The sequence below is a fragment of the Pangasianodon hypophthalmus genome, chromosome 22, assembly GCF_027358585.1.
Source record: "Pangasianodon hypophthalmus isolate fPanHyp1 chromosome 22, fPanHyp1.pri, whole genome shotgun sequence".
NCBI lineage: Eukaryota > Metazoa > Chordata > Actinopteri > Siluriformes > Pangasiidae > Pangasianodon > Pangasianodon hypophthalmus.
Genome location: NC_069731.1, coordinates 7,295,886 through 7,555,758, shown reverse-complemented (window position 1 = coordinate 7,555,758; position 259,873 = coordinate 7,295,886). Strand labels below are relative to the sequence as shown.

Genomic DNA, 259,873 nt, shown 5'->3' with positions numbered 1-259,873 from the left:
CTACAGGGGCCTCTAACCCAGCGGTTGGCTTCACTTTCCCTTATCACACACACCCAGACACTAAGTGGTCTATGTTTCACAGGTATATACACAGATCTTTGAGCCATATTCATTAAATTCAAGGAAGTTCATCAGCAGTGTGTAAGTGTGATAGAATGGCCTGGCAGCACTAATGTGGTGAGGGCACAGGGTCATCAGAAACAGGAAGTGAGGAAAGCAGGAGTGACATCGTGAAACTAATTTGATTACAGGCCAGACAGATGACATATGGACAGGAGGATCTTGAAGGTAGGATACTTCTTTTTTTTTTCGGTGTAACACCAAATGTGGTGAAACAGTATAATAAACATGCATCTCAATATTATAATTTCTGTTATAATTTTAAATATAGACTTTCAGTTAACATCACACATTAGACACCATCTATCCATCCATTTTTCATACCACTTATCCTACACAGGGTCGTGGGGGACACTGTGGCCAGGGTGCCAACCCATCACAGGGCACAATCACACACACACTCACACACCACAGACAATTTTGGAAATGCCAGTCAGCCTACAACGCATGTCTTTGGACTGGGGGAGGAAACAAGAGTAACCGAAGGAATCCCCCGAAGCACGGGGAGAACATACAAACTCCACACACACACAGGGCAGATGCGGGATTTGAACCCCCACCCTGGAGGTGCGAGGAAACAGTGCTAACCACTAAGCTTCCGTGCCACCCCTCAACCACCAGCCAGCTATTTAAAAAACAAAAACAGCAAAAAATAAGCATAGAGGGGGAATATTGAAGAAAGAACCTGTTGTACTGTTAAAAAAAGGCAAGTGGCACAAATGAAAGGGTATTTAATAATGTTACATTTAGCTAGCTAGCAACCTATAGGCTAGGAGAAAAATAAGTTAACCCGCTGTTAAGCATAAGTTAACATAAGTAGATTGCAACACTTTACACAAATAACCTAAATTACACAAGTTAACTGGTGTGGTAAATGAATTCATAGTACAGTTAACTATTTAATTGAATTTAGCTAGCTAATTCAATAAGCTAGCTTGCTGATTGACAAAATAGTCAATGGTCGAGAAATTATATGCTCCATTGTAGGGTGTTTGAAGTGTATTTACATTATAGTTTTCCGTTCTAACAAAACTCAAGAAATACACTCACCTACAGATTTATTAGGATAGTCTGTACATTTGCTCATTCATACAATTATGTTCACATCAAACAACAGAATTGGGGAAAAAATGTGATTTCAGTGACTTGCTGGGCTGGTTTGAAAATTTCAGAAATGGCTGATCTCCTTGGATTTTCAGGCATAAAGAGTTTACACAGAATGGTGAGAAAATTGAAAAACAGAATGGTGAGAAAATTGAATGCTTTGTTGAGGAGAGAGGTCAGAGGAGAATGGCAAGATTGCTTTGAGCTAGAGTAACTCAAATAACCACTCTTTACAACCATGGTGAGCTGAAAGGCATCTCAGAGTGCACAATATGTTGAACCTTGATGCAGATGGGCTACAACAGCAGAAGATCACATCATATTCCATTTCTGGCAGTCAAAAAGAGGAATCAGAGGCTACAGTGGGCATAGTCTCACCGAAACTGGACAAGTAAAGATTGGAAAAAGACCAGGCGATCGTGTACAGGTGTTCCTAACAAAGTGACCAGTGAGTGTACATTTTTGATTGTCTATTGCAGTTACTGAGATGTAATTTTGAGAAGTCCCTCATCCACCAAACTTCCGTTGTGACTTTCTTTGAGGGGGTTTATATCTTATTGGGGGGGTAGTCATTTCCAAAGTCACCTGTAATTCACTCCACGGAGAAACTGTTAAATTATTATTATTATTATTATTATTATTATTATTATTATTAATTATTATTATTATTATTATTTACATAACCTTGTTAAAAGAAATCCTCTTTGCCGTCAGTGGAGAAATACTATTTTCTGAAAGCATAGTGTCATGGTTTCCTCTTCTTTTCATGGTTGCCATGGTGACCAACACTACATGCTGGTGTTTGTTTTCGTTTCTGTTCCGGTCCTGTCTCCGCCACGTCCTGTCATTGGTCTGTTGCCTGATGGTGTTCACCTGTTCTGTGTTTTGTTCTGATTATTTAGTCTGTTTATACAATGTTGTGTCAATGTCTCATTGTACAATTAGTCTGGGCCTTGTTTCCTTGTTTCCTGTTCTATGTTTGTTTGTATGTCAGATTTTGACTCTGGTCCCTGTTTCTTGATACTGTTTTATGGACTGCCCTGTACTAAGACTGTATGCTTGTGTTCTGACCAGACTCTGATCTTGGATTTGTCCCAATAAAAGCAGTACTGAGTTTACACACACTCTACATTACAGATAGTGTAGGGAAGTCATTAAATACTGATGACCAATTCAGGGGCATTAGCTACTATTCCCTTGTACTGTTCAGTATATTGTCATCCCCCAATATACACAACATGCAATACCTGGTCAGATCATGTGGCTTTATACTTGCTCATTGGGCTGACACTTTATGCAAAGCAACCTACAATTGTGACATTGAGGTTTAAGGGTGTTGTTCAAGAACCCAGCAAGTGACAGCTTGCTAGTACTGGTGTTTGAACTCCCAACCTTCCACTCAGTCGGCCAAAGCCTAAACCATTGTGCTAGCATAACCATGGTCTAGTGCATATTCATATTAATTAACACTGTTAATTATACTCATCCATGTCTTGCATGGACATCACTATTTGTCATCTCACCACGTCAACAGGGCGGTGTGACGCCACAGCCGCTAATGATGCAGGCAATCCGACGCATATGCTTTCATCAGCACTCATCCTATCATCCCTCACTTCCGCTCCGCTTTCCACGCTGCCACACTTTCCAGAAGCAAATCCCTTCCTACCAGGTGTCCACCGTTAGTATGACTGCATTAGAAAAGACTCTTAAGTCAGCCTTGTGCGTGATTGTGCACATGTGTGTGACGTACAAAGGGATAGAGGATCTTAGGATCTTAGGGTAGTCCTGGCTAAACTAGTTAAACATTTCCGGCTTCCCTCCATCCCCCACCCTGTTGTCGCTTGGCTTTCCCCTGACTAAGTTGAGTGGGCCGCAATACAAATAGCCAGAAGACTGTTTGTGGGAGGGCTCTGTGCGTCTGTGGAGACTGCTAAGAAGCTTACCGGGGTAGCCTGACCTAATGAGATTTCGTGGACAACATATCTGTCTATATATGTGTGTGTGTGTGTGTGTGTGTGTGTGTGTAAATCTGCATGTCACCTGTTGGCCTTTTGTGCTAAGGTGATGTCTGAATGTGTGTTTTGTGTCTTGGTTTGTTTGCATTCATCCTTGAAGGAATTCCCTCAGCTGAACCAGAGCTAATCCTAATCCCAGTGCTACGCCAGCAGAGGAAGTGTACTGTATCGCCACTCACACGTCACTGCTGTATTGGGATGACTACTTTTTTCCTCCTGCTGGCCAAGCAGTGTGATTCCATCAGCTTCTCAGCACATACACTCCTGAAACACACTTTAACAAGCCCTCATTATGTTTATAAGGACATTTTTATACACCCATAGAGCACCAGTTTTGAAATCTACTCCTAAGACCACCAAGACACTTTGAACAATGACAAAAGTGGCATTTGACCTAATTTGAGTTGAAAATTTTTACATAAAAGTGGGTTACACAACATTTCAGCATTCCAGGCCTTTTCCTCTCTGTACAGTTGTGGTCTGTTTGCTACGTCAACTCAATCTATTTCTCCCAGAACATTGGTCACGCTAGGGGTAGAATGAATCGTTGTGACTATCTGAGCTTCTCTGGGCATAAACAAACACACACACGCACATACACAAATTCACACAAGACATTCTCAGAAACTTTGCATAAGTGCATACTGGCTTTTGGTCACACTGTTGTCATCAGAGCCAAATTACCAATCATACACCAATGAGCATGATAGCATCTCAGCAGCAATCTCTCTTTCTTGCTCAGTTTCACACATATACATCATACTCTTCCCTTTTTGCTGTCTCTATCCCTCCATTTTCTTTTCAATTCTTCTTGTGTCATCCATTCACATTCGTTCACTGTTTACTTTAAAAAGTTGCTTGAGACTCTTTTCTGTGTTCTACTTTTGAAGACTTTGTTGGACTTTTTTGTTATACTCGGTGTGTGTGTGTGTGTCTGTGTGTGTGAGCGTGCACTGTCCCTTGTGCACTCAGCTAGATCAGAGTGCCTGCATCCAGGGAACAGCAAATACAAAATCTATATTGCATATTGACATTACCGCCGTGATGATAGCATGATCTGGAGAAGAAACGCAAACAGGCCCCAGATGGAACAGAATTCTTCCTCTATATTTCTCTCACAAAAACATTTTTAATATTTTGTTAAAATATTATTTTTATTATTTTTCCCTAAATGTGATTAACTGTTTTTGTTATCTAGCATCAAGGCTTTGTTTTTTTTTTCAGCACTAATAATGTCTCAAAGCTCTTATAAAGTACTTACCACAGCACTGTTGAATCCTTGATTCTGATTGGTTAGAAGGTGTGAAGGTGTTGAATTTTCCATAACAGCAGCTTGATATTTGCTGTGTAGTGCCAGCTGTAATTCAATTAATCAGGTTTGTATTAATGTGCTCATGTTGACACATTATCATATCTATCGTGACAGTTGATTCACATGGAATTGTATGATGGACGAACCGCATAATTTAACTATAATAATAAACAGATTTGTAAAGGTCATCAGGTTTTCCACCACAGGAAAGTCTTCAGGTCAGAGAACTGATTTCACGGTAAAACAGGAAGTCACTTGTTTCATGGACTTTCCATAACATTAAATGTAACAATAATTGGATAAAAGATATTGCGTGTCATTCCTGAATTAATAAAAACTGAAAACTGTGGTAAGAGGAATAAAACACTTTTGGGCATGCTGGTACTATCTATCTATCTATCTATATCTATATATCTATATATATCTATATATATATATATATATATATATACATATATATATATATATATATATGCATACATGTATATATAATATCTATATATACATACATACATACAGGGGCTACCCGACTCAAACTTCTTGGTCCTTGTGCTCTTGGCTATTGTCAAGAACAGGCAACACAGAGCATTGGTGCCCTCATAAAAATAGAATGTGGACTTTGCAGCATTATAAGAAACAAAATAACATCATATTAGCGTGCAGCACACACATAAGTCCCAGGGCTACCTGACTCAATGTGCATGGCACGTCACTTCCGCTAACATTTGGCGAGCATTTCTTATCTGTTCAGGCTGGCATTTAGTAAAGGTCATATGAGAACACAGGCTGCACACGGCAAGCTCAAATCATTGCTCCACTCCCTGGTTTTGTGTCTGTTTTACTTGGTGAACAATTCCTGTACAAACTTTTTTGGCAGCGTGGATAATGTAAACACGTGTGTTTGAGTCTCAATGGTACAAAGAGTGCTCGCTAAAATAGTTCTCTCCAACTTTCTAATTGACACTATAGATAGATAGATAGATAGATAGATAGATGTTTCCTTCAAGACATGTGTAACACACCTGGAGGAAATTGCTATCTGCCCTTTTCCATGCCCAGAGAATATGGCCAATTTTGCTCTCTTGACTCCTAGGCATGATTTACTTTGGCATCATTAGGATGATCTTCTGACAATATGGTAAATGCATTTCTGCTGCTGAGCTGTTGCATGAATTGTTGCCGAATGTCTTGCCAATGAGATAATATTTAATCCGTAATAATTAATCCGCCTAGCCACACCACACCTCAGCTGATGTGTGTAGTGCAGCAGGTGGTGTCAGAATGACTATCACATGCTATAGTTACAAATATTTTCAGTAGGAAGTCAATAGAAAGTAGGGTTTGTTTTCTTTTTCTTTTTCTTTTTCTTTCAACTACAAATAAATAACTAATAGCATGGACATGAAATCTACTTGTCCCAGGTGCCCAGGCAACTGATTTGTCCACCCGTGCTGCCTGTGAACATGTCTATGAAAAGGATTGACCCGATAGAGATGTTTTCTAGTTTTATAATGTTTGAATAAAAATAAATCTGATTCCACTGAACAAGTGGTAAAGTGTGTAGTAGGATGTAGTCCTCCCTTTAACACATAAATTATGTGTTTCCGAGGCATCTGGCTGAGCTTTTATCCATTTGGCTGTCTATGTGTGTAGCATGTGTGTTTGCGTGTGTGTTTGCGTGTGTGTGTGTGTGTGTGTGTGTGTGTGTGTGTGTGTGTGTGATTGAGGGGTCTCACTAGCTCCATTCAGAGAGTGGGTCTTTGTGAATATGACTCATAATTCTGATGACAAGAGTCTTTCCAGTGGAAAAAAATGACACAATGAAAAACAAAAAGAACAGAGCACCCCTCTTTTCTTTCAAATTCTCATACACACACACACAAAGTACAAAGCACAAATTCACACATACGCACATGGACTTAAACACTGGTCTGTGCACATCCTCCCACTACTTTTTCAATACGAAAATCATTGCTGAGTTGATTGGAACATATAACATCACTCGTAGTCTATTATGTGGAATATACCGTGTTTATTATACGTTCTTTTGTACACTCCGGACAGAAATATTTCTATTTTCTGACTAGCTAATAGTGTTACTCATTCATGGCTTTGACCATTTTAAGTGAGTACTTCTTGTCCCAGAGTGAGCATCCACAAACATACACCACAACCGACATTTTACCAAATGAAAATATCCTGAACGTAGTCAAATTTATTTAGTATTTCCTATTTTAAGATGACAATAAACCAAATATAAGATTATTAAATCTATTTTGAGACATTTTTACTCATTTTATTCTATTGGCAGATAATTTTGCTTCTTTCTAGAAATAAATGCTTAAAACGAACAAAATTATCTGACAATAGAACAAGACTATTTCGAACTTGAAATTTCAGCTTTAAGTAGGTTAGAGCTAGAAATAGGTTTCATGATCTTATATTTGGCTTATGGTAGATAAATTTGACTATATTCCAGATATTTTCACTTGTCATTTTTTTGCAGTGTAAGCTGCAATTTTAATTCCTACCATAACTCACATTATCCTCTGTGTGGAATCTGAAATTTCGGTTTATCGGGTTCTACTTACTGTATGCCTATTAGCTTTGTTTTTCGTTAAGCTGTCATGTGACCAGCAGGACACCAGAAAGAAAGGGGCAGTAATTAAAGACGAATGTGTAAGTGTAAAATATGTCAGGCTGTATTCAAATTGGCATACCAGGTATACTACTCATACTAAACCCTGCCCAAAAATGTACATGGTACACAGCATATGCACAATACAAATGACTAAAGTGAATGAAAGTTCTCTGCCATGAGAAATTCTTCAGAACAGATAACTTTGCACTTACCATTTTTTCAGTAACATGACAAGCTGCATTTTTGCATTTTATTAACTTGAAGAGGGAAAAAAGAGGCTGGTGAAGGAATGACTGTTTAAAGCTGCTGTAATGTAAGTGATAAAAGGAGCTAATGTGTTTTGAGGACATTCCACAACATTAAATGGAAAAAAATGCAAGACATTGTTGTTTAATAAATAAAAATGATTAGCATTGGCAAAATTGCAGTGGTATAAGAGGAATAAAACACTTCAGGAAACACTTTCATAGAAAAATAATTGACTACAGGTTAATATCACACCATCCCATTTCTCATGCTTTTCTTATAACAGCACATTCTGTCATGTTTAATTCATTCTTTATTTGAGCCATTTCATATTTTTTTCATCAAACCCTCTTTAATTCTGAACCAGATTTCTTGACATGTAACAGAAAATGAACTGTTTATTCTATTTGTGCCATTACTATGTTCCAAATGAATGCTAAAGCAGTTTTGTTGGCCTTAAAGCCTTTTTCTGTCACCTCATTTCATAGTTGTAGCCACTTTAACCACTAACCTTGAGCACATTTTTGAGTCACGTAACTGTGTAACTGTAATTCTGAAAGAACTGCATCCACAAGTGAATTCAACTGACATGTAGTCACATGACTGTGTAGTATACCAACTAATAATCCTCACACACGGCATACTATACTGAACCTACCACTGGAAATAGTGTATATACAGTATATACTTAGGCAATATACAGTATACAAGTACGCCATTTCAAACAAAGTCTAAGTGACATGCTTAAATAAATAATACTTATTTATTACAGACAATCTGCGATAACCCTCAAATCCCACACTGTCAACCCATTTTCCAGCTTAATTGCTATTACTATTATTTCTAATAATCAGTAGTAGTATGACAGTAATATCGGATATTGTCTGAGGATTATGCCTATATGTACTGTAGATAACCATATCAATAAAAAGCGATCCAATAGAAACAACAATGTAGTGTATTGGATTTAAAGTGTTTTAAATCTGGAGGTTTGCTATTTTTTAATTTAGCAGGTTAAGGAAAATAATCAGTGAGAGAAATTGATTTTGCAATTCATTTTCTTTTAGGTCTTCTGCATTTATTCCAAATCCAAAGTTAGCAATGACCCCTGACCTTTGCATTTGCATATGTCTATTTCCTGTCTGGATGAATGTTGCAAGACAAGAAAAAAAAAAAAAAAGGACAGAAAGTCAGTGTGTAGGTGTGTCTGAGAAACCCCACCTACACCCCACCTCCCAGTGTGTGTGTGTGTGTGTGTGTGTGTGTGTGTGTGTGTGGGTGGGTGTGTGTGTGTGTGTGTGTGCGCGTGTGTGTGTGGTGTGTGTGTTTCTCCGTGTTTCAAAATGTCTTCATACAGATTTGAAGGTATTGTCCATAGTATTGGTAAAGTGTGTGCGTGTGTGTGTGTGTGTGTGTGTTCATGGCTGCCTGTACCCTTATTTGGATATATTACAGAAATGGTTCACCATCTGACCACATTCATGTGATCAGTGCTGACATACCTGGGCAAAAGGGAAGTGGAGTTAGGTCATGAGTCTCTAGTGACACAGACACACACCTACATATTTTCGGTCTCTGGACTGAAAAGAACTGAAATAGCTACCACTCATATACACAGACACACACTCACACACACAGGGACACACATGGACACACATAGACACACATACATATACACAATCTGAAGGGTTGGATTGGAAGCCAGTCCAACTTGGTAATTATATGAATGGAAATTCTTCACCTATTTCAAAAAACCTGCTCTGTAATTATCTGTAAATATGTCTGATGTTAGCATGAGCTTAAATGGAGAATGCGAGGTGAATAGAGAACGCTTCAGTTCCTCAAACTGGAATAAACTTAGCACAGAATAATGACCATAAGGAAACACATCCTCTCTCTTTCTCTCTCTCTCTCTGACGTTCTCTGCCTCTCTTTCCTTTTTTTTTCCACCATGCCATGCATCACAAACGCTTCTGTCATACTCTTATTGTCTGTCTATGAGTTTGTGAAAAAAAAAATGATGGAAAGATGTTTGTTGCAATGGTGCAGTTTGTGGGTGGATAGGATGGCAGCTGGTGACTCCACTGTACTTTTCATACAATGTGTGAGTGTGTGCGTATGAGTGTGTGTGTGTGTGTGTGTGTGTGTGTGTGTGTGTGTGGATGAGGGGGTGGGTTACGCAGAATGGAAAGTGAACTGTGTCCACGTGACGTTCGCGGTGTTTCCAACTTTCACAAACCGAGGAACTGGAACCAACGATGACGAGATCTAACGACATCCTCAACTCTATGTCTCTTTCTCTCTCTCTCTCTCTCTCTCTCTCTCTCTCTCTCTCTCTCTCTCTATCTGGGTCACATGACAGGATGATGACAGGCTTTGTCTGGGCGGAGACTGTGTTGCTTTTTATGAATGAAACTCGTTGCTTACTCTGATTGAGATATTTCTGGGTGCATGCATGTGTGTGTTCAACCACAGCAGTTTCCTTCTCTTTTTTCCTGTGCTGATTCACCCTTCTCAATATAAAGCTCACCATGTGTTGTTTTTAACACGTTCCTTACCACAGCAGAGGTAACAGAGGCCAGAGAGAGAGAAAAAAGTGTACACAGAGACATAAAGGCACATACAAACACACACACACACTGTCTGAAGCTTCATTTACAGAGTTTGTCTGTATGTTCGCTCAGCGTGTCTATCTGTGTGTTGATAAAGCAGCATCCTGTTTCCAGTGGGGGCTTGTGTAACAGCTAACACAGTCCCCCATGACGACTGTGTCTGATTGTGTAAGGGGATGTCTTTGTACCTCTAGGAGAAAATGAGAAAACTACAGAGAGATCTCCATCTACCTGGTATTGAACTCTGGCTTTGAATGCAAGATAAACTTAAGCTCGCCCTCCTCATGAGCATTGAGCCTGGCCGTGTGTATGTGTGTGTGTGTACATGTTTTGATCTTGATGGGGACCAAATTTGCCCACAATGAGAGGAATAACTGACAGTTTTGACAGTTTTCCAGGATGAAATGCTTTTTTACAAAAACTGCAGCCTATACGCAAAATTCTAAATGAGCCAAAAGGATGTGTGTGTGTGTGTGCTTGTGCGTGTGTGTGTGTGAGAATTGAGAAATGAAGTGGGAAAGGCTGAGCACCCACTGTCTGCATCTGTCAGTATCAGTTTGTCTTTTTATTTTGATGTGTGTAGGATCTACTCACTCATGTATGCACTTATGTGTGTGTGTCTGCATCTGTATCTGTGTGTGTAGTTATAATGTGATGCCTTTTCAAGTGGACTGGGCTGACAGTCTTCAACAATTAATTTGAACGATTTCTCTCAAATAAAATAAAAAAGAATTAAGCCCAAATTTAGTAAAACATTAACATACTGAATACACATAAAAAAAGAGGTTACTTTAAGGGTATTTTGGATAGTTAATGTTTTTAGCTTACTAAAGGTAAGCTAAAGATTTAGAACTCTCTCTGAATGGGATACCTTCTGTTGTAGGGACGAATGAAAGAAACCCTTAGGGTCCCGGATTTGAGTGCACATACATACAGTAAGCGTTCATTTCATTCTGATCTTAAACCAGAGAATGCACCCATAACATAAGGAATGAGCAAAACACACTCAAATGATAGTCGATATTTACTTTATATCAATCATTAAATATTTTTAAGGAGGTAGGAAATAGGGAAACAAACAACGCCTTTACCATGTTCACTATACACCTGCCAGCCATTTTATTAAGAACAGTGTACTAATACTGGGTAGGACCCAACTTTGCTCTGAGAACAGCCTCAATCCTCCATGGTATGGATTCTAATATTCTAACATTCCTTTGAGATTCTGGTCCATGTGATTGCATCACGTAATTGCTGCAGATTTGTCAGCTGCACACTGATGCTGTGAATCTCCTGTAATACCAAATCCCAAAGGTGCTCTGTTGGATTAAGGTCTGGTGACTGGAGAGACCACTGAGATGTACTGAACTTTTGGACTTTTTGAATTTTGGACATAAAGGGATGCACATAGTCAGCAACAATACTCAGATAGGGTTTGACTTTCAAACAATGTGTCCAATGTGTGCAACATTCCCCACATCATTACACTACCACTACCAGTTGAGTCCATAGATTCATGCTGTCAGCATTAAATTCTGTCTCTACCATCTGCGTGTTGCAGCAGAAATTGAGATTCATCAGACCAGCTGAAGGTTTTCCAGTCTTCAATTGTCCATTTTTTTTAACCTATACCCACTGTAGCGTCAGATTCCTGTTTTTGGCCGACAGGAATGGAACATGATGATGTCTTCTGCTGTTGTAGTTCATCAGGATTCAACATATCATGCATTTTGAGATGCTTTTCTGCTCACGACAGTTGTAAAGAGTGGTTATTTAAGTAAACACAGCCTGAAAATCCCAGTAGATCTGCTGGGAAATACACCTTGGATGGGATTCCAGTCAATCACAAGACACCATGCACACACACACACATTCACACACTCATTCATAGCTAGGGGCAATTTAGAGTCACCAGTCTACTTAAAGTTGTTTTTGGAAGATGAGAGGAAACCAGAAAACCCAGAGGAATCCCACACAGACGCAGGGGAGTACAGTACATGCAAATCTCTGAGCAAAAATACTGGCATAAGTTGTGCAGAGATATTACAGTTAACAAAAACTAAAAATTCTAAACCATAAAATCATTTAATATAACATGATATGCTAAAATTGAATGCATCACTAAAACTAAGCTATAAATAGTGCCTCTGAAACTGACCAAAATAGAATAAAACAGTGACTTGTGGAAAATGGCAGCTGGCAGGAAGATGTGGGAATGTGTTTCATTTAAATATCTTACGCCTGCAGTCTAATAAACCGTTTCAGTCCATTCCTACACAATGTGTATGTCTTTCATACATTACTCTTCAGAGATAATAAAAAAAAAAAAAAAAAAAAAAACAGCCCAACTTCCAAACTGTCTCCAAAACTAGAATAACTAAAACTAAAAAAAAAAAAAAATTACACTGCAGTATATTTAACACTGCCGATCTTTCTGCATACTCAGAGGGTTTTCTGAATTCAATGATAAATTAGTTCATTGTTTAGAAAAAGTTTAATGTTAGGACAGACTAACGTTATAAAATATAGTTAAGTATAGTATAAAAATTGCTTCTGGTTGCTCATCAAGCCTTTGAGCTATACACATTACTTCAGTCTCTGGTATATTTATTTGGGACCTGTCCATAAAAACCAGCAAGATCTTTCCATAGCATGTAGGAGGAAAAGAAATTGAAATTTGAGTCAGAAAATTTGCAAATCGAAATATGCAGCTAAAATATCCTGATGAAATTAATTAGCAGCAATTAGCAGCAACCAAAAACCTAAAATTTCCATCTTTACTGACTTCTTCTCTCTGAATATAGCCTTTTTTAAGCTTGTTTTTAATATAATCACTTCTCTCATATCAGGCTTTCAAATACAGCGATTTCTCAATAAGACTCGTGTGATTAGGATCTGCTTATGAAGTTATCTAACATCTAATAACATTCTCAGCTTGAGGAAGATTATATATGTAGAAACAGAAGCACATCTAATTATACAAGCAAGCTGGAAAGGTGGCAAAACGGATATGGCTATTAATAAGCCTCTTATAAATAAAGAGGGACGCAGCAGTTGTAAACAAGGCCCTGCTATTGCATAAATCACAGATCTGTAATTAGGCTGTTTCTCTAACACCCCTTGTGTATTAACAACACACACACAGACAGCAGCGTTTTGGGCAGCCGTGCGTAGGAGCCTGTTGCGTGTTTGATGCGGAACACGGCTGTTGAGGGCCTGAGTTGTCATGGAGATGATGGTTTGATTCACCATAGCGACTAATGTCGGATAAGAGAATGGGAGAATTTGGAGATAAAGAGAAAAGCTGAAAAGCTGAAGGGTATATTCAACTATAATACCTGTGTTACACTGTGGCAAAATTTGCCAGCATTTACCTGTTGAAAAAGTACTGAGGTTCTGTCGGGAACACTACAATTCAAGTCTAGTTTGTTTTCTTCTCAGATGATTTTCAAAAGGCTGGAACACTAGGAATCAGTTTTAACAAGACGTCTTGAAAACACCTTGAGAGTCGTTGTTGTTAGTGTTCATATGGCTTAGCATCCATGGTTAAGGCACTGTGTGTGTATGACCCATAATACACTGCGAACAAAAAAGTTGGTATAAGTTGGTCAGGGGTTCGAATCCCTCCCCTGTATGCTACAGGGGTTTCCTCCAGGTACTCCAGTTTCCTCCCCAGGTCCAAAGACATGCCTTGTAGGCTGATTGGCATTTCCGAATTGTCCGTAGTGTGTGAATGTGTGTGGGATCGGGCCCAGTGATGGGCTGGCACCCCATCCAGGGTGTCTCCCACCTTGTGCCCCGAGTTTCCTGGGATAGGCTCCAGACTCCCCTGGTAGGATAAGCGGTATGGAAAATGGATGGAGGGATTTCACAATAACCATTAATTACCCAATTACCTAATAGTATATTTACACCATGCCTTTATTAACATTGTAGATACAACAATACAAAATTATAATAAAACTATAAGGTTTAAACCAAAAAACCCACAAGGGTGCTAGATGGAACCTTGTTTTTATAAAAGTGCAGAGTAACTCGTTCATCTTCGGTAACTGCTGGTCAGGGTCATGGTGGATCTGGAGTCTGAGCGTGAGACGGGAATACACCCTGAATGGAACGCCAGTCCATTGCAGGGCACCATGCATATACACATTCATACCTTGGGGCAATTTAGCATAGCCAATCCACCTATTGACATGTTTTTGGGATGTGGGAGGAAACCAGAGATCCCGGCGAAAACCCACATGGACATATAGAGAACATGAGAAACTCCGCACAGACTGTTAGACTATACTGTAAAGTGAATCATTCTCAGGCTTCACTGGTTCATCAAAATGCTGTAGAAAAATGGTTCTTTGCATAGTTCATCATTCTTAACTTCCTAAAGTGGTCCTACTTAGAACCCTTTGTGAAAGGGAGACCATTTGTAGTTGGGTTCTACATAAATCCTTTAAGGTTTCCCCATAGAGGGACAAACCAAAGAGTCTCTGGATGGAATTTTTTTTTTTCTAACAACGTACTATACTGTTTGTATGTACCTAGTATGTTTGTTCTACATTGGTGACATAATTATCCTTAAGGTTATAGCATACACTCTTTCCTTCCACCTGCTGCCAGAAACACAGGCCGAGATGGTCAAATTGGTAAATCTTTGCCAGTTGCTAAGTTTTTATTTTGCCAGCTTCCTTATTATTTGAATTAACTGATCAAAAAATGTTTGAGATTGTTGGACTGATTTACTTGTGTGTTATTTTCTTAAATTTAACTGAGCTATGATGTAGCACTGCTAACAGTAACTGTTCCCATTCTATCAGAACAACCTGGTCTACCAGTTTGACCAGCTCAGCTTGTGTTTTGGCAGTTGATAGCTTGGCCTGAACAAGCTAGATTGTTCATTTAGAAAAGATGGTAAATCTAGAACCAATATGGTTTCTTTGCCCCTGAGAAAACCTTAAAGGTTCTATCGGGAAGGTTTCCCTATCAGAACCCTATTAAGAGGCTTTCACTTAACTAAACTATCCAAAGAATCCTTGAACAACCCATTTAAAAAAAATAGTTTAATGTTAGTTGGCTCACAGCTCCAGAGTCCTGGGTTTGATACTGAGTTTGATACTGGGTTTGATACTGAGATTACTGTGATTGGTACCACTTTGAAACCATGAAGATGGCTTTGGACTGCAATTGCTATGCTAGCTTTAATTGCCACAAACAGTTTTGCACTCAAGTCTCCTTCACTGAACAGTTAGATGACTTCAACAAAATAGACTTCATGTGAAACCTATGATGAATTTCCTGGTTACACAATTGCACTTTTGACCATATAGCACACATATAGAATGGAATTATTTGTAATGGCACTATCCAGTGTCACCCAGATGAGGATGGGTTCCCTTCTGAGTCTGGTTCCTCTCAAGGTTTTTTCCTTATGTCATCTCAGGGAGTTTTTCCTTGCCACCATCGCCTCTGGCTTGCTCATTAGGGATAAATTTCTAAATGTATAAAATTAAAATTTATATTCTGAATTTATATTTTTCTGTAAAGCTACTTTGTCCACTGTTAAAAGCACTATGCAGATAAAATTGAATTGAATTGAATTACTGTCAGTAGTTTTGTGTTCTCCGAATGTTTGCATGGGTTTCCACAGGGTTCAGTTTCCTCCCATTGGCCCCTAGGTGTGAATGTGTGTGTGTGTGTGTGTGTGTGTGTGAATGGTGCCCTACGATGAACTGGTGTCCCACCTGGGGTGAATTCTTCCGCCTTGTGCCCAGTGTTGCCAGGATTGACTCCAGACCCTAACCAGAATAAAGTGTTTACCGAATATGAATGAATGAATATAATGTTAACGCTTCACTCCTTCACATTTCATGATATTTTGGTATACTGGTATATCGTCACACCTCTAGCATTTCATGAGTTTAAAAATCCTTTGAATTTCGACATTACCAACACCAAAAACATCTTTAAAACCTGTATACTAATATCTGTAACTATCATCAACAATACATGTTACTCAACTGGAAAGACAGAACCAAAATATCCATAGAGCATTAGTTGAACCTTGTAACATAGTGTTTCTCAGTGCTGGTCCTGGAAGCCCACAGCCTTACAGACTTATGTCTAACACACACACACACACACACATACACACACACAGAGTTCAACCCATTTTTTCCCTCTTAACTAGCTAATGACTTCAATCAGATATAGAGAAAACACCAAAATGTGCTTTCTTCATGTTTGACGTCATTGTATCAGCCACTGTTATTTTGGTTCCTTTTTCTATTGATTTGCCTATGTAGTTATACCTGTATTGTGTTGGGTTTTTTTGTAGTACGTAAAAAGGAGGAGATGAAATAATAATGATGATGACACTAGCACGTAAAGTGTCCAGCTGGTAACAGTGAACTTTGACCTGTATGTGTGTGCTTATGAGTGAGCGAGAGCGAGGCCATATGTGTGTGTTTCTAGTAGCCTGGCGTAAGTTCTAGAGAGAAGGATCCTCTAATACATTCCACACATTTCCCACTGATGAAGCAGAAATTAAATAGAGAAGCCTGTCTCTCTCCCCCTCTCTCTTTTCCTCATGCTCACTCTCTTGCGCTCTCCAACCAAGATAAACAAAACCCCCGTTCATTTACTCTACTCGTAACAAACAGCAGATTCCTAATATATAACTGGTGAGTGCAGAAATATTTGGAGCCTGGCTAACCCATTACTGTCCGGTTTGGTTAGCTGTGTAGTGTGGAAGAGAGGCATGGCTGATGTCATCATTAGGTGATATAACTGAAAAATTCCACCCAGAACTTTTGAATGAAATACCATTGTGGTGGTCAAGAAACTCACCAGTGATGTCATGGCCTATGATCTAATAGCTGTGGTTTTTTTATCAGTCAATTTGGACAAATAGATCAGATAGCCCAGTGTTGTGTAGCCCAAAGACTCGGCTACCTGATGGAGAAAAAGGCGGCCAGATATAGCGTCAGTGTTGGAGTGAGCAATGGTGTTTGAACTGATTTGAATGGCACTGTGTGTCGTAGTGGACTGGAAGATAAGAAAGAGTGTACATTGAGTGGAGCAACCGATTTGAATATTCCACTCTAGCTGCAGGGCCTGGTTACTGGAAGTTCCAGAGTCTGTAAACATAGCCAAAAATGTAATAGATAGACTAACAGCTAGTGCCAGGTTTATTTTAAAATACCCGCTACACCATACGACTCACCCTCCTAACACAGGGGTTCTCAAATTCAGTAATCCTGGTGTACCCTTGAACATGACCGTTTCATTTCATTTTATTCTTTTTTCAAGCACATAAGTTTAGTGATGGAAAAAAATGTCTACATCTACAAAAAAAAGGAAAAAAGGGAAAAAAAAGAACATAAATGTTAGCTAGTTACAAAGCAGTTTCGACAAACCTACAGCGTTCTGGTCTTTCTTGTTCTTCAGTTCTCTCTCCTCCAGACTGTCTTTGAGTGTATCTCCCCCTCTTTTTCCTTTTCCTTTTTTGCCCTCCCTTGAGCTCATTGAAGATATTGATCTTTGTGTGTGTGTTTGTGTGTGTGTGTGTGTGTGTGAATGGAAAGGCACAAGCAGGTTTCCAGACGGAGTCTTATGTTGGGTCATGGAAGTTTCTATATGGAGGAACCAAAGCCAGCTTCACAGACACCATATAGTTATCCTCGGATATTATACTTTCACGTACACCTGTTCATTCATGCAATTAGCCACTTAAGTGGCAGAAGTGTAATACATAATATCATGCAGATATAGCGCAAGAGCTTCAGATAATGTTCACATCAAACATCAGAATGGGGAAAAATGTCAACTCTGTGACTTTGACTGTGACAAGGTTGTGGGCACAGGCTGACTGAAACTGGGCATTTGAACACTGGAAAAACATTGCCTGATCTTTTTCTTCAGTTGTCCAGTTTGGGTATAGCCTCAGATTCTTGTTCTTGGCTGACTGGAGTGGATCCCAATGTGGTTTTCTGCTGTTGTGGCACACAACAATAGTTGGAAAACTATCAGGACAGGGTGAGCAATATGGCAAACATTTTATATCAGGATATGTCAGGATTTTGCTGAGATTTTTACTAACAAAGCAACCACAAAACAGTGGAGTCATATTTTGGAAAAGCCATATGCTTAGGCATTATTTATCCAATGTCTGAAAAAATATGAAAGTATCTAGCAGGAAAAATAAGATGAAGTGGCATTCAATCAGTTACAATGAAGAGAATAGAAGAATTGATATCTGATAGCCATGGTAAAAGTGTAATGTGAAGCCTTCCATTATAAATGTAAGTATTGATCAACAATTTCTTTGTGTGTTAACCAAATGGCCAGTGTCCAAAAATAATACAACAAATTGAGTCACGCAGGTTTTTTTTTTCAACCTCCAAAACAATGCATGTCTGAGGTAGAGAGCATGTAAAGTGTGTGTATGATGAGAGGCTGTTTAACAGTGCACTTGCCGGCTGCATTCAGTTGGTTAAATGGGCAGGGTCATTAGAGATCCGTCCACTTTTCAAATACAATGGAAATCAGATAAGCAATGAGAGGGATAGAGGCAGAATAAGGGATAAAAATGGAGAGAGAGGAAAGCCGTGTTGTTTCTGTGTGCTAAGCAAAGGTGCTCAGGCACGATACAGCAGCTCTCGAACTGCGCTCCAGAAAACGCTGGAGCCACGGCACTCACAAAAGCTCTGCTGTGATCTGCTTCCTGTTTGCGTATGTGTATATATGTGTGTATGCCAACTCTTGTGCAATACAGCAAAAAGGTGTAGAAGTGCATGGAAAATACAGCATGCTTTAAAACACTGTCAAGCCTTTATACACACATACTGGGGAGAACATGGACTCAGGCTGTTCCGCAAAATGTGAAATCCATCCTGCTGAAAATATAATTACAGAAATGGCTTCAATGTTGCCTTGAAATGTGATTTGAACTGTCATAATTTTGTGTAGGCATCAGAAAATGCCTAGGAGAGATGAAGAAAGGAGCGAAGGAGAGAGATAGAGAGTGGGCCTTTGAATCAAGAGTCTGTGTGGCAGCGCTGGCCCTCGATATCGGCCTCACCAGAGGACTGATGAGATAGCAGACGGTCTCTCAGCCAACCAGACCTGAGGCCGGGGGGAAACTTCCAATCAGAGTCTGAGGGTAAAGAGAGATGAGCTTGACCCAGAGATTGACCCCAAATCTCTCTGTGGCATGCCAATGTGTGTATATCCACAACCGTGTCTGCATTAGGCACCCTAATTCACGGTGAGATGGAAAAGCACATTTGTGCACCTATTACCTTACACGCACCCATATTTCCTGCCTCTTATGTCATGAAGAGCGTTAAGCCGGTCTTGGCAATTATTCATCATACAGCTTTAGCTCCATTTTAGCTGTTACAAATGGAGCGGCGGAGGGCCAGAGGCTGGGAAAGTCCCTCTCGCTCTCCTGAGAGTGTGGCGATCGCTTTGATACACACTGTAATCGGCTCGCTCCGTTACACACCGGCACGCAGCTACTTCTCCGGTGATACCACCGCAGCCAGCAGACCCCCTCCACAACCCGAATATACGAAACACGAGAGAGTTGAGTGCGAGGTCTTTTCTCTTTTCTCCCCCCCCCTACTTTTTTTTTACTTCTCTCTGCTACCATGAGTATGTGTTTTGTGTTTTAGGGGGAACTTAAAACCTCACGTTCTCTTTAAAGCGTTGAGACAAGCTCTCTGAGAGATAAGCCAGGTAAAGCCACTCTGCTGGGAGTGGGTGATTTGAGCAAAAGGCTCATTTCCCAGAACTACAGCGGTCACAAAACAGAAGGTTTGTACATGTATGTGTGGGGTGTTTAAGAGAGAGACAGCAAGCGAGTGAGAGAAAGACAATATTTCCTTCATCGTACAATAAAAACTGATCTGATGTCACTTAGTCTTTCAACAGGACCAAACCAAATAGGGCTAACAGGCCATTACATTCATCCCTGATCTTGGGTTTCTTTATTGTCTTGTACAGTATTAGAGAATTAATCATTTATTGAGATGAACATACTGTTTAATCAAATGGTTTACCTATAAGTTATAATCCAAGCAGAAATGCATCCAAAACTAATGAATCCATGAAACAAATTTCATGTCAATCATTTACTTTCAAAATTTATTGGTAAATATTTCTAAAAACCTAAGTCGTTGTCCAATGTATTTGTATTCACACATACGCTACAGATGTGGTATAAAAAAAAATAAAAAAAATTTTAAAAACATGAAAGTATTGGGCACTAGGTGCTTGGACCCCTAAAAACAGTATTCTAGACTACGTGCTTGGACTTGTAAAGATATACTGCAGATCATACCTAAGAAAATAAAAATATAACACACATATAATGGAATAAAACTGGAATAAAAAATATTAAAACATTTGTGAAATTCAAATGTGCCTCAGAGCTACTCAGTTTATTTTCTGTCCACCTGTTTAAATTCCAGTAAACTCTGTTGAATGATGATAGAAATACCCTAGATATACACTATATGGTCAAATGTTTGTGGGCACCTGACCATCACACCATATATGGACCTTCCCCAAGCTGTTGCCACAAATCTGGAAGCACACAATTGTATAGAATGTCTTTGTATACCATAGTCCCTTTGTATACTTACAATTTCCCTTAACTGGAACTAAGAGGCACAAACCTGTTCCAGCATGACAGTGCTCCTGTGCACAAAGTGAGCTCCATGAAGGCATGAAGGCTGGAGTGGAAGAACACCAACTGCACCCCAGGCCTTCTTGCAATACCTAACATCACCAATACTCTTGTGGCTGAATGAGCAAATCTCCACAGCCACATTCTAAAAATCTAATGGAAAGCCTTCCCAGAAGAGTGGAGGTTATTATACCAGCAAAAAGTGGACTAAATCTGGAAAGGGATGTGCATATGGGTGTGATTGTCAAGTGTCCACATACCTTTGGCCATATAGTGTAAGTTGATAAGTGTAAAGTTATGGCCAAAAATAGCATTGGCAGTGAAGACTATGAAAAGGAAGGACAGCAGTTAGGAGTAAGCTAATCACAGTATTAGATTTTCTTTTAACTAGGTAGGTCAGCTTAATCATAGCTAGCTAAAATGGAAATGAACATACTATATGTAATACAGTACTGTTCACAGGTAATTTAATTAATATTAATAAACAATTTCTAGCTAGCTGACTAATTAGACAAGATTAACAACAGCCTAACCAAACAAATAGCCTCCCCGCCAAAAAAATTGTATTGCTGCTAGTTAAAATCATTCAAAACAAAGAAATATCAGACAGAAACTTGTAACTAACCTGTATCATCAAGAAGTGTTGGGGAACAAAATGTCAAGCAGCCCAAAACAAGCATCCAAACTCGTAAGGTCATCCTCACCCAGCATTATTTCATGTTTGAGTTTTGAGGGGTTTGAGGTGTTTCTAAAAATCTCCTGTCATAATTAAATTCATTTAAATGAGACAGTTTTGTTAAATATATGTAATGTATAAAATTACAGAAATAGTCTTAGAGAGTATTTCTGTGCATGTCTGGTTTTTATTTATATATTTTTTTACTTTAAATGAGCAACATTTAAAATAAGACACTCATTACAGAACATTGCTAATTGCTGTTATTTTAAAGGTTATTTCTTAATTGAATTTGAACTCATTTCGCTTTTGAATTTAATTAATTAATTGAATTTGAACATTTCTTTGAAAAACAGTGAAAACCAATTTGACTTTACAAATTCACAATTTTAAAATTGGCTGTAAAGTTTGAAGAATAACGTTCCTGCAATGTTCTAAAAACATGAGTAATAACGATTGTCTTTACGTTGTTATTAGAATGTTGTTTATCCAACATTCCCAGTTAGACATTAGAAATGTTTGAGTTAATGTTCCTACAAATGTGTTGCATCAGCATTATAGGAAAGATTACATAATGTTCTCAGAACAGCAAGAAAACCTAACAGATTGACCATACAAAAGTCCCTCCATCCCAGACGTTTAGAAAACGTTCTAACGTAAAATAGTTTGCAGGTTGATCTCTTAGTATGTAGGGAAGATTATTTTTAACTTTAATAAGATTATTTATCAGAGAAAAATCCTTCTCTGTCCAAACATTTAGATAAGAGATACACCACACTGCTCTCTCTTCCACACTTCTGAATCATATCCTGAAAGAACACAGACACACACTCACCCACATTCGTACACGCACACACGTTCATATAAAGTGAGAATCAGCACAACACTCATGGTCAAATCTAAAAATCCATGAAAAACACACAGAGATATTAATAGTACACAAATGCAAGAAGCCATAAAGACAGGATGACTTGCGATCAGTGGAATTAAATGTGTATTTATCACACATTGCTTTGATTTCCTATCAGCTTTTCATTTTTCATGATGGTTGTATAAATGATTACATGATCAAAACCATTTACTTCCTGCTTGCACTTTAGAAAGAACACGTCTGGGTGAGAATTCTATTAAAGGAAGTAAATAAAACGTGTTATAACCCGGATATACCTACCATAATTGTAATATTTATTGATATGTTATAAACATTGTCCTCCCACATTATATCATGCTCGTGGGCGACATAAACATATCAACAATCACAAGTGTGAGCACACTGGCTCATTGTCAGTACATAATCCCAACTACCAGTTGTGGTCTTTCGAATAGTTGGACATCTCAAGGGTGAGCTATTTCAGACAGAAAAACGACTCAAAGGAGGGTGAGGTCAGAAGGTGTTGCTTAATTCTCTATAACTACATACTACAGCCTAATGTAATTCAAATCACAGGTTTATATTAATGCACTCATTCTCAATACATTATCTTTTTTTATAGTAACAACTCATTCACTGGGACTTGGATAAATGGATCCTCCACATAAGCTAAGACTAATAAAAAACACACTTTAAAAATGTTGTTATTTACCAATAGCAGTGTAATTGTTGGTATGGTGAGGTTTTCTGTAATTAGGCCTTCATTTTTTGGACACGAGTCTCCAGTGATTGTGAATGATTGTGTATAGCAGCTATAACGTAAGTGATTTTACATTTACATTTATGGCATTTGGCAGACGCCCTTATCCAGAGCGACTTACAATTATCGCATTTATACAACTGAGCAGTTGAGGGTTAAGGGCCTTGCTCAGGGAGTCCAACGTCTTAACCACTGAGCTACCACTTCAGTGATAACAGGAAATAACTTGTCTCATGGATGTTCTACAACATTAAACATAACTGTAAATGGATAAAAATTTATGATGTGTCATTCTTGAATAAAAAAAATTCAAATCTTTAACAAATTGCTGTGGTATAAGATGAATAAAACATTTCAGGATATGATGTTATTGGAAAATAATCAACTTTGGGGTAGTAATAGTAACTCCGCTTTACATTGGGCAACATCGCACCACCCTGTCATTGATTCTTTTCCTATAACAGCATACCTTTTTGTGTTTTATTCCTTACTTACGTGCCCTATGATACCTTTACTTCATCTTTAAGTGAGGTTATAAGAAACTGATCTTATACATTAACATTATTATAACATGTTATGTTATTGGTTCACAAATTTTTTACTGACACTGACACTGAGACCTCACTAAACTTCACACTAACACGTTAACCATTAATCGAAGCCACAGGAAAGAATGACAACATCGAACGGTACATGAGAAAGCAGGAACTGTAGATTAAATCTCTCATAAGCACAGAGATACACACATACACACACTTAATATAAGACTTAATATACAAACTATCTCTCAATCTTTATTTCAAAAAAAAAAAAATTAGGCCATATCCCATTTGTGTCTTTCACCCCTCTGCGGAAACACGCAACTTATGAATCATCCTATGAGAACCATTCTGAGAAGGAAAATTGTCAGGCATTATTGGTTGAATACAAAAGACCACGCATTTTATACAAATGAAAAGAAAATGCATTCCAGATATATTCACAAATAACCATGGGGGCTAAACAGAGTAAGAAACGCGCCTACATGAAACCCACAAGTCAAAAAGGCGTAAAAGTACTACGCTTCCTTCAGAAAATTTCAGAAAAGCAATTCAGGAATAAATTTAACCACGGTGATATAAATATTCTGAGGATCTGTATGGAAATTGCAGAAAGAAGATGAAAGAAGGCAAAAATGTTATAGTGTCACCAGGAGTTTCTTATGTTTTACTGTAGTTTAAGCACAAAACAAATACTAAATACCTATTTTTTTGTCATTTGTATTACAGTTTTTGTATTACATTATCTCATAGATTCTATTCAGATGCTAGATTAAACATTTATTAAAGGCATTGGATTATAAACCAATTAAGCCTATAGATAAAAGACCATTAAACAGCGCCATTATCGAATAGACCGTAGGCACAAGGCTGCATTCTGAGTGCAGCATGTAATATAGTGTCGATATTCAGTTTAACAGCATGATTGCGAGTGCGATATTGCTTTTATACAACAGTTTATAAATCAGAAATTAATAAAGAGTAACTGACAGACTTTCAGACACAAAATGGAAGAAACCAAACTCACTGATATCCCGTCGGCTCGCTGGCTAGCAACTCACAATGATTTGTACATTCATGTGAAAGGTACATCTGGTGAAACCAGCCTTCTTTCCTTCTTTTTCATTTTCATCTGACAAGATTTCATATTTTACGTCAAAAGTTATCTTTCTGAATAATGTATTGTTTGCCATATCCACTGATATCCCTAACTCTACTGTAGTAACATGTATGATTATGATATTATGATTGGAATTTTACAAGGCAAACACAGACGAGTGGAGTGATACAAACAATGAATCCTCCCAGTGCGGTTATACTAAATATAAGCATTCTTGGAATGCTGCTCATCCAATCAAATTAGCGGACCAGAAATAAATGTAATAAAAAAAAAAATTGATATTGCAATCCTTTTTGACCCTTTCTGAGATATTGCAATATTGCTTTATAACTTTTTTTGATTTGATGTTTTGTACTGAATCTTTAAAATGTTAACCTGTTAGGTTCAAATGTTATGTTCAAATTTTTTGTTCGATGTTCAAAATGTATTTTTGTAGACATACAGTAAAAGTCCAGTTTCACCTCACACTTTTTAAAATTGCAACACTGGCAGTTTTGTACTAAATCTGCATATCATGATCATAGGAATGTCTTCAAGTCTTTATATATATATATATATATATATATATATATATATATATATATATATATTGTTTTGTCAAATTCAATATGTTTGGCAACTAATTAATCAAGATCCAGACCTTTTGAAATAAACATAATGTTTATTCACTCACATATACCAATTCCTTATTTAGATTTTTTTATTCAGAGAATGTTTTTTTAGAGCTTGCTGAAGTATGGGTTACTGAAGGAGAAAAAATGAACGAATGAGGTTAATGTAACCTGAAAAACCAGAAGTCTCCAGAGGCCTTCATTATACTTAAGCTATTCTGAGAGAGTTTGTAAGAGTAGCCTTGTGGTGCTGGATGTGAGTGTGCGTGAGTGATATACTCTGGGGAATCCCTTTTTCAAGAGCAGGGTTATCAACTGAGTCATCTGTAAACTGAGGGGGTGAAGGTATTTACTCCTTTTCTGAGTAGAAGAATGTATTTCATCTCGTGTGTATCTTGTGTATGTATCTTTTTTATATCTCTGTATTTATATGTATTAAAATGTGCTAAAATGTTCCTGGGATAGGCTCGGGAGCCAATGTGACCCTGACTCGGATGAAGAAAAGAAGCTAATGAAGATGAACGAATGAATGTGTGTCAGTGTGTTGCATTTCTTCTGAATATAATCCTCTCAATGACCAGGGTTCCTGTTTTTATATAATACAATTTTAAAAACACTAATAATAATAATAATAATAATAATAATAATAATATCAACTGTGAAGTAAAATAAATAAGTAAATAAATAAACAAAAGGTAGTCAAATAGAATAGTAAAATAGACAAATAATATTAATGAAATAAATAACAGTAGTGCCAGAAAGAAGAATCTAAGATATAACTACAGTATATAACATTATTATTATTATTATTATTATTATTATTATTATTATTATATAATCTATTATATCTAAATATATAATATAAATATCTATATCATTGTATATTTATATTTAAATATAAAAATAAATAAATCTATTAATTGCTATTTATTTAATTATTATAAAATACATAATAAATATTATGTAAAATTTATTTTTAAAAAGGGCAATAATAATATAAAATAAATACTGTATATAAATACATAGAAAGTAACATGCCATGAAAAGTAAGTCAAAAGATAAAAGCAAAAAATATGTTGATTGCTGCTTTTTTTTAATCAGTGATAAATGGAGGTAAATGTTTCATGGTAATTTTTGGTGCATAAAAAACAAAAGGCTGCTTCGCCACTCAGGTTTCATATTTGGAATATGGACAATATGATTAACACTAGATGATCTTAAGACACGATTTGGAAAATAGTTTATCAGGCATTCTGAAGTATGAAGGTGCTGTACTATTAAGAGATTTATAAACTAGTAATAAATTTTTTAGTATTATAAGCAAACAAGCAGCCAAATGAAGTCATGCTGAAACTGGTCTAATATGTCCTAATACATATTAATATGCTGCCTCCTGCATTTTTTGCACAAGCTGTAGTTTGTTTGCTTTAACTGTAGGAAGTCCTGTGAGTAATGCATTACAATAGTCTAAGCAAGAAACCTCAGCAGTGGAACGTGTTTCGACGTGCCTTTCATTTTCTAGTCAAGACCCTTCCAGCAATGTTGCATCATCAACTTGGCATTATGCAAAATGTCATAACTGCTTAACCATAGAACACACAAAAGCAGCTTGATCACTTTCGGGAAATGGGCATGGCTAATACACTGGCATGAAGTCTGGTGAGGGATTACAGCCAGTGATGGGAACTCCACCATGCAGTTCTGCACGCATCACCAAGTGTGTCTGTACATGTGTAATGCCCATCTGAAAGGTCACGTAACATTTTGCCTTATCATTTAGAAATGATGAGCAATAGCCCATCCCTTTCGTGAGAGCGTGTGTATGTGTATACATATGAGCGTGAACCCAAGCTGTAAATGTCAGGATTCTGATTCACTCAATCGGGTTAACTGTATTTTTCTCCCACACGATACCTACCTCTACTTTTTTTCTTCTCACTCTGTCCACTCAACAGCATGGCACATGCATCACCATCCATTAGTCCAATTATTACCAAATGACAAAAAAGGGATTACTCAAACACTCGTGAACAGACCTTTCAATTTTAAGATTAATGACTCAGAAATATATTGCAAAATCTGAGTGAGAAAAAGAAGATGTTCTTAGAATTAAGTGTTCTTAATTTCCTGTAGAAAGAAAATTGCACATATGGGCCTTTCTTGAAGAAAACAGGTAATTGTAAACGTTCACATTTTCAATGATCTTCAAAGAATTTTCATGTTTTCAGTAAATGTTCACATTTTCAAATATACAGTAAATAGGAAAAATAAATAATACAGGGAAATGTGCACAAGTCTTCGCCCTATGTAAAGAAATGCTATGAAGCAAAGATTCCTTCCAAAAAATGAAATTGAAATGTTTCTACTTAAAAACATCTACTACAAAGAGTTGTAGAAACCTAAACTAAACAAAGTCAGTATTTGCTGTGACAATCTTTTGTCTTTAAAATGCATCAGTACAGAGTGTCCCAAAAGTCTCCATACATATGGGAAATTACCACTTTTTAGCAAAATGTCTTCCAAAATTTTTCATACTTAGTTTATATTATTTTTTTCAGATAGTCTTTGAGACTTTTTGACAAAATAAGAACGTATTGAAATCATTCTCATGGCTGGATTGGGAAGTCGTTGCAAGGTTGCGATGGAATTTAACAGGAAACATGGCAAGCACATCACACACAACGCTGTTGCCCAACTTATTAACAAATTCAAAAAAACAGGAAGTGTTATAGACCAATCGAGAAGTGGAAGTCCACGAACATCCACTGACGAAGGTCCAACCAACGTGGTGCTGGTAAACATAGTCCCCTATATATGGAGACTTTAGGGACACCCTGTAGTTTCAGGTATACTTCATACGATTTTCTGAGAACAGTGTCTGGTTTTTCTAAGCATCTTTTCTGAACATCTGACCCAGATCTTCTGGAGACTTTGATTGTCACACTTGCTTCCGTTTTTTTTCCGTCAAGTAATCCCTGACAGCTGGTAATTCATTTTTTGTCTGAAAAGTGGTCTATTACTTAATATTTTTCTTTCTGTACTGACATAGAAAAGTTTTCTGTAACATTTAATTTTTGTTGGAAAATGTGATTCATGTTTGGAAATCAATTTTTCTACTGACCCAATAATGGAGAAAATAAACTTCTAAGACAAAATTTGTATTAACAAATTAGTGTGACTAAGACTTTTGCATAGTGCTGTAGTTCTAATTTTTATTTAGTAACAAAAAGAGCCTAACTGATTGGTCACTCGAATTGAATGGGTTTAAAATTATGCTAAAACACTACTGTGTTTCTTCATTTCCTAATTGAAAGCTCAATAACTTAAAATAATCTTTCGAATCTACATTTCAACAATGTAACCCAAGAAAAATGTAAGGAAATAAAGCTCTGATGACTTTTATTAAAAAATTTTATTAAATGTGCTTTTCCATATTCACCTAATGTCCCTAATGTTTGCATTGTGAGACTATAACCCTGAAATTATTCTGAGCTGCAATCATAAGGAGATCTGTAATTTTTTTACACTACAAAAATAGGCAAAAAATATAAAAGTAATAAAAAGTAAAAGTCAGGCAAATAATAAAAGCTAGTGAAAAGCTAAAGAAGAAATATGTTTTTATTAGAGATAGATGGAGCTTGACGAATGTTGAATGGTTTAAAATTACTTCAATCATTCTAATTATAAACCTGAAATTATGAATTATGGATTATAAACCTGACATTAATCTGAGCTGCAATCATAAAGAGGTCTCTCTTTTTTCTACACCGGCTACAAAATCTTGGAGAATCCTTGTCCTGCTTTTGGGTGGGAAGGATGGCATACTCTTGCTCTATTGTCAGTCACAGTGATGCTAGCCAGTCGCGGGCATCTGTGAGCTCGTGTATGTGGAAGAGGGCAGATAGCATTTTCTTCTGAGTGTGTTACACTGCCCTGTGATGCAGCAGGAGCAGCAGTTCGAAAAGACTGGCTTCCTGTATCTCGGAGGAAGCATATGTTAATCTTTACTCTCACTGGTTGGTAGATGTCATATGATAAAGGAGAACTGGTTGGTCAGTGAGAATTGACAGAGAAAAAAATTCAAAGAAAAAAGAGATCACTTGTCCTGGAAGACTGATAAAAATACAATTATTGATGCCTTCATATTTACGTAATGCTGCTTTTTACATGTATTACTTCAGCCTTAATAGATCTGCAAATGTATGTACATTGTTCACTCACTTTAATTAGTAGACACTCATTAAATATTGTGTGAAAAACATCCCCTTTTTTCCTCGCAGGAGTTCACTGGTTTACAGGACGCTCTGCTAATCCATTCATTTCCTCTGTGAACTTTTCTTGAAACCAAGCTGGGGCCAAAGTACTGGGGGTCACAATTCAGTTTGTTGAATTGCAAGACGCTTTGTCTCATTTTTCCTCCTTATTATTCCACATTATCTGATAGGGGGCTATCATTTGATATCATCATCCATTCCTACTGTGCAGCAATGGAAAGGAAGCCTTTGTGTGTTACATAACGTAGTCAAACACCATCCAATATGTAACATTATCCAATTTTCATTTCATTTTCATTTGCATACAACGTGTGCCGATGTGAGTCATGAGTGGCAGCGAAAGCCATAAATGTCTTGCATACTTTAGCTGTGAACACCTGCTGAGCAATCAGTAATACTACACTGGAAGTCTTAAAACACTTACTGAAATAAAGCCAGCCGCCTACGAGGTTCACAGACAGATGCTTTCTTCCACCTCTGCATGTACCTTTATCTTCAAAGAAAGGGACTACACTGTAAATATGGGTGTGAAAAAAATATGACTGGGGCTTTTCTTTCTTTTGAAGGAGACACTGAGTTTAAAGGAGGACACAAACAAGTATTTCTGCTTCCAGATACATCTGTCAGTTAGACTATAATTGACAGATTGCTGACATGCCATTTCATGTACTTCAATTCTCAGTAATAATCTGGAAATCCAGACGTGATTGAAAAGTTTTAAAAGTGTACTTTGGCCAAACCATTTGCCGCTGTGTAACACTAAAAAAAAAAGTTATTTTGAGATCCATATTTGGCAAGCTATCATTTATTGTTACTGCGTTTGATCTCAAATTTCCATGAAAATATTTGGGCTAAACTGATCAGGCAAGTCTTGGTTTAAAAATATTAAAATATCAATCATAAAATCAACAATTTGTATACTAGGGTGGAAATATTATATGAATTATTCCTATTGTAGTTGCCCTATTAGAAAAAGTGACAGGTCCAAGACATCAGAAGGTTTAGCAAATATTCTGGATAAAAACATACACCATGTGATTTTTTTTTTTTTTAAATGCAGCAATACATTAATAATGATTCTGAATGCAATATAGGCTGGATTGAACCAAACAAACTGGTCAAGCTGGGAATAAAAAATAATGTAAAACATTATGTGACACCCAAATTAAGCATGTGTAGTAATTTCAATGACACACATACTGTACATACAAAGAGTGGGAAGATATGATGGCTTGCATTCTCTCATACAAATACCACATACTCAATTTCCACATTCATTACTGGTACCTTTTCCAAAGCAGTGGCTGCTTGTGGTTTTGCACAACATACAAGAACACACTACAGGGACATTTCATTGACCTTCTGAATCAACACTATGATACAATTAGCACATCTCAACAAGCAACCTTCGGCTTTAGAGAATATCGTTGCACTTGAACTCTGCATTAAATGCAACAATTAAACATATTAAAATTAAATTAGCGAGCATTATTAAAAGCGGTAAAGTGTTGCAGCCTCACAGCTCAGGCTACTGTCTGCAGAGTTTCACATGTTCTCCCCATCTCTATGTGGGTTTCCTCCGGTTTTTCCTGTCCCCTCCTACATCCCCAAAACCTGCCGTTAAGTGGATTGGCTATGCTAAATTGCCCCTAGGTGTGCATGGTGCCTGATGATGGACTGGCATTCCATTTGGTGTGTATTCCTGTGTAACACCCACTCTTCCTGCAACTCTGGTGATTAATGAAGATGTATATTAAAGATGAGTAAGAAAATGCTGTCACTGCTCTTTGGTTAGTAGATTGTATTTTTCCTTATGGTTAGATAGTGTTGATGTTGCAACATCACATGCAGCACAGGTATCGAGTAAGCATTAGTAAATCACTCCTGAAGAGTGAGCATAGTGAGCACCACTGATGAGTCAGCATAGTAAATGTCATTCTGCCATTCAGACACTCATCTACAACTCTCAGATATACAGGACTGCCACTGCCAGGAAACGTAGGAGTTGAAGTTCATTTTATTTGACATAACCACTAAGGCGTGATTCCAATCATTCTGTTACAAATGTGGCAGACTGACATTATTGTTTGGTGAAAAAAAACAGGTTTGTGGACACCATTAGCAAATCTAAATCTCATGTGCTAAGCAAAGTCTCTTTGTTGTCATTTAAAATTTAGCTGAAATGACAGAATACTTGATTTAGCAAAGATTTTAGTTGAGTTTGTACTTTCCTCTGACTGCCAGCCAATAAACAGCACTATATAATCTTTGATGGCAGGAGGACTAGCAGGAGGTTTGGGCCCTACAGTTCCTGCCCTCTACATCCAACGTCAACTAGGATAAATTCTACTTCAGCAAGGGTTCCTAAGAGATCTATCTAACTGTGGAATATGCCTAGAATCAAGTATGTTGATCAACAACAAACACTATTTAAAAAAAACAGCTTCCTTTAATAGTTAAACCATTCCCAGTTTCCTAAAGCGGTTCCCCTTTCTGAAAGGAAAACCCTTTGCATAGGGCCTCCGGGGTTCTCCCATTGATACCATAAAGATTGAATTTTTTTTATACAAGTCAGTAGATTTTGTCCCAAGAATTATGCACGGTGGCCCCGATGTCAGTGACAATATGCTTTTTGACATAGCCTTGTCTTGCAAGTCCAGATCATTTCCTTCACCTGGGAGCAGTTTTATTGGGGTCATTTCATGACTGGGCGTCGGATGTGTTTGAGAAAGTGAAATAGGCCCCAAAACCAAACACCCTTCAACCCTGTCAAGTTTATTTCAAGCATACATGTCATTTTCAGTCATTCAGATCATTCTGAAACACCTCATTGTTGTGACTGAAGTGAAGTAGTCACCTTGACGTGGCCCCAGACACAACACTCTAATATTGAGCTGCTATTGAAGACCACGAGGTGTCAAGATGTCTAATCTAGTAGTGCTTTCACATATGCAGTGTTTAGAATGGAACCTTTCAAATCCCTTGAATCCTGAGTTGAGCCAACTGGAGGAAGTGAAGCGCACCTCCAAAGCACAGGGAGAACATGCAAGCCCCGGAGGCAGGAATCAACCCCCTGACCCCAAAGGTGCGAGTCAAACGTACTAAGCCACCGTGCCACAGTGGTTAATTTTTTTGATTTTTGGTATTTTATATGATCATTTATTCAGTGGGTGACATGGTGGCACAGCAGGTAGAGTTGCCACCTGACATTTCCAGGGTCACCGGTTCAATCTTGAGCTCGGGTTACTGTTTGTGAGAGGTTTTGCATGCTCTCCCCCCTGGGAATCCTCTGAGTTCTCTGGTTTCCTTCTACAATAAACTGCCCCTAGGTGTGAATGTGCATGTGCACGATGTCCTGCAATGGACTGGCTTCCCATCCAGGGTTCAACATGAAACCAAACCAAATGAACCCAAAGTATCAATTTTGCAAACAGGGTAATAGTAATCAGTGTGAACGTGCATTCAAACCCCACAGGACAGGAAGATCTTCACTTTACTGCTTATTTCATATTCTTGTAAATGAAATATGCTTTTTGTAACAGTGTCTCACGTCACACCTTTGATCCAAATGACCTCAGCCTGCCTGATGCGTGAAGAAGATGGTGAGTTTAGAAAGACAGAGGTCATGGAAAGGGGAATCCCCCGGCTCGTGCTCAGCGACCCAGCTTACAACAGCTAATGAAAGTGAGCTTGCCTCTGCGCATGCGGAAGCGCGCGCGCTGAAGTTTTCCCCTCAGCCTCACAGCACACTCCACAACTGCTAACCCTCGACCAGAAGACTTAAATCTATCGTTTGTACATTTTATACAGGCTTTAGATAGTATAGTAAAGATAGTGTAAGTGTCTTGCTGCCAATTTCGAGGGACCTGAAGAGGTTTTAAGCGTCGAATGGTTACCGGAGTTTCACTTTTCCTGTCAACGGCGCGTGCAGACTTTAACCTGAGGCACGACATTCGTTTCCTTTTGAACAGTTTCATCAAAAAAAATTAATCCTCTTTATATTTATTGCTATAACCATAAATATAGTTTTAGTCACAGAAACAGCGACTACTCGAAACTGGGTGTCACTGGGTGTAACTGTGCTTCGCGTTCATTTCATTTTTCGTGAATAATGGCGGTGTTTTACAGCCACACCACCAGTTTGTCACTTTAGAAAGCTTATTTCTAAAGTCAGGAAGTAAAACAATCGCTTTACAAAGAACTAACGAACACAAATTAATCTCTAAAAACCATAAAGCGTGTTACCAAACTGCGCTCATGGAGCTGAAGAAGTAACCCATGAGCTAGCTACAATCTCCCGTTACAATACGGCGGTGTCATGAGGTTGTTCCCTGGCAAGAAGAAACGGGGACACGCTTCCGCTAAAAATACCTGTCTACGACTATATTTGGATTGGCTGGAACACAATCAAATTTCTAAAATAAACGGACCCGCCCCGGTACAATGAATGAAGGATCAGCTATCTCACACCGCCGGGCCGCCCGCTGCTATATTTAGCAACAGCGCTTGCGTCAATCACGCGCCTCAGTGCGTCAGCCCTCTCCCCGCCTCCAGGAGATGGTCATTGGCCAGAATTAGAACGCGGCCAAGAAATTACGCGTCCTGTGATTGGCTAGCGCTGGTTCAGTGTGAGCCTGTTAACGCTGGCCAGATTTTAATGTTTCACTTAGTGAGAACGCCGCTGCGCTTTTTCACAACTCGAACCCATCAATTGCTGACTGATTAAACGTCTTAAAACTGAAGTATTTGTACAAAAACACAAGCCAATTACAAAACAAATGGACACAAATAAATAAAGATAAAGATTTTACAGTCTTAAATTGAAAAGCATTGCTTGACCATTGTAAATTATAATAGCCTACTGGAAATATTATCAGCATTCGCTGTGCCATTTTGTCATTAGACTTGCATTTGATTTGTTTGATTATGATTAATATGGTCATAACTGAGCCTTTGTGATTGAAATCAAAGTGAAGGTATTTTTTTAAATTATATTATTAATTAAATTTGGATAGACTGGTCTGCATACAGTAACCTTTTCCATGTACGCTATCTCACTGGATACCAAGGATGCTTTTCTCCGGTGATGTACTGAATCATAAACTATTATAAAATGAATTTCAAATATATAACTCCAAAATTATTTACAAGCTTCCCAATATTCTCTGTAACAGCAGCCATTGTAACGCTTAATAAGCAAGACGCCATCTCGTTTAGAAGAAACGAGAATGGGTTAGTGGTTAACACTGTAGCCTCACACCTCCAGGGTTGGGGGTTGGAGTCCCGCCCCCTGGAAGAACATGCAAACTCCACCCATCCTGTATGTGTGCGTGGAGTTTGCATGTTCTTCCAGTGCTCTGGGGGTTTCCTCCGGGTACTCCGGTTTCCTCCCCCAGTCCGAAGACATGCACTGTAGGCTGATCGGCATTTCCAAAGTGAGCGTGTGTGTGATTGTGCCCTGCGATGGCTTGATACCAAATCCAGGGTGTCCTCCACCTTGTGCCTCCATGTTCCCCTTGCAACCCTGTGTATGATAAGTGGTAAAAAAAAATGGATGGATGGAGAATGGGTTGTATTTGAAAGATTATCATTGAAACTTTAAGTCAGTCATCCATGTAGTTTAGCAAATCCCTTTGCTGCTCATGACACCCAGACACACATGCAGTAGGTATTAGGATTTTAAAACACACCCTCCCGCGCTGTTTCAATCAAAGTTGTTCGTAGAGTCAGAAAACCAACGTACTTCTCCCACCCCTCTCTCTGTCTCTCTCACTCGCGCTCTCTCTCTCTGGCATGGAGCATATGTGTATACTGTACCGTACCAGCGAGCTGACCGTGGGTGCGCTACAGTGCAGGCTCGACGTCACCTCTCCCATGGCGTCACATTGACGTAGCGCATACCAGGCTGCCTATGTAGAAGGCAGACGCGCATAAATGTGCTATTAGACTTTCTCTCTCGCTCAGCGCGACACATAAACAAAGGCACATTGCAACTTCATCCCAGCGCGTCTCTTCTCTCTCTCTTTTCCGTAGCCACTTCATGCCGAGCCGGTTACACTGGAGCTGAGCGGAGCTGAGCGGAGCACGGAGTACTTTTTATCCCTCTCTTATTTTAAAAGAGAAATTAAAAAAGACATATATTACCTACATATCTTTTTTTTTTTTTTTTGATGAAACCTGATCACCTTTTGCGACCATAAGATTTACTTCATTCATCTGAATTTGAACATTTTTTGCAAATTTCTGTTGGATATGCACAGGGAATTATTAGGGGTCTAAAAACATATGTAAAGACGGAACCGTCACAGCAAACAAGTAAGTGAACATATTTTCTTTTCTTTTTTTTTTTTTTTTGGAAATTTCTCATAACACAACACTTTGTTAGGTTGTTAGGTTGTGAAATGTATACTTTTAATCTCTAACTTCAGATCATTCTTCTTCTTTTTTGCCTTTTCTTGACACTGTTAAGAAGTTGGGATAAAAAAAAAAGTTTGCGGTAATGTGCGGTAACCTGTTGAGCGCACTTAGGAAAAAAAAGAAAAGAAAAAGAAAGAAAAGAGGCATGTCTCAGGCGGTATGTCTCCTCTCCTGACGGATGGATGGCTCTGAATCCCCGATTTAATTTGCGAAAGGTCGTCATATTATCGCTGGTTGTCATGGAAATGGGATGCCGCTTGTTTTTTTTTTTTTCACCCCGGTGTAGCCTACCCCGCGGAACGCTCGCGCTCTCACACCGGGAACAAGAGGCGTGCACTCCGGCTCCAGCCTCAAAGCCACTTTTACACTCATGCTAGGGCTTGCTTGCTCGCTTGCTTGCTTTCTGATCGTGCTTACACTTCTCACTCTCTTTTTTGTTGATGTTTTGCCTTGTTTCATTTCCTTTCCTTTATTTTATTATTTTTTTTAAATTTATTTATTTATTTTCATTATCATATTTCCTCTCTCCGGTCCAATGCTGGAGAAGGCTCGCGCGCGAGCCCTCGGCGCGCGCACAGACTATCCCATAGACAAGAAAAGTGGCTAAATGTTTAGTCTGTTTCTCTCTTTTTTTATTTTAACCAGAGGCATACTCGTTGCATACATTGCTCTATTCACTTGACTGACTTTTGCCACTCCATGGTGTGTCGCGTGGCTGATTTTTTTGTACAGTGTCATATTGCACACATGATACTATAATGAAAGTGCGTGGTCAGAATAGAATAATAGAAAACGATGGAAAATGTCGTGCAAACTTTCATGCATATTTCATCAATCTCTATCTTTCATTAACAGAAAACTATTGCATTTGACAACCGATAATCACGCCCCCTCTTTATGAACACACACACACTCGCGCGCGCGCGCGCACGCACGCACACACACACACACACACACACACAGAAAAAATGAAGGAACTTTAAGTGCAGTTAGGGTTATGTTTTAGAAACTGTTTGCATTCCTGTTTCTAAAACCCTTTGCAGCAATAAGGTTTCTGTAGGGTCCAGATTTGTTAAGGGATATTCCAGGATCTTCTTTTTTTTTTTTTTTTTTGTTTTTTTAGGATTTTTTTTTTTAGGATTCCTACATGCTAAATGACATCCAGTGATCAAGTATAAAGTTTCAGCAATGCAAACTCTAGGCTAATCTCTACCCGGTTAATGAAGGCCAGAGTTGCTTGGAGAGATGTGCAAAGTGTCTTGTCTTTCTTTTTTTGTGCCTCTAGCTTGTCTCTTCTTTCACTGTCGACTCCCGTTCCCTCAGCTAATTTACTGTACTTGTGTTATTTTTTTTTTCATTCCTTTGTCAGTTCTCTGTCCTTTTACTCGTCTGTTTGCTGGAAGCCTCTCTCCAGCGCGCTTATTGAGCGAGGAGGCGAGCGCGTGCTTAAGGGCTCTCATGCGGTTCTCTAGGTTACCGGGGGCGCGAGCAGACCAGGGGCTTTACACACACACACACACACACACACACACACACGATTGCAACCTGCTAGTATCTTACCTAAGCATCCTATGCGCGTGAGCTCTGAAAACAAGAGAGCCACACATGCAAGAATTACACTACTTAAAAAAAGGTACTACTGGCGTGCTCAATTTTCAGTAAATAGCCACCACTCTCAGAAAAAAGGTACCTTTTCTTCTCTCTGGGGTGGTTCCATCAAGTGCACACCTTTTGTACCTTTAGTCTGTATCTTGTACCTAAAAGTGCAAGCTTCATTCTTTAAAAAAATCCAATTAAATCATATTTAAAGGTACAAAAGAAAAAAATCCAGGGAAAAGATGCAAGATGCAAAGGTACAACAGATAATGGTAGCACCTCAACAACAGGGAAAGGTAGAGTTTACTAGGCTACTCTTATTCTCAGTGTTTGTTTTTATTCTTCCTTCAATTAGACTAGCATTAAAAGCTCTTCAGCTGGTATTGTTAGGCAATCTTAAAAGGTTTTATGTAGAACTGTATACAGTGTTTCCCTTACAGTGATTCTTACAATTAAAAGTCATTTCTGAGTCCAAGCCTCCCTTAAGTGTCCAAAGAACCACTTTTCATGGATTCAGTGTAGTCTAGATGTAAGACTTTTAAGCTTTATGATGGACCTTGTACCTTGTATCTTGTTTACCAAAGTACTCAGACACTATACTAGCTCTGAGAATATGATCATAACTAAAATTTACAGTAGAAAGTTGCAATGTGATTCATCAAAACCAAGATGTGCAATTCTTTTTTTATATATTATTTTCTTGGTGTAGAAACAGAACAAGATCAGGGATAAAGTATTGCCGAAAATATACTGTTGTAACTATTCCATCAGAAATAAAAGGTCTGATGAAGATGTTGGTAAGAGGAGACAGGTTCGTGTTTGTGCATTGTGTGCGTCAGGGAGGGGGCGCTAAGTCTCTTTCACATTGCAGATCTGCACGCGCCGATTTCACTCCTCTGAGCTGCGCACAGTAAACACAGCACTATGTCCAGGTGGATAACTTGTATGTTCACGACTTACAAGTAGTCGTTTGGTCGCATAGAACAACAACAATTTAAAAAAAAAAAATCCGTGCACAGAAGCAAGTTAGACTGTAGATATCAGACTAATCAGCTGTGGCGCGAGCTCACCTGAGCACAACATGCAAAGAATTAGTTACTGGGTTGATGTTTTCCAAAAAAAAATTAGTGCGAGGTCATTATTTTTATTATTATTATTGCTGTTGATGTTGTTGTTTTTTTTTGTTTTTGTTTGCATGTTTTTTGTTTTGTTTTGTTTTGTTTGCATTGTTTTTTTCCTACTTTTAAAATTTATCAACGGGCACTGATATTTGAGTTTAGCCTTGCTTTGCATCATTGTTTACAGGTTTACAGTGCTTGGACACAGAGTTTGTTTTTAGTCCTAATGCACTTAAAAAAGTTAATGAAAGATTTTGTTATGATTGTCTCATTTTCATGAACGATATCTCTGAAGTACTTGAACTTGAGGGCTAAAAGAACCCTAAATCTTAAAGTTTTCCAGTTCTTGTATATATATATATATATATATATATATATATATATATATATATATATATATATATATATATATACACACCACACACATATATATGAGAGATATGTATAGATGTATTTGTAGATGTATGTATGTATATATATATATATATATATATATATATATATATGTATATATATATATATATATATATATATATATATATATATATATATATATAATATGACTTGCATTCAGATCAAATCTCAGCAATACTGATTGTGAAACGCAGGCACGCGCATATTCAGAATTTTTTTGGTTTTGTTTTTTTGCATATTCACATTCTCAATATATTGCTATAATCCTTTTCCGTTCCTCTTTTCACAAGTTCGCATTTACTCATAATGTAAGAACAGTTTAACCAGGCCAGCGTGCTGCACTCGTGCACAACGTTTGTGGCTTTTGCGCAGTCATAGCACGTTTTTAAATCGGAGTGTAGTAGTGGCTGCATAATCTCCAACCTTACATGCACTCTGTCTGACTCCTGACTTGGGTGGCAGGAGGGATCATGGCTGTATTTGTGCATTTAGCCTACATCTGGGATCAAAAGATAAAAAAACGACAGTGTATGCACGAGTGTGCACGTGTGTATGCTGACTATGGGGACTGATGCGCTGAGCTTGCTCTCCTCTTTCTTTCAGCAGACCCCGGTTCGGAAGAGCGACTGCAGCCGAGCTCTGAGTCCCGGCTCCCGGATACGTGCATCGTCGCGCGAGCTGCTACAGCGCCGAACCCCCGCCGCGCGCCACCTCCGCCCTCCAAACCCAGCACGATTCAGCGAGCAAAAGGTCAACCAGGTAGCGCGAGCCTAATTTCCTTTCAGCTATTTTTCATGTGTACTTTTCCGCTCCACGTTGTTTTTTCCCCCCCCCCAAGATAGATAGATAGATAGATAGATAAGCACTTTATTTAGGAGAAATAATCTTGTTGCACCAGCCACATAGTGCACAAATAAAGAGTAGGACTCCATGCAAAAGTAGCAACTAAATTAATATATAATTATATAACTAAGATATATTGCACAGTTTGCAAAGATTGCGTTCTAACTGTAATATATGATTTATTGCACACTAAAAATGTCCACCTTTAAAATGTCCTCCTTATGAACAGGATTTGATGTTTCGTTTGGAACTAGTGACTAGTGACTGACTTTTCAGGTTACAGGTTTACGTTAGTGGGGATTCGGGTGTCTGCTTACTCCAATTTCTTTGGCTGGTTCATAGCAGAATAAATCCAAACACCGTTTTAGTGCAATTTCGTTGCTGATTCTTGAACTTGGTGAGTTTAAGTTCTTGTGGATGCTTTGACCTGGACCTTGTTGGTGCGCGTAAAAATACTCCAGAATGCTTTGATGGTGTGCGTAAAAGCGCAGGAGCAGCACTCCGACTAGGTGCATCTTTCATTGTTCAGAAAAATGATTCTTTTGAAAACAAAAATGAAACCTAAATCCACAGAGATCTACGCCGGATGCTACATATATCTAACCACAGGTGTGGCAGTGCTGAAAGGGTGCAAATGTACGGAATGAGGGTGATTTGCTCAATTGTACAACAACAGCAACAACATTGCTATATTAAATGCAATATTAAAAATCTTCTTTGTTGTTTGATAGTACTGTGCTATTTTTTTTATTATATTAGTGTGTGTGTGTGTGTGTGTATAATTGTGTGTGTGTGTTGATGTTTTGCCGTTAGATCGATGGCCTTGTGACAATGAGCAGGAGGTCACAGTCTTTGGAACAGCTCCGTTTTGTCCATCTAAAATGCTCTCCTCGAGGTTAGACACCCTCTTGTCTTTAAGCCACTCTCAGTAAGCCTGTGTGTAACACTGTCTGGGGCTTGAACTCACTCACACACTCACACACACCGGCCTGGTTGTGTGCGCTTGGACTGAAGATGCGTTCTCGTTCTGACTCAGTGTTTGTGTGGATTTCAGTGTACTATGCTGTGATGGAGTTTACATTTTAACCATTAAGAGAGAGAATAAAGAGGCTGACAGTAGAGGCTGGTTTCAGAGTTGGCACAAAGTGCTTCAATTAAACATCAAATAAACTTTTATTCTCCATTTTTACGCATGCCCTGAACAAAGAGCTCATGTGTAATAAATTCAGTTTAATATAATAAATTACATTTAATACATGCAATTTAAAAAAAAACATTATTTTGTTATTATTGTTTTTGGACCTCAGCTGGGTAGATTTGTGCCTTAATGAAAATCTGATGCAGAGGAAGTAGTAAAATAATTGTTTGGTCTAATTTTGAAATGAGAATGGATGATTTGGACACACACACACACACACACACACACACACACACACACAGAGAGAGAGAGAGAGTATTTATTTTCTGTGATGTCGGTTGGTGAGAGTGCAGGAAGAAAGACTGAGTCATTCTCGTGAAGAGACTCCTCCACGTCACACTTTGACCCCTTGGTTGTTCCTCGCGCTGTCTCCATGTCGACAAAGGAGTCGCGCGCGCGCACGTTTCACATCTGGATGAAACACTGCTCTTTAAACAGACCTGCATACACGAAGCTATTAGTATTATTATTATTATTATTATTATTTCTACTCATATTTCTAATTCAGCTCGAACCACATCGACTTTTTATTTTTATTTTTAAAAAGTTTTGTTTTGTTTAATTTGGACCTTTATCCCAACTGATTTCTTTCTTTCTTTTTCTTTCTTTCTTTCTTTCTTTCTTTCTTTCTTTCTTTCTTTTAGGAAATTCAAATCTTCTTCTTATTCTTATTCTTATTCTTATTATTATTATTATTATCAATATTTCTACTCATATTTGTGATTCAGCTATCTGGAATTCAGATTTATGTATTTATTTATTCATTCATTCATTTTTCAAATTATTTTAACTTCGTGAAGTCGAATTCTTTCTTTCTTTCTTATTATCTTCGCGGTCCATCTGAAATCTGATGTCTTTAAATCCGACACACACAAACACACACAAACACACACACACACACACATACACTTCCAGGCACACTGGCATGTATTAAAACAAGTTTAGCTGATAACCTTGGCCATATGTGAAAATACTTTTAACACCCAGATGTACTATAAATTAAAATAAAACCCATCACTTACACGCGCCACTGGGGTAAGTCCAAGTCGCGCGAGACTTGCACGCCAATGCTGATTGCGTAGGCTAATGAGCGCGCTCCCGACAGCTGACGTGAGCGCGCGCAGGTGTCAACCGATTTGACTAAACGCGCGTGACGCGTGGGGAAGGGTGTGCAACGTCAGCACGGTGTCCTGTCTGCATGCCCTACAACACCTGAAGGCAAACAAGTAAATATTCAACACACACACACACGCACACACACACGCGCGCGCGCAGACTACGTACGCAGGTGACAGGATTGATGCAGTTTTGACAGAGCGCCGCAGGGCAGGATTGCGTCTCATCCTACTCAAACCACATTCTTCCATACTACTCCAAACTGCATACTACCAGAGGGTGTGTACTATTCAAGCTATTTTAATTGATACTGTAATACATTTGTAGGTATGAAGTCAAATCCTGTGTGTGTATATGTGTGTGTGTGTGTGTGTGTGTGTGTGTGTGTTAAAGTGGGTTTGAATAAGCACAATAAATGAAATTCAAACTATACTATTCTATACTATTCTATACTATACTATACTATACTATAAAGAGCAATCTAAAATATAATTGTGAAGAGTGTATGACTGAGTATGCAGGAGCAGTAACAGGGGCTTGTGCTAGTGTGTGGTGTGCTTGTGCATGTGTAAATGTACATGGTGTTGGTTCACCCAAGGATACAGTTCATATGTAATTAGATAGTGACACTCTTTATTGTTTTAGTTCTGTTTTTTTCACTGTTTATACACAGCCTTCCTCATTTCAGGGGAGGTATAATATGAGTTTAGTTGTTTGTGCAACAAGTATGGCCCATAAACACAACCCAGATACTGACAGTCCTGCTTGGTAATGTTCTGCCAGACCTATAATTCAGCTATTTTCAGTCTCTTTTATTATTATCTGGCATGAAATGCAATTCGGTGGTCAGGTTAGGTCAGTTAGTCAGGGCTGGTGAGTGACTTGACCAGGACGTAACGTTCCATTTTTGTCATCTCATGAGCTAAGATGCTTCTGTTCACTTTAGAAGTCATCTGTCAGCAACTGTGTGTTCAGCCTCATGATGATCCAGTTTACTAGCATTTACACTTATGTTTGCTTCTTTTTGAAAGAGAGTGATATAATACCACTCCTGCAAACAACTCTAGATTTTCTTGTAGCGATTATGTCTGACAGGTGAGCCAGTTTTCTCCTGAAATAAGTGATTGGCATAAAACAAATTAAAAAGTAGAAATAGAATTGGAAAAAGCTATTAAAGCTGGTATTCTGTATGCTAACCTTATATTCACTTGTTTCATTTTAAATCCATTGTGCTGGAATAGAAATACAAAACAAATAAAAATGTGTCACTGACTAATTACTGACTGCACTAATGTGTTTACCTGTCACACTAACTCAGGGTCCTGAGGCAATGTCTTTTTGTACTAATTCTTCACTAACCGAAAGAAGCCATGATGATAATGCTGAATGTCTTATTCTTATTCACATTTTTACATAAGACATAATTAAGTAGAATTATGTCATAACATTAAGAACCATCCCTCTGGCTTTGTCTTTCTCTCTCTATAGACATGCCCTGTGTTCAGGCCCAGTATGGCCCCGCCCCCCCAGGGTCCAGCTACTCTGCCCAGTCCTTCGTCTATCCCGGCGAATACCACAGTAGCGAGCTGATGGCACCGGACTACGCTAAATGTGATCTGGGTGGAGGTGAGATCTCAGCGGCAGCAGCCACCACGTCACTGCCCAGTTTTAACGTGTTCGTCGAGGGCGGCTTCGAGCCCAAACCCTCGTGCTTGTACCAGATGTCTGCGCCACAACGGTCCACCATTAAGAAGGAAGAGGAGAGTTATGCATCAGTCGATGAAGCCATGGCCACTGGGTCCATGTATTTTAAGCAGTCTCCACCTTCGACTCCACCCACACCACTCCACCCAGGTCCTGCTAGCACCTCTTTCCTGTGGGAGGACCCTCATGGTCTACCTCTGGTGCCCCAGACATGCTCACGCTTCGCCCATTTCTATGATCAGACGGCACAGTCCGTGCCCACTTCCAGCAGTTACGAGGCGCCCATGGGCTTGCAGATCCGGCCCGAGCGCTCTCCTTCGTCTTCTTCCTCGCACCCGCCGCCCGGCCTGGAGCCGCACTCACATGCGCACTCGCACGTGTACCCACTGAGCGTGGGCAAACCAGGAGGCCTGGGCTTCCGTTCGCTGGGCATGGGTCCGTGCCCACAGTCACTCCTGGCAGAGAGCTTGCCGTCGCCACCTGGACGTGCCACCTCTGGGGAGGGCACGTGCGCCGTGTGTGGAGACAACGCCGCCTGCCAGCACTATGGTGTTCGCACCTGCGAAGGCTGCAAGGGATTCTTTAAAGTAAGGAGTGAGAACCACACATAGCACCTCACACATACACACACAAGCCATGTGCAAGTCATGTAGGGGCTGGATTGAATTAAAACACACTGGGCTGGGCTGTAGTTCGAATATATGAGGATGGTTCAGGACACACACATACAGTGCTCTGTCCTATCAGAAAGTTTAAATCTTGAACTTTTAAGGATTCCTTGGCTTCTGAGAGAACCCTTAAAAGTTGTATCACATAAACATTTTAGAGATACCAGGAGCAACCCTTTAGGAAGCGACAAACTCTTAACTGTCTAACAAACTCTCTTCTGAGAGTGTCTTGACGCCAGCTAATCATACTCTCCACTTAGAAAAATCTTAAAATCAGTCATTTGTCTTGTTTTGAACAATAGCTCATGCATTTCCTTATGCATACTTACGCCATGTGAAGCTAGTAGCAGAAAAATTCAAGACTACATAAGGAAATCTTTTTTTTTTTTTTAAAACAACATTCGTCTACTAAGCCTATATTTGTGATTTGGCCATATTATTTCCAATATGACACTCATGCAAGCTGAAAAAAATGTGAATTTGGATTTTAAGGGGTCAGGACATGCTACCTTAGGTGACACTGCCTTGCCATGGATACAGAAGTGCAGGCTTGATTGGCTCAAAAACACTATACATCCAGGAAGTAACTATAGTGTACTTCAGTTATAATCGTGGATGCAGTAAAAATGAAGTATGGTAGACAAAGTTTCCAGAGAGACAGGATGTTTCGGACAAAAATTCTTCATCAACTGAGCAAACAAAGTGCTTCTGAGGCTGTAGGAGGAATATCTCCTGGTTTCACCTCCTACAGCATCAGAAGCACTTTGCTTACGCAGCTGATGAAGGACGTTTGTCCGAAACGTCTTGTTTCTTTGGAAACTTTGTGTTCACACACAAAAAAAATAGATTTCCTTAAATTATTCAATCAATCTCACTATCTCTCTCCTATATATATATAGATAGATGCATATAGATATACATATGATTGTGTGTATAATAGTTTTGTTAATAACTAACTATATCCACATACCCTTACCCTTGATTCAACAAACATTAAATTAGTAATTAAATAAATTTGTAGATAATATGTGGAAATATATATCAGTGGAGAAACATAATTTACTGTTCAAGGTTTTTTTGTTAAGATATTTAGATAATAACTAGTTAAATCAAATAATCATAAGTAAATCAGTAATTAGTATTGTATTGTGTTTTTGTACAACTCTTTGCTGTTGGTTGTTATGCATTGTCGAATGCAGTGCATGTGTGTGGCAGTGTGTTTGCACTACGGCGTTGGCTGGTGTTAATTGTGTATTCATTAACGCCCATTCATGTTGCTCTTGGGGTGAATGGAGCTCTCGGCTGAAAAGTGGCACATACACCCGACGCCCCTCTCTCCTCGAGTGTGAGGCTCAGGGTTAACACACTATTGTACACACTCGGCAGGCTCCTTTACCCAAGGTTGTAGCCTATTGTATTAAGAGAAGGATGTGTTGATGAGAGGAGGGTGTGTGTGTGTGTGTGTGTGTGTGTGTGTGAATATGTATGTTCTTGAGGTAGCAACAGAAATGTTATACACTAAACAATAGTTAAAAAGATAAGCCTTTTCAGGAATTACACAAGATGAGTTGAGTTGAGGTGCTAAAAAAACCGTCCAGTGCTTTGGTTTGAAATGTGAAAAGTGTGTGTGCTGTGTTTGTATGTGTGTGTGCCTGAGTGCTCTCACAAATCGTCTGACCGGCGGTTGCCACGGCGCCTGTGAGGGTCGTCTCCCCCGGCGACCAGCAAGAGGTGTGACAGCGGCGCGCACTTAAAATACAGCAGCCTGGAGCTGTGTCCAATACCTCACACACACACACACACATACACAGAAGACACGTCAGTGGTAGGCAAAGGCACAAAATGCATAAAAGTTAATCTATATTTCCCATGTAGGAAGAGACTATGCAGGCAGGAAATAATGATCAACACTTTCTAAAAAAATATATATAATCATATTTCTCCTGCTTTTATAAAGAAGAGTTCCAGCAGGGTGTCTAGTGGAGAATAAAACATAAAGACAGCATAAAGAGAGAGAGAGAGAGAGAGAGAGAGTGAGTGTGAGTGTGAATTGAAGGATGACTGGAGAGAATGGTGGGCTGGAGATAATTGAATATAGCCTGTGGTCTGGTGCTGAAATAATCTATCCTCGTTCAATTAGTTTCACAATTTATTTTTATTTACTAATTAATAAAAGCAGGGGTTCATCTGCCTCAGGCCTTCATGGCCAACACACACACACACACACACAAGTCAAACAATTAGCACATGCAGAAAGCAACTATTCAATTATATTCCTTAATGCTTTAGCACATAATGCAAACATTAGTGAGGGAATTTTAATGCTTTCCATTATTTCCTATTTATTAAAAAAAGAAAAAAAAAACAGTGACATGTTTTCAGCTGTGAAAACTTACATATATACACACATTTTGAGTATTCCATGCTTAATTTAAATAAATGCAAAACATTGGGCCTAATGGATTGCCATACATATTTGCCATCAAATTATTCCAGCATTAATTGTTGATTCATTGTTGGTTTCTGGCCATCTTTTGGCCATTAATATGCACTGCTTATTCTACTAAATGCTCTTATTTCCATATGAATACATGCCATTTTGTATTAAGTAATGGCGCTGAATATTAGGAAAACTCGGCTCTCTGTTTCACTCAGTCAACTTTTTCACAGTCGCTTCTTTTTTTAAGTTAACTGATTGAGTCATACTGTGCCATGCGTGAGAGTATTATTCAGAATATATGTAAATAATGGAGAGGCAGCAGAGATGAGTTCATTCAGAAAAAAAATACACCTCCATAAGCCACAGCACTGGAAGAACTTGACTCGGTTGTGCACAAATGGCCTGCAACTCTGCATAACTCAATTACACGTGTGCATGAGTGTGTGAGCGTTATTTTGTGTGTAATGAACAGCGTTCAAGGTGAGAGGGCAAAATTAAAGACACATGGAAACATAGGCTGGATACACGAGACATAAAGACATGATAGCGAGCGGAAAAACAGTCACATATTGTAGCACTGGTCGGCAACATATGCGCACACACACACACACACACACACACACACACACACATACACACACACTTAACCAATTAATGATGACCCAGTTCCACCTCTTGCTCTCGAACAAACACACACTTCTAATTACTTGCTCAGAGCGGAGTGAGAGAGTAAAGGAGGGAGAAATAATGTCTGATTAGGGGAGGAGGAAGAGAGGAGAGTGCGATGGAGGGTCCCTAAGGAGTTAGGATGTGCGACGAGGCCATTAGCACATGTTACATGTCATGAATCCACATCCACTTGTCCATACCAGCCCCCCGGACCCTGCTGCGCACTGGACCACAGCGGACGAATGCAGATTTGGGATTTCTGTGTTGTTGTTTTTTTAAATACACAGCACAATTTTACAGACTGCATTTTTATACATGAATATATAAGATGATGATAAGACAGCATGAACCGTATTCAGCTGATATCGCAGTCCACAATGCAGTGCAACATTGCTTTTTTTAACCATGAATAATTTTAGTTCTTATAGAAAGTTTACATTTCTTATGATGATGTAGCGACATGCAGCAATGCAACATATGATTAAGCTAATGTTGTGTTATTGGAGTAAAAAGTGTGAAACCATCCCCAGCTCCTTGGATGGAGCTTGTGACGATTGTGTGCTAGTACGTCCTAGAAATGCTGTAATGAAAATCTGGATCATTCTGACTTGCTCTGACAGACGCTGATTTTCACACTGTAGCTGCTAGTTAGAGTTAACTGAATAATTCAGGCTAACTGGAAAATTAAAAGTGCTTGGATGTACAGTAATTCTGCAAACCAGCCAGATTAAGTAGTGGGCCCCCATGAGAGATATCCATTCTAAATGTGTGTGTGTGTGTGTGTGTGTGTGTGTGGGTGTGTGTGTTTGCGCTCCAGGCGAGGCTTCAGACAAGATGACACCAACCAATAGTCCTGTCTCACTACTGTTCTGCGTTATGTCCTATTAATTTAAGGAAAATGGGAGAGATGGCACGGTGCACAAATCCGTTCAGCTCTGTGTGTACTTGTGTGTGTGTGTGTGTGTGTGTGTGTGCAAAGAGAAAGAGAGAGGGCTTTTCACCTGTTGAAGAATCTCTGGTTTCACAGTACATAGCATGCAACCATAGGACGCTATTCAGTAGAGTAGTGTGAGGTTTCTATGGTGTTTCAGAGGAGGGGTCGAGGAAAGCTAGCGCTCGAGTGACGTCAGGAGCCAGGGGCACCCAGAAATTTTTTTTTTAAAAAACAGTCTGTAGTGGGGCTGCCAGGTCGCCCAAATTGCACAATATCATGAAAAATCTGATGCACTGTTTACTCGGATGCTTTTAGGTGGTGACGCTTGGTGGACCACAAGTGCAGAAAGGGTAACCTACAAAAACCTGAAAGCCACAACAATCGGTGTAGCAATAAAATAAAGCATAGAGGTGTGCTTTTAAAAACAGTAAAGCCCAGCTCACTACTTGCAGCACTGTTATGAATAATTTGCAATCACAAAGCTGGCTAACAATTTTTCACAGTTTAACAAATTGCAGTGTATGCATACTAGTCTGTTCCTATAGCAGACTAGTGACTAGTCATCCGTTCTCTTGGTATTTTTATCTCATTTAATGAAGCAAATGTGTGGACTAAATGGTTCCTCTGAGGAACCATCTGGTCCCAACCTGCTCCCTCTACATCCAGTCTCGATCCACCACTGCGCAGTTTGGGATGCAGCCTCGCTCCATGTCTAAACTGGTCAAAAGAAAAAAACCTAAGTGCATTATGAGAAGTCTGTGCTATCTAATAGGTTAGGACACTCTCAGGAGAAAACTGAATAAAGGTAATTATCTGTACCTTTTCTTTTTACTGGGGTGGAGGAGTGGACCTTTAAAGCTTTTATGCACCTCAGGTACACTATATCCACATTTCCAGGTGAGAGTTGCAAAGACAAGGACAAGGAAAGATAAAGTTTAAGCATCTCAACTTTTTTTTTTTTTAAATATGAGCATGTGCATCATTTGGTCCCCAACCTGTTGCACCTCATTATGAGATTCCTTGAGAGCTTTTACATGGATATTTTCCACTGGTCTTAGAGACAGAATTCCCAGAATAATGCACACACTAGATGGGAGAAGAAAGACGCGCACGCGCAAAGAAAAAAAGGAGGAAAATCCGTAAATAGGTTAAAAGGAAAGTCTGATTAAAGAGAGCTAATGAAAACCTTAACTCCCTGACAGACATCTTGCGGTTTCGTTAAATTAGCGCTGTTTTCTTTTTTTTTCTTCTTTTTTTTCCATTCGGTCTGTTAACCTTGCTCTGGTAGCCTGGCTAAATCTGTAGTGAAACTGCTTTTTTATTTTTTTTATTTTTTTATTTTTTTATGCCGGTATTACGACGCGATTAAATGAGCCACAGATGTCGCTCGTGAAATTTCTGTTTTTATGTTTGTTTTGTGCGCGCTCCTGACGGCGGCGGAACTCGCCGGTCGCACGCATCTCTCTGCAAGCGCGCGCGTCCCGTTTTGCGGTCGAACCGTTTGGGCTGTCGCGCGCACCCCTCTCTCTCTCTCTCTCTCTCTCTCTCTCTCTCTCTCTTTGCAGTTGCACATCTCTCTCTCTCTCTCTCTCTCTCATTTTGCGTGTGCACATCTCTCTCGCTTGCTCTCTCTCTCTTTTTTTGCGCTCTCTCTCTCTCTCTCTCGCCCTCTCTTTCACTCTTTCTGCGCGTGCACATCTCTCTCTCTCTCGCCCTCTCTTTCACTCTTTCTGCGCGTGCACATCTCTCTCTCGCTCTCGCTGCACGCGCGCATCTCTCACTCTCTGTCTTTTTTTTTTTTTTTTTTTTTTTTTTTTTTGCCCGTGCACATCTCTCTCTCTCTCTCTCTCTCTCTCTTTCTCTCTCGGCGCGCGCAGACAGCTCTAATATCATTTTAATAAGGTCGGTAATAATCTCGGCGGAGGAGAAAACCAGCCCAGCGGGGCCCCCTCTCCCTCTCTCTCTCGTTCTCTCTTACTCACACACACACACACACACACACACAGCCCACTACCTAGCGCAGCCGCGAGCTGACCCGCGAGCTCCCAGAGGAGTGTTTGTGCGCGAGAGAGCGGCCCGATCGCACCTCATTGTCAGCGGCTCGCGCTAATCACGCCGTCTCTCCCGCGGGCTCGGCATGGCGGCAAATTAATTTGATCAAATTATCCCGCTGGAGCTCGAGCTTTTTTATTACGCTGTAATTAAAATCTGACCCGGAAGCCAAACCTCCTATTTAATCCTTGACAGAGGGAGGGGAAGGGTGTGGGGGGTGAAATTAAATAATGTGTTTATTGCTGCTGATTGTCTTCTGTCTCTTTTGTGTGTGTGTGTGTGTGTGTGTGTGTGTGTGTGTGTGTGTGCTCACAGAGAACAGTACAGAAGAATGCAAAGTATGTTTGTTTGGCCAGTAAAAACTGCCCAGTGGACAAAAGGAGAAGAAACCGCTGTCAGTACTGCCGCTTCCAGAAATGTCTCAGTGTGGGCATGGTGAAGGAAGGTAAGAGCTCTCAAATGCATGCACACACACACACACACAGAGAGAGAGAGAGAGAGAGAGAGAGAGAGTATCTATGTTTACATGCAATCTAATAAACCCTTAACATACCCTTAATATACCTACTATTGCAGTGAATAATACAAACACACATTTGTATTACTATCATTGTGAGGACCCTCCAGTGACATCATTATTAATGCAGCTAATTAGTGCTATACCTACACTTTAATCTAATCCTAACTAATCCTAATTTAACTTTAATTTTTAAAATAAAAGTTGCAGTTTTTTTGAGCAGTTTTCTTCGTAGGGACCAATCAACAGTCAGATATACCTATCTTTGACATTTGGACATTTGGTTCATGATAAAAACACGCCACTACCCCCCAGCACACACACACACACACACACACACACACACACACACACACACACACATACACACATGCAAAGTTAAATTGAAATTAAGATGGTGGGAGGGACAAGTGTAATGCATTCGTGAATAGTATGATTCAGTTTTGGAGTTGATGCTCGATGCTGATATGAAGGAAATTTGATCAAAACAAGTTTGTCTGTACGTCTGTGTCCTAATGGCTTAATTTAATCCCTCAAACTCCGAGTATCAATCAGCAGGTCTGCATCAGTACATAGCTTTTCTATTAGTCTAATTGTAGTTACTGAATAACTGATTCATGAATTCATAAATTAGTTACTGAATCAAACGCATAAGTTCATATAACCAAATAATACTTAAAGCTTTTAAGGCATTAACTGAGTACAGTTGGGTTTATCTTAAGTTGCTTTAATGAATTAAATGATTTTACGTACATTTAATTCAAAGTGGTATACACACAGTAGCAACACAGACCTTTTTTATGAAAATCAGGATGAAAGCAGTCATGCCTAGAACATGCAGTGGTTAAAAAAATTCAAATGATCATGGAACGTTAGAAAGACTGGTTTGTGGGTGTTAGTTTAGTTAACGCATAGCTGTCTAGGCACAGTCTGATAAAGAATAGTTAAATGGAGTTCACAAAGATTGTATTAGGAAGAATTTACATCTCCATCAAGTTTATCAGCTTCCTTCGCCATTCACATAAACTAAAGGCGCTACGGCTCGACAATTTAATCCCTGCACACGTAAATCCTGATGATAGTTGGCCACTCAACTTGTTGACTATTTATCACGGCAATTATGGCCATGAGCCCAGTGCATATGACCCCTCCTGGACCTGTGGTTAGAGACAGGAGGAGACTGGAAGATAATCTGCACATAAATCACTTAAAACACCACATACACACACCTACAGGCTACAGACGTCGAGGATATGCACCCTAATAAAGCGTTAGTGCTCAGCTCGTCCGGCCGGCACATGAATGAATTAAAAGCTAATGGGAATGTTTATCAGTTACAGGATTTCCATCACACACTTCGCCTTGGCAATCAGGTTTGATCCGCTGCTGTAATGACACTTTGCACGGTGCAGGCATGTATAGGACACGTGTAGATTGTGTTTATAATGGGGCTTATGGGAACGTATATCCGCTTCTGCTGTTCCAGCATTAGTGACAGTATTAGTCTGAAGAAAGCACACATACTGCATGATTGGTGTAATTGAGTGTTTGATATTATGATGAGCACACAGATACACAGTCCATTTACCTCTTCAGAAACACGACATGTCTCTCAAGTGCCATCTACTGGTCAGTTTTTACATGGAGATTTACATGGGGTGTCCAGATTTATCCGCAGAGATCCACCAAGTTTTCAGAAGCACCTCAGGCAAATCAGTAGTCATTGAGGATCGAGAGCAAAGCTAAACAAGAGAAATCATGGTAATCATGGTGGTAGTAATGAAAATCCATAGCAACACTCATCTTCTGCCAATAAGATCAGACACCGTATCGTATACCCATATAAATTAGACATTTATTTTTAAATACTGTTTATATCACATTTGAGCAAAACTACATGTAAGACGTATTCGCCGTAAAAAGATATAGCTGTGGAGCTGCTGAAAGAGACAGCGTTAAGGCTCAAAGGTTGATAAAACTATGTAGATAAAGTAGATACAAAAATTTCTATTTAGCTACCGTGTGTTAAAGGGCATCTTTTGTGTAGTAAGTGTGGTACATTAAAGGTGCAATCAGTGCCTTTTAAGTCAAAACACTTCATTTTTTTAAATTTCTTCTCACATTATTACAGATATTAATAAAATATCTGCTCAGGCTCTCCAAGCCAATATTTGTTTGGAGTTTGTTTCAAAACAGCTAGCTTCAACGAATTTCTTCCAAATCCATATTTCAATTTCTTTCAACCTTTTACTGATTTTCAGTCATCATATACCACTATACTGTATATACTGTAAATATTCTGAACACATTATATCGTAGCAGTAATGCCCACACCTACCCTGGGATAGATGAATGTGTTTAGTCCTACATTGATTTACATCTCAGGTAAAGTTTTTTGGTGGGTAATGATCATGTGAGTATGCGGAAGCATGAGTGTGACGTGTGTACATGATGTCTGTGCATTTCCCAGTGGTGCGCACAGATAACCTGAAGGGGCGGAGAGGTCGTTTGCCATCGAAGCCGAAGAGTCCGCTGCAGCCTGAGCCGTCTCCACCTTCACCCCCTCTCAGCCTGCTCAACGCTCTCGTCCGCGCCTATTCCCAGTCCATCCCCCGGGAGCTCGACTACAGCCAGGTAGCTACATGTGTGCTTGTGTGTATGGACCCTTGCTGTCCTTCTTCACATTGAAATCATATTTAAATGATATTTAACAAGGTCTTAACATCTTTAGAAAGCTAGAACCCTGAACCTTTTTTCTATATTCTAGAGTTGTTTACCTCTCCCTGTGTCTGTCTCTTAGTTTTATATCTCTCACAATTTCTGATGCCTTCTGCATTTCGTTCTGTTTCTCTGTCATTCTGTTTCTTTCTCATTCTTTTCTATCTTTCACTACTTTCACTATTCCTTCTCTGTTGCTCTCTGTTTCCCTCATTCTCTGTCTGGCCCTATCTTTCTGTGTCTCGCCCCCACACCTCTAATTCAGTTTAGTTTCTGTGGCATGACAAATAATGATACTTATATACTGTCAAAGCTTAGGTTATAAAGTTGGGAAGTATTATAGAATACTGAAATATGAACTTGAAATATAAAGAGCAGAAATGAGACAGAATGCTAAAATAGTCTTACTGCATTTAACGCATCTTCTTTGTCACTCGTTCTAGTTCAGTGCAGTAGAGACAGGAACTTTAGCCGAGGCTCAGCAGATTCAGCTCTTCTATCGCGTCCTCACCAGCTCCATGGAGGTGACGCGTCGCTGGGCCGAGCGGCTCCCTGGCTTCACTGAGCTCCACCATGATGACCAGAGTCTCCTCATAGACTCAGCCTTCCTTGAGCTCTTCGTACTCCGCCTGGCCAACAGGTAAGGGTCGCACACACATTTTTATTACTACGTGGTATTCAAACTAATTACAGCGATCACCTTATTATATTATAAATGTATATTAGTCATGGCCTGGGGAGATTCAAAGTGTGTGACGGGATTAGTTAGGCCTGCTGGATCCTTCTGACTTTACTACATTCTTGTTTTAATAAATATGGCTTTCATGGTTCAAATTAGGGCTTATACAATGACGAACACATTTGAAATTGCTATATCACTGTATACAGGGTGTCCCAAAAGTCTCCATACGTAGGGGACTATGTATGGCAGCACCACTTTTGTTGTGTCTTCATCAGTGGAAAAAACTGGATGTCTAGTTTTTAATTGTAATTTTAATAAGTTTGGCAACAGTGTCATGTGTGATGATGCCAAATATATATATATATATATATATATATATATATATATATATCTCTCTATATCTCTCTCTCTCTATATATATATATATATATATATATATATATATATATATATATATATAGAAAGATAGATAGATAGATATCTTTGCAATATATATGTATCTTCACAATATACTGAAAACTGCGATATTGGATTGTACTGGGAATTTTTTCCAACTAGATGAATGAGTTTACATTTGAAACCAACTCGAATCTCCATGCTCTTGGTCTTTCGTTGGTCTGGAGGTTGCTATGGTCACTTGGCTAACCACCTTCGGCATGTACTTTGTTTAAATTTATGGGATAGCAACCCTCCTTAACTCTCAGACATATACGTAGCAACCCTCCCATGACACACTCACATATACGTCACGTTGCTGTCATGCGTTCCAGTCTTTCTTGTAACTTTTTTGTTTACTGATGTAAGTTTTTCAACACTAGGCTTGATAAAAACTAAGTGCGATTTTTAATTTGTTTGCTAGCTGTGACTCAGTGGCGTTCTGATTTCTTTAACAGGAAATGGAATTTTTTTTTTGCTCCGCATTTAGCTAGCAATGCAGCCAAACCTCATCTTTCTCTCTCGCTCTCTCTCTCTCTCTCTCTCTCTGTGTGTTTCATTCTCTATGTCTCTCACTCTGTTTGTGTGTGAGTGAGCAGGTGCAGGGAGGGAGGCCAGTGGGTGGTGCCGTCACAGCCTCAGTAGGGGGCTTCTGACTCACCCGGACCTACGTCACACATGTGCTCGCATAACCAAGCTCACGCAGCATGTACGAACTGTACACGGGAGCAAACGTGCACCTTTACAGTCATGTCAAAACTCTTACACACATTGTGTTTTTAACACACAGTCATCCTCATTCACAGTGTATCACACACCCTTGTAACTGTTGCACATGACGTAAATGTAAAGAATGCGGTTTCAAGAACCTGCTGTTCCCTTTCTTTAGAGCTGTGCAGTGTCTGTGTTCGTCACTGCAGTAATAGATATATGTAGAGTAGGGATGTAATCGAATATGAATGCATTATTCCGATTGAACAGATAATGTGTTTGACACAGATACAAATACAGGTATGAAAAGGAGGTGTGCTATTGTTTGTTTGTTTTTTGTTCACATGGTGTTTGGTTGAGCCTAGAGGTGCACATCGGACCTGGGATCCGGTGTGACACAACTAAAAAGTCACGAGTGAGAGATTTTCACTTTGATTTCACTTTCACATGAAGCTTGCAGGACAAAGACTGTGTTCATTAATGTGTCGTGCTGTGCGGTGCACACTGTGTTCATTCCCTCATCCTTAGTAGCTGCCTGGTCAGGGTCATGGTGATTTACATTAGACTACTAGTTTGTTTATATTGTGGGAAATTTTATTTTTTAATTTTATTTTTTCATATTAAAATGAAAAAAAAAGAAAGAATTTTTTAAAATTAGGCCACACCCACTCCAACATTCTTTAACCTATCCTCTAGCTACTACGCATGTAGCATATAGACACTTACTAGGCAATAATTTCTATTTTTTCATTGTAATGAGTAAAAAAACGGAAAACCAGATTACACCAAACAAGTTTATAATAGCAGCCTGTTGCTGAATTCATGCAATAAAGTTTTAAAATACAGAACTATATAACACACATTCAAAACTACAATCTTTGTACTCTACAAATAAAAAGGTAAAAAAGTAATTCTGGTTGCTTACTGTTAGCTTTCACTAGTGATGGCTGAATGTAGTCACGATATTGAATGAACGATTCTGCATTACTATTATGAAGCCATTAGGGTTGAGGCTTAATAGCACACAGTCTCATTGTAGGTGGTGCTGTTGTGGTGCTGCTGCTGTTGGTTCCACAAAAGTAAAAAAAAAAATAATAATAATCCATTTAAGCCATTTGAAAACAGCAAATAAGACAATTAGGCCATTTAGACCATTTATACATTTATACCAGCCGGTCCTGGCTTTCAGTAAGGTTTTATTTGCATGCAGGGGCAGTCAGGCGGAAACTGTAGCACTTTGACTTTGACTTTTTTTCTCTAGCAATCATCATCTTTTGGAACAAAACATAAATCTGGAGTAGGGAAAGAGAGAAAGAAGCACGTTCTATTCTAATACTGTGATTGCTAGCAATTTCGCTTTATTTGCAGCTCTGTTGGTAACCATGTGCTTCTGTGTTTTTTTTCTGAAAACTCCACCCACATCACTATACCTATAAAGTACTACAAATTCTTCCCCCTAAAAAAGTAGTTCCATTTCTGAAATTATGAATTATATAAGGAATAAAATGCATCTCGGGGCTTACTGCCCCATCATGGATTATTTTCCTATAACACCATCTGTCATAGTGGAATATTCCTCTTACATTACAGAGGACATTTAATTTCCTCATGCTTTTTTAACCATTTATAGTTGCATTTATTGTTGTGGGACGTCCGTTCCTGTTATCAATCCCGTTATAGCAGCTATAAACAGCCTCTCTTTTTTTCCTCTCTCTTGAAATGAATAAAACAAAAAAAAAATGCAGCTTGCCATGTTATTTACTGTCCTGAAGACTTTCTCATGGTGTAAAACTTACTGTTACAGAGCACTGAAACTGGAGTCTCCTTCCATAAATGTTAAATAAACATCTCCTTACAGAAATCTTTACTATATCAATTATTAATGATACATTTTCTTTGTAATGCAAGTCTTATATTTTGTAGCGTGTCCAGCATAGAAATCCCCGTGAATGAGTTGTTACTATCGATATGATAACATAATAGAACATATTAATATTTGACTCATTTGAATTATAGCTTACACTATTGTCAGAGCTGCTGTTATAGAAAATTAATTAACACCTACCTTCTGGCCACTCAGATTTGAGAATATAAAAAGGTGCTGTGGTATAAACAGGATCAGAACGTAATTTACAAAAAATTTGATTCAATGCTATTAATAAGGGAGTTTTGTGTAATCAGATTTTTGTTTTTTCTCAGGATAAAAAAGGAATAGTTGTTTGCGGCAATTGTCTATATACTATAAAGGCAGCTATAGATAGATTAGGTTGAAAAATGCTAGAGTTTTCTTTTAACATGTCTTCTTTTTTAACTTGCACCCCTTCTCCTGTCCTCGTCTTCTCTCCTGCTGTGTCTAAGTGCATTTGCATTCCATAATTGTGTGCTAATGAAGAACAGTTAACAGTTCACAAGCAGAAGCCAGCACTCCACAGGAAAACGAGAGGAGGTTTTTCCTTCCTAAATTGCAGGGTTGCTAGTGAAGAGGTAGTGAAGTAGAGCGGTGAGAGGGGGGACAGGAGAGGAGAGGAATACGAGCGAGATCGTATGGGTCATTCAGTTTAAATCTGGTTCGTCATTTTAGATGAAACCACACTGAGCAAAAAACATAACAAACTCACTCCATGAGTCCTGTCCCACATCCGAAAGAGTGAGGGAGAGAGATGAGGGGGTTGGAGGAGGGGAAAGAAATCTCAGGAATGTTTTAAAAGCTTTAATTGCGAGAGCTCGAACGTAATTAAGTCCCGTTCCGATCTTTGATGTACTCTTCCCTATGCTGGCTTTCATTTGTGCCCATGGTAACTGTTCTCCTGCGTTCAAGACTTAAACCCGCTCCAGTCAGGGCAGCTCAGAAGAGATGAGACAGAGCGGGTGTGGACGCTTGTGCGTGTAGGTGCTCATATGTAATCAGTCAGGCAGACGCAGAATAACGGAAAACGATATCGTTTTTTTCCTTTGAGAGAAAACGGTGGTGATTAATTAAAAGATGAAAGTGGCGTCGACTGAAGTTCAGCCATCAAACATCACCTTGAAGGTGGAATAAATAACAACAGTTTCTGATCAGTCCCTAACCTCTCTCTCTCTCTCTCTTTCTCTCTCTCTCTCTCTCTCTCTCTCTCTCTCTCTCTCTGCGCCTCATCAATGCCAACAGAGTATCAGAAAAAGTTTTTTGTAATCGGCATGCAGCTTAGTGAATCATTGCAGGACAAGAGAAACGGAAGCAACCAAAGCAAACAAAAAACACTCATGAGGACACACACACACATACACACACATACACACACAGCGTTTAAATAGATTCACAGTGGCATGAAAATTGTAGCTTGTAGTAGTTTGTTTGCCTACATCCCAAACCACATACTACCACTCTAAACACTCAAAATAGTGCACCACTATAGGTAGCGATATATTAGTATGTGGCACATTATTGCATCTAAGGGCTGTTTTACACAGAAGTATATTTTACAGTAAGATAATAAAACACAGCTTGTCATGTTACGGAGAAACTGGAAAGCGTAAGACTCTCCAATGGTAGAAAACTTGCTTACTCTTGCAAAGCACTGACACTGGAGACGCTTCCATAGATGTTTAATAAATTTCACGCAACAGAAAGCTTCATAATATTAATGATTACAAACAATGATAAAAACAGACATTGTAAAAGAACAGCTTATACGTAGGTTGTGTATAGAGATTTAAGATGTGTGTGCAAGGGTGAGGCTTGAGCATAAACTGTTTTTGGGAGGTAAAGGTCTTTAAGGGTTTCCACGTGGGACCTTCCACAGCGGTGCAGAAGCAGGATGAATATTATCCACTACTTTTAAATATGGCTACAAATCGGAAAACTGAATAGTGGGCATTTCTGGCCATTGCACATCTTTTCTATTTTTCTTGATTGTCAATCCACCTCTTGGTGTGGACTTCATTTCAGTTCATTTCAGACAGGCACAGAATGTACGTAAGCTGTAATCAGGGTATTCTTTTAATATCTAATGAAAGGTCAGATTTTATTGGCTCTAGTTTCTCAGTATTTTGTTTTTTTCAGGGCCTTTAACTCTCTGTTTACTTTCCCCATCCCTTTCCAGTTTCTCTGTAACACACAAATAGTTATCATTTTTGGGTATGCTTCTTCTTTTGCTTCCTTTCTTTTTCTTTTTTTCCCCCTCTGCCTGTTTTTTGTCCCTCAGCCTCTCTCTGTCTCTCCATTTCTGTACAGAAAAGTTTGTTCTCTGGACAGGGTGAAATGTCTGCGAGGCTGAATACATAACACTTCATTATTGCGCTAACTCCTATTCCTTTTCTCTCTCTCTCTCTCTCTCTCTCTCTCTGTGTCTCTCTCTCTCTCCTGCAGGTCGTTGTTGGCAGAGGAGAAGTTTGTTTTCTGCACAGGCCTGGTGCTCCACAGGCTGCAGTGTCTGCGAGGTTTCGGAGAATGGCTCGACTCAATCAGAGATTTTAGCTCTCATCTTCAGAGTCTCAGCCTGGACTTACCCGCGTTCTCGTGCCTGTCGGCCCTGGTGCTGCTCACAGGTAACACACACCACAAGGCTAACACACACCACAAGCATAACACGCACTGAGAGGATAAGCAACCTCGGGGACATTCTCATTTTCCTTTTTCTCCTTCGTCTCGACATCCCTCGCTCTCTCACTCTCACATTCACACCTCTTTGTGTGGCCAGTGCTGATTATCTCAGGTGTGGGACAGGTGATGGCCGAGACTGGGTTTACCTACACGGGAGGACTAATCCCCTTTTAATCACAGCAAAAGAGAGCGAGCGGGAGAGAGATAGAGATAGAGAATGAAAAAGGGTTTTGTGTATTTTCTATAAGGACAGCTGGGGATTATTGATTATTGGGTGGCAAAGTTCACATAAACAGGTGTTTGTGTGTGTGTGTGTGTGTGTGTGTGTTGTGAGAACCAGCAGGTGTTTCAGGTATTATGCACATGCATGACTGAGACAGACGCTACACATTAAGGCGACCCAGGGCTTCATTTGAAGGAGAATGCTATCCTCTGGTTTAAAAAAATGATAAACATCATCCACTTTTTCTATCCTGAGTTGAAAGGATGTGTTTTATCGGTGGTCTAATTCCATGCATGTCATTTGCAAACAGTCATTTTATATGTATTAGGTATGATCACGTACTGAGAAGGAAGTTATGTAGAAATGCACACTTTATATTGTTGTAAGTAATAACGGGTTAACCGTCTTGGGTGATTGATTTAATATTTCATTTCGTCACAATAATTAGGTTGTTATATTGTAAGCTGGATAACTGGCTATTTATCTGGGTCATATGTTGGTTCATATGATTCTGTTTGATTGATTGATTGATTGATTGATTTACATTTTATTTTTATATTATTTAGTTTTTTAGCATAGCTTGACTATTGGTGTCCACCAGAGTAAGATGCAATGATTAAACATCATTTTTGATTGTACATTTTCACACTGAAACACATAAGGAAGGACATAATTACAGTATAATAATTTTTTTAAAAATTAAATTTTTATAAAAATTTTGCTACAGTATAAATGATAGGAGAAATAATAGCTGATTATCTGTTTTAATAAAATTATGGAAAAGTGAGGAACTCAAGGGTCAGACCTATCTTTCCATGTGTCCGTTCCCAGAACCATCAGCCTTTAGCAGAATGTGTGTGCGTATGTGTGTGTGTGTGTGTGTGTGTGTGTGTGTGTGTGTGGGTATGTGTTGGCCTCCATGGAGCAGCACTTAGCTCTGTAGTGGGAGGAATCGAGCACTACTCAGTGGAGCCCTGCTCTCCTCTATTCCCCCTATCTCTCTCTCTCTCCCTCCACTCCCCTACTCAAACTATCGACCCTCTAAAAGTGTCTGCAGTGAAAGAGTGCCATCGATCAGCCCCTAGAGAGCGAGAGAAAGAATGAGTGAAAGTAGAATGAGGAACAATGCAGCTGCTGAACACCCACAGCACGAGAATAAATAAAAGCAACACACACAAACACACACACACACAAGTATCTATGTTTACATGCAGTCTAATAAACCCTTAACAAACTACCTGATAGCTCAATTAGAATAAAAAACTTTCCGATAATCTAAATCCAAATACAGTAAATGGATTAAAGGCAATTCAAATGAAATTTCAATCCTAGTAAGAATTTAATATGTTAAATTAAAAAAATAATAACCGTGTAAATGTTTGAATCCGATTACTGCTACAGTCAGAATATTTGCATATACTGTGAACAATTTTTTTGGCTCCTGACACACAGTAGGAGCAAAACATTCACCTGTTGAGGAACTTACATATATATATATATATTTATATATGTAAGTTCCTCAACAATATATATATATAAAATTTTCAATTTTACATTTTTATGGATAAGGTCTGAGAAGGACGTCGAACTAATATTTCGAAGTAAGCAAGGTGATTAAACACACAGCTAATATGAAATACTCATTTCAGCAACCTAAAGTGACATAACTCCTTGTGTTACTTGTTGCTATGGCAACACTGGCACTAAATTGCCACTCCTGGCATGCACATTTCATTCAATCTATGTGTAACATGCATGTGTATAGGGATTTTTGTAACAAAGTGTTTAGGGTGAATATAAACAGTTTATAATCTGCAATTCATTTGGATTGATGAAACATCCAGCGTGGAGTGAGAGGTGTGTGAAGTAGGCAGGCTTGAGGCTTGTTATTGACACACCAGCATTAAAGTGATAAAGCAGAAGCTTCACACTAACTCAGTGAGACAGCAGCTAGAAGCGAGCGTGACATTTGTTCTTTTGTAACCCAGACCACACACACTACAAACTTTCTCCAAAAGGACATGCTCAAGTTTTCCCTTTTACACCTTTCCTTTTTTTAATCCCACAAATTAGTAGAAGAAGTGCAGTTATGTGTATGAGGTGTGTATATGGTGTGTGATTTAGGGGCAGGGGGGAGGCAGATGGTATGTCATGCATCAGTCTCACATTAGGAAGCTGCTGGTGGTGTCGCGTTTGGTAACTGCATTAGTAATACAAATTTGGCGGTTGAGCAGCACATTTCTTATCTTACTTATTGTTTTACTAATTGGCCTGATTTTGTCCTGTGTTTATGGTAATCCTTTAGAGAAATAATCATGTGTGCCTTTATTTCCTACATGTGTGTATGTACATAGTAAAAACATGTCCTTATCTTGCATAAAGTTCAACACCTTTTTGAGGCAGAAAATATAATCTTATTGACCCAGTGTGTGTATTTTGATTTTATAACAACAATTACAATTGTAAAAATGAATTTCAAATACAATATAAACATTACCTTCAACTCAATTAACCATGTTTATCAAAAGAAACATAAAAGATGCCTTGTGATGGTGATGGCAGGTGTGTGGGATGTGTACAAGTGCAAGTATAAATAATAGCAGTAGGGAATGTTGACAAGCTATCATTCACTAAAGAATGTGCTACTTTTAGTCAGAAAATTTGGCCTACTTTGACAGGAAGAGGTAATTTGACTGACATGGCCGACATCCAACCACAGACCTTGTCCCACAGCCTGTCAATAAACATGCAGGATTATCTCATTTACTTACTGTTTAAGTGCCTCAAACAAAATAATCAACAAATTATCAACAAGAAGTCAGGATTGTATGGATTTTGTTTAATCCAGTGACTATAACTTACTCCAAAAAATTATTTGTCACACAGTTTTTGTGTGTATATACACACAGAAGTTCAAAGAGCCAGGTAACTCAGATTGTAACCTTTAAGATTCTGAAGACTGAGGCCAGAAAAGTGTACAAAAGTTGTTTAAGGTTAGAGTAAACATAGCAGTCGGTAAAAATCACAGTCACATTTTTGTTTTAGATGGACAAGTCAGTGACATAATATGAAATAAAGTTATAAAAAAAAAAAACATTGAGTTATAACACCAAACCTTGTTATCCAGTGTTACATTTAACTTTTTATTCAGCAGATACTTTTATCCAAAGTGACTTACAACTGAGAGAGAATGTAAACACTTGAGGGTTTAAGTATGTTGTCGAACAGTGTTCCTCTGGCAGGTCAATTTCATGACTCACAACCTGTCCCTAAATATAATACATGGTTTTATTATTTTTAAATTGACTTCTATTTATGGGGAAAGTGAAACAAGCCTACTTTTTAATGTTGGATAAATTGATTTGTTGGATAAATTGTATGGTTCAGCTTTTAGAAGAAATTTAAGTAACTCAAACATATAGATAGATAGATAGATAGATAGATCAGTTGCCTTCAGTAGAAAATGAACTTTGACCACACACACTCATTCTTTACCTGTCTGTTTCTCCTCAGAACAATGTCCTGGCCTCAAGGAGCCCAAGAAGGTGGAGGAGCTGCAGTCCAAGCTCATCTCCTGCCTTCGAGATCACCTGAGCTCCGGTGGGGCCACAAGTGTGGCTGCCGCAGGCAAAGCCCCGCCCCCAGTGGCTGCCGTACTGGACCTGAAGATGGAGCTTCGGTCACAGCGCACTCAAGGCCTACAGAGGATCTTCTACTTAAAGCTGGAGGACCTGGTCCCACCTCCTCCACTCTTCGACAGATTCCTGGACACACTGCCCTACTAATACAGACACGCCCTAAAGCTCGCCTGGGCACGCCCACAGGTTGGGGACACACCACAGAGGACAGAGCCTGAAGAGAGACTCACTGAACTCGATTTTCTCTCAAGAGGCTCCAGATGTACACTCTTTCCACCTCAGCTCTGTGTCTGATAATGTGTGTGTGTGTTTGTGTGTGTGTATGTGTGTGTGTGTGTGTGTGTGTGTGTGTGTGTGTGTGGGGAAGAGAGGGAGCAGAGCTGTGCTTTTGGACTGTGGTTCAGTGTGTGTGTAATAAATTGAGAGATAGAAGGTTGGAAGGGTTCTATTCAGTCAAAAGACAGTCAGTATGCTCTACATACACTTACACACAGTTACACATGAGACACAAAGGACATAAAAAATGAGTGTGTGTGAGAGTGTATATGCGTCTCTGTGGAAAGCTTGAGGCAAAACGAATCAACAGACGTCCAGACAAAGTGCATTAAATTCTAACCACCGAATCACACTCCCAAAACTGTATACAAGTGCAATTTACTAAGTGCTATTTAAAAAAAAAACAAAACAAAAAAACAAGGATTAGACAGAAGAGTAGGAAAGAGTAGAAAGCACAGGAGAGTGTGTGTGTTCCATTTCTATTTCAACTCTAAATTATTTTAATACTACGACTCACCCTGTGAAGTAATGATATCAAACCAAGCAGATGTCTCACACATCAGTCTGCTCACTAACTCTTGCAACTCTTGAGCAAGTTCTACAGACTTGAAATTACTGTAGAGTTCTATTATTTTTTTCTGGTTTTTGCAAACCAGGGAATTTTAGGGTTAGAAGTGTAGAGCTAAAAAAGAGTGCAAGGGAGCATTTGGGCTACAAGCACTTAAAAAAGAAAGAAAGGAGAGAGGGATGGGGCACGGAAGGAGGGAATGATAGAGTGGGAAAGAGGGTGGGAGGGACGAAACATTCCGTGCTCACGCTCATTTTTATAAGTTTCTATTGTTAACACCATCTATTAATACAGAGGACTTTGTTGCAAAAAAAGTTGTCTTTTATTTGTACAAAAAAAAAAACAGATTATATGCATGGTTTTCTCTTTTCTCGCCTTTCTTGCCTGTATTTATTTTGTTTGCGAAAGACGGCCAGCTCCTCAAAGGGCTCGGACACATTCACAGACTGGGCTTTTCCGCTAACATCGCCCAAAGGCAACCATTTGCGACAAATGGAGAATTATATAAATATATAAATATATATATATACACAATACAAAACTAATATTTTGAAGTGTTTTTATCCAATAGATTTTTCAAATCTTGTGGTACGAGTTGTGCATTTTTTTGTTTGTTTTTGTTTGTTTTGTTTTTTTTTCAAAGAAAAAACAAGATTACAAAAAATGTCTCTTTTTGATTTGTTTGGATTACTTTTTTTTTCTCTTTGGTTCACTGGAGGCTCTGTTCAGCACTTTGAAATCATAAAGAAAAAAATGATTATTTTGTCTGAAAGTGTGTGAAGTTTTGTTGGTGCAAGAGCACTTTCAAAAGAACACTGACCAGGGGTGGAAGAATCTGAATAATTTACAGTGTGACAACATATAACGCTTAAACCTTCACATATTTTCAAATAGGACAAGATTAAATGCCACATAACATCACAGAAGTGCAAATATTCATATATTTAGTTAAGGAAACTTCTAAAGTAAACTAATTGAGGCCAGTGGAAAAGGAAATACTCTTTTTAATAATCAGTTAGACAGAAGAATAATCACTGTGTAAATGTTTGAATCCAATTATTTTAACATGAGAATCTTTGTATATATTCTTCAGATATAGGATATACAGTATGTGGCTCTATATATTCATGCATTCATTCATTTTCATCTCCCTATTTGTCTCTCTCTCTCTCTCTCTCTCTCTCTCTCTCTCTCTCTCTCTCTCTCTATATATATATATATATATATATATATATATATATATATATACACATACATACATACAGTATATATACATAATATATATGGCATTAATTATAAATTCCATTCAGTGTAATATTATTTGTATAGGACGTAAAACAATAAATATCGTCATAAAGCATCTTTACATAAATGTGGGTGCAGATCTAGATCCCTAATGAGCAAGCCCAAGTAAAAGTGGGCTTTTTTTTAGGAAAAAAAAAAGGTTTAGGTTGTGGGAATTTTTAAAACCCAAAAACACAACCTGCATTCTCATATTTTTAAAGGCTAATCTTATCCCAATTTCAAAACAAAAAAAATAACATTGGCAAAAATGGAAATTTACTAAACACACCAGAGAAAAAAAAGAATTTTATTTAATGTGATACATTCAGGTCCATAAGTATTTGGACAGTGACACAATCTTTGTAATTTTGCCTCTGTACAGCACCACAATGGATTTGATGTCCATTTGAAATGAAGCAATCAAGATAAGATTGAAGTATAGACTTTCAGCTTTAATTCAAGGTGTTTAACAAAAATATTGCATTAACTGGGAATTACAGCCAAATTCCTCGATTCCCTCCATTTTCACAGGCTCAAAAGTAATTGGACAATTGACTGATAAGCAGTTTCATGGCCAGGTGTGACCTGTTTCCTTGTTATTTCATGACAAATTAAGGAGATAAAAGATCTGGAGTTGATTCCAAGTATTGAATTTGCATTTGGTATCTGTTCATGGGAACTCTCAATATAAGGAGGCCATGATTAGGCTGAAAAAACAAAACAGACCTATCAGAGAGATAGCAGAAACTTTAGAAGTGGCCTAATGAACAATTTGGTACATTATTAAAAAGAAAGAATGTACTGGTAAGTTCAGCAACACCAAAAGGCCTGGAAGACCACGGAAGACAGCTGAAGTGGATGATCATGGAATTCTTTCCTTGGTGAAGAAAAACCCCTTCACGACATCTAGCCAAGTCAAAAACACTCTGGAGGAAGTAGACGTATCAGTGTCAAAGTCTACAATCAAAAGACGCCTTCATGAATGTAAATACGGTTTACCTCAAGATGCAAATCACTGGTAACACTCAAGATCAGAAGGGCCAGATTAGGCTTTGCTAAAAAAAAAAAAAAAAAAAAACTCTAAAAAAAAAAAAGCCTGACCAGTTCTGATACATGAATAACTTATACCAGAATGATGGGAAGAGAAGAGTATGGAGAAGGAAAGGAAGGACTCATGATCCAAAGCATACCGCATCATCTTTCAAATGTGGAGGCAGTATTATTGCATGGGCATTTGTGGCTGCTAATGGAACTGGGTCACTGGTGTTTATTGATGATGTGACTGCTGATAGAAGTAGCAGGATTCAGACAAATTCTGCAAAACTGATAGGACAGCACTTCACAGTACAGATGGATAATGACCCAAAATGTACCATGAAAGCAACCCAAGAGCTTGGAAATGGAATGTTCTTAAATGGTCAAATCACTCACCTGACCTCAACCCTATTGAGCATGCTTTCCACTTACTGAAGACAAAACTGAAGGCAGAAAGACCCAAAAACAAGCAGCAACTGAAGGCAGCTGCAGTACAGGCCTGGCAAAGCATCTCAAGGGAGGAAACTCAACATTTGGTGATGTCCATGGGTTCCAGACTTCAGGCAGTCATTGACTTCAAAGCATTTGCATCTAAGTATTAAAAATAATCCTAATAGTTATGATTATGTCAGTTGTCCAATTACTTTTGAAAATGGAGGGACTATGTAAAAAATGGCTGTAATTCCTAAATGATTATTGCAATATTTTTTGTTAAACAACTTGAATTAAAGCTGAAAGTCTACACTTCAATCACATCATGATTGCTTCATTTCAAATCCATTCTGGTGGTGTACAGAGGCAAAATTCCAAAATTGTGTCACTGTCCAAATACTTATGGACCTGGCTGTAATTCAAATACATGAAATTCATATTCAAGTAATTTGGGTAGCCTCTAAACTCCATAGAATCAGCCTACAATCAATGATATACCTATTTGCAATATCATCACAATGTACAGCACATTTATTCAAGTATATCATTATAGCCATAACACAAGGTAGCAAAGGAACCTGTTTAAGATCATTAAACCTGCCTTCTTAGCTACATACCCTAACCCTTATCACCTAACCTTTGTGTGTAAGTGTGTGTATTGCTGCTGCTTGTTGTCCCCCCGAGACCCCATTACACTGATAGGGTGAGAGAACGTTAAGTATGGAGGAGGGACAATGATTTTAGGGGGATTCCATGAATGAGAGTGGGCAGATCAAGCTTCCAGGCCTCGTTAAACCCCATCGATCCGCATGGTGACATTTTAGAGGCGAAGTACACACACACACATGAACACATTTCAAGCACAAGCATGCACATTGACATGGCTGCTCATTCTCAAGTGCACCACCCATGCACACACAGATGTACACACGCAGTAGGTAAATGCATGCTTGCACACACCCACTCAGTAAAATGTCATGGTCTTTTGTTTTTTTGTTTTTTTGTTGTTGTTGTTTTTCTTTCATTTTGAAGTATAAATGGCTCTGTAATTTTAATTACAAGGATGCAAGTGGACTGTGTTAAAATTTAATTCAAGTCAACTTTATTGTCATTATACATATACACCAGCTTTTTTGGGTTAGGTATAAATCAGCATTAAAAATATAACACATGTAAAGAGTGCAAATGGACAGCCAGAGCAGAAGTATATCTTCATACAAATAATAATAAGTACAAAAGATTATATAGCTACTATAGACCAGGAATAGGCACTACACTGCCAAAATATGTCATCTTATCAAGTGAAAATATCTTGAATATAGTCAAATCTATCTAGTATTTCCTTTCATAAGATTGCAGTAAACTTATTTTTACACATTGTTTACTAATTTCAAGCTTGAAATAGTCTTGTTCTATTGGCAGGTTATTTTTGCAAAATTTAAGCATTTATCTCTAAAAAGAAGCAAAATTATCTGCCAATAGAATAAGAAAATTTAAAGGTTAGTATTAAATTAGTAAAAATGTCTTAAAATAGGTTTAATAATCTTATACCCCTGGTTTATTATGATTTTATAATAGGAAATACTAGATATATGTGACATGATGATGACATGGTGGCTCAGTGGTTAGTACTGCTGCCTCGCACCTCCGGGGTTCGGGGTTTGAATGTTCTCTCTGTGTTTTGGGGGCTTCCTCCAGGTACTCTGGTTTCCTCCCCAAGTCCAAAGACATGCGTTGTAGACTGATTGGCATTTCCAAATCGTCCATAGTGTGTGAGTGTGTGTGATTGTGCCATGCAATGGGCTGACCCCAATCCAGGGTGTTCCCCGCTTCGTGCCCCGAGTTCCCTGGGATAGGCTCCAGGCTCTCCCGTGACCTTGAGTAGGATAAGCGGTATAGAAAATGGATGGATTTTAGAGCAGCTCCTTGCACCATATTTGGTTAGAAATTCTCTGCGACCATCAAATACTTACCAAAACCTTCTGTGTGAAAAATTCACAACACTGCAACAGTGCTAACAAAAACGCTAGCATTTTCAGGTGGAAAACAGACATGTAGCAATATGATGAGTGACTCATCTCTATACAGCTACTATACAGTTAGAAAACACATACATGGATATGTAATGAGTCTTCATAATGAGATATCACCTGACTGTTCTTTTTCAAGCTAGCAAGTCAGATGCTAGTTAGCAGGCAAAACGGCTATGATCGTGTAACAAGCTCTATAGGAAACTCTTGTCAAAACTTTAGAAATATAACAGCAGTAAAGTAAAGTAATACTTTAATAAAAGAAATAAACAAACAAACAAAAAACAGTATAATTAATTGACACTTCATAAATTAATGCAGACCACCAGTATGATTTTTGAAAGATACCTAGCATTAGCATTAGTTTACATCCACCAGTATGATTTATTAACTGTCACTTCTCATGTCTTCCAAATGAAAGGTTTTTCTGGATTTCAAAATACAGTCACTTTAATAGGAACACACGTACCCCTCTTAATCGTGTAAGTATCCAAACAGCCAATCATGTGGCAGCAGCACAATGCATACAATCATGCAGATGCAGGTCAAGAGCTTTAGTTAATGTTCACATCTGCATCAGAATGAGGAAAATGTGTGATCTCAGTGACTTTGACATGGCATGGTGGCATGGTTTTTGTTCCCAGACAAACTGGTTTGAGTATTTCAGCAACTGCTGATCTGAGATTTTCATGCTCAACAATCTCTAGAGTTGTTGTGCGAAATGTGCGAAAACCAAAAAAACATCTAGTGAGCAGCAGTTCTGCAGGCGGAAATGCCTTGTCGATGAAAGAGGCCAGGGTTTTTAGACTGATCGTAGTCTTCGTTCGTGACCTAGTGAGCCAGCAAGAGGATGTATTTGTGCTATAAAGCACCTCTGAAAGTCGCTCTGGTTAAGGGGGTCTGCTAAATGCTGTAAATATAGGTCAGAGGAGAATGCTCAAACTGATTCGAGCCAACAGAAAGGCTACGGTAAATCAAATAAGCACTCTTTACAACTGTGATGAGCAGAAAAGCATCTCAGAGCAGGAGACCACATCGGGTTCCACTCCTGTTAGACAAGAACAGGAATCTGAGTCTACAGGAGGCACAGGCTCACCAAAACTGGACATTTTTACCACATGATTGGCTAATTGCATGAATGAGCAGGGGTGCCAGGGTTCCTATTATAGTGAGTGTAACATTTATGGTATTTTATAATATGTATCAAAATAGATTTTAATGTTTTTTTCTGCCCATCCATGGACATTACAATAAATAGATGGCCTAGGTAGTCAGGTACAACATTTCAACGTTCTGGTTAACCTCTTAAACCCACAGCCTATTATTCGATTATTCATCTTGAATTATATAAATACTAGGAATTCCTAATTATAGTAATTATAGTAAAACTAATACAAAATATATGTAATTATGAGAGTGAGGAAGTCATCGTGTACCATGAAAGTACGCACTTGCCAGTAGCTCCTGTTAGTTTAAAAAATTAAAGTACAACGTCGATTTAATAGTGATCAAAATCCCGCTATCTGGTGTAACCTAGAAGAGGACGGGTTCTATTTTGAGTCTGGCTCCTCGCAAAGTTTCTTCCTCATGTTGTTTTTCTCCAATACTGGCTTGCTCATTAAGGATCTAGCTCTACATACAGATTCCTCAGAAAGTGGCTTTTTGGCAATGCCTATTGTTTTGTATTGAATCAAACTGTTGAAATTATTGAAAAGTTGCAATATTCTGTTGATTCCTGGTGGTCGTGCAATAATTTGTAATGGTTATTAATGAGATTTTGTGTTTTACATATGGGTTCATATCATGGGTGTCCTACAGGCCTCTGGTGGTCAATCATGGTGGTATTAGGCTGTGGTTTAATGATGATTCAATGGACCTAATGGAATTCCGTAATATTGACATCTGTCATGATGTTGTACTTAGAGCTAAGTGTAAGGAAATGAGAAAACACAGATTTATAGCAATCATGGTTATCTACTCAGAACTGGAAAATATTAGATTACTATATAAAATAAAAACAGAAATGTTTAATAGAATATCATTGTCATTAGGAAGTTCAGAAAGTAGTAGAGTAATACAAAAACTATTGATGCAAAAGTAAATGCAAAGGGAAAAAAGTTAAACATGGTGTTTTTCCTTGGACATATGAACTATAAAGGGCTCAGTGGTTATGGAGTGGACAGAATTACAGGGTTTTAAATAAAATTCAATTAAACTGGAACCAAGTGCAACAGCAACAGCAATAGTTTTAACCCTTTCTCGCAGTACACTGGAAATCGACTTATCAGACATTTTTAATCAGTATCAAATGAATTATGTTATCACTGCAAGTCTGTTATAAGATTAGTTGGGTTTCTGTGTGTAGAGTATCGTGACTCTGTGCTTAGCTGCTGGTGAGCAGGGTGATGGGAAATGGGAGGGGTGTGAGCCCTCTGCTGGGCAAACAATTCACATCTCTTTACAATAACATTGATGCAGAGATAAAACAGACAGCATAACTAAAGCTTTTTTGATAGATTTTAGCTCTTATATTGCCCATTGTGTGAGTATTAAATAATAAGAAAGCACACCACCATACCAAAGGTATAGTCCTCTCAGAAATATCTGGAAATAACTGGACATGATGTTGAAGTAAAGGATCAAAAATAAGGGAAATCAAAGCAGAGCGTTTATTTTGGTTCCTAACCATTCCTGGGCTGTAATTTCTTTGTAAGTAACATGCAACGATATACTATAATCTCCCAATATATTATGATTTGAAGCCTTGAGGAGTCGTATAGACAGAGGCAGGTGGAGGGCAGCTTGGTGAAGCTGTCAGTCAGGGAGCAGGCAGATCGATCCAGAATGACAGGTAGCAGATCCCCCTGGAGTCTTCATTACAGCCTTCTATTAGAGCAGGAGAGGAGGGGCTAATGCACATACACCAGTTTGTGTGTGTGTGTGTGTGTGTGTGTGTGTGTGTGTGTATGTGTGTGCGTGCACACTGAGCGGCTCATGTAATATTGATCAGCTGTTAGTGAGTTTGTTGAGGGGGATCAGCAGGGACGGACTCACGCTGTGACGAGTGGCAGCAGAGCTTTAACACAAGAATGAGCCTCAACCCCCTCTCCAAATGCTCCAAATATGTATATACACACACACACACACAAATCATTGTCACCAAACCATTATGAAATGGTCATATAATATATACACTTACCATCCACTTTAATAGGAACACCTGTACACCTGCACAATCATGCAGTTATCTAATCATTCAATCATGTGGCAGCAGTGCAATGTGAAAAATCATGCAGAAACAGGTCAGGTGCTTCAGTTAATGCCACATCCTGGCATTAACCTAATGCATAACTCCTGCCACATGATTAAATGGTTGGATAACTGCATAAATGAACAGGTGTACAGGTGTTCCTTTAAAAGTGGACAGTAAGTGTACATCAACTATACAAATTCTTCCCACAAAAACTTGCAAAATAAATAAATCAGTTAGACAAAGGCAAATAAAAAACACAATCTATTTGTTTACATGTAGGATTAAGACTGGCACCTAGTGTGACAAGAAAACACAAATGTCTGGCAAAAAATGCACAACACATTGATGTATTGAACATTTAACCATGTTATCCATGGTGTAAAAAGATCAGGTTTTACGCATTGCTTAATAATTTAGGAATTTTGTCTTGCAAATTGGGTCTTGTCAGAGAGACCTGCGGCATTCAGGAGAAAAAAATACCAATAGCAAATCCACTTTCCAATCCAATTTTTTATACCTCATTGCTTTACATTTTAACAGTGGCAGCACAAGGGCCCAGCAAATAGTGTTCCTACTTCCTAAAATCATGCAGGTAGCTGGATTGGTGACTCTAAAATTTGATTGGTGCCCCCGAGACTGGTGTTTCCTTCAGGGTGTATTCCTGCCTCGAACCCAGTGTTCCTGGGATAGACTCCAGATCCACCGTGAGCTTGAGCAGGATAAAGCAGTTACTGAGGATGAATGATTTTGGTTGTTGTCCAAATACAGTTTTGTCTGTATTATAAACACTGTATTGTACATTGTATGTTGCATATTGTATTTTTGTTTATTATTACCTTTCAACCTTTCAATCATTATTCAGTCCCTATAGTCTGGTCATTCAGCAATATATTTGTGTGCATCACCAAAAAGTCATAAACCATATGGATGTGTCAAATAGTAGAAACAATAGTAGAAACAGCAATAACCAAAAGATTATATTTATTCATCATTTTAGCTAAGTTCACAGCAAAACATTCCACTTAATTAAGTCATCTTACCAACCACACAGCTTTTTTTAAAGCAGAACCGATAATAATATTACAACAGTACCTTTTAATAGTACCTCTGAACTGACTCATAAACGTGTTGTTGTAATGTCTACATATTGTGTGGTGTTGCTGCTATGTGAGGTTACTTCTCAGATTTTATCTCATCCTCAAAGAGTTTCAGTTGAGGAGGTGAGGATGTCGATGAAAATAATAGGAAGGTAAGGGTGATCCCTTATTAAAAGTTTATAATGCCACTCCTTGCTCTATCGCATGCCGGGACTCCCCCATTGGGGCAGAAAAGAGAGCATGTGGGCAGGTTGGTGGTAGAAACGGGGGTGGACAAGTGAGAGACAGAACCACACCATGGCCTTTTTCTTCTGACTTTTGTGGCACTAGTCAAGATTGACATCTTCAGACTGTCTCCTTGAGAGTTCTTTTTCGTTTCTGCCGCAGGCACTTTCAGTTTTTCCATCCTCCCACTACTTCTTTTGCTCTATCTCTGTTTCTCGCTCTTTCTCTGTTTTGTTGTTCTCTGGACGGGATGTTTTGTTCTCTACGTGTTTATATGGCCTACATTAAAGCTTGTGGACCCGATTTAACAGTTTATGATTATCTGATTATCTGAGTCTGGAGCTGAACCTAAATTATTATTAGATGACTAAATAATAAATTAGATTAAAGGTCACAGTCAGGTCTAGATTTGGAAGCTGAGTACACCACAAACTAGACTGATGAATCATATAGCTACAAATAGTGCCAATAGTGATAGCCATATGTGTGCTTCTGTGGCTTGACATACTACAAATGCAACAGTATTTCTTATAAACTGAAATCTCATAAAGATTTTTGATCACTCTGTTTGTAAACTTGGAGTTATCTACGGCGTAGGTTTATGAAACCTAGTTGTGTGGGTGATGCTTTTGTTGTCTCTTTGAAAGCGGCAGTTGTGTGTGACCCTCTTCTTTCATGTGTGTTTTTGCGTGCGTGTGTGCGTGCGTGTGTGTGTGTGTGTGTGTGTGTGTGTGCACGCAAGTAACTAAACCCATAGTGCCAGAGCTTTTCAAGAAGCCCTAGGGAGCACCAGAAATAAAATGTGCATGAGAGCGAGAGTGAGGGCGATAGAAAGCACACAGCGGGCTTTGGTTGAAGCTCAGTTCACACATGTGGTTAATCTGCTGGTGTTCTCTTAAGCCGGAAACACTGATCACTAAGGCCCAGAGGGAGGAGCAGGTGTGTGTGTGTGTGTATGTGTGTGTGTGTGTGTGTGTGTGTGTGTGTCCATGTGTGTATGTTTTTATATCTTCGTGGGAACCAAATGTCCTCACAAGAATCGGAATATCTGATCATTTCAGATATATCTCACAAAACGAAAAATGTAGCTTTTATTAGGAAAAACTAAGATCCAAAATGTATACTTTTGGCTACTGAGGTTAAGGTTAGGGTTCAGTTCAAGGAGTAGGCATAGCATTAATTAAATTCATGAATAATTATGTCAGTGAAAGGTCCTCACATGGATAGTAAGTATGTTCTTGTACATGTCCTTATAAGTTATACTATTATTACTAGGGATCGAGGACGAGTTCTTGTTTTTTGGTACTCATGGTCGGGGGTTCAAACCCCAGCACCATCAAGCTGCCACTGTTGGGCCCTTGAACAAGGCCCTTCACGCTATCTGTTCCTGGGGCACAGTATCATGGCTGATCCTGCACTCTGACTCCAGCTTCCTAACAAGCTGAGATATGCGAAAAAACAATTTCACTGTGCTGTAATGTATATGTGACAAATAAAGCCATCTTCTACTGATAGCAAAATGAGTAACCTACTACCTAGTATTAAGCAAGCAGGGATGTCACTGAACATTTCATTAGTTGGTTGCTACTGTGAGCTGCAAGCAATGAACTCATCATCCTGAGTTTTATGTTTAAGATTTTATTGTGTTTAAACAGTATCTTTAATAGACAGTACGAGAGCGGCCAACCTGAGCATGGTCATTAAATATGAAAACAAGGTGCTGTGAATTGCAGCTTGACTCGCAAGGAAGCTTGCAAGGAAGCTTGCAGGAAGCTTGCACGCAAAGAAGCTTGCAGGAAGCTTGCATATCGCAGTGCTCAGTGCTCGCAGAATTGAAGTGACAGTTTCGCGCATTCACTTCAATACTCCACACTCGTGAATACCTTTGTGCTTACATCACATCATTACATCATTACATCACATAGTATCAGTATCGGATGTTGGTATTCGGTAATCGATACAAGTAATCGATTACGGTATCAGACCGATACCTAATACCAGTATCAATATTGATGCATCCCTAATTATTACACACATTTTTGATATTCATGTACATTATTAAACCATTTTTAAATGAATAGATAATAATTAATATATTTTACATTAATAAATGACCCCCACTAATTTGTACTTTGTCACGTTCTGACATCATGATATTAGTAAATATTATTCAAATTTAAATATTTATATTTAAATCCTAATTAAATTAATGTGTGTCCCCGAAAAAGTCCTCACTTTCTTTGGTTCCACTTTGCGACTTGTTTCTATGACGGACAGATTTCAGTGATGCACAAGGAAGTATGTACAAACAGAAAGTTTTTGACGAGGAACAAAAACAAAATCACCTTTAAAGGTTTTTTTTTTTTTTTTGCACCGAAACGGTTTTTTAGGTGAGAAAAAGTATTTTAGCTGGGGAGCTGTCAAGGAGCAAATGAATGTTTTTCGTCATTAGTTTCAGTCTCTTCGATATGAAGCTCTGAGCTTTGTAACTAGCTAGCCTGAGTTAATGTGTGAATACTAAACGGCTCCCTACTCCCTATATAAGCGCGCTATGTGTAGAATATAAAATAATGAATTGTACGCCCTATGTAGTGCACAATGTGAGGTTTTTTTTAGGTGTTTAGGATTCAGCCTTTGTGAAAGAAACCGTCTCTGGTCAACTCTTTGAAAACAACTGGGCCATAGTCAGATGTGGTAAAGGTGTTCTTTACACTCTTTGAGATGTTTAATAGCATTATATGTATTTTTATTACTAAAAGGTTACTAAATTACTAAAAAGTTTTTAGTAATTTAGTGAAAAGTAAAAGTTACTTTAAACCACACACAAAAAACTGCTAGGTCAGGAAAATGTATTTGGAGGAGAAACTGCAAATAGACTCAAGCACAGATTATCTAATTAAAATACAAATTATACAAAAGACAGAAGTATAAGTTTACAGTTTTTGGAAACATGGCAATGCACTTTATAGGCATCATGAATGCACCTGCCTATAAAGAGTGTGTAGTAGTTTGCTCCACATCATTCTTATTCTCATGCTCAGCCCTGATAGTTTCATTGTCAAGCTGTTTATACCTGTCTCCCTTCCTTCATTACTCCCTTGCATGGCATCAATCCTCAAGAGTCACACTATACGTATAGGATGAGTGTATGGTCGAACCCGTGACCTTTCAGAGAGGTTGAAGCATGGCAGATGAGGAGGGTAAGCTGACGCTGCGGCGCCTGGAAGGACCCATCCAGAAGTTCATCAAAGTGGTGATTCCCACTGATCTGGAGCGCCTTCATAAGCACCAGCATAACATAGAGAAGGTAAACACACACACTTAGACACATAAGGCCTGGGCACATGGACATTGCTCTTTGCCTCACTCCTTGGTCTCTCCTTGGTCTCTCCTTGGTCTCTCCTTGGTCTCTCCTTGGTCAAAGTGGAAAGGAGAGCATGGGCATTGTATTAGACATATGCATATATGTGGACAATGAAGAAGAGTGTGACGTGATCCAAAATGGAGATGACAGGACGAAGTTGTACTAAAATCTTGCACTTTCTGTATTCACACCAGCACGCAACAAAGCAACCGTTTGTATCACAAGCCATGTGACTCCAGCAACAAGCAACATTTGAAACTTCTCAATATTTGAATTTTCTCTATATTCAAATTTTTTTAAATAGTTATGAAGCAAAATCCAAACTAAAGGCTTATCAGACCAACCCCATGTTTTGTGTTTATCTGATGTTTCCAAATTCTCAACTTTAACAACTTATTATGAGTTATTATAAGGCACTACCTATGTTTAGTTACAATTCAATGGTATTTGGTGTCCAAATATGGAATAAAAACATATAACATGGCTTCATTTTTTTCCCCTTTGGTCTTATCACAATATCAGAATACTATTTCACTGAACTTAAAGAAAATGTCCACCTCAAAACACAGTATATATTGAAATATTTGTGATGTGCTTATTTGATTGAGGTATTCCCTTGAGAAGTTAGCATTTGTGTCCTATGTTAATGTCACAGTCAGCACAAGCTTCTTTTATCTCTGGCCATTTTCCAGTTACGTTCGGTGTCATATTAATTATGAGAAATCCAGTATAAAAGTAGTGGAGATAGCACACGTTGAACTCAAATTTAGAATGCAGTGCAGCTATACGAAACAGTAGCACCCAGTTATGGTAGAGATGTTGGGAGAGTCGGCTTGGCTAGTTACTGATCTATCCTGATGGTCATGATAGTGGTATTAGCATGAAATTTGAAGCATTTGAGCTGATCTGTTTGAGCAGAGTGTACAGATGAGGAGGAGAGAGCGCTGGAAAGCCTAAAGGACTAAAGCTCTGCTGCAGTGCTCTCTTTAGGTAGAGATAAAGCAAGTGCTAATTCCCACTGGTGCCACTGTCAGCAGGTACTCGAATGGTATTGTGGGTAATGTAGGAAACCATTAACCCGAAGTGAAAATAGACCAACATGTTGAGGAAGGAAGTTTAAACCAAAAAAGTCAACTCAGAATTTTATTGCAAAATAAATCTTGGATGCCATTGTTGATCACATATTAATTATAATGATTAGTATCCAAATCTTCAGGGTGGATTTTTCCTTGAAAACATAAACAAATTAAATTACAATGTAACTGTTACTATATACCTGAAAAAGACAAAGTGTGAGTTCTGTGTGTGCCTTGTTGCTAGTAGAACACAGGATCCTTAACCCCCAGCTCCTCAGCTCCATGCTTGGATTGTATCCTGCTTCATTTGGATGAAAGTGTCTGCAAAATAAATAGACGTAAATGGAAAATCCTGTAGGTAATGCCGTGACATACAACATATTGATGATTACTGATCCAGATTTTCCTGTGGATTTATTCTGCAGTTCCACAGAAACAGCCAATGGGACAAGCTGCACCAGGAGCACATCAATGCTAGTCGCACTGTGCAGGTATGATAAACACACCACATATGCTGTTCCACACTGTACAGAACTCACTCTCAGTCCAGAACCACACACAAACATATCATACTCATTTCATGGCTACAATACAATTTGACATACAGCACATTATGATAGGAATGTGCCCATTTTTTTCAATCATGTGCATGTGTGCGTGTATGCCAAGAGTGTATAACCTAGTATTTGATGTTGCTGTTGTTCCCTGGAACCTTACTGAGGCATTCCCATCAGGTGAGCTGCAATTCCAAATTACAGAGAATCCTGGTGGTTATCCAGTGTTTATAGAACCACAGTTACACACATAGCTAGTGTTCTTTTTCACCCCTCCTATCTGCCAGAGGTGATGAGAATTGCATGGTATGCCATTGACGCCACTGGGTGGGGTGTTAAGCTTGCAGAATCTGAAGAAGGTGCATGATGATGCCCAGGTAGCGTCAGCACAGACCTTTAGACCAGCCCTTGTGTAAACCAATGAGATGAAGTCCACCACCTAGTGGGCCAATCTCTTTTTAGACAGGGGAGCACCAGAGGAGGAATATATGGGCATAACTAGGAATACATACCCCTTCATGGAATGCTGTTGTGATCAGTAGATCTATTGACAAAAGTAAGAGTCTTCTGGCCATCCACATGTGCAAGGAAAGGGTATTGCCCAGGAATACAGTTCTCCCACTCTCTCTGCTGAATTGATTGCTAGCAAAAAGGCAGAATCTTTAGAGGGACCCATTTCAGTCCGCCTTCCTGTGTGGGCTAATAAGAGGTCTTAAGGGACTCCAGTACAAAGGTGAGATCCCCAGCCAGGCTGGTGGGGGAGCGTGGTGGAAGAAGATTATGAATCCTCAGCAAGACACCATTCAGTGCTGTGATGTGTTGCAGTGGCCGCCACACACACCTTCAGCACAGATGATGACTTTGCATTGTCTAACAGAATCTATAGGAAGGCTAGTACTGCAGGAACTGGATAGTGCACTGGATCCAGACGACAAAGGGCACATCATTCATGAATTCTCCTCACCTGAGAGCAAACGAGGCCTGTAAAGTAGAGACTCTTGCCTTCAGCAGTGTCTCTGGGACTGCTGGGTGGCAGTCCTCAACCTGCTCTTCACTCAGAGGGTGACCTGGCTGAGGGTACCAAATTTTTTCGTCCAACAATTGCTGCCAAAGCATTCTGTCCACTAGTAAGAGAAGCAGCAGAAATCAAGGCTTCGGGGCCACACACTCTGTGGTCTGATCTCTGAATTCTGTGCAATGTGGGCAATAAACAGTTGGTGAAAAATGCATACAGTAGACAGTGAGGCCAGTTGTGGGCCCGTGCATCCTGACCTAGTGGACTGTCCAGTTGTGCGAAGGAGAACCACAGTTGACAGTGACCGTATTTGGCATTGGTGAAGAGGTCAACCTGTGCACTGCCAAACTTACTATTCCACTTATTCCACTTGCTATTCCAAACTTACTATTACTAGATCTGGGGCACCACTTTTGCATGCAGACGCCATATAACTGCCCTCAGTTCCAGCTGGCTGATGTGTTCTACACTCACACTTGGCCTCCACATACCTCCTGTGCCTCTGTGGCACCACACTACCCCCCAGCCAGTGAGGGAGGCATCCGTGGTGACTATCTCTCGCCAATTGGGCACCGTTCTCAGGCAGACCACTTTCATGAGAACAGCCTTGTGTCTCCAGAGAGTTTGAGCTTATGCCCCTCTTGCTGAGACAAGGCCACATCTCTGTCTGTGGTATTTGGTGTTAAATTGCAAGCTGATCCTTAATTTCAATAGGCCCAAGGGAACTAATGTTGGATTAGTGATCGTGGTAACATCTACCACACTGGGGTGACAGGGTGGCTAGCATTCTCAATGAATCTAGCTTCTTGCCCAAGAATTGTAGAATGGTCATACTTGAAGTGACCCAATATAAGTAATTTCAGGTCATTTAACAAATATATTCTTTCAGTGAAGTACAGTAGAATGCGAGTAGACATGATATCATTGCCATAACGCTTCATTACATGTTGCTGGAATCATATGCCCCTAATGTGGCACCGCCAGTCCCAGTGCCTCGAGAACAAGGAGAACATTGTTCAACAATTAACACTGTCATGGATTTGTGACTCCTGGGCCCTGTATTATGTAGTCTATAAATGCATCATTTTCTTGTCTGAGCTATATTACTCCCCAGTGTTCATTGTTGTATTCAAAGCTGACATGCATAATTCTACTTGGAATTTGGCTCGTTCAACATTACGATATTATCGTCCCTACATGATATTACCTTGCCATATCTAATGACATTTATTGCAGATAAATTATATTACCAGATCTGGCAACCATTACGCATTTTGTGCAGGAGTACCGCAAAGCATCATAGTACACTAGTGTTAGAGAATAAAGGACTAAATGTTAGGTGCATTGCATTTTGGTTAGTGTAGTTTGGGGTGGAGGTTGAGGCTGTGAGTGTGTGAGAGTTGCAGAGAGAGACAGTGTTTCATTTTTGTTAGTCCACTAGCCTGCATATGTTTCTTTTGGTTTTATCTGTGGAAATAAAATCAACTGGAATAAATGCCACCCATTGAGCGGCACTCTCTTCTGACTCATCATTGTGAAGGGAAAAGGCCCGAAAACATGGAAATTACCCCAGTCTGGTGGCAAGATTAGTGCACTTCAGCCCTGGAGCTGTCAGAGAACGGGGGCTCCCCGACCGCGGCCTGGAGGCGGAAATCAGGAAGGGTAACACTAGTACGAGTTACAGCTCAAAAATCCGCCAAAAAGAGCAGTTTTTTAAAAAAAAAAATAAAACAGGAGATGAGTGAACCAGTATGTGACTCTGGAATGATTTGTGCCCCCTTCCACCGATCTCAACCCGTGTTCTGTTAAGGTAAATGGAGAATGTTTTGAGTATATTCAGTGAAATAAAACCAATCAGTGTATCAGACTTTAACAATAAACAAGTACATATTTAACATCAGTTTTGTTTTTTGTTTTTTTTTTAATCACAAATGCCATAGAAAATTATCAAAAATGGTCAAAACTGTTCTTTTGGTTTTTGTCCAGAAGAGTTTTCTCTTTCAAAAAAACGAATGAAAATTTTTGACCTCAAAAGATTAAATATGCCTACAAAGAAGCATCAAGTCTAGCACTTTACATATCATGTAAATTTTGATGATAATTAGATGGTGATTAAATACACTGTTTTTTTTTTTTCTTTCTCTCCTGCGCAACACTGAGCAGCATGAAAATGTTGGCCATGTGAACATGAGGACTGCTTTGTTAAAGCATTTTACTGAAATGTGCTGTTACGTTTTTTTTTATGGGTTACTGCGAATTACTGCACAGTGACTTAAAAATCTACCATCCAGCTGAGTTTTGTAATTTCCGCAGTTCCCGGCTGCATAGCTGGAATTATTATTACACCTGTCTTATGCTTCTTAAACCAGAAATACTCCTTTTCCCATCCTTTTTCGGCCACCAGTTCAGGATGATTAAATTGTTTATCGTGATATTTTAAAATGGAAAATCAGGGAAAAATCAATATCACACAAGAGTACTTGGAATAGTTTCGTCACTCTGATCGAGAGTTCTACATGGAACTCTTAAGAGTTCTTCAAGAGGGAGAAACAAAGGACCTTTAAGGGTTTTAGATTTGACCTTTTTTCTTTTTTCAAAGGACAGCGTAACACACTCAGAGGGAAGGGCATTCCACCCCCTTCCGCATTCAGAAGCTCACAGACACCCGTGATTGCCTAGAGTCTCTGTGATTGATAGGGGAGAGAAAGAATGCCTTCTTTCCCACCCAGAGAGCACAGCCAGTTTTACTCTCTTGGCCTCCCGGCCTGTTTCAAACTTGTGACTCTAGACAATAGGGCGAACACATTTCTGTTGGAACCCGTCTGTTATTTTATCTTGTACCACAGCGCTGCAGAATTCTCTAATCTGATTGGTCAGAAGGTGTTTCATTTTTGTAAAAAGGTGTGTAATTGTTGATAGTGTTAAGTGAGGAGATGTTTATTAAGCATTTCTGGAAGGAGTCTCCAGTGTCCTTGCTTTGTAACAAAGCAACCCATTAAAGTCTTGAAGGGCTTTGCAGATTCTCAGTAACATGACAAGCTTCAGTTTTTGTCTTATGACCTAAAATAAGATTGGCTGCTGAGGAAATGTCTGTTCATAGCTGATGTAACTTAAATGATAACAGGAACTAACTTGTTTCACAGATGTTCCATAACAACAACAAACCTAAACTTAAAATGGTAGTATAAGAGGAATAAAACAATGTGGGTTGTGCTGTTATAGGAAAATAATCATCTGGCCGCATTACAGCACCCGGTTGTTGATTATTTTATTATAACAGCTTGCCCCATGATGTTTTATTCCCTCCTTGTTTTTTTAATTTTTTAAAATTTTTTATTATTATAACCTATTCTAAATGCTCTTTAAAAAGACACTGTAAGTGCTAGCCTACATAGATAAACTTTATCATTGCTAATTTTGCAGTCTGCAGGATTGCTGCTCTAAAAGAAAGACTGTTATCTGTTCTCGGCCACTGTGTGTTGACAGGTAATGCGTGTAACTCCCTGGTGTGTTCCTTGGTGTGTGTGATGTTACTCTCATACCTTTTCTCTTAGAAATGGGCTAGACAGTCATGTAACTTGGTGTTAGAGTCTCTTAGAGTCTGTTCCAGGTGCTCAGGGAACAGGCGTGTAATGTGTGTGTGCGTGTGTATGAGTGCAAGTCTGGGTGTGTGTTTGGTATTAGTTGTGACCTTGGCACCTGGGCTGTTTCCTCTGGAGACCCCAGAGAGCTTTCCTCTGTCAACCACTGTAGGTGTATGTGGCGTAGATGGCTGACGACACACAGTATAGTGAATATAGTCAAGATACTGTTTAAGTGCCTCTCTGGAGTGATAGAGAGAGCGAGAGAGCAAGATGTAGATGCAATTCTCATCACGTGCACACAAGAGAAAAATGAAAAGCAAAGTGAGTGCATGTGTGAGTATTAGATGTTTACTTTTTGACCCCTACTTGAGATTCTTTCCCAGATGTCATTTTCTTAATGTATATGTGTAGTACAGTATGTCTTTGTAATTGTACAGCGCTGTATGTGTCAGTGTTTGCACACATATGGCTTTAATGAGAGCACTAGAGTGGAACTGGTTGATTGGACTGCTGTTGACCCTTGACTTCTTGGCCTGAGGCTGTTGGATTGATCTGTGATCCCCTTGATGTCATTGTGTTGCGTGTGTATGTGTTAAAAGGATACTCCAGCATTTTTCAGTATAATTTCCATCGAACACATCTATAGTGTATACCGCTCAGCCATCAATAACATTAAAACCACTTGCCTAATATTGTGTAGGACCCCCTGCCACCAAAACAGCTCTGGCCCGTCGAGGCATGGACTCCACATGACCTCTGAAGGTGTGCTGTGGTATCTGGCACCAAGACGTTAGCAGCAGATCCTTTAAGTCCTGTAAGTTGCGAGGTGTGGCCTCCATGGATCAAACTTCTTTGTCCAGCACATCCCACAGATGCTCAATTGGATTGAGATCTCAGTGGCCTTCGCTCCCCCCGTGCATCAATGAGCCTTGGCACCTTTGATCATGTCGCCGGTTCATCGATTGTCCTTCCTTGGACCACTTTTGGTAGGTACTAACCACTGCATACCGGGAACACACCACAAGACCTGCCGTTTTGAAGATGCTCTGACCCAGTAATCTTGACATCACATTTGGCTCTTGTCAAAGTTGCTTAGATCCTTACGCTTGCCCATTTTTCCTGCTTTCAAAACACCTCAAAAATATCCCACCCCTTGACAGGTGCCATTGTAACGAGATAATCAATGTAATTCACTTCACCTGTCGGTGGTTTTAATGTTATGGCTGACTATGTATATGTGTCTACCAAGGACAATGACGTTCAACACATTTCTTTTCACTGAGAAAAGAACAGAAAACCAATTTACTCGAAACCCCGCTACAATAGAAGTCTAAGGGCAGTTGATAGGGCAGTCAGTAGATGTTTATGGATAATATATTTTCCTACATCTTCCTAAAATCATGGTATTTGTATGTTTAAATCTGTATAATTTATCATTCCAGAGATGGAACTAATTTTTCATATGGATAAATTTGGTTATTAAAGTCTGTGTAGCTCAAAGTAAACACAGAAGTGTGTCAGTTTCTGCCTGATCGTACATGGATATCATGTAAACGTACCTTAGAAGCTTTAAAGTTAACCAGTGAGGTGTTTGACATCTTGAAATCATATTTCAACCATACATAGTTACTAAAAGAAAATACCCTTTGAGAGAATTTATGCAAAAAAAAAAAAAAAAAAAATCAATTTCACATGAAGCTATCAAAACATTTGAATAAATAAAGGCTAACTAGATTTTTAATTTAAGCTTTGTTTAAATAAGTGCATATAGAAATATAAAACAATATTAGATTGTTGATATTGTTCAAGGTATTACAATCTATTTGTGAAAAAAAAATTCAAAACATGTATTAGTGTACTAACAAGCTATTAAATAGGGTTGAATGTAGTTTGGGATGATGTTCAAGTGTTTGTGATTTATCTTGTGAATATCTGCTGCTGGTTTCAGGTTTATGCAGATTGAGATTAAATGAATTGAGATTATGAACTAGCTGAATGATGTTTGCTACAATGCTAGCTATAACAGGGCAGAAAATGGGCTAGTGGTTAAATATAAAATCCATAGATAAAATACAAACAGAACCTTTGCTTGATATAACCATAACTGAAATGCTAACGCACTGAAAAACACACCAAAGACACTAGTTAGACAGTTAGAACAAAACACAGAACACGGGTCTGTTGAAATTACACACACCAAGAGCAAACAGATGTTGATAGACTTGGTCTTGCCCAATGTAACCATGTTTGAAATGTAAAAATACAAATGAACACATCACACACACTTACGGAGATTTGACGCCGTTATCATGAGTTCTCTACACTCGAAAAAAAATGTGCTAGGTTAAATGTAACCCAGTTTGAGTCATTTCTCTAACCCTGTGCTGGGCCACTGGGTTAATTTGACCAAAAATGACCCCAAAATTGGTTCATTGACCCAGATACAGGGCTTTGAATACATTTTAATGATTTAAAAAAAATATTTTTAGAAAATCCTTGGACACTTGCTTTACTTTGAATTCTGGAAGCAGTTTTTGCAAAGATTACAGTTAGTTTGCTACAAGGCATGTGTTAAATAATCCAGTGCAGTTTATAAAACCAAACATTTTCTTTAAATTATATTTAATAAATAAAACTGATCTTGTAGATCACACAAAACAGGTAGACTATGCATGTTAAAACTCTCTTCTCTTCTCTCTCTGCAGCAGTTGCGCTCTAACCTGCACGAGATGGAGAAGTTGTGCCAACGTGTCCGCAGCTCCGAAGCACCTGCACTGGAGAAACTCGTCCAGCCAATCAGAGAGCGAGCCTCAGTCGCCACTCAAGACTTCCTGCGGCTTCATTCGGACTCTGTCAATCATCCAGGGCCACACCCACAACAGACCGACAGCACAGACACTCGCGCAGCCTCCGATTTGGCATTTAGTAAGTGTGTGACGTGTGTTATGGGTTTATAGATGTCATCAGTGTTTTTTGATGTTACTATGGAATGTGTGCTATTTTTCAGGTGAAGAAGATGTGGGCGGGGCCCAGTCACCTGTCACTCAATTCCAAGTTCATTTACCTGCCATTCCAGCTGAACAGAATGCTGCGGAATCCTGGGACTCGTTAGAAGAGGTTCAGTATACGCACATACAGACTGTGGAAAATGCAACATCTATGGCTGAGTGTAATAAGGTTTTGTGTGTGTGTGTGTGTGTGTGTTTCCTCAGGATCTGTTGGAGCTCAATGGGTTAGTGACTGAGTTCTGCTCCCTCGTGCATGTGAGTATCAGCTCCTCTAAACTGCGTGTCAGTATTTTTAAAGTGTGTCTTTTATTGAGTGTGTTATCTGTGTGAGTGTGTGTGTGTGTGTGTATGTGTGTGTGTGTGAGAAGGGTTTGATAAAGTGTAGTGACAGAAACGTTAAGGGATACCAGGAGCTGTCAGACAGACAGCCTCTTGTCTTCTGAGAGCCAACAAGAAGGTATTGATCCCATCAAAGTGGGCACGTGTGCGTGTGTGTGTGATTGAGCAGAGACACAGACGTCAGTGACAGTCCATCAGCCATGCGCTAACCAGCAAGGATTAATGAGAATCTGGACGATCTACTCGCCATTATCACACACATGTTCACACACACACAGACACACACACACACCCCCCTTACATGCTCTGTTTGAGTTGAAACTCTATAGTGGCCGGCCATCAGGAAAATAAAGCTGCTGTGTTTTGTGTGTAAAGTCAAAATAATTATTGTAAAAAGGAACCGTTTAAATTTGCGTTCACTGGGTCTCATTTATCAGCCAACTAGTAAAGTTGTGTGTAAATGTTTTGTAGGCCAAACTGAATTAAGGTTGCCCTTAATATTTCTGTTAACTCTCTAATTTTCTTCATACTTGCATGGGTACGTGGATAAACACCGATCAGCCATAAATTACCAAGCGCAATTACATTTAGAGACGCCCACAAAACTCCATAAAAGGTAAAGCTCCCAGAGAGCTAAAACCAACAAAATGACAGCTAAACAGTGAACGAGCTTTTAGAGGGTGCCATTTCTTTTGTTCTAAATGAACAGCTAGTCTTATTTGTCTGAATTTATGAATTCATGTCAGTTCATTAACAAGAAGTCCATGTGTGTAGCTGAAATAAATAACTTTGTCAGTGTAATCTGTATATAAAATTGGTGTAACTCATTGCCGGTTATATGATTTGAAGCCAATCAGTTGAGGTTCATATCTCAGGAGCTCTCGTAAGATACAAAACATTTTCCCGAAATAACTGGATTTTCATGAATATAAAAGATAAACTTTTAGTCCCTCATCAGGAAAATGAAATGTTAGAACAACATGGTGGTAAGAATAGCACATTTCTTGTGTAAATGCTCTTGACAACGATACAAATAAATATGTTCGTATGACGGAGCTTCACAAAATGAGGCTCATTTTTCATGAAAGCTGTAAAACACGTATATATGTGTGCACACACACAATAACTCAGACACACAGAGCCAAAAGTGCACCCTGGAGGGGTGTGTGTGTGTGTGTGTGTGTGTGTGTGTATACACGTCAGTGCTCTCCTGAGTGTCTCTCCAGGTTGAGAGCAGACGGTGCTGATTAGTGCATGGTCCTAAGAGACAGGGAGAGGAAGAAAGGAAGATTTCATAGAGATCTGTATAATTAGTTTAAGAAGGTCTGTGTGTATGTTTGCACTAAGCACTTAAAATGTTCATTCAAATCATAATTGCTTAAAATGGTTAATATTTGACTGCATTTGTGACACAGAGTGTCACAAATTAGATAATCAAACATTGTGAGTTCATATCACATATTTTTTTATTAATAAAACTTTAATCTTTAAGAATGGTTGAATACCAGATAGCTTCCTATTCACTATATATGCTCACTACATAGTGTGTGATGTAATAATTATAGCCACTACATAGTGCACAATAGACCCAATAAAAGCACACAAGAACTACAATAAGTGTGAGGTGGAAGTGACATATACGTCATATCAATTTTAATATTTTTTAATATTTAAAAAATTTTTTTTTATAATACCTGAACATAAAGTCATTTAGTTTAATGCCAATTTCTCCAAGAGTTACAAAAGTGTCATCTCAACTATTCGGATTTAGATTTTTTTCGATTTGAAATTGTGAACCGTATGAAAATTCAGGTTTATCCTGGGCAGCGATGTGCATATTTGCATTTCATGGAGTGTACACATGGGTGTGCGAATTTCTGATGTGTTTATAGGTTTCCTTTACGTTTCCAGGTGTGTGTGTGTGTGTCTGTGTGTGTGTGTGGGAGAGAGTGTGTGTCTGACTGCAAACATAAGCTTTGCGTCGGTAAATATCTGTCCCTCAGTGCCACAACCTCATGAGTAAACGGCTTTGTCCTGACTGACAGCAACTCTCAGTACAACACACGCAAAAACACATACTTGCGTGGAAATTACCGTAAAAGACTTGCATGCAAATTATGAGGGGCAGAGATTAGGAGAAATACTGTAGTGTGTATATTTAAGTATATACACAGACACATTTGGGTGGGAGCTAATATAATTTGACCTATTCTGGAAATGACCTGAAAACACATCTCCAAAAGTTGCATCTACCAAACACATAATATCAATTATTTCTATAACACACACACACACACACACACACACACACACACACACACACACAGCACAAATAAAGGCATAAAATAAAGGATTGCAGGATGGAGAATTAATGCAGATTTAACACTGCACACACTGTGTGTGTGTGGTTTCTGTGTGCAGCGATTACTCTGAGCTCACGCTGATTGAGACAGAGAGACAGCTGCCACTCTTTGAATATTTCATAAGGTTTCTGACCGACTCCCAGCCCCCTGGCCCCTCCGATTCCCCCCTCCTGCCCCAGCACACACACACACATACACACACACACGCACACACTGCTGGTGGTGTGTCTGTGGGGTGTGGGTGTGAGAGCGGGGCCAAGCTGTGTGTGATGGGGCAGGAGGGGGAGATCGGAGAGTGATATCTGTGGCTTTGTTAACTGTGTTATGGGTCAGACCTGGGTTTAGTGCAGACTGAGGTTAAACAGATGTGTCAGTGGAAAAAGCCCCTGTGGATAATTCTTATTTGTATAAAATACTGATTTATATTAGTCTTAAGTAGTGCTGGGTGATAGGACAATATGGTTCTGATATTGGTATAAATTACGCCGTGATAATGTTTTCCGTTTGTCAGTAACACTGACAGTTACTCATATTGGTGCTACATGATCGTATGTGAAAATATATTTTTTGTGCATATTGTTTCCATGAATGTGTAATTCTCAAACCATTAAACAATGATCTATATGGAATGAGTAATAAATTGCTTAATAACATGGCCCAACGTGCAGTTCCTGTTACTGTTATCTGTCATACAAGTTTGAATTAGTTGTTACTATAGAAACAATAACATATTAGAATCAGTGCATTAATATAAACGTATGATTTGCCTTGCAGTCAGAACTAAGTTAAAGAAAATGAAACACCATCTGACGGTGATGTGGTACAATGTTCATTAAAGTTACACGTTTTATTCTCCTAAGATGAGAATCAGCTTTCCAGGAGGAGTTAAAGATTTTTAAAAATGATTATTTTTGCATTTGGGGGTTTCATTTATACTATATGCAATGCATATTGTTTATCTTGAAGTTAAGAGATATAATATTTTTAGCGTATCACCCATCTATAGGCTTCAGCTGGTGGTCTGGACAATGTTTGTGTATGTTTGTGTATGTTTGTGTTAGATAAGTGCTTGTATGTATGGGATTGACAGTGTGTGAGAAATAAGCATGAGATTTGCTTGTGTGTACATGTTTGCGTCTCCAAAGTTCTTAACTTTCTCCTCTACCGTCTCGTCTCAGGCTCAGCAGGAGAAGATCGACAGCATCGAGGCCAACGTTAGTGCGGCGGCGGCTAACGTGGAGGAGGGGACACGCAGCCTGGGGAAGGTGAGGAGAGAGAGGCAGCTCCCGCTGGGGGATCGATCTCACTCCAGCCCCCTGCTTCAGCCGAGGCCTAGCAACTCCGTCGGGCCATCGATCCACGCCGGCGTGCAAGGAAGTGGCAATTAAGAGCATAAGGAGGGCGGAAGAGGGCGGGAGGAGCGGAGAACGGGGGGAAAGAGAGGCAGAGAGGGTTCGCGGGGTCGGTAAAAGGCGTGCAGCCGAGGGAATCAATGTGTGTTGTGTCGGCCTCTCGCAGAGAGTCGATGAGTGTGTGACTGTGCGAGTGAACAGAGGTCTAAAGGGTGGAAAAGAGTGTCTAAAGACTGCCTTTGAGCTCCAGCTGAGGGTTCAATACACACGCACACACACACACACACGCGCTGGAGTTGCAACAACAGTGAGCAGAGGAAGGGTTAGAACTGAGGTATATAAGAGTGTGTGTGTGTGTGTGTTGTATTGATCCAGTTAGAACTGAAATATGTCTGGGTCTACAGAGCTGATGTGGTTCCATTAAGTACTGTGTTTCGGTTGTGTGTTGAAAGTGGCTTCACTTCTGAATCAGCTGAAAGGAACAGGAGGAGGTACACACACACACACACACCCTATATATCTCACTTATTAAAGTGCTGCCTCAGGACTTTCAGAGCTCTTTACCACTGATGCAATGTGCCTATCGTTCTTCTGCCCTCTGACACTATCTTTACAAAAGAACCCTTACAGTGTTGAGCTAGCAAAGTGATTCCGGGTATGTACATAATGTTGTGCTACTGCACTGTTAGCCTCTTGGTGTAATGGCAGTTAATACTCGAATACTCTCTAACACTTTATTTAATACTCAGTTTTATAGAGTGATATTTGCCAACTCGGAGCCAACTAGCCTTTCAAGCATTGAGTAGCTACAAATAATAAAAATCATTTGTGTGCTTGGTATAGATGCTAAAGAATTTAACATTGGAGAATCAAATATGTTCTTAAAGCAGAAGGTACAGCTTGTTAAATCTTCTCCATCTGTTACTTTTGTGTCATGTATTAGGAAACCCTCATATCTGATGTATCTGATTGCATAATGGGTTGACTGTTAAAGGTTCAACGAATATTCCCTGAAGCAGCACAGTTGTTGTTGTCAGTGGAAAAGTGGTGTCAGAGTTACATCATGGTTCATCATGTCATTCATACATAGTTCTGCTTTTTCACTCTCTTCCTCTCTCTCTCTCTCTCTCTCTCTCTACTGGTGGTGTTGGTAATTAAGCTCTTCTGAAGTTGGTGAGATGAAAAAGATGAGAGGAGGATAAAGGTGCCATTTGATGGGTGCCTCTGCCTTAAAGTTAAACATGGTTGAAATTAGCTAAGTGTTTGTGTGTGTGTGTGTGCGCGCGTGTGCGTGCGCGCAACAGTCTATGTCCTCCTTCTAATTAGAGTGTTTTGGCTGATTGGTTTCTCCTTTCACCTGATATCACTTAATGTAGCAGCTCAGGTTTTATCTGCAATCATCCATTTCAACCTTCCTGTATTGAATGAGATATATAGTGCACACACACGCACGCAAACCATTAAGCCTTCAGATACAGTTTTTGACACTCTCATTGGTGCCCAGCCCTAAAAAAACGTGCACACACAGAGCTACACACACCTGTTTGCCTTCAATTAGCCTTTATTCTGTGATGAAATTAATAAGCCATTGGTTTAGGTACAGTGGGGGGTCGGAAAATCTGGAAAGACAGACAGACAGACTGACCTTATTGATGCCATGAGGGAAATTCTTGTGTTACAGCAGCATGGTCAGTAGCAAGATACAACACGTACACACACAAAATATAAAATACAATAAGTTAAATTAAATGTAGTAGTGCAGATATGGAACACAGTTGTAGATTTAGCCAGATTTACATCATTATTTACATAAGTACACTTGTGAAAACTGGTAGTGAATAATGAATATGAAGAACCTTTAGAATGTAGACTATAATGACAGCTTTCTAAATGATAGCTTTCTTGTAGTAGTGTAATGTGAAAGTGTTATCATCTGTCACACACAGGTGAGCTGTTGCACAATGTTATTGCGAATGGTAAGAATGAACTCCTGTAACGTTCTCTGTGACAACGAATTTAAATGAGTCTTTTGGAGAATGAGCTCTGCTGACTCTGTAGTGTGTTGTAGAGTGGGTGAGACGGATTGTCCATGATGGAGAGCAGTTTGTTCAGTGACCTCCTGTTCCTCACTGACTCAAACGTTTCCAGTTTGTGTCCAATGATAGATCCAGCCTTGCGAATAAGCTTGTTAATCCTGCTGATATCCCTGGCACTGATGCTGCCCCCCCAGCAGACCACAGCACAGTAAATGGCACTCGCCACCACAGACTGGTAGAAGATCTCCAGCATCTTGTTGCATACATTGAAAGATCTGAGCTTCCACAGAAAATAGAGTCTGCTCATTCCCTTCTTGTACACAGCATCAGTGTTGGTCCTCCAGTCCAGTCTGTCATTTAAGTATACACCCAAATACTTGTAGTTATTAACAATTCCAACTTCCTCGCCCATGATGGTTATGGGCTTAATCAAAGTTTTAGTCCTCCTAAAGTCCACCACCATCTCCTTGGTCTTTGTCACATTTAGGAGTAGGTCATTCTTAGTGCACCAGTCCACAAAGTTATCCAGTAGTCCCCTGTACTCTCGACTGTACTCCATCCCTAATACACCCCACCACTGCGGAGTCATCAGAAAACCTCTGCAGGTGGCATGATTCAGAGTTGTACTGAAAGTCTGAGGTGTACAAAGTGAGCAAAAATGGAGACAGGACAGTCCACTGAGGTGGTCCTCTGTTACTGACCACTGTGTCAGACAGAGAGGCCCCCAATCATACAAACTGGGGCCTATCTGACAGGTAGTCAGCAATCCAGGAGATGGTGGATGTGCTGACACCCACTCTGAGCAGCTTCTCACTCAGCATGAATGGTTGGATGGTGTTGAAGGCACTCGAAAAATAAAAAAACATGATCCTCACAGTACCACCACTTCCATCCAGGTAAGAGTGAGTACGCTGCACCAGATAGATGACCGCATCATCCACACCCACATGAGGCTGGTAAGCAAACTGGAGTGGGTCCAGTGCAGGTTTCACCTGTGGCACCAGATGGGCTAAAACTAGTCTCTCCAACACTTTCATGGCATGTGATGTCAGGGCAACTGGTCTGAAGTCATTGAGGCCAGATGGGGTGGCTTTCTTAGGTATCGGTACTAGACAAGATGTTTTCCATAGCACCGGTACTCTTTCCTGCATCAGACTTAGATTGTAGATGTGCTTCAGGATACCAGACAGCTGAGTAGCACAGGACTTAAGAACCATGGGACTAATACCATCAGGGCCTGCCTTGATCAAGTCTCTCCAGCTGTCTTCTCACCTGGTTGGTCGTCACAGTCAAGTGAGAGGATGTGGTCGGTCCAGTTGAGGAAGGCAGTAGGGGGTTGTGGTCAGGGATACTCAGCAGGGTGGGGTTTTGCTGTGTATTTGGTGTCTGCAAGGGTGTCAGGACTGTTCCTGTGTGGGATGGCCCAGCTGGGGGTCCTTTGCCGAACCTGTTAAAAAACACATTCAGTTCGTTGGCACTGTCCAAGCTGCCCCCCTGCTGGCGGTCTTGCTCTGTTTTGTTCAGTCTGAAAAATGAATACAATATTTCTCCAAATGTATTTTATAAACGAAGATTTCGTAGCTCAGATTACTCAGTGCACAGTTTCACACATTCTGTCCATGTTTCTATGGGTTTCCTCCCACAAACAAGTCACTGGTTTGATGACTCTTAAATTGCCCCTAGGTATGATGTACCTGTGTGTGTATGCTGTGTGTATGGTATGGTGTATGGTGTGTGCATTGTTGCCCTGTGAAGGACTGGCATCCAATCTAGGGTGTATTCCTACCTCATACACAGTGTTCCTGGGATAGATTCTGGATCCACCGTCACCCCGACCAAGATAAAGCTCAAGAGAAATAAAAAAAAAATAAGATTTTGTCGTTCTTCACTAACACAAGACATAACGTTCAGTCAATATCAGGCGTGAGAGAGTAAAATAAATGCTGTCTTAGGACTATCCAAGTGTTACATGTTTATTTAATGTAAATGAAATGTATGGGGTCATACAATAAAGAAATTAAAACAATATTTATATTTAAATTTTATACAAGGATTTCTCAATTGAAACGTAACGCATTCTTGATTAATTATTAAAGTTTTTGTATTAACAATAAAAAAAAAAAAATAGTTGGTAGTAGACTCTGACTATTGTGTATACTACTATAAACCTGAAACTAATGGCGCCCCTGTCTTTGTGTGTGTAGGCAGCACGTTCAAGCCTGGCAGTGTTGCCCGTAGCAGGTGCAGTGGTTGGCACCGTCTTGGCCGGTCCACTTGGATTGCTGGCGGGATTTAAAGTGGCCGGTGTGGCAGCCGCAGTGGGAGGAGGCTTGCTCGGCTTCGCTGGAGGAAACCTCATCCAACGCAAGAAGAAAGAGAGAGTGGAGTTGCAGCTTCAACGACTCGACACTAACCAGGAACACGAGCATGTGCAATAACACACCTGCTCCTGCTGAGGAGAGTGGAATCCTGTACTGACACACATTTTAATCTGCACAACGCTGGTATTTATACTACACTCATCTCTCAAATCTACTGCCTTAAAGAGACTGTTTTTGCACCAAAACAACAATTTCCAAAGTGTGTGTAGTAGTATATAATATAATAACCTGTGTTATTGACGTGACTGTTGGTCAGAATGTTGTTTGTTTACTGTGTGTGCGCCATATGGGGACACTTTAAGCTGTGGTAAAAAAAAAAAAAAGATTTATACCAGGGGTCTTTTATTGATCGAGCTGTGCCAGATTGCCGACGTCAGAGATCACCAGGGTGTCACTGGTGTTGGGGTTATGAATGATGAGCTTGAGTGCAACACGAATTGTACACTGTGAAGTGTGTGGCTATGGAATCATTCGCTAAAATCACACAAATATGAGACAACAATAATAGTCAAATAATCAAAATTAGGCATGTCACAATTATTACATAACAGTTTTGAAATAATTAGTATTGAGACTAAATCATTAGATATATATATATATAATTTATTACTGTTTTGCTGTTGAACTTGTAATTTAGCCACTTTTACTAAAAACTTGTAGATGAAGAGAATTTTACATTACTTTACATAGTTTCTGCTGTAATTGTGTTTTGGATACCTTAGTAATAAGTTTTGTAGCTATATTTCTTTATTTTTTTTACAGTCCAAAAAACAACAAACGCAAACAGAAATTCAATATGAATTTATATATGAATAGCTGTTTCTAAATAATGTGAGCTATAAATATGCATTATTACACTACGGTTATGGATATATATGGCATAAAGTCCCCAGAGATGACAGTTACATTGTTAATCATCAGTTTTATATTAGTGAAAGGCCTAATCACAGTAATTATTTAAATGGAGTTAACTATTTAAATGGAGTCAGACTACAAATCCTGTCTTTACACAGGGTTTGTACAGATGCTTGAACTCTGAACTTGTGTTTTTAAGGTGTGAAATGTACTTATGCAGGTTTTGCAAGAAAGACATCAACAACATGGAGACATTTGCAATTTGTGCCAAATAGCAAGCAACTGCATTATAATACCTTTAGCATTGCAGTAAAATTGTGTAAATAATGCAGGTAAGTAACTAGCTAGCGTTGTTTCAAGTGTTCAGAATTAGGACCTAACATTATACAGTTTAGTACAGTTTAAAAAATCAAAGCTACTGTCATTTCTTTAAACCCAGTCATTCCTGCAGAAACCTATTTAAGCTTAAAAGTCTAATGACCCATGTAGAAAGTTCTGGAAAATTAAATTAAATTAAATTAAACCGTGTTCATGCTGAGATTCTGATTTTTGAATTCTTGCCGTATAAGTAGTTTGATATAAGTAGATGTTTACATAAATTCGAAGTACTGAGTACTAATTGGTGTTTATAAGTCGATTTACATATTCACATCTTTGAAATTGTGACACTTCTGACAGAAATTCCCATCGCACATTAGTGGTAGTAACAGTATATAAAAGGTTGGTGAAGACGTTTATTTAACATTTATGGAATGTGGCTCCAGTGTCAGCGCTTTGTAACAGCCAGTAGGTTTTCCACCACAGGCAAGTCTTCAGGACTTCTCTGTGACATGGCAAGCTGTGTTTTTTGTCTTATTAACTTCCAGAGAGAGAAAAAAAGAGAGGCTGGTGAGGGAATGGCATGTTATAGCTGCTATAATGTAAGTGATAACTAAATTGTCTCATGGACAAAAAAAAAAAAAAAATTTAACAATAAATGGTTATAAGTACAACTTGTCATACATTAATAAATCGAAATTTGAAATTATTGGCAAATTGCTGTGGTATAAGAAGAATAAAGCACTTCTGCTCATGCTGTTATTGATAATCAATTCAGGTTGGTAACTAACTCCACTTACATCAGCATGCACACCCCCACCCCCTCGTTGATTAATTTTTTTATAGCAGCATGCTTTGGTATTTTATTCCGCACTTAACGTAACTCCTGATTAAGTTTGGATTATTAATGAGATGTTGACTCTGATTCCACCTCTGGAGCTTTTTTTTTTTTCTTCAATGCCCAATCATCCCAACTCTTTTCGAACTTTTTCAACAGTACAGTTCTGTAAAACATTCATATCATATTACTGACGAGCACATCGCTGAACTCTGGAACTAAAAGCCTGACGTGTAGCTGCTTTAGGGCTTTGATGACGAAGACCAACAAGAAGCCAAATCTAATACAGAAATCAATTCACAGTGGGGTCTCCTCAAGCACAAACAAAATTTCAATGTTATTTGATCAAAGTCCTGTAGGAAGCAGGGGAAAGCTGAACAATGACCTTTTTGGCTTTTTATTGATTCTCATATTTAGCTGAGAACAAAATGGAATTGTTTACAGCTCAGTGCTGGCTGGAGTGAGTTTGTATCTTTAATGTGAAGAGTGGCTGGATGCTGTATGTGTGCTAGGCTCATAATAATAAAACATTATTAAATAATGATTGATAATATAAAATAAGTTTATACCTAGCAAGAAGTATGCATGGACACAAGTCTTTATGTCAACATGAGATCCTTTTTATTTAAATTACTTTTTGATAGTTTTTGATGTTAAACATCGAATGACCCGAACTTGGGGTTATGTTTTTTGGGATATATGGGGAAGCCCCGTGTAGACACAGACCTGATTTGAGCTACATGTTATCCCCCTACGCCTTCCGTGTAAGACACACAGGACTTCCCCTGAGTGTGTGTGTAGATGGGCAACTGTGTCAGATGCAGTGTGTGTAGATGGATGTGCGAGTATGTTTGACTGCCTGGAGAGGGGGGAAAGTCCCAGTGAAAACATTGACCTGACTGTCTGCGGCCAAGCCACCCCACACTTTCCACGATCACGCAGAATGGAAAAGCAGACCATCCGTGCGCCTGGTGCATGTATATGATATCATCATATCAACTGCTGTGACGGCATGGGTTTCTGCCGTGGGTGGGATGATGTCACAAAACATCAGCGCCCACCTCTCGCCACTTCCACTTTCCTCAAAGTGGGCTTCGAGTGTGAGTTTTACCAAAATAAGTCTTCAGAACGTTCCTCAATGTACACACAAGTGCTGCTGAAGTGTGAGTCACTGTTTCCATGTCAACTTCCTGCCACAGTTAAGTACACTCCTTGATCTTCAAGATTAATTAGGGTTCAAAAGGAAATCTTGCAAACATACCATCCTGTGCTGTTATCTGCAGTCAACATGAATTTGTAAATAATATTTATTAAAAAAAATGAACAAATCCTTGATTGCACTTGATATAAAATACACAAAGACACTCTAGAATCCTGTAAAATGTTTTCCCTTTAATTTTTAATTTACTTTTTTTTGTTTCCATTCCCCAGTCTGAGATTCTCTGTTCTGAGATGATGTACAAACACCCCCTCTTACAGCCCCACCCCTTATTAAGCCCCACCCCTTACCACTCCTCCTCATGGAATGGGCTGATATGAGTCCGGATTTTAACAAGCAAGGACTTTTGACGAGTCTGAAACTCCCACATTATGTAAGAATACAGACTAATAATGTACCAATGTGCTCTCTCTCACATTCACTCACACACACACACTGTCTCTCACTCTTACACACTCACACTCTCATACTACTATAGACTGAAACAAGGGACACCACAGGGTTGACCACAGAGTCATTTCCCATGATTCCCCAGGCCTTGAGTGTGTAGATCCTGCCAGGGGAGGACCATCAATGTTTATCTGCTTATTTTTCTTCTTACAGAAAAGAGACAAAAATCTAGGGGTTGAAAGAAAAAAAAAAGAGAAAAGACAAAAAAAAAAAACAACAAAAAAAAAAAACGCTTATTTAATTTAGACGACTCACCTACAGAGGACATACATATTTACAAGCTCCAAAAAAAAAAAAAAAAAGTAAAATCAATCTCTCTCTCTCTCTCTCTCTCTCTCTCTCACATTCGCTTTCATTTCTTCTTCTCCCCACACCACCAAAAAACTTCAGATATTCTTCTTCTTCTTCGTCTTCTTTTTTTTAGCCAAAATAAAAGTTATGAAAATAGAGGTGATGCAGGTGGCTGCCTGCCGGGTGTTCTGCGCTAGGTGATGATGTGAGACGAGGTCACAGTTCATCCCGATCCCTGAGGATGGTGTAACGGTTCTCGCTGGGTGCTAGCTTCTGGAATGAGCTCTCTGGAGGATTGCTGGCCACCTCTTTGTTCTCCTCCTGCTGAAACACACACACACACACACACACACACACTTCAGTTGCTTAAAGGTGACATTTACAATGTAGACAACATGGTTTTCTTTGATTCACACTCTGATTGCTTTATCACTGCAGTGGAGCATTTCTCAGCACTTCCAGCTTCCTATTTTTGTTTTTTAAATCCTCTTTTACACTGCATGATTTCTTTTAAGATGATTACTTATCACTCTGTACAAGATGATCCCACTAAAATCTTTGCTGAATTCTATAACAGGCTGTGTCAGATTATACGGTGAAGATCCTCTAATGCTAGACCTGCGATTAATGATGTTCTGCTTATGTCATCAATAAGTGCAGTCTGGAAAATGGCTCGTGAAGAAAACGGGGTCGTGTAAACAAACATTTTTCGAAGTGAGCTTGAGGTAATACTATTTCTGTCTCGTTTACGTTTCTCCATTGCCACGACCGTATTCGTAGCAGTGTCGTGAGTTTTGCGTCATCCTATTCCGTCCTCCCATTGGTTGCTTTTAGACATGTGTCTTAGCAGCAGTCACACACTAATCAAAATCATTTCTGACACTTTCTCGTCACTTTTGCGTTCCGGAGAGTTCTTTTACGGTGTGTGATTTTTGTCTGCGACAGCAACAAGTAGCTTGTGGCATAGTTACAGCATCAAGGTGCGTCACATCACCATGAACATACATACCAAATGAAAACTTGCATTGCTTAAAGGTGAATTAGGTATGATTTGTGAAATATAGGTCTGTGGGTAGAGTTGAATAAGATTTGTATGATTTTTCTTCACTCATTTCCACCCATGTACACAAAGCTCCAGCCCCAAAACTTATGGCGTGTTGAACTAGAGTTAGCTTGCTAACTAGAACTACCATTAGCAAGGACTGTCATGACATTACTTTCAAGCACACACTGACATTCAACTGCTTGAAAGCCAAGTTACAACTCTATAAACATGCTAAATTCTCCTCATAATGATTTAAGAGGATGTGAAGGGATGTTGGGGGTGTGTCTATAAAATGACTGACAAGAGGCCAATCCAAATTCCAACAAATATTCCGGACCGGAAAGCATGTTTCCAAAGTGTTTTTTTTTTTCAGCTACATAATACACATGTTCTGAAACGATGGCTTTAATTATATTTTAAAATCATTTCTACATATTTTTCCACATTGGTTATACTAGTAAGAAATGAAAAATATTTACTTTATTGCACCTTTAAGGCAATAAAGAGTAGAGATTATTTTTTATTTGGTTGTTGATTACATTTGTCTGCTAGGCAACAACAAATAAATGATAGCCTAGACATGAAATCCGCTTGTCCTGGGTGCCCAGGGTACTGATTTGTCCATCCCTGAATCACTTATAAATGAATTACTGTAAATGTAAAACTGGACTTGAATGTACACGTCTCACAGAGTTGGCGCTTTAAGGACTCTGACTCTCTGTTCTCCATGCAGACGTCAGCACTAGTTAATAGTGTTAATTATATCAAACCTGCATTAATTCCCTTAGGCTTGATCTATTTTTCCAGAACTGAGCTTCATTCTGATGTCTGGACTTGTCACATACCCGACTTTGATCATCGAAATTAACCGGCTAAAATGTCATCTAAAGCACTGGCTGTATTAAAGATAGTGACTGATCCTTTTGATGACAGTTCAAACGAAGCAGCTATCTAATGCAGTCACAAAACTAACATATACATTTCTGCTTGACGAGTCGCCATGTCTATTAATAAATATGATGAAATGCAGTAGCGTCGGCCTCCATTACATGATCCATCAAAAACAAACGCAATTTTCTTATCATTTAATACGTTCTTTAAAGTGTCAGACTGTCCTGGTGACACACAGTTTATTTTAATTAAAATAAATAAATAAATAAATTTGCATGGCTTATTGGGAGACAGCATCCTGACACTAGCTTTCTTCTCTGCCATTCCAATCAGAGTGATCATGCAACAGGGCCATTAGTGCTCTCCTCTAAGCGTGTTCAGCTGTCTAAAGCAGGTTTTACACTGTGCGATTACAGCCATCTTTTAGAGAAAAAGATTATTACTTATCCAACTTTATAAGACTAGAACAGACTCTGTGATAATATGCTCTCATCAGATTACATGATGAAGATTTTCTAATGATAGATAGAAGAAATTGTTCAACGTGGGCTTGAGATAATAAGGATATTTATTTCTCTCCATGGGGGCACGGTGGCTTAGTGGTTAACACTGTTGCCTCACACCTCCGTGATTGTGGGTTTGAATCCTTCCTCCACCCTGTGTGCGTGGAGTTTGCATGTTCTCCCTGTGCTTCGCGGGTTTCCTCCAGGTTTTCCAGTTCCCTCCCCCAGTCCAGAGACATGCGTTGTAGGCTGATTGGCCTTTCCAGATTTTCCATAGTGTGTAAGTCTGTGTGAGATTATTCCCAGCGATGGGATACACGGTACAGAAAATGGATGGATGGATTTCTCTCCATTAGCATTAGTTGTCTGTATGTTTAGTCATTGCTGCTAACATATTTGTAGCCGTCTTCCTGTAGGAGGCTTTTATGTGAGCGTCGTAGGAGTGGGCACTCTAAGGTTTTAATCTAAAATTTCTGACACTGCGCCCTCAGGACCAAAGAATTGTCTTACGATGTACAAGTTATATCTGCACTGGAAAAATCAGTTGTTGGTGACACAAATTAAGCGAGAGTTTAACTGGAGGTGTCTGATGTCCCAATACATGGTGTTTTCACCATAAATAGATGGCAGTGACCATGAAGAGCGATCATTTTTCATCTTGTTCTGACATTAACAGACAAAAATGTACTTGAACTTTTTTTTTTCCTAAGCAAGGACACACCTGATTTCTGGTCAAATATCTGGTTTTATACATGGTACCTATCCATGGCAACCATTCAGGATAGGAAGCAGCATGAAGAAACTGTCAGAGTGCAGAGCTAGCCTTTTCCCTCTCAGATTGGCAAGTTTCACAGACAATCAGGTGGGAATGAAATATATATTTCATTCAAATAGTAACACAAATGCTCAGTGTTAAATGTTGTCGCCTGACACCAAACACCTGGTACTGGCTCAGTTAAACCTGTGCATCATTATTTCTAGTGTTTTCAGTAAAGAATAACCTGTAATAGTAAAGAGTATTTAGATGGTGTTTGAGATCTTTAGTTTTACTGACAGTTGCATTGGTTTCTCTGGTTGTGCCATGCTAGTGTGATATCGACACACTCTAGCTACAGAGTGTATATAAATTCACACATTGCATCATAAACCAGATGATTTCCCTCTAGGGAAAAATTCTTGTGTGCTTGTGTGTAAAATGCATCTGTGCAGAGCATCACTGTCTCCTAGTGTTAGCATGAGCCTAAAACAATGTGTTGCTTTTTTATGTATGGGTTTACAGGGCTTGATTTACTGAAACAGAATCTAACATTTAAGCTTGTTGCAGCAGAGTGAATATCAAGTGGCTTAGGAGCTGTGGGGACGAACGAATGTGGAAATGAAACAGTCAGGTGAAAAACAGAAACGTATCACCATCCCACAGTCCTACTGGTAGTCGCCAAAACGCTTCATCTCTCATTTGCGTCAATTTACACAATTTTGGCCCCGCGTACTTCACCACTGTCAGTGGAAATCACCATTGAAAATGAATGACTTCTAGCTGCTTGATCACATCACTGTTGGTGTGAGTGAAGAGTTTGTGTTGATAAAACAACACAAACCAGACTTTTGGAGCCTGGCTGAGTTTTCTGACCTGTCCTGGAGTGCTGTCTGTGGGGTCAGGCCCATGGTGGAACTCTCGATGCAGCTTTCCTGAGTGGAGGTCCAACACAAACTGCCTCAGTTTTCCTGGAACCCTGAAAACACACAGACACAGAAAAAAAAAAAAAAGGTTTTTGTCTGAAAGCTAGCGAACAGATGAATATAAACTTGAGGAGCGGCCCTTGCTGATTTGATAAGCGATTGACTAAGAGCTCAGGAAATCCGGGCCATCTCCAAAACCACGCGCCTGTAACGAGATAACGACATTGTCTTGCTACAGACGCCACGGTAACTCAAGCTCCTGGCCAATCAGCAACATCAAAGTCTGCAGATAGGTGAGCTGATAACGCTGAGATTGAATAATGGTACACAACGATTGGTTAATGAAATACAGTGTGTGCTGAATTATGATGCTTTCTGGAAATGCACTGAATCTAGAGTCCAAACCCGATAACACTAAAACTGAAAACAAATAAGTTATGTATCCATCTGTTTATACTGTATGTATAAACACACAAACACCAAGCCATGAGGTCAAAGAAACTGCCTGCAAAGCTCAGAGACAGGACTGTGTCGAGGCACAGATCTGGGGAAGGCTACAAACATCTTTCTGTTGCATTGAAGGTTCCCAAGAGCACAGTGGCCTCCATAATTCTTAAATGGAAGACGTTTGGAACAAACAGAACTCTTCCTAGAGCAAACCAAGCCACTGGGGAAAAAGGGCCTTGGTAAGAGAGGTGACCAAGAACCCGATGGTGACTCTGATTGAGCTCCAGAGATCATGTGTGGAGATGGGAGAAACTTCAACATCACTGCAACACTACACCGATCTGGGCCTTATGGCAGAGTGGCCAGACGGAACCATCTCCTCAGTGCAAGACACATGAAAGGCCTCTTGGAATTTGCAAAAAATTTTTCAAATTTCATGTTTTCATGCTTTCGTTTGTCTTGCACCGAGGAGAGGCTTCCGTCTGGCCAGAGTGTCCTGGTTGTTCCAAACTCCCTCCATTTAAGAATTATGGAGGCCACTGTGCTCTTGGGAACCTTCAGTGAATTAAGAATTATGGAAATATTTTTGTAGCCTTCCCCAGATCTGTGCTCAACACAATCCTGTCTCTGAGATCTGCAGGCAGTTCCTTTGACCTCATGGCTTGACTTTGGCTCTGATATTCATTATCAGCTGGTAGACCTCATATAGACACGTGTGTGCCTTTCCAAATCATGTCCAATCAATTGAATTTGCCACAGGTGGACTCCAATCAAAGTGCAGAAACATCTCAAAGATGATCCAGAGAAATGGGTTGCACCTGAGCTAAATTTCAAGCGTCATAGCAAAGGGTCTGAATACTTATGTCAGTGAGATATTTCAGTTTTTTCTTTTTAATAAATTTGCAAAGTTATCACAAATCTGGTTTTCACTTTGGCCTTATGGGGTATGAATATAGATTGATGTGAAAAAAAAAATTAAAGCATTTTAGCATAAGGCTGCAACATAACAAAATGTGAAAAAATGAAAGGGGTCTGAATACTTTCTGAATGCAGTGTACATACATACATACATACACACAAAAATACACTGCCTATAAAAGACACTGTTCACTCAAATGCTGCTTAAATTAATTAAAGGAACTAGCTAAAAGTTAAGGCCTAGAGCACTAGTGTGTGTGTGATGGTTTAAGGGTGAAGGCATAATTAGTATTTAATTGGTAGGTATCTGGAGCTGGAGATAACCTGCAAGGAGGTGGGGCTGAAATTATTCTCTACATTCATTCAAGTACTAACACACACACACACACACACACCTAATTAATAAGACTCTGTGAGGAAGAGAGTGAGACAGGTACTTACGAGAGGTCGCTGAATTCTGGGAAGACATACATGTGGCGAAAACTGTCTATAGCAATGACGGGGCAGTCGGCAGGAGTCTTCTGGATGTGTAGCAGAGGGTGCCGAAACTTATCGCAATCAGCATGCAAGAAATTTATAGAGCCTGAGACGCAAACACACAGACAAAGAGAGAGATTAGGGCAAACGAGATACTTCAAGCATAGTCAATATTTATGACTCAACATCACAGCTATCTATTCCAATACAAATATAATATATATTTAACTCCAGAATTATTGGCACCGTTGAAAGGATGTTCTGTAAATAAATTTAATATTCAAATAACCATCAGAGTTAATGAACAGAGTTTTGGTTAACCTCTTAAAGAACTGGGTATTCGAATATCTGTGAACACCCCTAGTGTTTGCCGTTCTCTTTCAGAACCCATGACCTCAGCTGTATGTGTACCCTTCTTTTCATGCCTGTCTTGTGTACACACCCTTCTCTGTGATAAGCTGGCGTGCCACCTCCTGCTGGAACTTTTCTAGACTTTCTGTATCCTCCTTCTGATGGAAGAGGATCAGGAATGGAATGCCTTCTTCTGTCAGCTCCTACACACACAGAGAAGTAACTATACATTCAGTTAAATTCAGTTAATTCAATTCAGTTAATTCTGAGCATGAATGTATGTCTTTCTATCTAGTTGCTAGCTTAGATTTATCACATTTCATCACAGACACATAACAAAGACCTTTTCATAGCCTAATAAGTGAATCACTGTACCCTTACATCTGTTCACTTGCTCATTCCAATCAGCCAATCATGTGGCAGCAGAATAACGCATAAAATCCGTGCATCTAAAGGCCAAGTGATTAAGTTCATACCAAACATCAGAATAGGAAAAAAATGTGAAAAGTCTCTGTGCAGGATGTGCTTGTTTGAGTATTTCAGAAACTGTGAGATGAAAGAGGTCAGAGAATGACTGGACTGGTTTGAGCTGGCTAGAAGGCTACGTTAACTGAAAAAACCATGGTGAGCAGAAAAGCATCTCAGAACACACCAAACATTGGGTTCCACTCTTGTCAGCCAAGAACAGGAATCTAAGGTTACAGCGGGCACAGACTCACCGAAACTGGACCGTTGAGGATTGGAACAAGACCAGGCGATGATGGGCCTGAAACTCGAGTTGTACCTGCATGATTTTCTGCATTGAGCTGCTGCCACATTGGCTGACTGGATAATTGTATGAATGAGCAGGGGTACAGGAGTTCCTTATAAAGTGGTTGGTGAGTGTATTTATGTATGTGTGTTTATATATTTTACCTCTCCATTCTCGAAAGTGATCTCTCGGACCAGTGGCACACACTTGTCCTGCACCCATGCGTACGTCAGGTCAAAGTTTGTGAGTGAGCCGAGATACACCATGTCAGGAACAGTCTCTCCTATTGGCTTATAGATAATATTATCACCACTGAACCTCTCGGGCTTAGACACCTCACTGAACGAGAAAGAAGAAAGAAGGGGGGGAAAAGAAATTAATAAGTGTAATGCCTCAGTAGGACTCAAAAGCCAAGAAGTCATATCTACCCTGTGTTATGTTGAGTCAAATGCCTATGAGAGCAACTACAGAATGTTAACAACTGTTAGGCTCGGTTCTAACAAGACATTTTCGGTTTGTTCATTATGATTCAGTCATAATGTCATAATTCCCCTTTTTTTCCACCTTCAACAGCAATAAAAAAGTCATATCTGTGAGACAACCCATCACATGCTTTAGCACTAAAATGAACAACCTACAGGCACAAGACTTCATTAAAGCACTTCTGCTGTTTTTTTTTGCAGCTATTGGCACTTTTGTGTGAGTATGTGTGATGTGTGTGTACATGGAAAGGAGCTTGCAGCAATCAAAAAAAAAAAAAAACACACCAGGGCTGTGGACCAAATCTGATTTGTCCTCATACCTGAATGAAACAGATTTTTTTTGTCCTGACAGCATAAACAGTAAAATTAATTAATTAATTAATTAATTAATTAATTAATTAATTAAAAAAAAAAAAAAAACACAATTTTGGGTCATGGAGAATTTATGTTGGGTGGAGTGTTCTTGGTTCTGTCAAGAAGTCAATGTGTTGGTGAATCTCTTCGTGTCTGGAGTGACGTGATTGTCACAGAAACACACTTTGCTCTAATAAAAAGCAAGCTGCAATTGTGAGAAAATATTTCAAATGAGGGGGAAAAAAAAATCGGAAGAGTAATCGGCTTTATTTATAAGTGTGGATCTTTCACACCATTCAGCTTGCTTTAACACTGGACAAATGAACCCTGCCTAAGGGGCATGTAGGGTGCTCATAATACTCTTTCAAAAATTGGACAGAAATATGGAAAAATATGAAAAACTGTAAACAAACGTCAAGCACTAAATTTGAATTTAGGAAACTCCCTCAATTTCTGTCTTATTGCATTGATAAGGAAAGTGATCTTAATATTCTTACTCAAATGCTGCCAGGAAGACGCAGTCATCTCTCAAGATATTGGCCACGCGTTCATATGTGCGGTAGTTCTCAGAGTTCTTCTGCTCAAAGTAGCCGATGATGGTTCGCTTACTCCTCTGAAACAGCGAAGGGAGAAGAAAGAATGAGAGGGAAAGAAAGAAAAGGAGTGGTCTTGTATTGCAAAAAATGTCACATCCTGGACAATGCAGCTCATTGTGCATGTTTGTGCGTGTGTGTGTGAATGCAAGCGAGTGCGTGTACTCACATCTACTTTGTTGACCTCTTCCAGGTTGTGGATTTCTGTGATCGGGTCCACTTTCTGTTGCCGGATGAAGTCTGCGATGGCTGACACTGACCTTTGACCTCGGTACTCCCTCTTCATCATCATCCCATTTCTGAAGAGCTTCAGGGTCGGGTACTTGCTGATCCTGTAGCGTTGTGCTATATCAGCTAGAAAGAGAAAGCATGCCAACGTTTATATAGCAACGTGCTCTAATGTGCTGTAAAAAAGCTTGGGTGCTAAATTGTTAGTTAGTAATGTATTAATTAGTAATGTATTAGTAATTAACAAGACATTTTAATTCTTTCTACCACAGCACTGTTGAATTCTTGATTGTGCTTGGTCAGAAGGTGATGATTAATTTGCATCTCAGAATGCACACCATGTCAAACCTTAATGCGGATGGGCTACTAGAACAGAAGACCACATCAGGTTCCACTCCTGTCAGCCAAGAACAGGAATCTGAGGCTTCTGGAACACTTTAATTCCAATTCAATTCAATTTTATTTGTATAGCGCTTTTAACAGTGGACATTGTCACAAAGCAGCTTTACAGAAATAAACAGATTCAAATTAAATTAAACCAAAATAAATTGTAAATATGTGAATTTATCCCTAATGAGCAAGCCAGATGTGACAGTGGCAAGGAAAAACTCCCTGAGACGATATGAGGACGAAACCTTGAGAGGAACCAGACTCAGTAGGGAACACATCCTCATGTGGGTGCTAATGGATAGTGCAATTTTAAATAAATCCCTTCTATAACTGTGTACTATACGGACAAATATTGCAATTGTGGAACCAGTAAATTCATCAGTTTTCACAAGAAGTCTGGTTTTTTTAAACATATCCCCTGTCCGCTGATGGAGTCCTGAGTGCAGGAATCTCTCGGACTGGAAAAAGACCAGCTGATGTTGCACCAATCTTCAACTGTTGAGTCTATGTGCCCACTGTAACCTCAGAACTCCTGTTCTTGGCTTACAGGAGACGAACCCAATGTGGTCTGCTCCTCTTGTAGCTCAAGGTTTGGCATGCTGTGCTTCCTGAGATGCTTTTCTGCTCACCACAGATGTAAAGAGTGGTTATTTGAGTTACTATAGCCTTCCTGTCAGCTCAAACAAGTCTAATCATTCTCCTCTGTCCTGGCTCATCAACAGGGCGTTTCCACTCACAGAACTGCCACTGACTGGATGATGTCTGATATTAACATTACCTGAAGTTTATTAGATAACTGCAACTTTACTGATGTTCCTAACACATTTGATGGTGAGTGTATATAGATAGACGAAAGGACGACTATAATAAAACAAAGACATATCTATCTCTGAAAATAATCATGAAATGTACAGCAAGCATGATCTACAAAAGGATTTGCAAATAATGAAACACAAAGCTAACATTCTGTATTTTAACCTCATTTTAATTTGTTGATCTGAAATCCGAATTTTATATAGGCAACAATGATGACTGGTTATATTTCTCTGACATAAGGCTCAAGCTTTTCACTGCACATTTGCTGCATTCTATGAAAATTTGTTTTTCGATTAAAGCTCCTTAATCAAGCGAATTTAGCACATTTCCTTTAACGGTGCATAAACTAAATTATAAAATTACAATGTTACCGAAGCCACAGCCTCTCTAATTTGCCCTTCTTTTTTTTTTTTCCTTTTAAGTCAGCCTATGGTTGGTTGAAAGTCTGTCTGTTTCAGTATTTTTGGTTGGGACAGTTTGCAAAGTCATGAGTATACGTTTACACAGATCTTTATCACTACACTTTTTCTGTGACTTGGTGTTTTAGACTTGTCACACGCTTACTTCCTGCAGAAACTACAGGTTTTCAATTCAAGGAAGTACAAAAGATGTGTTTTACATAGAAAGCAAACGGTTTGTGTTCTAAAACAGTCAGAGGAAGTGAACTAAGTGTATCTCCATTCAAGCAAATCATGGCTGCGTTTCTTAGATTTATTCTAGCATCGTAGCCTGAACCATATACTCATAATGGTTATGGATCCTAGTAAAGTTGCTTGTGTATTTACAAAAAAATGGACAAAATGAAACAAACTGAATAAAATGAAAAGAAGTGTAGCTGAACAGCAAGTGAGTGGAAGATGAGAAAGAGGAGCAGAAGACAGAAAAAGCGAGAGTGAAGATGAAAGCAAACCCCATACTGAGGGTTAAATACTCCAAAGCTCATCGGGTGGAATCTAGCTCTGTCTGTCACACACGGACAAACGTGCAGCAACACACACGCTCACACAGTGGGGGATCTTTGAGCCGCCTTTACTTCACAGAAGATGCAGTTTTGTCATTAAACCATCAAACACTTTATGGGTCATCAATAATTCTGTTTAATTTACTTTATCTGAAAGGCTAAACTGGTGTGTGTGCGCGCGCGTGTGTGTGTGTGTGCGTGCACTCACTATGTTGGTCACAGTCCACACGGGCAAACACCACCTGTGAATGGTCTGGAAATTCTTCTCTCACCACATTAGAGGCTTCCTCGAAGATAGGGTGTAGCATTTGACTGAACCGACACCTGAACATACACATGCAAACGCTAGTTTTAGACAAATGGTTTAGGACGAAAGAAATCCACATACACATGCACATAAACACCACATGAAATAAACGATTTAATCCTAAACACTACTATTAAAGGTACATGACTAATAATCCAAGATTTTGAATATGAAAAGGACAGTGAGGGGAAAAAAAACTAGGTGAGGAATCGTTTATATCTTCTAAATGCAAATGATAGCAGGGAATAACTTATTTCATGGACACAACATTATGTACCTAGAAACAGAAAAAAAACTACACCGAGTTTTTTAATAAAGAAAAATGTGTTTTACTCCTTACATACTACACTTCTGCTATGAAATAAAACTGTAACTTTAAACCTAATCCTAAACCCTAACCAACGACACCAATGTCTTAACGGTTAGATTATGAAATAAAAGGAGCGCACTTATAAGTACACTTATGTTTTATGTTACTGCAAAAAAAAAAAAAAAACAAGGTATTTTGCCAACTAGGGACACACAGTCCATGTATGTTGCATTCACTTGTTTTTCTTTTTCAAAATGACAATTGGAAAATAAGGAAACAGTTTTTTATTCTATTTTTTGCTTTTCTTGGGACGCACTAAAATACACTATATTACCAAAAGTATTCGGTCACCCATCCAAATGATCAGAATCAGGTGTCCTAATCACTTGGCCTGGCCACAGGTGTATAAAATCAAGCACTTAGGCATGCAGACTGTTTTTACAAACATTTGTGAAAGAATGGGCCGCTCTCAGGAGCTCAGTGAATTCCAGCATGGAACTGTCATAGGATGCCACCTGTGCAACAAATCCAGTCGTGAAATTTCCTCGCTCCTAAATATTCCACAGTCAACTGTCAGCTTTATCATAACAAAATGGAAGAGTTTGGGAACAACAGCAACTCAGCCACGAAGTGGTAGGCCACGTAAACTGACGGAGAGGGGTCAGCGGATGCTGAAGCGCATAGTGCAAAGAGGTCGTCGACTTTCTTCACAGTCAATTGCTACAGAGCTCCAAACTTCATGTGACCTTCAGATTAGCCCAAGTACAGTACGCAGAGAGCTTCATGGAATGGGTTTCCATGGCCGAGCAGCTGCATCCAAGCCACACATCACCAAGTGCAATGCAAAGCGTCGGATGCAGTGGTGTAAAGCACGCCACCACTGGACTCTAGAGCAGTGGAGACGCGTTCTCTGGAGTGATGAATCACGCTTTTCCATATGGCAATCTGATGGACGAGTCTGGGTTTGGAGGTTGCCAGGAGAACGGTACATTTCGGACTGCATTGTGCCGAGTGTGAAATTTGGTGGAGGAGGAATTATGGTGTGGGGTTGTTTTTCAGGAGTTGTGCTTGGCCCCTTAGTTCCAGTGAAAGGAATTTTGAATGCTTCAGGATACCAAAACATTTTGGACAATTCCATGCTCCCAACCTTGTGGGAACAGTTTGGAGCGGGCCCCTTCCTCTTCCAACATGACTGTGCACCAGTGCACAAAGCAAGGTCCATAAAGACATGGATGACAGAGTCTGGTGTGGATGAACTTGACTGGCCTGCACAGAGTCCTGACCTGAACCCGATAGAACACCTTTGGGATGAATTAGAGCGGAGACTGAGAGCCAGGCCTTCTCGACCAACATCAGTGTGTGACCTCACCAATGCGCTTTTGGAAGAATGGTCAAAAATTCCTATAAACACACTCCTCAACCTTGTGGACAGCCTTCCCAGAAGAGTTGAAGCTGTAATAGCTGCAAAAGGTGGACCGACATCATATTGCACCCTATGGGTTAGGAATGGGATGGCACTGAAGTTCATATGTGAGTCAAGGCAGGTGACCGAATACTTTTGGTAATATAGTGTATGTTGCATTCACTTGTTTTTCTTTTTCAAAATGACAATTGGAAAATAAGGAAACAGTTTTTTATTCTATTTTTTGCTTTTCTTGGGACGCACTAAAATATATTCAAAAAAATTATACAAAGTCTAGAAATCAAATATTCATGAATCCAAATATGACAAAAACGCCCACTGCAGTGATTTCAGTGATCTTTAAGTACAGTAAGCTATTCTACAGTATTCTACACTCTATTTTCTCTGATTAATACGTTTACTCTGGAATGTTATTCTGTTTTCATAAAAGATATGATTAAAAATGGCATCAACATGTACAAAAATACATTTTGGGTGATTAAAATTTTCTTAATTTGCAGCACATGGAAAATTTCGGTTGCTTCGGTCACCCTCTTATGATTTTTAAAAAGGACGTACTGATCCATTTTAGCAGTACATCAGGCACTAAAAGAGATTTTTAATCTACCAGTAATTGCTAATATACATTCGATGATTCATTTTACACCAAAAATGACTCTGAAGTGATGAAAAATAAGCAAAGCAGAATTACAAGAGCTTGTTTTAAAACCAAAAACACATCTTTTTTAAAACATTTTGCACATCTTGCATGCACATACATTTTTTTTGAAAAATGAATGAATGCAAGACCATGCACCAATCCTAATTTTTCATTTGTCGATCAATAAGGGCAAATCATAATTTAATTAGCTGGCCTACAAGCGCAAATGTAAAAGCTTAAATGCGCCAGTGCCAAATAGTTAATCTCCCCTTGTTAGATCAACTTTTATTTTAAAAGGCCAACTTTACGTCAACGTCCAACAAGCATATTTAGGCATTTTTCTTTTCTCTTTTTTTTACCGTTCCCATTTGAAAATGCCTGATAACAGACATAAAAAAGTGTACAAAACCACACAGTGCCATACTCACCAGTCTGCATAAAAGTTGACTAAAGCCACTCCAGCATTGTCTGTAGAAGAACACATTGCATTTCAGTTAACCGTTTGCAATAAACATATAACCTGTGCACACACACATACACACACAAAACAAGCACTTACTGAGAATGTCGTCAATGTTCCCTGCATCCAGACTGGTGATCTCTCCTCGCCCTGGAGTGTACAGCCCAGTAATCTGTAAAAACCCAACAAAAGACACGACATTGTTACCTCAACGGTGAAATCTAAGCAGGATTAGGACAAAGATTTTTAGTCTGACTCAGCACTCAGCAGGAGTGTGTGTAGAGTTTCACCTTACAATGAAACACTCTTTTAGAGGTGAAGAACCATAAACACCTAGCTGAGTGGAGTGATTGTTAATTGGTCTGATGGTGAAGTGTGTTAAAGAGGTACTCAAACTAAACACTGAAGAGGATTGTGAATTGAATATGTAATCTGATATATCACATTTGAAGAACAGGTTAGGCTGTTCCACTCTTCGCAAACAATAAAGACAAATTCATATTAGAATATATGTGACAGAGCAACTAATTATGTGCATTGATACAAACTATGAAAAATTAACCAGTACTTGAATCCCTGAGAGGCGACTTTACGTAGCTGAGGTCTCTCTGCTGACGAAGCAACGTGTTTGTGCCCTCGACAAAAAATCCCTGGCTAACAGTTTGCTGTTTTCCTGCCACACATCAAGACTTCCTTTAATTCTGGCTAGCATCTTTATTTTTACTCGATTACATGTTTAAATGTCAGGTGACTGCGTGTCGTGCTAGCATTATAGCGTTATATACCAGTTTCTTCTTTGCACTGCTGCTCAGTTTATCAATCAATCAATCAATCAATCAATGTTTACTTATAAAGCACGTTTAAAACCAACCAAGGTTGACCAAAGTGCTGTACAAAGAATAAAACTATGAAAAATACAAGATTTTAGAAATACAAGTAAAACTACAAGAAAAACAAAACAACAAAGTAAAGCAAATACAGTAGTAAAACAGTGATCAAACCAATGTTCATGGAATATTGAAGGCCTGAGAGAATAAATATGTCTTCAAAGCAGACTTGAAAACTGAAATAGCAGGAGCTAATCTGATATGGAGAGGTAGACTGTTCCAGAGTTTCGGACCGGCGATCGCAAAGGCACGATCACCTCATGTTTTAAGTCTGGATCTGGGAACAGAAAGTAAGCCAAGTTCATCAAGTTTAGTCCCTGTTTCCACATCCTGATTCTGGAAAGATTGCCTAGCATCCTTTCAAGCTATTACGCCTAATAAAACTATTCCTACCAACATCCACAGCGTATCCTCGGTTCATGTGCGTAGTGCAGCAGGTGGTGGGATTCGAAAACAATTAGCCTGAGGCACAGCAAGTTTCTTTGCGCCACAGAGAAATACACCAAACGACTGGGGCGTTACACGTTTAAACAATATTAAATATTTTCTTTTTGCGAAAGTCAACAAGACGTAGAGTTCTGTCTCTGGTTGTTGTACAAATGAAGCAGAAAACAGTGACCATTATATATCAACTAACTACTGAACCTGCTTACCCGGCAACTGAAAAACTAATAGAACTAATCTGAGACAACATTTAAAGAATAAACACACAAAAATCTTCACTCAGCTCACACTATCCACCGTGTCTGTCAGACAGCAAGCTCAACAAGAACACAGGTGTGTCAAATCACAGTTTCCAACCATTTTACGAGTACACCAAATACTAGCAGGGTGAAAAAATAATTCTTAGATGCACTGTGATTCTCTCTCTAACAATTCTGCACTGACGCTCGCAGTCCTAAACCTTTACACAGGCTTATCAGGGTTTATCGTCGCTCATATTTGGTCTGCGGCACTACCAACATGAACCATACATTCAAAGCATGGATGAATTCCAACACACACAACATCTATCTGATACTAACTCCCTAAAAACAACATGCTGCGTTCGACTAAAATTTGTAGCTCGGAATTACTGACCTCTGACTAGAAAAACAACAAAGAAAACTCGGAATTCCTACTCAAGAACTCGGGGTGGTCTTGTCAACTCTGAGCTCAGCAAGTGACGTCAAATCAACATGGCTGCACACAGCACCAGGACTTTTTACTTTTAAACGAGTTACGCTGTATATACAACTATTTGCTTTAGATCAATCAACTTACAAACTATTCGCTTGTAATATCTATAAACATTGACTATAGAATTCACTGTTTTGAGAATATAAATACACACTCATTACAGTTAACTGGCTAGATTTAGACAGACTTTGAGGCATCCATTAGAGCAGATTTAATACTTTTAATAAAAACTTATGAAAATGATGCACTAAGAAAAATGAACACTCGTTCCTGATTCACATGCAACCCGTGAACCATACATGGCAGGCCGGATACATACATACAGACACACACACACACACACACACACATATATATATATTTGTGTGTGTATATATGTATGTGTCCGGCATATACAGACACACACACACACACACACACACACACACACACACACACACATATTATATATATATATATATATATATATATATATATATATATATATAGCTACATTATAATACTTTAATATATGATGCATAACAATATTGACAGAAAAGCGAGAATTCTGTATTTGTGAAAACTTCAAGTAGTTAAAAAGGAACAAGAGGGAAAACAAAACAAAATATCTTTTTTTTTTTGGAATTACACTGAACTGGTGTGTTCTCTCTTTACCTCAGAACAAACTGAAATGGCAGGTGACAAAAATGCTAGGTTAAAACTCCAAAGAAACTGTACTTGTCACATGCAAAGTCCAAGGACGTTCCAAGGAATATTCAAACAACTTATTTAGATGTAAAAAGTGTTGAACATATGAACCTAAGACCCTTGGATTTAACATCATCTGATGCAAATATTTAAGGAAAAAAAAAAAAAAACAAGTCATGCAGATCCTCTGAGGTTACCTGCTCTTTTAATTCAGTTGTGTTTACATGAGAAACATCCACTGCGTTCTATCACACTTTCACTAACCATCACTGAAAATATCCCTGCTGGGTGGAATTTTTTTTCCCTATCACCAACTACCTGACCTATGATGTCATCGCCGACCCAATGTCCTTTGCTGTAGGTGTGGAAAGTCCATGAGAAGTCCAGAGGTTGTGTGTGTCTTCAATGCATCATGCTTGCATGTCAACAAAATGGAAGTAAGGCAAACTGACGGTGTGTCTCATTCAGCTCCCCAGTTCAGCAGTCAGGGCACTGATCAGGGAGTCGGCCATTTTGAGGGCTGTCTCAATCGCAAAATTCTTCCCTCCCTAAAAAATTCCCACAATGCACCGCAAAAACCAGGGAGCATCCATGCTCAATATGTTCGCTTTCTGCAAATGACGTCATGTTTTCTGAAGCCTCTCGGCTCGAAAAAAAAAAAAAAAGGGATGAACTCAAAGCCAATTTCCGTCTACTAATGTAAGTAGTTTTTATCGTTGATGTAGTTCTCAAATGATTACTTACGTTAACTTTATTTGATGTTCTATATACGGTTTGCTTGAGTCTAATGACTTTTAAGTGTTTTTAATTTTTTTTTTTTTAAAAAATCCACTAGCTAGCCTATGATCCTGCTTGACGTACCATGACAGAAATGCGCGAGATTAAGCTAACAAATTTATATGACATATAAAACTTAAATATTTGTAACTTTTTAATTTTCGGTGACGTTTTACAACGTGAGTACGTAGTCATAAATTGTCGCCGGAAATTGAGTTATCGGTGTCCCAGTGTATAGTGAGCCAGGGTCCTTACCAGTGCCTGAACTCATATACTGATATATGTACACGATATACTGATTCACCACCTAGGGAGCTGATTGAGACACACCATGAGTCTTTTGCTCTGATGATTTCTGTGTAATAGTTTATTCTCTCACTAAGGCATGTTAAGGTTTGAAATTTCCACAGTATGCTAACCGAAATATTTTTAGACTCAGGATTAATTGAGTAATTAAAAAGACACAAGCTGGTAGTTAAAATGAAAGGAAATGTTTATTACGAAGATTAAGTGCCCTAATTGTTTTTCTTTCTGGCAGATTTCCAGACGCTTTTCCGTTGAGTAATATTGCCGGAGGACGTCTGTAGTAAACATGATCAATTCACAGGGGTCTTCACGATGAACACATGCTTGTCACATTAGAAATTCCATGTGTACTACATACACCTCATCTGAATACATACGGATTATTTTGACCTTTATTATGAGCGCTTGTTGGAGGGCTTATACTGAAGAAAAAGGTTGTAACGCAATCTTTACTGACATTTCAACTCAGACAGGATATATATATTACGAGGGGTTATTCCTACTGGACGGTTTATAGAAGGTAAATGGTGCAATCTTTCCTGTAGCATGCATGCACAGTTTAAAAAAAAAAAAATCAGTAAAATCCCAGAGATACTCCAGTAACAATGAAAACACCATAATATCTCTTACTCTGTGAATATTTATCGTTCTGTAACTATAAGATGAAAGAGAGAGAGGCTGTGAAGAAAAGCTTATTGGCATGCTGAGCCAATAAAAAAAATCCTGTTGATCAGATGGTTACCTTACTGTTGATTAAAATGTGCTTAAATCTGTATTTTCAACAGTAAGATCATATCATCTGATCATACACCGTGACTAGCTGTCGTGAAACCGTGACACTGTAACGACCCTACTTGTGTTTAATATCAGTATAGCGTGAGGAACAAAATCCATCCCTTTAGACGGAGCAGTCATTCCGGATCTGCTTCTCTCAAGATGATATGATATTATCATATTCATATCTGTGGTACTAGTAATAAAGATTTGCATGCAAGTACAAATACAGCTTGATAACCATTTCATAGGTAATGTGAATGAATGTGGCATCCCACAGGTCCCTGTTCCTGGTCTGCTCTTGTTCATTTTGAATGGTAACTAGGATATTGATTCTCAGGCACAGATAAAGCCCGCATGGCACTCACTCAGGAACATTTCAGCCAGTGGTTTTCATCCAATGTGCTATCTTATTGTATTTATGGTTACCTGTGAAGGTTCGTCTTTTACCAATACTATAACACTGCCATTTACCTGGGGATCAATAAAGTTTCTTTCTATCTATCTATCTATCTATCTATCTATCTATCTATCTGTCTGTCCAACAACTCATAGCTATTATCTTTGCCAGTCCTTCCCATTTTCTATATGCAGTTGGTAAGATACTCTATCTATCTATCCATCCATCAATTCATAGCTATTATCTTCGCCAGTCCTTCCCTTGATCTATATTCAATCAGCGAGTTACTCTATCTATCTCGATCTATCGATCTATCCATCCAACAATTCATAGCTATTATCTTCGCCAGTCCTTCCCATGATCTGTATTCGATTGGTGAGATACTCTATCTATCTATCCATCCATCCAACAAGATAGCTATTATCTTCGCCAGTCCTTCCCATGATCAGTAAGATATCAGTAAGATACTCTATCTATCTATCTATCTATCTATCTATCTATCTGTCTGTCTATCCAACACTTCATAGTTATTATCTTCGCCAGTCCTTCCCATGATCTATATTCTATCAGCGAGGTACTGTACAGTTTTATTTCTAGAATGGTTAAGGACTACCGCAAATCATGCTACTGGTTCTGAATCCCACTGCCTGCTGCACTACACACACTGGCAAAGATGCGAACATGATGAAATACACGTGGTAGGTTTACTGACCATTGAGTAGCAGTAGCAGACCATTCACAGTACTGTAAGTGATTTCAAATGACCTAAAGTCATAATTACAAGTGATGGACCATATTTTCCTGATATCTAACACCACAGTAAATGGTTTGAGCTGGGTTTAAAAAAATAAAAGGTGTGTCTTATCTGTAATCTAATCTCTGGCAAAATTAAACGTAGTAGAAAAAAATGAATTAAAGGAGCGCAGAACGGATGCCACATGTGCTATCCTGTATCAGGAATTTACTTAAGGATTAGTTTATATTTGCTTAAGGATAGGTCGCACACGTTCATAAAACATTTTTTGTGCACACACAGAACTGTAACGCTACATTACCTGATTACAATTGCAGAACAGGTCATTATCTTCATCTGAGATCTACTTGAAACAGAGCTAAGCATCTCGGTGTGTTTCTAACATGATAGTGAGCCCACTGACCCTGTAAAAAGAATCTAACCCACCATAATAACATATTTAAACACATACACACACACACACACAGACAGTCCGCAAGCCATATGGCAAGCACAGCCATATTGTTGGCAGCCAGTGAACAGCACTGCTTAAAATCGTCAACTAATCTCACTCCTACTGTCAGCAAAACATAACAGAAGTACAAACGAGCCAATTCCAAGATTAATCCACAATCCACACAATACAGCATGCTGCCATAGTTAGACCTCCTAAGATCCTGGCATAATGAGAAGAGCCACACCAACTGCCACAATAGACATAACAGATGAGGTAATACATAAAAGGAAGCCTAATGGACTGTTCGTGAAACGTACACGAGTTGAACCACTGCGTTATAACAATGGCATCCTGAGACTTGTGCTCTCATACTGAAGATATTGTGATGTTTTGCTCTAAGGCTAGACAGGAACTTCTCAGAATGCCATGTTCATAAGTTCTACTGAGGTTTAATGTGATTCCTCGACTCACAACGCTATTGTTCAGCAATAGCTTCAAGCAAAACAAATGCAAAGCGAGTCGGAAAATAGTTTCACTATCACAGTTATCTGTGATCACTGTTCCGCAGGTGTCAGCGAATCCTCAAGCGAACAAGCGGCATACAGGTCAGCATTACAAGAATTCAGCATGCCACTTCTTTGGCAGGGAAAATAATTAGCCAGAAAATGACATTTTAACAAACACAGTTGTCCTGACGCCAATATGGGTGTGTATATGAATATCTGTATGGCTATAAATGGGTAAAGTCTGGTTAAAATTTATATTTTTATACTAATACTAATTATTCAAAATGATATGAAGAAGAAGGTCATTTTAAAGGTACAAACGTCAATTATATTTTCTTACTAATAATACGAATAAGCTGGAAAAATATGTTGAACATGACAAAAAAATGAGGGTTTAAGCTGTGAGCTCAGGACAAAAGCTTTACATGGCTGAGAAAACCAGTTTGGAAAATTCTGTTATGGGTCAGAACGCAAGTCAGTCATTTTATAGACACTTCCTCACATCCCTTCACTCCGCCCCCTGCTAACACACTAATATCGCAGCTTAGCACTCGTAAGAGCTTATTACGAAGAAAAGCAGACTGCAACTGCACTCGTGATCATTCTAATAAATCGTTATGAGCCGGATTATGTGTGTATATAGTGTTATATAGTGCACGTGAAAGTGATGTCATGAGTCCTTGCTAGTGCTGTAGGATCTGAGGGTCAAGCTTTGTGTTCATGAGCGGGGAAAGGGGGGTTGGGCTTAATGAGTTCTAAAAAAAAAAATTTTTTTTTTAAACTTGAAAATTTTGAATCTAACCTAATGCACCTTTAATTAATAATACTTAAAGCTTATTTTTCACCTATATATATATAAATATATATAAAGTGTGTGTGTGTGTTTTTTATCCACTGTCTCTGGTGTGTGTACAGCTATTTTATAATCATAAAAATATTTTTATTTATTTTTTATTACTATTATTCATATAATAACATTTTATTTTACAAGTTTACTGTCCCAGCAGCAAGGCCTGTGTTACCTTTACATCACTCTGAGCACAGCGCAGCGCTTCAAACTAGTTCCGGGTTGCCAGCCAATAGGATTAGGCCACAACAGAGAACTCGACCAATCAGATTTTTTCTACCGGAGTGGCTGCAAGGGAACGGAATGCATCCCAAAATAACTCCGTAAACTTGGGTTAAGTCAAATACCACATTCGATGGTTAAGACGAAAAAAGGCTAAAGCGGCCAGTTAAGTGGTTGTCTTCGCTAAATGACGCGCACAGACATCAAGAGAACTTCCTGATATGATTTTTCTGCTTGGGTTTCTATTAAAATTACTCGGTACTGAAGCCTTGCTTCAATTCCTGCTTTCACACACGGAGCACCTACACAGCCGAATGTTACGCCGCGTAAATTACCGTAATAACCACAAATGAACGAGGTTTCTTTCCAGATATCAGTATTTGTAAACAGAGCTTTGGCTTGAGCCAGAGTAGCTACTTTATTATCCTTAAAACAGCTCCAATATACCATGAGCTTTCTTACATTCCCTCACTGCTACAGAACTAAGTTAACTCGTAAAAAAGAAATAAAAGGTTTGTAAATAATGCAGCGTTCACTAAGCCGCACTGTGAGCCAGTGAGATGCACAGAGAACAGATCCAGTTTGCCAGCTACTTAACTGATAGACCTGTTTGAAAAACTTATCGCCACGTTGATTTACTTGCCGGATGTCTTAATAACACTTAGAAAAGTAACCAGTCATGCTAACTAGCTAGTAACCCATCAGTCAGATCAGTGCACACACAGCTAGCCGGGTTATAATGGAAGTGGATATAAGGCTTACTTCATATTAAAATGATACACGCTATACAAGATCACTAACATCAGTTTGCACCTATGATATGACTTGATATGATATCTATAACTTAAGTTTGCAATGCACTGTTAAATCTCAGGATATGCACTCAACTCCTGGCTAGCGTTAGATGCTAACTAGTTAGCTTGCTAGCATAACTTCTAGTGCAACAGAAGTCCCAGGGATGATGAAGTGCACACAGATGCACGAGCGCTTACCAGTAGTATGGTGAAATAGTGGAGTTCAGAGGCGGGCGTGAATGAAGTTAATTTCATTGTACAGTGGAGTTTATTAGGATTATGATGTTAAATATTTCCAGTCTCTCGACACCACCTCCTCTCCTCTGCCGCAAGGAAACGACGGACGGTACACCGAGCCGAGTCCCGGAACTTCAGGGAATTCCGGATGTCTACACATGAATCATGGGTAATGTAGTTTATTAAACGTGAGTTTGTATTGAACAACGCCGCGTTGAAACTACAAATCCCAGGCAACCCCGCACACAAGCCCGGAACTCGCGTTTCTCCGGTACTTGTAGTTTTTTTTTTTTTTTTTTTTTTTAAACTCTCCAGATGTGTTTGCAGTAAGGAAAAAAGTTTTAGCGGTCTACTTTTTTGGGCAAATCGTACAGAAAAGCGCTAAAGCAATGAAGGGCCTGTGAATGTTTTTAACAGTGTGTTTTTACGCTATGATGCATGCAGTCACATAAAGCTACTCGCAGGCTATTTCATCTTGAATGAGGTAAGTTGCATCACCGTTCAGGCTATAGAGAAACTTGAGCTGTGTTTTCTTTTCTGGGAAATCTGGCAGCTGTGTGACTTATCATCCATCAGCATACATATTGCACAAGCTGATCCCCATAACCAGGAAATGACACTCAACTGCAACGACTTCTTTATTGACAGTACAACAGTGTTGTTGTTATAACATGTTGTAACTTCGGGAATCAGTGTTTACAGAGCTGTAGTGACCTTAGATATATTACAAGTCGACTAGTTTACCTCCAGATGAAATGATTTGCATCTTAGATTGTGTACTCAGAAAGTTCATAATGACTTTTCTCTTTTTTTGGTGACTGTTTTATCTGTGTGGCATTTGTCAGTGATCAGAAAGTTGTACTGAAACTTCAGTACTAGTTTTCCTGAAATATTCAGAACAATGTACATATGCAGTAGAAAACAGAGAAATTCCAGCATTATGGCTGAGATTTGAACTTATACACTTCAGCATTTGGGAGCCAGTGTCTGTATCTGGTCATGTGACTTTTCAGGACGGAAGCTATTCATGTACATATAACCTTGTGAGACATGTTCTTCCACCAGTGTATCTGCTAGGATTTAAGTTATGTGCCATGACACCACCATCAGCTAGAAGCACAGCTTTGTTTGACTGACATGCTGTCAGAATGCTCAACTGTGCTCAGATATCTGACACGAAAACACGCCTGTATGCACGCAAGCAACCAGAGAGAGAATAATGTTTATCTTTTTCTTTGCATTAAAATTTGCAACCGTAAGACCTCATTCATTCATTCATGGATTCATTCGTTCATCGTCAGTAACCCCTTTATTCTGATCAGGGGCTTAGTGGAACTGGGGAACACTGGATGTGACAAGAATACACAATCCATCACAGGGCACCGTGCACACACATATTCACACACTCATTCACACCTAGAGGCAATTTAGATTTGAGATTTCACCTGTTTTGGGGAACAAACCTGAGAACCCAGAGGAAACCCGCACAGAGAGAGCATGTGAAACTCTACACACGCATTATACCGAGCTCAGGTTTGAACCAGGGACCCACAACTCAATTGTGCTTCCAATCCACCTACAAGCATTACATAACATAATACAATCAAATATATATTATTGTGTATGTTAAGAGAATGAAGTTATGTAGTCTTAATACTCATAGTACTGTACACTGATAGTGTAAAACAGTGGCTCGTGATACCTTCATCCCTGCCCTGTCGAGGTTGTTGGTGATGTCACTGACTGTTGTATTTGGTTTTTTCTTCACAGTTCTCACAATGTTTGTCATCAACTCTTGTTGTTTTCCTTGTCCGACCTGTTCGATGTCTGGTTGTTAGTACACCAGTGGTTTCTTTACTTTTCAGGACAAAAGTTCCAAAGTTTTCTATTGGCAATGCCCAGTGCTTGTGCAATGACTCAGAGCGATTTTCCTCTTTTCTCAGCTTCAAAATGGCTTGCTTTTCTCCCTTAGACAGCTTTCTGGTCTTCATGTTGGTTTATCCTTTTCTAACAACAAATGCAGTCTTCACAGGCAAAACCCAGGGCTCAAACCAAGACCAGACATTCAGAACTATTAATTGTTTAAACAATCAATCTAACAGAGCACACCTGAGCAACAAGAAACGCCTGTCAGTCACATGTAAAATATTTTTGATCACTTGAAAAATGGGTGGGTTGAAACAAAAGGTGCCATGTTCTAAGTTGTTTAATACATCTAGATGTAAATATTAGGAAATGAAAGCTGACTTGAGTTCAAACCCAAATGTCTTTGGACTTGCTGTTCCAATACTTTTGGAGGGAACTCTGTATATACAGTGTCTGTGTTCCAGTTCATCCCAAAGGTGTTCAGTGAGGTTGAGGTCAGGGCTCTGTGCAGGACACTTGAGTTCTTCCACTCCAACCTTCATCATGGATCTCGCTTTGTGCATGAGGCATTGTCATGCTGGAACAGGTTTGAGCCCCTTAGTTCCAGTGAAGGGAAATTGTAATGCTACAGCATACAAAGACATCCTATACAATTGTGTGCTTCCAACTTTGCAGCAACAGTTTGGGGAAGGTCCATATACAAGTGTGATGGTGAATGTTTCGGTCTTATAGTGTATATATTTATAAATATTTTAAAATGTTAATATATTTATATTCAGCCGCAGTGATATCATACAGGTTTTTCCTGACTACCGCAAATCTTTGAATGAATCTCATCATTCAGCATACACTAGTTTGGTGAGGTTTGCATTTGATGTACATGTTCACACCTTCACAGCTCACTGAAGAAAACATAGTATTTATTTATTTATTTATATTTTTTTATTTGTCTTATACTGAATTTAAATGAACCTTAAAGGTCAAACAGATAATCACTGTAATGTGACAGTGGAGTGTAATGTATTCAGTCAGAAGAGCAGCTTTGGCAGGCCAGCTCAGAGCAGGTGTTTGGTGTGTGCGTGTGTGTGTGCACGTATGTTTTATCCATTGTGTCTGATCCTCAGGAAGGTGCAGCAGAGCTGCCAGGGGGACCTGCAGCGATTCTTGGCCCGGCGAGGGAAGACAGAGCTGGGCAACATCTGCTGAGGCCTCCTGTTTCCTCCTGTACTCCATCATGGTAAGAGTCAATGGGCTGGTTGTCATCCAACTGAGTCCTTCTAACTATTCAAACCAACCTAAATGTAGATACCTGGTAACTATTTACCTGCAAAGAAGTCCCTCAGTGGCATACCCAGTTATGCCTCATAAAGCTTAAAGCTAGGCTTCATATTGGACTGAAGGACGAGGACGTTTCTTGCATGGCCAGACTTTGTACAGAGGAGGTATTAATATTAATAATTTAAGAGTTGAGTCAAGCAGATGTAGCTTGTGAGCAGTTGTAGTGAGAAGTTACCTGCGCATATCAGTATTTAGGCATCAAACATACACTCCTAGGCAAAAAAAACGGGCCAAGTCCAAAACGGTAAAATTTTGACCAATGATTTGTTGTTGAGACCATTAAAAGCTTAATATTTGCCATTTTGCCATTTTGCACTTGGCCCATTTTTTGCCCAGGGGTGTAATGACAGACACACATAACACATAACTTGAACATTAACTTGTACATCTCAAGGACCATTTTTTTTTTAACACCACTTACCTTTAAAGTGCAGATGAGTGCTCGTCCAGCTGATCATGTTAACCGTGTGCATGTGTTCTTTACAGCATTGAATTAACCAAAGCATTATTTTATTAATTTGACATCTCAAAATAGTGAATTAAAAGCGTTTAAAAATTAAAATTCTGCTCCCACGTTACAATTTCATGACCTCAATTTAGTATCTCATGGCCTCATTAATGCATATGCACAATTACCTGTAAAAATAAAATGCAAAATAATAGGATGTGCTGGATCAAGTGCTGTTTTATAAGCTTCTGAATAATGATGCTGGAAGCAAATTTGCAGTGATCAATGTGATAATTACAACTAGGACAATACATGCTATATCTAGTAAGAATCTAGTATGCTAGACTCCTACTAGATCTTTATTCGAATGCTATTAGTCTTTTTTATTTTTCATTTTTAAATTGTCTCTTGCTTTTAGGTTACATGTTTTATTACATTTGTCACCAAAGAACTAAAATATGATCTGCTTTTTGTGTGCATTTCCTATACTTCTGATAAGTCAGCATTTACAGGCTTAAAGGCAGGTGCTTGTGTGTGAAGGTGGTGGTCTAGGGACTACTGAAAAATCTCATTTAAGACACCTCTCAGAAGCATGAACCACATCCAGATGTTTTGCGCCGTCCAGAACATCAGCTTAAGCGTCTGCGTAACCCAGCTCTGAATACGAGGAACTTTCCATGCCTAAATATTGATATTAACTTTTGAACTTAAGTTGCAGATTTAAGTCGCCAACTCTGACTACAGCCTGTAATGCATTTCTCACACCTAAAGGCACTTTATAAAATTGAGTAAGAGTTAATTTTTCATAATCCATTTTTTTACTGATGCATACAATTATTACCTTGGTCGGAAAACACTGACTATATTTATTAGAATATAGAAAATTACTTAAAGGCATCTCTTCTTGGAAGGATATGTTTCAGATTTCTTAATTAAAATAATTTATTCACATGTATTTAGAGAGCATGAAAAACACATGATTTCGTGTTTATTGTTGATTACAACATTTGGCATTTTCACACATATTAACTCTGTAGATTCTGCTGGAAGATATAGAACATTTAATCAAATGCATATTAAACCAATATAGATACAAATATTACATTAACGAGAACACAACACAAGTTTTAAGTCACAAAAAATAATCTTTTGCAATTCTTTTGTCATTGACTCAAAAATATAACAATCCATACAGACCAATTACACAGCCAAAAACATGCACACAACATGACAAGAATAGACATTTATACTATACCTTAAATAAGGAATAAAACATAACAGGGGCTGCTGTTATAGGAAAATAATCAGCGACAAGGTGGTGTGATGCAGTTCCCACCCCAAAGTTGATTATTTTCCAATAACAGCACATCCTGAAGTGTTTTATTCATCTTATACTATAGCAATTTGCCACCTCAAGCAAATTTTTATTTATTAAAGAATGGCATATTATGCTTTTTATCAGTTTACAGGTACAGGTAATGTTATGGAATGTCCGTGAAACAAGTCCACTTACATTATAGCAGCTATAAACAATTTCCTCACAAGTTTCAGACCAAACAGGACCTGGGATGATTTGGATCACTTTTGACTCGTCCTCTTAGACTTCTGCTCTTGTACTGAGGGTAGCTGTGCGGATTGTCTACTCTAAATTGCCCCTAGATGTGAATAAGCGTGTATTTCTACCTAAGCGTGTGTTCTCAAGAACCGGACCAGGATAAAGTGGTTACTGAAGATGAATGAATTTTGTGAGGATGAATGAAAATGTTGTGAAGTGTGCCAATAATTCAGGAGATGACTATATTTTGCATCTTCTTCTGGTCAGTTTATGGAAACCTGTATCTCCATGAGCTCCTTTAACAGCTGTATGCCTGAATTGAAGGTGAAATCGTTTTGAATAAAAGTGTCAGATGTAAAAATTTTTTTTTTAAAAAATCACCAAATTGGTAATATACTGTACCTGAAACAATGATCTTTTCTATCTAAGTAGCTTTGAAAGTCTCAGATAGGAAGAAGGTGTAGTAGGCATTTCGGAGAATGTCAAAATGGTGCCACGAGATATTATAGCTCCACGGGAGCCACCATTGTATGAATCTCAGCATGTAGAGTATTTGGCTGACTTTTCTTCATTGCCATGTACCAGGCTCCACAACGACTATGACCCTGATGTTAATATTTGATGAACTGGGGGCTAAGTGAATGTTTCTCTGGGAGGCTTAGCCATCTCCAAGGTTAAGTGGGCTGTTAATAATTGATGGGCTGCTGATTCTTTTATGGCTGCGTGAGCGTGTTAATAGAATAATACAATCCCCCTTACCAACTGCACTGAGACAATAATGTTTTGCGTGTGAGCATGTGTTTGCAAACTAATATGATTAGTATGTGTGTAATGAATAACATGTGTACACATACACACCCCACACAGTCCTGTAGAATAAGGCATCTCTATCTGCAGGTTACATATCCATCTAGATTAGCCCTCATTCCCTCTTCTCTCTGTCATTGATTTTCTGTTTGTTTTTTCAATCGCATTATTTCCAGTCGCCACCGGCTAAATGGCCCTTCTCTTACTAATTGGATGTTTAATTAGATCACAGATTTAGCCCAATTAAGTGCTGTTGGGGAGGAAGGGGTGAGCCTGCGGGCCGTGTGTGTTTGTCCGTGTAAGTGTTTTGTTCGCAAGAGTGGAAACAAAAAGAAAAATGTCGTTGTCCTGGGTCATTTATGATGCTACACGATGGTTTACTGAGTGGAGCCCCTAGCGGTCCAACCAAACAGCTGTTTACTAAGATTATGATTCTTGCCAACCTAAGTGCAACAGCGGTTAAAATCAATACAGCTCTACCAGCTTCCTGTCACAAATCAGTTATAGATCAGCAATCAATCCTGCACCTCTGTCAGTCATCATTATTTCACTCTGTTTAGTTTAATTAACAAAAAAAAAAAAAAAAAACACACACACACACATGCATGAATGACTTAACTATACTTACGTATTAAATATACTTAATTTCGTAAGTATTATTCTGCTGTATTTATACTTTATTGAGTTTTACTGAAATTAAATACTTTACTTTTAATTTATTTAATAAAATACTTTTAATTACATTTCCAAGAAAAAAATGTACTCATTCTATTTTTATTTAGACCTTTAGAATACTCAGTACAAATCACAAAGATCTTTTCTTTATCATCCAGCTAATGACTGTAGGTTATATAGGCTGTCACTTGAATGGGCTCAGTTTAGCGTTCAATCATTTCAGTTTAGCATAGAATCAAGTTTTTAAAAAAATGTAGAAACAAATATCATGAATCGTGCCAATTCATCAATTCCACCTTCTCATGCTACACAACGTAGCTAGTGCTATAGCTTCTTGTATGTGTTTGAATATGGATAAGCTACAGTGTCTAACTTGGGTCAATAAGCACCCCTGGCTCTACCTCAGTAAAGTGTTTGCAATATGCTGGAGTAGGCAATTATTTTTAGAAAATGAGGTGTCTTCTTTGCCTCCCTAGAAGGCATAAACTAAATCTAATTTGAAAAGCATGTCGAGGTAAGTTTGCTAAGGTTAACTGGTTATGTTTATCTAAGTTAGGCTGGAGCTAACGGAAAATTTCTAGGCACCAAGTCAAATTCAAATTCTAGCTAATGCTAACTTATTTACATGATTTTTTTTAAACTTCTGATTAATTCATTTGTAAATTTAGTAACATCAGTCATGAATGTGAACAGCAACCCTACAGAGATTGAATGATGTTTTCAGGCAAAGTTACTTTAAAATGAAAATCATCTTCTAACAGTACTAGACTAGTAATAAAAGTTAGTTTTCACATGCAAAAATTTCATTAGAAAATTTTTTTTTGCTACTTGAGTACATTTAAAAGTAGCATCTTTTTGATTTTCACTGGAGTACATTTTTTTAGTAAGATTTTGACACTTTATCTATGTTTTTATTTAAATATAATTTCTCAGTACTATTTCCACCCCTGTAGTATTGAAAAAAGTGTAGAACTTTTGAAACTTAATACAACACAAGTGGTTAGTACTTTCATCATTTCAGATGAGGTTGGGGATTTGTAGGTCCTGTTTATTATAAAAACAGATCAAAACATCCCTAGGATGTACAGTACTGTCTCAGTGGTGTTACCCAGTGTGGAGGGATTCCTTAGCCGGTGTACCATCTGAGTGTATTTGGTCCCTGATGTATATTGTGCATTTGCAGAAAACACACTGGGGATGGATCTGTCTTACACAAACAACATAAACATATGACCTATATGTCACAGACTAGCAGAACATGCATACAGCTCTCAGTTTCCGGTTCTCATTTCAGAGTTGGCCTACCAAAAAAAACTTTGTGCTGAAACAATTTATGTGTGCGTTAATGACTTAATCTTGTAGTGTTTAATTGGCCTTTTGGATATGATTGACAGCTCTGGAGCCCTCTAATTGCATTACCCCCTGCCCAGAAGGGGCGACACCTCCCTTACCTGAGGAGCTTCTTTGTCCTAATGCATTATGGGTAATCTCAGCTAATGAGGCGCAAGGCGATGGTTTCGTTCATCCCCGATCTCCCAGAGGACCGGGTCCGCTACTTGTTCTCCTGAGAGAGAGAGTGTGTTAATGATTGGTCCTCTGAGATTGAGGCTGAAGCTCACGTCTCATGTGATTGGCGTTGGTGTAGTTGTAGCGATGCATAGAGACAAAGGTTTGTGCTGCGTGCAGTAGCGCATTTGTTGCCAAAAGCTACACACACAAGCCGCTTTACTGAACTTCTGACCCAACGATGGTCCTTTATTATTCTTTCTCTTTAATTTATGACTCAGATGGTTGGTCCTTAAGATGTTGGTGGGGAGTCACTAGGCAGGGCAAGGTGACCTGGATGGTTGCCCCACACACACACACACACACACACACACACACACACACAGCCTGCTTCTTTTGTTTGCAGATTATGTGAATTTGTAATGTATCCCTGAGCATCTGTTGAAAAGAATGGGTGTGTGTTAAGTCTATATTTAGGCTTTGTGTGTTTTGAAAATGCTTCAGTAAGAGTCTCTTCATGGATATATTCTAACTGCTAATGAAGTCATTTACACATCTTTACTTTAAACATTTTTAAAAATTGTTTTGTTAAATAATTGTTTAGCTATTAGAACCATGTTCACTTATCTGTAATTGAATTTGCATAAACTGGGAAAATTGGTGGATTATTAACAAAAAAAAGTCTGCGTAATTATGTGAATGAACTTACTGTACTGAACTTTCAAGTTATTTGGTTCTCACGCACGTGTGTGCGTTGGACGTGGCCTGGAGGAAATTGGGGAAAGCTTGTGGTTCGATATGAACGAAACCGTCTTAAAAAGCCCCTGTCACGGAAAATCACTTCCCACACAATGTTACGGCACACACACACACACACACAGACCCACAGTTGCACTCACCAACACACGCACACACAGCATATTCCTCACATACTCACCTCTGTCTCAAAGGCATCCCCCCGCTGTCTTTTTTCCACGCCATCATTCCAAAAACACAGAGTTTTCGTTTGTGTGTGTGGGTTTGTGATGTCTTATTTCCTTAGTTAAAGAATTCAGAGGCACATAAAGCTGAATTACAGTGCGTCAGACATCATTTAAATGCTTTAATCAAAAAACACAAACACTGACACACATAAACACACACACGCTACTGAAGTTACTGAAGAGTTTTACGAGTCTATAGTAACTAACCCCAATTACCCCCCATGAGGAGCGTGAGAACAGCATGGCTAATTACTTTAGTGTGTGTTACATAGAAGAGAGAGAGAGAGAGAGAGAGAGAGAGAGAGAGATTTAATGAATGAGCATATCCAAACACTTAGCTAATCCTTATAATGGAATGTGGGCTAGATTATTTTAAAATGTCGGGCTTGTTGCTTTTTCAATTAGTCCAATTTAAGATCATCTTTAGTTCAAGTAATCAGTCTGTCAGTCAAACTTTTTTTTTTACTGTTGACACATCAGTTTTTTTTTATTAAAAACTTAATTTCTAATTGTAATCTTCTATTTTATGCTCAGTTTTTTAAGCTTGCTTCAGTGGAGGCAAGGGTCTAACATAGGGCTCCACAAACATCATATTAAAATCGTTATTTTGATTCATTACCCGATGCAGTTTCATATAAGAAAATCATTGATTCTAGTGCATTTGCACCATCACATAAAACAGACATCCACTATTCCTCCTTATTTGCTGTAACCAATGACCATAGATGTTGAGTCTATGGAAGAAAAAAGGGAGAAACAGCATCAAAAAGCTGGGTATGAACCTACTGTAATGAAAAGGAACAAATTTTTCCTAAATACATGTTTAATAATGTGAACTGTATATTAAATGACAAATTACTAATCAAACAGTGACTAAATGTATGACATAAATACGTGTCCGGTGTGTGTGTCATGGCTGTACACACATTTAGCTCAAAACTTGGCAGAATTGCATTACGTATAGAGTGAAAATAGAAACATTGCCACAACGAATTATTTAACCAGACGTTAATATTGCTGGAACTTTGTTCTGAGAAGTGCCCTGATCGCGAGTGATGGGCGGAAAAAAACTTGCATGAGCTATTTACAGAAGTGTTTCTAAAGTATTTTTGTTCATCTGTATCAAAACGATAACGCCACGGAAAAGATAAAGCTTCTATTTTAACCAGCAGCTTTCTAAAACTCTACAGTATAACAGAAAGATAGATGCTTTGAAAGCCTTTTATAGTCACTATGGTTTAAATCGTTTACCATAACAACAGCTTTGGTAGCTTTTTTATATTAATGCGCTTGTTGTCATATGTTTCTATGGTAACAATGTATGGTAGACACTCCACTCCACTCTAAAAACCTGTGGAATCATTGATATGGTGAAGTTTTCTGTGAGGAGAGGTTTATTTAGCGTTTTTTAGAAGGAGTCTCCAGTGTCAGTGCAGCAGCCCGAGGTAAATCTGTAACTTAAAGATATGTAACTTCAGGAGAGGGAACTTTCTCGTTGCTCGGTAACATGACTGTGTTTGTGAATCCCTGATCTGATAGCTGATAGCTGTGGTCTGTGCACTCAGCACAAAGCTGACACTAGCTAGCTAGCTAGCTAGCTAAAACATAAGGCTCCTTCACCTGCAGTGTGTTTAGCCTGAAATCCACTTTGATATCTGTGATTGAAGACAAAATAAAACTATTTACTAAGCAAAAGCTTATCAAGCTGATCAAATTTCTTTTTTTTTTTAATTATGACTCATTATTTGCTGGAACATTGGTTACATATTCAATATTCGCTGCACATTTGCACCTCTGAAGTCAAAGATTTTCATTCACATACAGTATATACCTAAAGAACAGAGCACACACTCGTGTCTATTAAACTCAGTTGTATTTTGAACGCATAATTTCTATTGATATGTCTCACTGTCTTTAACGGCTGTTATACCTTAATGTGTAATTAATCCTAGAGGAGATCTCTTCATGGCTATTGAGAACACGTTGCACACACAAAAGCTCTTCTTTTATCAGCTTCTTTGTATGTGATTCCATTAACACAGCTATTCCTCGTAAATCACCCACAACACGCCCACTGACTACACACACAATGTATTAAATTGCGGCGACATTAATTTATGTTCATTTGGGATCTTAGTAAACCAAAGTATTAGTAATTTATCGAGTTAAGTGGGTGAATAGACATGTGCGTAGGAAGGTATGTGAAGTGTAATTCTTTCAATATTAATAAGAATAAATAAAAAATGAGTCCGCCCCCTGCTTGCTACTTCCTGGATAACCAAGCTCTTCCTGTTTGAGAATCCTAAGCTGCCTCAACTGTGTGTGTGTGTGTTTGTGTGTTTGTGTGTGTTTGTCTGCTGGCTGCTCCTGCTGTTCTCTGTCAGGTCCTGTGACTATCACATATATGTACGGATTTGGCTATAGAGTGTAATGTATGAAATCATGCACTATCTGTGTGTGTGTGTGTGTGTGTGCGTGCCAGGCTACGGAGCAGCCTTTGAAGTCGTCTGGCCCCGCCCCCTTACACTCACAGGTGCATGCAGCAGCCGTGAATGGAGACAGGAGCTCCTTACAGAGACTGATCACAGGTATACACACACACACACACACACACACACAGGGCTACTCACTATTTATTATTACAGCAAGATATCACAGAAACTTACAAACACACTAACTTACTTGCTCAGAAATGTAATAATAATAATAATAATAATAATAAAGAAGCCAAAAGGTTTCTTTTTGGTTAATGAGGTTAATAATTATGTCAGTGGAAGGTCCTCACAAGGATAGTAAGCCAAATGTGAGTGTGTGTGTGTGTGTGTGTGTGTGTGCGTGTGTGCGCAGCAGAACCATGTTTGAGAGACAGTGAGGATCAGTTCGGCAGGACTCCTCTGATGTACTGCGTGCTGGCTGACCGCCTGGATTGTGCAGAGACGTTACTGAAGGCCGGAGCTTCCGTTAACAAAGCTGATCGCAGCAAGAGGACCGCACTGCATCTCGCTGCACAGAAGGTGACACTCACTCTGTCTATATATATATATACACACACACACTTAAACACACCGACTCTTACTTTCTGACTCTCTCAGACTTCGTCAGTGTGCTACCTTTGATTTTTCTTTAGCTGTAACTTGACACAGCAGGATGCTAAAAGACTTCATAGAGGCCCTGCGTAGGGACCCTACTGCCCCCTAGTGATTGAAATGTTCCCAATTTTGTCTCAGATCTCATGTCTGTGGGTTTGGACATTCAGTTTTGACATCACAAATACCTAAATGTTCCATTATTTGACATATCAAATAATAAGTTTATAAAATCCTATAAAATGTGTACAATGTGAAATCAGTGTATAAGAAAAGGAAAAAACCAACATGTAACAACATGACAACTGTAATGGGAGCAGCGCAGACAGAGAAGACACGGAGCAGAGGAACAAGAGTAGTTGATGGGGACCGCTCTGACACCTAGATCAATAAGAGCTGTAGCTTAGGGATTAACACACTAATTGGGCTGAGGATAGAGACCAAGAACCCAGACACACATACATAACACACACACATACCAGGTTCACCTCTGAATCTTTTAAATGGTGGTAAGCATGTTTGAGATGATATACACACACACACACACGCACACACACACATACAAAGCCATTTGAAACATTTACACACTTGCCTGGTTTTTACCAGAAATATTTTAAATAATGTTCATGCTAGAGGAGATCTGCACACACACACACACACACACACACTCACATACTCACACATGTGTATGTCCCTACAATGAATAGTTTTTAACCCCTTAGTATTTGTAATGTAGTAAGCAGCAGATTTTATGTAGCGTTAGTGTCTTTATAAAACTGTTATATTGAAAGAAAATCGGGCCAAACGCTGAACCTTGTGTCACACCACAAGGTGTATACCACTGTGTGGTTGAATTCTCGAATCTGATTGGTCAGAAAGTGTGGATTTTTTTTTAAAACCGCACGACTCGGACAGTACTTACAGCTATAACAAACATTAGGTTTATATTATTGCGCTCGTTTCCATATGTTATAGTTTCTATAGTAACAGCTCATTCAAAGGCACTGTATGGAAGGCACTCTACATAGTCTAAGCCTTATAATAAACAGATTAAAAAATATAATCTTTGATGTGGGGAAGTTTTTTGTTAAGAGACGTTTATGTAACATTTATGGAAGGACTCCTGAGTGTCAGTATTTTGTAATGTTACGGTGCTTTGTAAATTTTCCCAGCATGGGAAAGTCTTCCAGACAGACGATTTTTACACTTTCTGGGTTATCGGTAAAATGACAAGTTAACTTCAAGAGAAAGAATACAGAAGGCTGATGAGGGAGCAATTGTTATCGCATCACATAAGCGATAACAGGAACGTGCTTGTCTTGCGGATATTCCAGAACATTAAATGTAAATATAAACAGTTAAAAAATGCAATGCGTTATTCATCAATTAATTAAAATTGTAATCGTTGGCAAATCGCAGTGGTATAAAAGGAATAACGCACTTCATTTATGTAGATGATATTACACTATTCTAAACAGGCTGCGTTAACTCTGGACAGTAAGATACTTTAAAAAATGCTTTTTGGGGAACTGTGTATAAAGAAACTTCTCAGTTAAAACTTCTTTCAGTTATTAGTCTCTAGGTATTTTAGCAGCCTGAACATTTTCAAACCTCAAGCACAGAAAAATTGCATAGTAAGGAATAAGTAAAGAATACAACACAACAGGGTGTGCTGTTATAGGAAAATCATCATTGATGGGGTGGTGTAATGCGGCCTGATGTGAAGTGCAGTTACTCTAGCTAGGTAGTTACACCCCAAAGTTGATTATTTTCCCATAAAAGTATGTCCCAAAGTGTTTTATTTGTTTTATACCACAACATTTGACTAACATCGCATTTTTTGTTAATAATTGAAGAACATGTCATATTTTTTTTATGCATTTAATGTTGTGGAAGCTCAAAGCTGATTATTTTTTACTACAGCAACTTGACAGTGGTAGCAAATTTTTATTTACTAATGAACATGTCATACTTTTTTTATCTGTTTATAATTACATTTAAGGTTGTGGAACATCAGTGAAACATGTTAGTTCCTGTTAACGTATTGGGAACTCCTTTCTAGCATTCTCTCTCTCTCTCTCTCTCTCTCTCTCTCTCTCTCTCTCTCTTTCTCTCAATAGCAATAAGATAAAAAATGCATCTTGTCTGTCACTCCTCTGTCTTGAAGTGTTTCACATGGTCAGTTCATATTTTTGCATGGAAAACTTAAAGGATCAGCTTTACCTCTGACTGTTACAAAGCTCTGACACTGGAGACTCCTTCCTTAAATGTTACATAAAAGTCTGCTTACAGAAAGCGTCGCCATATCAACATATTTCTTTGTTAAATAGCAACATGTTTAATGCATTTATAGTTAGTGTTAGATTATGTGGAGCGTTCAGCATACAAGTCTCTGTGAATTTGATGTTACTAAAGAAGCAATAATGTATTAGAAGGAATGCATTAATATAAACCTTGCAGCTGTCAGACCAACACCTTCTTACTGTAATTAAGAGCTGTGGTAAAAATATTACCACTGTAAGTGTGTTAAGAAATGGCTTTAAGTGTGTTGCTCATGTACGTTGACATGTCAACGTGAATATGGTTGTGTTTTTGTGTCTATTTGTAGGGCAATGTTCGTTTCATGAAGTTGCTCCTGTCGCGGCATGCTAATTGGCTGTTGAAAGATCTTGAGGAAATGACACCGTTGCACTTAGCAACACGTCACTCCAGCCCCAAACCTCTCTCTCTCCTGCTCAAGCACATGGCACCTGGAGAGGTGGATACTCAGGACAGGAACAAGGTAAAACAAACTCAGCATACTGCCAGCATTTTTACACTTCTTGAAAAATGCTTTGTGTAGGACACTGAGGTGAAAATGAGGTCAGCTTGTATGTGTGTGTGTATGTGTGTGTCTGCCTAAATGGGTGTGTATGCTGTAAAACAGCAGGAGCTCTCTGTACTCTCTGATTTTGGAGGATATGAAAGCCCATTGAAATAGTCTAATAAAATATATTTTCTCAAAGCCACTGCCTGAAAGCGAGCTTGCCAGGCGCCTGCTAGGCTTAAGGTTGCCATCTTAACCTTGTGGGAGGTCACGCCGTACTATGTGTCTTTCCAGTGATGAATTCCTTGAGTCATTCAGGGAGATGGCAGTGTATACAAAAGATGTCTCAAAATGTGAATGTGTGACAGACAAGTGTTATTACATCATAAAATGTAAAAGCCTGTCAGGATCCACTATACAAATGTACTTATCCTCTTTTGTGTATTTATAAAGTATTTTTAATAATAGACATTGTCACAAAGCAGCTTTACAGAAATCCAGATGTAGATTTAGATCCTTAATGATCAAGCCAGTGGCGAAAGCGGCAAAGAAAAATTCGCTGAAACGACATGTGGAAGCAGACTCGAAACAGAACCCATCCAATTCTGGGTGACTCCGATTATAAATCATTACTCTTCCAAAATTATATACTATAAAGTCCTTTACCAGTAGGGTTGGAAATGTTTCCAATCTGTATGTATAGGTATATATATAGAATCTGGATTTCTTGCTGAGGGTAAAAGAGTTGAACCATTGTAGCATGGTAATATTACTGTGGAGAGTCTCATTCAAACTAATTAGCTGTAATATCCAAAGACAACATTGCTGTAGTAGGTCTGGCTGGGGGAAGCAAACCTGCTTTCCCTCTGAGAGTAACACAGTAATCCTACTCACTTCTACTTTCGTGATTGTTATGCAGAGTCAGACAGGACTACGTCCAGTCTTTCAGAAAATACCACAGAGCATGTGAATTGATAATCTAATCAAAATCCCAGATTGAACAATTGAGCATCCTGTCATGCTGTAGTAAAGTAGTGATGTTATCTGTGTGTAGTATAGCTTTAGGCAGAGTTATATAAGTGCACACACAATGGGAATATGTGTAGCAGTCTGGGAAAACCCATCGGATGTTGCTATTGCTGAACTCTGGCAGACAGCCAAAAAGATGAAAAATCAGGTTTTGGCAGTAAACTGAATTTGTGTGCTTATCTGTCGTCTTCCTGCCAAGACGATGTCGGGTAAGGAGCCAGTTTAATAAATAAACGCAGTGGTAAATGCAGTTGGTCTTCCTGAAACCTTGCTAGCCTTTAACATTCAGTTGCACATAGAGCTTTCTTTGGGGTTGAGACACATGCAAAAGTGAAACATATTCCAGCTCAAGAAGTAAAGTTTTCAGAATTGTGTATGGTAGAAAATGTCAGAAGCTCGCAGTGCGAAAGGTTTTCAGGGCCACCAAACGTATAGCAGGTTTATCAGACTCTGGAGGTCCTCGACCCACAGAACTGAAGAGGTTTATGTTTTCCTGCAGACCAAATTCAGCCCGTGAATCATATTTAGTAGACAGCTGATGAGTTGAATCAGGTATGTCAGGTAAATAAGAAAGAACTTTGGCCTTGTAGGACATCTGATACTCCTGATATACAGGTAAACAATTATTATTACTATTACAGAATTATTAGTAATAGTATTCCTAGAGGCAGTATTACTAATAATTGCAATTAGTAACAAAGTAGCAGCAAAAGAAACAGTGGAAATGGCCAAGGTCATAATAGTATACAGTAGGTAGTAGTATAATAGTACATAATAGCAAAATAGAAGCAGTTATAGCTGTCTCCGTACCTTCCCAGACATAATGGTAGCTTTGCTGAACGTTTTCTTGAGAACCACTGGCATCAAGCTCTCCAGTTTAACAGACCACATGCAGTTTTTTTATTCACTTTGGCTCCAATTACTGTAAACATTCACCCCAGTTTACTTTCCGACGCGCACACGCAGAGGCCGCTCGTACCCAACATCATTTACCATCTCATTCCGCAGACAAACGGCTGTTATTAAGGCTTTTAAATCATGAGTCACTCAAAGTATGTGTGTGTGTGTGTGTGTTTTTGGTTACGTGAGTGTTCCCTTTTGTCCATATAGAGAAGTTTTGTTGTTCATCAGCTCTAGTCCGTCTGGATCTGTTGGTTTTGTTATAATTCGATTCTCGTGATGAAGCTGCCGTCCCAACCAATTGCAGAAAATAGTTCAACATTGTCAGGGTTTATGTATTAAATCATTCTGGCCAGCGTTGGTTGCTTGTGTAAGCTGTTTGTTGGAGAATCTTCACATTTTTCACAAGTGAGTGTTATGAAATACAAGTCTTTTGGAGCTGTTTGGTCATGTAATATGTAGAGAATAAAATATGACGGCACATGCTATTATAGGAAAATAATCAATGATGGGGTGTTGTATTGTAACCATTACAACCCTGTATTATTTTCCTATAACTGCATGTCCCAAAGCGTTTTATTTGTTTTATACCAAACAAATTTTAGCAAATAAAGAACAAAGAAAAAAAGATACTTTTTAATGCATTCATAGTTATGTTTAATGTTGTGTAATGTCACAAGTGTTAGTTAGTTCCTCTTATCACTTATGTTGTAGCAGCTATAAACACACATAGTTTTCATGTTACCGAGAAACCAGAAAGCACAAGCTCCTGAACACTCTCCCGTGTCTGAAAACTTACTAACTGTTAAAAAGCACTGACATGCCGAACTCCTTCCGTAAATGTTAACTAGCTTAACTAACTTACTTAACTAACAAGCACGTTTTCGCACCGTTTATCATTAGGTTTAGATTGTATGGAGTTTCCATCTCCAATAACATTGTTATTATACAAACAATAATGTTAGAGCGAGTGCATCAATATAAACCTGTGATTTTAGTGAAAGTGAAAAAAGTGAAGTGACTTGTGGCCAAGTAGGGTGACCCATACTAGGAATTTGTGCTCTGCATTTAACCCATCCAAGTGCACACACACAGTAGTGAACACACACACACCGTGAACACACACCCGGAGCAGTGGGCAGCCTTTTTTTGCTGCAGCACCCGGGGAGCAGTTGGGGGTTCGGTGCCTTGCTCAAGGGTCTCACCTCAGTCGTGGTATTGAGGGTGGAAGAGAGCGCTGGTCATTCACTCCCCCCACCCACAATCCCTGCAGGACCTGAGACTCGAACCCACAACCTTCAGGTTCACCTTCGGGTTGCAAGTCCGACTCTCTATCCATTAGGCCACGACTGCCCCCTAATTTTAATTACAGTTGGCACTGTCAACACCTTCTGGCCAATCAGAATAGAGAATTCAACAGCGCTGTGGTATAAATTCTAATAGGAAAGAGATGCTCTATAAATTTCTTGATGTAATTAGAAGAGAATTTACTGTGGTACTGAATTACTGGAAACCTCAGTTTGCTTAAAGCACTTTTCTGAGACAGCACAATGAGAACCTTTGAAGCTGAATCTGTGTGTGTGTGTGTGTGTGTGTGTGTGTGTGTGTGCGCACGTGTGTGTGTTTGTGTGTGTATACAGCAGACAGCTCTGCACTGGAGTGCGTTCTACAACCACCCTGAACACGTGAAGTTGCTGATCAAACACGACTCAAACATCGGAATACCTGACAGCGAGGGCAAGATTCCCCTGCACTGGGCAGCTCACAACAAACACCCTAACGCCACACACACTGTTCGCTGCATTCTGGTGAGAACACACACACACACCTATAGGAGCCTTAATGCATGTTTAATAGTATTTATTCAACATCCACAGAGTACAAACTAGTCCTGAATTTAAGGTCATGTTATTTTACTGTTAGGATAAGGAAGTGAATTCCGTGATATGACTCCCTAATTACTAAAGTTACTAAAGGCATTTATTAACATTGCCTGCTCTTTTTTTCCACCCACAGCGGGTCTTAGGATAATTACTCAAATACCTCAGAACTGTTTCCCAACCCCTTCTCAGCTCACTCTGTGTTTGTGTTTGTGTGTGTTGTAGGACGCTGCTCCCACTGAGTCTCTTTTGAACTGGCAGGATTATGAAGGCCGGACGCCGCTTCATTTTGCAGTGGCTGATGGGAATGAAGCGGTGGTTGAAGTTTTGACTTCATATGAAGGCTGCAGCGTTACAGCCTATGACAATCTGTTTCGAACACCGCTTCACTGGGCCGCATTGCTCGGTACACTGCTTTTTGAATTGTCCAATGTGGCACCTTACTCACTAAGTCACTGTTTCTTATGTTTCACAGACTACACGGTTTGCTTATCAGTCTCTCGCGTAGACATTATGGGAAACGTCATCAGTTTCATCACTGTGACCAGATTCCAAATGATTTTTTGTTCACTACATGGGTCATGCATTGACTTCAAGCAGTTTCTGTATATACAAGGATGCATCATTTAAGACACTTTCACATATGCAGGATTTAGTCAGTTTGAATCGGACCCTGGTACATTTTCCCTATTGGTTCATTTGTGCAGGTGAGGACACAACACTCACGTGAACCACGTGAACCACTTGTTCTAGTAGAGATGTCTGTATGAGGTGGTCTCAATCTGCTTCCAAGTGAACTCTTGTGTGGTTCAATTGCAGTTAGAAAGAGATTTAACTCTGAATCAAACTGACTGCAGAACATGAATCAAACATTCTGTGTATTTTGGGTTGTGGACAACATTTTATTTTACACGTGATCTGCTAAACTGACCTGCTGCAAAAATTCAGTGTGTTCTGGATATTTGGGCTGGTGGAACAAAAAGAGAAGAAAAATGCTGGTTGTGATGCATGAAATGTTTTAAATTAGTTATTTATATAATTATTTAATCATTTATACAGCGCTGGCTCTATGTTCTCCATGCTTGGGTGATTTTATTATTTCGATGTGTGCTTGTTCGTGTGCTTTTTCCCTCGCTGTCTTTGGAACCAGTCAATGAAAGAATTTAACAAGTATATTTTTAGCCCTACAAACACCTCAGCCATAGTTTTTGCCTTTGTAGTGTGAAACCAAAGCAAACCAAATAGGAATCGGACATAATGTATTGATTTAACTCAGATTCAGACATGCCAAACGGGCTAATTGTTGACACTTAGACACTATACTATCACAGTGCATTGTGCACTGGTTATATAAAAGTGTCTCTCATTAGTATATACTGTTATTCTATATAGGGAATAGAGTTTATCTCCCAATACAAACCAAAGAAAAAGGGTTCCTTGGTTGGCCCTTTAGGGGAATCATTAGCAGTTCTGTGTAGTCCTTTTAGGAAAGCTTTCAAGAAGCTACAACACTCTGTACTCTTTTTGTGAAGAAAAAGTACATACGTTTGAGTGTGTAGCAAAAGAGTATGCAGGTACTGAGACATACTAACACATCATGCAACGAAAGAGGACATTGTTATCTCTTTTGCCAGTGAAAAGGGAGTCATTTGCAACGTGCCATTTTATTAGGCACTCGGTCTCGTCATCTGACCCTACAAGATAAACGTGGTACTCTTTTTACACAACATCCAACCATTAATCTTACGTGACAATAATTAAAAAAAAAAAAACTTTGGTTAGTGCTTAACATTTAAGTTCTTAAACTTAAATACTGACGACACATCTTCGACGTTATACTCGTCCACCATGTTTGCAAGTTGAATTTGGCGAAGGAAACCATCACAGAATTCCTCCCTGTGGGCAATATTAGCTGAAAAAGTGTCCACGGATCCACACTTCGAAAATCTACTGGAAACACTAGACCATCTGGGTACCTTTGGGATACTCATTTCAACCTACTATGATTTGGAACACATTAATTCTAATCTCGGATACTATTTAGGACGGATAGTAGGTGAATTGGGATGCAGCAATGCTGTTAACATTATGCTATAGCAGTATAGACATTGCTGTCACAAAAAAACCTTGGTTTAAACATCCTTTAATTTATATCTAATTAACAAATATTTATTTGCCGCTATAGTGCAGTATGTTATTTATTCCCATTCTGTTTTGTAAGCAGATATTGTGTCAGCAGTTCTACAGTATATTTAACCATCCTTCTAAGTGATGTGGTTATCATATGGTGAATTTTTAATACCACTATACTGGAGTGTAATTCGTGACTCTACTGAATCGGTTTTGTTCTCAGGCCATGCACGGATCGTTCATCTGCTGCTGGAGAGAAACAAGTCGGGTATGATTCCATCAGACAGCCAGGGAGCCACGCCGCTGCACTACGGAGCTCAGAGCAACTATGCTGTAAGATACACATCCTCGATCTGTGTGTGTGTGTGTGTGTGTTTAAGACATGTTTGTAGGTTGACACCTCTTTATATTTGTGCATCAGGACACTGTGGCGGTGTTTCTGAAGCACCCGTCGGTACGTGATGAGCCTGATCTGGAGGGCAGGACCGCCTTCATGTGGGCTGCTGGGAAGGGCAGTGATGATGTCATCAAAGTCATGCTGGAGCTTAAGCGAGATCTGGACATCAACATGGCCGACAAGTATGGAGGAACAGGTAAGTCTGAGTCAACCAAACTGAACATGGGCATGTAAACTTCAAAGAGAAATAAGTGAACTAATTAACTAAAGGAACGATTGAATGAAGGGATAGATAGATAGATAGATAGATAGATAGATAGATAATAGTATTATAAAGTACACAGAGCGCTTACAACCAAATACTAAACACTATATAAATGAAAACAGTATATTAGTACAAATATTACATAAAAATAATAAGTAAAGAACCTAAAATTAATAAAATTTAAAAAAAAAAAAATTTCATTTAAAAATACAATAAAATGCACACATACAATTATAAACAATGTATAGCCAAAAAAAAAAAGAAAATAAACAAATAACTGAAGAAATATATATAGTTTAGTACATTATATCTACATAATTCAAAATCTACATAAAACAAAGTTTCAAAATCTAAAAGTGCTTTACGTAAGACAGATAAAAATGATTAATTAGTACATAACAAAAAAGTAATTAAATAACAAAATAAATAAAAATAATAATCTACAATCTACAAATAAAGTAATCAGGAAAATAAAAAAATGCACACGTACAATGATAAAATGATCAGTGGTTAAAAAAAGACTAACTTTCAGGCTATCCAAGACAAATGTAATGAAAACAAAATTTAATAAAAGTGAATAAATTATAATAAAATAAACTGTGATTTTATTTTATTACATTGAGCATGTAGACTCCGCTGAAATTAATATCATAAGTCAATATGTTTAACAGCTCTTAAACATGTCAGTAAGCTTGGACGATAGGAAGAATAAACAGTACACGTGCTAATCATCTGATAAACGCTTGATAAGTTGGTTTGATAAGTTAACAGATATGAACTGAGTTGGCAGTTCTTTTGCTTTGTATTTACATGTGTATGTGTGTGTGTATGTGTGTGTGCGTGTGTGACTTTAGCACTGCATGCAGCTGCGCTCTCAGGCCATGTATCCACTGTGCGCTTGTTGCTGGAGAAAGGAGCCATGGTGGACCCTCTGGATGTGATGAAACACACTCCTCTGTTCCGCGCGTGTGAGATGGGCCACCGCGATGTCATTCTCACCCTTATCAAAGGTGCTTGTCTGCATGTGTGTAGGGATGTAGTGAAATCTTGATATCACAGTGTATAAGGAGATCTTATAAAATTTTACTCTCTTGTCACTGTTATGCTATAGTGATCCATCCTTGGTCCACGTATTTGTTCTTTCATTTTTGCAATAGAACATAACTATCTAGTATAGGTATATTAGAAGCTGGGAGAGAAAAAAAATAGAGCGTCTAAGAGTCTCAGAGGACTGGATTTTAAAATATGAGACCTGAAATGTGTATCTGTCATGGGAGGATGCTGGGAAGAAGGAAACTAATTTATTTCTAGTGGATTTAATAAGAATAATGTGTGTGTATGTGTGTTTGAGGTGGGGCACGTGTGGACTTGGTAGACACAGACGGTCATTCGGCGCTGCACTGGGCAGCGCTGGGCGGAAACGCAGAGGTGTGCGAGGTGCTGATGGAGAACGGGCTCGGACCAAACCTGCAGGATCATGCAGGCAGGACGCCGCTGCAGTGCGCTGCGTATGCAGGTTATATAAACTGCATGGCCCTGCTTATCCAACATGATGCTGATCCCAACATCCAGGATAAAGAGGTAGGGAACAAGCAAGAAATAAAACACTGGGGGATGAAAATAATCAACATCTGGTTGGTATGATGCTTCGCTGTTGCTTTGTATGTCCAGATGTGTTGTATTTCTCTAATACATTTTGCAGCATTTTGCCAATGATTACAATTTTTGATTTATTAATGAAAGACACGTCATTGTTTTTAACCGGTTATAGTTACATTTAACGTTCTGGAACGTCTACAAGACAATTTAGTTCTTGTTATCACTTACGTTATAACAGCTATGAACAGTCGTTCCAAGACAATCTCTCTTTTTTCTCCTGTCTCTTAACAGTAATAAAAACAAAACACAGATTTTCATATTATCAGGAAACCAGAAAACACAAAATCCTCTGTCCTGAAGACATTCGCATGTGGAAAAGTTACAAAGTGCTGACACTGGAGACTCCTTCCATAAGTGTTAAATAAACGTCTCCTTACAGGAACTTTGCCATATCAACTATTATACATTTTCCAACATGTTTAATAACACGTATTATTTTAATCCATTTTTTAGGCTTAGATTATATGGATTATGTGTCTGCCACACAAGTCTTTGTATAAGATATTACTAAAGAAATGATAATGTATATAATCTGTTATTTTCCTTCTGATCAAATTGATTGAGAATTCACAAGCACTGTGGTATAAAAAGACATTACCCATTATTTATAGAGTCCTGGAAAACAATGTTCTTACTTACTGAAAGTAGTACGAACCCTGATGCCTAACACACAGAGTCAATATTCAGTGTTAATCATTAAGAGACACATATTGAATAACATATTCTTAAATATCGAACATCACCTGTGTAAACCTTTGTGTTAGACTTTGATAAATCTTTGGATAAAAACACTTTTTTGTAACAGAATCAGACTTTCAGATACAAAAGATGATGTAGATTATCTTAATAAACTATGTGCGTGTGTGTTTGTGTGGTAAGGGGAGGACGGCGCTCCACTGGTCGTGTAATAATGGATATTTGGATGCTGTGAAACTTCTTTTGGGATGTGGAGCTTTTCCGAACCATATGGAGCATACAGAGGAGAGGTAATCCCCAGCACAGTGCTCACACATGCACACGTACTCGATATTATGCATATTACTGCTAAAATACTGTACACAAAATCCCACTAACACTGTATTTATCATAGTAAATATGTAGTGTCATAATATGTTATGTTTACATTTACAGCATTTTAGTATTATATTGTTATATCTTTTTGCACAATCTGTTACATATTACACTCAGTACACTTTATCCACACTAGAACTGTGTACTAGTCGGCAATGCACTGTCGTTTACTGTGCCTACTGTCCTATATACTGTACCAGCTGTATATAGTGGAAACATATACATATAACAGCAAAATGACTGACACCTTGGTACTTCATGATGCTGTGAATCATGAAGGGTACCAATAATTCTGTACTTGACTGTTAAGTCAGAAAACACAACAGAGGTGGCATGAATAATCCCGGAAATTGATTATTTTACAATGACAGCATGCCCCAAAATGATTATTCCTCTTATACCACATCAATTTGCCATTTATTACAAGTTGTAATTTATTAATGAATGCCATGCTTTTTTTAAAAAAAAAAAAAAAAAACTGTTTATAGTTATGTTTAATGATGTGAAACATCAAAAAAACAAGTTAGTTCCTGTTGTTACTTATTATTATTAGGTTATAGCTACTGTTAGCAGTCATTCCTTCACCATTTTCTCTCTCTTTTCAAGCTAATAATACAAAAAAAACCAGCTTGTCATTTTACCGAGACCTGGAAACCTGAAACCTGGAAAGAGCAAACTCTTCTGTCCTGAAGATTCCCATGGGAGCAAATTAACTGACTGTTATAACATTTTCATTTATCTATTTATTATTAGCCTTAGGTTACGTACATCATTTATACAAACCATACACATCCCTGTGCATGAGCTGTTACTATAGAAATAATAACGTATTTGAACGAGAGCATTAATATAACCAATTTGAACTACAGCTGGCACTATCTCAGAGCTGTGGTGAAATGGAAAATTAATCAACACTTTCTGACCAATCAGATTCAAGAATTGAACAGTGCTGTTGTATACTCTATGTTAATATATTACACAATCTGTATTAGTGTATAGTACAATTCACAAAGTAACAATGCAGTGTACTTCAGGAGTCCATGGAGAGGTTGGAAAAATGCTAGAATACTACACAAATTTTCTTGAAGAACAGGATGTTTTAGACAGAAATCCTTCATTAGCAAAGTGCTTCATTTGTTAATGTGTTATTGTGTCTTAATATTTTCTGTGTTATTTGTGGGGTCTTTTTTCCGCCGTAATTAGAAAGACTGTCCTGTGCTCATCGCAGGACTCTTACTCGCAATATGCTCATATTGAACATCCTTACAGCACACTTAGTATTGTTTGTCTTTACTCTTCTACACCTGTATATGGAGTGATTTATAATTCCACTATACGCTATCATCCAGAAGATGTTTCTTCCTCATATTGTCTCAGGAAGTTTTCTTGCCACTGTCCTCTCTGGCTTGATCATTAGTGATCTAAATTTACATTTGGATGTGCAATGTCAGTTTTCATGTTTTATGACTATTTTTATATTGTTAAAAGCTCTAAACAATTAAAATTGAATTGAATTATTTTTAAAACGATTTGATAAAATATAAAAAGGATTTATACTATATTATTTTATCAGTGTTATTATATGTCTTTACATACTATTAGACATAAATGGTCTTGCATTGGCTTCAATCACACTGTAATAAAAATATCCCAATCCCTAAATTAATCTATTATTAATATATAGGAAAAGACTTTTAATTAATTGAATGATTAATTATTTTATTAATCTACTGTATATATCTGAATGCATTATTTGATATTACATTGAATCTGGTAATATTGTAACAGACCCTGAAGTTAATCACAAATCTAATCCTAATTCCAAAAAATAATAAATCTATCCTGAATCCTGACCACTTATGCAAAATAGAGACCTTTTTTATTTTTCATTTCTTTTGAAAAACCACAATCTAAAATTAAATATATGCTCATATTTGCAGACCATACACAGTCAAGAAAACACACACCTATGATTTGTATACAGAACATGGAATGTATGATGCACATTGTTATTACAATCTCTGTATTGTAACTGTGTCTCTGTGTGTGTGTGTGTGTGTGTGTGTGTGTGTGTGTGTGTGTGTGCAGGTACACTCCTCTGGACTATGCCTTGCTGGGAGAACATCAGGAGGTGACACAGTTCCTTTTGGAGCACGGCGCTCTGTCCATCGCCGCCATCCAGGACATCGCCGCCTCGTCCATTCAGGCTTTGTACAAAGGCTATAAAGTGCGGCGAGCTTTCAAGGAGCGCAAGAACCTCTTAATGAGACACGAGCAGCTCCGTAAAGATGCAGCCAAGTAAGACACACACACACACACACACACACACCCATACACACATTGTCTTAATATCCTTGTTTTTTTATATAAAAGCTGCAGTTTTCATTGTGAGAACCAGATAAATGTCCCCACAAGGTCAAAACTGTCAGGTATTCCTATTCTTGTGGGGACATTTGGTCCCCATCAGGATATTGATACATGCCCACACACACACACACACGCACACACGCACTCACATACTCAGATCAGGCCCAGCTTTAGCCCTCATAGACCCAGCCATCACTTGATTTTATGGTGCTAGAATTGTAATTATCCTAGTAAACAATATTTCTAGAATTGATACCTGAAGAAATTTGTAAATCCTGTAAGTAAGAGATGGTGGTCATGGGAGATGGACTAAAACTGACATTTTTGCTTCATATTCACAAAGATTGGTCATCGGTCATTGTTTAACTTCATTCACCTTGCTACGAAGCCAAAATGATCTGAACATAATCACACGTGTAATATGATTTAAAAAAATTATTATTCATGTCCATTATAGGAATTACGCCAATCACATGCGGTGTAATATTGAAAAATTCATCTCGGTATTGCTAAGCTTCAGTCAAAAATTTCAAACGAGTCATTTTCATGCAAATAAAATATAAAGGTTAAGAGGACGTGACAATTGTTTTAGCTACATTTCAATTTGCGAAGGAGCGCAACGAATAATCAGATTACTGTCTGACGGGATTGTAGACTGATTAACATAATGGATGGTTTTGTATATGAATACTGCATCAGGCAGATTAACATGTGCATATTTGCTAGGGCTCATTTATCTGGCTGTCTGATTTGCAGTGTGATTAAACAACACCATCAGCTTCTTACTGCCAGTAGAGAGAAAGTGAGAGAGAGAGAGAGAGTGAGAGAGAGAGAGAGAGAAAAAAGGGAGATTTGCTCTCCTATTAATTGGGCAGTGTTCAGCTGCTTCACATGGCATTTAGAATCTGTCAGCCTACAGGATGAATGAATACACACACATGCACACACTTACAAATATTCTGTCTAAACACACACACACACACGAAAACACACATGTACACTTGCAAGCATGCTGTCTTCAGTATCTCTTTCAAGGAACATGCTGTATCCATAATCTAAAGCATTTTTCTTTCTCCTTTTCTGCCTTCTCTTTTCTTATATGTTATTTGATTTATGCAGAAGAAAATATGTTGAATGTTTTAAAATTAATAACTTCTTTCAGGTATTAAGGTAGAAGTGCATGTAGAAGTGCCTTAAATCCAATTTTTTCCCTCATTTTTTCCTTTGAATTGTAAACTGCAAAAAATTAAATCTGACATTTTCAGTTTAGATTTGGGCCACTTTGATATGAGAGACGTGCTGTTACAGGATGTCCTGCAGTGTTTTATTCCTCTTCAACCACAGCAATTTGCCAACGTTTACAGTTTTTAGCTTATTAATGAACAACACATCATACCTTTTAACCATTTTTTAGTTACATTTAACGTTAGCTCCTGTTATCACTTATGTTATAGCAGCTATAAACAGTTGTTCCCTCACCAGCCTCATCTTTTTTTTCCTGTCTTGAGGTTACTAAGACAAAAAAAAAAAAAAAAAAAAGAAAGCTGCAAAGTCTTCAATCTTGCAAACGTTCCCTTGGTGGAAAATGTTAAATGTCTCCTTATAGAAAGTATCCATATCAACACTTGTATATTTTTCTTTGTTATCACGTTTTTTTTTATTTGTTTATTATTAGTGTTAGATTATGTGGCACGTCCATCATACAAGTCCCTGTGAATGAGTTAATATATAGAAACGGTAATATATTAATGTATGCAAGGGGATTAATATAATTTGATTTTCCGGTGAAATTATTATCAGAGCTGCAGTTATAGAAAATTAATCAACACCTTCTGACCAATCAGAATTGAGAATTCAACTATGTGGCAAAGTAAGCCATAATTTAAGAAACTCTTAGTATTTTGAGATACTGAGGCATCAGTATACTATCTCATTACTAAGACTATTTTTTTTCTTTAAATTCTATTAATATGAATTAATTTGTGCACATTGATCTGATGTTCCCATGTATTCATAGGAAGAGGGAAGAGGAGCGCAGACGTGAGGCTGAACAGCAGCTCTCATTGGCTGGAACACAGCATCATCAGATCTCATTGGTCCAAGTTGGTAGTGAGAGGCTGCCGTTGGTTGCTATAGAACTCAGCGGCGAGATTAAAGACATCAAGCCTAAAGGTCACAAACATCGAAGATCATCAAAGGCGCATCGTAGCCAATCGCACGACAGGACTGAGAAAAAGCCAAAAGAGCCAGGTGAATTGATGGGACGCATTATGCTAAAAATATATTTAGCTTTGTTTCTGAATTTTAACCATATTAAAATTTGAAACCTGCTTTTTTTTTTTTTTTTTTTTTTTGAAGAGCACAGGGCTGAAACTCCAGACGCCCCTCAGCTGTCTGCTTTAAACCTGCCCATGACCTCTCAGAGCCCCAACAGATCAGACACAAGGACAGATGTGTGTGTGAGTGGTGTGTATGCACCTGAGGAGTGTGTAGCCAGACCAGAGCGTCATTCTCCAGCAGGTTCCAGCAGGCCGGGCAGTGCCAGACACACACACCCTGCTCATTCGAGACCCAGGACTTCAGGTCGCACTCCAGGTTGGGCTTCTTTGATGATACTCTATCTAATGTTAGGTTGTTTAATCTATCGATTGATATTTTATTTTGAAATCATTTATTATATGTAATAATCTACAACTGGTCCATTCCCTATTGAGTGGGTGTGTGTGAGATGCATTATTCTCGTGTAACAAGATGTGTTTGAAGTGTTTAATCAATCAATATTGAGAATCTTAAAGCGCTGGTTTAGCATTCCCAAAAGATGTTGTGATTGTTCTTGTTGTTCGATTTATTTTCTGCCATAATCCAACACGGAAACCAACTCTAAACCAGAGTCTAAGACAAGCCATCCAGCTGTGGCATCCCTTCCTGCAGCTGTCAGTCAATCCAGCAGCTTCGTCTCAGTTCCGATCCAAGCAGGACAGGAGAAGAGCAGAACGAGGGAGCCACGGGCTGAGGGAGAAAAGGAGAAGCCATCTAGGCCAAAGAGAGAGAAGGCGCGTAGGACTGAGAAAGAGGAGGAGAAGTGCTCGAGGACTGAGAGAGAAGCAGAAAGATTTTCAGAAAGAGAAAGAGAGAGAGGTTGGTGCAAAGAGGTCGAAAAAGGAAAACGAATGGAAAAAGAGAAGGAGCACAGAAGAAAGAGTCTCCACAGAAGGAATCAAGCAGCGAGAGTGATACAGACAGCGTGGAGGAGGTACTAACATTTTATTTCCATATTTGTTTATATACAATCTGTCTATAAACTTTAATGAAAGTTAAACAGTGTCAGTTGAAAGATCTAACACAGAAAAATAACACTGGATGGAGACGGTGGGTATAATGTTAGTGCCCATATGTCGCCCACATGTGGCCGCTCTAACTGTGGTCTGGCACCCTGCCCACCTGCACACTAACACTTCACTGGGGAGTTTTTGGCTTGGCATGGCGTGTGTGAGTGTGTGTGTGTGTGTGGAATATAGTTTGGTTAAGAGTGGCTAAAAGTTCATGCTGCTGAGCTAAGCTGTACTTTGCTAATGGCTTTATCAAAATAATGGGTTACAGAGACTCCCTTAATAACACAAAAACACACATGCACTCTTAAAAAAAAAGCTGGGTTTCTTTGATGAACACTAGGGATGTTGCGGTAAACTGTGTACCATGCTATTAAGTCGTTTTGACTATTGCACCATAAACAGCTGAAATTTCATTCAGACGTTTTCATTGTTCATGGGCCAAAAAAATGCAGCCTGTCTGTCACTTAATTTATCATCCGACTAGACATTCACTATTGATAAGGTGTATAACTTAAGGGTATGATGTACATATGCATTATACTTGTGGAACTCTGCGTGCTTTAACTGTTAATGTATGAATTTGTAAGGCTGTAAACTCAGTGTTTCCTAATTGAGTACTAGAGCTGCTTTTGATTTTAACGGCTCAGACACAAAGTTGCCACATCAACATTAGCTTTAATTTGCAGACAGTAGCATTGTCTGGGTAACCTATTGTGCCGCTGAACCAGAATCAACACAGACAACAATGTGCTCATTTCCAGTTAAGGCCCACATTGCGCCTGAACCTGGTATAGACATGAATGTAAAACTAACAATGGCTGGTGTTAAAATGATGTCTGTAGTCCTGATCTTGATTGCTCAAAAAAACAAATGTATTGAAATTGGCTAATCCATAGACAATATACAATGTTGCTGCATTGCCTATTTGACTTTTTCTCTCCAGCAGATTTAGTTCAGTCTTTACTTTCCAATCTCTCCATATTTTAGAATATCACCAATTTGATGAATCAAAATACATTAAAAAGATTACCCCTGGGCATCCCACTCCTGTTATATCCACAGACCCCAGAAGTCTGTCATGCAAACTCTGTGAGTAGAGTTTGAAACTATTAAGTTGACTGAATACTAAGTCCTGCGCATGTCATTTAAAGCTCTACATGGTTTTGCTCTGCTGTATCTTGCTGATCTCTTGAAACAGTACAGTCCATCCTTGGCAGTTCACTCAGCTGAGGCAGGCATGTTGTTAGCTCCGAGGATCAGTCACAGGTCAGCCAGTGGAAGATATCTTTCTTAGATTGCTCCTACACTCCAGAGAATGTCAGGAATGCCAGCTCAATGGGTGCTTTTAAATCCAGATTATACAACAGTTAGTTCCACTAATTTGATTGGACAAGCGGCATTCCGAGTGTGCTGATATTTAGTATAACAACACTGGGACATTTCACTGTTTGTATCACTCCGCTTGTCTGTGTTCGCTACTTAAAATTCTAATTCTACTAATAGTTCGTTACATTGAAACCGTTACTACAGTTACTACGGGATGTCAGTCAGTCTGTGCGTTGGCATGGCAACACGCAACACTCTATCCAGCTGTGGCTTCTTTGGGAACTATTTTCGTTGAAGGAGCAAAAATTAACAAAATATTTGGTCATATTGTGTCTGAAATGTCAGTTGCTTGATGAATTGGCAGTTGCTCACAGTTGTGCTGTTGCACTGAATATCAGCACGGCTGTGATTACCTGCAGCTGAATCACAGCCTGATGTTCAGTACAACAGCACTCTGGCTTGTGCGATATCGCTTAATTATATTATAGCTCAGTTATATTTTTTTCTTTACATCACTCCTAAACCTTAGGCGTGATATACAAAAACAGTATAGTAGAGAACTTTAGAACATATACATTCTGATTGTGTTCTCTCTATAAATTCCCTTTTTCAGAATGTGCGTAAGAGCAGAGATTCAGTTTTAACAGACTTATACTGATTTTCAAAACCCTGTTGTCCAGGTTCTGTGTTCGGAGACGCCTGAAAGAACTGTTGTGTGGAAACATTAAAAAGCCTGAGCCTGCAGAAGTCACTGCTCTTCTGATTCAGTTTTTATGGGAGCGACCACTCCACATGGATAACACTCGCCAGAAAGCCATTTCTAGAGCACAGTCACCTCCTGCTAAAGCTGCAGCAAAGAAAAGCTCTGTGCTACAAAGTATTTATGGTGAGTATAAGCATAAATCTAAAACTCTATAAAATCATCGAATTAAGTTATTCTATGAATGTAGTGGGTTAAAATTTAAAAAATGGCTAATGACTAGCTGGAGTTAGAGTAAGAGTCTGTAATTTCACCCTCTCTGGTAGAACAGTGGTATTACAATTTACTTGCGAAAGGACATTTTGTAACATGGGCTGTGTTGCATCCTTCTCCACCATGCGGATTAATCTGAAGGCTGCAAACATCAACTAATAAACATTCAATGCGAATTCAAGACCGCGTCCCAAATCACATTCTACAGACTAAAGAGGATCCCTAAATAATAGCTATCAACACCACTGATGTACTGACAAACTCATTATAAAGCACTTTGGGAAAACTTTCATCTGTGCAGAGCAGACGTTCCCCAGGAATGGAGTTTAGAACCCCTGCCCTAGATTATCCATTATTCTAATGGGAACCTACGTTTCAGTTTTTCTTCCCTTTTTATGTATTTTCCTTATGTAAAAAAAACTCCAAGCAGTGAAATAAATATAAAATTTAGCATTCGAACATAAACTCAAATGCAGTCAATGACTAGTGTCTAGCTCAGTGTGAAAAAATAAAATGTCTTTACAGTAGCATCAAAATGTCTTGTATAAAAATTTCACCGTGCATGAAAATGATTCAGGAATGCTCTATTTAAAAGTGAGACATTTTAGCTGTTTCAGAAATTGAAATATATGTATAATGTATTGAGTATCTGTTTACTTCTTGGTAATACAGGGTTGCTTTATGCTACATTGTTTGCTTTATGCTACATTGTTGTCACAACTAAAGCCTGATACTGATGCAATAACACCATCAAATATATATTACTTCCTCTACTGCTTAAAGTAAAGTAATAAACTTTTTAGACTTGCCAAAAACTGTGATTATATTAAGTAAGAAAAAACACTTGGTGTTATAGGAAAATAATCAATGACAGCATGGACTGATGTGGCCTGATGCAAAGCAGACTTACTGGTACCCGACCAGAAGTCGATTATTTTCCAATAACAGCATGTCCAGTAGTGTTTTTTTTTTTTTCCCAATTTATGATTCTCGTCTATTACATGACAGCTACCAAAGCCTAAAACATGCTTCCTCCGTGAAACATGAAACTAGTCTACCAGGTCTTTTCTAACTGCTCCTCATGCTGTGTGACCATAACACGCTATCTGCCCTCTTCCACATACATGAGCTCACAGACACCCACGATTGGCTAGTGTCACTGTAATTGACAGGGGAGAGAGAGTACGCCTCCCACCTGGAGAGCAAGTCCAATTTTGTCACTGGTCACAAAGCTTTGACACTGGAGACTCCTTCTAAAAATGTTAAATAAATAAACATTTCCTGACAGAAAATTTCACTAAATTAAGAATTACGTTTGTTTTTATTCATTTATATGGAGCAACTGTTTATATGGAGCAACTGTTTATATGGAGCAACTGTACAGGTTCTTGTGTAAATTGTTAAAATGATAACATATTTGACGGAGTGCATTAATAGATCAGAATTTCGTAGTGCTTTGGTATAAATCTAATTATTTTTCTGAAACTGACATTTGAACCCTACTTAATTGCTTATTAGACAGGATGCTACAATTCTGCTAAGAGTACTTGGATAATGTTTTAATAAATAACTTGTCCTGCTCTCCTGCTCTAAGCACTTTCATATAAACCTTTTTAGGTGCAGTCTAATTCCTACACGCACCATAAATAGCAGCCCAGGTGTCATAATTTTAGGCGACATTCCTCCATTTCATAATCTCAAACACGCTTTCATATCATGAGATAAGCTGCAGTTTCGACCCAGTGTAACGCAACCGACCTTCAAAGACATGAACAGGTGATGATGGCTGAGCAAGGTAGAGACACACACATACACACACATACACACACATACACACCTCCCTGACAGTTGCGCCGCTTTGAAAAGTTCAGCGCTGTCAGGTGGAATGTCGAGCTGTCTCCTTGTGCACACACACACCACCTTCTGCAACTCTGCTTCTCAGTCAAATTGGACACACACACACATACACACACACACACACACACACTCCCGCAGCCTGAATCTGAACCTTGTCTATTCTTCTCTGTGCTGCATCACAAATGTGTAAGTGCATTTGTAAGAGGTGATGTTTTTGAAAATTTAATCAGAAGTATGAACTTTATGTACAGGAGGAGCCCAAGCCAAAAGGGGGCGCGCTCTGAGAGCTGTGTCTGCCCTCAACACACTCAGCCAGAGTCAACTACTGCACGACCTGTCACTTAAGCCCACCAAACAAAGTAAGTGTGAAACAAATACCCAACAAAGTGTATAAAATTCTACAATTCTACTGCACACTTTACAACAAGCAAATTCATCTAGTGATGCACTGAAATTTCCACCACTAAAAATCACCTTCTGCTTCTGGGAAAGAGGATTCTGACTCTCTCTCTCTCTCTCTCTCTCTCTCTCTATATATATATATATATATATATATATATATATGATAGTTTTATAGTTTGTATTGTTTTATTTATTGACAGCTCACTTTTGTGATGTACTGTCCTATTAAAAAGACTGATGTGTCAATAATAATTTTCTAATATTTTCTATTTTATATGTTTCTAATATATATTTTTTTCAATTTTCTAATTTAAAAGCAAGATTTTTAAAAAAAGAGCAAAAAAAGAGCTAATTTTAAGTTTTCGTCCAAAGTGTTCTGAATTTCAGCCGAGAATTTTCATTTCCGTCCATTGCTAAATCAAACCAATCAGATTCTATTGACTCTGAGGATATTGTAATGAAGCCAGATTCATTACAAGAGTCCTAGGATAAGCACAGGACTTTTTATGATTCCAGCAGCAGTTCTTAGGTACAAGTCTACAGTATCCAGATAAGATTACACGATTCACTGAAGAAAGGGTGAGACTTGGCCCACAAACTGTTTTTGCGAAGTGCAGATCTTTAGGTCATCCATGTGGGACCATCCACAACAGCAGAAAGTGAGTCAAAAGTGCAGAAACTCCAAGCAGAAGTAGAGCGTCAGGATGAATCAGGCAGGTCTGGAAGGTGAAAGGAGACGGAGCCCATCTGCAAACTTGCGACATCACGTTTACTTGCCACTAACTTCCTCAAACTTCCTTGAAACCTGACCTACAGTGCGTTCAGAAAGTATTCAGACCCCTTCATTTATTTCACATTTTGTTATGTTGCAGCCTTATGCTAAAATGCTTTAAATTATTTTTTCAATCTACACTCCATACCCCATAATCTCAATGTGAAAACCAGTTTTGCGATAACGCTGCAAATTTACTATAAAGAAAAAACTGAAATATCACATTGACATAAGTATTCAGACCCTTTGCTATGACACTTGAAATTTAGCTCAGGTGCATCCCATTTCTCTGGATCATCTTTAAGATGTTTCTACACTTTAACTGGAGTCCACCTGTGGCAAATTCAGTTAATTGGACATGATTTGGAAAGGCACACACGTGTCTATATGAGGTCTACCAGCTGAAAATGCAGAGCAGAGAAAAGTGGCCTTCATAATTCTTAAATGGAGGAAGTTTGGAACAACCAGGACTCTTCCTAGAGCTGGCCGCCCAGTTAAACCTAGCAAACTGGTTAGAAGGGCCTTGGTAAGAGAGGTGACCAAGAACCCGATGGTCACTCTGGTTGAGCTCCAGAGATGGAGATGTGTGGAGATGGGAGAAACTTGCAGAAGGTCAACCATCACTGCAACATCACATATCACCTCACATGTACATCTTATAGGGACACATTGCCACATTGTTCATTGCCATAAACTTTTTTTTTTGCTTCAAAGTAAATCATCTCAGAGTGAATAGTCCATCTGGTGTTCCATTAAAAATTGGGATTTTTTTTAAGCAAATGCAAATGCTTTTCATCATATCAGTTTAGAAGATGCCTACACATGGCTGCTTCAAAGTGTCAAAGTGAGAGCTTTAGACTTAGACTTTAGACTGGACCGTAGTCTGGGCCCACAGGCAGTCCTGGGACTGCATACACACTGTCAGAAACAAAAGGTACCAATCTGTACTTTTCCGTGTCGCTGGGGTGGTAGAATCAAGGACAAATAGGCCCCACATGGACAGCCTGAAGATCACTGAGATTACTGAGGATGGTACCACTTAAAAACCATGAAGATGGCTTTGGACCACAATTCATATGAACAGTTATGCTACGATGGCTTAGGACTACAAATGCTATGATAGCTTTAGGACTGCAATTGCCACGAACAGTTTGGCACTCAAGTCTCCATCACTGAACAGTGGATATAAATAGAATTTTGTTGTAAAAAGAATTTCTGTAAAGCTGCTTTGTGACAATGTCCATTGTTAAAAGCACTATACGAATAAAACTGAATTTGAAATATTTTCTACCTTTGGGAAGGTGCATGTGATGTCATTTACTTAGAGTAAAGCTTTAAAAGTACAGGAGTGGTCCTTAAGGTCCAATTATGCACCTTAAATCTTAAAAATATGTACTGTATGCTATATTTATAGTTTTCTATAATTTCTAGGTGAAAAGTTCTAAATACTAAAGTTACAAAGATGTACCCTTGATGGTACCACCCAAGCGACAAGGAAAAGTAAAGAATGGTACCTTTATTTGTGAGAGTGCATTTGACAATATCTATAGCAGGATCTGAAGAATGTTAGCATTGAAATAGTGCTGAAACGTCTGTGTTTTGTGTTTAAATATGGTGTGTGTGTGTGTGTGTGTGTGTGTTTCCTCAGTGAGTGGCGTGGAGTGTGTGCACTTACTAGACTCTCTGAGTCAAGCCAAGCAGTATTCCTATCACCTGCGTCCTCAGAGTGCCAGCAGCCAGAGCAGAACCAAAGACTGAGAGCACCTCAGCACACGTTCTAGTTCATACCCAATGACTGAACCATACACACTAAACAGCTTCATCGAGAGAAACCAACAGACAGAAACCTGACACACACTGTAATCTGCTTATTTATATATTTGTGTCCGGAAACTGACGGGGTCCGGGAACCTAAAAGACACCAGTGAGGTACAGAAGGATGTCATGACAACCACACAGGTCAAAGTTTAAGCCCACAAACAAACATATGCATGAGATGACCTTTTATCCTGTCATCAACTGGTTATGCACCTGTCATATGGGTGACATACACCTGACATAACAAGGCTACCTGCATAGGAGTGCTTAATGCATGCTAAGAAAATATGATGCAATCTGGATACACGTACAAATGCAAGATTTTCACCAGAACAAACATTGTGCTGATTTCTTTGTCCACAAGATAGTTTTTCATAATTGTTTCTACGTTAAAATTGTAAGGCTCCTGTAGAATGTCATTCGACTGATCAGTCTGATCTTGGTTTCATGCTTACTGAGAGCCAAAAAAAACCATTTACTATTGTGTTCTTTACTTTTAAATACAGACGGGTGACAAATTAAAGGATAAAGCAGTGGTTCGGTCATGCTGTGGGAGCCATTTAGCAGCAGAGTATAAATGCACACTTCTCTGTCCAATCATGTTTACATATTCTGTTTTTGTCATTGACTTTTTTTAAGCGAGCCATGTTGTCAGCTCAGTAATTAGTCCAGAGAGGGTGAACAAATGCACATAATTGGCTTGCAACAGAGAATAAGCTACAGAACCTGCAATGATTCTCAGCCATTTTTTTTGTACGTTTTTCACGTCGAGGTCTTGGTTCAAATCGGCTGAAATACTTTGCTAGCCACAATCTGCCAGTTGATACCCCCTGAATTAGAGGGACATTAACTGCAAATTAAAGCATGTACAAAGTTCTTCTGACTGATCACCTTTGTCCTATGGTGAAACATTTTGATCTTGGTGGGCGTGGTCTCATCCAGGGTGACTCCGCCCCATCCATGGGGCATGAGAGCTCACTGAATGGTTGGACGACGCTACTGATCGGAAATTTACCAAGCTGCCTCTGTTGGGTCCTTGAGCAAGACCCTTAATCCTCAAATGCTCAGTTGTATCCTGTCTCAATTGTGAGTCGCTTTGGATAAAAGCGTCAGCCAAATGAGGTAAATGTAAACGTATGCGTTATGGCCTTCACGGTCACCAGATCTCAACCCAGTTGAAAACTTATGGGAGATTTTGGAACGATGTGTTAGTCAGTACTCTCCATCACCATCATTAAAACACTAATTGAGGGAATATCTTTTGGAAGGTTGTTGTTCAGCCCTGCAGTATATTTCCAGAGACTTGTAGAATCTATACCAGAAAGCTGTTCTGGCAGCTTGTGGTGGCTCAACACCTTATTAACATACTTTGTTGGTTTTTTCTTTAATTTGTCCCCCTTCTGTATGCATGTATTATATATTCTATATAATTATATAACCTGTAGATAGATCACAATGTATACGCCATCTACACATTCATATTTGTATCAACTGACATTATTTATTCTACAGCTTTTATCATCGTTTTTTGATACATACGGCTTTGTAAAATCTTTTTATACTGTTGGCATTTCACTGTTGTGTCATAATGCTGAAAGATGCCTCACGATGCATGTTGTGAAGTTTTGCTGCACAGCAGCTGCCAGTGTTTTAACTTTAGGCTTCCACCACAAAGACCTCCGGGGCTTTAGGGTTAAGCTGAGAAATGCGTTAATTACAGAAGTAAATGAAAGGCCTGCAATGTCAGACTGTAGCCACAGGCTGAATTCCCCACTAACAGATGTGCCCGATTCCCCGAGTTATCAATTTCCAAATAGTTTTGATGTTTCCATTTGGTCGTAAAAAATTTCAGTAGCCTTCTTGTAGCAATTACTGAATTTTTTTACCAAATCATTGCAGCGTTTGAACACTTCTGATCATCATTAATGAAGAACTCATGGTACGTCGGTTGTCGAGTGGTTGCTAAGCAGGCATCATTAGCACTTTCCTTGTGTATTTCTATTGTATCCTGTACATGTAAACATGGCTTTACTGTTGTGCTAATAAACAGAAAGAAATCAAGAACACTTTGATTCATTAATTATCCCAACATGTTTATTTTTTCCTCGTAGTCTATAAAAGCAACATTTGTGAACATGGAAAGAGGAAGAAGGTGAGAGGAAAGCAGAGAGGTGAAGATAGCTCAGGAGATTAGTAAATATCCCTCATGGCCATGTTGGCACGGTGACTCGACAGCGTCACGCTGTAGCAGTACAGCAGGTCTGTTAGCCACTGCTCTCGGGTCTCACCACCGTGGTAGCGCTGTCAAAACACACAAACACACACAGAGCAGCAAGTGAATTACATTCAGGTTTTATTGCATTCCATTCATTTTCTATGCATGCGCGCAACATAGAGCTACGATTTCAGCAACGGCGGCAAGCAACTAAGCGACAGTGTGACATTTAAACTGAGATTCTCAACTCTATGCAAATTAGGTATGACAGTAAACAACAAACCCAAACAATTAGCTCGATTAATTCCTTGGGGTAAATCCTAAGTTTAAATAATTAGCTATTATTGTTTCTCGCTGGAACTACAAAAAAACAAAACAAAACAAAAACACTGACAATGCATACCCACAAGCGACAAAAACAGCAGTCGCTTCACAGACCCACAACAGATAAACTACAAGCGAGATGAGCAACTTGTCACTTGTTAATGAGAACGTAGTGTAAGGGAGATTCACAAATTTGTTAAAGAGCCAAAAATTGGAAAATAATAAGCAGTGAAAGGGAATAGTGATAAGAATTTTGTTAAAATAAATAACATAGACTATGTGGCCAAAAGTTTGTGAACACCTGATCATCACACCCATAAGTGCTTCTTCCCCAAACTGTTGCCCCAATGTTGAAGTGCACAATTGTATAGGATGTCTTTGTATGCTGTAGCATTACAATTTCCCTTCAATGGAACTAAGGGGCCCAAACCTGTTCCAGCATGACAATGCCTCTGTGCACAAGCGAGGTCCATGAAGATATGGTTTGCCAGTCTGGAGTGGAAAAGCTCTAATGGCCTACACCTTTGGGATGAGCTGGAACGCCGACTGCACCCCAGGCCTCCTCGCTCAACATCAGTGCCTGAACTCACTAATGCTGTTGTGGCTGAATGGCCAAATCCCCATAGCCACGCTCCAAAATATAGTGGAAATCCTTTCCAGAAGAATGGAGGTTATTAAAACAGCAAAAGGGGGGACTAAATCTTGAATGAGATGTTCAGCAAGCACATATGATCAAGTATGATCCACATACGTTTGGCCAGATAGTATATATTTATTTTAAACTCCATGTGGTGTCTGAGGTGTGGATAATGTGTGATGATTACGTGAAAGCGTAAACTACAGCACCAGCTAACATGCAGCCAGTTGCACTAGTAGAACGTAAGCTCAATCATAGACTCATTTGAACATAAATGGCCACTATGTTCAGGTTTATGCACTACTAAAAATTTAACAGCTGTACCAAGTCGCAGTTTTAACATAGCCTGAAGTTATAACACGTACACCTGAGTAAGTACAACATCCGCTGTAAACAAAACTACTTGGTAATTCTGTTCTAAATGTCCCGCGTACAGAGTAAACAGTGCATTATATTGTGGAGAGTATAATGACTTCTTGATGTAGGAAGTTTTTTTTTTGTGTTCTGTTATCACCAGACATGGCCACCTCGCTGAAATATACTGTACAGCACAAATAAACGTAAGCGATCATAGGATAAACTACAAACAGGCTATTTTTGTATCTACAGTGAATATAAAAAGTCTACACACCCCTGTTAAAATGGCAGGTTTTTGTGATGTAAAAAACTGAAAGCAAAATAAATCATGTCAGATCTTTTAACACCCTCAATGTGAAATTACAACATATTAAGGGAAAATCGGAAAAATAAAAAAAACTTACAATAACCTAGTTGCATAATTGTGCACACCCCTAAACTAATACTTTGTTGAAGCACCTGCCATTTTAACAGGGGTGTGTAGACTTTTTATATCCGTTGTAGCACCATAACGAGTACTTTACTCAGCTAGTGCAAAATGTCCTAGGTCAAATTAATATTATTGGCAAGGTACAACACAAAATGCTGAAAAACATTACAGTTAACGTATTAATATACTGTATGTTATTCTGTCATTCAGCGTAATTTAATGCATATTAAGTCTGCAGCTGCTTCGTTCTTTTTCGTTGCTATGGTTCCTTAGTGGCACCTAAAGTACAAAAAGTCGAGAGATAAATAATTTGACTTTATTGATTATTGAAGAAAATGCTACACTGTGAAAGATGCTAACTGCTTCTATGCGTCTCAATCTTGGATGTACTTCCTGTTTCTGTTGAACGGTGGTTGTGATTGGCTGCTGATGGTGAAATACATCACTGTTTTGATCTACAATCACTTCAAGCACCATTAATTATGAAGTATCTTAAAGTGTCTTGTGGTGCAACTGAAATTCTACACCATGCTAGTGTTAAACTAACGTATGGTTTACTAACTTAGGATCAAACTTGCATTCAACTGGTGCAACTGGCACTTAAATTTTTACTAAAAGTGAAACAATACTAAAAGTATTTTTCCAATCTAAAACAAAAAGGTGATTTTTTTAAATTCTCCACAACATGACCTCCATTTTTAATTATCACTTCAACCTTCTGGATGATCAAGCAGGTGAATATTTATATTACTCAAATGAAGAAACTCCGCAAGTTAGCCAGTTCAAGCACAGAGCAGGGTTGCATGTGTGATCGCGTGGTTTACCGTCAGGTCCTGGACGATGGTCTGCATCAAGGCGGCGTTGGCGGCTACGTGATTGCGGAGCTGTGTGTGCTGCAGGAGCAACGAGAGGATCTGAGCCAGCAGGGGAAGCTCCTCCTCGCACAGGTCACACACACGTAGAGACTGCAGCACCAATCGCAAAAGACGTGGCACTGTGCTCAGCGCAGCAAAACACGCCTCCCATACTGCGTCCCTGTGGAGCAGACAGACGAGTGACAACTGAGTGATTCAAAAAACAATTCTAACCAACAAAAGGAGGTCCATGTGTGTTTGCAGTATTAGAAGCCTAGCTAGTACTATCGTATGGGATAAGTTTTCCAGACACGCTTGTTTAATAATATTGCCAGGGTGCGTCTGTAGTAATTATGGTTGATTCATACTGTATTTGATAAGCAATGTCTGTATAAATTACAGAAATGGGCGTGTCTTCACACAAAAAATTCCATGCGTACTACATACACCTCATTTTAATACAGACTGATTGTTTTTATTACAAGCACTTCTTGTAGGGGGCGTGGCCACGCAAGATCATTGTGCTCATTGTACATTTCTATATTTTATTGTTATGCATTTTAAACTTGGCCAGTATTTGGTTTGAATGGGAGACAACAGAAATGTTTGAGGGCTTCCTGGAGTGACTTTACACTGAATTTTCCCAATTCCCCTAAATTTCATGGCCATACATCAAGCTGTTGCTGAGATATTGCATCACTTCCTGTTTTCAGTCACCATCTCAGCCTGTTTAGCTTGTGTACTAATCATATTTGCCAAGTTTGGTGTAAATGATATCACTTCCTGTATGGTGACTTGAGGTTGGTCTCACAATGCTGTGATCCACATTTCATATTTCAAATTTCAGATTTTCAACATCACGGTCTATGTTGCACTCGACATGACCCAAAGAATCAGAGGAAAGGGTAATCGCATTTCTAAGACGTTGCGTTGTGGCGTTATTATTGCACACATATGTCCAAATTTGTCCTGTTGGTGGTGCTTGGGCCCTAATAATAAATTCTATCAATCTGTGATGTAAACTCATCAAAACCCCTCAAATATGAGCTCACTTCATGTCTACGATTGTGTGCAAAAGTTTGTATCCTCCAAATTTTCTCGATTGGGAGTGTGGGGGAGTCATATATTGAAATTTATTACAATGTTAAAGGATGTTAAAGCCAAAAGCTGATCAGAGTATACTAAACAGTTAGAGGCAGTTACTAATGTAAATACAAGAGGGGATACAAGTGAATAGAAAATATATATATTTTTAATCACACTTAGGCATGGAAACCCCCAAAACTCATTTGTATAATACTGCATTATGCTAGTTTTTGTACTCTGTGGATTTTCAGCTATATGCCAGCTCTTGAACTTTGTAACCTGCATGCTTAATGTTGGCTATGTAAATTGTGTATAAAAGCTACATGCACACCTGTACTTGACATATGTTAACACTTTATAATCTATCTTTATAAGCATTGATGTGAGTCGTCAGAGAGTTGTACTCTATAAACACCAGATAATTGCGCCTGTTACAGCTGGATGGACAATGTAGGGGTGCCTTTTCTTTTGGAAGCATGTCTTTTTCTCTTGTTTTTTGTTTAGTTCTTTTTTTTTTTTTTTTTTGGAATAGGGAAGTTAGCAATATTTGTTTTACTTTTCTAGATTTTCCAAAGTATTTGCATTAAAAGGACAAAACCCTCACATTCCACTGGCACAACAAGCCTGATACTAACTTTTTTTTTTCTGAGATACATTTGCTGCACCCATTTTTGTATTTTGTTATTGTCACATGCACAAATGTATGTGTGAGTGTGCACCTCTTGCGGGCACTTTGCTCCAGCTGCAGCAGCAGACTGAGCATGCTCAGACAACAGTCAGCCAAGAAGTGGAGGAGTGTGTCGTTGGGCAGGAGGTTGTGATCCAGCAACCGTGGAATACACCTCAGCAGGGCGGCACACATGCAGTCCGGCACGACTACCAACCCACACTAGATGTACGTACAGAGACAGTCAGTCACTTAGATCCATAATGTGAGATTTTTTTTAAACCTATTATGCACAGCATTACACTCACCAGGTTCTTGATGATGGCATTTTGCAAGATTTCAAAACACTGCCCTCGAGAACCCAACGTCTCCAAACAGTGACATACTTCCTATAGGCAGAAACAGTGCAAATGTTTATTTCTAGAAAACAAAAAAGGAGCACTTGCTAAAATATATGTGCTTTAGATATGGAAATCTTTGCAATGTTTCTTCTTTTGAAAGTGCTCAAGAAAGTGCTTTCTTCTTTTGAAAGTGCTCATGAAAATTAGCAAAAATAACCAGTAGTGCAATTTTTTTTTAAACACCTTTTTTCAAAATTAACTTTTTTTTTATTATTATTTTTTATTAACATCTTCTTGTACAATGTCTTACAAGATTGTAGAAGGATCCTCCTCCATACAGAATATTATAAACCCATTATATTCTCAGGTTTTTGCGTGTGGACTTCTGTCTTCAATTCAGACCACATTTTCAGTACGGTTAAAATCCTGACACATAGTGACGCTCAATGCAAAACATTGATTTTTGTGTTTATTTAACAATTTCTGTGTTTATTTGTAAGTATGTTTGGCTTATCACCTCATTGAAAGCTTTATCTATGCCTAAGTCTGAACTTCCTAGCAGAGGCAACCAGATTTTGGGCTGAAATATCCTGGCATTTAGCAGAATTCATAATATCATTAATCTTCACAAGAGATGACAAGCAAAAAGATGCATTTTGGTTTCATCTGACCACAGTTCCTTTTTTTTTATAAGATTTGCACAGATTAATAACATGGCTGTGAGTGCCAAGTAAAACACATTCAGAGAGAATTCAAGGCTGTGTTCCAAACCACATAATGTGCGCCAATAGTAATGACATTAATGGTGTACTGTGAAACTTTTTTTTTTTTTTTTTTAGTACAGTAGCATGCAGTTTGGGATGCAGACCCCGTAGCAGTGACTCTCAGGATATAATCATCTACTAACAGTACTGAAGCTTCATGAGGACCAGTTACTGAGCACCAGGTGAAAAACTAAGACCACCAATCTCACACCATGTTTCTTTGTTAGCTCATATCTTTCTACCTTGGACGCAGATAGATGTGTTCTGGCCCACTAACTCTACAGTTCTACACTGTAGAGAACAAAACAATCTCCTCTGATCGCTTCTACTGCTTGTATTTTTGTTACATGATCTGTGGGCTCTGATTGAATTTTACTATCTAATCAAGGCATTTTGTTCTTCAGCCTGTCAAACACAGTAGACACGAGCTGGATAACGTTGCCATTCCAGTAAAAAAAAAAAAACGGAGCAAAAATGTAACTTACCCTTATATTTATTTCTTGGTTCTACATTTATGTGTGAATATAAAATTTATATTTAGACTTATAGAAAAGCTAAATTCCATCACTCCTGAATCCATTTTGTTGATTACATCAGACTCTCTCATGCTTTAACTTCCATTTTGTTTGTTTATAGTCTCTCACGCTTACTCTCCCCTGATTGGCTGACAGCTCTTGTCTGTCACTATATAGTCAGACTTCTTTCATGCCTAACGCTACCAAACACATATTACAGGACTGTCAGAGTGACTCAGCCACTCAGGAACATCATATTATAGAGTGTCCCCTGACTCAAACATTTTAACAACAAAAAATATATGTATATATACTGAAGTTTTGACAATGAAAAAAATTAAAAAGTTTAAAAGGATTTTATTTTAGAACAAAAATTTTGACCTTTTGCTTTGGGTTCTTTTCAAATGAATTTTTCTATGGATATTATGCTTAAAAAACAGTATTATTACACTCCACATAATCTAAAATCATGATAATGACTATTTGTAATGGTAAGGAAAATATGTATTGATATTTTTTATTGCCAGATATAAGGCAAAAACCTGCACTCCACAACTGATTAAACCTGAGTGCACAAATATTGAGGATGAGATAAAGAAACCTTCGATAAAAGAAAGGCCTTCAAAGAACAAAAGGCTACCACACACACACACACACACACACACACACACACACACACATACACACACACACAGGCTTTAAAGGGTTACCTAGCCACTGATAGCTGTTAGTGGTAATGGATGTTGACGCTGGACAGATTAGCGACGGCTCGTCGTTGTTTCGACTGAAATTTTATGAGGACAAACAATAAATACGTGTGTGTGTGTGTGTGTGTGTGTGTGTGTGTCGTACAAGCTGAAATCAAATAGTGCTAATAGAATTAGAGAGGATTGAATTAAACAGATGAAGGCAGATGGGACTGTCATTCAGAGCAGGTTATTATCTGACATTAATCAAACTAACCGTGTTAACGCACATTACACACAATTTAGATTGGATACACCTGATTGCCAATAAAGCAGTGAACATCCAGCAGTTATGCGCACACATACACACACACACACACACACAGTCATATTTTTAAATCTAGGCATCTAATTAACACTCTTAAGTGCTGGAAATTGTGCAAAACATTTTTTTTAAGTGTTCATGAAGATTATAAAGAATGTACACATTATGTTCCATATTTAGGAAAAGGAAAAAAAAAACTGAAATTAAAACAAAAAAAAAGAAATCTGAGTTTGCTGATACCTTTATTTAGTGTCTGCAACATTAATTTAATAATGAAAATAAAAATAATTACATTAAAATTTTACAATTTTAAAGATTCACTACAAATTTTTTAACATTAAATCAGCTGCTTCCAAGGTTTGTAATCGGTAATAAAAACAACGGAGAAAAAAGATAATACCATCAATATTTCAGAAAAGTGTATTGTGACATATTTGATCACAATATTTATAGTCATATTGCCAAGCCCTACTTAATAACATTCACATGAAAAGCTACACTGCAAAAACTGACATCTTACCAAGTAAAAATTTCATGAAAAAAATCAAATTTATTTAGTATTTCCTATTATAAGATTGCAGTAAACCAAATCTAAAATTATTAAACTTATTTTGGGACATTTTTACTCATTTAAAGCTTTTCTTGTTCTATTGGCAGGTCAGTTTGCTTCTTTCTAGAAATAAATGCTTAAAATGAACAAAATTATCTAGCCAATAGACCAAGACTATTATAGGCTTGAAATGAGTTTTAAAAAAAAAAAAGTCTAGAAATAGGTTTAATAATCTTATATTTGGTTTATGGTAATCTTATAATAGGAAATACTAGATACATTTGACTATATTCAGTATATTTTCACATGCTAAGATGTCATTTCTTGCAGTGTAAACTGTACTATTTATGTATTAAACTATTAAACAGTGACAGGAAATGTTAGGTAGACACAGAAATATGCAGATTTTTGGTTCCTAATGCCACAGGTTGTTCAGAAAATTTCCAAATGTTAACTACGAGTTACAAAACAAAGACACGACCACTGTCAAAAGATTGTAATTTTCATAATTCTGACATGACGTGAACAGGACTAGTGCGGAGGGTCAGAATCTAAAGTGTTGGAAGAGGATTCTGTGTTAATCATGATGTATTTTGATTTGAATAGTAGGATACTATTTCTCAAAAAGTTTGGCCAAAGTGTTTTAAGAGAGGCAGTATGAGGCTATTTCTCAACTTGGATTAATTAAGTTTGATGTTGACATTGAAGGTGTACTTTATGAGTGTGTGTGTGTGTGTGTGTGTGTGTAGGATGACTCCTTCCCTCATTAGACCTTATTATTCTCCATCAGCCTCACCTGTTGGCATCACCTCTCATTACAGTATCCGTGGTGATGCGAGCCGTTACAGCCATGCACAGAATCACTGATTGACTCAGACGTCGAAATGAAAGCTTGTCCGAAATTGTAGTGAGGAATTATCAAGCCCCGTGTGCGTGTGCATGTGTGTGTATGAGTGAGTGAGAGATGTAAAAGAAGCTGTTAGGGAGTTAGGGAGAGAGAGAACCTAGCCGGAGGGCACGCTTTTTGTCAGGTTTTAATTTCCGTGTAAAATGTCAGCCGCTGATGGTGTCCGCTGGCTGGCATTAGCATTTCGCTTTAGCCAGCGGCACTCCGATAACCAGCCCTTATTGAAATATGGAGCCGGTGCGCCGTGATAACCCCCTCCCCCCAACACGTCTGCTCTCCAGGGGGGACCTACATCACTCACGTGTGTGGAATACGAACTGTGGATGGTCCGTTTATTTGATAACAGCTAAAATAAGGGGTTGATTGACAAGGCATGAAAGAAGGAGGCGCCTGGTATAAACTCCATTACGCCTACTTAGGGGTCAGGAAGAAAAGTGTGTGTGTGTGTGTGTGTGTGTGTGTCAGTCATCACGGTCGTTTAGGCATGCCAAGCTGGCACAGATGAGAAACAACTGAGCCTTGACTACAGACAGAGAGAGAGAGAAAAGAATTCTCACCTCGACCACGTCCCAGTGGTGCGTGAACTGCTCGAGTGGTGTGGTGAACACGCTGAGGGGTGAGAGGGCTGACGAGGGCAGCATCCCTTCATCATCTGCCTGCTGTAGGGTCCTCAGTCTCTCAGATGAGAAACCTGAGAAGCAGAATGTAGTAAGAGCAAATTTTGAGATGATGAAAATAAATAGGGTTCTAAAAATGTGCCTTTTTTGGAGGAAAAAAGGTCAAATATACAGCGGAGAATGGTCAGACTGGTTCAAGCTGACGGGAAGGCTAGAGTAACTCAAATAACTACTCTTTACAACCGTGGTGAGGAGGAAAGCATCTCAGAACGCACAGCACATTGAACCTTCAGGTGGATGGGCTATAACTGTAGCAGATCACGTCAGGTTCCATTACTGAGAGCCAAGAGCAGGAAGCTACACTGGACGGACTGGAAAAATGCTGTCTGATCTGTTGAACCTTAGTTTCTGCTGCGACATGCAGATGGTAGGGTCAGAATTTAGTGTCAGCAGCATGAATCCATGGAGCCAACCTGCCTCGTGTCAACAAGTTCACCTTGATGGTGGTGGTGTAATGGTGCGGGGAACGTTTTCCGCTTAATGTTTAGGCCCATTAATACCAACTGAGCATTCTTTGAATGCCACAACCTTTCTGAATATCGTTGCTGACCACGTGCGTCCCTTTATGGCCACAATTTACCCATGCCATATCTACTTCCAGTATGATGAAACATCATATCAGAAACCACAAATGGTCTCACTTGTGGTTTCTGATATGGGAGTGGTTGGTGGGTGCTGGTGGGGTTTCATCCAGTATTACAATATTAGTATGGTGTAAAAAAAAAAAAATAAAATAATAAAAAAAAATAATAATAAATAAAAAAAAAAACCTAGAGTTGTTCTATGTGGTTAACATTCTTTTTATTAACACTGGTATTATCTTACACTGGGGCACTTATTGTACTTTATGTAGTTGTGTGTACAACGTCCCAGCACTCTCTTAGCTCACACTGTGTGGTGAATGTGTGAATGAGCCTTAAAAATGGGAAAAGAGTTATTAATTTATGAAATAAAGACTGAGTTTGTTAAGTTTCACATTACCACAAGATGTTCCTTTATTACAGGTAACACATGGTCACATAGTGCACGTTAAGCTATTGATAGCAATGTCATACTCTGGCTTCAGATCAGTTCTGAAGGCTGAGAGGCTCATAGTGAGACTTTAGAAACATTTTGACAAATTCTACAATAGAGCTATATTTCTCATTCTCATTTCTCATTCTCTTTTTTCAGCCAGAAACCACAGTGGGTGTAAAAACCGTCATAAATGTTTCTAACATCCAGTCACTATGAAATATGTATCATCACAAAATTCTTGTTATTATTAACATTATTAACCCCTAAGGGTCAATAAAGAAAAAATGAAATAAAATTAAAATAAAAAAAGTTGGAATTAAAAAGTAAAAGAACTTGTTCTTGATACTATAAGAATAGAAATGATGACGTGAACAGAGTACGCATGTGCACTCAATTTACTTTTTGTCACTGTAACGTTACCCAAAAAGCTCATTATAATTTATATTCGAGTGTGTGTGTGTGTGTGTGTGTGTGTACCTGTCAGTGTTGAGAAAAGGAAACTGAAGTAATCCACGTCCCGCACTGGCACATCCTGCGAACTGCTGGACCAGCCACTTAAAGGAGACCTGCACAAGACCACACACACACACACACACACACACACACACACACACACACACACACACACACACACACACATTACTGCGCAGTGGTCCAGCACTGATCCGCTCTCCCATTACAATGTGCCCCACTGTGCTTGTGTGTGCACTGAAAATGTCAGTCTAAAAATACCAGACACCTGAGATCCCCCCATTTCCTCTAAGAACACATTAAAAAAGTGGCCAGTGTTAATATATGAACGTTCACACACGGCTGCGTCGAACACAATCTGATGCACAGAATCCCTATCCTTACTTTACCTCTGCTGGTTCAGCTCAGCACACGAGCATCCTTGCCGGATTTTCCCCCCAGAACATTCTTTAACTTAGACGCGATCCAATAGTGCTCAAGTCACCGAATGCATTTTCTTCACTTCTAACAGTGAGAATCAATTACTGTGTTTTGACTTGGGAAGGATGTTTTAAATGATGTGGTTTCTTTTAAAATCACATTTAACTGAATCAAGTTTCAACATAGAAAATCAGGAATGGAGTCTATGATATTATTATTATTATTATTATTATTATTATTATTATTAGTAGTAGTAGTAGTAGTAATAATATGGTGCAAATCACAACACACCATTATCAAAGCTATTATATGCACTATTATTAATAAATTCTTATAATTATTAGACAATTCTGCTCATGTGAATTGAACAAGTTTAATCCAAACCTCAAGAACTCAAAAACAATAATATATATATAAATATAAATTAAATAATGTCAGTTAAATAATGTCAACTTGGACCTAATGTGGTCTGTTGGTGGAAAGTTGGCTCAGATAAATAGTCAGAATATTACTGTACAAATTTGAATAATGAGTCTAATATTTATATAGTTGGATTATGTTCGTACAAAAAATAAATCTATGCTGAGGGGTTTTGTGAAATTTATTTTACAGTTAAACGGGTCCCTGGCAGTAGGAGAGTTTTGAGAATCCTTGCTCTAGAGACCCTGGGCTGCACAACACGTCATTTGGTGCTACTGGCTTTTGCATTCTTTGTTTTTACATTACTATGCATTTTACAACTGCAGTATTTGATAAAAATAAAAATCATAAAGCAGTAATTTGTCTGTTTTTTCTAATAAACAGTGCACTTCTTAGTTAAAGTAATATATATTAAGTTATATATATCTTTTGTTAATTGTTCTTGCCATATTGGGCTTTACAATCTATTTTCTTTCAACTGCAATTATAAATAAACTTATGCAGTGCAGTCTTAAAAAGAATCCCGTTTTTCCTTAACTTGTTAAAGAACTTGTTAAGAAGTGCAAAACTGAAAATGGAAACGCTGAAATATGCATTTTAAAACAACTCAAACACACTCAAACTGCCACTTTACTGGATCACCGAGATAATTACAGAACCGTTTCAGAGTCATGCTTTTCTATAAAAGAAATTTGAGCAAGGCTGCTCATGTGTGTGTGTGTGTGTGTGTCCATATGCATGTGTGGTGTGCATTCAAGGACAATATGCTCACTGTCTCTGCTAAATGGATTATTTCAGATTGGGCAATGTAGAGAAGTGGGCCAAAAAAATGATTTCAATTTGCATGTGGAACGGTTTCATGTGATGTGTTTAAATATCTCATAAACCATCAATCACGGGGTGCACATCGTCTACACATGGTCTCTCAAACATTTGTGTAAAACTAAACTATTACAGCACTGTAATGGGTTTCAACACATATTTACTGTTTTTGTAATATATTAAAAATCTCATTCTGATGCATGCATGTATAAAAAAAAAAAATAGAGGCAATTTAAGAAAAAAAAAACCAAAAAACAAATTCTTAGAAGCTTCCTACAGATCATTTCTTTTCCCTGAAGATGCTGCACTTCTCGATGCTGCGCTCAATGACTGATTCTTTGTTCATCTTCACACTATTCCTCTGGACGTAATCATCCCTGTTATGAAAGTGACCTGTAACTGAATCCTGCTGTTGCGGCTGCATGATCCATATACACCAAGCACATCTAACAGCCATATCATCCACTGGAAACAGCAGACATGTTTAAATATTTAGCAGGAAACATGACGTCTGCGTACAGACCCAGGTGTAGTGTGAGGCTGCTGTAATCAGATTTGGATGTTGTGTGCACGTGTGGCTTTTATAATGTAATGAATTTCCATCAGTTCACAAGCACATGTATATAGATCATATACAGATCCATTTACACACAGTTTTGCATCAAATCGAGCACTCAGGGGCTTTTCTAATAATTCATCTGGGCCTGTAATTAAATCAACCAACCATAAACATTGTGTAGGATGTCCCTAATGTAGTACATATGTGTATTTTTTTTTTTTTAGTATATCTGTATTCTGTGACTAGAAAAGCTGCAATAGTTTTAACATTAAATGTTATGCTACAGTGGTATAAAAAAAACCCACAAAAATTCTTTCTAGGTTGCGCACTTTGTAACAGGGAACAAGCACGCGCACTGAAAATAAGAAAAATATACTTCTACATTGTTTTGGTCCTCATTATGTGTGGTTTAAACAATATTCTGGAAGTTTTCCTGATGTTGAAATATGAATAATGTTGAAAATGAGAGATAGAAATAACAACTTCTAAGCAGAATTGTAAAATGTAATAAAATGATCACTGGATTTTAAATTAAAGTGCATGCATTGCACCGTATTTTTCTACTCTTAATAAATATTTCTGTGGAAGACATTAAGATTTGAATGTTTAAAAGACACTGAATTTTGAATAATGAAATTTAAACACCACTGAATCCATAACATGGAATACATTACGCTGAAAATCCACACATTTGTATTATTTGCTCTGAAATAAGTGAAGTAGTTTTATTTCAGTGTTTTAAAATAAAAAATAAATAAATAAAACCAGCTACAAATATTCAAATCATTTTTTTCCTGCTCAATGTTCACAAATTTAGATTTAATTATTCAGTTTTCAGATATTAAAAAACTATTCGAGTTGCGCAATCCAGTGCTCAAATTTGACCAGTCAAATTCAGATTGCAAAATTCACAACACAAGTTAAACATCTGGGCTTTCAAGGCAGAGGCAGAGGCAAAGGCAAAGGCAGGCAATGCTGGAATGAGAAACGGAGAACTGGATAGATATCGGTTCATTGCATTTCAGGCTCGATTGCATTTGCCTTTCCCAGATCAGAATTTGGGAACACCTGGAGAAAAAAAAAAAACTGAACGTAGAAGCTTGATTTTTTTTTTTTTTTTTTTTTTTGAAAGTGTGAATTTTAAAATGCGAATTTCTAAACACTGAAAATATCAAGGAGGTCAGTTCAAAAACAAATAAATATAGATGCATGGGTTTTCATGTAATGTATTTCTATGCTATGAATTCAAATTACATTTCGTTGTTAAAAATATAAAAATACAAAGGCTTTTAATGTTCAAATCTTTATGTCTAATCTTTTTGCTTCCATGGTATTCCCGCCTGACGCTCAGCGTTCCCAGGACAGGCTCCAGGTCCACTGCAACCCAGATAAAGCTGTTAATGAAGATGAACAATTGGACTACTGATTTTCTAATGTTAAATGGTCACCGAAAAAAAAAAACCCACAATAGTATTAATAATTATGAGTAATTTTTTGTTATAAAAGCAGCCGTACATTATGTTTTTAATTAAGGGCATTTAGTGAATTTACTCAATTTACTCTCAATGTTTTCTCCGGTTCAAGCTTAGTGATTTCAAACTCGGAAGCCGCTTGTTTATCTGATATGTAAATTATCTTAATATGTTCACTCAAAATGCCTAATAAAATTGGCAATTTCTTTACTAATACTTTATGAAGGTTGGCACAGAGAAATCTTTTACCCCATCAGGCCTTGTTTACGCCTCGAACACGACTAAACTTATGCATGGGCTCGACCCACAGATTTAAGCAGTTATTTCAATAAACAAAGGATTCTAGATCATTATAAACAAACCACTACAAAAACCACTTTATCAATAAAAGAAAAGCTTTTGTCAAATTATTTCTCTCAGGAGATTATGTCATTCTTTGTTAAGAAGTTTTTTTTTTGTTTTTTTTTTTAACCGAAAACAGTACCAACAGCTACTAATGCATAACACAGAGAGGATCTGTATAATTGAGAAAAATGTGTCTGTATCAGATGTTAGTTGTTAGAAGACGACAATTAACATGTTTTAAAGGTAAGAGCACGCTTGCGTTATTACTTGAATGTTGTAACAATTATTTAAATAAATAATGCAAGTGATGCGTGAACAGGATGTATAGATATATGAATCTGAAATATGAGGATTTCGCAAACTGCTAAAAATGGATCGTCTTCAGTTTTAACTAATGTGTTCTGAATGACTCAAGTCAAATTTTGTTTAAACAGTTCTTGGCTCAGAATTTTGGAACTGTTTTTCATGTACAGAAAATTATTAACAGTAATTTAAAAATACTTTTGAACACATTCTAAATGGATTTTCCAATAAAAAAAAAAAGACAAAAATTTGAACATACTTCTTGAACATTGACTTGAAAGAAAAAAAAAAAAAACACTGAACATGCAGTGAATAAGCTATTAAATTTCTTTTTCTTTAATATTGGTCATTGTGAGTGAGAAACCTTGCATCCATTAAAATACAATTTCTTTAAAACTTCTGAAAATGGTGTAAATTTTTTCAGTAAAGCATTAAAATATTGAAAGTTCATTTGAATAGAGAATAAGAAAAACTGTATTACTTCAAGCAGCCTAGTCTTAGGCGCTTAAGTAAAATGAACATTACAACTTAAGCCTGCTACCACTACATAAACAGACAAGTGACAAATTTAAAAAAAAAAAAAAAAAAAAAAAAATCCGGTGGCTCTGTTATGCTGCTGCATTTTGCTGGCATGGTTTGGGCTGACTCATCCCCTTAGAGCAAAGCGTCACTGCAAATCATTACGAAGTCCTTCTGACTGATCACCTTTATCCTATGATGAACCATTTCTATCCAGATGGAAGTGGTCTCATCTTCCGAGATGAACCCCCCAACCCCCCCGCCATCCACAGGGCACAGGGGTCAGTGAATAATTTGAGGAGTATGAAAATGATGTAAAATCATATGCTATGGTCTTTACAGTCACCAGATATCAAACAAATTGTACAGCTATGGGAGGTTTTGGACTGCTGCGTTAGACAGCGCTCTCTACCACCATTATCAAAACATCAAATGAATATGAACGAATGGGAATATAGTTTGGAAGAATGGTGTTCATAGCTCCAGTACAGTTCCGCAGACTTGCGGTTTAGGATGTGGTCAGGAGTTTGAGTGACCCAAGGCATGCTGCAATTGCCAAACATCAAGGGACGATACAAACTGTATAAACAGTGCAATACTGCCCCCTACTGCCTATGCAGAATGGCAAGCAGTAGCCATTACCTCTAGTGCCCTTAGTCCTGTCTATGCTCTACGCACATCCTAGTGAGCAAACAGCCCCGAGGAACTGAAGTGTATCACACACACACACAGACAAGCACAATATCACACACTCACTGTGTTCGCAGACAGAGCTCCCATTAGAATTGTAAGAAAAAACACAAATAAAAGAGTGGCTTTAGGCTAGTGTCTAAAAACCACAGTGGGGCCACAGCATCTTTCTCTCTCTCTCTCTCTCTCTCTCACACACACACACACGCACGCACACACACAGACACACACACATACACACACCCTGATGCTCACAGCATGTGGTTGACTTTAGAATATGCTGTCAATCAATCACTGCTCGTGTTCCACAACTCAAAAAAAAAAAAAAAAATTATAATAATAAAAAAAAAATAAATAAAAATTGCAGCCATTCCCCAGAGAACATGGAACTTCAAGGACATTTAAAGTGCAAATGTGTGTTTTGCAACTAGACCCATGTCTAAGTACAATGAAAGTCTCTAATAATAAAATCTACACTAACAGTGAATACATTGTACCTGTATGCTGGATGACCTCTGTTTGAGCTGAACAATGACTGCTGTTTTTTTCCGACCAATCAGAGCTAATGACAAATGGTTACAGGCCAATCAGACATTAAGAGGGAAATTAAACTGCCTTTAATCATGCTCTGGCTGTTTAAATTGGTTGATTCTATTACACAAACTCCTCGACTGCTGTCTCCGCTTAGCTGCCCTGAACCTTCTGGAGTCAAGCCTTCATACCTGTCTGGGGGTCTGGGGTTTGAATCTAGACTCACACCCACACAGATCCACAAAATTGCGTGTTCCTGCACATGGGATTGATCAATAAATAGTTCTGTACTACAGCGCTGTTGAATTCTTTAATCTGATTGGTTAGAAGGTGTTGATTCATTTACTATAACTGCAGCTCTGTCAGTAATTCTAGCTGTAATTCAAATCACAGGTTTATATTAATGCACTTGTCCTCATATATTGTTGTTTCTATAGCAGCAACTCATTCTCAAGGACTCGTATAGAGGACGCTCCACATAAACAAATAAGATGATTATAAACATGTTATTTAACATGGTGTAGCTTTCTGTAAGGGGACATTTATTTCAGATTTATGGAAGGAGTCTCCAGTATCAGCACTAAGTTTTCCACCACATGGACAAAATTCAGGACAGAGAAGTTTACGCATTGCAATTTCTCTTACATTTAACGTGACAAGCTGCATTTTTTTTTTTCGTATTAACTTTAAGAGAGAGAGAAAAATAGATGCTGGTGATGGAATGATCTTGTAGTTGCTATAACATAAGTGACAACAGGGACTAACTTTCGCAGATGTTCCACAGTACTAAAGGAAATAAAACATGCTTAAGAAGTATGCCGTGTCATTCTTTAGTAAATTAATTAAAAAATAAATAAATAAATAAATAATGGTAGTGTTGGCAAAATGGTGTGGTGTAAGAGGAATAAAACGCTTCAGGATGCACTGTTATAGGTAAATAATCCACTTCATGGTGGTAACAGTAACTCTGCTTCATGTCAGGCTGTTATTACACCACCCTGTTAACTGATTATTTTCCTATTACAACACACCCCATCATGTTTTATCCTTTACATAATACCTGAATAGTAAAAGAAATTGATAATGGGGAGCTAGAAAGAAATTTCTGTTCCATTGTCCCTATCTCTGTCCCATGTTTTTCTACATGAATGTTATAATGAACATTACGAATCTGATTATACAACAATAAATCATACTTTTTCTATGGCGACTTCTTCAACATCATTTTACCACCTTAAGCGAACACAAATTTTTGTTAGATTTAAGCTATTATAATTCATCCAATACAAACCTTTTTGAGTAATAACTCAAAAAAAAAGCTTAAAACACATATGCATGTATGTGTTGAATGCGACTGAAACATATTATAAATTTCTTACATATGGTATTGTGAAAAAGTGTATGATTTCAGCTATATTGTATCCTAGAATCAAGTGGAAATCTTTCACCAATCCACCAATTTCACTTCAAAAAAAAAAAAAACCCAAACAAACAGTGGAACACTAAAATGATTAGAGTGTTCAGTTTGTGATTTTCAGATTCAGTTAATAAAACCTGTTGTTCTAAATTTGATCATCAATACAAATGAATAAGTCATAAAAGAACAAGAATGTAGAAAGTGTACCAATACTTTTGAGCACACTAGGAAACACAACTCTAATAAACATGCACATGGAATATTATAAAATGTTTCTCTCCGAGTTTTACTAATGTATATGTTGGCTAAAGAAACAGCAAATATCAATTTTAAAAAAAAATGGACTGATAGATGGAAATGCATTCGCTGAATAAATAACGCAAACACAATGTCTGTAGTAAGTGCCACTGATAAATGGCCAATTCAGCGCTCAGCTATTAGCCAGTGCAAGTCAGCTTTGTCTGCGTATAATGCGAAATGTGGCCATTAACTGAAATAAAAGAGAAAAACTCAAACTTGCTCACATTATCAACTGGCTCATCCATTCTGTCTATGATTCCTGTAGTGGAAAGTTTTTATGTTTATTCAGAACTAAGAAAACCGAGTTGCACCATTTTCCCTGTGCTTCAATTTTCTCAGCTAATTATGATTGGATATTTATATTCTAACATTCTTCTACAGGGATACGTCAGTCCACCCTGAAACACATTCAATGTTTATATTGAAATATTTGTGATGTGCTTAGTGATTCTAGTGCAGTTAGAAAGTCTTTAATATTAGACAATTCAACAATTTCAAGCATAAGTGATAACAGGTACACTCAGCTAGGTAGTGATCTAGGAGATGACAAGCTTCAGAAGCTGATGGTGAAGTGAGAGAGCTGGACAAAGTAAAGGACTAAAGCACTGCTACATCGCTCTCTTTTGGTATAAATGAGGTAAGGGCTAAATCCCACTATCAGCGGGTAATCAAATGGCATTGTGGGTAATGAAGGAAAGTGTTAACCAAAGGGACATCCTCAAAGAAACAATAAAAATACAAGAACAGGTAGTGCATCATAAGACAGTATAACAAAGAGGACTGGGTATTTAAATGGGAATCTGGTTAGGATCTGTGCAACAGGATCTGTGTGTGTGTGTGTGTGTGTGTGTGTGTGTGTGTTGTACCTGAAGTGTACTGTGCGGATGAGTGTGGCAGCAAGACTTGCAGAAACCCTGCCTGTGTTACACACTTGACTGAGGCAGGCCAGAACATCAGCAGGAAACGCTGGCAGGTAGAACAGGATCTGAACCAAGCGCTGTTGCTGTTCCACCGGCAACAACACAACACAGCCCTCCTGAGGATCTACACACACACACGCACACACCCCATGCAGAATTCACTGTTACAAGTTCAAATGTTTGTGGAAAGAAAAGAGAAAGAGCTCCCCCACCTGATACACTATTCAAACTGTTACTCTGTAGTAAGTAAATGTGTGTACGTGTGAAAGTTTTTCTAACAAGGTAAAAAAAGTTTTTCTGTCTCTCTCTTACACACACACACACACACACGCACAGATCACATGCATGGCACATGTACAGTACAAAAACTGTATTGTAAATGGTAAATAATCAAAGCCATACACCACAATCTCTATTGCTCTCTGAAATTGTGTATGAGAGTGCAAGTGAGGTGTTTGTGTGTGTGTGTGCGCGTGTGTGTGTGTGCAAAACGGGGAGAGAGTGTATTCTTCCCCTGTAAGTGATCACAGATAGACAGACATTATTAGCTGCTGACGCACTCTGCTGATGTCACCGGAGCCACCACACACAATGGCAGTGCTGTGTTCTGGAAACATGAAACTACAGAGGACTTATCACACTCACACACACACTCACACACACACCTCACTTGCACTCTCATACACAATTTCAGAGATTGTGGTGTATGGCTTTGATTATTTACCATTTACAATATAGCTTTTAATCTGTACATGTGCTCTGTGTGTGTGTGCGTGTGTGTGTGTGTGCGTGTGTGTGTGTGTGTGTGTGTGTGTGTAAGAGAGAGACAGAAAAAACTATGTTAGTTTATATCGCAGGTCACATTTTGCATAATTCATAAGTATCAATCACTTAAAAGACATAATCTTCCACCAAATCGGAATGGCTGTTTCCCATGTCTATATATCTGATTTCACTTCATCACACTCCTGATGAAGTCCAGCCATTAGGCTTTTTTTTCCCCTACATCTAAATAACTCACCAGCCACTTTATTAGGAACACCAGTACACCCACTCATCCATGCATCATGTGACAGCAGTGCAATGCATAAAATCATGCAGATATAGTGGTGATTCCTGTTCTCGGCTGACAAGAGTGGAAGTTTTGATGTGTTATCCGTTCTGAGGAGCTTTTCTGCTCACCACGGTTGCATAGAGTAGTTAACTGAGTTACTGTATCTTTCATGTCAGCTCCAACCAGTCTGGCCATTCTCATCTGTCCTCTCTCATTATCAAGGCATTTCTATCAACAGAAAAGCTGCTCACTGGACAGTTTTTGCACCATTCTGCATGAACTCTATATACCATTGTGTGTGAAAATCTCAGGAGATCAGCAGTTTCACATGTTTCCCCATGCTGATGTTGGATGTGATCATTAACTGAAGCTCTAGACCTGTATCTGCATGATTTCGTGCACTGATTGGCTGATTAGATAATTACATAAATGAGCAGATGTACAGGTATTCCTATTAAAGTGGCCATTAAATGTATGTTGTTTAATTGGAAATACCTCACGTTAATATTGTGATATGATTTATGTTATGTTGAATTTGGGACAGTAATGTAAATCAGCAAAGAATGTTAGAAAAAAAAAATAAGGAAAAGAACTGATAAGACTTTGTGTGCGTGCATGTGTGCGTGTGTGTGTGCGTGTGTTTGTGTGCTCACCATACAGGCTGCCTGCATGCGTCTGCAGACTGTGCAGCAGGTCTTTGTTGCCCCAGGCTGCAGCTGACTGCACCGTCTGCAGGATCTGTGCAGACAGTTGAGGATTACGGCCACCCAACTGCGCCAACTGCAGCGGCAAAGATGCCAACCACCGTGTCAAAATCCTGCTCCTGAGAGAAAGAGAGAGGGAGAGAGTGATCAGGTAAAAAAGAAACACAAAGAACAGACCCTTAAGGAAATCCCTGAAACTTGACCACCGTGCACTAAGAGTTAAGTTAAGCACTAAGAGTCAAACAGTAATTCAAAAGCAATAGTCTTTTCCATAGTTAAAGCAAAAACTGCAACTTCGTAACTATTTTTTTTATTTTATTTTATTTTATTAGTGCAGTTAAGTGCTGATTAACAACAGCAAACAATGCATGGAACAGCACTTCTAATAGCCTTCCTTGGACGATGGACGCTATGTGTACAATTGGGTCTGGGAGGATTTTTCTAGGCTGATAATGACCTGGGAAATGAACTGAATTCAGCTCTGGCCTCACTGGCATCCAAAAAGGAGTTTGGATCGTTCTAATGATGTGCTGTAGCTAAACTTGTGCAATATTGATTTTTCCCTGATTTACCATGTTAAAAAAAATTGCAATCATCCATAGCCAAAAAAGACAGGAAAGCAAGCATTTCCACCATGTCAGATTTAAAGTAGTGTAGGGGAAGGTGTAATAATATCATCAGCTGTGTAGTCGGGAACTGCTTGCTGGCAGTGGCAATCACGAAAACTTAGCTGGATGGTGGATTTTTAAGTGATTCCACAATAAAGTGCAATAAACAAACAAACAAAAACTATTAGAGTGCATTATAATCCTTAATCGGTTGTCTAATGTGTACATGGCCGACATTTTTACAGTTGATCTTCTGCTGCTGAAAGAACAAAAAAAGCTTATACAATCACCCTCTAATTATTATCACCACTGATATTATATATATATTTATTAAGTGTTTGATTTGACACTTCATTGTAGGTTTAGTTCATTTTTTTGTCTTTCAACTGAAAACTAAAAGTGCAGTTTCTGACCATTTTCTTTAACATATTTCGGTGTATCCCTTATAAATGTAAATTAAATATAGGCTAGATATACTGTCAATCTCAAAATATTCCTCCTACAGATAGAGATTCTTAAAGATGTTTAAATCACATGGTGTGTAAACGTTTTAAATATTTTAACATTGGATTTTTTTTTTTTTTTTTTTTTACACATCTGCTAGGACACCATATATTTTTATTCAAATGATATTTCAATTATGGATCAGGAACCTGAAGCAGTTTTCATCAAAAGAAATTGCAGATGTTTCCAGCAATTCCTTTGGAAATGTGAATAGTCTGAAGAGGAGCAGAAGGGTGAAGCAAACATAAACGCTGTCCACTTCTACTATAGTGAATATTATATCAAAACAGTAACACCTTCGGTGTAGTATAGGGGAACATTATAGTAAAAAAGGTCAAAGACATCCACCCTACTCTCCATTCCTCCATATGAGAGTTGTTCAACATACACTTAACCATGTATGTACGTGTACCTGGCGATATGAGGCTGGTTCTGGTGCTCTTGTATGTAGAGTTGACTAAAGAAACGCAGCAACAGGGTGCGCACAGACAGTATCAAGTTCTTCTGTTGATACTGAAAATACACAGCTTGTAGGAGCTCTTCCGTCACGGCTGAAGACACACACAAACACATACACACACACTTTACATCCAACACTACTTATTTAGGCAGGGGCACATATACCCAAGATATTACATAAGCTATATTAAATAAGCCTTATAAGTTTTATTACATTTTACAATATCATCATAAATTTGTCTTTAAAATATATATGTTTACGTATATGTGTACATGTCTCCAACTCTTTGAGCAACTTTTTAACCAATGAAATTTCAGCAGACATTGAATTAGCGACCATTAGCGAAGAAATCTTCATTATTTCAAAAGTAGTGTCTCACTAGACTGCCTTCTAAACACAGAGTAGACATAGTGAGAGAATTCTGAAGTATCCGTGATAACATTATCACTTCCCAATCTCATTATTTGAAGCTAACGTGAAAGTTTATGACTGGAAGAAAGGCTCACCACGGCTTCGCTGGGTAACAATCATCCTCCAAACCACCTCCAACAGAGCAGCGAGGTGCTTAGAGCTCAGCTTCCCGCCACTGGACAGTGTGTCTGTAACAAAGGCTCGGATTGGCCCGAGCCAGTCTGCATCCTGGCCGGCGATGTGGTCCCGCCCCCTCAGGCTGAGCGTCACCATTACCTGACACAGCATGACATTCAGAGCCAGTGGCTCTACAGTTCCTGCAGCATTAATGCCACCCATCATCTGCTGCCTGTTCCTATAGGAAGATAGATTTTGCTTCTGTTAGACTGGATCACATACACATGTAGGTTTTCAATAGCTTATTTAGTGACATAAAATACAAAAAACAAAAATCCAGTGTCAGAGGAGAATGGCCAGGCTTGTTCTAGCTAACAGGAAGGTTACAGTAACTTTTTACAACCATGATGAGCAGAAAAGCATCTCAGAATGAATAACACATCGAACCTTGATGCAGATGGGCTACGACAGGAGAAGACCACATCGTACACATCATGCATTTCTTAAACATGATGTGAAACTACCACAGTCTGATTTTGGAAATAACTAGCTAGGAACTTGAAGATCAAGCTCTATTTATATCTTTTATCAATAGATTTCAATAAAGACAATGAAAGTAGAAAAAAAATCGCCACGTCTAAGACTTTAAGCTTTTAAAATTTGGTTGTGCAACAGGTTAAATATTGACACACGCACACACACCTCTTTCCATCCATTTTCTTCTTGTGTCTGGCCACCTCTAGCTGTCCGTAGGGGAAATTCTTCATGAAGTGCTGCTTGAAATCATTCAGGTAAGAATTTCGAAACCAGGAATCCTACACAACATAAGAGGCCAAAACATTCAACAAAATGACAAAATGAAATGTTTCCTTTGAGAGGAGCCTGTGTGGTAAACAGCATTTTGGGAAGTATTCTGTCCCATACTGAACAATAACTTCAGCTGTTCTTTAAAGCATGTTATTTTAACCAGACTTGAAAGCAATTCCATAAATGAGAGTTCCACAAAACACAAGAGACATAACAATTGCCCTGATTTAGGTACACAGGTCAATAGGTCATGGGAACAATCATTACCTCAAGTCGCATTTTCAGATTGTTATTGTTGGATATACAACTTAATGGTGACACATAACTAGCACCAATATATCATTTGTGTGGTCTAGGGGTGTAACACAGTGCCACTACCTGTATCTGTTTAACACCGTATTTAGTTTTAAACCCAAAGTAGGTGTGGCCTAAGAAAACCGTAAAGCATTTTATTAGTTCTGTGGGTTTTTTTTTTTTTACCACTATGCAAAAAACACTGGGGAAAAAACAGCAGTAAAAATGACAGCTCTGTCAGCAAGTGTGTGAATTCTGGCTCTGACTGTTCCTCAACCTCAGCTACGTCATGGCAGTACAATAATGTATGGCTATACTACAGTGGTGGTGGTGGTGGTCGTGTGCGTGTGTGTGTGTTTACACACCAACATGTCCTGTTGGTCTTTCTGAGGTGTGAGACGTCTCAGTAGCTGCAGTATTGTAAGGATCTGGAACATGAGTGCCATGGCTTCCTCTGAGAGCAGGTGCCCGCTGTCTGTCTGAGCTCGTCCTCCACCCACGGCCTCCACCCACACCTCCAGGAGGAGAGGCACCAGCGTACCAGCAAAACCCTGCACTGTCTCTGCTGAACACAGGTCCTCACTCACTCCAGCTCCAGGCTCCAAATCCAGCCTAGGGCATAATGAGTCAAACACAGACGCACATCAAACACTGGCCTATTCACAATTTTTTCTTTTGGTTGACTGAACACAGGCAGAATAATGGGACAAAGCCACCTGTGAATCATTAGTGGTTATAAATGCATTAAAATAGAGTAAATTCATAACATACACTATATTACCAAAAGTATTCGGTCACCTGCCTTAACTCACATATGAACTTAAGTGCCATCCCATTCCTAACCCATAGGGTTCAATATGATGTCGGTCCACCTTTTGCAGCTATTACAGCTTCAACTCTTCTGGGAAGGCTGTCCACAAGGTTGAGGAGTGTGTTTATAGGAATTTTTGACCATTCTTCCAAAAGCGCATTGGTGAGGTCACACACTGATGTTGGTCGAGAAGGCCTGGCTCTCAGTCTCCGCTCTAATTCATCCCAAAGGTGTTCTATCGGGTTCAGGTCAGGACTCTGTGCAGGCCAGTCAAGTTCATCCACACCAGACTCTGTCATCCATGTCTTTATGGACCTTGCTTTGTGCACTGGTGCGCAGTCATGTTGGAAGAGGAAGGGGCCCGCTCCAAACTGTTCCCACAAGGTTGGGAGCATGGAATTGTCCAAAATGTTTTGGTATCCTGAAGCATTCAAAGTTCCTTTCACTGGAACTAAGGGGCCAAGCCCAACTCCTGAAAAACAACCCCACACCATAATTCCTACTCCACCAAATTTCACACTCGGCACAATGCAGTCCGAAATGTACCGTTCTCCTGGCAACCTCCAAACCCAGACTCGTCCAGCAGATTGCCAGACAGAAAAGCGTGATTCATCACTCCAGAGAACGCGTCTCCACTGCTCTAGAGTCCAGTGGCGGCGTGCTTTACACCACTGCATCCGACGCTTTGCATTGCACTTGGTGATGTGTGGCTTGGATGCAGCTGCTCGGCCATGGAAACCCATTTAATGAAGCTCTCTGCGTACTGTACTTGGGCTAATCTGAAGGTCACATGAAGTTTGGAGCTCTGTAGCAATTGACTGTGAAGAAAGTCGACGACCTCTTTGCACTATGCGCTTCAGCATCCGCTGACCCCTCTCCGTCAGTTTACGTGGCCTACCACTTCGTGGCTGAGTTGCTATTGTTCCCAAACTCTTCCATTTTGTTATGATAAAGCTGACAGTTGACTGTGGAATATGTAGGAGCGAGGAAATTTCACGACTGGATTTGTTGCACAGGTGGCATCCTATGACAGTTCCACGCTGGAATTCACTGAGCTCCTGAGAGCGGCCCATTCTTTCACAAATGTTTGTAAAAACAGTCTGCATGTGTAAGTGCTTGATTTTATACACCTGTGGCCAGGACAAGTGATTAGGACACCTGATTCTGATCATTTGGATGGGTGACCGAATACTTTTGGTAATATAGTGTATTGAGATTAAATAATACTGCTAATAAATGACAAAATTGACAAAAAGAACAACCTGTGTATTTCTAATGGTTCTAATATAATATAATATTAATAATATACAGATTTTATTAAGGAGATCCAATGACTCATTAAAATTCAGAAGCCCATTTTAACTGAAACATTCACCGAGAAATCGGCTATTGTAAAAACCTGGAAAGATAAAACTCCAACAGAAAGACTTTTACATTAAACAATTCCATGTGATAGTGGTGGATTCATGATTACTATAAACTACAATACATTTTTTTCCTCAAACACAGACATCCTTCATATTTTGATTAAACCAAACTTTTTAAAATAAGGCTTTGAGGAAGTTCACCACACTGCCGCTTATACCTTCCACATTTTGGTTTAGCAACTAGAAAATTTGCAAATGTACATGTGTATACTTAGAACCTTTTTCCACTGTACAAAGTACAAACATTTTTTAACACCAGAAAACTTGTACTGCACCAAAGGTTCCAGTTAGATTTTTGCAGTCTGCTCAAGACCAGCACCAACAACATCCAATACTACACAGAGATGGGTCAAGGAGCCAAGTGGTGTACCAAATGCAATATTATTTACAGACAAACATTCATTCAGTTAAACAACCAACACACTGGTGGGAGATTATATGACATTACACATGGATTTAGTTCTATTTCACCCCGTCTAACCACCAGGGGCAGTGTGAATCAACCTAGACTCACATAAATACTTTCTGCTGCACGTGCTCATGCATGCTGAGACCTTCAAACAAAGCCACAAAGTGACAGAAGATGCAGTAATTGCAATAAATAATACTTTCAGCCAAATTCCCGTCTTCTGCTTGCCTCATATACGTCAGACCTTCTTGTTCTGATTCTATCAATTAGGCTTGTGTGATCTAATGATTTAATCCTCCCTAAACAATCTTACACTAACGACATTTATTCTGATTATTATATTACCAGAGCTGCCCATCTTTATGCACAGTGAGTAAGAGTTTTTGTGACTGCCACTGCCAGCAAGCAGTTCCTGACCGCACGGCTGATATTATTATTACACCTTCTCCTAATCTCCTTAAACCTGAAATAAAAGAAATGCTCTTTTTCCTGTTTTTTAAGGCTAGTAGTTCTGGATGTATAAATCTTTAATCACACATTTTTACTGGTAAATCACAAGCAGAGAAAAATTGCACAAATCTACTATCAACATACATTAGAAATAGTACATAATATTAGCAATTCCATTAAAACACAGCATACCTTAGCCGATAGGTGGAGCGTGGTGTGGGCTTTGCTCCGGAATTCTCAAACACTTGAATGCTCTCTTTACTGAATATCTGCTCCTCCCAGTTGATTTCTACAGGTGTGACCATCCCTTTCTCTCCATTCCGTATCCCGAAGCCACTTCCACACACTACACCGTCTTCTGTAGGCCTCTCCTCCACGACTGCCTGAAGAAACCGGCCCAACCTAAACACAGACTAAATTAATACACACTTTATAATGTACAAACAAGTGATATTTGATAGAAATCTTGCATTGTTACAACAACCAAAGAGAACGCGAGTCAATGACTGACGTAAAGGCAGCAGCAAATAACTGGTAAGCAAGTAAAACTGGTAAAGATTAAAAAAAACAAAACAAATACTATCGTATAAAATAATAATAAAAAAAAAAATCAAGGGAATTAATGGTGAGACACTTCAGTGTTTACTATGAGCTAGCAACATTAGTGTTATTGCTAATCTCTTTAAACACTAAACACTTGCATGTTCTTTTCCTTTGGCAAGCATTATGACAAAGTAAATGCAAATATATACATACACATATACACATATACACATACACACACACACACACACACACACACACACACATATATAATGTATTCAAACTACAAAACTACAGAATTGTCTAGAAATGGCACATGGATTATACCCACAATGTACGTTGCAATTTAAAAAAAAAAAAAAAAAATCACACACATTGATCTCAGTACCTGAGCAGGACAGTGAGTCTCCATTGCTGCGCTGTAACAGATCGACTAGTGCTTATAGAAAGCGCATAGCTTCCTTTCTCCGCCCGATCTCCACTGGCTCTGCCTCCGTCCGTGGTGCCACTCATCCGCCTCTGCGAGATGAGCTCGAGGAAGTTTGAAAGCAGCACGGCATGTCTCTGTGCTAGCAGAGCAGGATAGTGCTCAAGCAGCACGTCCAGCACCCGCAGCGCATCCTCCTGGATACCAGTTGAGACGTGGGTCATGGCGCAGGAGAGGTGAGCGCCAAGCAGAGGGAAGAATGGAGCCACACGCTCGGCTGGCAAGCACTGCGCCACCAAGCGCAGGAGACGTGAACCGGCTGCCCGCACAGCGCCGTCTTTATCAGTGAAGAGTGCAGCGACTTCGGCGAGCACGACTGATGCATGCTGCTCGAGCAGGGATGGATGAGCTGAGAGCAGCTCACGAAGGCCTACGAGAGCACCCTGCTTCACACTGCTGCTGTAGTGGTGCAGCTGGGACAGCAGATCCTGGGAGAAAAACACACAGGAACAAAGGAATGAGACACACACACACACACACACACACATATATATATATATATACACATACACATACATTTACATACACATATATACATACACATTTTATATATATATATATATATATATATATATATATATATATATATATATACATATATATATACACACTCATACATATCATGTATTGTAGTAATGCCTTTGAGAATCTTGATATGACATTATTTCATATCGCCCACCCCAACTAAGAGGCTCTACGCCCAGTTTTTTCCTTTAAAACCGCCTCCAACTTCTTTCCTCTTCCGGCTCTGCTCAGTTATAATACTCACCCAAGATGGGATGATGGGATGTAAACTTTTGCACTCAGCTGTGTACTGACACACTGGTGAATACAGTAGCATGTTAAGAACATAGCCATAAGGAGTAGCTAGTTATGATACCCAGGACAGCTAACTCAGATAAGACAGTATGTGTGAACCTTAATACTGAGCTGTCGGTGTGTAGTCGGTCCACTGTCATCTCGCTTCAGCTGATCCGGTAAATGAATGCTCCTCGATTTAAAGTTGACATTAGTTGAATTTTCCGCTTTGGGCTTCTTCTTGCCAACTTTTAGTTTCACTTTATGGAAATCGTCCTGCCTTTTCTTCTTCTTTGACATTTTCCTGTTAAAACAGAAAGGAACAATTAAAACAGAATAGACTCTGAGTCCATTTAATAAATAGTAGAGGTGTGACTCTGACAGAGGGAGCGTCACATCTCTACTATTTATCACTATTTACTATTTATTTATATTTATTATATAATTATTATTTCAGTTCATTACTCTCTGATATGACTCTGTTTGGTTAAAATGAAGTTTTCCACCATGGGAAAGTCTTCAGGGCAGATGAATCCGGTATCTAATAACATGACAAGCTGTGTTTTTTTTGTTTTTTTTTTGAAGTCTTATTAATTTCAAGAGAGAGAAAAAGTATGTGCGTGACACGGGGTTGCGATTTCAGCGACAGAGTCAGTGCAACAAGAAACGTCTGACCTCATGTGGCACGTGATTGGTCCGAAGAATTGTTCAAGCCAATCATTTGGATTTGTCGCAATTTTTCAAGAATCTCAATTCAAACGTTGCTTGTTGCAATGCCTCTGTCACTGAAATTGCAACTCCACGTCGTGCACATAAATTTTCTCTCTCTTGAAGTCTCCAGAGGATTTCAACAGGATTAGATGAAATCACAGTGATACATTCTTCCATTTTTTTTTTTTGTGCGTCAAACTGTACATGAGAATTAATTGCAGGTAGGAACGGAAGTTGTGATTTCATCTAATCCTGTCATATATGACGTTGCAAAGAAAAATAAAGCTTCTCTGGTGACTGTACATTGCTACTACAGTTAGCTTGCTTTGCTAGTCCATCAATGAAGCTACTACGAAGCCTAGCACATAAACAACCAATTTTCACACTAATTAGTGCATTATTTTTATTTATTAGAGACAAACTACAATTGAAACAAGCTCCATGTTGCTTGCTAGTGGGAACACAGGGTAACACGTGGCTTCATAGATGTTCCTGCATTAATACAAATATCAAAGTAGTATATTCTAACATACTGATAAACTCATATCAGTCCAAAAGTTTGCATCTATTATTCTGAATGTCTTATAAATGTTCTCTAGAGAGACAGTAAAGGAAATGAGGTGAGACACAGACAGAGAAAGAGAGACACAGAAACAGAGAGGGACCGAAAAAGAAAGGAATGGGAGACGGACAGACAGACAGAAAAGGAAAGGGGAGATGAGAGAGAGACACTGACAGACAGATAGAGAGACAGAGAGAGAAAAGGAAAGGGAAGGAGAGAGACAGACAGACAGAGATAGAAAAGGAAAGGGGAGGAGAGAGACAGAGAGAAACAGAGAGACAGACAGATGAAGATAGAAGAAAAAAGGGGAGGAGAGGGGGAGGAAAGAGACAGAGAGACAGAGAGAGGAGGAGAGAGACGGACGAGAGACAGAGAGAGGATGACAGAAGAAGAGAGAGGAAGAGACAGAGAGAGGAGGAGACTGAGAGACAGAGACAGAAGACAGAGAGAGGAAGAGAGACACAGAGAGACGGACGAGAGACAGAGATAGGATGACAGAAGAGGAGAGAGAGGAAGAGACAGAGAGGGGAGGAGAGAGACAGAGAGAGGAGAGAAGAGGAGAGAGAGAGGAAGAGAGAGGAGAAGAGAGGAAGAGAGACACAGAGAGACGGACGAGAGACAGAGAGAGGAGGAGAGAGACGGACGAGAGACAGAGAGAGGAGGAGAGAGACGGATGAGAGACAGAGAGAGGATGACAGAAGAAGAGAGAGGAAGAGACAGAGAGAGGAGGAGACTGAGAGACAGAGACAGAAGACAGAGAGAGGAAGAGAGACACAGAGAGACGGACGAGAGACAGAGAGAGGATGACAGAAGAGGAGAGAGAGGAAGAGACAGAGAGAGGAGGAGACTGAGAGACAGAGACAGAAGACAGAGAGAGGAAGAGAGACACAGAGAGACGGACGAGAGACAGAGAGAGGATGACAGAAGAGGAGAGAGAGAGAGAGACAGAGAGAGGATAGAAGAGGAGAGAGAGAGGAAGAGAGAGGAGAAAAGAGGAGAGAGACAGGATGTGTATATAACTGGGCTACAGTGTCCCCCCTGTGACGTCAGAGCGACACACAACCGCTAACTTCTCCCGAGAATAATAAAAACACAGAACCAGCCAACAAATTACACAAGCACCGCTAAACACATCATAAATATATCAGCATAAACATATCCTATATGTTTCAGGCTGGAGGTTCTCTTTAAGGTCATTAAATTCACTGCACGTCCCCCAAACAATAATTATTACATAAAACACCATAAAACCCGTACGAGTCGCTCAGTTAGGGAGGATTTCTGCTCAATGTGGCAACACACCGCATGCGCTTAGAGCAGGAAAACTACGCGTGAACGCGTTCTGGAAAATGAACAGGTATATGGTTATAAATGCTAATCGTATATGATTTAAATTCGGTCTTATTCCTAATCCGGTTTGTTTTCTAGAGATGGATTTCCATGCATCTGAGTGATGCTACTAACTAGCAACATGCGAGTCCTGGCAATATTTATCCAAACCACTGTCTCATTTACTTCTTTAATTCTGCACAACCAATAAATAATCGCATACTCACATGTTTTGTTAGATTTGAGATCAAAACAATACGATTTTATGAAGTTAATTTGATCAATCACTGGATCCTGTGATCGAGCTACTACATGTGGGGTCCTTTACGTATACAGGCGCCTACACATATGCCTGAGTATAATTACAACAACTTGTTTAAGTATTTAATTAAAAAAAAAAGTAATTAATTTAGTTCTTCTGGAACATTATTATATACATAAAATCAAGTAGTCTGGGAAGAATCCTATGCCTGGGAATTTTTAAAAGGTGTTTTAAAATGCAAAAGCTTTATAGCCGTCCAGACTTTATTTAATTTGTCTGAACTTTTTGCATAATTTATTTTGTAATACGTACCCCTGACGATGTTCTTGTTCGCAAACGTTATATGTACACTCTAGATTGTATCGTATACTCTGTTGTTGTTAATAATAATTAAAATATATTTTTTTTAATAGTAATACAGGCGGAACAAAAAATACCAAACACCTACACGACTTTAATTTTGAAACCCGCCGTAGTAAGACTGCCGTTTGCCTGATCAAAATAAAAACGAAAAAAACAAACAAACAAATAAAAACGTGTTGACTGTGAAGTGTTTCATTTTGTACTGTTGTGGAAAATTTAGTATTGTTTAGCACAAACCCGAGGTAAGTGCAGCAGATTATTGATAACCGTTTACTTTACTTATTAAAGTAAACTGAGCTGAGCGATGTGTTTAGTAAAACGCCGTTTCTCTTTCTGTTGTAACGCACCATTGCTAATGCTATCACTACTAACCTCAGGCTAGCTACTGTTTAATTCTTAATGAAGAGGAGAATCGTTGTGTCTGTTTATTAAAAATAACATTTATGTAGATGATTCCTTGAGGTTTCTTCGTGTTACATTTTAAAAACGTTATACTGTTGCTGTTTTACGACGAAGGAACTATATTAGCTGCTGTCAAGCTAGCTATTATGCCATGTATTGATCTTTATTGACGTCATCGTTAGGTCATCAGTGCATTAATATAAACTTGTGATTTAAATTACAGCTGGCACTACTGTTAAAAAAAAAAAAAAAAAAAAACACTCGCTGACCAACCAGAGTAAAAGATTAAACATTGCTGTGGTATAAGTTTAGTTGAAATATTTTGTAATATTTTTAATAATATATATATATATATATATATATATATATATATATATATATATATATATATATAATATATATTTTTTTAACATATTGGGATTTCTCACAGAATGGAGGCATCAGCTCAAGTACACACTTATCACCTGAAACAGAAGAACATTGACAAGGTGGGTTAAAGCATAATTCATATCTTTCTATACTGTTTATTTACAAAAACCTCAAACTTGCAAGTGAATATTACAAATTCATAGAACTAGCTTAGTTTCTCACTGTCAGCTGTTTTACCCATGCTGAACAGTGTGATATTAAAATTACGTTTACTTAGCTGTTGGACAGCACTGCCAAAGAAAGTATTTAACCGTCAAGCACTCTGATATATTGGAGAAATCTTATGCCATCTTTTTATAGCACGTGACTTCCACATGACTGTTGAAATTGCCCTCGTGTGGCAGTGATCTTGCATTTACATTTTATTTTTAACAAGATACTGTGGCAGGTTATAAGGAAAACATGGTACGTTTACTTGGTAGCCATAAACATAGAAAAATTAATGATACATGTGTTGTGGAGAACCTGAGCTGTTGCCAGTATCAGAACATCCCAGTTTACCAGAACACTCTATGACCATGGACACCCCCCAGATTTGCACCTTTACCTATGAAAAAAAGCTGTTTAACAAAATGCATGTCTAAGCAAAGAGGTTTTTAAGTGTAGACCATCCAGAGTTACAACATAATAAGAGAGCTTAGCTCTAGCTGCCTGTGGTCCTAGTAAAACTACATCTATCTTGTTGGAATTAAGTAAGAGGAAGTTGCTCAGTGTCCAACTTATTATTATTATTATTATTATTATTATTATTATGCTCATCTGGCTTTGCAGAAACTTACAGCTGTATACCATCAGCATAACAGTGGAAGCTGATACCATGTTTATGAGCAGTTGTACCCAGAGATAGCATATATATGATGCACAAAAAACAGTGAGCTAAGGACAGAGCCTTGTAGAACACCAAACTTGATAGAAGTAAGTTAGATAAGAACTGAGCCAGGAAAGGGCAGAAATATTTTGGTCTGGGGAATCAAAAACTGCATTGAAATCAAGCAATCAAGAGACACTTGTGATCAGAGGCCAGTATTAGGTCATTTACTACTTTAACCAGTGCTGTCTCAGTACTGTGATCAGGCCTAAAGACTGAATGAAAGATTTCATGCATGTGATTCTTATGTAAATATGAGCTTAGATTCTGAGCTACAATTATTTTTAGGATCTTTGAGATAAAAGGGAGATGTTTTACAAACAGGAATTATGAACATCAGAAATAAGGAACACCTTCTAACTACTTTATCACTGTAGACTGCATTTGTAATTTACTCTGGCCACAGGTAACTTCTCTGAGGGACAATATTTTGCCATTATGTACTGCATAATGGCAAAATATAAGTACTGCCATTATGTGCTGCAATAATATTTGTGTAAGAACGCATTACTGTAATTGAATTTGCTGAGGATTTGCATGATGCACATTGCACAGCACTATAGCGTCAAGTGCAGTACCGATGTGCTCACACGCATACATATGAAAACCACACTGAGCCACATTGAACACTTCCATTTTGGCCTATCAACTTGTGGGTTAAATTTGGAAAAAAAAAAAATTAAAGTAGTCATCATCAGAGCTGTAGAGCTCCTCATAAGTATTCATTCTCTTGAACTTTTCCACATCTTGTATTTTTACAACCTGGAACCAAAATGGACTTAATTAGGATTTTTACCATTTGGGTTACACAGTGTTTCTGACATTTCAAGGTGCATTTTTTTTACTGTAACACAAAGGTTAATTAAACAAAAATACAGACATATTTTGATTACATTAGTATTCAACCTCCTACATTCATACCTGCAAGAACCACCTTTGGCTGCAATTACAGCTTCTGGGATATGTCATTCTTCTTGGTAAAATGCTCATACTGTGTCAGATTGGATGGAGATCATTGGTTGAAAGCAACACATTGCCACAAATTTTTGGAATGAGGTTTGGGATTTGACAGGGCTATTCTAGCATATTCAGGTTCTTGGAGTTTTGGCTTAGCAAGGGCAATATGGTTAGGATCATTGTTCAGTTGGAAGCTGAACCTCTGCCCCAGTCTGAAGTCTCTTGCAACCTGGAACATCTTTTCTTCTAACATTGCCATATATATATATATATATATATATATATATATATATATATATATATATATATATATATATATATATATATATAGTTGTAGTGCTTTGTCCCAAGGCCCTTTGTCTTAAAAGTTCCATTGTGGTCTTATCAGACCAGAGAACCTTTTTGCGCATGTGGGCTGAGTAGATAACTGTGTAACTAATCCCCCTCACACCTTCAATACTATGTCACATCTGCAAAATATGGAAAAGTTCAAGGGGGATAAGGCACTGCATGTTGTTTATGTACTATGGGCTGGTAGGCAAATGTGCATGCAAGCATCTACCTATAAATGAGACTGCCAAGTGTCTTTATATTGTTATTGCAATACTGTCTGATGGCTGAATATAAGCTTTGTTTGCAAAAACCATGAACGTACAAGAGAATACAGAACTAGCTACACATATTAGTGTCTGCTGTTTCCCACATGCTAAAAGTAGCTTTTTTAAGGAGCATTATGCTTCATCAGTATTCTTTGCCATAATAAATAAATGACTGGACTTCACAAGCTAGTGGGAGCCTAACATCAATGCTGTGTCTGCATTGCATAGCATGATGCTCCAGTCAACAGAATGACAACCAAGATCTTTAAGGCATACTCACGAGTATGAATCGAGAACAGATTCTTCTCTGGGGTCATGACCCCATATGTCTTCTCTGTGCAGCTTACTGCCTAATTTATCCTGAGTTATTAGACATGGACTGTTGTTTTCATGTCTGCCTAAAAAATCCCCATGCTATAGTAGGGAAGAGGCAGATTAGTGTTCTCCCAGTACAAGTCTATGACCAACCAGTAGAGTCAATTGTGGCTCCAGAACCTTCGTACTCAAGAACAGCCTCCTCTACTTATGGAGAGCAACGAAGAGGAGGATGGACCACAGGAGTGTTGGGATATTGTTCCCAACCTCACATGCTATTCTGTCTCTCTAACTCCTCTTTATTTCTCTTTCTTTCTGACGGGTTTAATTGTCATCTATGACAGAAAAAGCAGCAGGTCTACAGTGGGGACATAGGTAAGTCTTGCCCTCAGAGCCCAGTTCTTTACTCAGCACTCTCTGGCCCTGGCGATGTCATTGCCAATGTGCCATATCTGAGATCTTCAGAGTTTCAGTTTTCTGTGTAGCACATACATTCAGCTTCTATGGCTGTAATAGAATTTAACACTTTTTCAAGAATGTGTAATTTTTCTAACAAAATGTTTGTTTTTTTTCTAGAATTATTATTAGAATCTAGCCTGAACAACATTAGAAACTGTATTACCTATTTTGGCTTGGCATGTTTGACCTTGTGTTATTTAACTTTTCCAGCCCAGATTAGCTGCAGGACAATATTTAATGGTGCAGCAGATTAATTGATGGCAGAATTGGGGTACAAGGCCCTGGTCAGTGTTATTTGAGCCGCAGTAAACCAGTGTGAGTTATATATTGATCAAACGAAAACTTAACTTAATGCACTTAAGTTGGACTGGCTTTGCCCACTGCAACAGAGGCTTCTGTTGAACAAACTTGGAGGGCCATAGTCCAGAGAGATGTGGTCCAAAGCTAGTTCAAACATGAACTGTATGTTGTATACAGCAACAGTTAGTGAAGGATAAGGGTATGTTTGCTGGCCAAACCATCAAAATCAGCTGCACTAACTTTATATATGTGAGAGAATTGTGCCATTAAAGAGAACTGATTAATGGCCTTAATTGGACAAGTCTGATTCAAGTGCTGTTTTGCAGAAATAGATACTGGCTAAATATAGAAAGAAAGTAATCACCTGAAATATGACGCGGGGACATCTATCTGTAGATAGAATGTGCGTCTATCTATAACTTGTGATTCTCTGGAAGGTTCAGAAAACCTTCCTTATTCTCATCCCAAATTTGTGGAGGACCACAAAGAATAAAGAAAGCTTAATGCTTTATATTGTCATTTAGAATCTATGGAGAAGCTGCCAATTTATGCAAAACATCAGACGATTTGTGAACTGTGTTCATGGTAAAGAAATAGACCATTTGATCAGAAAGTGTCAAATCTGATCCAGTACCAATGTACTGATTCAGTCAACTGTCGGCCCTGTAGAGATGCTTGATATTGGGTTGGGGCATCCCTACTCTGAACCAGGGTATTGTGACCAGTAGAATTAATGAGAAATTTTTACATGTTGTTCAGCATGTTCAGCACTCAGATTTCAATTGTGGCTCGATTGCTTTGCCACACTTTTTCCATTCTGTTGATGTCTGTGTGGGAAAAGCACTGTGATTAAGTGGTCTCTGGAGTTTAGGCGTATTTACAGTGAGGGTTTTTTTTTTTTTTTTTTTGGGTCTGTTTTGAATGATAACGTTCAGTGTTCTTGTACGTTAAGGCATGTTTAGTATGCTCTATGGGGTGTAATATTGTCATTTTAATTTATGCAACTCCCATCAGTGTTCACCAAGCATGGATCAGTTCAGACCATACCTTCCCTGTCCAAACGGCTGAGAACTGTCACAGACCCAGTTCTTGGTATGTATTCTTGTATATGTATGTATTCTTAATGAAAAAATTAAGCTCACTGTGGAAATGTTTGAGTATTAAGTAAGTGTGTGTGTGTGTGTGTGTGTGTGTGTGTGTGTGTGTGTGTGTAGGCCTACAGTATGTATGGGAGTATCGCAGCCCCAGCAAGTCAGTCCCTCCTCATTACCAGTGTAGATTATGTAAGGTGCAGCAGCTACAGAATGAAATGGTGGCTCATATTACTGGATGGAAGCATTGTTTCAGATACATGGTAAGGCTTGTAGTTCTCAAATCAACTGTACATCACGTGTGTGAACACTGTGTTTTCCCAATGCATTAACCCTTATTAGAAATGGGGGAGGGGCTAAAACGTGTTTGTATCTGCTGTAACAGTTTTCTTTTTTACTTGAATAACAGAAACACGCTCACCCAGAAAAAGTGTCCCACAAAGAAGAGGAAGTAAAACAGGACCCAGACACCAAGAGGGCAGTCAGAGCGATTGCTGCTGAGGTGGAGAAAGCTGAGGGCAGAGGTCAAATCAAGGTGAGACATTGTACAGTTTATTTATATCCTGTTTTCCTACTTGCATAAAATCTGGAAAAAGTGCCCTAAGAGTAAGCATTCCTCACATACAGTGTGCAGTGCAAAGGAACACACATTAGCATCCAAAAAAGCAACAGCAAAAATAAAAATGCAACAGTAAAATCAGAAACAAGCCAACATTAACATGAAACAGAAGAGGGAGCTCCTTATTGAACCTCAAATGCATGCTCCTGTGTGTCAGTCTGTGAGACTACGGACAACAGAGAGCTGGACGATGTTTACTTTAAGAGGAAATATGATATTGATTTTATTTTAGATATGCTGTCAACTTTGCATAGAATAAATATGAGCATGCATACGAGGAAAACCCACCTAGGTAGCCGTGTTCTTCAGAAAAAAGAATTACTCGTAACTGTAATAACATAAGCAACTTTGCATTAAATCAGTTTAACTAGCACTTTCCCTCCTAAGTCACTGTGACATGAGAACATTTGCTGAGATCCTTGTATAGGATACCTGACTTGTGATGATGCAAATTTCAGATTCACTTAGTAATGCACAGTTGTCTGGTTTTTTTTTTTAGGTTATGATTAGGGAACCTGGTGATGTACCAGTCTTTCAGAACATGAGTAAGTCCTGCCTCACTCTGCAAAATTCAGATATTCTCTTATACTTGACTCCACTGTAACATATTGGCCCTTTAGTTTACACTACCTTGTGTGTGTGTATGTGTGTGTGTTTGAATATAACAGAGTCTGCATATCCCAGTACGGGAGGACCAGGTGCTACAAGTCTGCTTGGACCAATTCCTGGAGGTTTTCACCCCGGTTAGTTTGTATATATGTGCAGGGGAAGTAAAAAGTAAATGCATCCTTGTTTTTTGTTAGGTCCTACCCACTCTGCAGATTTGAAAATGGCACTTAAGTGGAAGGGCTGCAGGTGTGTGTGCGGAGGCAGGGTGCAGTGCCTGTGTGAGTAGAGGGGCAGTAGGAAGGCGAGAGGGAGGGGTTGTCAAAATGAGCAATTACATGAATAAAGCTTTATGCTAATATTGGAAAACTTCTTACCTCCAGAATCTAGACCTGCCAACCTTTACCCATTTTGCATAGAAACTCTGCATTTTAACATTGTAAATATTATCCACTTTATTAATTGCTTGTCTTGATTTTCCCACTTGAAAGATGTGCTGAAGTCGTGCCCTCTGTCTTAGACAGGTAATTTGTGAAAGGACTCTACTAAAATATATGGTGTCCATTCCCCCCAAAGTTGCCTATGGTTATGCATGGCACATTGATTGTAATAATCCAAAAACATCTGCCAACTCCTCAGCTGTTCAACGCTCTAAACATTTACAGTATATAGTGTGGCGTGAGAAGGGGTAGAGGGTATCGTCACCAGAGGGTGGTAAACATTGCTTGACTTGGGTGCCATGACACATCATCTGTGCCTATAGTAGAGCTGAATCAGAAGGCCACTACAGAGACTGAACAACAAATGTTTATATATATATATATATATATATATATATCATTTTTTGTGTTTTTTTCCTCATTAATTTAACAGTTTGGGTGGATGAATTGTAATTTTTAGCAAAACTAATGATTTATTGTTACAAAGCAGGTGGACCTTTTGGTGGTGGTTTTTCACAACCCCCCTTCCCAGAAGAGTTCCCAGCTCGGGGTGGCATGATGACAGATTTTCCTCCCAACATGCATGGTGGTCCAGGTGATGTTCCCATGAGTGGACTCTCCAGCTCTGGCCACTATGGTAATTTTACATGGGGCCAGACAATAGAGAATTGCTGTTTTTATGTCTAGAATTGTGTATCCCTGTTGAAATTGCTTACATATATCCAGGATTAATGGCATCCTTTGTGGAAATGAGAAAAAAAGTTAATCAATTAAGTAAATAAGTGGTAAGTGGTATTTTGAGCTAAAACATGTCAGGGGATTGTATAGTTTTATTTAAACGTGTATTTTTTCGTCCAACACAAAGTTGTTTTAAGTAGTACAGTAACAGCTTTGAGCCTCTTCCATTACAGTGTCTATCAAGGTAGGACACTCGTAGAGGGTTGTTGGTCCACTCCTCATTGCACAACATTCTGCATTACATCCCGTTTGTGCATGTGGACTTATTCCCCAATTCAGACCACATGTTTTCAGTAGGGTTCAAATCCAGAGAATGAGGTGTGCTTTGGTACAAGTCTGTAGAAATCCTAACACTCCACCTGCATATTTGTAGAAATTTCAGGGGGGTTTTAAATAGTAAATTTACTATAAACTTGTACATGTATAAAAATGTTTGGGGGGGGGGGGGATTATTTAATTTACATCATTTAATAAGGGGGAATTTAATCCATTTCAGTGTTGTAACAAAATAGGGTTAAACTATCTATACAATAAATATGGAAAGCATGTCCACGTACATTGCTGCAAGAATATTTTATGCAACTTAAACTGTGTGCATGTCTGCTCAACGTGAGTGTTGCACAAGTCATATTAAAAAAATTCTGTTAATATCCTACCACAGTGGTACTTTGGAGCAGTCAGATCTTAAATTTTGGATACTGCCATCTAACAGCGAGATCTTACTTCCATGCTAGGACCAGACAGGATGATGGGAGGTCCAGAGAGCATGCAGCATTTATCCAACAGCAGATCGATGCACATGGGCTCAGACAGATTTGGGATGGGTCCACGAAGCGAGGACATGGGCAGAGCTTACCTTGATGATCTGCCAATGAACGGCAGCGATAGAATGATGAGAGCTAAAGGCCCAGAGTCCAACAACACCCTCACAACACTTCTCAGATATCTGGTATAGTTCTATACATTTGTATTGTAAATATTTAAAAGCTTGAAAAGCTATTGAAAAGGTTGTGTATTAGCGACTGATACTGTAGTTCAAAAAATCTTGTAGGTTTAATTCCACTCACTTATGATGATGTTCTTTTGGTGAAACATGGAGCTAAATTAAAGTTTAAAAAAAGGTACACAATTTGGCAGTGGGGTTTATTCAGTCTTGTTTATTTTAGGATGCATTCCGCATTGAGTGTGAAGATGATGCTCAGATTGTGCTGAAGATCACGCAGAAGCTCACGGATGTCTTGATGGAGTACCGTCTCAGGACTATCTCCTCGGTAACAAATTCTGCTGGGAAACTTGTTGTTGGGGGGATCAGCATTCTCTATGATTTTCAGTCGTTTAGTTCATAATAATTAGTATAGTTTGGCTTTCTATCTGAAATACGTTAAAGCATTGTGGGCATTTCCATAAAAATAACTAATTTTCTGGGTCCAATGAAATATACAGCTTCATCACCAGCAGCTTGTGACCATAGATTTTGGTGGGGTAAGAAGAAAGCCTCAAACAAAATTAAGTCATGAGGCTATCACACCTGACTTATGCTACAGGATGTTATCTAGTGAATTTTTAGAGTAACCTTGCCATAGAGTCAACAGTCTAGCAGCTCATTTTGAGCGGTTTTAGACATACCTATGTTTAACTGTGTTCGAGATAATGTCATTAACCAGGGTTTACAGGTTTCAGTGTAATTCCCAGCTCAACTGCATCTTACAAACCACACAAATGACCTGAAATAATTGTTTCCCACACATTTCTGATGTACAGACATTACTCCCATAATCCCCCTTTTCCTCTCCAAATCTTTTCAAGATATCTTGTAATAGAAATGGTTCTGTGCATCAGAGTCTGTCACTGTCTGCACTTACAGTGTACTTTGCTTTTGTGAAAATTCATTAGTTGTAATTCCAGTGGTTTGCTATAAAACAAGATCTTGGTGACTGCAAAGTATTTTTAAACTATCCCAATCTGGCTAACCTGTCATTACCTGTTTGTCTACTGCTCCTTCTCCAGTGAAAAGCGAGCATGGGGCAGAGAGTATCCCTTCCCCAATGGACCTCTATTAGAGTGTGTTCCCATTTTTGACCACTAGGTGCAGTAATAGCTATGGACTCCAAATGGCAAGTGTGCAACGTCTAGAAAGGCAATGAAATCAATGAAACATCAGCTCATAGCTGTCAAATAGCAACACTTAGTTGGTATTTAAACAGAGTTTTAAAATGTATAGATTTGTGAATGGGTACTTTATGAAGATTAACATTTGTTAAAAGGCTGAAGGCCCTATGGACGAGCCACCACTGAACTCCATATAGAATTTCCTAATCATAATCTGATATGATGTGAAGACACGTACTTACGTGGTGATATAATTGCAATTTGAGCTAACACTCTCACAAACAACTATTCCACACAAAATGTAACATACCTTTTCCTTTATCTAAAATTGTTGCTTAAATATATATTATTATTATCATTTTATACACCTAGCTTTCCAGTGCAGTATGGCGTTCCTACTGACCTCTGTTCTAAGTGTGTTAATTCAAATGTTTTCCAGGGATCTAGAATGAATTCTTCCCACCTCCCACCAAGCTCTGACAGATTCTCCGACAATATGTCAGGTGCGCCATCAACGTGAATGTCACTAAAATATTCATACACTTAGCTGTTGTGAGAAATGTTCATTCTAATTTCTTCTCTCCTTCTCTTCTCTCAGGTCCTTCAAGATTCTATAACTGAACAGCCCATGTGATGCTGTCCTACATACTTTCATTTTCTTCATGTGGCAACTGTTTTAATGTATAGTCCCCTTCTAAAGTATTGGTACAGCAAGGTCAAATCTTTTATTATTTTTTAGTTTATTTTTTATTAATTTTATTATTTTATTTTTTTTGCTATATATTGAAGACATTTGGGTTTGAGATCAAAAGATGAATATGAGATGATAGATCAGAATTCCAGCTTTAATTTCCTGATATTTACAGCAGGATGTGTCAAATAACTTCAAATAATGTGGCACCTTTGGTGGCAGACCACCCAGTTGTCAGGTGAGCAAGTAGTCTTAAAGTAAATAGCACTTAATATTTGGTTGTATATCCCTTGCTTGCAATAACTGCATCAAGCCAGCGACCCACTGACGGGCTTGATGCTCTTCCAGACTTGTACCACAGCTTCTTTCAGTTGTTGTTGTTTGTTTTCTCTCTTCAGTCTCCATTTCAGGAGGTGAAATGCATGGTCTATTGGGTTAAGGTCTGGTGATTGACTTGGACCGTGTAAAACTTTCCAATTTTTTCACCGTTGAAGTCCTTTGTTGTGTTGGCAGTGTGATTTGGATCATTGTCTAGCTGCATGATGAAGTTCCTCTCAATTAGATTAGATGCATTTCTCTGTAAATTGGCAGACAGAATGTTTCTGTAGACTTCTGAATTCATTTTGCTGAGTTATATTATCAGTAGAGATTAGTGAGTCCATTCCAGCAGCAGCCATGAAGCCCAAGCCATGACACTACCTCCACTGTATTTGACCGATGAGCTTGCATGTTTATGTCATGAGCAGATCCTTTCCTTCTCCACACTCAGGCCTTTCCATCACGTTGGTAGAGGTTCATCTTGGTTCTAGAACTTTTGTGGCCCATCTCTGTATTTTTTTGCAAATTCCAATCTGGCCTTCTGATTCTTACTGGTGATGAGTGGTTTGCATCTTGTGATATGGCCTCTATATTTCTGCTCTCAAAGTCTTTTTCAAATGGTGGATTGGGATACCTTCACCCCTGCCCTGTGGAGGTTGTTGATGATGTCAGTGACTGATGTTTTTGGGTTTTTCGTCACAGTTCTCACAGTGTTTCTTTCATCAACTGCTGCTATTCAATAGTTGGCTGGTTGTTAGTATACCAGTGGTTTCTTTCTTTTTCAGGACATTCCAAATGTTGTATTGGCTATGCCCAATGCTTGTGCAATGGCTCTGATCCCTTCTTTTTTTTAGATTTTTAGATTCAGCTCTTTGGTCTTCATGTAGGTTTATCCTTTTTAACAAGAAATGCAGTCTTCACAGGTGAAACGCAGGGCTTAACCCAAGAGTAGACTTTCAGCTATTACTTGTTTAAACAATCAAGCTAACAGAGCACACCGGGGCAACAAGAAACACCTGCCAGTCACATGTTCCAATATTTTTGATCACTTCATAAACGGATGGGATCAAACAAAAGGTGCCTTGTTCTAAGTTGTTTAAAATATCTACATGTAAATATCAAGAAAAGAAAGGTGAAATTCTGAACTATCGTCTCATGTTCATCGTTTGATCTCAAACCCAGATGACTTCATTGTAAAGCAAAAATAAATCAATTGGCCTTGCAGTTCAAATACTTTCAGAGGGGACTTTACTTCTCAGTACAAATCTTTTTGTATTTTATCTTTTAATTTAATGCCAAATCCCTTAGACTTAAATAAGGGTCTTGTGTTTGTAGTGTCTTCTGATTTGCAGGACATTCCCTTAAAATACCTTACATCAGGTTGCTACAGGATTATTCTGAATTTAGTTATAGATTAATAAACCTAATGTTTATAGGTTTGTTTATAAGGACTTCTGCAAATGTTTCCTATTGTAATGTCAATAAATATGTAAATAATTGAGTACCATGTGTAGTCATCTGGGATGAAATCTGTTCTGGGAATAAGTAATAATTCAGTACACTGTTGTGTTCTAGGTGATCGAATTTATTGTGGCATGGGATCAGGGTTTAATGCAGTCTAACTGGGACAGTAAGAGACCCCTTCCAGACTTGGTATTAGGTGATCAGTTTATAAAGCTGTGGAAGTCCTTCTAGAATAATTTTGGTTTTCAGGGGCTGTGAGCTGAGCAGACTTCATAACAACCCAGTTTTGCCAGTGAATACCTTTGAACTGCTACCATGTGAAGCTCTATAATTTTAATGCTGTCTTGTTAAAAATTGTATTGAATTATGTTCCTTTTAAATATTCCAGTGCACTTAGTATTAATAGCCATGCTGGTAAAATTTGGAAGGAGCATATACAGTGGACCTGGGAAACAAACTCCTGCTATGTGTAGGGATGCACACAGCTACATAATATTTTGAATAATTGACAGCCAGAGGTCACAACAAAAGACACACTGATGAAGAGTTCTGTCTGAAAAGTTTAAAAAAATAAAAATAAAAAAAAAACTTTTCTTTTAATATTTGAAGTATACCACCAGAAGGCAGCACTAAGTGCAGGTCTGAACAGGGTCAAACGCATCATATAATCCCATCACTCGGACCACTTGCTGAGTGGTGTGAACCGGTGCGTCTCAAAGTGTCCTTGACATCATGGTGTTACCGAATATTGTAACAGATTTTGCAATAATTGTCTTCTTGTTGGACTTAAAAAAATAATGTATAGGGTTTGGAAGGGGAATATTTAAAAATAAATCATTACAAAAAAAATTAGATGTACATTCCTCATAGCACATACCTGTCTTGTAGCGCTCAAGTACAATGTTTCAGTAGGAAAATGCAAAGGTTTTCTTATGCAATGCTGTCTTCTTCATTAGTACTCCCCTTGTCTATCACAGAAAAGTCAACAAGATAATGCTGGGTGAGCTCTGGACTGGGCTACCACTATTTATTATGATCGAGCCATGCTACAACAAACATACTAGAAGGTCATGCAAACATTTCGGGAAGTATTTGATCATTCTGTCTCTGAAAAAGATGATGGTGAGATCTTAACGCTACGACAGGGAAAACAGCTGCAGATTACACCCTAAAGTTCTGCAACCTCGTAGCAGAGAGTGGTTGAAACCTCAAAGTCCTTGTCATATTGTCAACCCCCCATCATTTCATGTCAAATCAAGATCTGAGCTAAACCAATATAAGTAGGACATACAAAACTCACAATGGAAGAAAGGGAGCACCGTACACGAGAGGGATTTGTTCATGTAATATGGCACTCACAATCTTTCTGGTACTCAAATTCGCTAAATTTTCTAGCCTTCATTAACTCTGTTGCAGCCATGATCTTCTTGGATTAGTAAATAGCAAGGCAATTAGAAATCCCCTTTGTTCTCTGGATGGTAGCCCTCAAAGAGAGGGAAAAATAAGATGAGCACTATCCCTATTGTTATTTGAACCAGAGTTCTACATATTGAAACTTTCATCCATAGTCACAAAATCTCCACAAAACCCAATTGTGCTCAGCATCCCCAGGCTCACCTCACATAACCTCTTGCTATCCTGGAAGGACAGTGAGTTATGATCATGGAGCTCATACTGCTTTGATACTTGTCTCTTTTTCTCTGTCATAAAACCCAGACAGAAATTCCAGAAGTCAAAGAGAATGTCCACATTTCTGCACCCTATCCTGATCTGGTTTCAATGTTCAGTAAAACAAAAGCTTCCCTAGAACTAGAACCTCACCATCCTTGGAACTCCAACATTGACCTTCTCCCTGGCACCTCAACTCTGTGCAACAGATCCTTCCCGCTTTCAATCCCAGAAACTCAGGCAATGAATGCGTATGTGTAGAAAGCCCTAGCGTAGCCCATAGTTATATTTTCCCTCTCCTGCAGCTGCAGGATTCTTCTTTGCAAAAAGAAGGATGGGGGCCTCAGATCATACATTGACTACCACAACGCAGTAACAGTGAAGTATATGTATCCAGCAGGTGAGAGGTGCTAATGTTTTCACCAAGTTAGATTTACATTAGTGCCCCTGTAATCTTTTACGCACCAGAAGGGGGAAGAAAGGAAGCGAACCTTCATTACCACTTCTGGGCCCTATGAATACTTCAAATCAAATCCTATGATCTGGTCAATGCCCCTTCAATCTTCCCAGTGTTTGTGAGTTCCTAAATCATTTTTGTTATAGTATATATTGGTGATATTCTAATATTCTTAGCTTCTGAAAAAAGAATACATAAACAATGTTTGTTAAGTCATAACCAAACTACTGAAAAACCATCTGTACAAAAAATTAGAGAAATGTGATTTCCAGCAGACTCGAGTTCACAATTCCTTAGTTTTCCGATGCAGCCATAAACCATACCAAGCACGGTCAATAAAGGGTTAGGAAGGACACTTCTTGTTTATATAAACTTCACCTTCTATCTGCCTGGGATGGTCATAAACTGCCCTTTGAAGCCCACTTGAGGTTAGCTGCAAGCATCCAACGACGGGGATGGCGACAACACAAGAATCCAGGCCACTCTGCTCTATGGCAGGGACAGAGTCAGGAAAGGTAAGACATTGGGACAGAAAGTTCCAGCTGATATCTGTCTACACCAAATCACAAGACTTCATCTGCAGTCGAGATGCCGCAGTCACTTAGGAACTGTACCATACTGAGTCCCGAGACTCTTTCTCTCTGTGATCTCTATCAATGCCACAGCCGACTATGCTGAAGTCGCTTCATGGATCAGGACCAACCAAAGAGACACCATCAGAACATAACTATAAACCTTACCTACGTACCTTCTGCAATGTTGGCATGGTAGTTTAGCCAGAATTAGTCTGTTAACTAGGTCCACTCTTTGGCTCATTTCACATATAAGATCGACAGAGCTACCTAGATTCTCTGTGTATGTCTGCCATTAAGCTTCATTCCACTTAATATCCAATTGTCTACAGTTATTTTCACTATATATATTTTGTATTAAATTGATGCATGCCTTTGTGTATTTCTCTTGTTGCAAATATGTTAAAAATGTTTTTACTGTTTCTTTTCTTGGTGATGCAACCATCATCAAATTGTATTAAGTCAGGCCAAGCCCACTAGGCACACTTCTTCACCCAATTATTTTTTACACTCACTTACAGGCCAGGATTTCAGAACATCAACTCTAACGCACTGCTGAGACTCCATGATGGGCCAAACCACTGCTGAATATGAACAAACTTGAGAGTAGCTTAGAGAACTATCTAAATATGAACAGTGAGGAGTTCAAGGGGGACTTTTTGCACCTGTGGAGTGGATTTCTCATTGCCGCCTTCACCAACGCCAGTCGCTTTTAACGATATCCTAGACAATGAAATGCCTTATTGATGGAGAAGCCCAGACAAAAAGACCTTCAGGTACTGAACAACCCCAAGTTGGTAAAACACTTTTCTGAAAATTGCCTGTCGCGTAACTGCCAACTTTCCCAATGTGGGAAGACACACATGCAAAAAACACACAGATGAACCATGTTTGCTAAGAAGCTGCTAATATAGAGCATTCCCAGAGGCACCTTATTTATATTCGCCTGGGGGGTGAGTATTTAATTGGATGAACAGGATGCAAGTAGAGGATGAGTCATTAAAGAATTGTAACTATTTTATTGGAATTGACAAACTATAAAATTAAAAATGGGAATATCTCCAAAACTATTTTTGTATTTTTTCTAGCTATACATTCGTGCTGGTGTCCAAAACACTAAAGGATGGGTACAAAAAGCTTTGAAACACCCATTTTAATTTTGGGAGCATTGTAACTGATAAACTGCAGCCATTGTCAGCAAATAAACCTAGCGAAAAAATGAAATTGTTGTCTGAAATGGGTTAACATTTTCTGAATGGTTAAATGAATGGGGGTTTTTTTAGATTTAAAATAAGGTTTTAAAAAATAAAATTTATTTTTTATGTACTACAAAGGCTAAATGGGGGGCCATGGCTTAATGGTTAGCACGCCTTCCTCGCACCTCCGGGGCTGGGGGCTTTATTCCCGCCTCCACCCTGTGCGTGAAGGTTTCCTCCGGGTACTCCAGTTTCCTCCCCCAGTCCAAGGACATGCGCTGTAGGCTGATTGGCATTTCCAAATTGTCCGTAGTGAGTGAATGGGTGTGTGTGTGATTGTGCCCCGCAATGGGTTGGAACCCGGTCCAGGGTATCCCCTGCCCTGTGCCCCGAGTCCCCTGGGATAGGCTCCAGGCTCCCCCGCAACCCTGTGCAGGATAAGAAGTACAGAGAATGGATGGATGGATGGAGGGTCTAAATGGCAGCCCAACCATGGGAGAGCTCGTATGACTTTTATTTTGAAACCCGTGGCCATGGAGAGAGAGAGAGCGCCCCGCTGCGGTCCTTCCTGTTTTCGCGCAGGCGCAGTACGAAAACAGAAGCATTAGCTGTGAATAGTTTGATTTTGTCCCCCTGCTGAAAACGAAACTGAGGTAATTATTGCACATTATTGCTAGTAGTTTTGTTTTTTTCTATTAATTTAAACTTGGCTTAGCGATATGTTTAGTAAAAAGCAGTTTCTTTTTGTTGTAATGTTACTGCATCATTGCTAATAATATCACAGCTAAGCTACTGTTTAATTATTAATGCAGAGGTGAATCTTTGTCTGTTTATAATTACACATTTATATTTATGTACAGTTTTCTGTGAGGTTTTTTCTTTGTAAAATTGAAAAAACGTTACAAGGTCGCTGTCCTTTGCTATGCCTGCTGTGAAGCTAATATGGTTTATGCTAGCAAACTAAGAAGCTAAGCCCTTCTTTGACGTCAGGATAATATGGATAATAATTTCGTAGTTAGCTTTGTGTAATTTAATTTTAGTCGTTGTTGTTGATTTTGAAATTGCTCACAGAATGGAGGCTTCAGCTCGAGCACAGACCTTTCTTCAGAAAAAGAAGAACGTCGGAAAGGTGAGTTAATGCTAGCTACAATAGGTGATAGCACCGAGCTGACTGGATGTAGGATATATGTGAGTCAGGTGCTAGCATGCTGCGCGTGTTTGGGTGCGCGAGCCTGTGCGCGAACACGGTTCTAGGTTTGTTAGTAAACTTGTATAGGAGCTATGGCGCTATGTTTACATGCAGCCTAATACAGCAGAAAGTGAGGGTTACCCGGAATAAAATCACTGTAACGCACGACCTCGAGTGGCTTAGAGAGGTTAAGAACAATATGATAAAATCCAGTGCTCAATAAACAAGTTATTGTCAACAATATTTACAATAAACAATTCTTCCGCCACACAATGTTAACAGTACGCGTTGGTTGCTAAGCAACATAAGAGCATTCTGTGGACAGAACAATGGCTCAGTTCAGTGTACCGGTTTTATTGGTTTAAACCACTGGCTATGTTTACATGCACATCAATATTCTGATATTAATCAGAATTTGGCAGTATTCTGATTAGTACTGAGTCATGTAAACGCTGCAATCTAATTGCCCAGTACAGATTAAGACAATAGTCTGATTCCCATCCCTGGATTATGCCTGTTTTAATCAGAAACTTGTTGCATGTAAACGTCTCATTCAGAACATCCACTGAAAGGAGATACATGCGCATGCTCAGTCCCCAAGGAATTGTGGGTGCTAAAAGATGCCTAGCTGTAGACTAGGTATTTAGGGATGGCAACTCAGGCATACTTAGAGCAACCATGTATACAGGAATATTCTGATGCCTGTACGCATATAAACATCGTATTAGGAATATAGCTCTTAAACGGAATATTGATGTGCATGTAAACATAGCCATTGCCTGTATATAAGAGTGGGCATCGTAACAGGGAGTCAAAAGTGAAGCCAAAAGTCTCTGAGGCCCTGTAGTGGCTGGCTGTAGTACAATTTCTAACCTTGTTAGTGAATGGGACAGATGGGACAGAGCTTCCATTTTAAGTTACATCTTATTGTCTTAATAGTGTTCTATCGTTTTTACAAGTTCAGTGTTTTTATAGGAGTTATTTGGTGATGAATGAAAGGGCGTGGTTGATGATGTGATTGATGGATTCAGTCATGACGGCCCTTATGAGCCCTTAAGTATAGAAAACCTTAAGTTATAAGGTTAAGGATATCCTTAGTGAAACATGGGTTGCAAGAAAAAACCTAAGGGTCCACTTAAGGAACCTTAAGGCTGTCATTAAGTATTTCCCTTTCCGTTATCCGTTGCTACGAAGACCTGAGTAACCATTTCACCATAAAAAAAATAAAAATAAAAAATAGGGACTAAAACAGGTCCCTTAAGTTATCTGCTGAACTCAAACGCAATGGCTGAGTTTGTGTTAATTGAAGAGGAGGAAGTACCGAGGCACATTTTTAATGATCGGAATGATACACAGTTATTGAGAGAATGTTTGACTGTCAGTCAATCCTTCGCCTCACCGCGATACTTGAGCCTGGCATTGAGCACCAAACTCGGCGGCCTTTTTTTTTTATACAATATATCCTTTCATTTTTGTGGTTGGATTCATTTTTATGGTTGTTTATTTCTTTTCTTGAACTCACAACTACGTTTTCATATTTTTTCATCACTTCTTCTACTGTGCACTTGACAGCAAGATTTTTTGAATAATTTTTTTTTCTCTTATCTCATGCCAGGCTTTCGTCTTGTGTGCGTGAGTGGCTGATGGGTTATAGCGGTTTTGGAGGTGTTTTTTTTTTCCCTAGTATTTTTCTAAAAGAATGGTTTTTCGTCCTCGGTCCAGTTTGATTTATGTGTCTTGTTTTCAGTATTGTTAGTATTCTCCATAACTCAAATATTGTAGTACAGCTGTATAGTTGTAGCAAAGGTCAAAGTTAAACTTGTTTAAAAGTCAGTGGTCTGTTATGTCTTGTTTATTGTGGGAGATTTCGTAACTATAGCAAATGCTTCCCCATTGCCGTGCTTTACCAGAAACTATCACGAAATGCTTAGTGTAAACACTTAGATAAAGGGGACAGTTAAGATGTTTGTTGCAATGCTCTTAAAGATATCCCTTGCCTCAGTGATTTTTTTTCCCCCTCATAGACACCCTTAAGTCAATCCACTTAAAGGTTTTCATGCAGCCGGGCACTGGACAGCTCTATACCAAAGCCATGTCCTGTTCTGCTGTAAACTGTTCTAACTTTATCCAGTATGTTGCATATTTTGATGTCTAAGCTAGCTCGGTGTACTGATATTATAAGTAGCAAACCAGTGTGAGTGATGGCAGAAACCAAGGCAGCTAACACTAGCTAAATTTCATAATCTGTAATTTACTGTATAACCTTAGCGAACATTCGAAATATCTTGCTAAGGTTAGCCAGTCATTCCTTTTTAAAGCACTGACAGTTGTTGTCCACTCATATGTAGTCATTGGTTTTCAACCAAGCACATCAATTCAGAATTCAGTTATTGTGATGCGGTCACGGGTGTGCGTATATCACAGCTTTGAACATGGCTCGGCCAATCAGAATTGATAACTGAAACTATCTGTTTTATAATATAATTAATTTGAGTTAATAATCCAGCTGAAAGCTCCATCAGACTAAAGTGTTCATGTATACATCTCAATCAGAATAGAGTAAACAGATTGAGGCCAACCTGAATTAAAATTCTGTTAGATCAAATTGAGGTGGGTAATACTTTTAATAATCTATTAAACAGAAGAATGGTAAACATGTAAATGGTTGTGTCTAATGACTTTCAGTATCGGAATCAGCATGTGTGTTTGGGTCATGATGCGGGCTTGATGCCATAAAACGATCCTGTAAGGAGACTTTTTTTTACAGATTTTAAAACTGCCATTATAAAATTATTTAAAATAATTAGATGGATTGGCTTCAAACTAATATTTTAAAGCTGGCTGAAAGTGCTTCAGGGGAGTGCCGTTTTGGTAGGCAAATACGCTATATGGCCAAAAGTTTGTGCACACCTGACCCTCACAGCTATATGTGAGGCCTTCCACAAAGTTGAAAGCACACAATTGTATAGGATGTCTTTGTATGCTGTTCAATTAAGATTTCCTTTCACTGGAACTGAGGGGCTCAAACTTGTGCCAGTATGACAGTGCGCCTGTACAAATGAGATCCATGAAGACATGGTTTGCCAAGGTTGGAGTGGAAGAACTCGAGTGGCCTGCACAGACCTCAACCCCACTGAACACTTCTGGGATGAATTGGAATGACGGCTGCGCGTCAAGCCTCCTTACCCGACATCAGTTCCCAAACTCTTGCTCTGTTGTTAGTGAATGGGCAGATCTCCACAGCAATGTTCCAAAATCAAGTGGAAAGCCTTCCCCAAAGAGTGGAGGTTATTATAGTAGCAAACAGGGAACAACTCTATTAACGCCCACACTGGTTTTGGAATGGGGTGTTCAGTACTCAGGTGTCCACATACTTTTGGCCATATAGTGTATCATTCCTAGTCTATACAAAAAACATCCATTAAGTATTCTAGATTATTTGAACAAATTAAATAAATAAATAAAAACAACTGTGCACGTTTGTCTGTTCTCAAACAATATCTGTCTGTTTTCTTTAAACAGTGTCTTTGTTTAAAAAAAAAAAAAGAAAAAACCTAGGGAGGCCGACCTGAACACACAGAGCCATATCTGCGAGTGTGGTTATTAAAAATGAGTGCACAATGCCTGCACACGAAGGTATTCACAAGTGTGAAGCGAGTGTGTAGAGGAGCTGTCGCACAAGAGTGCACTTCAGTTCTGCAAGCACTGAGAAATGCTTTCTTCCTTTGGCCTCGTTCTCTAGGGTCTACAATTTGCTCGTGAGTCATGACATAAAGTAAAAAAGTGATTTATAATCTTCGTTTTATTAGTATGCAGTTTTGTATTTAAATAAAATGTAAAACAAGTTCAGTTGAAAATGCAGGGTTTTTTTTTTTTTTTTTTTTGCAAGTTTTGTATTTCCAACTTTGATAGCAATTGCCTATTATTATTATTGTTGTTTTTATAACTATTTTTTATTAATAATTGTTATTATTGCTATGTGTGTAAACACTGTGGAAATAAAAAAAATAAAAAATTCATGGCCTTCACCCACATTGAAGTCCACATCAAAAAAAAAAAAAAAAATGCAGGTAGTCATCATCAGATGACTATGCAGAAACTAGGAATATGCAAGAGTATACAGTTGCAGAGTTGCTAGCGACTCGAATAGCATGAACTAACTATACTTACAACTGTCTGCAGTTTCACACATGCTAAGCAGTGTGACTAAAATAAATAAAAACATCTTTTTTTAATGGAGCATTGTTCTTCAGCTTCATTCTTTGCAATGTAAATGTCTGACTAGCTTTTATGAGCTAGTGGGAGTCAGCAGTTTGACACATCCAAGTCAGAGTTTTCTTCTTAAAATTGTTGCTTTCTTATGGAGCATTATTATGCTGCTTCATCCGTATTGGTGTTCTTTACAATAATGAATGAATGACTAGATTTTACAAGCTAGTGGGAGCCTAACGGTACTGTGTATGCATTGCATAACATGAAGCTCTCATCAACAGAATGACAACCAAGATCTTCATGCATCCTAACAAGTAGGAATCGAGGACAGATGCTTCTCAGGGGTCATAACCCCATACGTCTCTTCTGATTTTTAAATCGCACATGAGCACTGGTGCATATGCAATAATAAGCATAGTCCCTGTGCAGCTTACTGCCTAATTTTTTATCCTGAGTTATTAGTCATGGACTGTTATTTTCATGTCTGCCTAAATAATCCCCATGCTGTAGAGGGAAGAGACAGATTGCTGTTCTTCCATTACAAGTCTATGACTAACTGAGAGAGTCGATTGTGGCTCCATAATCTTCATACCCAAGAACAGCCTCCTCTGCTAATGGAGAGCATCGAAGAGGAGAATGGACCACAGGAGTGTTGGGGAATTGTTCCCAACCTCACATGCTATTCTGTCTCTCTAACTCCTCTTTATTTCTCTCTCTTTCTGACGGTTTACTTGTCATCTATGACAGAAAAAGCAGCCCGTCTACAGTGGGGACATAGGTAAGTCTTGCCCTCGAAGCCCACTTCTCTTCTTTTGACCTTCAGCACTCTCTGGCCTTGGTGATGTCATTGCCATGTGCCATGTCTGAGGTCTCTAGAACTTTAATGTAACACAGAAAATCAGCCCCTATGGCTATGATGGGATTTAACCCTTTTCAAGAACCATTTTTTAACAAAATTATTAGTGTTGTGTCTTGCATTTATTTTTCTAACATTATTATTGCAGGGTGTCCGTAGGTCCTTAAATTCTTACTTTGTCAGAAATTAGTGTATATTTTACAGACATAAACCTACAAACCTAAGCCTTCAACTTCAGCTAGACCTACCCCTATCTTTTGCATCAGTTGCGAATGGTCACTTGCCACAGCCAAAAATTTCGTCTTGTTTTCCAACAAGTGTTTATACCAGGTAAGACCAAGAATTCAGGCACAAATTAGAAACAATTCAGGCACAAAGTTCTGGAAAAGCATCAATCAGGATTTGGATATAAAAATAATATCCCAAACTATGAACATCCCATGGAGCACCATTACATACATTATTTTAAAAATGAAAAGGATATGGCACAACCATGACTCTCTCACCAGACTTCCATGACTGGGAGGCATTACTCAGAGAAGCAACCAGGGGCCCAAAGGTAACTGTAAAGGAGCTGGAGAGATCTACAGCTTAGATGCGTGAAGCTGTTCACTGGACAACCATAGGCTGGACACACTACAAAGCTGGGTGTTATAGAAGAGTGCGGAGAAAAAGAAAAAAAAAAAGTCATTTGAAATGCCATTTAGAGTCTGCCAAAAGGCATGTTAGTGATGAGACTCAAGTGCAAACATGTGGAAAAAGATTCTCTGTTCTGATGAGGCCAAAACCTTTTGAACTAAGTGCTAAGTTTGACCTGAGAGCACCAACCCCAGAGTGGTAGTGGTAGCATCATGTTTTAGGGATGCTTCTCATCAGGAAGGACTAGGAAGCAGGTTATGGTTGAGGGCAAGGCGGAGGGCAATCCTAGAAGAAAAGCATCCCAGTCTCCCAAAAGTGGATGCTTGTTACAGAACGTTGATATGGTATAGAAGGTGCTGCAAAGAAGAAGCAACTGAATGGTTTTTCTATGAGGGTATGTTGAAGAGAGGCTATTTTACTCAAGATACTGGGGCACCTTCCAACTGGACGCTGATCTTAGACATACTGCCAAAGCTACCAGGAAATGGTGTTTGAATTGGTAGAATACGGTAGAAAAATTGAATATGGTAGAAAAATTATTTTGCCCCATCAAATGTGTAGACACTGTGTAAATGAAATGGTTAAAAAAAAAAAAAACATCCCAATTAAGTGCATTCCATTGTAACACTACAAAATGGCAAAAAATTATTGCAAATTTGGTATTAAATTGCATTTGAAGTGGCATTTAAAACGTCTTAAAATATTCAGTTTAACCTGATACCTGCAGACACCCTGTTATCTGAATTTAGCCTGAACAACATTAGAAACGTTATGTCCTGTATGACTGACTGAATGTCTGTTTTGGGGTGTTTGTGAGTGATTTAACTTGGGTTAATGAACATTTCAAGCCCAAATTAACTACAGGAGGGCGTTTAATGGTGCAGCAGATTAATTGATGGCAGCATTGGGGTACATGTCCCTGACAATCAAAGACAGTTCACCAGTGTGAGTCATGGTCATTTATCAGATGAAATGGTGGACCAATCTGCATGGCTTGTCCACTACAAGAGCTGTTTCCATTGGACAAACCTGGCAAGCAGTCCTCCAGAGAGATGCGGTCCAAAGTCGGTTCAAACAGAAACTGTTTCAGCTTCTGTACTGTATGTTATATATCACAACATTCAGTGAAGGATAGCTAATGTCCAATAAAGGACAAGTCTGATTCAGATGCTATTTTGCAGAAATAGATAGGCCTACTGGTTAAATCTAGAAAGAAACCACCTGGAATATGACGCTGGGGTCGAAGTGTGTCTGTAAGTAACTTGGAATTCTCTGGAAAGTTCACAAAACCTTCCTCATTCTGGTCATCCTCAGTTTCTGGAGGACCACAAAGAATACAAACACCTTAGCTGCAATGTGTCTCCAAACCACTGCTTTCTTGGTGGACATTTTGACCATTGGAATCTGTCAGGACCCATTTGGAGGGAAGTTCCTTGTGGTCCACTCAGTCTGTGCCTTATGATTCTCTGGCATCAGAATGAGTGTTGTGCGCATCCAGAAAGCCTAGCCGTCTTGAATTTATGGAGAAATGTTAACCGTTAACAAGCCAATTCTCCATAAGTTGTCAAGTTCTGCAAAACATCAGGCATGATGTCCAAGACAATTTGTGAACTGTGTTCACATTATTAAAAAAAAAAAGGCCATTGGATCAGATCTGAAAATGCTAAATCTGATCCAATACCAATCTACAGAATCAGCCAAATATCGGCACCAATAGTGATGCTTGATATCGGATTGGGACATCCCTACTTGGTTGTTGTTGGTAAGCAAACTGTTTTGACCAATAGAATTAATCAGGACTGAGTTTTTATATGTTGTTCAGCAGTAAATTTTCAAATGTGGCTCAATTGCTTTGCCACACCTTTTCCACTCTGTTGATGCCTATGTGGGAAGAACAGTGTAATTAAGTGCTCTGTTGATTTGAAGTGGATTTACAGATCATTTTGAGTGATCTGTAAATGTCCAGTGCTCTCTTATCTTGTTGTATCATGCTATTTGGGGTGTAATCTTGTTCTAATTTATGCAACTCCCATCAGTTTTCACCAAGAATGGATCCGTTCAGACCATTCCCTCCCTCACCAAACGACTGAAAACCGTCACAGATCCAGTTATCGGTATGTAATACATTCTTAATGGAAAAAATGAAGCACATTGTGGAACTGTATGAGTACTGAGTGTGTGTGTGGATAGGTTTGCAGTATGTATGGGAGTATCGCAGCCCCAGCAAGTCAGTACCTCCTCATTACCAGTGTAGACTATGTAAGGTGCAGCGGCTACAGAATGAGATGGCCGCTCATATTACTGGATGGAAGCATTGCTTCAGATACATGGTAAGGCTTACAGTTCTCAAATCAAATGTACTTCATCCTTTCCTCCCAGTTTATTAACTAGAGGCTATGGCAAAACATGCCTGAAAGTGCTATACAACTTTTCTCTCTTACATGATGAACAGAAACACGCTCACCCAGAAAAAATGCCTCATGAAGAAGAGGAAGTAACAAAGAATCCAGCTGTCAAAAAGGAAATAAGAGTGACTGCTGCTGAGGTGGAGAAGACTGAGGGCAGAGGTCAAGTCAAGGTGGGAATCAGCGAGTACAATCTAAACATGTACACTTCATTTACATCTTGTAATCTACTACATGCAAAAAACTAAAGAAAAAAAAAACAACAAAAAAACTCTCAGAGAAAGCATTCCTCACATAGAGTACACATTCTCAGGCATGTGTTTGTATAGGATATTCTCCAAGTGAGAGGAATTATAGTGATGTAGGGATGTGTGAGCTTTGAAGCTTGTTGTTTAGTTTGTTATTTTGCCTACTCACATACCAGTTAAACTGTGTATAGTGAATGAAAGGAAGCACATTGGCATTTTAGTTCTCATGTTTTAAGCTGGGAAGTCGAGTGTTTAATTAGGGCAGTCTGATATTTGTCATATTATCACATTTGTCTCACATTTTTCATTATCTAGGACTTTTTGTAAACATGTAAGTTTGCACCAGTACTATTTTTTTTATATGATCAGCTTGCCGTGAAGTATCCAAAGCACTTTCCCTCCTAAGTCACTGTTACCTGAGAACATTTACTAAGAACATTGTGTAGAATGACTTTCTCGAGATCATACTAATTTCAGATTCACTCACTGATGCACAGTTATTTGTTTCCTCTTCAGGTTGTCATTAGGGAACCTGCTGATGTGCCAGTCTTTCAGAATATGAGTAAGTCCTGCCTTGCCCTGCAAAATTCACGTGTACACTTCTAATGGCTGCTAATATTTCATACTATATCAGTACATACAGTCTGGCAACCATGGAGTAGTAGGTTGTTCTCAGAAATTATTCTTGTGTACATATAGTTGTGTATGTTGCACAGTGGTCCTGAAAGCACAGTGACTTAAACTACTGTATATGTTCCGATATGTACATGGATAGGACAATGCTAAAAATAATGGTGTATTTGCTGTGTGTTTACTGTCTGTCCTTTGTGTATGTACGTGTATCAGAGTCTGCATTTCCCACTGTAATGGGACCAGGTCCTACAAGTCTGCTTGGACCAATTCCTGGAGGGTTTCACCCAGGTTAGTTTGTCTGTATATGTATGAAGGGTTCATTTTAAAAAAAAAAAAATAAAAAAAAAAAAGCCTTTGTGGACCTATTTTGGAAGTCTCAGTAGATCAAAAGACAATTTTGCATCTTTATTCTCTCATATTTCCTCAGGTGGACCTTTTGGTGGTGGTTTTTTGGACCCACCCTTTGCAGAGGAGTTCCCACCTCGGGGTGGCATGATGTCTGATTTTCATGGCGGCTCAGGTGATGCCCCCATGAGGAGCCCTGACTGCTACGGTAATTCCAATTGATGACTATTTCCATGTCTAGACCTACCCAGATATTAGTGTAAAATGCATACTGTGCATTCAAGAAAATATTCAGGCTCCTTAATTTTTTTTTCTACTTACTCTACAATACTATACTAAACTCTACTATACAAAAAAACACAAACAAGTACATTTAAAATGTAAATTTATTTTTAAAAAAAAAACTGATATCACGTTTCCATTGATCATTATTGAACTTATTTGCCAAATTGATTAAAATTCACATTGGCATGATTTGGGAATCCCCACAGCTGACAGTGTATCCTAAAAACAAGCCATAAGGTCAAATGAGTTCTTTCTAGACCTCAGAGACAGGTCTGTGTTGAGGCACAGATCTGGGTAAGCGTACTGAAAAATTTCTGCAACTTTGAAGGTTCTGTAGAACACAGTGACTGCCATCATTCTTAAATGGAAGAGGTTCGGAACCACAGAGGCTCTTAGTAGAGCGGGCACCCAGCCAGCCTAAGCAAATGGGAGAGGGCTTTTTTCAGGAAAGTGAACAAGAACCCAATGATGGCCAAAAAAAAGCAATTCCTCAGTAAAAGCCACATGATGGATAGATGATAGTAAGGAACAAAATACAGAGATATCCTTAAGGAAAACCTGCTAAAGACAGTAACCCAAAACATACAGCTAAGACAAACAGTGGCTTTGGTGGAAGTCTGTGAATGTCCTTGAGTGCTTCAGCCAGGGCCCGGACTTGAAAATAGTAGAACAGTGATGCACCCAGTCAACCCAACAGAGCTTGAGAGGTTCTGCAGACCGAAATTAGAGAAGATCCAAAAATTTTAAATTGTGATATTTAAGCTTTTTGAAAAGTATTTTTGGGAGATTGATGAAAAATGGACACATAATCATCAGACATCACAATGACAATGTTGTATGGGTTATTTTTACTGGAATAGTGTGGGCCTCTGGACAGGTTATGGGTAATGGTGCAGATCTTATATTTTGTATATTGACACCTAACAGCGAGGCCTTATTTCCACACCAGGACCAGACAGAATGATGGGAGGTCCTGAAAGCATGCAGCATTTACCCAACAGCAGATCTATGCACATGGGCTCAGATGGATTTGGAATGGGTCTACGAAGCGAGGAAATGGGCAGACCTTACCCTGATGATCTGCCAATGAACAGCAGCGAGAGAATGATGAGATCTAAAGGCCCAGAGTCCAACAGCACCCTCGCAACACTTCTCAGATGTCTGGTATATGTCTATGTTTGTCTTGTGAATATTGAAACGCTTATTTACATTTCATGTTTCAGTTAAAGCTTCTCAGTTGTGTGTTAGGTACTGCTACTGTAGTTTAGCGAGTGTAATTCTGCTCATGTATGATGATGTTCTTCAGGAGAAGCATAAAACTAAATTCTAGTCAAAAACCCAGCAGTTACACACCTGGGCAGTGGGGTTTATTCAGTCTTGTTTATTTTAGGACACATTCCGCATTGAGTGTGAAGATGATGCTCAGATCGTGCTGAAGATCACACAGAAGCTCACGGATGTCTTGATGGAATACCGCCTCAGGACTATCTCCTCGGTAACAAACTCAACTGGAATACTTGGGGTGGGGGGCTATGTCGGACACATGGGGACTATCCCCCTTAAAATTGTAGATGATGGTAAGAAAATGTTATCCAAGACAGAGTGAACGTTATTGTCTACTTTATGGCGGCAGTGCGATAGTGCATTCATGTCATGTTTGAAGTACGGTAATCACAACAGCAAATTTCCAAGTCTTTTGAGGGATCCAAATTATGTGAAATTACCTTCCATTTTCTTTAAAATTACTTGTTCAAAATTCTCCCATCAGAATGCATTCATCTAAGCCTGTATGAAATCAAGTAATTCTATAATATCCACTGAATTTTCACTTCCCATGTTAGCTAGCCTCTAGCTTCTCACATGTACCCAGACGGTAAGCTTTCACAGGAAAGTGCAAAAGCAGCTTCTGCCAGAAATCATGTGAAGATTTAGGAGGAGTCAATCATCCCACCAAGTGACAGTTATGCTCTTTTGGACTCCCTTTTGCGGATAGCTATGGCATCATACCAGTTTGAACTCAGTCTCTCCCAACAATACAGCAAGTGTTTCATCACTGCACCACTCTGGAACCCAAATTTAAATTTCTTATTGTTACTTCTGAGTTTGGACTATCTTTTAACGACCCTCATTTTTGAAATTTCATAAGTATAGTCAGAAACTCCTCACATATACATACAGACAATATCATGTAATCAATTTGATAATGCTTGATTATTGTGTAATTGAACTGCAAGGGTTCCATATAAAATATAACTTTTTTCCTTAATCTAACACTGTGGCTAAAATATTTATCATTTTATATGGCTAACTTTCCAGTGCAGTATGGTCTTCCTATTGACTGTTCTAAGTGTGTTAATTCAAATGTTTTCCAGGGACCTAGTATGAATTCTTCCCGCCTGCCACTGAGCTCCGACAGATTCTCCGGCAGTATGTCAGGTGCTCCATCAATGTGAATGGCGCTAGACTGCTCATACACTTGGCAGTTGTGATAATTTGAGAATAACACAAGAATTAAATATCAGAAGTTAGTCCAAAATAATTGCAATCAAATCTCTTCTCTCTCTTGCAGGCCCTTCAAGATTCTATAACTGAGAAGCCCATGTGTTCCTGTCCATTTTAGTCTTAATGTGGCAACTGTTTTAATGTACTTCTCTGTATGAAGCTTTTTCATTTAATATTTTAAATTGAAGACTAGATCACTTGCTCTGTGCAGGACATGTTTAAAATACATCAGGATTGGTCTGACTTTAGTGATTTGTTAATCCTAATGATTGGTGCATTTAGAGTGCTGGAAATGTTTTGTACACTGATTTCAATAAAAAGTTTAAACAATTTGTAGTGTACAGTATTTATATTGTTCCTGAAGCTATATCAGCTACTTAAGTTTTAAGCTTCAAAATGCTTTAGTTTTGCTGCATTGTTACCTGGTTTAAAGAATCTCAGGTGTGGAAGTGAATGTTCAAGATCAGCTTCATGAAAGAGTGGTTTCCTGTGAATTGTGCATTTCAAGTTGAGGTGGTAAGTCAGTGGTTATGGCTTTGGCCCATCGATCGGAAAGTCGCGAGTTCAAAACCTGGCACCCTTAACCCTCAACTGTTCAGTTGTACCTCACTTGGGATAAAAGTTCTGGGTGATATCTTTACTTAATCAAGAACTTAATCAACCACTTAACAGCTCTTTCACTAAAAGGACAATTACTGTATGCTGTCATGCTACAGGGTGTCCAAATAGTCTGGAAACAATGGATGTTACATACATGATTTTGTATTCATTTACACTTTTTTCCCTTACAAGTGAAAAATGGTATAACCATTGGATGAAAGAGGGCTTCTTATTACTCTCAGTGGTTCCTGACTTGTCAGACATCCTGTATTAGTTGTGTCCACTCATTGCACACATGCACAAATTACCAATTACCATTACTTGAAGGGAAAAATTCCACAGGTGGTGATATGATTTAATATGACTTGGTTTATTGTGCAAACAGTAATATACAGATATATTGATTGCCTTTTCAATAGCAGTTAAGAAATGTTACATCACATGATACTAGAACAATACCAGTCATCATTAAAGATTTCAGATGTACCAGAAGAATGTTACAGTCCATGCAAGGCACATTTTGTACTTTCTTTGATATTTAAATGAGTCCCAGAGTAATTTTTGAGTTTCATGTTCATTTTTGTTGGTAATGTGAGTACTTTCTGCCCTGTAAAAAAAAAAAAAAAAAATGAATGGCTGAAGGATTTCCACCATCCTCCTTCATATTTTGTGGAATGTCTTAAAAGGTACACCCCATTTCCCCTTAGCGTAAGCAAGCACTACCCAAAATGTGAGCTCATTGGGTTTTGTGCAAGATGTCTTTCATTTGTTGTGATGAAATACAGGTAAGCAGAATTTGTTCTCGCCTGAAGCGCTCTCTATGTAGACTACAAGCCTCTCTGGCACGTTCCTCACTTCCAAACTGAATAACAGCCTCACCAATCCCGTTGCCATTTTCATCTTCAAGCAACTTGATGTTCTCTTCACTGATGTTATACATACTAAAAAAGTCTTTCACTTCTGCTTTCCTCACGGCAGCAGGGAAATTCCGCGCGTAGATGCAAGACAGGCCAGGCCGAGTTTGTGCGCTGCAAGACCGTGACCTTTCTGATTCAGTACATGTGTTTTGATACATTAGGTCCTTCATTTTTTCCTTAGTAATGGATGAGACGTCTATTATTTGTGAGCCAATGGCACTACCGTTCATGTTCATGGCTAAGGTATATTCCTCTGGCTGTGTAAATATTATAAAGGCAGTAGATGTTCGTTCCTTCCACTTGTTTAGTAGATGCAGGATTTTACTGTTTGGTATGTCAGGACATGAGAACAGGTTCCTTATCTCAGTCTTGGTAATAGTTGTAGGAAGGTTCTTTACCATGACGCAGTACTCGGAATCAAAAGATGGAGAGTTAGAGCGGCGCCGTTTTGGCGATCCCCAAAAGGAGCAGGGCTTTTTAACTGGAGAATTCCTGTGCAAACGCCTATCCTGGGAGAATCTGTCCTGCTCTGAGAATGTGGAACATGGGGAATGTTCACGATGCTCCATGGCGTTTTCCCACATTCTCTCATGGGCCAGTCTGACCTCAACGTGGAAGTCCCTCGAGCCACTATGGCTGTATTTCAGGCCCTCTTCAGCATCTTTAAAACTAGCCATCTTCACTAGACAACACCGGTCCCGCCCTTGTAATGTATCTGTTATTACATCCACCACTTTGAGCCCTTCAAGGAACTGGCAGACTTCCTCTTTGGTGATTGTATTTGGAAGTCCGTAAAGCCGAAGATAACCCGGTTTGCGAGAGTTGCCCTCTCTTAATCCCCCCCGTTGCTCCTCCACATGATGTCTCATTGGTTCTGTAAGCCTTGCCTGGATGTTAACAGGTGGTGTTTGATCGGTTTCTGGAAGCTTTTCGATTGCATCCTTACCCGATTTGGGTATATTTATTAATTGAGGGGTACTAACTGGTGGTGACTGGGCTTGGTTCATTTCGTGGTTAGATTGCAGTCTTTGGACAGCAGCCACTACACTCAGCAGTAGAGTGGTGCAAAGCTCTGTTGCAGTTGTTGTCTGAGGTGCAGGTTCACCTTCCATAGGAGCACATTTCCTTTTCCTCAACTTTAACTCCATATTGTGCTTAAACTCGGCCATGCTGCTTTTATGAAGGGTAACAGTCGACCCTCTGAGCTGTTTTCCAGAATACAGCATGGCCAACTGTCCAGCTCTCTCTGTACGGAATATAATAAAAGCTTCACCCATCTTGCCCCCGGTGATATGGACACCTCCTTCAGGGATGGGTAAGCCATGAAAGAACCTGCGAATGTCTTCAGGTCCTGCTTTAATATTCAGACCCTGTAAACGCAGAACTACTGCCATGTCTGCCTGGCTAAGAGAACACAAAACACAAAGCAAGCATTTATAAGGAATTCAACATAAAGATCTTCATAACAATTGGTGTAAAAGTCACAAAGGTCCCGTCGAGAAAGAGAGAGAGAGAGAGAGAGAGAGAGACAGAGGAAAGGAAAAAAAAGCCCAACGCCTCAGCCCTCACAACTACCGCGCTTTTTCTTGTTTGTCTTCAATTAGAGTTCAAAGAGAAGCAATAGTCCAACGAAGGAAAAAAAAGTCATATCGTCTCTTTAAATAACTTACCTTTCACGTTTTCGTGAAAGACGAGACTAATTTATTAAATTCGTAATAATTCGTACAAGATATCTGGCGGGAAAAGAAAAAAAGACAAGGTTCACGCGCGCGTAAACACCACACAGCTGCCCCAGCATGAGCTCGCGACAGAAACGCAGAACAGCGCTTTGCCTGCAACTTTTAAAGGGTGGCGTCAGGGCGTTCCCTACACCGGAAGAGGCGGGGCTTACTCATGCGTTTTCTGTATCATGGCGACGGGGACGCTAAACTTCCCAGGGCTGTTTTACGGAAACCTTTTCGTTTTCTTATTAAATTCAAACCCAATTTATTGTCAGCAGTTTTCTATTTCTTTTTCGCAACCGTTGGACTGTGGGGTCCAAAATTATTTTGACATTTCAAGCTTGACTTGTGTGAAGTGTGGACCGAACCAAGTCAGCAGTAAATCAGGTAACGCCAGCTAGCGATGCTACACTAGCTCTTTTCTGAGCTTCATCCCAAATAGCTCTTACTCCCTGTAGAAGTGCAATAAGTAGCTTATGAAATAATGGCGTCTGCAGCCTAGGTAGTGTACTATGTATCTGACAGGTCGCTATTTGGGACTCAGTCTCTGGTAGTGGCGCTGGCTAGGTAGCTGTTTGTTGGTTTATTGGATAGTTTTCATTTGATTATACTTTGCTAGGCATATTAGAGTTAGCTAACCGATATATAATTAACCTAATAATCTGATTATACAGGCAGAGAAATGCACATGGGTATTTTTCTTTGTTAAACACAGGAATCAAACTGAAACCTAAGCTTTTGTTAGTCACAGGGTTGCCATCTCTTTTCAGGGGAAAGTAGACAATACACGCTCAAGTAGTCGCTAGTAGACACCAGATGACGCAAGTGATTCATTTGCATATATATTAGCATATCAAAAACATGAAGAATTCAGATTTTCTGAAGACATTAGAATAAAATCGAATTGTGTCAGAATAGAAAATAGATTATAACCTATTTCATATAGACATCTTTGGGCATTTCACCAAACTAACTATTTACATATTTAAAAAAATACTATCATTTATATCAAGAACACAGACAAATTGAAATAGTTTAGTGAGAACTTGTAAATATGGACAATGGCTATGTTTACGTGCACATCAATATGCCGATATTAATCGCCGCAATCTGATTGCCCGATTCTGATTAAGACAATATTCTGATTTCCCAAATTCCGATTCCTATCCCTGGATTATGCCTGTTTTAATCGGAAATTTGTGTAAACACCTTATTCATAAAATCCACTGAAAGGAGATCCATGCACTTGCTCAGTCTGTAAGGAATTGTGGTTACAGATACTTAGCTGTAGACTAGGTATTTAGGAATACTTACAACAACCATGTATACAGGAATATTCCGATGCCTGTACGCATATAAACATCATATTCGGAATATAGCTCTTAAATGGAATATTGATGTGCATGTAAATGTAGTCAGTAATAGAGTTTAAAAACAAAGTAGTGCACAGATGGGACACACAACAGTGTTTAGTGATTAGTCATTGGGAACAATGGTGATCAGTGATTGGTTGTTGAGAACAATGGTTCACAGAAGTTCAGCCAGGCTTTAAACATTGTGGTGGTGAGTAGACCGAACCTGCTCTCTCAACTCGTATAACCAGCAGCTGTAATGTGAGTTGGAGGGCCATATCAAGTGCAGGACAGTCGCTCAAAAGTCGCTACATTTGTCCCCAGGCTCAAAAAGTCACTACATTTGTCCCCAGGCTGTTTTTTAAAATAAAGTTGCTAAAGGGGTCTAAAAAGTCACCAAATCTAGCAACAAAGTCAGCAAGTTGGCAACACTGGTTAGACACTGAAACTCATCAAAAAATTATTTTTGTCAGTATATTGCAACATATTATACTATGTCCTCTCCACAACAGGTTTGAGCTGTGAGTGTCAGCCGGGTTTCAAGGTCCTGAGCAGCAACGGAGGATATATTACGTGCCAAAAGTGCACAGACACCAAACCGGTATGAGCTCATATGCCTAAGAACACAGCAGTGGTCCTAAATGACCAGTGTCAAGCACAATTTGGTAATTTCTTTGCACTAATACACCTGATTAAACCAAGTCCCCCCTCTAAGCAGAACCAAAAGTTCAGGGAGTGGAATCAGACCTCATCCACCTTGGTTCTGGACTATCATGACTAACACTTCTCATTTGATTACCTACTTTAGTAGGTGTGTTGGACAGATCAGTTAAGACAGTTAATTGTCTTGTAAGGGAAATGACATTGTGCAGTAGTTAAACAAGCACAGTGCACAAATGCTGAAGAGTATATATATATTAGACCTGGGCAAAATGAAAATATAATATTGATATTGTGATATATTAACATTATAATACATGTTTCTAAGAATCATGAGTATGGCCAGGTGTCTATGCATTTAAAAAAAAAATTTACTTGCTGTAACAAGTAATTGGAAGACAAACAAATTTTTTCATCACAAGCAATCACATATTATATTTCTCTGTTGTACAGATATTTCCCAGCGATGTAATGTTGAGAATAGTGCCAAGACTGGAACTGAAAACTCCTAGACTAGTTTATCATCATACCATACACTGAACACAGTTGTTACATTGTTTGGTAGAGTGTTACGCAGGATGGATATGAATGTATCAGATGTCCAGGCGAACTGGGGGAGGATGGGAAGTGCCGGTGTCCTACAGGCAGTGTTCTTGGTGAGTTTTTTTTTTTTAGTTTTTATAACAACAGTAATAATAATAATAATAATAATAATAATAATAATAATAATTAAGGATATATCAATACTGATACTGGTATTGCTCTGATAGCGTGCACATTTCTCATACCATGTGATACTACGTAACGTAAGCTTAGTGTACGTTGTCATGCTATTGAAGAGATGACATGAAATGACAGCAACCTGGACTTATTTTATAATTATTGATGGCAATCAAAGCAAATCTGACTGCACAGCAAAAAATGAAAGAGGAGCTTCTTATGGGTAGATTTTTGTGTAGATTCATGACCTAAAATTCCAACAGTGAATAATACAAAGTTTCATATCTCTAGAATAGCTCGCCAAAAGTTGACACATGGGCCTATTGTCTCCCCCACACATTGAGATGGATGGTTAGTTGCCTGTGGTTGTCAAAACCAATATGTTTTTAAATGTTGGAGCACCTTAATTTCACCAAAAGGCATCAGAACTACAACTGGCAACTTTTTGCTCATGCACACTATCAGCTTGTTTGGTGACAGAAGGGGACTGCATAACATGGAAAAGTACCTGAGACTCCCTGTGAAATATGATAGTGAATCACTTATGCTCTGGCTGGTGATTCGTGAATTGGTGGCACCGTAAATTCTAGTAAATACCAGGGTATTTCAACTCAATACTTGGTTGTCCCTGCCAGGAGGTTCAGACTTGTCCATAGAGTCACATCTACAAGATGATGAGTGTGGAACTATTTGGATTTTCTCTTATGTTTGAGTTCTCTTATTGTTCTATTCTCTTTATTGGAGACTCTCATTTACTGGGAGTTGTACTCTGTACTGAGGGCTTTCTGTTCTGACATCTCATGTTCCAGATGAATTGCATGTAGCATGTAAGCAAGGAAGATAGATAGGTGGTACAGTTTATTACATGAAGACTCATGTTCATCATGTGATTACCGAAGTACTTCCAAATCAACACAGAAGTGGCAAAGAAAGACAGAAATCTGCATCCATCTAAGAATATAAAGGAATCTACAACTAGTTTTTGGGTGGATCTTCCAGAAAAAAGGTTCAATGACCACAGAATCAAGATTTTGACATGGCCGTCCTGGTCCCCTGACCTAAACCCCATTGAAAACCCCATGGGGTGAGCTGAAGAGGAGAGTCCACAAAAGCGGAACTAGGATCATGGAGGATCTGCAGAGATTCTGTATTTTCCGTGTCTCCATTTCTATATACTTTTCTATCTTTTGATGTACTTGCAAATATGAAAAAAAAAACATGTATTCATGAGCATAAACAAAGATGTTTAAAAAAAACAAAACTGATAGGAAAAAATAATATTTGGACACCACAAATGACCAACATCAGTATTTTGTTGTAAAGCTGTTGTTGGCAATTACAGCTTCAAGACATCTAAGATAAGAAGTAATTAGCTTTTTTGCAGGATTATGGTATTTTGATTGTGTATTTTGGAAGAAAGAACGGTCTGTCCAGAGGGCTACTTCCCTAATTAGGTAACCGGCCTGGACGGTCAAGGGCAGGGCTCGTTTTATGCTGTTTTATGACGGTAAGAACATAGACAAGTCGAATAGGTCATCAACATGTCACGAGGATAAGATAAGATAGGAATATGTCATGTGAAGAAGATGATGGTGAGGAAGATAGGAAAAAAACCTCCAATACCCAGCTTACATAAGTGTGCACACCCTTTTATAATTGGGAATGTGGAAGTGTTAAATACTAGTTAGTATACACCTGGCATCTGTTAAAGTCACTGATTAACCCCAAATAAAGTACAGCTCTTCCTATAGAATTTTTCTGACGTCTTCTTGGTAACATCCAACTGGAAAAGCCATGGGCCCAAAGAGCTTACAAAGAAAGTACAGGATCTCATTGTTGAAAAATATCAATCAGGACAGGGTTACAAAAATTTCAAAGGCATTGGATATAGCATGGAACACTGTGAAGACAGTAATCAATAAGTGGACAAAATATGGCACAAAAGTGACATTACTAAGAACAGGAGGTCCCTCTAAAACTGATGAGAAGACCAGGAGAAAATTGGTCAGGGAGGCTGCCAAGAGGCCTACAGCAACATTCAACAGAATTGCAGCAATTTCTGGCGAGTACTGGTTGCTCCCTACATGTGACAACAATCTCCCAAATTCTTCATACGTCTGGGCTACGGGGTAGGGTGGCAAGATCTAGGCATTTTTTAACCAAAAAAAGCATCGAAGCCTGGCTAAAGTTCGCAAAAAAAAAATACAGGGCACCTTTGGCGGTCACCCAAGAACCCAGTAGCTCATACTTCTGAGTCAACTGTTGAGCTGCCACAGAGGGAAGATACAAGAAGCTCTCCTTTTTATACAGAGACTGGCCCACTGGCTGGTGAACATAATCACCTTGGCCTTGTGGTGGAAATTCATTTATAAAATGAGAAAGCACTACCAAACACTTGAATGTGCTCAAGTATAAATATTTTATTCAATCAGCAATTGCTCATGAGCCCGCGTAGCCTCTCTTACCTTACCAACCATACTTCGCCTCAGAGTGCTACAAAGAATTCTTGAGTTTTGCTTGAACATATGTAGAAGCACACATGAATTATTCATCATATAGAAAACAAAGAGTAAAGTAAATGATTAGTTACAAACCAACATAACATAGGTCCTCCTTCTTCCCTTATTTATCATAAACAGGTTATTCTTCAACGTCATAGTTTTTCTTCCACATCCCTTAATAGTTATTTTTCTCTCTTACCTACCGGAAACAGGGAGTTCAAAACTGCAAGGGTTGCTAACAAAAGATTCCTCTATGGCTCATATCTCTGCTATGTGATAAGAATATAAAGCAAGTCTCTTGCCAGACTAACACACACACACACACACACACATCCTTGGGAATTGGTGCTTCTTCTCATGCGAGAATAAAACAACATTTATACAGATATAGTTCACATCATGGATAGCAAAACAGATAAAAGTATGACAGATCGTTCTTTAAAAAATTCAAAATTATAATATTTGACAAATATTAAATATTTGACAAAAATTGCTGTGGTATAAGAAGAAAAAAAACATTTGCTGTTGAAAATAATACAATAATCAAGTTTGGGGTGGTAATTATTCTACCCTGTTATTCCCTATTTTCCTGTAATAGCATGTTTTATTCCTTAAATATTTTCACTCTGTGTTTTGTCAGTGGAAAGAACTGTAAATGGCACGCCTCTCCAAGAAGCCCTGTGTGAGTTGTGTAATGGAACAGATCCAGCTTTTTCTTCGCCAGACACGAAAGGCAACAGGTGATCATTCTCTCGTTTTCTGTGTATGCTGTGTATTTATTTTGCCTTGCCTGTGCATCAAAGCATGTGTGTCTTGTATGCTTAGATGTGTGAGATGTCAGGAATCCTTCATCAACACGTCTCAGACCTGCGCATGTGGTTCCAACATTCTGGTGAGAAAATGAGTGTATAGTATACTTTGGTGATGTATTGTATAAGTTACGATAATGTGCATGTCACAGCTCCAGTTTATTTAGTTTATGTAGCATTTATATAGCTTTTTTAAGACTCGAGGTTACAGTTTTTTTGAAGAAAAAAAAAAAAAAAGGGAATGTGAGATATACTGATGTATTACAGGCTGGAGGAATGTGTTTCCCTCCCAACAACCTGCCCACTTCGGTCGTGTCCACAATCAATTTTGCTCAGTTGGTAAGCACTTGATGTGGAGTTAAACTGCTGAACAACCAGAAGTGTTCAATCATCTCTAATGTCACTTACTAATGTTTGATATTCTGTGGTTAAGGGCCTTGCTGTTACTTCTGACTGGTTTTCTAGCTTCCTGTATTCTTCTGCAGCTGCATGTCTGGTAGGCACACACACCCACACCCACACATACACACACACACACACACACACACACACACACGCACATATATACACACATGCAAATTATGACGAGTTTTATTTTCGCAATTTTGATTTTTATTTATTCAAAAACCAGCATAAAAATAGTACTAAAAATCTAAATACTAAAAAGTAAAATAGTATTAAAATAGTCTTAAAAATGATTCAGTGATATTTCCCTTATTTCAGTGCCACCAGGTTTTCGATAAATTAAATAACTGAGAGAACAGGCTGTGCTTATAACCACATCCTTCCTGCTGTTTTCATTGTTTTGTCTTTGTATGAAACAGTCTGCCAAATGAATAAATGTAAGCCGTTGATCTATCCTCATCTGAAGATATTTTGAATAGAAGGTGCTGATTTCTTTCCAACATACTTGTATTGAGTGAGTCAATACAATATACAGTATATGTGCATAATTTTCTCTTTTCTCTGTACACTTACTTGGCAAATCCAGAAGTTTAAAGAGAAGCTGTATTTAAAGTTTGTGGTCTGGGAAGTACTCTGTATTGTCCTCTCAGGTTTAGAGATAACCCCCTAACCCACATGCCTTTTAATATTGTTAGCTATTAGGCCATTTTCATTCCTTCACACATACTTATTCAAGAGCTCTTTGCATTTGTAAGACCTGGGGTCTTAAAAGTTCTTGAGGTTAAAAATAGCTCCTAACTGGAGGTTTATGAGAATCTCATTTTACGACTCTTATTTTCTATTTTTTCCCCAAAAAGCATTTTAGCAGTAAAAGGAGGCCCTAAACTTACGCTCCTTTGTTACTCACCCTACTTTCACAAGGTACTCATGTCTCTTGTAGTTTGTGTTTTATGGCCATGTAGCAACTGCTACTGTTGTCACTTGTGGACATACACTGACCAGCGTTTTTTTGTTGTTGTTGTTTGTTTTTTTAATTTTTTAATTGGAGAAACAGTAGTAGCCAAAATGTATAGCCGAAAAAGCCCACTTTATGACTTATAAACACCTCTTTGTTATGTGTTAGGCTTCGTGCTAGCTACATTCCCAGATTAGGTAAGTAAGCTAACTCTATTTGCTATGTACAATCACCAGAGGCACTAAAAATCTTATCTACTTCCTTCCAATATTTATTTTTCCTCGTAATGGTACACATTTAATGAAAGGTTGTATGTGACAGGATAAGATGGAACCACAGTTATAATTGTCTTCCGGTTTTGAATGGGGCCACAGGTGCCATAGGATTTGTCGATGGAATTGTTTGAGGCACTCGTTTGGATTTGTTGCTTTAACACCTCACACCTAATTTGCATAGAATCATAGAATTGAGAAAATCTCATTTCACATGTTGCTTGTTACGTTGTCGGTTTGATGCTTGCTTGTTGTAGAAATTGTGATTCTGTGTAGCTCACATGCATAGAAAATAAATGTACAAGTCATATCTATCTACCTATCTATTACACAATATAACAAACATATACTGTATGTTGTTAATAAACAAATGAACATGAAACCACCAGCTGTTTAATTTTCATTTGTTCATTTCTGTATTATAGTTATATGAAATTGTGTATTGGGATTTCATTTTAGAGATTATAGAGTTTTTTTTTTTGTTTGTTTGTTTGTTTTTTTTAAGATTGCTGCCACATTAGCCATTCACTGCCAATAATTCATTCAGGAATCACTCTGTCATCTGTAGTAACAGGGTCTCTTAAGTGACACTTAGGAGCATCCTTAGTAATTAGATAAAATTTTTTAAATAAATACATGTTTTACAAGTGCAAAATGCTCCCTTAAACATGGAGAAAAATTCACTTTTGAAATGACTGACTTGTCGTCACTTAAGTGTGTTTGCTTGTGTACGCATGACTGGGTTGACGTTGTGTTTTCCCTTGTCTTGTAGTTGTTCACTAATCGGACAGCATGCCAGGCTCTGGGGAACATGTGTGTGTTGAACATGCACTCCTCAAGCACTATCAGCAACGATGCCTGTGGCCTGTACAACACCATCTACAGAGCAACAGCGGCGCAGGGCAACAACCAGGACAACCCGTACTGGTACATACATATGCAAACACACTGCATGTCTTATTATACTGTAAAACTAAGTCAGGAAGTGTAGGACTTAATCCACCACTCTCCTAAATCCAATGATGGAAATAGGAGCAGACCAATATCTGACTCATCGCTTCATCTTTAGTAATATCCTGATCAGGGTTGCAGTGAATCCAGAGCCTATCCCTGGGAGCAAGGCGGGAGAATTTACTCTGGGTGGGACGCCAGTCCATCACAGGGCACATTCACACGCACATTCACACACACATTCACACGCACATTCACACTTAGGGTCAATTTAGAGTAGCCAATCTGTCTACCTGAAAGTTTTTTCGACAATGGGAGGAGACTGGAGAATCCAGAGGAAACCCACGTGAACATGCACAGACAGTAACCTGAGCTCAGGATTGAACTCTATAGATTAAATTACAGATTAAATTATCTGACTCTAATTTATAACAACCAACAAACTTTTAGTTAAATTGTTGGAAACATAATATCTCAGTGTTCAATTATAGATTTTTTTTAGTATACCCAGTTTTGTAATACTAAGCTTTTGCTGGAATGTGATGTTACTGCATCTGAGGCATTTATGCATTGCTTAAGCAATTAATAAATGAGTCTTTTTATATTTACTTGTCAGAGATTTAATTTTACTTGCATATATTAGCCTTTTATATTTACTTATCGGAGGTCTATTTCCAACTTGCCTAACATACCATTACTTTAATCTACTCAAACCATTATTAATACAACTTATTCATTATTCACTGTGACTTTATGCATCGGAGACTACAAGTAGAACATAGATAATAAGTATAATTAATGTGTAAAACTTGCAAACTCAATGGAATAAACCCATAGCCTGGCATCTGAAACAGAGAGATTGGTAGTCTCTCTGGAGATCTGATGATAGATTCCCCCAAAATTCCCCTTTCTTCCCCCCCGAGAAAGTTCCCCCAACTATAACCATTTAATACCTCTTTAGCATACTTTGAAGTCACTATGTTGTTGATTGAGGAAGCAAACACATGGGAACCAGGCCTGTGCTGTCAGCAGGATGAGTTAAAACAATCACTGTAAATAATGACTACAGCTGACTGAACAGAACTCCTACAGAGTGAGATAAGGAGTTAAAAGGAACAATGAACAACAGGCAGGATGATCAGAAGAGTCTCATCTGGTTTAAGACCACAGATCACCCTGTTTGAAATGACCACATTGTTCAACATGAAATTAGAATCAGTTGAAATCAAACATGCCCTGAGGAATATTTTGGTTAGACACAGTATAAATGACAAGGTCTTTCTGACCTGTACGCCTGATATTAATCACGTCAGATCACTGCCCAGAGTCCACTGAAACGTGAAGGAATATCCACACCACCCTTGCATGCCCAAATCGCTCCTGGATTCCAGTGCATTGCATTACACTTATTAATTTTAATTAATGTTTCTGGTCCAATCTAAGACACTACAATAAACCCAAAGTCCCAAGACCCAAATATGGATGTATTAAAATAATAAATATCAGGGATTTTCCAGTTTCAGTTGTATACAGACAATGACACACCAGGATATTAAGATATATTTGTAACTTTTGTCAGGTATATGTATAAATATGATTTATTTTTATACATTAACATTATTTTTTAGCGTTTTTATTTCATATCATTAAATTTCTTGAATGATAAGATAGCTACAGTGTAGCCACAGGTATATATAAACAATATTTCACCTGCATAGCTTCATGTCTATCATCTGTGATAACAGCGTAAGTTTTGATTTGGCTACAATCTGGTGATTTCTGCTTGCCAAACAGTCCTCAATATCGAAGTAAATCAATGAGTTATTAGAAATGCTAGGTATTATTATCATTGTTATGTACCGTTTCATGAAGTACGTTAGCGAGAGGAGGTTGTGATGAACACCGTGTACGCTGTATCTCTGACATTGTTCGCCTGTAACTCGGTTTAATAAGAGACTGTGTTCTCAGGGAATAGAATGGCTGCTCGTGGATGTGTAACACTGATAAAACCGTGTGGTTAACTTTGAGTTATGACCCACTTAACCCTGGTCATGCCTTTTACACCTGCAAATTTCAGTTGCTTCAGGAAGTAGGTATCATTTGGCAGAACATGCTTAAAGGATATGCTTAATTCTCTGTATATTATCAATGGTATGTAAACTCTTCTACTTTGTTCTTATAGTAGTTATGTCAGATTTCTGTGACACTGATTTTTCTGTGGTTTGTAATCTTGTATCACCAGAGGCTATATTCACAAAGAATCTGATCTTATCACGAAGAGCTGTCCAAAGTGAAATTAGAAATGCCTAAGTAAGAGTTTGCTCTTAAAAGTTATTTCATGAAACATGCTAAGAGGAACTTTTACTAAAGAGCTCCTGAAAATCATGTTTCATGAATGAATATCAATTTATCTACCAACCTATTTACCAACTATTTACAGGACACATTTGAGCTTAGATTTCTAGACCAGAATTATTTTAAAAATATTTTGGAGTGACTTTTTTCAGACTGAATCCATTCCTCATGATGACTTTAATGTATGTGTTGGTTTCAGTGCTGCAATATTGGCTTTTCCACAATTTGTAAATGTTGTGAACTTGTTCCTGTTTGAACTCAGGCTAGATCATTCACCCGAATTTAGGAAAGGCTCATGTCCATAGATTTTTGGTAGGGCAGGACAACTAAATACCTACATAGCCTCAAAGAAATTTAAGTTGAGAGGCTATCACACTTGACTTAGGCTATAAGCTACTATCTAGTGAATTTCTAGAGTAACTCTGTAATAGGGAGTTGAGAGTATTGAATGAAAAATTCAATATGATATGATATGCTGGTGAAATATTTTCGATACAGCAGAAATAAGTATTACTTGAATAAGTGCCTTAGGTTTCCATTTTCAACTGATTAAAACATTCAGCATTATAAAAGTACAGCAATTAAAACTTGGTAATGATAGTGTGTGCGCCATCCATTCAGACTCTTAGCAGCGTATAATGTAACAAAAGCTGTGCATTCGAATATAACATAATTAAAAATTAGCTCTCTAGCCATACTTCACACTAAGGGGGTGTATCACAGTTTTTTATTTTATTTATTTATTTTTTTATTTGAGATAATATGACACATACAGGCACACGTAGGATATTAACACGTGACGTATCTCAGAACCCTCACAAACTTCCTTTTTGGTGTTTCAAATAGCATAAGAATCAAACAAGATAAGGAAGCATGGTAACTTGATAAACAGTTGTATTAGCAATATGGCAAAATATGGGAGATTTCACAGCCAGTCAGATAAAGAATAGCTAGGTAAGGTGATTTTACTGCCAACATAATGGTTCTCTTTCTTTTATGAGGGGACAGGGTTGTTTTATGGTCCATTATATGGGTGACCTCATGTCCCTCATGCCTTCTTCACGACCCCATAGTGAGCAATTCACTTCTCCTTCTCTAGCCAGGTAGAGATAAGGAAGAGGAAAAACATCCTTCCTATTCTGACAGGGTTATTCTGTGTCTGTTCTGATCCTAAACTGTGACATGGGTCATTAGGTCCTGGGTCACACTGGTCATTAGCGTTGTAACTTACTAGGGTGCCAAAGTACTCCCACACACCAGACCTTAAAGATTCCAGCTGTGGATTCCTGCTGACCGTAGCCATTGCTGTTTTCTCAAGCTAATATGCTAGTATGCTATTATTCTAATTTGTGAGCAATACTTCGGAGAAGCATGTTTTTAAACCCCTGTAGCGTTATCCTGATTCAAAATAAAGAGGAAGTTACTCTTTCAGAGGCGGGAATGTAGGGTTGATGAAATTTAACTGTTTATTACACCTCACATATATGCAGATTTATCGAATGATCCTATACACCCGTAACTTCATCTTATTTGACACTATTTATGAAAGTTCTGATAATCAGTGCTTACATTTAGCTGAGGCACAAAAAATGTGGGATATGGGATTATGTTTGTGTGTTGCTTCTACAGGAGGCTTAACCTGCCCTGGCTGTATTATGGAGAACAGCCAGGACTGGCATCAAGAGTTCTGCAGACTGAGCCGCTGCCTGTAGGATTCAGCTTTAAAGGCACAAACAAGGTATGGATGGTTAGCCTCCATCTGGAACTTGAAGTCCCACAGGATCTTAGCTCTACTGTTCTGAACCACTTTCTGTGGTGTGTCCCACTGGATCTTGGGGACTTCTAACCCATACTTGGCACAGACGTTTCTATACACTATCCCAGCCACTTGACTAATAAAGAAACACATGGACAAGGGCGGAGAATATATAGATATAGATAGAAAGATAGACACTGTATATGTGCAGTAGCTACTGAGTAGATAAGAGTATGAGTGATAAATTACAGTATGTTATAATAGAAAAGCTCTAAAATGTCTATATGTCTATATACAGAACTGTGCAAAAGTCTTAGGCACATGCAAAGAAATGCTGTAGAGCAAAGATGCCTTCAAAAACAATGAAACTAAATGTTTCTACATTAAAAAATACTATAAAGAACAGCAAACAGTAATAAATGAAACAAAGTCAATATTTGGTGTGACAATCCTTCGCTTTAAAAAAAAAAAAAAAGTAGTCTCAGGTACAGTGTGTGCAGTTTTCTAAGGAAATGAGCTGTAAGTGTTACTGAGCATCTTGCAGAAGCAGCCACAGTTCTTCTGGAGACTTTAACTGTCACAGTTGCTTCGTATTTTTGCAGCAAAATCCAGCAGCCTTCATTATGTTTTTCTGAAAAGTGTCTCGTATGTAATCTGCTGCTTTCTTTACTGACATACAAACATTTTTCTGTAACATTTAATTTTGTGCTGGCAAATCAATAATGTAGAGTCAAAAAACACTAAAAAAAAAAATAGGGTGCCTAAGACTTTTACACAGTACTGTGTGTGTATGTGTATAATGTGTATATATATGTGTGTGTGTGTGTGTGTATGTGTATGTATGTATGTACATGTATGTGTGTGTGTGTGTGTGTGTACTAGGTATAGCTGCATAATGGGTTCTCATGACAGACTTACTGGTTTTACAGCTGCATTTATTAAACTGGCTCCTTATTTACCTAACATGACCTCTGAAGATTTTTCAGACATGTCATGACACCCATGACATGGGTTTTCCCCAGCCGTCACGTAGGTATAGCTATAGCACTGAAACATGTGACTTGAAAAACCATTTGCACTCTTTATCACAACTCGTCTTTTTAATCCATACACCAACTAGGGTAATTCTTTTCAGATATTTGTTTTTATTTATATATATATGTATTTGTCTTTTCCACTTAGGAATGGGAAAACCCATGATGTCATGTTCTGTGATTCATCAAATGTCAGCCTGTTTCCTTTTCCGTTTCAGTCTCAAGTATAGAAAGTTTGAAAGGTTTGGAACAGTGCCAGATGCTAGCAGAGATACTTTCCATGTCTGAAGGAAGAAATGTTCTTATCATAATGATCTAATGTCTGTAATGTCTAGTTTCCGTAATGTCTTTAATCTGTTACATTAATGATCAACTTTAGCCTAGCACCCCGATTTTTGTGACCGTTACTTCTTGTGAGGTTTGTATTTTATATCACTAGATTAAAACGATAAAATAGAATAAAAAAAAAAAAGAATAGGCCTCCAATTTTTTTGAGAAGCATTAAAAGACCTTCCTTTAACTCATGTATGCTCGTAACATGTATGTTAATTATTTGCAGTGCTTTCAGTAATATAGTTAATTATTTTGTGTTTAGGATGAAATAACAGAATAATTGAAATATTTCCTCCTGCGTGTGTGTGTGTGTGTGTGTGTATGTCTCCTCAGAACACAAACTTAGAGCTGCTGGCTGCAGTATACACAGCACAAGGAGAGTTTTTAAGATGGGAGAACGTTGGCAGAAAAAACCTGCAGGTAAACCAGCCCTGCGGTTTGTACTCATCTGACCTGTTAAGATTTAAGGAAAACCACTGATTAAGAAGGACAAAATAAAGTGAAAGCCACAAGATAAAGTATGCGGAAATATGATCAGCGATAAAGCCGTGGTTCATTCATATCGGTTCTTTCTCACTTGCAGCTTTCCCGCATTGAATATGGAGCCCAGAAAATTGACTTAAGAATGTGTGTGACTGGACTCTGACTGCTCTGAAAACATTCCCCACATTGATATTGACATAATTTTTGTACTTCACTGTGAATACAGCCCAATATGCAATTAACTATTTGCAGTGTGATATTTTTTCATTTAGTTGAGGCCTAATTTGGTATTCTGCTTTTGTTTTAAAAAGTTTGTTCATGAGATATGATGATAGATAAAAGAAACCATATACTATTAATTTTGTCTTTCTATCTCAATTTACTGTATTAATGTATAATATATAGAATAAACGGCTAACAGTAGATCCCCATGTAAATTTGAATGATAAAATAATTTAAAAATAGTTATATATCAGCCCATAACAGCTAAATTAATCCTGAAGTGCTTTAATGGTTTCATGGGATATATATACATATATATTTATTTATTTATGTATGTATGTATGTATGTATGTATTTATTTATTTATTTTTCTGCAGCTTTGTCCGGATACCGTAACCAGAGAGCAGGCTGCATACACATTTGGGACGGCCTACAAGCAAACCGTGAGTACTGTGCGTGCATGTGTATGCAGTCAGGAGTGTGTGTTTTTGTTGCTCACATTCTTTCTTCTCAGTGTGTTCTCTCAGTGTTGGATCTCCTGGGTGCTTATTCGGAGCCTCTGTTTTACGACATCTTCATGGTGCAGCAGAACACTGCGGGAGATACGCGCCTCCTCGCTGTGCCCATTCTCAATCTCATGCTGCAGTTAAATGGCCAGTTTGTCAACCAAGGTAACGTATATAAGAGGTACAACTTAGGTGTTATGGTATGTTGGAAAGGCAATACATCGTGAAAAACGCTCACAAAAGTGACCTGTCATTTTTTTATGCACTACAAATTCCATAACCCAGTGATATAAAGCAGGTTCCCTCTATTTTCCTCCATTTAAAGTTTTAAAACTCTTCTTTTTACTTTAGCATTTAATAATGCTGTCATTTTAGTAACACTTTCATCTTTTAACAAATATTGTTTAATAAAGAGTTATACAAGTCTTTACTTTCATTATTACTTTTATTTTTCTCTGTAATTTAGTCTTGGCCAATTCCCACCCACCAGCCAGCTCTCGCCTATCATACAACAGCTACCAAGCCTGTAGAGAGAAGGCTATCATGTGCTTCCTCTGAGACACATATGAAGCCTCCAAACGCATCTTTTTGAATGGCTGCTTATGCTGCAACACAGGGCGGCATAAAACACTCAGAGGAAAGCATTATCCTCACCCTTCCACATGCATGACCTCACAGATGCCCATGATTGTCTCATGTCACTGTAAATTGATAAGGGAGAGAGTGCATGTCATCCCTCTCACCTCAACGGCCAGTTTTGCTCTCTTGGACTCCCAGCCATCGATGGCTGTGGCATGGACAGGATTCGAGCTTTGCTGTTGCAACCATTATTATATTGCCTTTGAGTTTTTTTGTTTTTTTTTAATGTTTTGTCAAAACAGGCCACCTTACTTTTTTAAAGAGTACCTCAGGTTAAAATCTGAGCAAAATTCTTTGATTATAGTTCTAGATTATTTTCCTCCACCAACTAGCTAGTTCTCCGCATCACACAGCAGTTACCAGCCAAGGAGGGTAAAGGATAGCATGGGCTTTCTCTGAGGCATTTGAAAGAATTAATTAAATTTTGAATGAATTAATAATATTGTCCCTGCAGTGTACACAAAAGGTTTTTGTATGACACAGCATCTTAATCAGAGATGATGCTTACCTCGATGACCAGATTTTATATGGATGAAATTATGGATGCACTACACTTACTTAAAATGAGCTATAACCATAGCTGATGAGTGCTTGTTCAGCTTATCCTTTAAACCGTGGGCATGTTTTCTTTACAGGAAAGCGCACAAAATGAACCAAAACATGGGCATTATTTTATTAACCTAGATCATGCATTACATGACCTCATGTAATTATCGTGTGGAGAGATTAAATTATGAGCACAATTTACAATGTTGGCACACTTCTGCTCCAACTCTCAACAGCAGAGAGTGTTTTCACAGAGTTTGTATTTCACTTGAATTTTCTTGGTTGCTATATCACATTAGAAACCCTGCAATTTTAGCAGGGGTGTGTAGACTTTTTATATCCACTGTGTATAATTGTATTATAGTTTAAACCATATTTTATTTTGTCTCTTGCTTTTAAGTTACATCGTATTGCACTTGTCAGCAGTAGGGGGGAAGAGCAATCTTTAGCTTTAGCTTTATCAGTCTGCATTTTCTATCCCCTGATTTTTTTGGGGCTTTGAGTGCAACAGTTTATCTTTAAAGCTGATGGTCTAAACACACACACACAAAAAAACATTCTCAAACACTCTATTCAAGAACATTCATTCATAACTCTCTATTCAAGAACAAACTGGCAACTTCACAGCTGAGAGCATCATGCTGATAATTTTAATAATCTGAAGCACCTGCGTAAGCCGACTCTGAATACACAGAACTTTCCTAGTGCAAATACTGAGTTATTATATTGACTTCACTTGATTTGTGTGTGTGTGTGTGTGTGTGTGTGTGTGTGTGTGTGTGTGTGTGTGTGTGTGTGTGTGTATCCGTGTCCTAGCCTCTAACATGAATAGCTGGTACCTGACACGAAGGCTGGTGATGATAGACACTTTGAGTGGGAGAGAAAAGAGACTGAGTTCCACCCCCAGAGTTATTCGTGTGGCCAATAACTTAAAAATTAGGTAAAATGCATGCAATATTCACACACGTTAGCACACAGTGTTCATTGTGATGTTTCATGTTCTTAATAATAGTGTTATGTGGATTGTAGGTTCCAGCTGGTGCCAAACACCCAGAAAGGACAGGTGTACCCCCCTCTGATGACTGTGTCCTACTCTGATATTCTCATCACTGACCTGGCCAAGCAAACTGTACCTGTAGGTATACATAACGTATATATTGAGTATGTGCATGCATGTGTGTACAGTATTAGATGTTAACCTCTACATGTGTTTATATTTAGGTGTCATTCTCTTTGGAGTATGAGATGGATCAGGAAGAAGCTCGAGTTAAAACCGATGTGAGTGTTAAAATGAATATAAGTTTGGCTTTTTCAAACGATAAAGTAGTTCTGCTTGATGATGATGATGATGATGATGTGCGTGCGTGCGTGCAGATTGCTCTGGGTGTGTTGGGTGGAGTCGCTGTTGTGTACTCTCTTTTGAAGACGGCAAGCTGGAAAAGAAGGATAGCCTCTCCCATCATTGACGTACAGGCAAGCACAACGCGCACACACACACACACGATCACATGCATATGTACACACTGAAAGAAGGGATTGATACTGTCACATGGGATTTCATCAACAACAACAACAAAAAAAAGCTATCCAAGATGTATGGATTATTTGGAACCACTCACCATTTTCCCAAGACGTTCAGTGTCATATTCATGAGAAATCCAAAGTAGAAAAGTACTGGAGACAGTGCTAGAATGCAGTGCAGCTATATGACACGGTTTTTACAGCAGAGACTCGGCTCGGGTAGTTAGCAACAAACACAATGGCATTGACAGCAATGGAGAAATAAAGGAGTGTAGTTGGGGTTCTGTTTCGGCCTTGTCACCAAACTTGTCTCTCTTCCTGTCTAACCAAATGTGTGAAAGCCTATCCAATAGCAAGTTTTTAGGTTATTTATACAACTTTCAGAGAGGCTTAGCTCATTGTATGCACTTATCTACCTCCTTACATACATTCTGTCCACTTATGGCATGACATACCAGGTCGGAACAACCTGATACAGAGTCCACTCACAACTAATAAGAATCAGCGTCAAGAGAATAAAATAGATTTTAAAGCATGAGAGAAAGTAAAGGAAAATCAAATAATTCCTCACATAAAAGCTGAAGCTTTGGAAGCTGATCTGTTTGAGCAGAGTGTACAGAAAGAGCTGGACAGACTGAAGGACCAAAGCCCTGCTATATCATTTAGTTAGAGATGATGTGAGGGCTAAAGCTTATTGCACCACTATCAGCAGGCAGTCAAACTGCATTGTGGGTAAAAGTGACCGAGAAACATTAAACTAAAAAAGAAGTTTCAACTAAACACTATGCAGAAATGCATTACAAAATAAATCTTTGACATGACTGAAGATGACATTAATTATATATATTAATATGCAAGTTGTTCTGGGTGGATTTCTCCTTAAGTCACAGTTGAAATGCAAAAGTGTTTTAATGCCTGAGAATAATTAATGCCATAATTGACCAAAATTTCATAATGATGCCCAAATGCTAAAATTCGCTTTCATAATTTTTTTAAACATTTCACAGCTTTTTTTAAAAAATATTTTTCCCATTTTTGCTGCTTTTGAACTGTATCGACATGTATAAAGAAAATTCTTACTATTTTTGGTTATTATTATTAATATACCACCAAAATGGTACATACCTTTATTTCATTCAGACCATTTTGAAGTTCCTGCTGTTCTACGCTGGAGATTTGGCAAATGTTTTCTTCTTCATCACTGTGGGAACTGGTCTGTACTGGCTGATTTTTTATAAGGTCAGTGTTTTTTGCTTAATAATTACTAAATTACCTAATTAGAATTTTGTATGTTGGGTTGGTCTCTAATAAGAAAAAGGCCAAACTTGGCCGAACTTTTTCATTACTTTATTTGTTGCAACTATTACACAATGAATAATGTTAACATTGTAAAACACTTTGTTATTTATAGAGATGTTCTCTACACTTGCAGAAGTTTGTAAATTTGATTTAAAAAACGTTTTGAAGCTTTGGTATAAAATTTGGTATACAGTTGGAATGAGAGTGTTTACAGTGTATCAATAATATTGGCAAATACCTATTTTTCTCTTTTTTTTTTGTTCTTCTGGTTTTTTTTTGCTCTGCATTTTGTCCAGGCTGTGGCGGAAATTCTTTGTTTTTCTGAATAAGTAGTTAATTTTTTTTTTCCTGTTTTCCAGGCTCAGCAATTTGTGTCTGTATTGTTGCCATTACCAGCTCAAGAGGACCGTTTTGTGATATACGTTGGTTGTGCTTTTGCGCTTAAGGTAATGTGTGTGTGTGTGTGTGTGTGTGTGTGTGTGTGTATATATATATATAGATAGATAGATAGATAGATAGAGAGATAGAGAGATAGATAGATATATAAAATTGGGGTGTAATACAATGCCCCTTTCTGTAGGTATCTGTTTAGTGCTCCATATATCTGAATTTGTATCTGTATTTTGATTTAAACCTGAAAGACATGGCCTGAACTGGAAGGGATTATTATTATTATTATTATTATTGTTATTAATAAATATGAAGCCCACAACTATGTCCCTGGTAACAATGGAAAACGAGTGTTAGTGTGAATTCTGAGTGTGAATTCTGGCTCTGACAGTTCCTCAACCTCAGCTACATCATTCCAGTTCATAATTGGTCTCAGCTAGAGATGTGTGCAGGACTGTTTTTTTTTTTTTTTTTTTTTTTTTTGAACCACTCCCACAGTTATTATTTTTTTTGTATTTTTCTGCGATATTTTCTAATTAATTAAGTTTGTTCTATATCACAAAACAAAATAAACAAACTAGTAGCCTGATTTAAACCACTGCCACACTGACTTTGATTACGAGTAAACACTTTAAATTCCTCGCTCAGCACCGCATGTTCCTGTCCATGAACATTTTTGTTCCACAAGCTTTATATCTGAATACTTGCTTACAACGTGTTCCGTTCTGTGGCATTCCAGTACAGATATACCCCTTAGTCTCAACTAGATAGCCTGTGACCCTTTCTTGTAGCTTCCAAAAAAAAAAAGTGCACCTCCTCTTCATTTCTGTATTTGTATTAGTTTAGAGCAGACATTCATTCCAAATAATTTATTTGCATTTGACTACAACCCTACAATGTATATAACAATGAAGAATATGTATTACTTTAAACTACGCAAGCTCCAAAGATACCTTCTCTTTACACATTACGCAAGAGTGGCTAATCGTTTACACTTATTTTTCAGTAGTGTACTGGAAAAAATAAGTTTTGGATAACTGTGTTGTAAGTTTCTGAAACTCAGCTGCATAAATTATGTGCAGTATACGTTTCTGAAACTCAGCTGCATAAGTTAACTGTCCACTTCTGATTCTCTTTCATATTCTGCAGGCAGTGCAGTTCCTTCATGAGTTGTGGTTGCAGATGTCAGTGGATATATTCTTTATAGACTGGGAGAGACCTCGCAGTGGCAAGTCCAGTAAAAATGTAGAAGGTTATTCTCATCATCTTTCTTCTAATGTTATACATCAGTTCCCTTCTCTTCTTAAATAAACAGTTATCAGCTTAGCTACGAGGCTAAGGGAAGTTTATGCCCTCTAGTTTAGCAAGTGGGTGATAATTCAGATATGCCTTTTGCACAGTGATTTACTGGGCTTAATTTACTTTTAGCAAAACGAAACCTGTGGCTTAAGTGATACAACAGTATATGTGTGCATGTTTTCAGGGTGGGGTGAAGGAAAGAGCCCAGCACCTACAGTCAGCATCTGGAGAACGTACTTTGTGGCTAATGAATGGAACGAGATCCAGACCATTCGTAAGATCAACCCCACCTTCCAGATCATCTCTGTGCTCTTCTTTCTGGAGGTGAGCTGCTCCATACGCCGTGCCCTAGATGTATGTGTATGTGCATGGTTAGAATTTTTTTGTGTGTGTTTTTGTGTGTGTGGGTGTTGACAGGTGGTGGGTTTCTCTAGCCTTGCATTGAGAGACCCTTCTTCAGAGCTTCAGCGCTCAGACGAGGGATACATACCTGCCTACAGCCGCATACTGCGCTACGGTGTGGCAGCTGCTGTGTGGCTCTGCATTGGTTTCATACAGGTACTCACATTCACACACGCCTCACACACATCAATGACACAAATATTTGTTACAGAATAAGCTCTCTCCACTATAGATTATTATTTATATAGGTTAAACCTCCAATCCACACACAAACACACACACACACATCACCAACAAATTTTTTTTTACTACGTGGAACTGACAAGACACTAACTCACACCCACAATTTAACAAAACCTAAGAAACCATTAACTGGATTTTAAAAATCACAGGTTTTTAAAAAATGAAATCTTGTGTTTTATGATCCATGATTTCACAGCACATCCTACCATATTTCATAAAATTGTGTGCTTTTCTTATGCTGCGTTCATGCTATCAAAATTAATCTTGCAGTTTTATTTCTCAAAAATGTAGCTCAAAATTGGGAATGGAAATGAAAGTGGTCTTAAGTGACATCACAAACTTCCTTCCTTCCTTCCTTCCTTCCTTCCTTCATTCATTCTTCAGTAGCCGTTTTATCCTGTTCAGGGTCATGATAGATCCAGAGCCTGGGAACATTTTGCATGAGGCCTGCGTCACAAAATATAAAATGTTTCATTGCTCTAAAATAAGAAACAAAATAATTTTTTTTTTTCTGAAATAAACCTGCACAAATGAACAGAAATGCAGTTATGTTCAATTCGGAATGAAGCTCGGAGTATTCACAACTCTGAGAACATGCTACTGTTGTCTTGTCTCTTCAGTATTACAGTTATAAAAATAATTTCATTGTGAAAATCAGTGTGTCACAGTTACTAATGAAAAAAGCAAATCATTTTGTGGTTTAGTTGGGTAGAAAGCTGACTGGCTGTTGGCTGTGTGTTGCTCTGTTTAGCAACTGTTTGTTAATTTTCTAGAAAAGTAGCTCTGACAGTAGTGCCAGCTGTAATTTAAATCACAGATTTATATCAACGCACTCTTTCTAATACATGGTGTTTTTGTAACGGCTAACTCACAGGAATTTGCATTGTGGATGCTCTATATAATAAGGTTAATAATAAATGGATCAAATAAACGAATAACGAAAGTATATAACTGTAGATATGGTGAAGCTTTTATGTAAAAAAAAAAAAAAAAAGATTATTTAACATTTATAGAAGGAGGTGTCAGGCAGGTAGAAATATTACCTTCTAAAACAAATATCAAGTTAAACTCACAGAGACACAGTTGACTCCAGAGTAATATATTTATTCTCATCTCGACCGGGGAGAAGAACTCTGAGGAACAAAGTGATAATACAATTATATAGTAATTATATAGTTTACCCCACAGGACTAGTATTTTGTGATTGGTTACAAGTAGACAAAGAACTTCATGCTTATTGGTCAAAAAAAGATAAAGTTAACATGAATTATCATAAATAGTGATGAAAGGAAGGATGTATATAGTAAAATCTAACATAACACCAAGAACATGAGAATTACTTCATGTTTTTAGTCTCCAGGCCTATCCCATCCATCATATTAGAGAAGAGGACATGAGTGCAACTCCATTTGTCTTCAGTGCAGGTGCCTTAAATCAGTCCCGACAGAGTAAGACTCCCTGTATGCCTTAAATTAGGCCTTCAAGGACATCTTCTACACCCTCACACACACACAAGCCTAAATAATAAGACGCAGATGTGCTAAACTTCTGGTTACCAACATAAATGTGTGACTGCAGAATATAATGAAGGATTAACTAATACGAAAGAATTAACTAATGGATAAATGATTAACAAATTATGAAGGTATGAAATTAAATCATCCACCATCCAACTGTTTATAGCTGCTATAACATAAGTGATAAGTGAACTAACTTGTCTCGTAGACATTTCACAACATTAAAAGTAACTAGAAATGGTTAAGAATGTAATCTTAGGCAAATTGCCATGGTGTAAGCGGAATAAAACCCTTCGGGATATTCTGCTATTGGAAAATAATCAACTTCAGGGTGGTAAAAATAACAGTAACCCCATCTTGTTTTACTCCTTACATTTCCGGGGTTCACCATATCCAGGTATGTTGTGTGTTTCTTTCCTCTAGATCATCTTCTTCTCAGTTTTCTATGAGCGCTTTGTGGAAGACAAGATTCGCCAGTTTGTGGATCTCTGCTCCATCAGCAACGTGAGTCTACATAGCAGCTCTAATCTGTATGCTGGTGTGTAGAATGTAAGCACACTGAGCATATTTAAAAATATTCATATATAAAACCACATGCAAGCTTGATAACATGCTCAAACAACATACAAGGGAGAAATCTGAGAATTCTGTATTTCAGTAAGCAACATAGCATGTCTTGCTCAGTTGGTGGGTTTGCTTCAATGACTGTCTGGTGAGCCTACCTAAAAGTGGAAATATGCAAATTCATTATGATTTTCCACAGCGTGAAAAGTGAGAAGTGAAAATTAATATTACAGAAAGGCAGGTATTAAATTAAAGGAAGCCTATTCCCTCTGATTGAAGACATAATAAAATCATTATTTTATTACATTTTCTCAAAATGATGTCTCACAATCTCCAAATATTCAGAAAGTTTGACTTAATAATGACTTAATTTTTACAACAATTAATAGTTTTATGGAAAGTTAATGTGGTTATTGCTGCATGTTGACATCCTCTGCCAGCAGCATTCCTCATGAACAGAACACACTCTCTTTACACTCAAAACTCTTTTATTTGCATTTATATCATAGTTTAAACTGTTTTTGACACATCTCGGCTCCTATAGTCTGTGCCATGTGTAAATACACACATTGCAGGCAAATTTCAGTTACTCTTCCGAACTTGTCACAATTAGTACAAGCAAAACCTCATTTAAATATTGTTTCTTCCTCTTACTTATATTTTTACGCAGTTGTTCTTTTTCGACCACCCACAACACGTCCATTGCATTTGTCATTTAACAGATTATCACACAAATTCTTACTTTTAGTTGGGACCTTAATAAACCTGGGACTTGGTGTCCTGCAGCGAATAAAGTTGCATCTCAATTATTGGAAATGTATGTAAGTTTTCGTGATTGGGTGTGTTTTAGGTATCAGTGCTGCTGCTTTCTCTACGCTGCTTTGGCTATTACATCCACGGCCGATCTGTACATGGCCATGCCGACACTAACATGGAGGAAATGAACTCAAACCTGAAGAGAGAAGCGGTAAGATTTGTTTGAATCATAGTTTTTAGAATATGTGATGGTACGGGATACTAATGTGTTCTCTCTCTCTCTCTCTCTCTCTCTCTCTCTCTCTCTCTCTCTTTCTCTCTCTCTTTCTCTCTCTCTCTGTCTGTGTATGTGTGTCTATGTGTTTACACTTTCCATAGGAGAATCTTTGTGGCCAGAGAGGACTATTACCTAATTCTGACATTCAGACTTTTCAGATCTCCATAACAAGCCGTCTGAGGGCGCAGTATGATCGCATATTCGAGCCTCTGAGTAGAGTAAGCACACAACAGCACTGTTTAGTTTCTCTCATTGGGATATGAATTACATTAAAGGAAAGCTCCACCCTGAAACACATTAAATATGTTTATGTTGAGATAATTGTGATGTTCTTAGGAACTCTGGTGCTAATTTGCTGGTTGATGCTGTAATTTTGTTATCCCTATAAGAAGTTAGCAGTTGTGTGCCACGCTGACATCACATGGAGACATTGCTAGCACAGTTATAGCAATTTATAGGTAGAGATGGCTGTCTTTAGGTAGAAATGAAGCAAGGGCTAAATCCCAATGCTACCACTATCAGCAGATAGTTGAACTGTATTTTGGGTAATCCGTTAACCTCAAGGAGAATAGACCAACATGTTGATGAAAGAAATTACAAAAAAAAATCTTGGACACCATTATAAGATCACATGTTAATTATTAAGATTGATATGCAAGTTGTTCAGGGTGGATTTTTCCTTTAAAAGCTAGTTTTTTGAGTGAACGCACACGTACAGCTTTACAGGACCTCATTAATGTTACTGAGCAGATAATTAATGTCCTTTCCATCACCACACAGAGAAATGGGCCCTCGCGATTGATCGATGCCTCGGCCAACCCATTCGAGCAGAACACAAAAGCCTATCACACCATGAACCGCTTTCTCGCCTCTGTTATTGACCACGTGAGAGTTTGCAGACTTCATGTTTATTACTCATGCACATGGCACTGTGCTCGGCATGGTCATCCTGTTTTGTTTTCTCTATCAGGCTCATCGTGAGATGGATTACATTGTGAGAGATAAACTGCTCTTTGAAAGAATCATTGGAATGGAGTTCATTGAACCCCTGGACAAAAGCATTTTTTATAATGGTAAGCTATGTAACATAACACTGTGTGATACTGAATCAATATGTGGTCATACATTTTGTACATTCCTTTCTATGGGTCATGGTAAGTCATTCACTAGGGATAAATCTAAATCTACATCTATATCTATATCCAGGTATCAGTAAAGCTGCTTTGTGACAATGTCCATAGTTAAAGGTGCTAAATAAATAAAATGGAATTGAATTTAATCACTTTGTGTTTTCACCCCAGATGACTCTTACTCCTTCGCTGAGGTGCTTTTCTATGGGAACGAGGCAATGCTGTTGATCTTTGACACACTCTTTTTCTGCGTTGTTGATCTCGGCAGCCAGAACTACATTCTGGCGGCTGTACTAACATACGTACAGCAACTGGTTAGTGTGTGTGTGTGTGTGTGTGTGTGTGTGTGTGTGTGCGTGTGGATGTCTGAAAGGGATGTAATTTTCTAAACCCAAAAAGCTCCATCATGTACCTTGCATGATGTACAATATATTCTAATACACCGATCGGCCATAACATTAAAACCACCTGCCTAATATTGTGTAGGTCCCCTTTGTGCCACCAAAACAGCTCTGACCCGTTGAGGAATGAACCCCACAAGACCTCTGAAGGTGTGATATGGTATCTGGCACCAAGACTTTAGCAGCAGATTCTTTAAGTCCTGTAAATTGTGAGGTGGGGCCTCCATGGATTGGACTTGTTTGTCCAGCACATCCCACAGATGCATGATTGGATTGAGATCTGAGGAATTTGGAGGCCAAGTCAACACCTTGAACTCTTTCTCATGTTCCTCCAACCATTCCTGAACAATTTTTTTAGTGTATCAGAGCGCATTATCCTTCTGAAAGAGTCCACTGCCATTAGGGAATACCGTTGCCATGAACGGGTGTACTTGGTCTGCAGCAAAGTGTCAAAGTAACATCCACATGAATGCCAGGACCCAAGGTTTCCCAGCTGAACATTGCCCAGAGCATCACACTGCCTCTACCGGCTTGCCTTCTTCTCATTGTGCATCCTGATGCTATCTCATCAACAGGTAAGCAATGCACACGCACCCGGCCATGATGTAAAAGAAAACGTGATTCATCAGACCAGGCCACCTTCTTCCATTGCTCCGTGGTTCAATTCTGATGCTCATTGTAGGCACTTTCAGCGGAGGAGAGGGGTCAGCATGGGTTGTCCTTCTTTAGACCACTTTTCGTAGGTACTAACCACTGCATACTCGGAACACCCCACAAACCCTGTCGTTTTGGAAATGCTCTGTCAAAGTCACTCAGATCCTTACACTTGCCCATTTTTCCTGCTTTCAACATATCAACTTTGAAAACTGACTGTTCACTTGCTGCTTAATATAGCCCACCCCTTGGCAGCTGTAACGAGATAATCAGTGTTATTCACATCACCTGTCAGTGGTTTTAATGTTATGGCTGAGCGAATGTTCCATATTGAACATCTTGTACTCATCAGGTACTCATATGAGACACACATTATATACGGCTCATGTGACTGTCTTAGACCATATGATGTACACAGTCCAGCACATCTCCTTTTGGCATTTCAATTAATAGTAACTCAATAACCAGTTAGTTAAGGTGTATAGCAACTTGAAGTGATGTTCGCATTATATAGTCCTGTACATTCAGAGTCACATAAAACAGTTACAGAGGTGTTGGACCATTTCTTTTTTGAGCATACTGAGCTTTCTAGTCCATTGACTAGTTGATGTCGTGTCCCCCATGCCTTCTTCATGACTCCAGACCCTTCTCCTTCTCTGGCCAGGGAGATGAGAAAGAGAAAAATATCCATTCTCTTTTGACAGGGCTGCTTTCTAGCTGTGCTGGTCCAAGCCAGTGCCATGAGCCTCTTAATGTCTGTGTGTGGGGAGTTTGAGTGTGTTTAGTGTATAACAATAATTGTGTTTAACTAATATTAAGACAGTAATCACAAATGTGAATATTTAGGATTAATTAATTTTCTGCTCACACTAAAATGGCCCATTAAAGTTATTTACAGTGTCCAATTAACTTAAAATTGAGGTGTATATTGTATTTTAAGCCAAATGTTTTCATTAGACCTGTATAGGTTACAAATTCAAAGGGTTATGGCCGTTTGAAATCATTCAGATGATCTTAAGAACCTATCTGTGCCTGTTTTCTCGCAGATCTTCAGACTGATCCGAAATGTCTCTGGTCGCAGGAACCTGGCCAGAAAAACTCTGGTTGACAAAAGATTCCTCATCTAACTTACTTCTTTATTTATTTTTTTCCATTTTGCCTTAGTGCCAGTTTTATTGTAGTTCTTTCTTTGCCAACTTTAATTCTCAAAGCAAGTTGTGTTTTGATGCCTTTGTGTTTTTAATGGATTTGTTGGGTTTGGACTAGATTTCTTTTTTAGATGCACGAAAGTTTATAGTTTGTAATTCTTGTGTGGCATACATAAAATTGAGTATTTTTCTACATCATTAATGACTGTATTGATTGATTGATTGATTGATTGATTGTTGTACAGTGTATAGAAATAAAATCCATGAAGATACAGGGTGAGCTTTTGTTATTGTTCACATCAAAAATGTGATCTCAGTAACTTTGACTGTGGCATGGTGGCATGGTTGTTGTTGCCCAAAATGCTAGTTCGAATATTTCAGAAACCACTGACTTTAACGCACAACAGTCTCTAGAGTTTACGCAGCATGCTGTCTACCAAGGACAGGAATCTGAGACTATGGGGGTACAAACTCCCCGAAACTGCACAGTTGAAGTTTTCTGAAGATTTTTCTTCAACTGTCTAGTTTCACTGTCTGTAGCCTCAGATTGCTATCTGGTGACAGGAGTGGAACCGATGTGGTCACTGCTGTTGTAGCTCATCGGCCTCAAGGTTTAACATGTGCGGTCTGAGATGATTTTTCTGCTCACCACAGTTATACAGAGTGGTTATTTGAGTTACCATAGCCTTGCTGTCAGCTGGAACCAGTCTGGCCATTCTCCTCTGCCCTTTCTCATCATCAAGTCATTTCCACCCACAGAACTGCTGCTCATAAGATGCTGTTTGTTTTCTACACATTCTCATCAGGCTGCCTCAGATAAACGAGAGCTCATTCTCATAGCTTTCACTATCCTTGCACCTACAGAACCCAGACAGTCAAGGCCAAACGGACGCATGAACCAAGAAATCCGAGGGCAGAATAATAGGATGAACTGAACTAATAATGACTGAACTGGACATTCCTTTACTTCTATCACTTTGATTAAAAAAAAAAAAAAAAAGATTTAATAATCAAACAGACAGGGAAGAAAGACTTACATTTCCCATAGCTGCATGTTTATTGGAAATTTGTCTTTATCAGAGGTCTTTTTCTTTGGCCTGCTATATTATAATTTGTTTAGGGAGGTGAATGAATATAAATAGTTAATGTAGACTTACATTAAAGCCTACATAAAAATAGACTAGAAAACTGGAATAGAATTCAGAAAGAAAGAAATCCTTTCCAAACTACTGACTTAAAATAACCTGAGCTTTCGGCTTAGTGTTGGATTTAGCCTCAGTTTTTTTCTAAATTTAATTAAATAATTCAGTAACTGGTGGCAACGCTATTCACCGCGCCACTGTGCTACCCTATTTTAATTCAATTTAACTAAACTGAGTATGATTTAATTTAATAATTTTTGATTAGTGAAAACCAATAATCTAGCTAGTGTACAACTTCATAAGGTTCCCTTAACTAACATTATTTACTACATTATTAAACATAAACATAAAAATGAATTGATATTTGTGTTAATTAAATAACACTACATTAACTAATGTTTATTCTAGCCATGAAAAATTAAATAATGCCACATAAATTAATAAATTAGAGCATGTTACTAAATGCTGATAATCAATTCAACCTATTTCTTCCAGTGTAAATATCAGATCTTATAAATTTTTAATTACAGCAAATGAATTAGTTCATACTTTCTTTGAACATACAACGTACATTAGTTTGTACTTTATTTGTATTCATAGATGGAATAATTATGGCAGCTGTTATTTGCTTATTTGCTTCATTATTTAATAACAGTATATTTTGTACACTTTTCTGGCCACAACCTTCAGAACGTTGAAGGTTGCAATTTGACTGATTCTACATACATAGATTGTAGCACAGTGAGCATTTGGGGCAAGATATAGTCACAGGATTTAAAAATAAAAATCCTGTCTGTAACAATATTCAAGAGATTTGGTGTAAAGCACTTAGTGGTTAGTAAACAAGAAGATAAACTGCAACTCCCTTTTAAGATCATACTAATTGTCTTCTTCACACACAGTATGAGTATTTTGAATTTTTTTTCTGACCAGTCAGTGTCCTGGTTGAAAAGTTGACTCTTGTTAGAATTTATTTTATCTTATATGGAAAAATATAGTACCTTCTTCTTTGTCAAATTAAGCTGTGGGTCTCTTGGCCACTTCTAGTTTTTGTTTTTCTGAATTATAATAAATATTCTCCTCATTAGTTGTCATCTTTGATCATTGTATTTCCTGTTTGCATATGACATGATGCACCCCTTGAACCTTTGTAAGTAGTCGATTCTAGTTTCTGTCACTATCTGACCTCATTTGACCTTGGAAGGAGGGCCACAGTAGAAGTAGACAATCCAGATGACCACTTTTATCACGGCCTCATTTATCAAACTGGATAAGAACAAATTTATTCATAAATCACTTGCAGGAGTTTTTACACAAAAAAATGTGTAAATGAAAAAATCATGAATACATCCATTTTTTAAAAAAAAAAATCTTACTAGAGCTCCCGATTTTGTGTAAATTTGCATATAAGGAGACTCATTAATGTGAACCTCAATTCATCGCCTTCAAATCCTATAATCGGCATGACTGACTGCAATTTTTCAATATGGATTAAGCTGCCAAGTTTAAATAACTTTTTTAATGATTTTTTTTAAATTGGGTTTTTTTTTTTCGTATTAATGACTTGAAAGAAAGAAATTCAACAAAAATCCAGAAATTAATACAAGACTAGATATTTAATTAGGCCAAAAGAAATAGCAGTGTGTAAAACATCTGCACCTGTTATAGCTCACATGCTGTAATGGTTGAGCTGAATTACTGGAAGATTCAGCATGCTTGGGAGGCGGTCTTTCACCATTTAGTCGCCATTTTGTGGTTTCAGCTATTGGTAAACGTTTACCATTTTGTGGGTATCACTAAATGCAAATCAGCTGTTTTGTAAATGGGCTTGGTAATCCCTTATGTGTAATTTTCACTTATCAACATATGCATGTGGGTACGACGTATGGATTTTTACAAACAACTTTGCTGAAAGATTCATAAATGAGGCCCATTGGTCTAATAAGTACACAACAAGTACACAGTCTCTGACTGTGTCCCATCTATTGCAGTGTACAATTTGTCAGCCCCCTTTTACTTCATCAGTGGAAAATTATTTGGGAGGTCGATCATTCTCAGCACAGCAATAACACTGACATGGTAGTGTGAGACTGTGCGGGACACTAGTGCAAGTGTATGAGGCGTTTTCTTGTTTCATTGACAGTTTGTGTTAATCATTCTTTAACCTTCATCAGTGTCAGTTTTTTTGGTTATTCTCAACCATGGTGAATAAAACTCAAGGGCCAAGAAGAAAAAGGAAAGAGAGAATGGCTAAAATAAATAAATTGTTGGGAATAAAATATTGAAATGAACATGGCTTACTCAATGGAAAAATAGACCTATTTATTTAGAAGCAAAGCAGTGTTTATTTGGAAGTGTGAAAATTGAAGATGACGGTATGTATGTATACAGGATTTACAAGCAAATGAATAAGCAGTAAGTCAGTGGAAGAGGTGGAGTTGTGTGTTTTCTTGACCTGGTTTGAACTTCATTGTTTTCGTCCATTGGTTCAGCAATGAAGCAATGAAAGCCAGAACTGATTCACTCATTTGGATGACTCAACTGGTTCAACTGATATTATACTTAAGTCTGATCATCTATCAAATGAAAACAGTTCAAGGCTTACATTTACATTTTATATTCAGCTCAAACTTTTATCCAAAGTGACATACAAGTGAGGCAGAATACAATCTAAGTATTTATTCAGCAGGGAATGGAAAACTCATGCAAATTTTGGTTAAAGTTTTGCTATGATTCTGTTTAGGCATGTTGGAGCACGCTTCAAAGTTTCATTTCTCGTTAAGCTGCCTCAAAGTTTCGATTTTTGGTCTCAGACATCACCCAATGTCAAAAGACAATGTCAGACATTTACAGACACCACTGTAAATGTAGCAAGCCACAAAGTAGTAAGTGAATATTTTCAAGATGACTAAAAGGGCTTATTGGATCCTTCTGGCACAACACTGTTGAAATTATAGTGCTTGTTATCTCCATGATTGTCTTGATCATACACTGTACCTTTTTTTACTGAAAGGTAGGAGTGACTGTCCACCACCCTGTATCATTTTTTTCTTCAGCTCACTGTGAGCTTTACCTTTTATGGAGTTTTTTGGCATCAATAATAGCAAATTAGCTGTTTTGTGAACAGGCTTGGTCATTTCTTACGTGTAATTTGCATTTATCAACATATGCATGTGAGTATGGAGTATGAATTTATAGTTCAGTTTGGCATACGCAAAGACTTACACACTGCTTTACTGAAAGATTCATAAATTAAGACCATTGGCCTTATAAGTACACAATAGGTACGCAGTCTCTGACTGTATTAGTCTATGACTGTACCATATACTGCTGTGTAAGGTTTGTCAGGACCCCTCTACCCTCACAATCGTTGACCAGATATTAATGGAGAGGTTGATTATTCTCAGCCCAGCAATAACACTGAAGTGTGAGAGTGTGTGTGTGTGTGTGTGTGTGTGTGTGTGTGACACTGGTACTAGATATATTTATTGTATTAGGTGTATTCTTGTTGTATAAAAAGTGTAATGTTGTTTCAGGCA

At 38.6% G+C, this 259,873-nt stretch overlaps 9 protein-coding genes across 22 annotated transcripts; 6 read left to right on the top strand and 3 right to left on the bottom strand.

The window, feature by feature from the left end:
* Nucleotides 1-35,530: 35,530 nt before the first annotated feature.
* nr4a3 (nuclear receptor subfamily 4, group A, member 3) lies at nt 35,531-65,870 on the top strand. 4 transcript variants are annotated; one of them, XM_053228004.1, is made up of 9 exons: nt 35,531-35,906; nt 39,743-39,895; nt 40,793-40,874; nt 43,782-44,584; nt 51,076-51,205; nt 53,748-53,911; nt 54,439-54,635; nt 60,172-60,350; nt 64,142-65,870. In XM_053228004.1, the coding sequence occupies exons 3-9, from the start codon at nt 40,811-40,813 to the stop codon at nt 64,411-64,413; spliced, it is 1,809 nt and encodes a 602-aa protein (XP_053083979.1). In that variant the 5' UTR covers nt 35,531-35,906; nt 39,743-39,895; nt 40,793-40,810; the 3' UTR covers nt 64,414-65,870. The 4 variants fall into 4 exon arrangements, with proteins under 4 accessions (XP_053083979.1, XP_026780144.2, XP_053083980.1 ...); XM_026924343.3 differs by having other exon boundaries at nt 39,740-39,895; XM_053228005.1 differs by lacking the exon at nt 40,793-40,874 and having other exon boundaries at nt 39,740-39,895.
* A 10,847-nt stretch (nt 65,871-76,717) lies between these two features.
* Nucleotides 76,718-96,916, top strand: stx17 (syntaxin 17). Of its 3 annotated transcripts, none has more exons than XM_034298223.2 (8): nt 76,718-76,764; nt 77,587-77,773; nt 79,332-79,397; nt 86,765-86,984; nt 87,067-87,176; nt 87,272-87,322; nt 90,948-91,034; nt 95,362-96,916. In XM_034298223.2, the coding sequence occupies exons 2-8, from the start codon at nt 77,651-77,653 to the stop codon at nt 95,593-95,595; spliced, it is 891 nt and encodes a 296-aa protein (XP_034154114.1). In that variant the 5' UTR covers nt 76,718-76,764; nt 77,587-77,650; the 3' UTR covers nt 95,596-96,916. The 3 variants fall into 3 exon arrangements, with proteins under 3 accessions (XP_034154114.1, XP_034154113.1, XP_026780577.1); XM_034298222.2 differs by having other exon boundaries at nt 76,748-76,856; XM_026924776.3 differs by lacking the exon at nt 76,718-76,764 and adding an exon at nt 76,871-77,160.
* A 1,922-nt stretch (nt 96,917-98,838) lies between these two features.
* erp44 (endoplasmic reticulum protein 44) lies at nt 98,839-122,444 on the bottom strand. 2 transcript variants are annotated; one of them, XM_026924803.3, is made up of 11 exons: nt 122,304-122,444; nt 113,636-113,708; nt 113,505-113,544; nt 110,605-110,720; nt 108,171-108,355; nt 107,906-108,021; nt 106,737-106,911; nt 105,913-106,024; nt 105,435-105,576; nt 103,579-103,681; nt 98,839-99,833 (listed from the first exon to the last, which is right to left on the bottom strand). In XM_026924803.3, exons 1-11 carry the CDS (start codon nt 122,358-122,360, stop codon nt 99,726-99,728), a joined length of 1,227 nt encoding a protein of 408 aa, XP_026780604.1. In that variant the 5' UTR covers nt 122,361-122,444; the 3' UTR covers nt 98,839-99,725. The 2 variants fall into 2 exon arrangements, with proteins under 2 accessions (XP_026780604.1, XP_026780605.1); XM_026924804.3 differs by having other exon boundaries at nt 98,839-99,830.
* invs (inversin) lies at nt 122,386-161,654 on the top strand. 3 transcript variants are annotated; one of them, XM_053228035.1, is made up of 19 exons: nt 122,386-122,511; nt 125,333-125,445; nt 134,003-134,108; nt 134,371-134,534; nt 137,215-137,388; nt 140,982-141,149; nt 141,447-141,627; nt 143,575-143,684; nt 143,773-143,944; nt 144,868-145,023; nt 145,365-145,594; nt 146,552-146,658; nt 148,832-149,041; nt 151,128-151,360; nt 151,469-151,705; nt 152,000-152,363; nt 154,449-154,654; nt 156,850-156,957; nt 159,421-161,654. In XM_053228035.1, exons 1-19 carry the CDS (start codon nt 122,508-122,510, stop codon nt 159,528-159,530), a joined length of 3,153 nt encoding a protein of 1,050 aa, XP_053084010.1. In that variant the 5' UTR covers nt 122,386-122,507; the 3' UTR covers nt 159,531-161,654. The 3 variants fall into 3 exon arrangements, with proteins under 3 accessions (XP_053084010.1, XP_053084009.1, XP_026780687.3); XM_053228034.1 differs by having other exon boundaries at nt 134,368-134,534; XM_026924886.3 differs by lacking the exon at nt 122,386-122,511 and adding an exon at nt 122,630-122,826 and having other exon boundaries at nt 134,368-134,534.
* A 16-nt stretch (nt 161,655-161,670) lies between these two features.
* Nucleotides 161,671-194,311, bottom strand: tex10 (testis expressed 10). 2 transcript variants are annotated; one of them, XM_034297851.2, is made up of 16 exons: nt 194,192-194,311; nt 191,136-191,319; nt 190,119-190,645; nt 189,380-189,589; nt 186,456-186,702; nt 185,692-185,804; nt 184,968-185,227; nt 184,414-184,552; nt 182,839-183,008; nt 181,078-181,255; nt 172,420-172,508; nt 170,806-170,939; nt 166,469-166,549; nt 166,213-166,382; nt 164,378-164,588; nt 161,671-161,891 (listed from the first exon to the last, which is right to left on the bottom strand). In XM_034297851.2, the coding sequence occupies exons 2-16, from the start codon at nt 191,313-191,315 to the stop codon at nt 161,781-161,783; spliced, it is 2,820 nt and encodes a 939-aa protein (XP_034153742.1). In that variant the 5' UTR covers nt 191,316-191,319; nt 194,192-194,311; the 3' UTR covers nt 161,671-161,780. The 2 variants fall into 2 exon arrangements, with proteins under 2 accessions (XP_034153742.1, XP_034153741.1); XM_034297850.2 differs by lacking the exon at nt 194,192-194,311 and adding an exon at nt 193,845-193,984.
* Nucleotides 193,533-206,687, top strand: si:ch211-197h24.6 (uncharacterized). Of its 3 annotated transcripts, none has more exons than XM_034297852.2 (13): nt 193,533-193,645; nt 195,075-195,132; nt 198,157-198,187; nt 199,586-199,663; nt 199,786-199,925; nt 200,072-200,197; nt 200,781-200,826; nt 200,950-201,024; nt 201,815-201,964; nt 202,800-203,014; nt 203,232-203,336; nt 204,614-204,677; nt 204,773-206,687. In XM_034297852.2, exons 1-13 carry the CDS (start codon nt 193,638-193,640, stop codon nt 204,793-204,795), a joined length of 1,119 nt encoding a protein of 372 aa, XP_034153743.1. In that variant the 5' UTR covers nt 193,533-193,637; the 3' UTR covers nt 204,796-206,687. The 3 variants fall into 3 exon arrangements, with proteins under 3 accessions (XP_034153743.1, XP_034153744.1, XP_026780038.1); XM_034297853.2 differs by having other exon boundaries at nt 193,536-193,645; nt 201,818-201,964; XM_026924237.3 differs by lacking the exon at nt 193,533-193,645 and adding an exon at nt 194,346-194,484.
* Nucleotides 206,688-211,061: 4,374 nt separating this feature from the next.
* On the top strand, nt 211,062-224,184 carry LOC113532854 (uncharacterized). Of its 2 annotated transcripts, none has more exons than XM_034298090.2 (13): nt 211,062-211,193; nt 211,612-211,669; nt 216,689-216,719; nt 219,473-219,550; nt 219,627-219,766; nt 219,889-220,014; nt 220,606-220,651; nt 220,936-221,010; nt 221,150-221,275; nt 222,302-222,516; nt 222,743-222,847; nt 223,725-223,788; nt 223,922-224,184. In XM_034298090.2, the coding sequence occupies exons 2-13, from the start codon at nt 211,613-211,615 to the stop codon at nt 223,942-223,944; spliced, it is 1,086 nt and encodes a 361-aa protein (XP_034153981.1). In that variant the 5' UTR covers nt 211,062-211,193; nt 211,612; the 3' UTR covers nt 223,945-224,184. The 2 variants fall into 2 exon arrangements, with proteins under 2 accessions (XP_034153981.1, XP_034153980.1); XM_034298089.2 differs by lacking the exon at nt 211,062-211,193 and adding an exon at nt 211,218-211,354.
* A 619-nt stretch (nt 224,185-224,803) lies between these two features.
* rbm12ba (RNA binding motif protein 12Ba) lies at nt 224,804-227,183 on the bottom strand. 2 transcript variants are annotated; one of them, XM_026924580.3, is made up of 2 exons: nt 227,042-227,183; nt 224,804-226,775 (listed from the first exon to the last, which is right to left on the bottom strand). In XM_026924580.3, the coding sequence occupies exon 2, from the start codon at nt 226,763-226,765 to the stop codon at nt 225,191-225,193; it is 1,575 nt and encodes a 524-aa protein (XP_026780381.2). In that variant the 5' UTR covers nt 226,766-226,775; nt 227,042-227,183; the 3' UTR covers nt 224,804-225,190. The 2 variants fall into 2 exon arrangements, with proteins under 2 accessions (XP_026780381.2, XP_053083909.1); XM_053227934.1 differs by having other exon boundaries at nt 224,804-226,771; nt 227,042-227,174.
* Nucleotides 227,184-227,223: 40 nt separating this feature from the next.
* On the top strand, nt 227,224-255,464 carry tmem67 (transmembrane protein 67). The gene is made up of 28 exons (XM_026924579.3): nt 227,224-227,479; nt 228,957-229,045; nt 229,670-229,760; nt 232,966-233,065; nt 233,151-233,217; nt 233,402-233,473; nt 233,568-233,630; nt 235,539-235,693; nt 239,702-239,810; nt 241,529-241,615; nt 242,278-242,343; nt 242,415-242,571; nt 244,408-244,531; nt 244,621-244,726; nt 244,813-244,869; nt 244,966-245,064; nt 246,253-246,351; nt 246,771-246,857; nt 247,951-248,053; nt 248,285-248,424; nt 248,518-248,658; nt 250,686-250,766; nt 251,677-251,793; nt 251,961-252,077; nt 252,640-252,744; nt 252,830-252,932; nt 253,161-253,303; nt 255,091-255,464. Exons 1-28 carry the CDS (start codon nt 227,281-227,283, stop codon nt 255,169-255,171), a joined length of 2,958 nt encoding a protein of 985 aa, XP_026780380.2. The 5' UTR covers nt 227,224-227,280; the 3' UTR covers nt 255,172-255,464.
* The last annotated feature ends 4,409 nt before the right edge of the window (nt 255,465-259,873 follow it).

What these genes read in the sequence shown, in the direction of transcription:
- tex10 (XM_034297850.2), bottom strand. An exon ending in ACCGACAGCTCAGTATTAAG is followed by an intron (nt 190,646 to 191,135) that starts GTTCACACATAC and finishes TTTTTCTCCCAG; the next exon opens with GATCTGCTGTCCCAGCTGCA. An exon ending in ATCCGCACAGTACACTTCAG is followed by an intron (nt 172,509 to 181,077) that starts GTACAACACACA and finishes GGTCTTGTGCAG; the next exon opens with GTCTCCTTTAAGTGGCTGGT.
- stx17 (XM_034298223.2), top strand. Translation starts at nt 77,651, where the DNA reads ATGGCAGATGAGGAGGGTAAGCTGACGCTGCGGCGCCTGGAAGGACCC. An exon ending in AGTTCTGCTCCCTCGTGCAT is followed by an intron (nt 87,323 to 90,947) that starts GTGAGTATCAGC and finishes GTCTCGTCTCAG; the next exon opens with GCTCAGCAGGAGAAGATCGA. An exon ending in GGACACGCAGCCTGGGGAAG is followed by an intron (nt 91,035 to 95,361) that starts GTGAGGAGAGAG and finishes TTGTGTGTGTAG; the next exon opens with GCAGCACGTTCAAGCCTGGC.
- erp44 (XM_026924803.3), bottom strand. Translation starts at nt 122,360, where the DNA reads ATGAAATTAACTTCATTCACGCCCGCCTCTGAACTCCACTATTTCACC. An exon ending in ACTATTTCACCATACTACTG is followed by an intron (nt 113,709 to 122,303) that starts GTAAGCGCTCGT and finishes GGGTTTTTACAG; the next exon opens with ATTACTGGGCTGTACACTCC. An exon ending in TCACTTTCGAGAATGGAGAG is followed by an intron (nt 106,025 to 106,736) that starts GTAAAATATATA and finishes CTGTGTGTGTAG; the next exon opens with GAGCTGACAGAAGAAGGCAT.
- si:ch211-197h24.6 (XM_034297852.2), top strand. An exon ending in AGGGCAGAGGTCAAATCAAG is followed by an intron (nt 200,198 to 200,780) that starts GTGAGACATTGT and finishes TTTTTTTTTTAG; the next exon opens with GTTATGATTAGGGAACCTGG. An exon ending in CTCCAGCTCTGGCCACTATG is followed by an intron (nt 201,965 to 202,799) that starts GTAATTTTACAT and finishes CTTCCATGCTAG; the next exon opens with GACCAGACAGGATGATGGGA.
- tmem67 (XM_026924579.3), top strand. Translation starts at nt 227,281, where the DNA reads ATGGCGACGGGGACGCTAAACTTCCCAGGGCTGTTTTACGGAAACCTT. An exon ending in CTTCTGCAGCTGCATGTCTG is followed by an intron (nt 233,631 to 235,538) that starts GTAGGCACACAC and finishes CTTGTCTTGTAG; the next exon opens with TTGTTCACTAATCGGACAGC. An exon ending in TTGGCAGAAAAAACCTGCAG is followed by an intron (nt 241,616 to 242,277) that starts GTAAACCAGCCC and finishes ATTTTTCTGCAG; the next exon opens with CTTTGTCCGGATACCGTAAC.
- rbm12ba (XM_026924580.3), bottom strand. Translation starts at nt 226,765, where the DNA reads ATGGCAGTAGTTCTGCGTTTACAGGGTCTGAATATTAAAGCAGGACCT.
- LOC113532854 (XM_034298089.2), top strand. An exon ending in AAAAGAAGAACGTCGGAAAG is followed by an intron (nt 211,670 to 216,688) that starts GTGAGTTAATGC and finishes CATCTATGACAG; the next exon opens with AAAAAGCAGCCCGTCTACAG. An exon ending in GAGGAGCCCTGACTGCTACG is followed by an intron (nt 221,276 to 222,301) that starts GTAATTCCAATT and finishes TTTCCACACCAG; the next exon opens with GACCAGACAGAATGATGGGA.
- nr4a3 (XM_053228004.1), top strand. Translation starts at nt 40,811, where the DNA reads ATGAGCAGGAGGTCACAGTCTTTGGAACAGCTCCGTTTTGTCCATCTA. An exon ending in TCTAAAATGCTCTCCTCGAG is followed by an intron (nt 40,875 to 43,781) that starts GTTAGACACCCT and finishes CTCTCTCTATAG; the next exon opens with ACATGCCCTGTGTTCAGGCC. An exon ending in GGCCCTGGTGCTGCTCACAG is followed by an intron (nt 60,351 to 64,141) that starts GTAACACACACC and finishes GTTTCTCCTCAG; the next exon opens with AACAATGTCCTGGCCTCAAG.
- invs (XM_053228034.1), top strand. An exon ending in ATACTCAGGACAGGAACAAG is followed by an intron (nt 137,389 to 140,981) that starts GTAAAACAAACT and finishes GTGTGTATACAG; the next exon opens with CAGACAGCTCTGCACTGGAG. An exon ending in GAGCTCAGAGCAACTATGCT is followed by an intron (nt 143,685 to 143,772) that starts GTAAGATACACA and finishes TTTGTGCATCAG; the next exon opens with GACACTGTGGCGGTGTTTCT.